The 251,909-nt window shown below is 43.2% G+C and overlaps 2 long non-coding RNA genes and 2 other non-coding genes across 12 annotated transcripts; 3 read left to right on the plus strand and 1 right to left on the minus strand.

The window, feature by feature from the left end:
• The first annotated feature begins 52,056 nt into the window (after positions 1 to 52,056).
• On the plus strand, positions 52,057 to 176,399 carry LOC111751048 (uncharacterized). 9 transcript variants are annotated; one of them, XR_010322139.1, is made up of 7 exons: positions 52,057 to 55,546; positions 96,731 to 97,021; positions 112,532 to 112,637; positions 116,658 to 116,807; positions 130,942 to 131,066; positions 135,629 to 136,827; positions 176,179 to 176,399. It is a non-coding gene; the product is annotated as an uncharacterized LOC111751048 (long non-coding RNA). The 9 variants fall into 9 exon arrangements; XR_002786117.2 differs by lacking the exon at positions 176,179 to 176,399 and adding an exon at positions 141,708 to 147,107; XR_010322141.1 differs by lacking the exon at positions 176,179 to 176,399 and having other exon boundaries at positions 52,060 to 55,546; positions 135,629 to 136,335; positions 136,470 to 138,594.
• TRNAG-UCC (transfer RNA glycine (anticodon UCC)) lies at positions 124,928 to 124,998 on the plus strand. The gene has a single exon. It is a non-coding gene; the product is annotated as a tRNA-Gly (tRNA).
• Positions 176,400 to 245,448: 69,049 nt separating the features above from the next.
• LOC135231461 (uncharacterized) lies at positions 245,449 to 248,327 on the minus strand. Its single transcript, XR_010322160.1, has 2 exons — positions 247,594 to 248,327; positions 245,449 to 246,670 (listed from the first exon to the last, which is right to left on the minus strand). It is a non-coding gene; the product is annotated as an uncharacterized LOC135231461 (long non-coding RNA).
• A 3,016-nt stretch (positions 248,328 to 251,343) lies between these two features.
• TRNAG-UCC (transfer RNA glycine (anticodon UCC)) lies at positions 251,344 to 251,416 on the plus strand. The gene has a single exon. It is a non-coding gene; the product is annotated as a tRNA-Gly (tRNA).
• Positions 251,417 to 251,909: the final 493 nt, after the last annotated feature.

Raw genomic sequence — 251,909 nt, forward strand, 5'->3', positions numbered from 1 at the left:
CTGGCATGTTCTTCAGCCTGGCTTCTCTGGGTTCTACATCCACAGCTTTTTCTCCCACTCTCAGGAGGGCATCTGTAAGTCACGGAGTCCCTCCCTGTCCCGGGCCTGCCATTGCTTTCTCTCTCTCTTAAAAGGCTTTTAGCCCAGAGCCTGGCACTGGGTCAGACAGACCGGAGTTTGACTGTGAGAACGATTGCTTCTTAGGTAGGGAAATTCACTCATTAGTAATCAATTGCAAGAATTACTTAACTGTGGACCAGGCATATTCTTTTAGGTCTTATCCTTTCATTTAATTCTCACAACAACCCAGATAGGTACTATTATTTGCCTTGTTTTACAGGAGAGGTGATTGAGGCCCCGGGAGGTTAAGTAAATTGCCCTGGGGCACATGGGTGGTGAGTGGTGAAGCCAGGATTTGCTCCAGGCTGTCTTAGTCCAGAGTGTATTCTTAACCACCCTGCTACAACCTGCCCAGCTCTCGTCTTGGAATGGAAAGAGGAGCTGAACCGCTTAGAGATGTTAACTGCTGTGGCGTCGGCCCCTGACTCATGGCAACCCCACGTACAACAGAGCAGAATGCTGCCCAGTCCTTCGCCAACCCATGATCCATTGGGGATTTGACCATTGTGATTCATAGGCTGATTTTTGGAAGCAGATCACCAGGACTTTCTTCCTAGTCTGCTTAGCCTGGAAACGCCTCTGAAACCCGTTTAGCATCATAGCAAAATGCAAGCCTCCACTGACAGATGGGTGGTGGCTGTGCATGAGGTGCATTGGCCTGGAACTGAGCCCAGGCCTCCCACAGGCAAGGCGGAACCATTTCTGCCCCCATAATTCTCTTCTGAGGTCCTCAAATACAGCAAAATTTATTATGTGTGGAAGGGGCTAGCCTTCAACTTCCGTTTGGGCATTTGCCTCTCCGTGTGCCTCTATTTCTGGCTCTGGGGGTGGCACTTGACCCAGACCTAGCCAATCAGAACTTGGGTGATGGTCACATGACCAAGTCAGGCCAATTAGAAGTAATGAAATTTGATTGGACACTGAGCCTTCAAGGAAGTGGACTTGCTCTCTTCTGACTAACAGTGAACGAGGGCGGAAGTAGTCCTTGATGCTGTTGGCAGCCATTTTGTAACCGGGAACGGAGAGCCTGTCTGAGAACAGAGTCAGCACATGAAGTAGAGCCAAATGGAGGGAGAGTGACAACAGATTCTGACTTCATCCCTGGAACATCTGAACCAAGCTATGCACTCTGCAGTTATGTGCGCTCATAAAATCTCATTTTTGCTGATGTCAGTTTGGGCCGTTTTACCGTTGTTTGTAACCAAAAGAATCTTAATGGCTATATTAAGCCTTCAGTAAATTTGTGGTTCATGCCACAGTGTGGGCTGTAACAGACAATTGAGGAGGCCTGTGTGTCCCTGGTGCCGCAACGGTTAAGCACTTGATTGCTAACCACAAGGTTGTCGGTTTGAACCCGCCCAGGGGCTCCATGGGAAAAAAGGCTTGGTGATTTGCTCTTGTAAAGATTACAGCCTAGACAACTCCATGGGGCAGTTCTACTCTGTCACATGGGTTCGCTATGAGCCTGAATCGACCTGACTACACCCAACAATAACTGTGTCCTTATTGGCGTTGGGGAGAGCTGCAGCAGCCTGGGGGAGATGGATTGAGGCCATGATAAAAGAATGAACCAACTCTTATGCAACATTTACCAAGGACTATTTTGAGAGATTTTATCCATATTAAGGAAACCCTGGTGGCATAGTGGTTAAGTACTATAGCTGCTAAGCAAAAAGGTCGGCAGTTAGAATCCACCAGGCACTCCTTGGAAACTCTGTCCTATAGGGTGGCTATGAGTTGGAATCAACTCGACGGCAATGGGTTTATCCATATTAGTTAATTTAAGTTACCATTATCATCACTTTAAGATGGGAACCAAAGACACGGAAAGGTTAGAGAGCATATCCAAGATCACACAGCTACTAAATGAAGAGTCAGGTTACAAATGCAGCCGCCTGGCTCCTGGGCATGTGCTTAGACACTCTCTCCTACAGCATTCTCTCATGACCTACAGCAGGGGAACAGAGACTCCAAGCCGATTCACGGGACACAGGCGCATTCTTGCAGAAATCACCCTTTTTCAAAATTTATTTCTACTTTCATTTTTAACAATGAAATACAAAAACACAAATGAAAATTCAAGGGCATTTGGTTAAGGAAACTCCGAATCACGCAAGGAAGGACAAAAACTCCCACAGCTTTGGATTTTCCTTACATCCTTCAGTCTTACTGGTTAACCCACATCTCAGAGAGGAACAGAAAACGAAGGGCCGGACACAGGCACAGACTTGGCCCAACCTCGTTCAGTGCCATTGCTTTCTAGGCTCCATTCAGCTTTGTCGGTCCCTGCTTCATTCTCCAGGCTCTGCTCTATCCAGACACTGTTGGTGGCACCTGCGTGACTCTAAGGGAGCCTTACCTACCTCTGGCAGAAAGGCTTTGGCCCAGCCCTGTGGTGACTCAGCTTCTCTGAGGCTCTCAGAGTGGAATATGAGGAATGGCTTTCGTCCCCCGCTGCAGACCTAGGGCCCAGCTCAGAGCCTGGTCTGTAGGTGCTAGGTGTTGAATGATCAGAGAGGGGTGAGGTTTGGGCTCTTGCTTGGCCCACTGCCCCTACCCCACCCCACCCTCCCCACAGAATCCCAGTTTACCTTATCCTTGGTAACCTAGAAGCTGCTTGGTATTTAGACACTGTACTAAACACTTAGCATGGTGCTGTCTCATTTATCCCTTAAAACAACTGTGTTGTTAGCTGCCTAACTCATGGTGGCTATGACTCATAGCAGCTTCATGTGCAATAGGATTAGGCAATGGCTATCAGGATTTTCAATGGTTGATTTTCGAAAGTAGATCGCCAGCCCTTTCTTCCTGCTCTGTCTTCGTCTGAAAGCTCCACTGAAACCTGTTCAGCATCACAGAGAAACTCAAGCCTCCACTGACAGAGGGGTGGTGACTGTGTGTGAGGTATGTTGGCCAGAAATTGAACACAGGTCTCCCACATAGAAGGCAAGAATTCTACCATAGACCCAACATTGCCCTCAAAACAACCTTATAAGGGAGAAAATGTTATTACTCCCATTACGATCAAGTCAATTCTGACTCATACCAGCCCTATAGGACACAGTAGAACTGCCCCATAGGGTTCCCAAGGAGCAGCTGGTGGATTCGAACTGCCTACCTTTTGGTTAGCAGCTATAGCTCTTAACCACTGCACCACCAGGGCCAGAATGCTCCTTAGAAGCAAAGATGATGAGACTTCGTTTCCTGTACTTTGGACATGTTATCAGGAGGGACCAGCCCCTGGAGAAGGACATCATGCTTGGTAAAGTAGAGAGTCAGTGAAAAAGAGGAAGACCCTCAATGAGATGGATTGACACAGTGGCTGCAACAATGGGCTCACAGATAGTAACAATTGTGATGATGGCGCAGGACCAGGCAGGTTTCATTCTGTTGTACTTAGGGTCACTATGAGTAGGAACCGACTTGACAGCATCTAATAACAACTACATTATTACTCCCATTTCCCAGATGTGAAATCTTCAAGAGGTGAAGTGACTTTTCTGAGGGCACTCACGTGGCACGTGTTACAGCTGGAGATTGGGGGCTGGGACTCTGCCTTTCGAGGACACACACTTGGGTAGTGAGCCCTCTCTAACTCCCTCTGCTGCAGTTGCCTGAGTTGCCCCTGAGCTGGCCTGACCCTTTGAATGTCTTGGCTGTTAACTGTTTCTCCATCCCCCAGGCTCACCTTCCTCTCCCATTTTGGGTTTAGAGCATCTCAGGTGATCCTAGATTCTCCAGCTTCTTGCCTGACACTTAAAGGAACCACTAAGCTTTGTTCCTGGTCTCAGATCCTCCTACCAGAAGAAGCTGTGCTATGTGCTTGAGGTCTTGCACTGTGTCTCCCAGATCAGCAAGTATGGTCCTCAGGCCTCATCCCATCCTGTCCCTAGAGGCAAAATTGGGGCACAGGAGAGTAGGAGGAAGAGCGACTGCTTATAGGTGCTCTCCTTGTGTCTAAAAAATGGCGCGCAGTGTTCCAGATGGTCATTTACATGAGTTGGCCTCTGCCCCCACCCTGGGGCTCATCCTGAGCATAACGGTGTGCTCTGCTGGAAAGGCTCAGGATTCCAGAGCTGTGATATTTCCTTGGCTGTGTGGGAATTAGCATCCCCAGCCAACTCTTGATTATCTGTGGGATAAGAGGGAGGATGGACCGTTGACATCTCCAAATACCTCTGGAACTTATTCTGGCCAACAGCTCCACACCCCCTCTGTTGGACTGCCTTTCAGAGCAGCTACCAAGACGTTAAATCTGCTGGCTTGCTTTCATATCTTCTCATTTCTTCCCTCCTCTGCCTTTTCTCTCCATATGAAAGAGGCCCCCTGCATTGGACAAGGAGAAGGAGGAGAAGCAAGAGGACTGATGAAGCAGAGTCCTCTGTGTTGTAAGTAACAACAACAACAACAAAAAAAACCCAACTCAAACTGGCTTAAATAGTAGAAGGGATCTATTTGCTTGCATAACTAAAAAGTTTGATGTTGGGATGACGTCAGGTAAGGTTTGTTCCAACAAGTAACTGATGCCACCAAAGGCCTTATTTCTCTCCTTCTGCCTTCCATAATGTGAACTTCCCTCTTAGGTGCCACGTAGTGATCCCCTGACAGCCCCAGGTCCTTGCCTCTGGTAGAAAATAGCTATAATGGTGTCAGACTTCACATTCTTAAACCACATTGTCTTGGGCATTTATGTCTTCTGGTAGCTCCTACACATGTTTGAGGAGTCACACCTTTTCATTAGCTCACACTGGGTTACATGCTCTTCCCCAAACCAACCATTGTGTCCAGGAGGAAGGTATATTCTTATTGACTTAAGCCAGGTAGGGCCTATCCCTTTCTGGAGGTATAGGTAATGTCAATCTCATACAACACACATGACTGAGACTAGGGAGGGCTGAATTTCCCAAGAGGAAACCAGAATACTGTTAGCAAGAGAAGGGGACTAGATGCTGGGGAGGCAACAGCCCAATGCCCATCGTGTTCGGTGGATCCATAGGCCATGATGACAGCACCCAGGTGATAGTTATGCCTAACTGTGGAATGGAGCACACAATTTACAAAGCCTTCTGTCTTAGTTTCCTAGTGTTGCCATAACAGAAATACCACAAGTGGGTGCTTTAAAGAACAGAAATTTATTTTCTCAAGGTTCAGGAGGCTAATAGTCAAAATTCAGGGTGCCGGGGCTCTAGGGAAAAACTTTCTGTCTCTGTCAGCTCTGGGGGAAGAACCTTGTCTCTTTCAACGTTCCTTTATTTCTTGAAGATCTTCATGTGGCATGGTATCTATTTTCTGCCACTTGTGCTTTCTTGTCTCTCTATCTATACCGTTCTTTATATTACTCAGAAGTGATTAGGTTTAGAACACACCCTACATAAGTATGGCCACATTAACATAACAAAGAAAACTCTACTCCCAAATAAGATTACATCCACAGGTATAGAGATTAGGATTCCAACACATATTTTGGGGGACACAATTCAATCCATAGCACCCTTTCCAAAACATTCCTTCTCTTTTTTCCTTTTGTAGATCCTCAGGTAGACCTGTGCACCACCTACAATGGTCATGTATTATTTTTCTGAATAAAGCAAGAAAGTTTGGATTGGTAGAGTGACTTGCTCAAAGTCCCCCAGCCATGAGTGGCTGGACATGGACTTGAACCCATGCTGTTTCTCTCCATCCCACTCCAGTAGACAGTTAGCAGCTGGCAGAATCTGGTGATGTAAAAATGGCATAGCAGTGTCATCTGACCTCCTCTAATTTCACAAGGGGGAAGGAAAATCAAGATCAACAGCTCAAGGCTGATTCCCATGAAGTGGAGGTCAGACATGCCTCTTATTCTCCAACCTTTTTGCCAACTCCAACACCAACTGTACCTCCCACAGCACTCTCTACTTCTTTGCTGGGTTCAATAGTTTGTTGCAATGGCCACACAGAACTCACAGACCATACTCACAGTTATGGGGTGTACTAGGGAAGTAATAGGTCACAATTTAGATTCAGGAATACTCAGGGTATAGTTCTTCAATCATGACAGCCTCTTTTCAGCTGTGCCTGCAGGCAGGTCCCTCTCTGGCCCTTGGCCCCTTGACCTGGCCTTTGACCTGCTCAGGTAAGTGTTACAAAGCTCTTTTAACTCTGCCAGTAGGTGCCCAGAGGCACCCCACTCTGCCGGCAAGCCTCCTGCCCAAAGGCACTCTCAGTCTGTGGGCCGGGAAGCCCACCGTGCTGTCCCCTGCCAGTCTACTGCCTCTGCTGCTGCTATTTCTCTGGCACTGCTTCTCTCCGTCTTCAGTGTTACAGCTCTCTCGTTTGGTCTCCTCAGTGCTGGGATCCTGGGTTGAGAAGATGTGCTCCACTCCTGGCTCTTCTTTCTTGGTAGTGGCGAGATCCTCTCCTCCCACCTCTGGGATGGCTCCTATTAAGCCTAGTAGAATGGCAAGACTGACCAATCTCTTTGTTAGGGCTCCAAGTGCCTTATTTGCATAGTCCCACCCAGTCATTTGGTGGGTGTTACAAAGACTATGTCTAGAAGGGCCATATTAGGTAATTCACTATACCACACATGAGCACAGTGAACACTATCACGGGGTACATCCTGGAGATGGATTTTATTGGAACAAAGAAAGAAGTTAGAGGTCTCTGGTCTGTTAATTCAGACACAAATGTGGACCAGGTAGACAGGGGGTAGGATCAGCAGACAGTCTAGAATGGAGATGATGGATTAGGACACAAGCACAAAAGTCAGGGGCTAATCTCCCCAATTTCTGTAAGATGCATTAATGGGAAAGGCTCCCAGAGGATTGAGAGAGGAAAGAGACAAGTAAGGAGAATTCCAAGCCTGTACCTTCTCTCTCTTTTTTTTTTTTTTACGTTCTCTGGAAGTTGTCAATGATTTCATTCTACTTGGATCAAGAATCAATGTCTATGGAAGTAACAGTCAAGAAATCAAAGGACATATTGTATTGGGAAAATCTACTCCAAAAGAACTCTTTAAAGAATTAAAAAGCAAAGATGTCACTTTGAGAATGAAGTTGAGCCTGACCCAAGTCATGGGCTTTTCAATGGCCTTATATGAGTGGGAAAGCTGGACAATGAAAAAGGAAGATGGAAGAATTAATACATTTGAGTTGTGGGATTGGTGAAGAATATTCAATGGACTGCCAGAATAACTAACAAATCCGTTTCAGAGGAAGTACATCAGAATGCTCCTTAGAAGTGAGAATGGCAAGACTTTGCCTTGCTTACTTTGGATACCTCATCAGGAAAGACCAGTTGCTAGAAAAGGACATCATGCCTGCTAAAGTAGAGGGTCAGTGAAAATGAAGGAAACCCTCCATGAGATGGATAGACATAATAGCTACAACAGTGGGTTAAACATACCAACAATTATTAGGATGGCACAGGACTGGACAGTGGTTTGTTCTGTTAGACATACGGTCACCATGAGTCAGAGCTGACTCAATGGCAACCAACAACAACACCTTCTCTGGAAGCACTGGCACCTGGTTGACCCACCCAACCCTGCAGGCACTACCTTTTGTACTACCTGCATCTCCAATTGCTCCCCAGGGAAATTGCATCTCGGCAAACTAATGGTGAAGCCTTGGAAGGCAGGGGCTCTTACTTATGTTTCTCCGTTGTCTCCCATTTGTCAGACTTTTGCCTGAAAGATAGCCTTCTAATTCTAGAAATGACCCCTGAAGATGTTCACGTGACAGAAAGTAAAGTATAGGGCTGGGGGTCAGAAGTACTTGGGGTTGAGTTTCAGATCCACCGCTTATTGGCTGTGTGACCATGAGCAAATGACTTTATATTTCTGAGCTTGAGTTTTCTTATGTATAAAATGGGTAAATAGTCCCAGCGCTTTTTAGGGTCATTGGGACAAGGCAAATAAAGAAGTTAGACATGCTAAAAGCTCAATGAATACGTGAATATATGACAAGTGCTGAAAGTAGTGCTTGACAAAAGATGTGAAGTAGAAAAATGTTATCAATGATGATGATGATGATGAAGATTATGATGTTTCTAAGTGCACATTCCACTACCCATCTGTCAATTTGCCATACTGTAATGCCTGGCATGATCCTGTGATAATGAAAGCTATACCACTGGTATTTAAAATACCAGTAAAGTCATCCATGTTGGACAGATTTCAGCAGAGCTTCCAGACTAAGGCAGACCAGGAAGAAAGGCAGATCAGGAAGAAAGGCCCGATGATCTACTTCTGAAAATTAGCCAATGAAAACACAATAGATGGATCACAATAGAACACTGTCTGACTAGCTTGCTTTGGACACTTTATAAGGGGGGATCAACTGCTGGAGGAGGACATTATGTTTGGTGAAAGAGAGTGTGAAGGAGACCCTCAGTGAGATGGACTGGCACAATAGCCACAATAAGGTACTCAGCATGATGGCAATCATGAAGATGACTGGGCAGCATTTCTTTCTGTTGTACATAAGGTTGCCATGAGTCATAGTTGACTGGTCAGTAGCCATCCATCCATCCATCCATCCATCCATCCATCCATCCATCCATCCATCCATCCATCCATCCATCCATCCATCCATTCATCCATCCCATCCATTCATCCCATCCATCCCATCCATCCCATCCATCCATCCATCCATCCATCCATCCATCCATCCATCCATCCATCCATCCATCCATCCATCCATCCATCCATCCACCCATCCACCCATCCATCCATCCACCCACCCGTCTGTCTGTCTATCTATCACATCCATCGTGCCCGTTATGACTGATTTCCTTTCCCATCTAAGTAATTTAACTTTTTGACAGGCCTGGTCATTGCCTGAATACTGAGGTATGCCCTGGGGGAGAAGGCTGTTTTCATCCAATGTCTACAGCCTCTGAGCCTGTTACTTCCCCCATAGCCTTCTCCTTCTGGGACACTTTAGAGGAGGACTTTCCTCTAATTTCCTCACCATGGCAGCAGGTGTGGAGGTGTGGGTGTGAGAGCCCTCAACAAAGAAGAGATTCTGAGGCGGACTTGGATCCTCTCCTTCCCCAGGTCCAGAAGTGGCATGGGTGGCAGTGTGGGGGAGGGGAGGTACGGTTACACAGAGTGGGTAGAGGTGAGAGAGGAGGACCAGGGAGGCTGGCTATCTCCCCTGGGAAAGATGAGATTCTTTCAGCTTCCTGGATTATGAAGCTGAGTCCATGTTTTAGCTTCCTCTTCAAACTGAGTTGCAGAGTATGGCCCTGGAGGAGACATGCCCACCACACCTGGGGCTGGCCTCCTCAGGTCCTATTGCTTTATGGTCCTCCACCAGAGGCTGATGCAGCTTTCCCCTGTGAACAGTGAAGAACATGCTGCCATGAGCTATCAATGAACTACGGTGAGGCTCGCTCTTCACATCTGAATTTAGCTCCTCTTTCTTAAGTAAGGAGCAGGGCCTCTTAGGTTTCTGCCAAAGAGGACTGAGGGAGGAGCATATCAGGAAAAACCCAGAGGAGGTGAGCTGGAAGAGCCTCGGACTTGAGGTCAGGTGACCTGAATTGAAACCTCTTCTGCTCGCAACATTTATGACTTTAGGGAAATTGCAGAATTCACCTGAGCCTCGGTTTCCTCAGCTGAAAATGGGAATTGCCAATATTTTCATTATCTGTCTTGCAGGATTGTTGGGTTTAAATCCCATGTCCACTACTTCCTCTTGGAGAAAGCCCCAAATAGTCCTCAGCTCCCTCATCTGTAAAATGGGGTGCAATATCTCCTTCAAAACCTCGTGTTGAGGATTAAATGAGGTGCTGCAAGTTGCTCAACACAAAGTAACCAAAAAAAAAAAAAAGAAGCCCACAAACCTGTTGCCATGGTGATTCCGTGCACAATGGAATAAAATGCTGACTGTTCCACCCCAACAATCGGTTGCAGATCGGATTGTTGTGATCCATAAGATTTTCGTCAGCTGATTCCTGGAAGTAGATTGCCAGACCTTTCTTCCTACCTGTCTTAGTCTGGAACCTCCACTGAAACCTGTTCAGCATCATAGCAACATGCAAGCCTCCACTGACAGATGGGTGGTGGCTGTGCATGAAGTATATTGGTGGGAAATTGAACCCGGATCTCCAGCATGGGAGGCGATAATTCTGCCACTGAGCCACCTAGTGTAGAGTAATAAGTCTCTTGAACTCTAGGGTCCCGTTTTTTCATTTGTAAAATGGGTGGTGTAAATACATCCAGTTCCCAAGGTTGTGATGAGGATCCAATGATCAGATGGAAGTGAAAACAATATGTCAAAGGGCTATACACGCTCTGGAAATATTCATCATTGCTAGACTTGCCAGTACAAGTGCAAGGAAATGGTTTGATCAGAGAGGTCACCTCAGGGCAGGCATCTCTGGGGGGCCCCAGGTGGGAAAGAGGTGGGAGGGTTCAGATGCCATTGGGATTGGGACCCCAGAGCTACCAATAATAATGGTAAAAGGGAGATAGAGCTACCAATAATGATGGTAAAACCCACCTGTGCCGGAGCATTGCAGAAGGAATTTGGATGTGCAGAAACGGGCTTTTTGGTTGAGATAGGGGTCTTTGGGATGCTGCAGCTTCTGCTTTTTAAGTAAGGACCCCACCCTAACATCAGAACTGGGGATTAAAGGGTATTTTTGAGAAGCAGGGAGGGGTGGAAAACAGATCCCAGAAAGAGATGTTTATTATTCCCCAAAGACAGTGTCTTGTTTTGTTTTAACGCAGTATTTTGCTCAAAATTTTTGCTTCTAAGACCTTGAGGCTGAGATAAGTTTCTTCTTATCTCAGGGGCTCACTGGAACAAAAAGGCTGTGTGGCTCTGAGTCAGGGAGAGGTGGAGGGCAGGCTGAGGGCAGATGGTCAGGGTGGCTCCTAGCCTGTGCAGCCAGGGGCGGGGCCTCTGCCTTGCTGTGTTGGGCAGGTGGCCCACACAAAAGTGCTGTGTTGAGGGGCAGGTGCCAAGAGCAGTGAAGAAGGGAAAGCAGGTGGGCATAGCCCATGGTTGATCCCACACAAACTAGGCTTCAGATACAAGAGATTTGGAGAAGATTCAGACTGGCCTGATGCTGGAGAGGAACTGTGTTTACTGAGTTTCTCAAACTGGGCTTCAGGGGTCCTTGAGTTTCCACAGATGAATCCTGGGGTCCATAGATTCTTTTAGAATGTTTAAATTTTGGGTTTCCATATTGATGGCAACCTATAAACCAAATAATTAATCTAAGCATGTTCTGGGCCATCTGGATTACTGGCCTTCAAACTTTTTTTGGCAGCCACCCACAGAAGAAATTCATTTTACACAGTGACCTCATTTCCAGACACTCATATTCATGCACACATAGAGCTGACATTCAGCCAGGTTATACCAGGGCAGCTGTACCAGTTGTAAAAATACTAAAGTACTTCGAGCCAATTGGTAAATAGCTCTGAGCCTCTGAAGGGCCACCAACTCCTGCCTCCCTTGCTTTCTTGGTGCCTCCTCTGGAATCCCCCAGGCTCCCCAGAACACAACACCCAGCAGGGGTACAGGGAGTGGTGCTGTTAGGTGTCGTAGAGTCGATTCCAACTCAGAGTTACCCCACGTACAACCGAATGAAACGTTGCCTGGTCCAGCGCCATCCTCACTTCGTTGCTTTGTTTGAGCCCATCGTTGCAGCTACTGTGTCAGCCCAGCTACTTGAGGGTCTTCCTCTCTTTTGCTGACCCTCTACTTTACCAAGCATGATGTCCTTCTCCAGAGAATTGTCCCTCCTGCTAATATGTCCAAAGTATGTGAGACAAAGTCTTGCCATCCTTACTTCTAAGGAGCATTCTGGCTGTACTTCTTCTAACACAGATTTGTTCATTCTTCTGGCAGTATGTGGTGTATTCAGTATTCTTCGCTAACACCATAAGTCAAAGCCATCCGTTCTTCTTCGGTCTGCCTTATTGATGCTTTTGCGTGTGTATAAGGTGATTGAAAAGACCAGGGCTTGGGCTAGGTGCACCTTAGTCATCAAAGTGACATCTTTAAAAATAACATTCTAAAGAGGTTTTTAGCAGAAGATTTGCCCAATGCAATGCATTGTTTGGTTTCTTGACTGCTGCTTCTATGGATGTTGATTGTGGATCCAAGTGAAACATAGGGGGAGTGGAGAAGTGTATTAGCTTCCTGTGGCTGCTGTAACCAATTACTGCAAACTGCATGGCTTAAAACAATGGAAATTTGGTCTCTCATAGTTCTGGAGGCTAGAAATAAAAGATCAGTTTCAGTGAGCTAAAATCAAGGTGTCAGAAGGGCCACACTCCCTCCAGAAGCCCTAGGAGAGAATCCTTCCTTGACTTTTCCAGTTTCTCGTGGCTGTTGGCATTCCTTGGCCACATCACTCCAATCTTTGCCTCTGTACACCCGCTCCTCACTTATCAAAATACTTGGGCTCCAAAGACCAAGTCACTGTGTGAAAATCAGCATTACGCAAAAAACGGAGGATGACCACATCAGATCACAGAATATTATGTGGGACACCTATATCCCTCTGAACCTCAGAGGTGGAAAATGTAGGTGAGTGCCATATGTCTCACTGGTCATAAAAGGGTTACTGCCAGATGTACGTCAAGAATGTGCAAAATAGTTGGATAGTAGATTTTTTTACTATTTTCATAAATGTGAGATGTAGGGTAATAATGAGATAGTCGATAAGTGAGGAGTAGGTGTAGTTGCGTTGCCTTCTCCTCTTCTGTCTGTGTCAACTCTCCTTTGCCTTTCTCTTTCAAGGATTCTTGTGATTGCAGTTAAGGCCCACTCAGATAATCCAGGATAATCACTCCATCTCAAGATCCTTAATTTAATCACATCTGCAAAGACCCTTTTTCCTTATAAGGTAACATTTACAGGTTCCAGGGAATAGGACCTGATGTCTTTGGAGACCAGTGAGTAGGCTTCCAGGATTCTGCACCAGAAGTAGTGCCAATATCCACTGGGATTGGACCCTCCTGTGTGTGTGTGTATATGTGTGTGTATGGAACTATTTTCTGTATACAATACTTATTCTGACACTATACAGTACACTTTGGTATTTTCTCTTCTATTCTATATCATTTTTAAAAAGTCCTTGTTTCAATCCATAAAATTGATTTTATCATTCACTATTAAGTTTTTTTTTTTTTTATTAAGTTTTTATTAAGTTGTGGGAGCCCTGGTAGCACAGTGGTTAAGAACTTGGCTGCTAACCAAAAAGACGGCAGCTCAAATCCATCAACTGCTCCTTGGAAACCCTATGAAGCAGTTCTACTCTGTCCCGTTGGGTGGCTATGAGTTGGAATCAATTTGACGGCAACAGGTTTTTTTTGTTTTTTAATTGGGTTGTGAGCCAGTTGGAAAAACACTGTGACCACCTTCTAACCTAGTAACCCAGTGCCTCAAGATTCCACTGCTTGTGCTTGTGTCTTTATTACAATGGCACCAAGCGGAAATTATTGAGGACTAATGAGGAAAGAGCAGAGGGAGTTTTAATATGTTAATGATGTTTATGATTAGGGAAGGTCAGTTGGCATGCTGAACAGATGAAGACTTGACAGTAGTTTGGATGGCAGAAAGGGATGGGAGAATGAGTCTTTATACAGCGCACCATGGCATGAGCATCCCAGACTCGAGGGAACCCGTGCCGTGGCAGTCCATACAACAGACACCTTCTGTGCAGCAATTTAATTTCAGTCATTTAAAATAGCATTGTCTGCCACATGAAATTAATATTGCTAGTTACGATTTTGTGGTTTTGTTTGTACTTCATTTGAAGATTGTTTTAGTTGATAACTTATAAGAGAGCTGTAAACCTAAGGAATTTTTTTTAAAACTTAGCTTTATATTTGTACAAAGGAGTTCCTGGGAGGTGCAAATCATTAAACACTCAGCTACTAACTGAAAGGTTGGTGATTCGAATTCCCCCAGAGGTGCCTTGGAAGAAAGGCCTGGTAATCTTCAAAAAAATCAGCCTTTGAAAACACCACGAAGCACAGTTCTACACTGACACACATGGGGTCGTCATGAGTAGGAATCAGTTCAATGCAACGAACAACAAAAATAACATATCACTTAAGTTTAAGAAATACTGGTCTATTGCAGGGAGTGTAATGAGATCCATAAATGTAAAAATACAGAGATAGATGTGATGTTGGGAAAAAAGAACAGGAACAGCGGCAGGAATTGCTACTGCAGGTGTTTTCAGCAGAAGGCCTTAAGCTTGAGAAATAGGGATTGAATCCAGACAGAGGAAACCAGAGAAGCAGCTTCAGCGAGCATGCTTCTAGAGATATCCCTATGAAGAGAAAAAGTTGACAAAACCAGGTGGACAAGAATGGAAAATGACACAAATGGACCAAGACGGAGATTTGTCTCCAATCACTCATAGTTTGAAAATTTAACCACTCCTTAGGAAGAAGGATGGGCATTAAGCATACTTATGTTACCTATGTTTTGGTGAGACATAACTTACCTGCTCATGGCCACCCCGTGTGCACAGAGCAGAACTGCTCCATAGAGTTTTCAAGTCGGTCACCTCTCAGAAGCAGATCACCAAGCCTGTCTTCCAAGGTGCTTCTGGGTGGGTTCAAACCACCAACTTTTTGGCTAGTAGTCAAGCACTTAGCCAATTGAGCTACACGGGGACTCACCTTGAGCCAGAATTGACTTGACAGCAACTAACAACAACGATTTTACCTGTTCAGAAAGGCAGAGATATGTACAACCTGTGCATTTGCTTTGATTCTTTAAAAATAGCTTCTCGATGTTAAAAACAAACAAAAAACAACCCAGGCGATGGCCAAAGTAGGAACACTTCATCCCAGACAGGCCATCTTGAGGTCATCACCTTGAGGCCAGGTAGGGGGCACCCGTGAGTAGATGGGCTGGGCTGCCACTACATAGATGTTGCTTTCTCGGTAGGCTCCAATTGGAGATGACACTGATTGGGGTATTGCTAGATAACCCAGTCTGATAATACCATCATCAGACCTATACTTTAAGAGTTGGGAAGAAGAGTAAGTTCATAAAAACCCAACCTCTTGGTATTTCGAATGAGAAACATGAGGTCCCAAAGGTAAGTTACTTAGTCAAGGTCACCATGCCATTCATGATAGAGCAAAGACTTGAACCAAGGGGCCCTGACTTCTAGTTCAGAGCTCTTCCCATGTCTATTCTAATTCCATTTTACTTAACATTTTTACTTTAGAAAACCCGTTGCTGTCAAGTTGACTTCTATTCATGGTGACTTCATGTACGTCAGAGTAGAACTGTGTTCCACAGGGTTTTCAGTGGTTGATTTTCAGAAAAGAATCACCAGGTCTTTCTTTTGAGGTGCCTCTGGGTGGGCTTAAACCTCTAACCTTTCAGTTAGCAGCCAACCATGTTAACCTTTTGCACCATCCAGGTGCTCCATACTTTAGAAAATGTCCATTGAATGCTTGTACAACATCAAGGTGTAGTCTCTTTGAAGTGCTTGTAGAGTACTGTTACGGATTGAATTGTGTCCCCCCAAAATATCTGTGAACGTGGCTGGGCAATGAGTCCCAGTATGGTGTGATTTCCCCCATTTTGTCATCTGATGTGATTTTCCTATGTGCTGTAAATCCTCTCTCTATGATGTTGATGAGATGGGACTAGTGGCAGTCATGTCAATGAGGCAGGACTCAATCTGCAAGGTCAGATTGTGTTTTAAGCCAATCTCTTTTGAGATATAAAAGAGAGGAGCAAGCAGAGAGACAGTGGGACCTCATACCACCAAAAAAGAAGCAACGGGAGTATAACACATCCTTAGGACCTAGGGTCCCTACACTGAGAAGCTCCATAGCCCGGGGAAGACTGATGACAAGGGCTTTCCCCCAGAGCCGACAGAGAGAGAAAGCCTACCCCTGGAGTTGGCACTCTGAATTTGGACTTCTAGCTGATTAGACTGCGGGAGAATAAACTCTTTGTTAAAGCCATCCATTTGAGGTACTTCTGTTATAGCAGCACTAGATAACTGAGACAGGTACATATATTTAAGTATATAATTTTTGGATACAAATATTCTTTTGCCCCTTTGAAATGTCTCACAACAGGGCAGAATGGAAAAATCACTTGACTGGGGGAGCAGAACATTTAGTCGAAGTCCTGAATCTACCACTCACTTGTTACTAATTCACTGACCTTCTCTGAGCCTCTGTTTCCTCACCTCTAAAATGAGGTGACAACACTTGCCTTGACTCCTTCATAGGACTAGTATGAGGATGAATTGAGACAACGTACGTGAAAGAACTTAGTGTTAATAAGTTTGTAGGTCATTTGCAGACACATCATCTCATAAAACACCAGTTCAATTGACAGAATACAGGCTAATACAGCACTTGAGATGGAGGGAACTGACTGGGATCAAATTTACTTATGAGGTATGTGATTTCAGGCAGAGCTATTCAACTTCTTTTGCGCCTTTATTTCCTCAAATAGGGATAATGATAAAACTAAACCCGTTGCTGCTGAGTTGATTCTGACTCATGGTGACCCCATGTGTTGCAGAGCGAACTGCTCCACAGGATTTTCTTGGCTATAATCTTTTTTTTTTCATTTTTTGTATACATTTTTTTTTTTGTTAACTTTTATTGAGCTTCAAGTGAACGTTTACAAATCAAGTCAGACTGTCACATATAAGTTTATATACACCTTACTCCGTACTCCCACTTGCTCTCCCCCTAATGAGTCAGCCCTTCCAGTCTCTCCTTTCGTGACAATTTTGCCAGCTTCCAACTCTCTCTATCCTCCCATCCCCCCTCCAGACAGGAGATGCCAACACAGTCTCAAGTGACCACTTGATATAATTAGCTCACTCCTCATCAGCATCTCTCTCCTACCCACTGTCCAGTCCCTTTCATGTCTGATGAGTTGTCTTCAGGGATGGTCCCTGTTCTGGGCCAACAGAAGGTTTGGGGACCATGACTGCCGGGATTCCTCTAGTCTCAGTCAGACCATTAAGTTTGGTCTTTTTATGAGAATTTGGGGTCTGCATCCCACTGATCTCCTGCTCCCTCAGGGGTTCTCTGTTGTGCTCCCTGTCAGGGCAGTCATTGATTGTGGCCGGGCACCAACTAGTTTTTCTGGTCTCAGGATGATGTAGGTCTCTGGTTCATGTGGCCCTTTCTGTCTCTTGGGCTCTTAGTTGTCGTGTGACCTTGGTGTTCTTCATTCTCCTTTGCTCCAGGTGGGTTGAGACCAATTGATGCATCTTAGATGGCCGCTTGTTAGCATTTAAGACCCCAGACGCCACATTTCAAAGTGGGATGCAGAATGTTTTCATAATAGAATTATTTTGCCAATTGACTTAGAAGTCCCCTTAAACCATGGTCCCCAAACCCCCGCCCTTGCTCCGCTGACCTTTGAAGCATTCATTTTATCCCGGAAACTTCTTTGCTTTTGGTCCAGTCCAGTTGAGCTGACCTTCCATGTATTGAGTGTTGTCCTTCCCTTCACCTAAAGCAGTTCTTATCTACTAATTAATCAGTAAAAAACCCTCTCCCACCCTCCCCCCCCCCATAACCACCAAAGTATGTGTTCTTCTCAGTTTATACTATTTCTCAAGATCTTATAATAGTGGTCTTATACAATATTTGTCCTTTTGCCTCTGACTAATTTCGCTCAGCATAATGCCTTCCAGGTTCCTCCATGTTATGAAATGTTTCACAGATTCATCACTGTTCTTTATCGATATGTAGTATTCCATTGTGTGAATATACCACAATTTATTTACCCATTCATCCGTTGATGGACACCTTGGTTGCTTCCAGCTTTTTGCTATTGTAAACAGAGCTGCAATAAACGTGGGTGTGCATATATCTGTTTGTGTGAAGGCTCTTATTTCTCTAGGGTATATTCCGAGGAGTGGGAGGCTATAATCTTTATGGAAGCAGATCACGAGATCTTTCTCCTCGGTGCTGCTGGGTAGGTTCAAACTACCAATCTTTTGAGTAGTTGTTGAGTGAAAACTGTTGGTGGGACCTAGGGACCTAGGAATAATAACAGTGTCTACCTTACAGGGTATTTGTGAAGATTGTTGTTTTTGTTAGGTGCTGTCAAGTTGATTTCGACTCCTAGTGACCCCATGTATTACAGACTAGAACTGCTCCAGAGAGTTTTCTTAGCTGTAACCTTTAAAGAAATAGGTTGCCAGGTCTTTCTCCCATGGAGTTGCTGGGTGTATTTGAACCACTAACCTTTTGGTTAGCAGCTGACTGCTTAATCATTGTGCCACCAGGGTGTGATGTGAGGACTGCATGAGTTAATTTCTGTAAGCTGCTGTTTGGCATATAATAGGTCCTGAATAAATGTTAGCTATTATTACTATGATTTCATTTTACTTGGATCCACAATCAACATCCATGGAAGCAACAGTCAAGAAATCAAACGATGCATTACATTGGGTAAATCTGCTACAAAAGACCTCTTTAAAGTTTAAAAAAGCAAATATGTCACCTTGAAGACTAAAGTGTGCCTGATGTAAGCCATGGTGTTTTCAATCACCTTGTATGTGCGCGAGAGCTGAACAATGAATAAGGAAGACCAAAGAAGAATTGATGCCTTCGAATTGTGGCGTTGACAAAGAATATTGAGTATACCATGGACTGCCAAAAGAATGAACGAATCCATCTTGGAAGAAGTACAACCAGAATGCTCCTTAGATGCAAAGATGGCGAGACTATGTCACATATTTTGGGAAATGTTATCAGGAGCAATCAGTCCCTGGAGGAGGACATTATGTTTGGTGAAGTAGAGAGTCAGTGAAAAAGAGGAAGACCCTCAAGGAGACGGATTGACACAGTGGCTGCAGCAATGGGCTCAAGCATAACAATTGTGAGGATGGTGCAGGGCCTGGCCGTGTTTTTTTTCTGTTGTAAATGGGATTGCTATGAGTTGAAATTGACTCAACAGCAGTGGGTTTTTTTTTTGTTGTTATTATTATCTTGAAAACTTGCTGATGGTGACATCTTTTTGTTGTTTTAGAGGCCTTATTTATTGTTGTATTTGTGTGACGGTTTAGAAGTCCACAAACTTTAGCTCTGCTGGAAGCTAGATGGAGCCTCTGCACTTACCTCTCCTGGAATCCTTCCATCCTTAGCACCAAGTTAAAAGCAGCAGAACCACCCCTCTGTTGTCCAGAGCTGCCTTTCAGAGCCAAATTGGCGGCTAGATCCACCAGCCTGCCCCCACACCCCCACGAGGCCCAGCTGACATCTGTGGAAGTCTTGCCTGCGTGCAGAGGGACCAGATTTTATATTGACCTGGCTGCTGCTGTTGCCTGAAGGGCAGCAGGGGCCCCAGGCCATACCGCCCCTTGCAAGGATCTTGGCAGAGCACACAAGTCAAACAGGATCAGGGCGGGGCATGGCTTAGCTCCAAGAACCCACTGGCATCAGCTCATGAAAGGTGGGAACAGGGAGTGCCCCAGATGATTCAGTGGGTGGCATGCTTCCCTCTGAGCAGCTGCCAAAAATGCCTCCCAGGCACCTGATTAAGAGGCAGGCAGAACATGGGGTGGCGGAAAGGCCAGCCTCTGTAGGGCCACTTCAGTGTCTCTCACACCTCTTTACACATGTGGTTCTCTCTGCCTGGGATGTCTTCCTCTACCTGCCTACTGGGGAAAATCTTACTCCTAGCTCAACCTTCAAGTCCTAATTCAAGTCTGTGTGAAACATTTCCAGGCTCTACTACATGTTTCGTACAGAACACACACACCAAAAAAACAGTTACTGTCAATCGAGTCAACTCTGAATCATGGTGGCCCCATGTGTGTCAGAATAGAAAAGCACTCCATAGGGTTTTCAGTGGCTGATTTTTCGTAAGTAGAACACCAGGCCTGTCTCCCTAATCCATCTTATTCTGAAAGCTTTGCTGAAACCTGTTCAGCATCACAACAACATGATAAAACAAGCACGACTCCACTGACAGATGGGGGGTGGCTATGCTAGAGGTGCTTTGGCAGGGAATTGAACCCCTGTCTCCTGCATGTATGGAGAGAATCCTACCACTGAAGCGTCACTGCCCTCTCCCCCTCACTGGTAATCTTAAGGGGGCAGGGGGAATAAATTTATTGGAATGGTACTAAGGATTGTAAAAATAAAAGGAAGACTGTAAGACCAGGGTTGGAAATGGACAGGAACCAGAGGGCTGGGCCTCAGCATGGCCTGCCACTAACAAAACATCGCAATGGCTGTAATCTCCAGCCATACCCAAGGCTCTTACAACACTATCAAGATCGCAAGTTCTAGGAGAGTATCTGATTGGCTGAAGCTAAGTCATATGCCCACTTGGAATGAGAAAGGGAGAAGGAGGCTCTGGCTCTTTTGACTTCGGTAGTGGGAGACAGCACTTGTTCCACCATCCCAAACAAACTATGGGGAATTCTCCGAAAGGGGGAGTGAGATGCTAGAAGGAAGTCGGGGGTCAGGAGCTGGAGGCCAAAAAACAACATATGCCCACTGCAGTGTTGGTCTCCCTCCTAGGCCGAGAGCTCTTATAAGGCCAAGACTATGAATTTTCATCTTTGTATCCCAAGAGCCTAGTGCCTGGCACTTAAACTTCTCCCCAAAAACCAACCAACAAACAAACAAAAACCAGTTGCCTTTGAGTCATTTCTGACTCACGGTGACCCCATACGTGTCAGAGTAGAGCTGGGCTCTACAGCATTTTCAACGGCTGATTTTTTGGAAGTAGATCGCCAGACCTTTATTCCAAGGCACCTTTGGGTGGACTCCAACCTCTAATCTTTCAAATAGCAGCTGAGCACATTAACCGTTTGTACTACCCAGAAACTCCAGTGCCTGGCACTTAACAGGGACTTAACAGATTTTTAAAAAAAATTTCTGTTTAGATGATCTCTTCCATTCAAGGAATCAAAACACATCTGGAAATACTGGTACCTGCTCCTTCAGGCTTGTCTGTCAGTTTGTCATGCTGTGGTGATGCCGGAAGCTATGCCACCAGTATTTCAAATACCAGCAGGGTCACCCATGGTGGACAGGTTTCAGAGAAGCTTCCAGACTAAGACAGATTTACTTCTGAAAAAACTGGCCAGTGAAAACCTTATAAATAGCAGAGGAACGTTGTCTGATATAATGCTGGAAGATGAGCCCCTCAAGTTGGACAGCACTCAAAATACAACTGGGGAAGAGCTACCTCCTCAAAGTAGAGTCGACCTTAATGACGTGAGTGAAGTCAAGGTTTTGGGACCTTCGTTTGCTGATGTGGCACAACTCAAAATGAGAAAAAACAGCTGCAAACATCCCTTAATAATTGAAACGTAGAATGTGTAAAGTATGAATCTAGGAAAATTGGAAGTCATCAACAATGAAATGGAATTCATAAACATCGATATTCTAGGCATTAGCGAGCTGAAATGGACTGGTATTGGCTATTTTGAATTGGACAATCATTTGGTCTACTATGGTGGAAATGGCAAATTGAAGAGGAATGCGTTCATTGTCCAAAAGAACACTTTAGGATCTATCCTGAAGTACCACGCTGTCAGTGATAGGATAATATCCACATGTCTACAAGGAAGACCAGTTAATATGACTATTATTCAAATTTATATACCAACAAGTAATGCAACAGCTAAGGACTTGGCTGCTAAACAAAAGTTGGTGGTTTGAACCCCCAGCAGCGCTGTGGGAGAAAAGGCCTGGTGATCTGCTTCCTTAAAGATGACAGCCTAGAAAACCCTATGGGCAGTTCTACTCATCGAATGGTATTACTATAAGTTGGATTCTATTCCACGGCACCCACCAACAACAGCCTTTCAGTTAGTAGCCAAGTGCTTAACTGTTTGTGCCATCCAGGGACTCCTACCTCAAAGCAGTTGCGTCAAGGAACATTTAAACAGCCTGTTAATCAGAGGTTACAGGGATACATTCAAGTTTTCCTGAGTCAGGGGGTTAGAAAATCAACCACTGTACTCCCAGGCTGGCTCACCTCCTTATTACCAAAATGGGAGGCCCACTGCTCAGAGCCACAGGGTGTCCTGTGGAGCTCCAGCTCCTTCAGATAATGCCACATGCAGGCTCTCCACCTTTTTCTTATGCTACCTCTTCTTTCTCTTTCTGGATTCCTCAATTCTTTTAACTCTTCTCTTCCAATCTAAGTCTTAGCCTGATCACCACACCCCACTCTATGGAACATACTGTACTTCTCTCAGAATTCTCCAAGTCTCTGGTCTTCTTTTGTGTCTTGTAAGTTGTCCAGCTTCTGGAACCTGCGGTACTCAAAGGCATGGCCTTTGCTGCCATTTCTCCTGCTAGTGCAGAAAAGACTTGAACTTAGAGTCCTGAGCAGTAAGGGCTGGAGGCGTTTCCCACTCCGGATGACATTTCATTTTGTTCCAAGCGTTTAAACACTCACACGCTTCATTCACTGCGAAAACTAGTTCCCTGCTGAAAAACCTCAAGTTTAGAGAACAGAGTCCTGCCACTCCTCATAACATAACTTTCACTATTTACCCTTAAAGGGCATTTATCCACCTTCTGACTCTGAGTCATAGCACAAAACTTACTGTATTAATTTTACAATGAAGACACCTGGTCCAGTCACTTCTTCTTCCTGGGTTTCTTACCAGGCATTGTGGGTAGGCGGTGGGAGGTGAAAGAACTGGTTAAGAGGACTGTCCTTACACACACACACACACACACACACACACACGTTAAAGAAAATCAGGAGGAACATTATAACAAAAACAGCTAATTGTGCTCCCCTGTATCAGTTCTCCTCCTTTTCTATAGTAAAAAAAAAAAACCCAAAACCCTAATTTTTAGCTGCCCACATGCTGCCTAGAATATAGTCTACATTTTTTAGCCTCTCTTGCAGCTAAGTGTAGTCATATGACTAAGTTCTGGCCAATGCGTTGTGAATGGAAGTGATGTGTGTAACTCCTGGGGGCCACCACTAAAGGTAAGGGATGTGCCTTCTCTCTCCATTTTCCCATGACCCTTTCCTGCTGGCTGGATTGTGGGCATGGTAGTAAGTCATCTCAGGCCATGTGCATGAGGATGACATCCTAGGGGTAGCAGAGCAACAAGATAGAAGGAACCTGGGTCTCTAACACATTGCAGTTGCTACAGCAGCCCTGAGCTGTTTATGCTTGAATTGTTCCTGACTGCCTGCTCCTGACAGTCCTGAGTTCCATGCACTTATAGTCTATGTGAGCAGCTGAGGGAGCCCTGGCAGTGCAGTTGTTAAAGCACTTGTCTGCTACCTGAAAAGTTGGCAGTTTGAACACACCAGGATGTGGCAGTCTGCTTCGGTAAAGATTTATAGCCTTGGAAATCCTATAGGCAGTACTACTTTGTCCTGTAGTGTTGCTATGAGTCGGAATTGACTCTACGGCAGAGGGTTTGGTTTGGGTGAGTTCCAGCAACTGATCCTGTATTCTAGGGATCAATAAACTATGGCATACAGCCCAAATCCAGCCCTCCATCTGCTTTTGTAGATAAAATTTTATTGGAACACAGCCACACTCATTCATTTTTGTGTTGTCTATGGCTGCTTTCACTCTATAATGGCAAGGTTGAGTGATTGCAAAATAGACCATCTGGCTCTCAAAGCCTAAAATATTTTTTATCTGACCCTTTTCAGTAAAAGTTTGCCAGCTCTTGCTATAACCTATCAATGCATGTGTATACCAAAATAATAATTGTAGTTACCTCAGGATATTTTACTGTCTCCTTGTGTTTCTCTATATTTTCCAAATTTATTATAATAAATATGTTTTATATTTATTCTCTCAAAAGTCCCAATAAATGTTAATTTAAAATATTTAAGTTCTACTTAATGTGAAGAACTCTTTTGATCATTCTACCCTTCAAAAATCTTTGCCTGAAATGGAGTGAATTTTCTCCAGACTCCACTATATTTGAATGTACAATACTTGCATTTTTTATTGTCATTCTCTTCCCTGATGGAAATTTTTGAAGGACTTGTCAGCTCTTAAAGAAATATTGAATTTAGTGTTAATATTTGGTAGAACGCTTCTGATTACTTATAATCAAAATTTGACTTAATGGGGATAATTTATCATCTTTTGTTATTGGGCTGTCCAAGGGTTGGGGTAACTTCAGATATGGCTTGATCTAGGGCTCAAACAATATTGCCAGAGCTCTATCTTTCTCTCCATCTCTTGGCTCTGCTTCTCTCTAATTTTTTTTTTTTTAAAGTCCTTAAGCAGACTTTTTGTGCCCTGAAAATATAGCTGCTGGAAGGCTGGAGCTTACACCCTTCTGGCTAATAACCCAAAATGTGTCCATATATCAAATTTCATAGATGATTCTGATTGACCTTGCTTGGGTCAGTGTTTATGCCTGAGCCAATCATTGTGTCCAGTAGAAGGAAGTGATTTGATTGGCCACCTAGGAGGCCCAAGTCAACAATGGAATGGATTTCTTTCAGGAAAGAGTGGTTTTATTACCTCCAAGTGGAGAAAGCCGGTGAAAAACAATGATGTCCTTACCACCTGACTCAGAGTTCTTGTATGCAGTTTTGATTGCTTCTGGGCTTGTGATATTACATTCATTTTAAGGCTAATGTGCATCCCCCTTGTCTGCTTGGGATGTTAAATATTTATTGTATAAATTACCATACCAAGCTCGGCACATCACAAGCCATATGCGAACCCTGAATTCTTCTGTTTTTTTTTTTTTTTCCAGAGACCATAGTTTATGGAGTCTAACTGACTGGTTGAAAACTGAAATGTAGGCAACAGCCGGATTTCTCCAGCTAACCAGTTGCCATTGAGTCAGAGTAGAGCTGTGCTTCATAGGGTTTCAATGGCTAATTTTATGGAAGTAGATTACCAGACCTTTCTTTTGAGGCACTTCTGGGTAAATTGGAACCACCAACCTTTCGGTTAGTAGTGGAGCGCTTAACCATTTGCACCACCCAGGGACTTTTTCTCCCAATAGCAGAAAAGTAAAAAAGCAATCTTATGCAGTTGTGGATAAATTATTGTATAAGGAGTTAGACAATTTTTTAAATGCGTGGTCATGAATATCTTACTTACTATTCCAAGTCTCAGTTTACTATTCTGTAAAGTGAGGATCCTAGGGTTGCTTTCTCATGATTGTTCTGAGGATTAAATCTCTCTCCTGCCAGATGGCTCCTTTCTGAGCTTTCAATTATTTGGGCACAAACTGGTCTCTGCTTTTTTGGCTCTCATGTTACTGACAGCCCACAGAGGAACAGTTGGCAGGGGAAAATTTCTTGATGAAGTAAAAATCAGAGGTTGGAAAAGCAAGATAGCAACTGGCTTCAGAGCCATCACATTATTAGATTAAATCCTTGCTTGTGCCCACAGAGCTTGATACTTTAGATAAGTGCTTGGAATCTATCATTTTGGGTAGATGGTGAAGGTACTCCCAGAAGAAAGTCAGTCATTTTGTGAAGTTGCTCTGTCAGTTACTACCTACTTTTGAAGATGGCAGTTTTTTTCCTTTCTTTCTTTCTTTTTTACTCATGTTCATTCATCTCCTTCTAATCACATAGGGGCTAGGGGAGAAGAATAGCTGGAAGATCTTAGGAATTCAAAATTATATTTTTGGTACTTAAACCAAGTATGCTTGCCAGACCTCAATCTCTCCAGGCCTCAACTGCCTCATCTATAAAGTTGGAAGAAAGGTCTTGAATCACCTATTGCGTTAAGAAGTTCATGTATGGCCATTAAGAGACATTGGAATGAGCCAGAAGTTTCAAACAAGATGGTATTAAGCAATAAGGTGCCAAGGTCAGGATGAAGGCAAACATACCTCAGAAATTCAACAGGATATTTGTTGTCTGGACTGGAGCCTCCAAACTGTATGAAAGGCCATAAACATTTAGGCATTTCACCAATGTGCTCTAGGGTAAGACAGAGATAACAAAATCTATCTCTGAAGAAAAAAACAGAGGCACAGAGAAAACAATTTCATGTACTGTGGGAGGTTCTTCTAGATAGTTAAAAACAAAGACTCAATTGGCTCAGGTAATGGGAGTTTATTGCAGGGGTGCTTAGCTTTAGTAAGTGTTATGGGTTGAATTGTGTCCCCCCAAAATATGTGATTTTAATTCTAACCTCTATGCCTGTGGTTACAATCCCATTTCAGGATGAGTTGCCTTTGTCATGTTAATGAGTCAGGATTTGTGTAGGGTGCATCTTGAGTCAGTCTCTTTTTTTTTTTTTGCAGCTTCGCGGCATGTTTATTTTTATTTATTTATTTATTTATAATAACTTTTATTAAGCTTCAAGTGAACGTTTACAAATCCAATCAGTCTGTCACATATAAGTTTACATACATCTCACTCCCTACTCCCACTTGCTCTCCCCCTCTTGAGTCAGCCCTTTCAGTCTCTCCTTTCTTGACAATTTTGCCGGCTTCCCTCTCTCTCTATCCTCCCATCCCCCCTCCAGACAAGAGTTGCCAACACAATCTCAAGTGTCCACCTGATATAATTAGCTCACTCTTCATCAGCGTCTCTCTCCCACCCGCTGACCAGTCCCTTTCATTTCTGATGAGTTGTCTTTGGGGATGGTTCCTGTCCTGTGTTAACTGAAGGTCTGGGGAGCATGGCCGCTGGGATTCCTCTAGTCTCAGTCAGACTATTAAGTTTGGTCCTTTTATGAGAATTTGGGGTCTGTATCCCACTGATCTCCTGTTCCCTCAGGGGTCCTCTGCTGTGCTCCCTGTCAGGGCAGTCATCGATTGTGGCCGGGCACCAACTAGTTCTTCTGGTCTCAGGATGATGTAGGTCTCTGGTTCATGTGGCCCTTTCTGTCTCTTGGGCTCTTAGTTGTCGTGTGGCCTTGGTGTTCTTCATTTTCCTTTGCTCCAGGTGGGTTGAGACCAATTGCTGCATCTTAGATGGCCGCTTGTTAGCATTTAAGACCCCAGACGCCACATTTCAAAGTGGGATGCAGAATGATTTCATAATAGAATTATTTTGCCAATTGACTTAGAAGTCCCCGCAAACCATGTTCCCCAGACCCCCGCACTTGCTCCGCTGACCTTTGAAGCATTCATTTTATCCCGGAAACTTCTTTGCTTTTGGTCCAGTCCAATTGAGCTGACCTTCCATGTATTGAGTGTTGTCTTTCCCTTCACCTAAAGCAGTTCTTATCTACTGATTAATCAATAAAAAACCCTCTCCCACCCTCCCTCCCTCCCCCCCTCGTAACCACAAAAGTATGTGTTCTTCTCAGGTTTACTATTTCTCAAGATCTTATAATAGTGGTCTTATACAATATTTGTCCTTTTGCCTCTGACTCATTTCGCTCAGCATAATGCCTTCCAGGTTCCTCCATGTTATGAAATGTTTGACAGATTCGTCACTGTTCTTTATCGATGCGTAGTATTCCATTGTGTGAATATACCACAATTTATTTACCCATTCATCCGTTGATGGACACCTTGGTTGCTTCCAACTTTTTGCTATTGTAAACAGAGCTGCAATAAACATGGGTGTGCATGTATCTGTTTGTATGAAGGCTCTTGTATCTCTAGGGTATATTCCTAGGAGTGGGATTTCTGGGTTGTATGGTAGTTCTATTTCTAACTGTTTAAGATAACGCCAGATAGATTTCCAAAGTGGTTGTACCATTTTACATTCCCACCAGCAGTGTATGAGAGTTCCAATCTCTCCGCAGCCTCTCCAACATTTATTATTTTGTGTTTTTTGGATTAATGCCAGCCGTGCTGGTGTGAGATGGAATCTCATCGTAGTTTTAATTTGCATTTCTCTAATGGCTAATGATCGAGAGCATTTTCTCATGTATCTGTTGGCTGCCTGAATATCTTCTTTAGTGAAATGTGTGTTCATATCCTTTGCCCACTTCTTGATTGGGTTGTTTGTCTTTTTGTGGTTGAGTTTTGACAGAATCATGTAGATTTTAGAGATCAGGCGCTGGTCGGAGATGTCATAGCTGAAAATTCTTTCCCAGTCTGTAGGTGGTCTTTTTACTCTTTTGGAGAAGTCTTTAGATGAGCATAGGTGTTTGATTTTTAGGAGCTCCCAGTTATCGGGTTTCTCTTCATCATTTTTGGTAATGTTTTGTATTCTGTTTATACCTTGTATCAGGGCTCCTAGGGTTGTCCCAATTTTTTCTTCCATGATCTTTATCGTTTTAGTCTTTATGTTTAGGTCTTTGATCCACTTGGAGTTAGTTTTTGTGCATGGTGTGAGGTATGAGTCCTGTTTCATTTTTTTGCAAAGGGATATCCAGTTATGCCAGCACCATTTGTTAAAAAGGCTATCTTTTCCCCAGTTAATTGACACTGGTCCTTTGTCAAATATCAGCTGCTCATACGTGGATGGATCTATGTCTGGGTTCTCAATTCTGTTCCATTGGTCTATGTGTCTGTTGTTGTACGAATACCAGGCTGTTTTGACTACTGTGGCTGTATAATAGGTTCTGAAGTCAGGTAAGGTGAGGCCTCCCACTTTCTTCTTCTTTTTCAGTAGTGCTTTGCTTATCCGGGACTTCTTTCCCTTCCATATGAAATTGGTGATTTGTTTCTCTATCCCCTTAAAATATGACATTGGAATTTGGATCGGAAGTGCGTTAAATGTATAGATGGCTTTTGGTAGAATAGACATTTTTACTATGTTAAGTCTTCCTATCCATGAGCAGGGTATGTTTTTCCACTTAAGTATGTCCTTTTGAATTTCTTGTAGTAGAGCTTTGTAGTTTTCTTTGTACAGGTCTTTTACATCCTTGGTAAGATTTATTCCTAAGTATTTTATCTTCTTGGGGGTTACTGTGAATGGTATTGATTTGGTTATTTCCTCTTCGGTGTTCTTTTTGTTGATGTAGAGGAATCCAAGTGATTTTTGTATGTTTATTTTATAACCTGAGACTCTGCCAAACTCTTCTATTAGTTTCAGTAGTTTTCTGGAGGATTCCTTAGGGTTTTCTGTGTATATAATCATGTCATCTGCAAATAGTGATAACTTTACTTCTTCCTTGCCAATCCGGATACCCTTTATTTCTTTGTCTAGCCTAATTGCCCTGGCTAAGACTTCCAACACGATGTTGAATAAGAGCGGTGATAAAGGGCATCCTTGTCTGGTTCCCGTTCTCAAGGGAAATGCTTTCAGGTTCTCTCCATTTAGAGTGATATTGGCTGTTGGCTTTGCATAGATGCCCTTTATTATGTTGAGGAATTTTCCTTCAATTCCTATTTTGGTAAGAGTTTTTATCATGAATGGGTGTTGGACTTTGTCAAATGCCTTTTCTGCATCAATTGATAAGATCATGTGGTTTTTGTCTTTTGTTTTATTTATGTGATGGATTACATTAATGGTTTTTCTGATATTAAACCAGCCTTGCATACCCGGTATAAATCCCACTTGATCAGGGTGAATTATTTTCTTGATGTGTTGTTGGATTCTATTGGCTAGAATTTTGTTGAGGATTTTTGCATCAATGTTCATGAGGGATATAGGTCTATAATTTTCTTTTTTTGTAATGTCTTTACCTGGTTTTGGTATCAGGGAGATGGTGGCTTCATAGAATGAGTTGGGTAGTATTCCGTCATTTTCTATGCTTTGGAATACCTTTAGTAGTAGTGGTGTTAACTCTTCTCTGAAAGTTTGGTAGAACTCTGCAGTGAAGCCATCCGGGCCAGGGCTTTTTTTTGTTGGGAGTTTTTTGATTACCGTTTCAATCTCTTTTTTTGTTATGGGTCTATTTAGTTGTTCTACTTCTGAATGTGTTAGTTTAGGTAGGTAGTGTTTTTCCAGGAATTCATCCATTTCTTCTAGGTTTTCAAATTTGTTAGAGTACAATTTTTCATAATAATCTGAAATGATTCTTTTAATTTCATTTGGTTCTGTTGTGATGTGGTCCTTCTCATTTCTTATTCGGGTTATTTGTTTCCTTTCCTGTATTTCTTTAGTCAGTCTAGCCAATGGTTTATCAATTTTGTTAATTTTTTCAAAGAACCAGCTTTTGGCTTTGTTAATTCTTTCAATTGTTTTTCTGTTCTCTAATTCATTTAGTTCAGCTCTAATTTTTATTATTTGTTTTCTTCTGGAGCCTGATGGATTCTTTTGTTGCTCACTTTCTATTTGTTCAAGTTGTCGGGACAGTTCTCTGCTTTTGGCTCTTTCTTCTTTTTGTATGTGTGCATTTATTGATATAAATTGGCCTCTGAGCACTGCTTTTGCTGTGTCCCAGAGGTTTTGATAGGAAGTATTTTCATTCTCGTTGCTTTCTATGAATTTCCTTATTCCCTCCTTAATGTCTTCTATAACCCAGTCTTTTTTCAGAAGGGTGTTGTTCATTTTCCAAGTATTTGATTTCTTTTCCCTAGTTTTTCTGTTATTGATCTCTAGTTTTATTGCCTTGTGGTCTGAGAAGATGCTTTGTAATATTTCGATGTTTTGGACTCTGCAAAGGTTTGTTTTATGACCTAATATGTGGTCTATTCTAGAGAATGTTCCATGTGCGCTAGAAAAAAAAGTATATTTTGCAGCAGTTGGGTGGAGAGTTCTGTATATGTCAATGAGGTCAAGTTGGTTGATTGTTGTAATTAGATCTTCCGTGTCTCTGTTGAGCTTCTTACTGGATGTCCTGTCCTTCTCCGAAAGTGGTGTGTTGAAGTCTCCTACTATAATTGTGGAGGTATCTATCTCGCTTTTCAATTCTGTTAAAATTTGATTTATGTATCTTGCAGCCCTGTCATTGGGTGCATAAATATTTAATATGGTTATGTCTTCCTGATCAATTGTCCCTTTTATCATTATATAGTGTCCTTCTTTATCCTTTGTGGTGGATTGAAGTCTAAAGTCTATTTTGTCAGAAATTAATATTGCTACTCCTCTTCTTTTTTGCTTATTGTTTGCTTGATATACTTTTTTCCATCCTTTGAGTTTTAGTTTGTTTGTGTCTCTAAGTCTAAGGTGTGTCTCTTGTAGGCAGCATATAGATGGATCGTGTTTCTTTATCCAGTCTGTGACTCTCTGTCTCTTTATTGGTGCATTTAGTCCATTTACATTCAGGTTAATTATAGATAAATAAGTTTTTAGTGCTGTCATTTTGATGCCTTTTCATGTGTGTTGTTGACAATTTCATTTTTCCACATACTTGTTTGTGCTGAGGCGTTTTTCTTAGTAAATTGTGAGATCCTCATTTTCATAGTGCTTGACTTTATGTTAGTTGAGTCATTACGTTTTTCTTGGTTTTTATCTTGAGTTATAGAGTTGTTATACCTTTTTGTGGTTACCTTATTATTTACCCCTATTTTTCTAAGTAAAAACCTAACTTGTATTGTTCTATATTGCCTTGTATCACTCTCCATATGGCAGTTCAATGCCTCCTGTATTTAGTCCGTCTTTTTGATTATTGTGATCTTTTACCTATTGACTTCCATGATTCCCTGTTATGTGTATTTTTTTTTTAATTAATCTTAATTTGTTTTTGTGATTTCCCTATTTGAGTTGATATCAGGACGTTCTGTTTTGTGACCTTGTGTTGTGCTGATATCTGATATTATTGGTTCTCTGACCAAACAATATCCTTTAGTATTTCTTGTAGCTTTGGTTTGGTTTTTGCAAATTCTCTAAACTTGTGTTTGTCTGTAAATATCTTAATTTCGCCTTCATATTTCAGAGAGAGTTTTGCTGGATATATGATCCTTGGCTGGCAGTTTTTCTCCTTCAGTGTTCTGTATATGTCATCCCATTCCCTTCTTGCCTGCATGGTTTCTGCTGAGTAGTCAGAACATATTCTTACTGATTCTCCCTTGAAGGAAACCTTTCTTTTCTCCCTGGCTGCTTTTAAAATTTTCTGTTTATCTTTGGTTTTGGTGAGTTTGATGATAATATGTCTTGGTGTTTTTCTTTTTGTATCAATCTTAAATGGGGTTCGATGAGCATCTTGGATAGATATCCTTTCGTCTTTCATAATGTCAGGGAAGTTTTCTGTCAGGAGTTCTTCAACTATTTTCTCTGTGTTTTCTGTCCCCCCTCCCTGTTCTGGGACTCCAATCACCCGCAGGTTATCCTTCTTGATAGAGTCCCACATGATTCTTAGGGTTTCTTCATTTTTTTTAATTCTTTTATCTGATTTTTTTTCAGCTATGTTGGTGTCAATTCCCTGGTCCTCCAGATGTCCCAGTCTGCATTCTAATTGCTCGAGTCTGCTCCTCTGACTTCCTAGTGCGTTGTCTAATTCTGTTATTTTATTGTTAATCTTTTGGATTTCTACATGTTGTCTCTCTATGGATTCTTGCAACTTATTAATTTTTCCAGTATGTTCTTGAATAATCTTTTTGAGTTCTTCAACAGTTTTATCAGTGTGTTCCTTGGCTTTTTCTGCAGTTATCCTAATTTCATTTGTGATATCATTAAGCATTCTGTAAATTAGTTTTTGATATTCTGTATCTGATAATTCCAAGACTGTATCTTCATTTGGGAAAGATTTTGATTCTTTTGTTTGGGGGGTTGGAGAAGCTGTCATGGTCTGCTTCTTTAAGTGGTTTGATATGGATTGTTGTCTCCGAGCCATCACTGGGAAACTAGTTTTTCCAGAAAATCCGCTGCGTCCAGTCCAAATCCCTGTGGGACAGTTCCCCGGCTCAGACGCTGCTCTTTCTGCTCCAATACCAGTCACTGCCTCCCGGGGACTTCTCCTACCGGCTGCGTCCCACGCCGCCTGTGGAACCGGCTGGTCCCCCTCCCGGGGTTAGTTCAGGGGGGTGGAGCCGCTCTCTGTGCTTGTGCCGTACCTGACTGGTACGCTGGCTCCAGGCTCTGGAAACAATCGCTGCTTCCCCGTATTAGTTCGTTCTCCGTCTCTAAATCTGTGTTTGTTGTTCAGGGTTCGTAGATTGTTATGTATGTGATCGATTCACTTGTTTTTCCGTGTCTTTGTTGTAAGAGGGATCCGAGGTAGCATCTGCCTAGTCCGCCATCTTGGCTCCGCCTCTTGAGTCAGTCTCTTTTGAGATATAAAAGAGATACAACAAGTAATCAGAGAAGAGAGTGGGTAAAATAGATGCCAAAACACACGGAGATCTCCAAGGAACCAGGAAGCAGAAGCTGAAGAGACAAGGACCTTCCTCCCGAGCCAATGGAGAGAAAGCCTTCCCCTAGAGCCAGCACTCTGAATTCAGACTTACAGCCTTCTAAAATATGAGAAAATAATTTTCTGTTTGTTAAAGCCATCACTTGTGGAATTTTTGTTATAGCAGCTCTAGATAACTAAGACAGAACTTGGTACTGGGAGAGTGGGGTGCTGCTGTAACAGATACCTAAAATGTGGAAGTGGTTCTGGAATTGGGTGGTGGATAGAGGCTAGAGGAATTTTAAGGTGCTTTTTTTTTTTTTTTAATAGTGAAAACCAGGCTCTTCTTGGAAACTCTATGGGGCAGTTCTAGTCTGTTCCTATAGGGTCACTATGAGTTGGACCCGGCTCGAAGGCAATGGATTTTTTTTGAATAGTAAAAGGCTTGGAATTCAAAAGTTGGGAACAAAGAAGGACAGGTAGTTGGAAAATATGGCCATGGTGATAGAAACAATGCCAGAGATCAAATGACAGAATTTTGCAAGACTAGCAACTTCATTGCAAATACCTTTTTTCACCAACATAAATGGTGACTATACACATGGACTTCGCCAGATAGAATACACAGGAATCAAATTGACTACATCTGTGGAAAGAGGCCATGGAAAAGCTGAATATCATCAATAGAACAAGGCCAGGGGCCAACTGTGGAACAGACCATCAATTGCTCATATGCAAGTTCAACCCGAAACTGAAGAAAGTCAGAGCAAGTCCACAAGAGCCAAAATACAACCTTAAGTATATCCCACCTGAATTTAGAGACTGTCTCAAGAATAGGTTTGATGCATCGAACACTAACGACCGAAGACCAGACGAATTGTGGAAGGACATCATACATGAAGAAAGCAAGAGGTCATTGAAAAGACAGGAAAGAAAGAAAAGACCAAAATAGATATCAGAGGAGACTCTGAAACTTGCTCTCGAACATCAAGCAGCTAAAAGAAAAGGAAGAAATGATGAAATGAACAGAAGATTTAAAAGGCCGGCTTGAGAAGACAAAGTACAGTAGTATAATGATATGTGCAAAGAGCTGGAGGTAGAAAACCAAGAGGGAAGAACGTACTTGGTGTTTCTCAAACTGAAAGAACTGAAGAAAAAATCCAAGTCTTGAGCTGCAATAGTGAAGGATTCTATGGGGAAAATATTAAATGACGCAGACGGAAGGAATACACAGAGTCATTATAACAAAAAGAATTAGTTGACTTCAACCATTTCAAGAGGTATCATAAGATCAGGAACCAACAGTACTGAAGGAAGAAGTCCAAGCTGTACTGAAGGCTTTGGTGAAAAACAAGGCTCCAGGAATTGATGGAACATCAGTTGAGATGTTTCAACAAACGGATGCAGTGCTTGAAGTGCTCACTTGTCTATGCCTAGAAATATGGAAGACAGCTTCCTGGCCAACTGACTGGAAGAGATCCATATTTATGCCTATTCCCAAGAAAGGTGACCCAACCAAATGTGGAAATTATAGAACTATGTCATTAATATCACACACAGCAAAATTTTGCTGACGATCATTCAAAAGCGGCTGCAGCAGTGTATTGACAGGGAACTGCCAGAAATTCAGGCCGGATTCAGAACCAGGGATATCACTGCTGATGTCAGATGGATCCTGGCTGAAAGCAGAGAATACCAGAAGGATGTTTACCTGTATTTTATTGACTATGCAAAGGCATTCGACTGTGTGGATCATAATAAGTTATGGATAACATTGCAAAGAATTGGAATTTCAGAACACTTAATTGTGCTCATGAGGAACCTGTACATAGATCAAGAGGCAATTTTTCGGACAGAACAAGGGGCTACTGAGTGGTTTAAAGTCAGGAAAGGTGTGTGTCAGGGTTGTATCCTTTCACCACACCTATTCAATGTGTATGTTGAGCAAATAATCTGAGAAGCTGGGCTATATGAAGAAGTACGGGGCATCAGGATTGTTAAGACTCCTTAACAACCTGCATTATGCAGATGATACAACCTTGCTTGCTGAAAGTGAAGAGGACTTGAAGCACTTACTAATGAAAATCAAAGACCACAGCCTTCAGTAAGGATTATACCTCAATATAAAGAAAACAAAAATCCTCACAACTGGAACAATAAGCAACATCATGATAAACAGAGAAAAGATTGAAGTTGTCAAGGATTTCATTTGACTTGGATACATAATCAACATCCATGGAAGCAGCAGTCAAGAAATCAAAAGATGCATTTTATTGGGCAAATCTGCTGCAAAGTTCCTCTTTAAAGTGTTGAAAAGCAAAGATGTCATCTTGAAGATGAAGGCGTGCCTGACCCAAACCATGGTATTTTCAGTCTCATTATATACATGTGAAAGCTGGACAATGAATAAGGAAGACTGAAGAAGAATTGGCGCCTTTGAATTGTGGTGTTGGTGAAGAATATAGAATATATCTTGGACTGCCAAAAGAATGAACAAATCTGTCTCGGAAGAAGTACAACCAGAATGGTCCTTGGAAACAAGGATGGCAAGATTGTGTCTTACATACTTTGGACATGTTGTCAGGAGAAGTCAATCTCTGGAGAAGGACATCGTACTTGGTAAAGTACAGGGTCAGCAGAAAAGAGGAAGACCCTCAACGAGGTGGATTGACACAGTGGCTGCGACAATGGGCTCAAGCATATCAATGACTGTAAGGATGGCGCAGGACTGGGCAGTGTGCGTAGGGTTGTTTTGAGTAGGAACTGACTCAACGGCACCTAACAACAGCAATAGTAAAAGCCTAGATTGCCTTGAAGAGACTGATGATAGATTTTTGGATGTCAAAGGCAATTCTAGTGAAGGCTCAGAAGGAAGTGAGGAGAGCTGTAGAGAAAGCCTCTATCATTAGAGAATACATATGGTGCCAGCAACAGAATGTTGCTAGAAATGTGAACATTAAATGCGGTTCTGGTGAAGCTTTAAAAGAGCATGATGAAAACGTGATTGGACAATGGAGGAAGGGCAATGCTTTTTATGCAGTGGCAAAGAACTTATTTGAATTATGTTCAAATGTTTAGTGAAGGTAGAACTTGTAAGTGGTGAACTTGGATATTTGATGAGATTTCTCAGCAAGATCTTAAAGGGGCCGTGTGATTTCTCTTTGCTGCTTATAGTAAAATGCCAGAGGAAAGAGATGGCCTTAAAAATGAACTATGCAGAAGAAAAATAAAACTTTAAGATTCGGAAAATTCTGTTGTACAAACTAAGGACACATGTCCTGGAATGTTCACCAAGTATGTGGCTACACAATATTTTGTTAAAGAGATTAAGCCTATGACTGATGGATCTAACCAACTACCACAGCAGAAAACCCATCAGCTTAGACTGAAGCGAACAGAGTAAGAACAACAGGAAAGAATGCTGTCAGCTTCTTGGGATTCTGCAGGCAGGAAGCAGGTCAAAGGAGCAGGATCTGTTGTCCTCCAAGAAAAGGACCATCCCTGGAACAGCTCAGAGATCACCAGAATTGTTGGAAGGAGCACATGAGGTAGGGTCGTCTCAGTTTCAAAGCATGGGGCCATGGTCTCCTGGATCTCAAATAGTGGGACCACAGCCTCCTAGGTTTGAAAGAGTTGGATCTTTACAAACTTGGTTCCAGAGTGTGGGGCTGCTGTTAAGGTGTGCCAGGGGATGGGGCCACTGCCCAAAGCTGAGGGGCGGGCTTGCCATGCCCAAGGGGAATAAGAACAGGGCGTGCTGGGGCTGAGGGGGTAGGGTTGCCACGCACAGGGACTAGGAGAATGAGGCTGCCTAAAGCTGCAGGAGCAGAGTTGCCATCCCAGAGGACCTGGAAGGTAGAGCTGAAGCCCAGGGCCAAGGGGCCTCCACCCAGAATCCAGAGGGCACGGCCAACACTCAGAGACTGGAGGGCAGGGCCATTGACCATATGATGTCAGAGATCATAGGATTATTTTCAAGCCTCGAGAGCTAACATAAATTGCTCTGCTGCATTTTGGACTTGCTTGATGCCCATTATCCCTTCTTTCCTTCTAATTTCTCCCATTTGTAATGGAAATGTCTACTTTGTGCCTGTTTCACCATTGTACTTTGGAAATAGATAACTTGTAATCTAGATTTTACAGGTTCAAAGATGAAGAGGAATTTTGTGCCAGGACGGAGTATGCCTACAGCCTCGCCTACAGTTGATTTAGATGATTCAGAAGTTGAAATTTTGAACTTGGAGTTGATATAAAACTTTCGGGATGATGTGATGGGGTAAATATGTTTTGCATGTGGCAAGGACATGAATTTTGGGTGGCCAAAGGGTGGAATGTTATGAACTGAATTTTGTCCCCCCAAAATATGTGTTTTAAATCCTAACCTTTATGCCTGAGGTTACAATCTCATTTGGAAATGAGTTGTCTTTGTTACGTTAATGAAGCAGGATTAGTGTTAGGTAAATCTTGAGTCAATCTCTTTGAGATATAAGAGATTAAACAAGTGAGCAGAGGAGAGATGGGGTAAGATAGATGCCAAGACATATGGAGATCTCCAAGGAACCAAGTACCAGAAGCTGAAGAGATAAGAATCTTTCTCCAGAACTGACAGTGCAACAGTGTCTTCCCCTAGAGCTGGCACTCTGAATTCAGACATCTAGCCTCCTAAAATGTGAGAAAATAATTTTCTGTCTGTTAAAGCCATTCACTTGTGGTATTTTTGTTATAGGAGCATTAGATAACTAAGACAGCAAGAAAGAACTAAAAGTCATCATCAGCTGAAAAGCCAGCCCTGTGGAGATCCGAAAAATGTTCAGGACATCACATCATTCCACATCCCAGCAGCAACTTTAGTGGTTCGTCTCTCTGGTGACTCAGCTTTCTTCTTTGTTGCTACTAGATTGAGTCTGCACCTATTATTCCTGCTGACTTCCTACTTTCTCTACTTTTTGCTTGACCTCATGATTCTTGCTCACTCATGGCTTCTGCCTCATGGTGTCTGTTTACTGGCATCTCTGGTAGCTGCTTCTTCTTTTAAAATTTTATTGTGGTGAAATCCAAAACATTTGTCATTTTCTGGTGGCTTCTTAGCTTCTCTCAAATTCTAGTTCTTCCAACTGCTCTCTTACTTTCTATGTAGCTTAAACTTAAATTTTCCTGGAAGGAGAACCTGCCTATAAAGCTGATGCCTTTGGCTCAGGCACAAGCCCCTGTTCAATCATTTGTAATCAGGATGATGGGATCTTATGATCCAAAGAATTCTATTTTATATATAAGCTATGAAGAAAAAGGTCTATGTAACTCTCAGGCATTTTAAGGCTTCATGGCATGTCCAGTACATGAACATATATATTTTTAATTCCTAGTTTGTAAAAGATTTGAGGCTGTCACAGAGATAAAACCACTGTAACAATCAAAGTGATCCATGCCATATAGGAGATGCTAAGAAGTTCTGTGGAAAGTCAGAGAAAGCTGATTTTCAACTGGTGATTTAGAAAGACTTTGTGGGCAAAGTGAAAATAAAATCGAGTATTGAAGGATGGATAGAATTTTGATAGGAAAGAAGGAGGAAGATAGTACATTCTAAACAGAGAGAACAGTGTAAAGAAAACACAGGCATGGAAAATTTGGGGGGAATTGGTGACTCACTCAGTTTGGTTGGGTTGGAGGCTCTCTTAAGAGGAGTGAAGAGGGAGCTAAATATAAAAATTTTAAATGTCAAGCTAAGGAGCCTGGATTTTACCTATTGGGTTAGCATTGTAAGAATCACTGAAGATTTCCAATCTGGGTATTGAAAGGATTGGAGCTGTTCTCAGGAAGAGTATGTAGTGGGCTGAGGAGGGAAACAGTGGAAGACAAGGAGGTTATTATTGCCACTCTAGGGTGTGTCAGAGAAAACAAGATGAGACAATGTATGTGGAATACCTGTCAGGGGCAGAAAGTAAGAGTTTATAGTTACAGAGAGTTTACTATGTGCAGCTATGTGCTATGGGCTTTTCTCACAATATTTTATTTAGTCTCACAATGATATTATAAGGTATAATGCACTTGACTGTTAACTGAAAGATTGGAGTGTAAAGTGCACCCAGAGGAGGAAAGGTTTGGTGATTTGGTTCCCGAAAAACCAGCCGTCGAAATCCATGAAGCACAGTTCTAGTCTGACACATGTGGAGTCGCCATGAGTTGGAATGAAGTTCATGGCAACTGGGTCTGGGTATTATTTTTTTTTTATAGACCATGGAACTGAGTCTCAGATTCATGTAGTAACCAGTTAAAGATCTCATGTTTAGTGAGTGATATAATTTGAACCTATATCTGGAGGATTCCACAAGCCATGCTCTTTTGCTTTCTCTGGACTGCCTACTGAAGGTAGAGTCATGAGGTTGGTGATTGACTTAATGGAGAGGGTAAGAAAGAGTGAGGTGTAAAAGACGGTTTCACACTTTCAAGAGTGTGTGATGGGGAGTGTGGAAGTGCTGTGGACAGGCAGAGAAATTAGAAGATGGAGCATGTTTTTGTTGGGAGTTGGAAGGGTGGAGGAAATTTTGGGAGATGAGTAAGGTCATGAGTTTATTTTTGACCTTTTCTCCAAAGTACATGAATAAGCCTCAGAGTAAACACAGCTCAAGCGGCAGTGGAAATTAAAGGACACAAAGAGGCCAGGAGACTCAGTGATAGAAAAGTGGATCAGTTAATTACTCCATTCTTTCCTCTCATATTCAGACTGGCATGAATGACCACTCCATTCCCAGAGCCTCTGCTGCATTGTCCTACTAACCTGCTTGATCTTCCACACCTGCCTGTAGGTATTAAACAATGTCAAAGTGTGGGCTCAGCCTACTCACTCTTCTAGAGAATAGACCTCCCTAAGGCCCTAGGGAGGAGGTGGCAGCCATATTTGCTACCACATGATCCCACAGAATTGGCCACAGCTGGCTGGAGAGTAGTATGGGGCAGTTCTACTCTGTCCTATAGGGTTGCTATGAGTCTGAATCGACTCGACGGCACTGGGTTTTTTCTTGGTGGCTGGAGAGTAACAAAAAAATGGGTTGACCAGTAATCCTTACCCCAGCTGGTGGATGATCAATGCTGAAGGATGAAATTTTTTTCCAAACATGTTCTTTAGTTCCTCACATAAATAAACATCTGGTAGACCCATGTCTGTAATTATCCAGACCTGCTTAACCACTGACTAAATAAATCATTGTTTTAAAGGTAGGTCTGAACCCTTGTGAGCTCTGTTCATCACTCTATCTTCCGGGCCCAGTACAGTGCCTGTCACATTGTAGCAATCAGTAAATATATATTGATGAATGAATATTTGAATCTTAGCAGTGGACATGACTTTGGCTCAAACAAGGTGTCTTAGACTGGGTTCTTTGCAGAAGAAAAAACAGTGAATATATATATATATATATTTGTGGGGTCTTGGTGGTGTAGCGGTTAGAGCTTGGCTACTAACCAAAATGTTGGCAATTCAAACCTACCAGCTGCTCCTTGGAAACCATATGGGGCAGTTCTACTTTGTCCTAATAGGTCTCTATGAGTTGGAATTGACTTGACGGCAACGTTTTTTTTTTTAAATACACACACACACATTTATGTATATAGAATAGTTTGGGTTTCAGCGTTGCATCTATTTGCTGAAATGTCTCAGTTGCTATTCCATCAATTCCTATAGTCTTGTTTTTTGACAATGCCTTCAGTGCAGCTTGGACTTCTTCCTTTAGTACCATTGATTCTTGATCGTATGCAACCTCTTGAAATGGTTGAACATTGACCAATTCTTTTTGGTATAGTAACTCTGAGTATTCCTTCCACCTTCTTTTAATGCTTCCTGCATCATTCAATTTTTTGCCTATTAGAGTACTTCAATTTTGCAGCTTGAGGCTTGAAGTTTTTCTTCAGTTCTTTCAGCTGGAGAAAAGCTGAGTGTGTTCTTCCCTTTTGGTTTTCTAACTCTAAGTCTTTGCACATTTCATTATAATACTTTACTTCGTCTTCTCGAGCCACCCTTTGGAATCATCTGTTCAGCTCTTTTATTTCATCATTTCTTCCATTTGTTTTAGCTGCTCTTTATTCAAGAGCAAGTTTCAGAGTCTCTTCTGACATTCATTCTTGTCTTTTCTGTTTTTTTAGTGACCTTCTGCTTTTTTCCTGTATGATGCCCTTGATGTCATCACACAACTTGTCTGATCTTTGGTCAGCAGTGTTCAGTGTGTCAAATCTGTTCTTGAGATAGGCTCTAAATTAAGGCAGGATATTCTTAAGGTCATACTTTGGCTCTCAGGGACTTGTTTTATTTTCCATAGCTTAAACTTGAACTTGTATACGAGTAACTGATTATCTCTCCTGCATTTGGCCCCTGGTCTTGTTCTGACTGATGATATTGAGCTTCTCCATCGTCTCTTTCCACAGATGTAGTCAATTTGATTCCTATGTATTCCACCTGGTGAGGTCCATGTGTGTAGCCGCCATTTATGTTGTTGAAAACAGGTATTTGCAATGAAGAAGTCGTTGGACTTGAAAAATTCTATCATGCAGTCTCCTGCATTGTTCCATAACCAAGGCCATATTTTCCAACTACTGACCCTTCTTTATTTCCAACTTTCGCATTCCAATCACCAGCAATTATCAATGCATCTTGATTGCATGTTTGATCAACTTCAGACTGCAGAAGTTGGTAAATACTCTATCCACACCATTAAGGTTGACTCTAATTTGAGGAGGCAGCTCTTTCCCAGTCGTCTTTTGAGTGCCTTCCAATCTGAGGAGCTCATTTTCTGGTACTTATGAGACAATGTTCTGCTACTATTCATAAGGTTTTAACTGGCCATTTTTTTTTAGAAGTAGATTGCTAGGTCCTTTTTCCTAGTCTATCTTAGTCTGGAAGCTCTGCTGAAACATGTTCACCATGGGTGACCCCACTGGTATTTGAAATACCAGTGGCATAGCTTCCAGCATCACAGCAACACGCAAGCCACCACAGTATGACAAACTGACAGAAGAGTGGTGGATTGTATCTTTACTATACTGCTAATTGCTTTATTTTATTACAGTAATTATGTCTACATCTGCATCCTTTAATAATAATTATAACCATTAATAATTGCTAGGCAATTTTCCTAATGAACTATGTGTCTTGACTCAGTACTTTTTCACACCAATGCCAGGTATTAGATACTCTTCTTATCTGCATTTTGAGGATGCATATAAGGTCTTACATTTTAAGGAAATGTATGCAGGGAAGTTAATTCTTTTGTCCAAGGCCTACAAAGTTAGTTAAGTGGAGGAGCCCAGTTTTGGCCCAAAAGTCTCTGCCCAAAACACTTTATGCTATCCTGCCCTGTGGGAATGGATGGTAAATTCTATGAAGCCAATCTGATTCACCTGTTACTCTAGTGCTTGACACCTAGTGACATTGCTGTTCTTCGCTGACACTGAGTTGGGCTCCACCTCAGGGTGACCCTATGCAGAATGAGATTTGACCGTTGTGATCAGGGTTTTCATTGACTGATATTTCAAAGTAGATTTTCATGCCTTTCAGCAGAGCTTTTCTTAGTCTGGAAGCTCTGCTGAAACCTTTTCAACATCATAGCAACACACAAGCCTCTACTGGCAGACAAGTGGTGGCTACACTTGAGGAGAATTGGATGGGAATCCAACCTCGGTCTCCTGCATGGGAGGTGAGAATTCTACCAATGAGCCACCACTGCCTTCTGACACCTGGTTGTTGGTCAGTAAATATGTGTGATTTTGAATTGAATTGTCTTTTCCCAACTTGACCAACATGGGCTATAATATGTCACATCATATATTACATAATATGTATTATGGAGGGGTTTTTTTTTGGTCTTGTTAGGAATGTGTGTGTTCAGGGAAAATTGTGGAGACTGTTAGAATTTGGGCTCCCAAAGGGAGGTAATGTGGATTATCTGGGATCAGGAAAAACAGGGCAGGATGGGTGGATTACAGGGATGTGTGCACACTGTTTGGTGATAATGTGGGAGTAGGCATGTAGATGTTTGAGGGTCCAGGTAATGGGGCAGCCACATGGAGCAGGAGTGCTGTGAATGGTTCTCTCCGTTCGGAAGACCAGATTGTTCTGTACAGCAATGTTGATAGTCCTCCACTTAACAAAATCAACTTTCTCACCTCTCTTAACATCAGTGGCTGCCACAAATTTAAAATCCAGTTTTGTGGGCCCTGTATATGACTTTTCCTCTAAAAATGGCCGTGGCTTCCAATTTGAGGCATGTCAAGGTTCTCAGTTAGAATCTAAGTTACTTTCACCATAGGATTTACCTAGCCCTTGGATGGTAAAAAAAAAAAAAAAAAATTTTTTTTTTTTGGATGGTACGAACAGTTAATCTGTATCTTAGTTATCTAATGCTGTTAAAACAGAAATACCAGAAGTGGATGGCTTTAACAAAGAGAATTTCACTTTCTCACAGTAATGTAGGCTAAAAGTCCAAATTCAGGGCACCAGATCCAGGGGAAGGCTTTGTCTCTCTGTCAGCTCTGGGGGAAAGTCCTTGTCCTCAATCTTCCCATGGTTGAGGAGCTTCTCAGGCGCAGGGACCCCGGGTCCAAAGGATGCGCTTTGCTCCGGTGCTGCATTCTTGATGGCATGAGATCCTCCCTCTCTGCTAGCTTCCCTTTCCTTTTATCCCTTGAGAGATAGAAGGTGGTACAGGCTACACCCCAGGGAAACTCCCTTTACATTGGATCGAGGATATGACCTGATAAGGGTGTTACAATCCCACCCTAATCCTTTTAACATAAAATTACAATCACAAAATGGAGGATCACCACAGAATACTGGGAATCATGGACTAACCAAGTTGATACACACATTTTTGGGGGGACATAATTCAATCTATGACAATATGCTTGGCTGCTAACCAAAAGGTTGAAGGTTTAAATTCTCTTAGAGACACCTCAGGAGAAAAGCCTGGCAACGTACTTCCAAAAAATCAGCCATTGTAAACCCTGTAGAGCAGTTTTACTCTGACACACATGGGGTCACCATGAGTTGGAATCAACTTGACAGCAAATGTTTTTTTTCAGAGAGCTTGTAAGGAGGTACTTTTGTGGTATATTCCCTTGCCACCTACTGTGACAGAACTCATCCTTAGAGAAGAGAGAATCTAGGCCCCATATGTGGTCCACAGCGGGTGTCTCAGGTTATAGTCTAGCTGCCTGTCTTTCAGTTTTCTCTCTGGTCCAGCCACAGGGTTGCCTGTGAGGCTTACCAAAGAGCAGTTTCTTTAGAGTCTATGAGGCCTGGGGTCCCAAGACACATCTGCACTGGGACTCACATCACAGAGTATTACGCCAGGAAAGACAGAGGCATCTCCTCACCGATGGAGAAAGTGGAATGACTTTGAAATAGAATGAACCACTCAGACCTCAGCAGTTTGGGCAGCTTGGGCAGTCTGTGACTTTGGTGGCAGCAGCCACAGGGCGTGATGACTTCAGCAATGGCAGGAGGTGAGTCAAACGGTGGCTTTACAGAACCATGCATGACTTGACCATCCCTTCACAATCTGTTTGCTGCACCTTCGTGGACATCGGAAACTTCTGCCATAGTTCTGTCTAGGAATCCAAGGACTACATAGGGAAAAAATGGTGGTTTCCGGGGTAGCTGAGAGGACAAGCCTATGGGCACACACCAGACCTCCCCAGAGGACTCCTAAAAGCTGTTGGGCGGACTGTGAAGGTGGAATAGTCTAAAACTCCTACAATAAAACCAAAACCAAACCCATTGCCTTCGGCAATTCCAACTCCTGGAGATCTCATGTGTGACCTCATGAGTTACAGTGTAGAACCGAGCTCCATAGGGTTTTCTTGGCTATAAACTTTATGGAAGCAGATCGCCAAGTCTTTCTTCCATGGCACTGCTGGGTGGGTTCTAATGGCCAACCTTTTGGTTGGTAGCCGAGTGCTAACTGTTTACACTACCCAGAGGTCTGTGCTCCTACAACAGTAGGCTGGAAAAAAAAAAATTACAGAAATAGTGTGTGAACCTTTCGCCCTCTTGTCAATGCTTCCTAAGAGAAGGCTTAAGTACAGATTAAGAACAGGTAAGGTTTTCTTTTTCTGGTTTTTCACCCATACCTGGCATTCCCTGTAACAAGGACAAGCTACAGGCAGCAATGATAGAAAGGTTTACTGACTTCATCCCTGTCTATTTATTGGTTTGACAACCTGTCAGCTCAACGCAGACTCTTGCTTCCTGCACATGAGTCAGCCTATTAGAGCCTGTCAACAGGGGTGGATGTGTGATTTTAGCGCTGATAGCACCCACAGGAAATGTTGGATGGATGGATTTTATTGAATGAGAACTCGATGAAAAATTTGGAATCTTGAACTAAATACTAATTTTGGTATGGTTTTGTTTTGAAAAATTCAAGTCACGGTGCCTGTTTATTTTTAACAAGATGTTAAAAAGGGACTCTTTCCATTTTATAATTTTTGCAGAAGCCAAGAACAGTGCAGTGGATGACCAGTGCAGCCTCATCTGAAGCAAGGGCATGTTATGGATTGAATCGTGTCCCCCCAAGATGGGTGGCAACTTGGTTAGGCCACGATTCCCAGTACTGTGTGGTTGTCCTCCATTTTGTGATCTAATGTAATTTTCCGAAATGTTATAAACCCTAATCTCTATGATGTTAATGAGGCAGGAATAGAGGCTGTTACATTAACGAGGCAGGACTCAATCTACAAGATTAGGTTGTATCCTGAGTCAGTCTCTTTTGAGATATAAAAGAGAGAAGGGAGCAGAGATGCATAGGACCTCATGCCACCAAGAAAGATGCACTGGGAGCAGAGAGTGTCCTTTGGACCTGGGGCCCCTGTGCTGAGGCTCCTAGATCAGGAGAAGATTGATGACAAGGATCTTCCCCCAGAGGTGACAGAGAAAGAAAGCCTTCCCCTGGAGCTGGGGACTGAATTCGAACTTCTAGCCTCCTAGACTGTGAGAGAATAAATTTCTGTTCGTTAAAGCCATCCGCTGTGGCATTTCTGTTACAGCAGTACTAGATGACTAAGACAGGGCTAGACCACCTATGCAGAACAAGCTAGAAAATCACAAAACTTGTCCTGTACGCTTTAGCCCATCGCCTTGCCTGAAATATAGAAGAAATAGGTGAGGAGGCCGGTGGAGAATAAGAATTCCTTGAGGTGCATTGTGGAGGTACTGGGGATTTCTATGCCCATTGTATGTGGTTGAGAAAGGGAGTGCAGTTCCTTCATCTTAAGCCAAGTAAAGGAAGCTCTTGGAGAGCTGTTTGCAGAGGTGAGTAAGTTTCTTGGAGCTTGAGGGTATAGGGATTTGTGTCTGACTCTCACCAATAAAACCCTAAAGGCCAGAGGCTGGGTAAATCTTCAGCCTGAAAGCAGAGTGAAGACAGGTGGTAGTATCTGAGCAAGCTGCACTGTTAGCAATATTGAACCCCTTGGATGTGACCCAGTTGGAAGGAAGTTAGCTTGGGATCATCTTCAAAGGGAGCTGGCCCAGTGACCTTCTGGAGGAATGTTGTGATCTATAGGGTTTTCACTGGCTGATTTTTCAAAAGTAGATCACCATACCTTTTTCCTAGACCATCTTAGTCTGGATGTTCTGCGGAAACCTCTTCAGCTTCATGGCAACACACAAGCCTTCACCAACAGATGGGTGGTGGCTGTGCTTGAGATATGTTGGCCAGGTATGGAAGCTGGCTCTCCCACATGAAATTTTACCACAATGGTAAATCCAAAAATCCAAACTCATTGTTGTCACTTCCATTCTGACTCATGATGACCCCACTTGGTTCAGAGTAGAAATGTGCTCTGTAGAGTTTTCTTGATTGTAATTTTATGGAAGAAGACCACCAGGCCTTTCTTCTGTAGCACCACTGGGGTGGATTTAAACTGCCAACCTTTCGGTGAGTAGCCAAGAGCAAGTTGTTTGTGTCACCCAAGCACCCTACCATAATAATAGCTGGCTTTTATTGAGTACTTAGTATATTTCAGTCACTGCCCTAAACTCTTTATATATTTTGTCTTTTAATACTCCCATCAATCCTATGAGGTAGTTATTATTGTTATTCTCATTTTACAGATACAGAGTCAGGCAAAGAGAGACAAGGTAACCTGCATGATTTCACACAGCTGGTAAGTAGTGGAGTGATGAATTATATTCAGGCAGTCTGGCTCTGTGCCCTGGTAGTGCACTGGTTAAAGCAATCAACTGGTAACTGAAAGGTTGGCAGTTCCAAACTACCAGCAGCTCTGCACGAGAAAGATGTGGCAGCCTGCTTCCGTAGAGATTTACAGCCTCGGAAACCCTGTGGCATCGCTATGAGTCGGAATTGACTCAAAGGCAGTGGGTTTGGTTTTGGTTTTGGCTCTGTAGTGTAGGCTCCCAGCCACCATGCTCCACCAGAATGGGATGCACCAATGCTGAGTCAAAAGGAAAAAGGACCTGCTACTGGATTCTCAGTCTTTTAGGAATGATAGCAGGGGCAGTCTGCCTTCCACAGCCCTGTCTGCCATTGCCTATTGCTGCGTTTCTCCTCCCAGAACAATCACCCCTTCCATGTGAACTCTGAATGTCACCCCTAATCCCTCTTCTGGGACTTTGCTCCATATATACCCCCTCGCCTGTGCCTTCCCTGACTTAAGAGCTAGTGGCAGAGAATCTCTTAGGGGATAAGCTGTCTTGATGGGCCATTTTGCCTCCATAAAGAGCCATCTGGGCAGACTAGGCTGGCTGAAGAGTAGGACAAAAATTTAAACTACTCGATAAAAGAAATAAATAAGAATTTGCTGAGATTAGCTGGGGGAAGAGATGAGTTTTGAGTACATGGCAAGATGAAGCAGGAACCCAATTCTTTGAGGAGACTTTCACAAAAAGGACTCACATTCAGCTTTGTGGTTTTCTTTAATAAACTATCATGTCCACACTGTTTCCCAATCCTTGAGTGAAGTTAGCTTCACACAGCTTTGAATTGGTGGCACTCTGGGAAGTGAAGAGTTTGGAGTGTTGTCCTGAGAGCAACGCCTTGGAGAATGGCACAGCTCTTCTGAAGGGTGGAACTTGAAGAAGAGATGGAGAATATAGTGGGAGCAGGAGCCAGAGAGAATCGGAAAAAATAAGTACACTTCTCCTTTCCAAAGCACTTTGGTATATTGGGAGGAAAGTTGGATTTACTAAACTGTGTGAGATAAAAGTTTGAGTCAGTTTTTACTAAATTCTTAAGGACGAGTTGACCCCAACAATAGAAGAACTTGGGGTTGTCCAGGGCTGAATCTCTCCCCTTGCTTTGTACTCTCAACTTCCTTTCTTACAGACCTTTCGACTCATCCTTGTCTTCTGCCTTCGTCTGACCCTCTTTCATTTAATATAGAATTTAATTTTTCCTCTGCTTTGACCTTGGCTCCCTTTCCTGGCTTCTGATTTTCTCTCCCCTTCACAACTCCTCAGTTCAATAATGATGTCCTGGATAAAAGTCTCCCTAGGTCAATGAGCTCCTGCTGTTTCCTACTCCACACTCACTCCTCGCCCAGTCTAACCCAGATTCCTGTGCAAAAACTGGGAACAATTTGGGGTTTCTATAGATGTAAGCAATAGGATGCGTGGGCTAGGGTTCAGGTGAAGAAAACAGAGCATACTTTAGTCAGATTAAAACCAAAAGGGATCTATTAAAGAGTAGTAAATGACTCACAGAATTATTGTGAAGGTTGAGTTTACAGGAACAACTCTGAAAGCCATATTGCAGAACAGGGACACAAAGGTTACTACTAAATCTTCTATAATCAAGAAACTGGCTCTAGAACCAAACCACCACCACAACAATCAGGAAGGTAGTACAATGAAGAAACACAATCAGGGCACCAATACCATCAACAGGAATATGCCATGGCCAGGAAATCCCTGCTATTTGCCAGCTCTGGAACTTTGTCATGTCTGCTACCATCTGTACTTGAAAAATGGATGGCTTGTCCCCTGTCAATAGATCTCTATGAAGCTAGTGACTGGTTACCGGGACCATGCTAAATCCACCACAGTAGTGTTGTTTTTTTTTTTTTTAAGTGTTGCTGTAGAAAAACAGAAGCAGGAGAAGTACGGCATTCATTGTGCTATCCTCCTTTAAATATTCCACTAGTGATTGTAATCAGCCATACCTAAATCATATCCAGAACTCTAGCTGCAAGGGAGCCTGAGAAATGCTGTTTAGCTTTCCAACTTCTGCTGTACAGGTGGGCACACCGGATGAAAGGAAAAGAATGCTGTACTTTGATTAATCAGGTATACTGCAGAAGTTTAGCCTTGTTCTCCAATGGCTCTTCAGAATCTCTTTTCCAAATAGATTTATTCCCCACCTATTTGGACTGACAAAGGATAGTCTTATTTGGCACATGGAAGAATGACTCATAATCGGACATCACTTATAATTGCATTGTAGCCTCTTCCAATTTGTTGGTGCACAGTAATTTAGTAATAGCTAAGGGTAGACAAGTAGCCTCCCTTCCCTCTGTGACATTAAGCCGTAGCACAGGTTTTTAAAAAAATTTTACTGTGCTTTAGGTAAAATTTACAGTGCAAACTAGTTTCTCATTCAAAAATTTATACACAAATTGTTTTGTGACATTGGTTGCAATCCTCACAACGTGTCAGTACTCTCCCCTTTCCTTTTACACCTCGGGTACCCTGTGTCCATTCATTCAGTTTTCTTGTCCCTTCCAGCCTTCTTGTCTTTGTTTTTGGGCAAGTGTTGCCCATTTGGTCCCGTATAATTGATTGAACTAAGAAGCACGTTCCTCACGTGTGTTATTGTTTCATTGCATAGGTTTGTTTGCAGTCTACAGTATAGATGGCATGGGGTCCACCAGGCAGATCTCTTTTCTGGAGCAGTACCAAAAGCAGAAAGGGTAAGCCCCTTCAGATTTCTTTTTCCCCTTAGAGAAATAAAAGAAACAAGAAGTCAAATCGTTGATACTTATTTTCAACACTATGTCTTAGTTATACTAGTCCATCTCTCTTACAGTTCAAAAAAGCATACGCTATATTTTCTCTTGAGTTTTCATTCCTTGAGTGATCTCCAGTTATGTCCAGCTGGTTCTAGTCATTAGTAGACTCTTCCCAAGATAGTCCGGTCCTACTAGAAACAGGAAATACTGGAAACCTCACTCAAAAATCAAGTCTATTTCTGGCCCAGTTTTTCCAGAGTTTTGATAAGCATCCAAATTTGTGGTGGTTTATTCAAATTGAGCTTCTGAGTCTCTTGAGATTCACCCCCTTACAGTTGGTAAGCCAACAGCCTGAAGGAAAAAAAAAATCTCACATTTTCTGGCTGATCCTTGGAAAAATGTCTGTCTTTTCTCTGCCAGGTTTACTAATTTACACATGTTCCAAAGCTGAGGGCAACTGGTTGAAAGTGTAAAGATGATTTTGAACAACTGAACAATCTAACAATGAAAATTATTTGGATTACTTCAATACCAAATTGTTGTTGTTTATTGCCATTTAGTCAATTCCCACTCATGGCAACCCATGTGTGTCAGAGTAGGCTGTGCTCTATAGGATTTCCAAGGCTGTGATCTTTCGGAAGCAGATCACCAAGCCTGTCTTCTGAGGCACCTTTGGGTGGGTTCGAATCACCAACTTTTCAGTTAGTAGTTGAGCATTTGAACCATTTGCACCACCCAGGGACTCCATAATACCAAATTAGATCTTATTTATTCTTATTTAAGATTAAGAAATACATGAACTATAAAAAATTATAGGGGATTGAGCCTCAAAACCCAGTATTAAAATTTTTGATGAAAGTCAGGGATTAGATTGAAGAATCAAAGGACTTATGTTTAGAAGGGAACTTCAATATACCAATGTTCCTGATAGGTTATATTCAAGAGTCTGTGTTATTGCGGGTAATTGGGTGTTACTGTAAATATGGTTTTCCTATCTCATCCAGTGTTAGAAAATACTTGGCAAAAAAACATGGACGAATTTGTTTAGAGTAAGACAATACTAACATTTATAATGAAAAAACATGACATGAAAATGTCCCTTTGTAATGATTTAGTGTTAATTCAAATCGTGGGACTTGTTAAGTGACCTTGTGCAAGTTACTTATTTCCTTGTCTATGTGTAGTCCAATTTTTTTTTCTATTCTCACCAACCTGTTGGTTAAACAGAGCTCAATTTAGAGTTATAATGTTATTTCACTAATTTATTCTATCTACCCACTGGTTTCCCATGCATCTGTCTCTTTGTCATACTGCAGTGGCTTTTGTATGGCTGTGATGCTAGAATCTACACCACTGATATTTCATATACCCGTGGAGTTACCTATGGTGGACAGATTTCAGGGGCACTTCAAGCTAAGATAGACTATGAAGAAGGAACTAGGGGTCAGCTTCTGAAAAAATTGGCCAGTGAAAACCTTAATAAAAGCAGTGGAACATTGTCTGATATAATGTCAGAAGATGAGCTCCTCAGGTTGGAAGACATTCAAAAGATGACTGGGGAAGAGCTGCCTCCTGAAAGTAGAGTCGACCTTAATGACATAGAAGGAATAAAGCTTTTAGGACCTTCATACACGGAGTGTATGAAGTATGAATCTAGGAATGTTAGAAGTTGTCAAAAAAGAAATGGGCAGCATACAAATTGATATCCTAGGCAGTACTGGCCACTTTGAATCAGACAATCGTATGTTCTACTATGCCAGGAATGAAATTGAAGAGGAATGGCGTCGTGTTCATTATCAAAAAGAACATTTCAAGATCTACCCTGAAGTACAACACTGTCAGTGATAGATTAATATCCATGCATCTACAAGGAAGACCAGTTAATATGACTATTATTCAAATTTATGCATCAACCACAAAGGCCAAATGAGAAAATGGAAGATATTTATCAGCTTCTGCAGTCTGAAGTTGACCAAACATGCAATCAAGATGCATTGATAATTACTGGTGATTGGAATGTGAAAGTTGGAAACAAAGAAGAAAGATTGGTAGTTGGAAAATATGGCCTTGGTGACAGAAACGACACTGGAGATAGCATGATAGAATTTTGCAAGACCAGCTAATTTGTCATTGCAAATATCTTTTTTTAACAACATAAACGGTAACTATACACATGAACCTCGTCAGATGGAATACACAGGAATCAAAATGACTATGTCTGTCGAAAGACAAGATGGAAAAGCTCAATATCATCAGTCAGAACAAGGCCAGAGACTGACTGTGGAACAGACTATCAACTGCTCTTATGCAAGTTTAAGTTGAAGCTGAGGAAAATTAAAACAAGTCCACAAAAGCCAAAACACCATCTTGGGTATATTCCACCTGAATTTAGAGACCATCTCAAGAATAGATCTGTTGCATTGAACTGTAATGACTGAATATCAGATGAGTTATGGTCTGAGATCAAAGAATCATATAGGAAGAAAGTAAAAGGTCATTAAAAAGACAGGAAAGAAAGAAAAGACCAAAATAGATGTCAGAAGAGACTCTGAAAGTTGCTTTTGAATACAGAGTACTAAAGTGAACTGAAGAAATGATGATGTAAAAGAGATGAACAGAAAATTTCAAAGGGCAGCTCGAGAAGACAAAGTAAAGTATTATAATGACATGTGCAAAGATCTGGAGTTAGAGAACCAAAAGGGAGGAACATGCTTGGCATTTCTCAAGGTAAAAGAACAGAAGAAAAATTCAAGCCTTGAGTTACAATATTGAAAACTGAAAAATATTGAAACAACACAGGAAGCATCAAAAGAAGATGGAAGGAACACACAGAGTCACTGTACCAAAAGGAATTGGTTGACATTCAACCATTTCAGAAGGCAGCATATGATGAAGAACCAGTGGTACTTAAGGGAGAAGTCCAAGCTGTGCTGAAAGGAATGACGAAAAATAAGGCTCAAGGAATTGACAGAATACCATTTGAGATGTTTCAACAAACCGATACAGTGCTGGAAGTACTTACTTATGCCAAGAAAGTTGGAAGACAGCTACCTGGTCAACCTACTGGAAGAGATTATTTCAGCCCATTCCAAAGAAAAGTGATCCAACAGAATGCAGAAACTGTTGAACAATATCATTAATATAACACAGAAGTAAAATTTTGCTGAAGATCACCCAGAACGGGTTGCAGCAGTACATTGACAGGGAACTGTCAGAAGTTCAAGCCAGATTCAGAAGAGGAAGTGGAACAAGGGATATCACTGCTGATATCAGATGGATCTTGGTTGAAAGCAGAGTACCAGAAAAATATTTACCTGTGTTTTATTGACTATGCAAAGACATTCAGCTCTGTGGATCTTAACAAATCATAAATGACATTGTGAAGCATGGGAATTCCAGAACACTTAATTGTGCTCATGAGGAGCCTGTACCTAGACCAAGAGGCAGTTGTTCAAATAGAACAAGTGGATACCATGTGGTTTAAAGTCAGGAAAGGCGTGAGTTAGACTTGTATCTTTTTACCTTACTTATTCAATCTGTATGCTGAGCAAATAACCCGAGAAGCTAGACTATATGAAGAAAGTGGCATTCGGATTGGAGGAAGATTCATTAACAACTTGCAATATGCAGATGACAGAACCTTGCTTGCTGAACACAAAGAGTAATTGAAGCACTTACTGATGAAGGTCAAAGACTGCAGCCTTCAGTATGGATTACACCTCAACAGAAAGAAAATGAAAGTCCTCACAACTGGGCCAGTGAGCAACATCATGATAAACAGAGGAAAGATTGAAGTTGTCAAGGATTTCATTTCACTTGGATTAACAATCAACACCCATGGAAGCACCAGTAAGAAATAAAAAAACGTATTGCATTAGACAAATCTGCTGCAAAAAACCATCTAGGATACTCCACTGGTCTTACCCCTTCAGGAGCAAGGAAGAGTGAAGAAAACTAAAGATACAAGGGAAAGATTAGTCCAAAGGACTAATGGACGACATCTACCCTGGCCTCCACCAGACTGAGTCCAGAACCACGAGATGGTACCCAGTTACCACCACTGACTGCTCTGACAGGGATCACAATAGAGGGTCCCAGACAGAGCTGGAGAAAAATGTAGAACAAAATTCTAACTCAAAAAGAAAGACAAGATTTTCTAGCCTGACAGAGACAGGAGAAACCCTGACAATATGGTCCCCTGACACCCTTTCACTCAGTAATGAGGTCACTCCTGAGGTTCACCCTTCAGCCAAAGATTGAACAGGCCCATGAAGCAAAGGAAGACTGAAGGGATGCATCAGCCCTGGGGCAGGGAGTGGAAGGCAGGAGGGTACAGGAAAGCTGGTAATGGGGAACCCAGGGCTGAGAGGGGAGAGTGTTGACATGCTGTGGAATTGTTAACCAATGTCACAGAACAATGTGTGTACTGACTGAAGAGAAACTAGTTTGTTCTGTAAACCTTCATCTTAAGTACAACTTAAAAAAAATGAAAAAATAAAAATTAAGAAAAAAAATCTGCTGCAAAAGACCTCTTTAAAGTGTTAAAAAACAAATATGTCACTTTGAAGACTAAGATGTCCCTGACCCAAGCCATGATATTTTCAATCACCTCATATGCATGGAAAAGCTGGATAATGTATAAGAATTGACACATTTGAATTATGAATTTGAATATACCATGGACTGCCAAAAGAATGAAAATATCTGTCTTGGAAGTACAGCCAGAATGCTTTTTAGAAGCAAGGATGGCAAGACTTTGTCTCATGTGCTTTGGACATGTTATCAGGAAGAATGTCAGTCCCTGGAGAAAAACATCATGTTTAGTAAAGTAGAAGATCAATAAAAAAGAGGAAGTCCCTCAAGGAGATGGATTGACACTGTGGCTGTAATAATGAGCTCAAGTGTAACAACCATTGTGAGGATGGTGCAGGACTGGGCTGTGTTTTGTTCTGTCGTACTCAGGGTCATTACGAGTCGTAACTGACTCAACAGCACCTAACAGCAACAACAATTCAGTGGTTGTTGTTAGGAGCTGTTGCGTCAGTTCTGACTCATAGTGATCTTATGTAACAGAACAAAATGTACCCGGTCCCGGGCCATTCGCACAGTCATTGTTCTGTTTGAGCTCATTGTTGCAGCCACTGTGTCAATCCATCATTGAAGGTATTCCTCTTTCTCTCTGACTCACAGCTTTACCAAGCATGATGTCCTTCTCCAGCTTGATATCTTTCAAAGATCTGGATCCTGCAGCTGGCTCCTGTTCATCTGACCTCAGGTTCTTGGGACTTGAGCTCGAAGCTTACTTGCTGGTCTTGGTATTCATCAGCCTCCACAGCCTGTGAGCCAGAGGCTTGCTGTCGGACCTGCTGCCCTTGGGTTGACTAGCCCTTGCAGCTACATGAGTCAGAAGAAGCCTCCATCCTGACTCACAGACTTGGGACTTCCCAGCCTCTACAACTGCGTAAGCCGTTTCGTTGTTATAAATCTTTCTATATATATTTATACATTTCACTGGTATTGCTCCTCTATAGAACCCAGCCTAAGACATTCAACATTCACCACCACAAAAATCTGAATGTGTCAATTCTTCTTCTTTGGTCTTCCTTTTCATTGCCCAGCTTTAGCATGCATATCAGGCAATTACAAATGCCATGGCTTGGATTGGGTGTACCTTAGTCCTCAAAGTGACACCTTTGCTTTTAATACTCTAAAGAGGTCTTTTGCAGCAGATTTGTTCAGTATAATATGTCATTTGATTTATTGACCTCTGCTTCCGTGGGCATTGATAATTGATCCAAGAAGGATGAGATCCTTGATAACTTCAATTTTTTCACCATTTATCATTTGTATGTTGTTTATGGTCCCATTTTAAGAATTTTTGTTTTCTTCATGTTCAGGTATACCCTCAAATATTTCTGAGAGTCTCTAGGAGTATCTTGCCTTGCCTCCCACACAAATTCAGTTAGCACTTATTTTAACTATCAATCATATGGAGTCCACTTTTCAATTTTCACCTTTAGATGGGCAGCACCGTATCTGCTGGTCACCACGGTGCAGGGCTGCCTCCTGATGGGCATCACTTCCCCAGTGCCACTTTTATCCTGCATGGACATCAATACGTTGCAAGCCTCAAGATGTCAAAGCTTCAAGGTGGTTTGTGGACAAGTAGGGATGAGACTGCCTCACGGCGTGTAATGCTTTGGATGTTTTTGGCTGATAATTATCAGAACACTCAACCCAATCTGGCTCAGACAAGTAGAATATATTGTTTGGTAAACAACAAACACTTAAAAGTACAAAGTTAAGGCGTATGTATCATTGAGGATTGGGTTAGGCTCAAAAACAGAGGTCTAACCTAATAGTGACTTAAATGAGATTTGATTTCTTTCTCATGTAAAAGGCCAGGGATGAGATTCTATAGTAAGTCCAGGGACTATAGTAACTGTGCTAAATGCAAGTTGGAGAAACTTTCATCTTATCTAGGCTCCTTCCAGCTCACTATTCTCCATTCCCCAAAGGAGTGTGCCCCGTTCTCACAGACTAATGCGGTGGCTGGAGCTCCAGCCATTACATTCATGTGCCCAGACTCAGGGAGGAGGAAAGAATGAAGAAGATGTCCACACAACAGTGGTGTTCCTAGAAGCTGCCACATCTCTGCTTATATCAGAATGGTTACAGCTTAATCACATAGACATACCAAGCATGCAAGAGAAAATATCTTTACTCTGGATGGTCATGTGCCCACCTAAATACAGGAGCTCTAACACGTAGAAGGTTATGAAGAATAGATTTGGAAGGGGCGATTTCTGTCAAAACGCTTTCATGGCTGATGAACTCCAGGGGCTTCAGCTCGATTTTCCTATGATTCTCTTGACTTTGTTCTACTCAGTGTTTTGGCTTCAGATTAATTTGGTAACAAGACAACTGCAGCAGTTCTAGATCACACCCACTATGGCAATGTCCAGAGAAAGAGGAAGTTGCTTCTGGACATTCTTCTAAAGAAATATGAGAGAATTTTCTCACAAGACGCCAGCAAAGCTTGATTGAGTCACTCATTCACTCTTTTTTTTTAATCAGAATGAAATTCACATAAGATTAACCATCTTAAAGTGCGTAATTCAGTGGTATTTAGTACATTCACATTGTTGTGGAACTACGACTAGTTGTAAAACATTTAAATCACCCTAACAGAAAACCTCTTACCCATAAAGAAGTCACTCCCCATTCCCTTCCCCCTAGCCCTTGGCAACCACCAATCTGCTTTCTGCTTCTGTGGATTTACCTATTCTGGATATTTCACATAAATGGAATACTACTATATGTGACCTTTAGTGTCTGGCTTCTTTCACATAATATAATGTTTTTGAGGTCCCTCTCACTTTTGAACCCATCAATGGCAAGGGGGAAGGGATTACCCCTAGACCAGTTGAGCCCACCCTCAGAGCTGGAGATGGTGGTGATTTCTCCTGAGTAAGCTTTCTCTTGTAAGAGAAAGAGTGAATAACTGGACAAGGTTGGTATTCTGATAGGAAGGAAGAAAGGGGGAGAATAGACGTTGGGCAGAAACTCCTCTAGTTTGACCAAGGAGGTATGGTACTAGGCTTGCTGCTTATGGAGCACGGGTATATACAATTTTTAGGGAAACAGTTCTTTACACTTTTGCTTACATTTCCTAATCTTTTGCTTACAATTCCTAGCCATAAATCCTTGTGAGTGGGTCCAAGGATATCAATGGCAAATATCATACTCTACCAAACCCTCCAATAGGGTGCTTGTAACTGGGTCAAGATCATTATGATCAACTCTTCCTTCCCTTAGGTTAAGTCCTCCCCTGTGAGGTTCCTTACTTCCTCACAGATATAGACATCTAGTGGGCTGACTCCACTGAGCATTAAACCCATTGCCACGGAGTTGATTCTGACTCATGGCAACCCTATGCATGTAGAGAGGAACTGCACTCCACAGGGTTTCAAGGCTGTGAACTTTCAGAAGCAAATCACCAGGCCTTTCTTTTTAGGTGCCTCTGGGTAAGTTCAAGGTGCCTCTGGGTGGGTTTGAACCATTAGCCTTTTGGTTGGTAGTCAGGTGCTTAACCTTTTGTGCCACCCAGGACTCCAGTCACTGGGCATGGTAAGACTAAATACATGGGCACAGCTTAGGTTCCAAGTTGAAATTTTATGTACAGTACATAAAAGATTGTTATGAAAATTAAATATACAGCCTATGAGTATGGGGTTTTTATCTGACTGTTTCTCACTTCTTCCTATCACTAAAGTCCCAGAGAACAGTGTGTGGCACCTGGTAGGCACTCATACATAGTTCTTAGATGCTGTCTGCTTTAGATTAAATAAGACAGCACATGTAGAGTGCTTAGCATGAAGGAGGCATTTTATAATTGTAAGTTCTTTTAAGCTCTCAGTTGCTAACCAAAAGGTCAGCAGTTCGAATCACCCACCAGACGCTCCTTGGAAATCTCATGGGGGCAGTTCTACTCTGTCCTATAGGGTTGCTATGAGTCAGGATCAGGTTTCTGGTTTCTATAGAGAATCCTAACGTCATCAGTCACCCCTATGTCAGAGGTATTTCAATCCCTGAAGGACTATGTAATGAGACGCTGGTTTATATTGAACATAGATCCCAAATTAGTTTTTAAACTACCCCAAAACATATATCCGGTGCCTAAACACACTATATGACCATTTCTATTTTTTCCTGGGAGAGGAATGAATCCAACAGTGAAAGAAATAGTGTTCTTTCATTGTCATCTTGGGCGGTAAATTCTGTTGAGATTGCAAGCATGAATAATCCAGTCCAGTGTGGTATTTGAGCAGTATGGGAATCGGGGGGCCTTGGGTAAGTTGGTTTGACACTTGCAGTGGTTACTGAATGGCACATTATTTTAATGAAGAAAGAGGCAATTGTTAGTAAACGCGATTTAACCAGAATGAGGTTGTAAAAACTTGCATTTTGTTATTGATCTTACAAGGAAGGTAAGTAAGAGAAGAAATAGTGGCAATTACAGGTCATTTTCTTTTTATTAGATATTTAATTATAGTCTTTTCTGATAAGGCATGAATATTTCCCTGGTTGTTTAAACTTTGCCTAATCTTATAAAAAAAATTAATTTAGAGAGTTAGCAGTATTTTTTTTTTTTCTTTTTAAAACAACAGTTATCCTGTTGGTGCTTAATATATTGATTTCACGTGTACTGTAAAGGCTAAAAAAAAAAAAAATTTTTTTTTTTTTGTAAAGGCTAAAGGCTGCCTGATGTAAGTTTTTGTGCACATATGGCCTTGACATGTGTAAAATTAAATTGCATTAAATAACTCTCTAGGAGCAACATGACATGCCTGCCTCATCTGACAGAATTGATTGAATTTTTTCTTTGTAATTCCAGGAAGATGTCTTAAGCCAGCCCTTCCATTCCTAGAGCGAGCATCACAGCTTGTCTCCTCAAGGTCCTTTTTGTGAGATGGACTACTCTTTCTCCTCCAGCCTTATTCAATGGTGTCTCCTCCCCAGGCTCGGTTCCCAGGCTCAGTCCTGGGTATCTACCTGGAGATTCATCAGGAAGAACACAAAACTTACAAACCAGAATTTTCCTACTGCGGCTATAAATAACGCCTTTCTTTTGTGTAGTGTGTTACAAAGTACTTTTACACATAGAAATAGTCTCTTGCTTCTGCATTCTTTTAGCACCAAACATTGAATCTCTCTTTTGCTCTTCCAAGGGGTATTTATGGATTATCATTTTATAGCAACAGGTCCCCAGGTGGCGCAAACAGTTTGTGCTCAACTGCTAACCTAAAAGTTGGCAGTTTTAAACCACCCACGAAAGAAAGGCCTGTTGATCTGTTTCTGTAAAGATTATAGCCAAGAAAACCCTATGGAGCGTTCTACTCTGTAATACATGAGGTTGCCATCAGTCATAATTCACTCGACGACAACCGGCTTGGTTTTTGGTTTGGTTCTGCAGTGGTGAATGAGACAGAGAAAGCCTCTGTTCTCACGGTGTCCAAGGAAGAGACAGACCAAAATCTAGTAAATAAGAAACTAACTAAGTCTGATAATGTCAGATATTGACAGTGCTGTAAGAAGACGAAACAAGGTAAGGTGGTAAGGAGTGAGTGAGGGTGACATCAGATCGGGTGCTCAGGAAGGCCCTCTGAATGGGTGATATTTGCTCTGAGACCTGGTTGAAGGCATTTTATCACTTTCTACCTTGGATCACAGTTATTGATTTTAATCTCCCACACTAGATTCTAAGCTTCTTAAGGGCACTATCTCTCTCACTCATCTTTATATCCTCCACAGCTTGTGGCCTTGTGCCCTCCATGTGGAAGGTGTTCAATCAACAGGTATGAAATGAGTGAAGATGATCTCATCACTAGACCTATAAGACCCTTGGTAGTTGGGATTATTCACCACATTATCGTTGTTATTGTTAGCTGTCTTCAAGTTGCCCCCAACTCATGGTGACACCATACACAGTGAAACAAACCACTGTTCAGTCCTGTGCCACCCCCAGGATTCATTGTGGATCAGATTGTTGTGATCCGTAGGGTTTTCACTGGCTGGTTTTCAGGAGTAGCCAGGCTTTTCTTCCTAGTCCATTTTAGTCTGGAAGCCCCACTGAAACATGTTCAGGGTCATAACAATATGCAATCCGTCACCAAAAGGTGGTGGCAGCTGCCCATGGGGTTCATTGGCTGGGAATCAAACCCAGGTCTCCTGCATGGAAGGAAGAAATCTACTACTGAATCACCAATGTCCTCAACCACATTATTAAGCAAACAAAAACACCAAACCCATTGCCATCGAGTCAATTGCAACTCATAGGGACCCTAACAGAAACACACTGCCACATATTTCTCCTGCAAATTGGCTGGTGGGTTTGAGCCACTGACTTTTTGGTTAGCAGTCGAGTGCTTAACCACTGCACCACCAGAGCTCCTTCAATCACATTATGCAGAGGGTGGAACTGAGGCCCAGAGTGGTCAAGCCACTTGATTAAGTAAGCAAGTGGGGGCATTGGGATTCAATCTTACTATATCATGTTGATCTTTCTGGAACTGTATAGGCAGTTTTTAGTAGAATGGGAATACAATTTCAGGTAGGGGAATTCAAGCTTTTTGAAATCATGCAAATACCAATTTAGAAAATACAGAATACCACTACAAGATCAAGAAGTTGACAATTCTGCTGTCGGGAAATGATGGTTTAGATGGGATGTGGAGCAGGAGAATGAAACTGTCATCTGGGCTAACGTTACCAGTTTTTAAGTCTCTTTGAGTGGAGATCAGTTTCAGATTCTGAATGAAAAAGATTTGGTAGTTTAGAATTTGATTCTTATTATCTGGGATCTGGAAAATCCAACACTTTTGATGAAGCATTACTGGGACGTAAGGAAACAGCATTGTGGAAATTCAGGACGTAGAGGAGGAAAATTCTTTGGTGATCATCTGGCTTACCCTGATATTAACTTCATTGCTTTTTGGAAGTGGCTTTTACTGAATTTTGTGATATTTACTTTTAACCTAAGTTGAAATTCTACGTTTTTGAAGGAACTCATTCCAGGAAAGAAGACATCAACGCACAGAGTTTTGGGAACTATTAATCAGAAGAGAAAGATTTCAGTGGGTAAGGGAAATGCCCAAAGTTTAGATGACAGAAATAAATGTGTTAAGTTGGTGAATTCAAGGGAGCTTGCAGCACACAGCAAAACATTGTGGGAGAGCAGAGGAGAGAAGAAAGAGAAGGCTGTTGAATGTTTACATTCCTTGAATGCAACAGTGTGATGAGCCAAGAACACAGTTGGAGTTCAGCTAGCTGGAGCATTCCTGGTACTGCCTCCTTGTGTGAATGATACTGTCATGAGAAAATCCATATGCAAATGCAGGAAGCTGTTATTAGGGATGGGGCACAAGTGGTCTAGTAGCACCACTTTTGGAAAGATTTGCTGAGAAGTTTCGGAGGTGGTTGTTCAGTGAACAAAGGATGATATTACAAGGATCTTATGATGCAAATCTAAATAATTGTACTTGAGCCTGTGGACTCAGAAACTTCTCTAATAAGGCAGACCTAGTAAAAAAAAAATATATATATATATATATATATATATATATATTTGGACCTTTCTTGCTAATGTGGCCACCAAACCAAAAAAACTACACCCTTTGCTGTCAAGTCGATTCTAACTCATAGCGATCCTACATGAGGACAGAGTAGAACTGCCCCAGAGGGCTTCCAAAGAACGCCTGGTGGATTTGAACTGCCGACCTTTTGGTTAGAAGCCATACCTCTTAACCACTATGCCATCAATGTGGCCACAGTCATTATATACTTAATAAATGTTTGTAAATTTACACTGCCTTACCCTTTCCATGTAGTAGTCTTCCTGTCTGGAGGATATCAGGACTTTATTAAATCAGATTGGACCATTAGCATTTGTGGTGGCTTGCCACTCTTATTATTTTTTTTACTTCTTGCTGCTACCAGAGAGAGTCCAGTCTACCCAAAGTAATTAAAGTATTGTGGTAGGCAGCCTCCTAGTTATTATGCCTTTCTGTAATACCCTTCCTTTAAGTGTTAGTTGGACTTACTGACTAGCTTCTAACAAATAGAATATGGCAGAAGTAATGGGAGATTATTGTCAAAAGATGAGGTTTATAAAAAGACTGTGACCTCCATCTTGGGCACACATGCACACAAGCTCTATTATATCTCTCAGTCTGGGAAATCAACCTATCATGTTGTAAGCAGCCCTGTGGAGAGGCCCACATGGCAAAGAATTAATACTTCTGGTCAATAGCCAGTGAGGGCTGGAGGTTGCCCAACATGAGTGAATTTGGAAGCAGATCCTTCTCCAGTCGAGCCTTCAGATGACTGCAGCCCCAGCAGACACATTGATTGGAGCCTTATGAGAGACCCTGAGTTAGAAGCACCCAGTTAAGCCTCATCTGAGTTCCTGACCCACAGAAACAGTGAAATAATAAATGCTATTTTTAATCTACTGAGGTTTGGGGTAATGTGTTATGCAGCAATAGATAACTAATGCAGATAGAAAGAAGGGAGAATCAACAGAGATACCTGAAAGAGAGAGAGAAGCAGCTTCAATGGAGAACTCCAACTTACGGGAAATTTTAAAACAGTCCATAACTAAACTTGTTTGGCTGTGGTTCTGAAATCCATGATAATCATTTGGTACCTGTTGCCATTGAGCCGATTCGGACTCACAGTGACCCTGTAGGACAGAGTAGAACTGCCCAGTAGAGCTTCCATGGAGGGCCTGGTGGATTTGAACTGCTGATCTTTTGGGTTAGCAGCCATAGCACTTAACTGCTATGCCACTAAGGTTTCCAGTCATTTGATATATTTGTTTAAGCTCCTTATAAAATGTAAAGAACTTAAAGCCCCAGAGCATATTTTATAATTTCTATCATTTTATTGGTACTCTCTATTTGGTAAGACATTGTTCTCATACGTTCTTTTAGTTCTTTAGACATAGTTTCCTTTGGCTCTTTGAAAATATTTAACATAGCTGATTTAAAATCTTCTTGTAAGTCCAACATCTGGGCTTCAGCAAAGACAGTTTCTATTGGCTGTTGTTTTTTTCTTTGTTTGTTTTTAGTGTATGGGCCATACTTCCTTATTTCTTTGCATGTCTCATAATTTTATGTTGAAATTGAGTATTTTAAATATAATGTGGCAACTCTGGAAATCAGTTTCTCCCCCCTTAGAAGAAGGTTTGTCTTTTTTTTCTGTTTGTTGTTGTTATTTTTTGTTTAGTAACTGTCTCAGTTACCTAGTGCTACTATAACAGAAATATCACAAGTTGGTGGCTTGTGTGAACAGAAGTTTATTTTCTCATAGTTTAGGAGGCCAGAACTCCAAATTCAGGGCACCAGCTCTAGGGGAAGGCTTTATCTTTGTTGACTTCTGGGGAAGATCCTTGTCTCTTTTCAGCTTTTCTTCCTCAGTTCCTTGGTGATCTTTATATGATGTAGCATCTCTCTTCCCCTATCTGTGCTTCCTTGCTTCTGTGCCTGATCAGCTTCTTTTATATCTCTGAAGCAATTGGCTTAAGACACACCCAACATGATATGACCTCATTAACGTAACAAAGAAAATCCTATTTCCAAATGGGATAACATCTACAAATATGTTGTTATTGTTGTTTTTAGGTGCTGTTGACTCACTTCTGACTCATAGCAACCCTATGTGCAACAGAACGAAACACTGCCCGGTCCTGAGCTATCCTCACAATCATTGTTATGCTTCAGCTCATTGTTGCAGCCACTGTGTCAATTCACCTCTTTGAGGATATTCCTCTTTTCCGCTGACCCTGTATGCTGCCAAGCATGATTTCCTTCTCCAGGGACTGATCCCTCCTGACAACATGTCCAAAGTATGTAAGACGCAGTCTCACCATCCTTGCCTCTAAGGAGCATTCTGGTTGTACTTCTTCTATGACAGATTTGTTTGTTCTTTTGGCAGTCCATGGTATATTCGATATTTTTCGCCAACACCACAATTCAAAGGCGTCAACTCTTATTTGGTCTTCCTTATTCATTGTCCAGCTTTCACATGCATATGATGTGATTGAAAATACTATGGCTTGGGTCAGGCGCACCTTAGTCTTCAAGGTGACATCTTTGTTCTTCAATACTAAAAAAGGTCCTTTGCAGCAGATTTATCCAATGCAATGTGTCTTTTGACTTCTTGACTGCTGCTTCCATGGCTGTTGATTGTGGATCCAAGTAAAATGAAATCCTTGACAACTTCAATCTTTTCTCTGTTTATCATGATGTTGCTCATTGGTCCAGTTGTGAGGATTTTTGTTTTCTTTATGTTGAGGTGCAATCCATACTGAAGGCTGTGGTCTTTGATCTTCGTTAGAAAGTGCTTCAAGTCCTCTTCGCTTTCAGCAAGCAAGGTTGTGTCATCTGCATGAAGCAGGTTGATAATGAGTCTTCCTCCAATCCTGAATGGGTATGGTGAAAGAATACAACACTGACACACACCTTTCCTGACTTTAAACCAATCGGTATCCCCTTGTCCTGTCCGAACAACTGCCTTGTGATCTATGGAAAGTTTCCTTATGAGCACAATTAAGTGTTCTGGAATCCCCATTCTTCTCAATGTTATCCATAATTTGTTATGATCCATACAGTCAAATGCCTTTGTGTAGTCAATAAAACACAGGTAAACATCCTTCTGGTATTCTCTGCTTTCAGCCAGGATCCATCTGACATCAGCAATGATATCCCTGGTTCCACGTCCTCTTCTGAAACCGGCCTGAATTTCTGGCAGTGTCCTGTTGATATACTGCTGCAGCCATTTTTGAATGATCTTCAGCAAAATTTTGCTTGCGTGTGATATTAATGATATTGTTCTATAATTTCCACATTCAGTTGGATCACCTTTCTTGGGAATAGGCATAAATATGGATCTCTTCCAGTCAGTTGGCCAGGAAGCTGTCTTCCATATTTCTTGGCATAGACGAGTGGGCACCTCCAACACTGCATCTGTTTGTTGAAAGATCTCAATTGATATTCTGTCAATTCCTGGAGCCTTGTTTTTTCACCAATGCCTTCAGAGCAGCTTGGACTTCTTGCTTCAGTACCATCAGTTCCTGACCATATGCAACCTCTTGAAATGGTTGAACATTGACTAATTCTTTTTGGTATAATGACTCTGTATATTCCTTCCATCTTCTTTTGATGCTTCCTGTGTCATTTAATATTTTCCCCATAGAATCCTTCACTGTTGCAACTTGAGGCTTGAATTTTTTCTTCAGTTCTTTCAGCTTGAGAAATGCTGAACCAGTTCTTCTCTTTTGATTTTCCATCTCCAGCTCTTTGCACATCATCATAATACCTCTTTGTCTTCTCGAGGTGCCCTTTGAAATCTTCTGTTCAGTTCTTTTACTTCATCAATTCTTCCTTTTGCTTTAGCTGCTTGATGTTCAAGAGCAAGTTTCAGAGTCTCCTCTGACATCCATCTTGGTCTTTTCTTTCTTTCCTGTCTTTTCAATGACCTCATGTATGATGCTTTCCTCATGTATGACACTTTCCTCATGTATGATGCTTTCCTCACGTATGATGTCCTTGATGTCATTTCACAGCTTGTCTGGTCTTCAGTCACTAGTGTTCAATGACTCAAATCTTTTCTTCAAATGGTCTCTAAATTCAGGTGGAATGTACTCAAGTTCATATTCTGGCTCTCATGGACTTGCTCTGATTTTCTTCAGTTTCAGCTTGAACTTGCATATGAGCAATTAATGGTCTGTTCTACAGTCGGCCCCTGGCCCTGTTCTGACAGATGATATTGAGCTTTTCCATTGTCTCTTTCCACAGATGTAGTCAATTTGATTTCTCTGTGTTCCATCCGGGGTTGTCGTTTATGTTGGTGAAAGAAGGTATTTACAATGAAGAAGTCATTGGTCTTGCAAAATTCTATCATGTGATCTCTGGCATTGTTTCCATCACCAAGGCCATACTTTCCAACTTCTGATCCTTCTTCTTTGTTTCCAACTTTAACAAGTGTCTGTCAGTTTGTCATACTGTGGGGGCTTGTGTGTTGCTGTGATGCTGGAAGCTATGCCAGCAGGATTCAGATACCAGCAAGGTCAACCATGGAGGACAAGTTTCAGCTGAGCTTCCAGACTAAGACGGACTAGGAAGAAGGACCCAGCAGTCTACTTGTGAAAAGCATCAGCCAGTGAAAACCTTATGAATAGCAGTGGAATATTGTCTGATATAGTGCTGGAAGATGAGCCCCCCAGATTGGAAGGCACTCAAAAGATGACTGGGGAAGAGCTGCCTCCTCAAAGTAGAGTTGACCTTAATGACGTGGATGGAGTAAAGCTTTTGGAACCTTCATTCGCTAATGTGGCACAACTCAAAATAAGAAGAAACAGCTGCAAACATCCATTAATAATTGGAACCTGGAATGTACAATGAACAAATCTAGGAAAATTGGAAATTGTCAAAAATGAAATGGAATGCATAAACATCGATATCCTAGGCATTAGCGAGCTGAAATGGACTGGTATTGGCCATTTTGAATTGGACAATCACATAGCCTACTATGCTGGGAATGACAACTTGAAGAGGAACCGTGCTGCATTCATTGTCAAAAAGAACATTTCAAGATCTATCCTGAAATACAACGCTGTCAGTGATAGAATAATATCTATATGCCTGGAAGGAAGACCAGTTAGTACGACTATTATTCAAATTTACACATCAACCATTAGGGCTGAAGATGAAGAAATAGAAGATCTTTATCAGCTGCTGCAGTCTGAAATTGATCGGACATGCAATCAAAATGTATTGATAATTACTGGCGATTGGAACGTGAAAGTTGGAAACAAAGAAGAAGGATCTACAAATATAGGGGTTAGGATTTATAACACTTATTTTTTGAGAGTGCAATTCAATCTATAAAAATGACTTTTTTGAACTAATTCTGTAAAATCTGTATTCTTTGTCATAGTGGCCACTGAAGTCTCTGCTGTTAGCTTAGTGGTTAGGTAGTGATTGGATAGAGATTGCCTTAAATGTCTGGGCTAAATAAGTCTTCCAGTCTTTGTAAAGAGTTTCTGTGTGCATGTTGGGCACACCTTTAATACTCACCCAGACAGTTTACAACTCTGCTTTATCTGTCACTTTCTGCTTGCACAGAGCCTCAAAGTTAGTGACAGGTTAGAGATTCAGACCTTGTCAGGTCTTTCCTGAGCATATACACGGCACTGGACATGTGCACAGCCCTATGTATGCACATGGCCGTCTAGATTCCCAGGAGTATGTTGGAGCTTTTCAAAAGCTCCTATGGACATCTACAATGAGGTAGGCAAACTGCACAGAGGGCCCAGTCCTCCACAAGACTGCCCTCACTTCAGACACCAGCTGCAAATTTGGTGGCCCCAGGGTGACCCTCAATTCCAATCAGCTAGCTACGAATTATGGAGGTCTTCATGGATTCTTCCTGAGAATCCACTAAAAGATTCACACAACTCCATGGTCATATTTGTTACTGAGAAACTCGCTGTTGAGTCAGTTCTGACTTATAGTCATCCTACAGAACAGAGTAAAACTGCCTATAGGGTTTCCAAGGAGTAACTGGTGGATTCAAACTGCTGACCTTTTGGTTAGCAGCCATAGCTCTTAACCACTGCCCCACCAGGGCTCCATTGCAGAGAACGTATACGTTAAAATCCTCATAGGCACGATTGATTGAATCATTGGTTGAACTCAATCTCCTTTCCTCTTGCTAATATCATATATCTCAAAGCCTCAACCCTTTAATCACGTGCTTGGTCTTTCTGGTGCAGCCAGCCCTCACCTTGAGTCATCTCCTCAGCATAAACCATCAGGAGTATGAATAACAAAGATATTCCCATCACTTGGGAAATCCCTAGGGTCTACATTTTTTTTTTTTACAGGTTACTCCCAGGAGATGGAAAAAAAGCCAGACCTCTCTTTAAGTAAGGTCAAATTCCTTACTACATGTTATAGATTGAATTGTGCCTTCATCTCCTCCAAATGGGCTCTGCAGCTTTATAAGCAGCATTTCTGCCTCTCCAAGTCTCAGACTTTCTTCTTTTCTTTTTCTCCCTCTCTCCCTCTATGGCTCCCATCCTCAGTGTTCTTGAGCAATGCAAGCTAGCTCTCTAGTGCCTGCTCTCAACTATCACACTCACACTTATCATACCAGTTAGCATGCATGCTCAGAGGATCCTCCTCTTTAGACCCCAGTGGGGAAGGATGAGTAAATTATCTTTTTCCTGTAACAAATCTATTTTTTCTTCTGTCAGGTTAAAAATATCAATACTAAGGTATTAAGATTTTGGGGTGTGGTTGTGAGAAATGTAATAAGATTTATCTTTCTAGTTTATTTTTCTTCTTCTAAAACAAATCATGGTAATACCAATTAAATACATTTCCAGCTTCTGGAAAAACTACATACTCTCTGACTTGGTCCTTAATTTTACCTGGGAACAAAGGCACTCCATAGGGTAAAAATGGAAATGCAAATTAGAATAGAAGAGAAAGACATTAAATATGAAAAAAAAAAAAAAACTTGAAAATGCTGATCCTTGAAAGGGGGAACTATTAAGGGGCTTGGGGTGTGCTCCTTGTCTCTGCAAGGTGAATTTATTTATTTTTTCTTTTTTTTAATTGTACTTTAGATGAAGTTTTACAGAACAAACTAGTTTCTCATCAAACAGTCATACTCATATTGTTCTATGACATTGGTTAACAACCCCACAACATGTCAACAAGCTCCCCTCTCAACCCTCCGTTCCCCATTACCAGCTTTCCTGTTCCCTCTTGCCTTCCAGTCCCTGCCCCCAGGGTGATGTACCCCTTCAGTCTTGCTTTGTTCCATGGGCCTGTTCAATCTTTGGCTGAAGGGTGAGCCTCAGGAGTGACCTCATTACTGAGCTGAAAGGCTGTCTGGGGACCATACCCTCAGGGTTTCTTGTGTCTCTGTCAGGCCAGCAAGTCTGGTTTTTTTTTCTGATTTACAATTTTGCTCTACATGTTTCTCCAGTTCTGTCTGGGACCCTCTACTGTGATCCCTGTCAGAGGAGTCAGTGGTGGTAGCTGGGCACCATCTCAAGGTTCTGGACTCAGTCTGGTGGGGGCTGTGGTAGATGTGGTCCTTTCGTCCTTTGGACTAATCTTTCCACTGTATTTGTAGTTTTCTTCATTTTTTCTTGCTCTGAAAGGGGTGAGACCAGTGGAGTATCTTAGATGGCCACTCACAGGCTTTTAAGACCCCAGATGCTACTCACCAAAGTAGAATGTAGAACATATTCTTTATAAACTATATTATGCCAGTTGAGCTAGATATTCCCTGAGATCATGGTGCCCACAGTCCTCAGCCCAGCAATTCAGTCCCTCAGGGAGCTTGGATGTGCAAGGTGACTTCAGGTGACAAAGACCTGTGTCCCCTACCCAGTAAATTGAGGAATATATAATCCTTTCAGGAAATTAGCTGTACTTGGTAAAATCATTTCCCCTTCCTATTCAGTTGGTGATCTGGGTTATCCCAGAGCATGCCCACAGGTCTCTCTGCATGTAACCAAGGGGAAAGTCTTAACTCATCCTTGGGGCTCAGAGTGACCTGCTCAGGGCTAGACCCTGTGGTGACCCTGGCTCCTGTGGGGTCAGAATGGATCTGACAATTTGTTGAATACCTTATACTGAAGCTCCAACTTACAGAATGTTGCTGTTGTTAGGTGTCGTGGAGTCTATGCAGGCTCATAGCAACCCCATGCGACAGAGCAGAACTACCCCATGGGGTTTTCTAGGCTATAAGCTTTAGGATAAGCAGATTGCCAGGTCTTTTTCCAGTGAAGGTGCCGAGTGGGTTCGAACCCCCAACCTTTCAGTTATCAGCCTAGCCCCTAACCATTTTGCCACCAGGCTCCTTAATTTATAGGATATGGACTAGAAATTAGAGCATTGTGTGTGCGTTGGGTGAAGGCGCTGAGCTGCAAGTATTTTGCCTGATGGGTTAGGTGATTTAATTTATACTCACTCTGGAGTTCCAGGAAATGTCAAGAACAAAGCTTAATAATCACATGTAGAATTTTTGAAGAATAAAATTACTTTTATAAAATGTTAGCATTGGAAGGCCCTTCAAGGTCCTCTCATCTTATCTACTTATTGAACAGAAGAGGAACCTGAAGTTGCATGTTAATTAACTTGCTGTAGCTAGCTAGGGGAAAGCTAAGTGTCAGAACTCCCAGTACAATGGTCTTTACACACCATGATGGCATCCACCATAAAAAAGATTCTGCACAGTTTTCAAGCAGAACCATGTGCTGTAGCATAACAGTGGAAGCCCCAAATCAGTCTAAAGATGATTATTCACGAAAAGCTGAGCCAATCTAGAGCTTGATTGGAAAGTATCACGATGTTGACATAACCATTCTCTTGACCTTGTGGCTCCACTTACCAAACATCCTGATTTCCTTTTGAGACACTTGATAAGAAGATGTACGTACCTGTTGTTTCCTCTGGTTTTTACTGTCTATGACTAAGTAAAATTTCCTGGCTAGGAACCTCTTTAACCGACTATAATTTGCCTTCTGTTTCCACTACTTCGCTAAAGCTGCTCTGGCAAAAGTCATCAATGATTTTATATTACCGATGCTGCTGGCAAATTTTCATATCTTTCGTTTTCTCTCCAGAACTCTCTCGTGCATTTGATACTGTTGGCCTTATTTCTCCATCTTGAGTAGTCTTCCCTGGCTTCCTGCGATGTTACTTCTTTGTTTTCTCCTCTCATCTCTTTGAATATTTCTTCTCAGTCTCCTTTTGGGGCCATCTTTTAACCATTTCAAATTTTTGTACCCTTTAGGGTTGTTCTTGTTTTATGATTTTGTATGCTTTTATTGGAGCTATCTCATCCACTCTCAAAGTTTTAATCTGTTTCATTTGTGTTACTACAACAAACCACTTGAAACTTAGTGGTTTAAAGCAATAACAATTTATTACCTCCACAATTCTGTGGTTTGACTAGGTGATTCTTCTGCTTTATGTGGTATAGCTAAGGGGCAGGGAGGGATGACAGTTCCAAAATGGTCCCACATGGCTGGCAATTAAATTGGTGCTGGCCACTGATTGGGAGCTCAATTAGGGCTGACAGCTAAAGGCCTAGGTGCTCTTCCCCTGAGTCCCGCCACATGGCTGCTTGAGCTTCCTTAAAAATGGTGGCTGTGTTCCAAAAGGAAGGAGATGGAAACTGCCAGTTCTTTTAAGACCCAGATTTGAAAGTCTCAGATGTAATACTTCCACTGCATTCCGTTGGTCAAAGCAGTCACAAGGCCATCCTAGGGGAAATAAACTGCATCTCTTGATAGGGGAGTGACACGTGCATGTAAGAAGGGAAGGAATTGATCATGGACATCTTTGGAGACAATCTACCACAGTTAGTTTTCTGACTACATTAATTCACAACACCCATACATGCAAAGTACATTCACCTCTCCCTCCAAATTTTCATCCTGTGGTGGCATACAGTCAAAGTCCAGGATATCATCATTTAAATCAGTTACAAACGAGGATAAAGCACCTCTGGTCTGCTTCCTGAATCTAGTTTTCCAGCTGTGGTTTCTCAGGTGCAGAGATCTATGAAGAAAAAAGGCAAACTATCTTACAAGCTGCCATACAATCATGAAAAAGAGACAGAATAAAGCAATAAATATCCCTGTTCAAGAAGGGAGAATATAGGAAACACATAGCTGTTGCTGTCCTTAGCAATTCTGAAATATGACTGTGTACCTGTGACCATTTTCTCTGACTTCAGGGGCAAAGAATGTTCCTTGATTAAGCATCCATTTCTGCTCCTTGTGAATGGTTTTCCATGGCTTTTGGCTTCTCCTTGTGGAATTTTGGCTCCATATTGTGAGTTATCCTTCTTTTCCTGTAAGGCATGCCCTGTATTTGCAGAGAAGTAATTTTCTTAGCTTGCTTTCAGGGTCCAGGGGGCTCTTTTCATTTTGTACTATCAGTCCCTTTGAGCTTAAGCTGATATAATTCTTTTAAAAAACTTCGTGAGTTCCTTGTACGTAAAATTATAATCCAAGCCATGGACAAAAGCAATATCCCTGAATCTCTTTGAGATTTAAAAAAAAATGATGGACAATACTGGAAATCATGGCCTAGTCACTTTGACACATATTTTGGGAGGACACAATTCAATCCATAACAGATAGTATCTCATTGTGATTTTGATTTGCCTTTCTCTAATGGCTAATGATTGTGAGCATTTCCTCCTGTGTCTGTTGGCCACCTGAATGTCTTCTTTAGTGAAGTGTCTGCTCATATCCTTTGCCCATTTTTTTAACTATGATGTCAATGAGGCAGGATTAGAGGCAGTTATGTTAATGAGACAGGACTCAATCTATAAGATTAGGTTTTGGCCTCAGTCAATCCCTTTTGAGATATTAAAGAGAGAAACAAGCAGAGAGAAGGGGGACCTCGTACTACCAAGAAAGTAGTGACAGGGGCAAAGCTTGTCCTCTGGACCCAGGGTCCATGTGCAGAGAAGCTCCTAGACCAAGGGAAGACTGGTGCATCTCAAGGACCTTCCTCCACGCTGTCAGAAAGAGAAAGCCTTCCCCTGGAGTTGGCACCCTGAATACGGACTTCTAGCCTCCTGGACTGTGAGAGAATAAACTTCTGGTTGTTAAGGCCATCTACTTGTGGTATTCTGTTACAGCAGTACTAGATAACTAAGATACCACCTCACCCCCAACATTACTGGCACTAATAAAAAATAAAGAAAATAACAAATGTTGGAGAGGTTGCAGGGAGATGGGAACTCTTATGCACTGCTGGTGGGAGTGTGAAATGGTTCAAGCACTATGGAAAATGATATAGCTCCTCCTTAAAAAGCTAGAAATAGAAATATCATATGATCCAGCAATTCTACTCCAAGGATTATATTCTAGAGAAAGAAGAGCCGTCACATGAATAGGCATACGCACATGCATGTTCACTGCAACACTATTCACAGTAGCAAAAAGATGGAAACAACCTAAATGCCTACCAACAGATGAATGGATAAACAAATTATGGTACATGCACACAACGGAATGCCACGCAATGATAAAGAACAGTGATGAATCCTTGAAACATCTCACAACATGGATGAAATAGGAGGGCATTATGCTGAGTGAAGTAAGTCAATCACAAAAGGATAAGTATTGTATGAGACCATTATTATAAAAACCCAAGAAAAGGTTTACACACAGAAAAAAAACAATCTTTGATGGATATGAGGGAGGGGAGGTATAGGGAAGGGAGATCACTAACTAAATAGTAGACAAGTGTTAACACTGGTAAAGAGGAAGAGGAAGACAGCACATAATATAGGGGAAGTCATCACAACTTGACCAAGACAAAGTCATAGAAGCTTCCTAGACACATCCAAATACCTTGAGGGTCTGAGTTATTGGGGCTGAGGGCTGGCAGCATGGTCTCAGGGGACATCTAGATCAATTGCCATAATACAGTACATAATGTTCTACATTCTAGTTTGGTTTGTAGCATCTGGGGTCCTAAAAGCTTGCAAGCAGCCATCTAAGATACATATATCAGTCTCAGCACGTTCAGAGCAAAGGAGAATGAAGAAAACCAAAGACACAAGGGAAATATTAGTTCGAAGGACTAATGGGCTTCATGAACCACAGCTCCCACCATACAGAGCCCAGGACAACTCGATGGTGACCATCTACCACCATCGACAGCTCTGACAGGGATCGCGACAGTCCCCGGAAAAAGTGAGAGAAAAATTTAGAACAGAATTCAAATTCATGAAAAAAGACGAGACCTACTGGTCTGGCAGATACTGGAGGAACCCTCAAGACTATGACATCCAGGCATTCTGCTAACCCAGAATTGAAACCACTCTCAAAGTCCACCTTTCAGCCAAAGATTAGACAGGGCTATAAAACAAACACACTTGAGGAATGTGCTTCTTAGTTCAGTCAATTATATGAGACCAAATGGTCAACACCGGCCTAAAAGCAAAGATGAGAAGGCAGGAAAGAACAGGAAAATTGGATGAGTGGGCACTGAGAAGCCAGGGTAGAAAGGGAAAGGGAAAGAGTGCTGACACATTGGGTGGGTTGAAATAAGTTGCATGACAAAACAATTTGTGTATAAAATTTTTGAATGAAAAACTAATTTGTACTGTATAGTTTCACCTAAAATACAGTAAGGTTTTTTCTAGAAAAAACCATTTGCTGATGAGTTGATTCTGACTCATGGAGGCTCTGGGTGTGTTAGAGTAGAACTGTGCCCCATAGGGCTTTCAGTGTCTGATTTTTTGGAGTAGATGCCCAGGCCTTTCTTCCAAGGTACCTCTGGGTAGACTCAAACTCCCAACCTTTCAGTTAGCAGCTGAGAGTGTTAACCATTGAAATAGGCTTCTCAAAGTCAGTGTGCTATAGGGCAAAACCTTTAAGAAGCCTATTGTCTAGCTGGGACAGTCTAGGATTCACCAGTAAGAATACTAAAAACAAAAGCAGTTGTCGCTGAGGTCAGTTCAGACTCATAGCGACCCCATGTGTGCAGAGTAGAACTGTGCTTTTCGAGGCTGTGAAATTTCAGAAGCACATCACTAGGCCTTTCTTTTGAGGAGCCTTTGGGTGAATTTGAAACACCAAACTTTTGGTTAGTTGTTAAGTGCTTAATCATTGTACCACCCAGGGACTCCTATTAGAAATTCTTAAATTTTGTGAGATTTCAGCAAAGGGTCTTACAACCCCATCCTTGGCCTGATCTTTACCTAAGGTCATGTTTTCTTGGCAGCCTCTGGATTTGAGATCTTTTGCTGGCCAGAGAAGCTACAAATGTGAAATAGTTTTTTTTCCCCCCCTAATCTGGGAAGCTGAAATTGTTTTTTAATTTTCCATCAAGCAAACCTTGCACTGGAAATATTTCCTCTAAATTCTGCTTGCAAACTCATCTGTTCCTTCTTAAGCTCATCTTAAAATGTACTTTATTATCATTGGCAGTGAAGAGAAGCTACTATTCTGCCTGAAATCTTCTTAGCCAGATCCACAAATGTATTAGGTATGTGTTCTATTTTCCATGTTCCTGTAGGGAATATTTCACTAATTGTTCTTCCAATACATAGCTTGGGCCCCAGATTCTCTAATTTCTCATAGCAATTTACTCACTGCCCTTTCAGCCTTTATAGCTCTTTCCAAGTTCTCCCAGCTTCTGCCTGCTACTAGATTCCAAAGCCAATGTCACATATATTAGGTTTTGTTATAGCAGCACTCCACATTCAGGTACCAATTTCTGTCTCTACTGCTGTGTATTAAACCATTAAAAACTAGTGGCTTAAAGTAACAACAACCAATTATTATTTCTCACAGTTCTGTGGGTTCATAGCTTGGGCATCCTCACAGCATGGCAGCTGCATTCCAAGAAGCCACGTTCCAAGAGAAAGTAACTAAAAATTGCCTGTCTTCTTAAAGCATGGGCTCAGAAGTCCTAAAATGACTATTCCACAGCATTCTACTGGTCTAAGTATTTACAACTCAGAATAAGATTCAAGGGGAGGGAAAGTAAACCACCTCTGGGTCGGGGAGTGCTATGTAAATACAAGAAGGGAAGACGTTGATAGCGGCCATCTTTGTTGTTCTTGATAGCTGCCGACAAGTCGATCCCTGACTCATGGTGACCTCCTATACAACAGAACCAAATGCTGCTCTGTCCTGTACCATCACCATTGTTGGCTGTGGATTGAGCCTTAGGGTTTTCATTGGCTGATTTTCAGAAGTAGATCACCGGGCCTTTTCTTCCTAGTCTTTCTTAGTGTGAATGTTCTGCTGAAGCCTGTTCAGCATCACAGAAACATACAAACCTCCACAGACAGATGTGTGGTGGCAGTACTTGAGGTCCATTGGCTGGGAAAGGAATCAGAGTCTCCCTCATGGAAGGCGAGAATTCTACCCCTGAACCACCACTGCCCCATGGTCATCTTTAGAGGCTAGCTAGCACAACCTCTAGCCAATAAGCACTAAATTTGTATTTCCAGCCCCCACATCACTTCCCTTATTCCATACCCATATATTCTACTTCCTTTTGGATGTTCCCACACGCACCTCAAATCCAGCATGCCCTAAATATAACTCATCAGCTTCCTTCCTAGACCTGTTTCTCAGCCTTTGTTTCATATTTCAGTAAATGACAGCCTTCAAGCCAGAAACTGGAATCCGTCCTGGCTCCTTTAATTCCATCATCACCACCCCTGTTCCCCGGCACATAGACAAACTTTAACTCTTAGCTGTTTCTCAGATGTGCTCCTCTCTTCTCCACTCCTAATGTTACCCCAGTTCAGGCGCTTATCTTCCTCTCTTCCCTGGATTATTTCTGTAGCTCCTAAAGGTCTTCATTTCTCCAGTTTTTCCTCTGTGGTGTGCTGTGAGGCCAACTTAAACAACACCACCAAAAAATCCTGTTGCTGTCAAGTTGATTCCGACTGATAGCAACCCTATAGGACAGTAGAACTGCCCCATAGGGTTTCCAAGGACCGCCTGGTGGATTCAAACTGCTAACCTTTCGGTTAGGAGCCGTAGCACTTAACCACTACACCACCAGGGTTTCTGAGGCCAATTTAGCCACCTGATAAAATAAACAATTAGAAGAAGAAAGACAAGCAGGAGGAGAAAGGAATTAAGGGAGAAAGAAAAAGAAGCATAAAGAAAAATACACAAAGGCAGAAAGAAAAGAAAACTAGTCAAGGCACATATGAAAACTTCTCAGGCTGATGGTGTCACGGTTTAATTTGTGGAAGGAAAAGGCTAAGTAAAGGCTATGATTTACAGTTGGAATAATAGGCTGATTCTTCATAAGAAGAAAATTGCAACTTCTAGACAAATCCTTTCACTCACTTTCCAACCAATTTCTGACATAAAGCCTCCCCAAACAGCATTGGAAACCCTGGTGGTATGTGTAGTGGTTAAGAGCTATAACTGCTAACCAAAAGGTCAGCGGTTTGAATCCCCCAGGTGCTCCTTGGCAACCATATGTGGCAGTTCTACTCTGTCCTATAGGGTCACTAGGAGTTGGAATTGACTCAACAGCAAAGGGTTTGTTTTTGTTTTTTTAAATAGCATTTCTGGAGAAGATATATAAACTTTTCCCCTTCCTAAAAAAAAAAAAAAAATCCTGTACAGTATTGCCACAGTGATTATGCTACTTTTTTGTTTAAAACACTTCAGTGACTCCTAAGTTCCTCATCTCAGCCCACAAAGCTGCGCTTGGCTGGATCCTCATGCGGGCATTCAACAGAGATGTACTGAGCGCCTATGACCTACTAGGCACACAGCTGTGTATCACTCCACCCTCCTCTTCTTGCTTTATTATGTTCCTTCCCCAAACTGCTTGTTGTTCCTTGAACACACCTCTCATTTAATTCCTGCCACCTTGGGCACCTCTCTCTTGCATCTTCACCTGCCTAATTCCTACACCCTTGTCTTAGTCATCTAATGCTGCTATAACAGAAATAACACAAGTGGATGGCTTTAACAGAGAAAGTTTATTCTCACACAGTCCAGTAGGTTAGAAGTCCAAATTCAGGGCATCAGCTCCAGGGGAAGGCTTTATCTCTCTGTCAGCTCTGGAGGAAGGGCCTTGTCATTAGTCTTCCCTTAGTCTGGGAGCATCTCAGCTCAGGAACCTCAGGTCCAAAGGACAGGTTCTGATCCTGGCTCTGCTTTCTTGGTGGTATGAGGTCCCCATGTCTCTCTGCTTGCTTCTCTCTTTTGTATCTCAGAAGAGATTGGCTTGCGACACTGTTTAATCTTGTAGACCTCATCAGTATAACTGCCACTAATCCTTCTTATTACATCATAGTGATAGGATTGATGATACAGAGAAATCACATCAGAAGATAAAATGGTAGACAATCGTAAAATTATGACCTAGTCAAGTTGACAGATATTTTGGGGGGACATAATTCAATCTATGGCACCCCTCCTCAAGCTTCTTCTTATTGTTATTATTATGATCAGTCATCTAGCATAGTGTCTACTGCTCCTAACAAGCATGAGCTACTGTAATTGGGACAATTGGCCCAGCACAGTCCTTATTGCTTAACAAATATCTGAATTCCTTCCTTTTTCTTTTCTTTTTTTAACTTTATTCATTCACCCATTTCCACAATTCAGTGTTTAAGACTCAGGTTGTCTTTACCCTTTGAAAAGTGGGGTTTCCCACCACCACACTCCCCCCACCCACTCCCCTCCCCTGATCTAGGGACAACTGCAGAAATGGATGGCACCCAAAGAGATACTTCTAGTTGCTATCTCAGCACTGGTGAACATCTCCTTGGCTGCCTACAAGGTTCTTTCCCAACACCAGCCAGATAGAGACATGCTATCTCTCAGTTGCTACTACTACTTCCTCATCTGCCCACATCCTGAGCAAAACAGATGGGGGAATTCTTCACATACCCAGCAGAGTCCCAAAGATAAATAGTCAAATGTGGATGCCTAATGGGCAAGCACGATTCAAAGAAAATGTAGCAATGAAAGAGCTTGTGGAACTCCTCGCCATCAGACCAGCTCTCTGACTGAAGAAGGGAATGTCCCCCGAAAGCTACAGAATTCATCCGAGAACCAGAAGCAGTGAGCTTGATTCTTAGCTAGGCCTCTAGTTTTTTGTGCAAAATGAAAATGTGGTTAATCAGGTTTGCTTTCTACTCCCCACCAATATGGCTGCCCCAGTTATTAAGGGATGTTTTCTTCCAGCCATATTCTGAGAATCAATTTATAACACATCCTGATGCAGCCCAAGGAGACCTGGCGGTACAGTGGTTAAGTGCTCGGCTGCTAACTGAAAGGTTGATGGTTTGAACAGTCTGCTGCCATGAAGATTTACAGCCTTGGAAACCCTATGGGGCAGTTATACTCCGTCTTACAGACCATAGGGTTACCATGAGTCAGAATTGACTCGATGGCAATGGGTATGAGTAGCAGCCCAAATGGAGGCGACAGGTTCTGGAGCTCCTGATGTGAGCATGGCACCTGAAAGGACAGTTTTATTCTGAAAAATGTCTTCTACTCCCTCCTAGTACTTTAGAGAGTATACTTATTTACACAGTCTGGGAACAAAATGATTTCATCATGTCAAAAGTATAAAACTATTGTCATGGATTGAATTAGGTCCCCCCAAAATATGTGTATCTACTTGGTTGGGCCATGATTCCCAGTATTGTATGGTTGCCCTCCATTTTGTGATTGTAATTTTATGTTGAGAAGATTAGGGTGGGATTGTAACACCACCCTCACTCAGGTCACCTCCCTGATCCAAGGTAAAGGGAGTTCCCATGGGGTGTGGCCTGTAACACCTTTTATCTCTCAAGAGATAAAAGGAAAGAGAAGCAAGCAGAGAGTTGGGGACTTCATGCCACCAAGAAAGTAGCACCAGGAACAGAGGGCATTCTTTGGACATGGGGTCCCTGAGTCTGAGAAGTTCCTTGACCAGGGGATTGAGGACAAGGACCTTCCTCCGGAACTGACAGAGAAAGAAAGCCTTCCCCTGGAGCCGACGTCCTGAATTTGGACTTGTAACCTACTAGACTGTAAGAAAATAAATCTCTCTTTGTTAAAGCCATCCACTTGTGGTGTTTCTGTTATAGCAGCACAAGGTAACTAAGACAATGAAAAAAAAAAAAAACACCCCCAGACAACAGCAACCTATCTTCAAAAGAAATGCAAGCACCAAAAAAACTTCCCTTACCACATAGAAGGATTTAGTGTCAGACAGATTAAGCCAAGGATGGCCTGGGATGACCTTAATGTAGTGCTTCTGTTTTTTTTTAAATGCCCTAAAACCTTTCCGACTTATCCTCCAGGTAGGCATTTAGGGTAGCTTTTTTACTGATTCTAGTGGTTGCTGGCTCACAGAGGTCCCCTCCCAGAAAAACAGTCAGGAGGTGGTTCATAAAACCCTGCCCCTGATCTTAGGGAGACACCTGATCCAGGCTGCGTCAGTCTGAGTCATTCTTCCAGGAATTTACCACTCAGAATTCAAAGCTGTCACATTAATGGTAGCTTCTGCTGCTGAGGACACTGAGTTATCCAAGTCCTTGTTTATCCCAAAGACTCGTATGTTAACTCTCTATTTCACTGGGTTAATTTCTCCAGTATCCTGTCCCCCAACTGCCTTTTTTTCTTACACTAACCAGAATCAGTTTTTGCTAGCAGCCCAAGATCCTTAGCTAATTCATCACGTCAAGCACCATTTTCCAAAGAGGAAACTGAAGCCCAGAGTAACTAAGCAGCTTTGTCAAAGGTCACACCATGAAGTGGTTGAGCTGGGATCTTCAAGTCATTCTTAGCCCGACACATTACGCTGCCTCTCATGACCCCATATGGTGCCAGGACAAGCACAGATGTGGGTTTTGATTGAAAACATTTATCCAGAGAGATTTCACGAAGCCTAGAAATCACTTAAGAATGCTGTTGTGGTCAAGTGACCATCGATGGGGGATACTTACACTGAAGAGGAAATCACCGATGGGCTGAGATGTTCCCAAGTGAGGCCACTACGGGCTGGCTCCTCCCCCATAGCGTTCACAGTTATCCTGCTTGTTAGGGATGAGTGGCTAGGGCATAGCCCTTCCTCACCTCTGGAAAAGTCCACCCTGAATTACAGCCAGAAAAAAAATTCTCTACGGTCATAAACTGGCAACATATACCTCTTGCTACAATAGACAGGATTGCTTCTCAAGGGGGCTTTTGGAAAAGATTTCTCCAGAGTTCACCATATTTTTTGTATTTCTGTCATTCCTGCAGCCTATACAAACATTGTCCAGACCTCAAAGATACGATGATTATCTGATTCTTTTTATGTTCATTAGCCCCTCTGATATATTAGTAGATTATCAAAAGCAGTTTTAGTATGTCATAAAATCTGTTTGGTATTAAGTTGATACACGATGTGTTTTTCTCCATCCAGCTAAATAGTTTCCTTCAAATCTGGACCAGATGAGCACCCCGGGACTTGCATGAGCTCATGTGTGTGTCTGCGTGGAATGTGATGTGCTGGGTCCCCTTGGACGTTGTGGCACGTGTTTGGAATCATGGTCTAAATGGAAATATCCTTAGGCACTGATGCCTCAATTAGGGAAAAGATAAAGATGCAAGATCAGATATGGCATCTGTAAAATGTTAATGTCCTGGTGATGCTCTTTATTTGAGTCTATTTTTCAGTTATGTCTGATGGCTGATGTAGGCAAAATTGTGATATGCATGAAATTGTCTTTATCACCACCCTTTGGGACTAGCCGCCTCGGCCCCTGCCTCTGCTGATTCTGCCTTCTGGCTGCTGCAAGCTCAGGAAAGTCCCATTGTTTGCTCTTGCTCATTCATTCAATAGGTCTTTATGAGCACCTATGTGCTAGGCATAGGAGAAAAGGAAGACTAAGAACAGTCCTGGCTTTCAAGATGTAGTGGAGGAGCCAGAAATGTGAACGGACAATTGTTCTGGAGCAGCATCAGTGTATGATCTGGTGTTATTGGTGCTGATGAAGGGTCCAACCGAGTCTGGGGGAGGGGCTGTGGGTCAGGGAAGGCTTCCGGAGAACTACCCAGGAACATAACCTTGAACATCCAGAAGTAGGATTGCTGCAAGTCCATCAGGCACCTAGTGTGAACAACAGAACAGTGCCCCTACTGGCCAGATGCAGTCTTTTGCAGGCTACAAACCAAGTGTGAGCAGGGTTTAGTTCCTACTCACTCTCTCACCACTACCTGTCTGTTAGTTTGTCATGCTGTGGTGGCTTCTATGTTACTATGATGCTAGAAGCTATACCACAGGCATTTCAAATACCAGTAGGATTACTACTGATGGTGGCCAGGTTTCAGCAAAGCTTCCAGACTAAGACAGAATGAGAGAAAGGCCTGGTAATCCCCTTCTGAAAATCAGCCAATGAAAATGCTATGGATCACAACAGAGTATTTTCTAATATACTGCTAGAAGATGAACCCTCTAGGCTGGAAGGCACTCAAAATACGCAGTGGCCACCAACAATGAACTTGTGCATACCAACTACAGTGAAGAGGGAGCAGGACTTGACAGTGTTTCTTTCTGTTGCACAGGGTCACCATGAGTCAGAGCTGACTCGGAGGCAACAAATAACATTCCTTCATTGTCACGGTTTTATTATATCCCCCCCAAAATGGGTGTATTAACTGGGTTAGGCCATGATTCCCAGTATTCTGTGGTTGTCCTCCATTTTGTGATTGTAATTTTATGTTAAAGAGGATTAGGGTAGGATTGTAACACCCTCACCAGGCCACATCTCTGATCCAATATAAAGGGAGTTTCCATGGGGTGTGGCCTGCACCACTTCTTATCTCTCAAGAAATAAAAGGAAAGGGAAGCTAGCAGAAAGTGGGGACCTATGCCACCAAGAAAGCAGTGCCGGGAGCACAGCATGTCCTTTGGACCCAAGGTTCCTGTGCAGAGAAGCTCCTAGTCCAGGGGAAGATTGATGACACGGACATTCCTCCAGAGCTGACGGAGAAACCCTCCCCTTCAGCCCTCAGCTGAAGCCCTGAATTTGGACTTGTAGCCTACTAGGCCGTGAGACAATGAATTTCTCTTTGTTAAAGCCATCCACTTGTGGTATTTCTGTTACAGCGGCACTAGATGACTAAGACAGTCACCTAGGTGCCTTTGTGAAGTCAGCAACCTGCATAACCTTCCATGGGGCCCTGGGGATCAACCATGTGAAGGAAGGAAGGAAGACACTTTCAGACAGAAGCAGCAGAGTATGTAAAGGCAAGGAAGTGTTCCAGGATATGCTGGACTCTGAGAAAAGCAAGGACAACTGGAGCATGGGACTTGCGGGCACAGTGAAACCTGAGGCTGGCTTGGGAAACAAGGGATATGTTGTGGGAGGCTTGGACTTCATCCCGAAAGGCAAGAAGGGGATTTTGGAGGCATTTGATTTTAACTGGAGTTCCTCGGTAGTGTAAACTGTCAACTTGCTCAGCTACTAACTGGAAGGTTGAAGGTTTGAGACCACCCAGAGGCACCTGGGAAGAAAGGCCTGGAGATCTATTTCTGAAAAATTAGCCTTTGAAAACCCTATGGAGCACAGTTCTACTCTGGCACACATGGGATCATCAAGAGTTGGAGTTGACTCAATGGCCATTGGTTTGACTGGTTAATTTTAACTGGAGTTGAAGGTTAGAGCTTGGATTGGAGGAGGGTAAGCGTGGAAGTGGAGAGAGTCCTCCCTGAGGAAAAGAGGAAGTGTGCAGCTGAGGAGAGGGGCCCCGAACAGCACGTGGTGATGGCTGTGAGTGGGGAGGGAGCAGAGGACGTGCTGATTCTGAGGTTTCTGTCCACATTCCAGCCCTGGCCCTGTGCCTGTCACATCGTCCACATTCAGACAGTGCTGGATACATGCGAGCAGACCAACACTGAGTAACGTGCCACTCTGCACAGCCAAGCTCTTTGCACTTTAGAATTTGAACTTGAGTTTTGAAGAAATTGTACTTTAACTCAAAAGAACATTCCACTGTGGGCAGTTAGCGGGGGAAGATGCTTTTGGGTCCTTCAATGTGATGCAGAAGAGAGAGTATGGATTGTGGTAGTCACTACATGGCCATTTCACTACCTATACGCCTGAGTGATAATACCCTTGGCTTTCACCTCATAGTGAGTTTATGAAATTAAATGAGATAATGAGTGTAATTGTCCATTGAGGTATTGCTCAGGTTGGCCAAAAACAGGGCGGGGAGAGGAGCAAGATAATAAATTGTGGATATGATAAGTGGATATTCCATCTATGGAATTAGACTATTTTTTAAAATGGACATAATATATTCATTGACCATAATGTAGTGTTAGTTAGAAAAGTCATTGGACATAATATAATCCCGTTTTTTGTAAAACTGAACACTTATCTATACATACATGTTTTTCGCAAGCGTGGAGAATGGGCTGCAATGATAATGCAGCCTACCGGTTAAATTTGTTACCTCAGGGGACGATTATTAACTTAAAAAAAATACAACTCTATTAAGGCATGTATACAAAATCTACATACTATTCCATGCCTACATACACACACACACAAAGTTTATTTTATTATTCCCCCCCTTTTTTTTTTTTTTTGCTTTGGAAACCCTGGTGGCATGGGGGTTAAGTGCTACAGCTGCTAACCAAAGGGTCAGCAGTTCGAATCCGCCAGGCGCTCGTTGGAAACTCTATGAGCCAGTTCTACTCTGTCCTATAGGGTCTCTATGTGTCGGAATAGACTCAACAGCACTGGGTTTGGTTTGGTTTGGGTTTGCTTTATTATGCCTGTGGTCCCATAATCTTGACAAATAAAGGTTGTTATTGGTAGTTGCATGGAGTCAGCTCCAACTATTGGCGACCTTATGTATAACAGAACCAAAGTTACGCAGTCCCACATCATCTTCATGTTTTTTAGTATATTTGAGTCCATTGTTCCAGCTATTAATTAAAGGTAATAGCTTTTCTTAATTTAAAATTAGCCTCTTTTTATTCAGTCAGTTCGTACTTTAAATTTGTACTTTAAATTCACTGTTGTTCTTTTTCTCTCCTTCTGCCCTTCCCAAGGATCCCTCATCCTTCCCAAGATGGCATCCAGGTGGGATGAAACATGGGTTGATCTTTCCTGGTCTTATGCCTGGGCATTTGGCACAAATGCCTGCTGAGCTATAGCTCAATAATCTCATTTCTTATTTTGGGGGTCCACAGCAGAAGTCCTTGGTCAGCAGTCCCTGAGCCCCTCCCTTGACTTCCAGTTGAGGTTCCTGCACTTGGAAGCCTCTTGGTCCCCAAATCGGGGTCTCCTAGTCTAGGAGTACTTCCACGTCCCCTTCGTTGTCACACAGAACTTCAGTACAACAGGCCACAGGGCACTGGGGAATTCTCTTGATCTATCCACTTATATATTCTTATCAGCCGTCTTTACGCTAAGCACGATGCTTCTCTAAGAGATTTCCAATTGTTCTGAGCTATACCGTGAGGGGCAAGGAGCAAGCCCCCTTGTGCTTGGAGTTCCCATTGGTCTTGATTTTCTGAGTCTCCCCGTGTACGTTTTTATTAAAAGAGAGGGACCCAGATCCTCCTACCTGACTTCCTGCCCACTTTCTTCTCTCTCTCCTTCTTGACCTCTCCAGGAAGTGGGGTGGGGGTGGGGGGCTTTCTCTTTTTCCTTTCTGTCAGGTGGGAACTACCCTTTTAGCCTCCTTTTCTCCTTCTTTATGGTATTTGCCCTCCCCTTTTCCTGAGGCAAAAAATGAAGAATGGCTGCAAGAAGAGGAATGAGATTTTTGAAAGGAGTGACAAGATTTTTTAAAACCTTATTCTTACCTGTTGTTTCATTAGTTATCGTAGTGGGTTAAACAGCATCTCCCAAAAATATGCCTACATCTTAATCCCTGGTTCCTGGGAATGTGACCTCATTTGGAAAAAGGGTCTTCGAAGATGTAATTCAGTCAAGGATCTTGAGATGAGGCCATCCTGGCTTTTTTGGGTGGGCCCTAAATCTAATGACAAGTGTCCTTATATGAAAAACAAAGAGGGAAGACAATAGAGAGAAAAGAGCAGAAGGCCATATGAAGATGAAGGTAGAGACTGGAATGATGCAGCCACAGTCAAGGAACTCATTGGGTCACCAGAAGCTGGAAGAGGCAAGGAAGGATCCTTCCCTAGAGCCTTCAGAGGGAGCGTGGCCCTGCTGACATCTTGATGTCAGACTTCTGGCTTCCAGAAGTATGAGAGAATAAATTTCTGTTGTTTTAAGTCGCCACGTTTCTGGTACTTTGTTATGGCTTGTTTCTGTTAGCTGCCATTGAATTGGCCTCCAACTGCTGGTGGCCCCATGTGCAATGGGATCAGACTATTGTGATCCATAGTGTTTTCACGGGCTGATTTTCAGAAGATTGCCCAGCCTTTCTTCTTAGTCTGTCTTAGTCTGGAAGCTCTGCTGAAACCTGTTCAGCATCAGAGCAACATGCAAGCCTCCATTGACAGGTGGGTGGTGGCTGCACTTGAGTTGCATTGGCCAGGAATCAAACCTGGGTCTCCTGCATGGAAGACAAGAATTCTACCACTGAACCACCACTGCCCTCACAGGTTGTTACGGCAGCCCTAGGAAGTGAATATAGATTGATAATGAGCATAAAATACTTTTGACATTAAAAAAATAAGAGTAAGAAGAAAAAGACAAACACAAAGCTTTTATAGATGCCTCTTTTTTTTTTTTCTTGGCTTAGTGTACGGGAGCTCTGTGAATAGTAGTTGTTCTTGCTACAGTGGGGGCAGGCAGCCTTTTCCCAGAGCCCCTTCACCTTCACCTTCCTGCCACTGTGCCACCAGAGACCAAATGGTCTTGACCTTTTTAGCAAGTTCGCTAATCCCCTTGCTTGTTCTCTTTGCTAATATAGCTGTTCTTTCTGTCATGCCAGTGTACTCTGGGGGAGCTGACAGAGTTCAGAATCACTGTCTCTTGATATGACCAGACAATAAAAATGGCAAGCTGATCAGTCAGCCAGAGAGGAGAAGCCTTTTTCCCATTATAACCATGATCTAATGCTATAATCACCTAATCTGCTGGCAGCAGCCAAGCACTTGTGGTCAGGCCCAGTCCCCAGAACAGGTGAACCCTGTTAAAAAGCATCCTGCCACATGGTTTCAGCTGTCCTGCAGGCCAGATTAAGTCTCTTCCCCTGAAACGTAATAACCACATAGAACTCATGAGTTCCTGAGTTTATTACAATTGTCCAGGGTCATCCTTTTAAAAAAATGCTAATATTTTAGTAAGACTGCAGGAAACCCTGGGGGCTCCCAAGAAGAGAAGCTCAGGGGGTGTAAACATAGTCTTGGTGGCCTTCTATCACTTCTCTATCTGAATGGTGTTCCTGACCTTCAAGATGGACTAACTGTCTTCCCTCATCCCCAAGGCAATGCTAACATGAGGCTTTCTGGATTGACCGAGGGCTTGAAGGAATTTCAGTCAGAGAAGAGAAAATTAAACCTCAGCATCAGCCATGACCACACCCCGAGTCCCAGGGCTATGTCCCATCACTACCAATCCCTACTCATCTTCTACTTCTTGGTCTTCAGGCTTCAACATATTGCCAGGTGTACTCTCTGCTCATCTCCAACGCAGGGGTTTACCTCTCTGTTTCCTCTATGTTGGGTATGCTTTTTTATAAAGCTTTCAAGTCACATATGGCTTTGTAATGCTCTCAAACCACATATGTCCATAATATGTGTATGGCATTGGTATGTTGCTTCTGTAAGTGATCTTAAGCCTCTATGGCTTAAGTTACTTATAGTATGACTTAGAAGTAAAAAATTTCTGAACTTAGACATAGAAACATAGAATTTTGTGAAGAATGTGGTAAACAACCTTTAAATTGACTTTGCCCCTGCATACTGCGATAACACATAGTTAATCTCGGTAAACTAGCCTTGAGACATAAATTGTAAACAACCTCCTTAATCTCTAAACCTTGAGGAAAAGATGTGACATCTGACTAATATCTAACCCTGGAGACAAGATATAACATACTAGTCTTTGATGTCACACCGGCCCTTATTGTGTGAGGGTAAGGTGAGAAATTAATATATACAATCACTGGATGCCTGCTTACTTGAAGGGAGAAGGCAGAAGCAAAGAGATCTTGCTCTAGTTTCTTCTCTCTGAAGACTGAGAGCCTGCTGAGACTCTGCCCACCACAGACCTCAGATCGTAGTTACAAGGGACCTCTGTTGAGTTTGGGCTGTGGTCAAGCCTTCCTCCCAAGACCACTTGCTAAAGGTAAAAGCCTGGAGCCTAAAGACTTGGACTCTAACCGTAAAACAACAGTGAAATTGCAATGATTGATTCTGATTCTCCAGTTCTAAACAAATGCATTGAGTTCTTACCTAAGTATCTGGTCATGATGACTATCTTGCAATCAACTAAATGAATTTATGCATGTCAAATTTGAGTATTTCTCAACTTATTTAAAAATAAAATCCTACAGGACCCTCTCTGAATGCCAAGCCCCAGTAACTTCTTCCCTCCATTCCACCAAAGGAAGCCCCATCTTCACTAACATCAGAACAATTACCATACCCATTTACATTGTACACAGAGAATTTGAGTGTCTCCTGTCTAGGTCTCCCCACTGGATAATGAAATTCCATTTTGCACAGATAAAGGCCCAGTTAAATATTTTTCCCTACGAGGAAGCATTGGTCCCCAAAGACCAACTTGGTTTTCCATTTTTAGCAGCACAAAGAATTGGCAGAAGCTTTGAAATTATGATTCTCCCTTAAAAGCTCCAAAGAGACCAGATCCAATTCTTAGGCAGGACCAAAGTCTACACACTGACTTTTCTCTCCCCTTACTTCTTTTATTGTTGTTATTAGTTGCTATCAAGTCGATTCTGACTCATGAGGACCCCATGTTGTGCAGAGTAGAACCACTCTGTAAAGTTTTCAAAGCTGTGATCTTTTGGAAGCCCAGTCTGTCTTCTGAGGTGCCTTTGGTGGCTTCGAACTAGTAGTCGAGCACTGGACCATATGCACCACCCAGGGACTCCTCACCTCCATTACAGGGAACTTTTTCCCCAAGTCTAGGGGAAATCTGATATTCATAAAGAAAAAGACATTTCTTCTTTCATTAGCCAGCCTCGGATGACTTTGGGCAAGAAGGTTAACTTGCCTGAGCCTCAGACTCCCTGTCTGAAACATACAATTAATAATACATTTTGCATAGGAAAATTTAATGAAATAGTTTAAGTGTCTAGCACGGTGCCTGGCACACACGGGATGTTTAATAAGTGCTAGATTCCATTGCTTCCTCTCATTATATGATTAAACAATGATTTTCTTTGTTGCCTCATACAAGTACTGTAATGTAGTTCTAGGGCTTATATGATCTAGAAACTAGTTAATGAAAATACACTGAGTCCCCGAAGAAACAAAAATGCCTTGCTTCATTGAACGTCCTATGTATTTGCACATGTCTGTAATTATTTCCTGAAGACTAATTCCTAGACGAGGAATTGGTGTTCAGAGGGTATGCACATTTTTAGGACTCTGGCTACACATTGTAAATTGCCTCCCAGAAAGTCTGTACAAGCGTACTTTCCCCACAGCACTGTGTCCAAGTACCTATTTCTTGGGATTTTGAGTTTTTCTTAAACATTTATTAAATCTCTGAATGCAAAGTGCTGTCTCATTGTGGTTGTGAACTTATTTTTCAAATATGGAAAACAAAGCTCTTAGATCCAACAAGTCCAACTCACTCGTGTTAAAGTGGAAGATCCCGAGACTCAGAGGGATTAAGTGACTTGGCCAAGACATCTAATTAGTAGGACAGCCAAAATCCATATCCCCCATGTTTCCTGACTCTGGAATTCCTTCCATTATACTACCTCGAAGAGGGAGGGTTACCTGGAGGTGAAACCGCTCAGGGGTTACTTAATAACAAGGCTGAATTAGACTGGAGGGAATGTGCTGTAGAGGAAAGTCACTGAAGAGAGATTTAATTAGTGTCTAGTTAATCCATCATCAGGTAATCAGAACCAGCACTGTCCATGTTAGCACCACCTACTGGTGAAAATTTAGACATGCACAGGCTTCCTCTACAAAGTTGAAGGCAGAATGGGAAAACCATAGGAGATTTGGACCGGTTTAAACTGTGTTATAAGAAGTAGCTAGAAAAAGTAGGAGTTATTGAGTTATGAGCCCTGAAGACTAGAACTGCTGTTGGGACTCAAACTACTGCAGTCTCCTGAGTTGTTGTGAATGAAGTTCCTACTTGCTGAGTCGGCTAAGACAGTTTCCTGTTCTTCCTATTGCGTACACAGAATGTAACTTTCTTCAGTTTTCTATTACTTAACTTCTAGCATAAACCCACATTTTTCTGGCGGCAGGGAATTTAATAGGTAGCGACTTCCAGGTAAAATCACTTATGCATGATTACTCAGTCATTTCAAGTTTCAGTCACTCAATTCAGAATTTCATTCCCTTCTCTTCTCCCTGGGGTGGCAACTAAGGTCCTGAAGGCTTAGGATTGTTTGTTGTTGCTAGCTGCTGTGAAATTGGCACCCCACTCATGGCAACCCTGTACACAACTGCGAAAAAACACTGTCTAGTCCTGCACCATCCCCATGACCATTTGCAGACTGGACCCTTGTGATCCACAGGGTTTTCATTGGCTAATATTTTGGAAGTAGATTGCCAGGCCCTCCTTCCTAGTCCATCTGTCGTGGATTGATTTGTGTCCCCCCAAAATATGTGTCAGCTTGGATGGGCAAGATCCCTGGTATTATGTGCTTGTCCTCCATTTTGTGATTTTCCTATGTGTTATAAATCATAATCTCTGCCTGTGGGTAAAGAGGATTAAGGTGGGATGTAACACCCTTTGCTTAGGTCACATCCCTGATCCAATGTAAAGTGAGTTTCCCTGGGGAGTGGTTTGCACCACTTTTTATCTTGTGAGAGATAAAAGGAAAGGGAAGCAAGCAGAAATTTGGGGGCAGGCAGCATGCCACCAAGAAAGAAGCACCAGGAGCAGAGCACTTCCTTTGGACCCATGGTTCCTGCATGGAGAAGCTCCTAGTCCAGGTGAAGATTGATGAGAGGGACCTTCCTCCAGAGCCAGCAGAGGGAGAAAGCCTTCCCCTGGAGCTGACACCCTGAATTTGGGACTTGTAGCCTACTAAACTGTAAGAGAATAAATTTCTCTTTTTAAAGCCAACTTGTGGTATTTCTGTTACAGCAGCACTAGATGACTAAGACACCATCTTAGTCTGGAAGCACCATTGAAATCTGTTCAGCATGATAACAACAGGTAAGCCACCACCAATAGACGAGCGGTAAACCGTCAGGAATTGAACCGCAGCCTCCCACGTATTGTTGTTGTTGCTGTTAGGTGCCGTTGAGACTATTCTAACTCATAGTGAACCTGTGTATAACAGAACAAAACACTTCCAGGTCCTGCCCCATCCTCACAATCACTGCTATGCTTGAGCCCATTACCGCAGCCACTGTGTCAATCCAACTAATTGAGGGCCGTCTTCTCTTTCACTGACCCTCTACTTTACCAAGCATGATATCCATCTCCAGGAACCAATCCCTCCTGTTAACATACCCAAAGTATGTGAGACAAAGTCTCACTATCCTTGCTTCTAAGGAGCATGCTGGCTGTACTTCTTCCAAGACAGATTTGTTCATTCTTCTGGCAATTCCGGTATATTCAATATTCTTTGCCAACACCATAATTCAAGGGCATTAATTCTTCTTTGGTCTTCCTTATTCCTTGTCCAGCTCTTCCCTGCATATGAGGCAATTGAAAATACCATGGCATGGGTCAGGTGCGCCTTAATACTCAAAGCGATATCTTTATTTTTCAACACTTTGAAGAGGTCTTCTGCAGTGGATTTGCCCAATACAATGCGTCTTTTGATTTCTTGACTACTGCTTGGGTGTAAAATGAAATCCTTGACTACTTCAGTATTTTCTCCATTTATCATGATGTTGCTTATTGGTCTAGTTGTGAGGATTTTTGTTTTCTTTATATTGATGTATAATCCATACTGAAGGCTGTAGTCATCAGTAAGTGTTTCAAATCTTCACTTTCAGCAAACAAGGTCATGTCGTCTGTATAACGCAGGTTGTTAAGGAGTCTTCCCATAATCCTGTGAGAATTCTATCACTGAACCACTAAGAATCACTTAGGTGTAGGTAATGGGGTGTGGGGAGGGAGAGAGAGTGGTGGTCTCACCCATGGATGTCCTTAGCCCAGTGTAGGCAATCTACTTTCTGGTCTTCGGCCATTGGCATCTATTCCTACTGGCAACCAATGATCCTGCCAAAGTTCTCATTTGTTAAGAAGTTCTTCATCTGAAGTGTATTCTTCTCCCTCAACTTCAAGCCCCACTCAGGTCTGCTGGCCCTCTTTAAGCCACTCTGAACCTAAAAGAAACTTTCAGTTGCTCTCCTATACGTTTCTGGTTGTGGGAGAATCAGGGGGCTTTCTCGGGGCCCCTCTGCCTGCTTTGCCTGTTGCCCTGTCTTCTCCACTATTGCTAACATATAAAGCAGGGGTACAGACAATGTGTAAACAAATGGGAATGGCTCTGATCCAAAAAAACAGGTGGTGTTAGTGGATTCAATTGTGTCCTTCAAAAACTTGTGTTGTAAATCCTAATACCTATACCTGTGGATGTAATCCCATTTGGGAGTAGGGCTTTCTTTTTTATGTTAACAAGGGCATGCCAGTGTAGGACGTGTCTTAAACCAGTCACTTTTGAGATATAAAAGAACAGATTAGGCATAGAAGCAAGAAAGCAAAAATGAGGGAAAGATAGATGCCATGCAAAGATCTCCAAGGAAGAAGGTGAAACAAGGATTTTTCCCTAGAGTGGACAGAAAAAGAATGCCTTCCCCTAGAGCCAGTGCCCTGAATTCTAACTTGTAGCCTCCTAAACTGTGAGAAAATAAATATCTGTTCATTAAAGCCACCCCCTTGTGATATTTCTGTTACAGCAGCACTAGGAAACTAAGGCAGGTGGCCAGCCAGATTAGGCCCTTGGGTAGTACCTTGTTGATCCCTGATACGTATTTTTGAGGTCCCTACCCCACCCTTTGGAGCCCTGGTGGCACAGTGGTTAAGAGTTTGTCTGCTAACCAAAAGGCTAGCAGTTCAAATTCACCAGCTGTTCCTTGGAAACTCTGTGGGGCAGTTCTACTCTATCCTATAGATTCACTGTCAGAATCAACTCCACGGCAATGGGTTTTTTTAATCCCACTCTTACCCCTGTCAGGCATTTCCCAGAGAGGGAGGCATTAGTTAGTTCTCTCAGGTCTTGGTTCTCTAAACCTTTCTTGGGGTTTATCACCCACTTACCCCGCCTTGGGTCCTGTCTACGGAAAACAGCACCTATGGCAATTAGTTTTAAATTGCTGAATGATCTTGCACACATAGCTGGCGAAGGAAACTGCGATGGCCAATAGACACTGCTCATTAGCACCCCTCCTCAAGCAGCCCTCAGGGCAGGAGCCCTACCTATCGTATCATAGTTATGCCTCTGGTCCCCATCCCAACAGTTATAAGGCGGGGGAGTGAGCAAGGGACAGGCCCTGTCAGGGACTTGTCCCCCTCTAAACCCTCTTCCAGGAGCCCTGGTGGCATAGTGGTTAAGTGTTTGGCTGCTAACCAAAAGGTTGGCAGTCGGAACCCATCAGCTGATCCAAGGGAGAAAGACGTGGCAGTCTGCTTCTGTAAAGACTACAGCCTTGGAAACCCTATGGGGGCAGTAAGTATAGGGTAGCTATGAGTTGGGAGAGACTGGATTTTTTTTTTTTTTTAAGGCCCTCTTCTTCCCCTCTTTCTCTGGCCAGAACAACTATCTTTCCCACTTTCTCCATTCTCTTGTTTAGTGGCATAAGCTTACGTCATGATTACTTGGGCTTTCGCCTTTAGATCCGAACATACCTAACTCTTGCAAATCACAAATCTTGGCTCTGGAGTCTCTAATCTCTGTTAAGAGAGTCAAGATTCTAAACGGCTCAGTGTCAAGAATTTGATGCTTTGTTTTCTGTGTTCTGCATAATCCTTGGGAACTGTGGGTGCCTTGCGTGACTGGGAATCACCGGAAATGACGTTCTCTCAAAAAAAAAAAAAACAAAACTCTTGCTAAATGCTGGGCCCTGCTAAGTCCAAATCACACTTTAAGGGCAGCTGGACTCAAATAAATTTGCCAGCCCAGAGTCTGTTCATTATCTTTGTCCTATGAGGAACCCAGAAGAATAAGTTTCACTTGAGATTCTTAGAAAAAACTACTCCTTCACATGAAAGGAAATGTATCCTTTTAGGAGCAAAATTGTTTGGAGCAGAGTTTTTCAAATTGCACGCTGCAACCCATTAGGAGAGGGCCAGGCAAACTTTTTTCAGTAAATGGGCAAATAGTAAATATTCTAGGCTTTATGGGTCATATCCAACATGCAACTTTCAACTCGCAACTCACTCAACTCTCAACTCTGCCATTGTAGTGTGAAAGCAGCCATAAACCAAACCAAGCCCGTTGCTGTCCAGTGGATTCCGACTCATAGCGACCCTATAGGACAGAGTAGAACTACCCTACAGAGCTTCCAATGAGAGCCTGGAGGATTCAAACTGCTGACCTTTTGGTTAGCAGCCGTAGCTCTTAACCACTACGCCACCATGAAAGTAGCCATAAAAAAAATTTTTTTTTTTTTTTAGCCATAGACAATAATAAACAAGTGAGCATGCCTGTGTTCTGATAAAACTTTACTTAAAACCCAAAAAACCAAACCCACAGCCATCGAGTCGGTTCTGACTCATAGCAACCCCACAGGACAGAGTAGAACTGCTCCATAGAGTTTCCAAAGAGCGCCTGGAGGATTTGAACTGCCGACCTCTTGGTTAGCAGCCGTAGCACTTAACCGCTACACCACCAGGGTTTCCCAAAACTTTACTTATGGACACCAAAACATGAATTTCACATAACTTTCATGTGTCATGAAATATCCCTCCTTATTTTTTTCAACCATTTAAAAATGTAAAAACTGTTCTTAGCTCACAGGCCATGCAAAATACATACAAATGTACAAAATTCTCCCAGACCTCTAGTCAGATTTGGCTCTTGGGCAGTAGCTGGCTGATGCCTGCATTAAAAAGCCCTTTGCGGTTGAGTCGATTCTGGCTCACGGTGACCCTGTGAGGACAGAGTAGAACTGCCCCATAGGGTTTCCGAGGAGCGCCTGGTGGATTCAAACAGCTGACCTTTTGGTTAGCAGCTGTAGCTCTTAACTGCTAAGCCACCCGGGTTTTCTGATGCCTGCGTTAGGGAACCATGAAATCAATTAAGTGAGGCTCAACCAGCAATTAAAAAAAATAAGAGAAATAGAGTAGAATGAAGAGGACAGAAAATCTCAGAGTACATTGTACACAGAAAGGGTTTTAGGAAATATTTCTTTCAGTTATCTTATCGTGGGATGTGGCTGAAGAAGTCTGGAAAACATGGACTTGGAGAAAGATCCCTTTCGGTATGTCTCTGAAGAGTTATTCCTCTAACCATCCCACGCATCTTAAGATTTGGCGTTAAGGTTGCCAGATAGAATACAGGATGCCCAGTTAAGTTTGTATTTCAATGAAAGAAAATTGTATTTTATTTTTAGTACAAGTATGTCGCATACAATATTTGGGACATATTTATATTAAAAATATATTCTTTTTAAAATTAAAAATTCATATTAAACTGGGTGTCCCTGTATTTGTTTTTCGAAATCCGACATCTCTATTTGGTTTATTAGGAATAGTTTCGTCGTTAGTGTAGTGATCTTATTGAGACTCAGGTAAGGGCAGTTTTATCTAGTTCAGTTGATAATCTAAGAGGGGCAAAAAGGACATTTTCAAAAGTCCTTCAAATGCCAGGCTCTGTGCCCTGATACAATTACTACCACTCCCTAAGACAGGTACGGCTTTGTTGTCTCAGCCCCACAAATGGAGAAACTGAAGTGCAGTTTGCCCACAACTGTTAAATGGTGGAGCTACATCCCCAGGTTGTTCTGAAAAATAAAGAGGAGAGCTGTGTCAAAGCACCCCAAGCAGTTCTTGGAACCTTTGTGCACCAAGGAGGAGGGAGAGGGGATGGGGGAGTTGCCCAGCCAGGGAAGGGCAATAAGAGCTGCACTGTGCTCTGCTGCCAACCAAGAGGTTGGTGGTTCACCCAGAGGTGCCTCAGAAGAAAGGCCTGGCAATCTACTTCTGAAAAACCAGCCACTGAAAAGCCTATGGAGCACAGTTTCACTCTGATACACGTGGGGTCTCCGTGAGTCAGAATTGACTCAACAGCATCTGTGTCGCGATGCCTATGGAAAAGCGAATTTAAGCACAATATAAAGCTGATTCAATTAAAAGACTACTTTTTATTATCAATATGCAATGCTGTGATAAAATACCGCCCCTGTCAGAGCACACTGCCCCAGTCCTTTTCATATGCCATTACTTGATTCATAGTTGATGTTCACTAAATGTTACTTTTCTTGTTCCTCTTTCTCACCTTCTCTCTTTTCTTCTCTCCACACAGGACTAGCAAATAAGTTTCAAACCACTTGGCGACTCTTACTAATTGGTGATGACAGCTGGGACTGCCAGGATGAGAAAGATTCTGAAGTTGAACCTCTGCGCAAAGCAAAGGAGTGCTCGGTGATGTTTGCCATGGGAATGTGAGCAGGGAGTGGCAGCACCTATTTCTTCATATTTGCTGTCCTATAGTTAAACATGTTTGCTGTCCTGGAGGTAAATCTGCAACCTTCGGACAGCAAACAACCAGGCTGAGCAACCATGAACCATGAACCTTCCCACCACTGATGCCAAGGTAAGAAAAGAAGAGGGAGAGAATTTCTGCCAATCTTATTACCCCGCTACCTCCCATCAAGGAGCCCTGGTGGCATAGTAGTTAAACACTTCACTGCTAACCAACAGGTCGGTGGTTCGAATCCACCAGCTGCTCCACGGAAGACATATGTGGCAGTCTTCTTCTATAAACATTTATAACCTTGGAAGCCCTGTAGAGCGGTTCTACTGTGTCCTATAGGGTCACTATGAGTCAGAATCGACCCAATGGCAATGGGTTTTTACCTCCTCCCTCCTCATGTCTCCCTCGCCACATTCAATTCCTGAGTGACCTAAAGCTAGGTGTTGTGTAGAGGAGGCATAGGCAGGCTGGTCAGGGAGACACATTTTTGCTTGAGGCCAAAGTCATGGTTGTTGTTGTTGTTAATTGCCTTCAAGTTGGCTCCAACTCATGGTGACCCCATGGACAACAGAATGAAACATTGCCTGATCCTACACCATCTTCATGATCTTGAGTCCATTGTTGTGGGCACTGTATATTTTGAGTGCCTTCCACCTTAGGGGCCTGATCTTCCAGCATTCTATGGGACCGTATTCTGTTGTAGGGTTTTCACTGGGTAAATTTAGGAAGAAAGGTGTCAGTCCTTATTTTTCCTAGTCTGTCTTAGTTTGTAAGCTCCGCTGAAACCTGTCCATCATGGGTGACCCTACTGGTATTGAAATACTGGTGACGTAGCTTCCAGCGTCATAGCAACACACAAGCCAGCACAGTACAGCAAACTAGTTTTTGGACGTGGCTCGTCAGTAGTGTGACCTGAGGCCTCTGCTTGCATGTGCCTTATTGGAAGCTGTGGAGAAGAATGTTTTCCCTTGGGCCAGATGTGCATATGGCTGAAGACGGGGCTACAAATATAGGCTGAAGGCAAGAATTTCCACTCCTCTATTTTCCCAAAGTGGTTTCTTTTTGGACACAAACTTCCATCTTCCTTAAATTCCCAAATTGAGTAACTACTTGGAAGGCTTTCCTGGTTGTTTTATTTTAAAATTATTTTTCCAGCTGTAATTTTTCTTCAATCTGGAATTTTACTCTTTTTTACTTGGAACTTCATTGTAAATCCAAGGTTAAGATCAGACTTATGAATAGCCTTGTGTACAGCAGGCGTTTGGGTGTGCCATGTTCTAAACTTGAAATAGGATCCCATTTAGACGACTCCATAATTCCTCGGCACCTCAGTTTACCCCTTTCCGTTGAAATCAGAGGTAATAATAGGAAGGCCAGGGGCAGACCTTCAGATGGAAGGAGATGATAAATTTAATAGTGCCTTTAAGGTCAAGGACAAGGAATGTTCAAAGGCATATAAAGGCATTTGGAGAGCTTCTTGGATATTTGATAGCTTTGGCAATACCTTAGTTTGTTCAATTACAGCTTGTGGGTCTAGAAATAGCTTCTAAAACTATCTGGTCATTTTCCACTTGGGGAATTGTGGTAGGAGGGAGAAACCATCCCTTATGCGACTCAGATCAATGTTTTATTTTGTACAGGGATGTGACTACGAAAACAGATTAATCACATTTTGATGATTCTGGTATATTGTTGTTATTAGCTACCCTTGAACCAGCCTCTAATTTGTGGTGATTCCATGCTCAATGGAAGGAAACATGCCCGGTCCTCTGCCATTCCCACGAGCTACTGTGGACTGGTCTGTTGTAATCCATGGGCATTTTTGTTGGCTGAGTTTCAGAAGTAATTCATCAGGCCTTTCTTCCTAGTCCATTTTAGTCTGGAAGCTCCGCTGAAACCTATTCAGCATCATAGCAACATGCGAACCTCCGCTGATAGACAAGTGGTGGCTGCAATGCGGGTCACTGACCGAGAATTTAACCCAGGTCTCCTGCATGAAAGGCAAGAATTCCACCACCAAACCACCAACGCCTCATAATTCTGGCTTATGTACATCTAAAAATGTGATTTTTCTTAACTATTAGTGAGACAAGCGTTTCAGGGAAATGGGTCTAGGAGCATATGTTTTGTTTTGTGTTGCTTCAACCAAATGATTTGGTGAGTCATTTGTTGGGCATTTCCCTATGGATTCAGTGTTGTTTTCCATTGTGTTCCTTAAGCCCGCCTTCTGGGCCACTTAGTTGGGTCTCTTCACCAGACTGTCTGGGGACACATTAACTCCTGCTTCAGAAACTTTGTTCCTGATTAGACATCCTGTTGACTTGTCTCTCCCCTTACACCTATCCCCCAACTCAATCCAGCTTCAAGGTCCCCATGAATCTTGGGTCACTCAAACCATCCTTGACTTGTCCAACATCCCAAGATTTCTCCCATCTTTGAACTCCTGTTGGGATAACCATCAATACCCGATCTTTGCTTTTCATCTCTGATGACTTCCTGCAGTTGTACAAATTTTTCTTGAGGGAAGCGACCATATCTTATATATCTTCTATATTTTCAAAATGCCTAGACCGTGGGGGCATACCCCAGCAATATTGATTGATAAGTGGTTGACAGGCCTTAACTGGGCCTACAGTTTGCACATCTGTCTACAAGGAGCTTCCCTTTATCTTTGTGAGGTTTGACCAGAGTTTGCCCTGAGTCTTACCCAATTACAGAGAAAAATAGCTTTTAAAGTAGGAAGCTAGTTCTGTGAATCCACATTTCCTTTGTTGGGCAATGAGCTAGCTGCATATGGCATAACTTTTGCTGACACACACCGTACTCATTTTTTTTTTTTTTTTTGTTTCATGTCAGAAAAAGACTATTTCCATTCAAGTCACAAGTGGTGAAGGGTGATGGTGGTTTCTCTGTGACCCCAGGCGAGTCATTTCATCACCTTCAGCTACAGTTTCCTCTCTTGTACGACTTTTCCAGCTCCAAGGTTCAGCAAGCCTATGCTTTTATGGCTGCTCGACTCTTTCTAACATCTCATCTAACAGATTTATTTGTATTTCAAAGGGAAGGACGCCAAGCTGCCCCTTCATTCTCTGCTCTGTATCTGACGTTGATGGATGGAGCTAATGATGTTACTAACCAGTCCCTGGGCCGTCTCTCTACAGTGACTGTAGCTCCTTATATCCCACTAACTAAGGCTCAGACCCTACCTTGAGGGTGGTGGCATTAACTTGTTCCCCGAGGATCATCTACAGGTTCCCGGTTTTGAGAAATTTGTTCTGCTAATCTTTCTGCCCACCACTCTGTATGTTTTTGGTAATACAGAATCTTCTGCCTGTGGTTTGAAAACTTGGGCCAAGTCAATTCTTCTTCTGTTAGAGCCTTTGGAAAGCCCAAGACACATACCAGCAACTAGTAAAGGCTTTGTTAGATGCTCTTTCTCTTTCTTTTATGTAATTGAGGGCAATAGCAAGGCTGTTAGCCATAATTTTATGAGCTGTTGCCTATGTTTCTGCCATGTCATTTTTGGTGTGACATCTTGAAGACAGATGTCCTGGGTAGAATAATGAGTTGATTTTTCACTCCTCAAAAGTTGGCCCTTGTGCTGGACTGGGAGTAGAGGGAACCACCCTATTAGTGGAAATGAATGTTGACATCCTAATAAAAAGAATAGCCAGTCTGCTTTCTGTCATGATTGAAGAGAGAGCTAAAGTTTGGTCTAATTAAGGACTATCTATTATCTAATTGCTAGGAGCACTGGTGGCACAGTGGACAGTGGTCAAGAGCTATAGTTGCTAACCGAAAGGTCGACTGTAGGAATCTGGCAGCTGCTCCTTGGAAACCCTATGGGGCGGTTCTACTGTGACCTATAGGACTGCTACGAGTCAGAGTCAGCTTGATGGCAACAGGGTTTTTTTTTTTTTTAGTTGTTATGTTTAATAAACTAAGACAAAGAAATTGTGCTGTGGAATTTTTAAGAAGTGATTTGATTGGATGCATTTTGGGCTTCTAAAGGATTTGCATCATTTTTCCCTAAGAAGGCATTGTTCAGTAGAAAGTGACATTGGGATTATTCCTCCCTGTTAAGCAAATTCAACATGTGATTTATGTGCTTATGTTTCTGTGCGCACTCAAGGAAGCAATCCTCCTTTGAAACTTAGAAAATAAGGAGGCCAAAAAAAAAAAAAAAAAAGAAAGAAAGAAAGGAAAATCAGCATTTCAGAAGAAAGTAAAGCTGTTTGGATTAGAACTGAAGCCATGTGGGGCCCAGAAATCTTGTAGTGTCCTGTCCATTTAAAGTCCTTCTTTAAATAAATGTGCACATGCAGGAGACAGAGAGAGAGAAGCCATCCATTTGGATTCAGCGTCATGTCAGCCTAATTATATTAGACAATGGTGAGCTCAGTAATTCCACTTTTCATCCATTGCTGTGGGAAGTTCATTATTATCTGTTTCGAATTATTGTTCATTTCAAGAGCCGTACGATGAAAAAGCACAAAGACTTTGAATGAGCACTTGGTACCTTCCCCAAAAGCTTTGTGAAACATTTCTTTGGAAACATTTCTGCTGAGGCTGTGCCTTGGTTGTGAGTGGGCACAGGGGATGGGCGGCTGTGCTTCCCCTTTTCAAGTTTGTTTACCTTAAATACATCTCCATGGAAACAAGGTCTGCTGCTGAGCTGACTTTAGGGTTGCCCATAAGAGGAATGAACAGAAAAACCGAGCTAAAATGCTCATACAATCCACAAAAGGTCAGCCAAGGCAAAGAACTAAGGTTCATTGAGGCCCTCTTCAGGACTGATGATTTTAAATAAGTTTTTTTTTTTTTTTACATTTAACCCCCACAGTTCAGTGCTATTATCCCCCTTTTACAGATGAGGGCCTTGAACCTCTGAACATTTACTCAAATAGTAAGTAACAAACCCAAATTTGAACGCAGCCCTGTCTCATTCTGATGCCCACGCTCTTTCTATAAAACCACATTGCCAGTCGTTTCAACCTTTCCTCTCACCTCCCCCAAGCATTTTCCAGAACTATATAAAAAGGGACCAACCCTGATGTTATCTTCTTTTGGGTAAATCAAGTGCTTGTGAGGAAAATAATGCCAGGAAGAAGGAAAAGTAGTGACCTGGATACTCCAAAGACGATATCAGGAACGGCAGCATCTTGACAAATTGCCCACAATATTTCTGGAATCTCAGGCTGGTAGGAAAGCTTCATTTAACTAACAATCTCTTGAGTAGGAAGGCATCCATTTACCATGTTTTTGCTGTGCTTCACTTTGAAGATAAGACAGGCGGTAGACTGGAAAGAATCCCATAGACCTGCGTTCAAATCTTGGCCCCACCACTTATAACTTGCAAGACCCTGAGTAACATTTCTGAGCCACAGATATAAATACCAAAACCAAAAGCCAGTTGCCATTGAGTTGATTCTGACTCATGGCGACCCTATGTGTGCAGAGTAGAACCTCACTGCAGAGGGTTCTCACGGCTGTGAGTTTTCAGAAGCAGATTTCTGGGCCTTTCTTCCATGGCGCATCTGGATGGGTTTGAACCATCAACCTTTTGGTTAGTAGCAGCATGCTTAACTGCACCACCCAGGGGCTCCCAGATGTAAATAGGGTATCTTTATGGGGCAGGGGCTGGCCTCCAGGTGCTCCCAGTAGGTGACCGTAGACAGCACCCTTGACATCTCCACTTATACCCATGATCTCTATCTCAGACATATACAAATATTCAGCTTGTAGAGAGGGTCAACAAGGGCTTCTAGGAAAGGACTCACCCTAAGGAAAGTAGTATGGTATGGAAACACATGTCCCACAGCCAGGCCTGGGTGTTGGAGAGGAGGTAGGGACCCAAGTACTGTATCGTGGCTGGCACTAGAGCTCGTCAGTTTAAAAAGCTTTGTCATAAACTTCACAGCACTTTACAGTCTAATCAGATGATTGTGGGACCCCCTAACTTCCATGGAAACTGAATGCTATGTAAAAAGAGCACTCTTTTCTTTATTTCAGGAATGACATACATCTCTGATGCTGACATACAGGGATTTTCAGCTCTAATGATAACTAAGCGATGGCCATAGAGGGAGGATCACTAGCTTAGTGTGGCCTCTCCATGGAAATGTCAGGACCTGAGGCCAAAAATCCTACCTCTGTGGGTCACAGATGTGATTGGACACCTAGGTAGGGTCCATGGATATGTCTAAGCAGCCCTGAGTTTTCCCAGAAAAAATAGGGGGAAGGCAACTCTTATGGATTGAATTGTGTCCCCCCAAAATATGTGTTCAATTCCAGCCCTTGTACCTGTAGATATAATCCTGTTTGGAAATAGGAATTTTCTTTCATTATGTTAATGAGATCATAGTAGTGTAGAATGAATCCTAAACCTAATCAATTCTGAGTTATAAAAACACTAGGATAGACACATAAGGGGAAGACAAATGTCATGTGAAGATTGTCTACAAGCCAAGAAATGCCAAGGAACCAAAGAACACCAGGGGCTACAGATGAAGATTGCTGGCAACTACCAGAAGCTTCTAGAAATAGACAAGAAAGGGCCTCTCACTAGAGTCACACCCTGACTTTGGACTCTGGCCTTCCGAACTGTGAGAAAATAAATTTCTGTTCTCTAAAGCCACCCACTTGTGGTATTTGTGTTATGGCGGCACTAGGGAACTAAGACAGCAACTCATTAAATATCGGCCTTCTTTTGGCCAGGGAAGTAGGAAATTGGAGTCATTGAATTTAGTGTGGAGATGATAGTGAGACTAGTCTACAATGGCTTACAAACATAAGATGCTCTGGATATAGGTGACTTGAGGTAAGCCACCTATTACTGAGATGACAGAACACAGTGCCTGGCCTATAAACCAAAACCAAACCCATTCCTGTCAAGTCGATTCTGACTCATCACAACCCTATGGCCCAGAGCAGGCAGTAAAAGTTAGTGATCTTTATCTTTCCAGGGCATAAGCAGGGGTTGGCAAAGTGAGCAAGTCCTGGAGCTTTGCTGTGCTGACCCACATCTCACAGGATTTAAGCCAAAAGATCAGCTGTCAGGGTGCAGTCTAGAAGAAATACTAGACTCTGGATGAGGAGACGAGGTACAAGTTCAGAAATTAACTGGAAGGATCTGAAATGAGAGAGACCAAGTCATGAGGCATCCAACTGGGAGAACTGGAGCAGGCAGAAGAAATTTAGGAAGGTGGAGAAATTTCACCAAAGTCACACAGCTCATTCAGGGCCAAGCAGGACTAGAGCCTAATGGCTCTCTTTCTTTCAACTTTTTATTTTGATACGATTTCAGACTCACAGAAAAGTTTCAAGAAAAATACAAAGAATTTATATGTATCTTTCACCCAGATTTCCCAAATGTTAACATTTTACTACTTTGCTTTATTCTCTATCTCCAAGGTGTCCCTGGGTGGCACAAATGGTTTAGTGCCTGGCTATTTGTTAGCCAAGAGCCACCTACAGATGCCTTGAAAGAAAAACCTGGCAACCTGCTTCTGAAACGTAGTTCTAGTCTGAAACATATAGGGTCGCAATGGGTCAGGGTAGACTTCATGGCAATAAGTTTTGTTATCTCTATCTCTATCTCTATATTATCTATGCTGTTGTTATGTACCATCAAGTTGGTTCTGACTCAATGACCCATGCATAACAGAATGAAATATTGCTTGGTCCTATGTGATCCTCACAATACTAGATATGTTTGAGAGATCTTCCTCTACCAAGCAGATGTCCTTCTCCAGAGGCTGGTCCCTCTTGATAACATGTCCAATGTAAGCAAGTCAAAGTCTTGCCATTCTTACTTCAAGGAGCATTTTGACGGTACTTATTCTAAGACAGATCTATTTATGTCCTCATTACATTTTTTTCCAAACAGTTTAAGACATGATGCCCCTTTAAATATTTCAGTAGGTATTTAATAAAAGCAAAAACATTCTCTTTATTAACCAGAGTATAATGATCAAATTCAGAAAATTAACATTGATACACCATTGTCCCCCATTTGTCTGTCAGTTTGTCATACTGTGGGGGCTTGTGTGTTGCTGTGATGCTGGAAGCTATGCCACCGGTATTCAGATACCAGCAGGGTCACCCAGGGAGAACAGATTTCAGCTGAGCTTCCAGACTAAGACAGACTAGGAAGAAGGACCCCTCAGTCCACTTCTGAAAAGCATTAGCCAGTGAAAACCTTATGAATAGCAGCAGAACATTGTCTGATATAGTGCTGGAAGATGAGCCCCGCAGGTTGGAAGGCACTCAAAAGCTGACTGGGGAAGAGCTGCCTCCTCAAAGTGGAGTCGATCTTAATGACATGGATGGAGTAAAGCTTTCAGGACCTTCATTTGCTGAAGTGGTATGACTCAAAATGAAAAGAAACAGCTGCAAACATCCATTAATAATTGGAACCTAGAATGTACGAAGTATGAATCTAGGAGACTGCATCTTACATACCTTTGGACATGTTGTCAGGAGGGATCAGTCCTTGGAGAAGGACATCATGCTTGGTAGAGTACAGGGTCAGCGGAAAAGAGGAAGACCCTCAACGAGGTGGATTAACACAGTGGCTGCAACAATGAGCTCAAGCATAACAACGATTGTAAGGATGGCTCAGGACCGGGCAGTGTTTCGTCCTGTTGTGCATAGGGTCACTATGAGTCGGAGCCAACTCGAAGGCACCTAACAACAACAACACATCATTGTCAATTAAAAGGCCTTATTCAAATTTTACCATTTGTCCCAATAATGTCCTTTAAACCAAAAGAAAGTCCCAGATCATGCATTTGCATTCAGTTCTTATGTTTCTTCCTCTCCTTTGACCTGCAAGAGTTCCTTAGTCTTTGTCTTTCATGACAGTGACTTTGAAGAATACAAGCCAGTTATTTCACAGAATATTTTTTAATTAGGGTTGCCTGATATTGCCTCATGATTAGACTCTGGCTATACATTTTTGGGGTTGCAGCAGTACGTCAACAGGGAACTGCCAGAAATTCAAGCCAGATTCAGGAGTGGATGTGGAACGAGGGATATCGTCGCTGATATCAGATGAATCTTGGCTGAAAGCAGAGAATACCAGAAAGATGTTTATTTGTTTTATTGACTATGCAAAGGCATTTGACTATGTGGATCATAACAAATTATGGATAGCATTTTGAAGAATGGGAATTCCAGAACACTTAATTGTGCTCACGTGGAAGCTGTACATAGTCATTCGAACAGAACGAGGGCATACTGCATGGTTTAAAATTAGGAAAGGTGTGTGTCAGCGTTGTATCTTTTCACCATACTTATTCAATTTGTATGTTTGGCAAATAATCCAAGAGGTTGAACTATGTGAAGAAGACTGTGGCATCAAGATTGGAGGAAAACTCATTGACAGCCTGCGATATGCAGATGACACAATTGCTTGCTGAAAGCGACAAGGACTTGTAGCATTTACTGATGAAGATCAAAGATTACAGCTTTCGGTACTGATTACACCTCAACGTAAAGAAAACAAAAGTCCTCACCAAAACCAAAAAACCAAACCCACTGCCGTTGAGTCGGTTCCAACTCATAATGACCCTATAGGACAGAGTAGAACTGCCCCATAGAGTTTCCAAGGAACGCCTGGTGGATTTGAACTGCCGACCTCTTGGTTAGCAGCTGTAGCACTTAACCACTACGCCACCAGGGTTTCCAAAAGTCCTCACAGCTGGACCAATAAGCAACATCATGATAAACAGAGAAAAGATTGAAGTCAAGGATTTCATTTTACTTGGACCCACAATCAACAGCCATGGAAGCGGCAGTCAAGAAATCAAATAATTCATTGCATTGGGCTAATCTGCTGCAAAGAGCTCTTTAAAGTATTAAAAAGTAAAGACGTCACTTTGAGGACTAAGGGTTGCCTGACCCAAGCCATAATATTTTCAATCACCTTATACGCATGCAAAAGCTAGACAACAAATAAGGAATACCAAAGAAGAACTGATGCCTTTGAATTATAGAGTTGGCTAAGAATTATGGTTACCTGATAACACGTACTTTGGACATATTATCAGAAGGGACCAGTCCCTGGAGAAGACATTGTGTTTGGTAAAGTAGAGGGTCAGCAAAATGAGGATGACCCTCAATGAGATGGATTGACACAGTGGCTGCAACAATGGGCTGGAACATGTCAACAATTTTGAGGATAGCACAGAACTGGACAGAGTTTGGTTCTGTTGTACCTAAGGTCGCCATGAGATGGCACTGACTTGACGTAACCTAACAACAATAACAACATACATTTTTGGCAGAAATAACACAAAAGTGATGCTGTGTTCTTCCTGGTGCATCGTGTCAGGAGGCACATGATGCTGATTTGTCTTATGGCTCTTAATGTTGACTTTGACCGCTTATTTAAGGTGTCTGCCAGGTTTTCCACTGTAAGATTACTCTTTTTTCCTTTGTTATTAATAAGAACCTGGAAGTAGATACTTTAAGACCATGCCAATATTCTGTCACTTCTCAAACTTGCCCTCTACTTATAGCATCCATTCAGCTTGAATCAACTGTCACTATGATGATGGCCTTCACTGTGTGATGGTTAGTTTTATGTGCCAACTTGGCTACCCTTTGGTTCCCAGTTGTTTGCCCAAACACGAGTCTAGTTGCTGTCATGGAATAGTTACGTGTGATTAGATCAGTTGACTTTGGGTAGAGCAGGTTACCTTTTGTAGTGTAATATAAGGTAATGTAATTACCTTCCATAAGGTAATCTAATGTAATATAATCAATCACTCAGTTGAGATCCAAAAAAACACACACAAAAAAATGAGGCCATACCTTTGAAAAGTGAATCCTAAACCTAATCACTTCTGAGTTGTTAAAAGACCAGAATAGACAAAAATACATGCACAAACAGGGGGAGTGAGGGTATGGGGAGAGAGATGGTGTGTGAGGATGGTCTACAAGCCAAGAAGCCAAGACTGTATACAAGGAGGGAATTGACACAGCCGAGAAACTGATTTGGACTGTGAGAAAATAAATTTCTGTTCTTTAAAGTCACCCAATTGTGATATTTCTGTTATAACAGCACTAGGAAACTAAGATACTCTGCTTTTTCCAGTCTCTATGCCTTACGTTATATACTTCTTCTTTCCTGAAATGCTTCATGTCCCTGAATATTTACCAAAAATTTCATTCAAGACCCATCTCAAGATTCATGTCCAAGAATCTTTTCCTTGATTTTCCACAACCTGCAGTGACCATTCTCCTGCCCCGCTTTGCCCTTCTGGCTTCAAAATGTTTCTTAGTTAGAGATATTTCTTGAATACTTGCCTTTTCCTTACAACACGACTAGGACCATACAATATTTTATATGTGGTTCCCAAACTATCCATGGTGAAGGACCAGTTTTTTTTAATTTCTAAAATACTGAAGAAAAATACCTAGTCCCGCTGTGTATGACTCACCATGCAAGTTCAACAGCACCCAAATTGGTCTATACCTTGTTCAATGAGACAGGTCCACTGGTCATGTCCTGGGATGTCATGGCAAATGTAAATTGTCCTACAAGTTTCTAAACCCTCCATTTCCAAACTTAACATGGACTGTGATACTTTAAGTAACATGTTTAAGAGTGCCTTCTCCTCTTCTCTCCCCTTTCCTCACTTCCAGAACCAAGAGAGGTTTATAATGGTAATCAGGTGAAACAGAAAATTATTTTCCCATTTGCCCCCATTCCATTTAATTTCAACTAAGATTCCTCTTTGTGACATAACCATCTTCAAAGAGATCTGAGACCTCATGGGTAAAAAGTGATGGGCAGAAGGAGTTTGATGAATGTGAAGGGGACATTAAGGTTAAGGAAATTAACTCCTAACAGCATACTATTTTAAAGGAATAAACAGATCAGCATCCTCCATTTAGATAATTCAATCTACAACAATTAAATGAATGAAGTAACTCATTTTCCCACTCGATTTCTCTTTGTAAAAGCAGAGCTCCTCACCTGACACCCCCAATAGTCATAAAAGAAGGCTATTTAGATATATATAGATAGATAGATTTTCTATTAGGTATCACCCAGCCCCTGAAGTAGGCACTAGAGAAAAAGAGGTAAAGAAAGCACAGTCCCTGGAGCTGATGGTCTAGTCAGGAAGGCAGCGATAAGGCCTAATGTTTTAGTTATCTAGTGTTGCTATAACAGAAATACTATAAGTGGATGGTTTCAACAAACAGAAACTCATTCTCTTACAGTTTAGGAGGCCAGAAGTCTGAATTCAAGGCACCAGCTCCGGGGGAAGGCTTTTTCTCTGTCAGCTCTGGAGGAAGGTCCCAGTCATCAATCTTCCCTGGTCTAGGTCCTCTCAGCACAGGAACATTGGGTCCAAATGACTAGCTCTACTTTTTTCTGGTGGTAATGAGGTCCTTCTCCTCTCTGCTCACTTATCTCCTTTATATCTCAAAAAAGCCTGTAGATTGTGTCCTACCTCACTAACATAACTGCCTCTAATCCTGCCTGCTTAACATCATAGAGGTTAGGATTTACAACACATTGGATAATCACTTCAGATCACAAAATGGAGGACAGCCACACAATTCTGGGAATCACAGCCTATCCAAATTGACACACATTTTGGGGGGACACAATTCAATCCATGACACTTACCAAATAAAAAACTGAGTTGCACCTGGTTTTAAAACATATTATACCACCACAGTAGTCAAAACAGCCTGGTACTGGTACTACAACAGATACATAGACCAATGGAACAGAATTGAGAAACCAGACATAAATCCATCCACATATGAGCAGCTGATATTTGACAAAGGCCCAAAGTCCGTTAACTGGGGAAAAAACAATCTCTTTAAAAAATGGGGCTGGCATAACTGGATATCCATCTGCAAGAAAGTGAAGCAAGACCCATACCTCACACCATATGCAAAAATGAACTCAAATGGATCAAAGACCTAAATATAAAATCTAAAACGATAAAGTTCTTGGAAGAAAAAATAGAGACAACATTAGGAGCCCTAATGCATGGCATAAACAGTATATAAAACATTGCTAACAATGTACAAACACCAGAAGAGAAACTAGATAACTCCTAAAAATCAAACACCTATGCTCATTCAAAGACTTCACCAAAAGAGGAAGAAGATTACCTACAGACTGGGAAAAAGTTTTTAGCTATGGCATTTCTGATCAGCGCCTGATCTCTAAAATCCTCATGATACTGCAAAAGCTCAACAACAAAAAGATAAATAACCCAATTAAAAAATGGCCAAAGGATATGAACAGGCACTTCACCAAAGAAGACATTCAGGCAGCTAACAAATACATGAGGAAATGTTCACGATCATTAGCCATTAGAGGAATGTAAAGCAAAACTAAGATGAGATACCATTACACTCCAACAAAGCTGGCATTAATCCAAAAAACACAAAATAATAAGTGTTGGAGAGGTTGTGGAGAGATTGGAACACTTATACACTGCTGGTGGGAATGTAAAATGGTACAACAACTTTGGAAATTGATTTGGTGCTTCCTTAGAAAGAAACAGAAGTACCATACGATCTAGCAATCCCACTCCTTGGAATATATCCTAGAGAAATAAGAGCCTTTACATGAACAGATATACACATATCCATGTTCATTGCAGCACTGTTTACAATTGCTAAAAGATGGAAGCAAGCAAGGTGCCAATCAATGGATGAATGGATAAATAAATTATGGTATATTCACACAATGGAACACTATACATCAATAAGGAACAACGATGAATCCTTGAAACATAACATGGAGGAATCTGGAAGACATTATGTTGAGTGAAATTAGTCAGCTACAAAAGGGCAAATATTGCATGAGACCATTATTATAAGAGAACAGAAGAAAATATTCTTTGATGGTTACAAGGGGGGGAGGGAGGGAGGGAGGGAGAGGGGTATTCACTAATTAGACAGCAGAGAAGAACTATTTTAGGTGAAGTGAAAGATACCACACAGTATAGCAAATGTCAGCACAACTGGACTGAACCAAAAGCAAAGAAGTTTCCTGAATAAACTGAATGCTTCAAAGGCCAGAGTAGCAGTGGCATGGGTCTAGGGACCACAGTTTCAGGGGACATCTAGGTCAATTGGTGTAATAAAATTTATCAAGAAAACACTCTGCATCCACCTTTGGAGAGTGGCGTCTGGGTCTTAAATGCTAGCAAGCGGTCATCTAAGATGCATCGATTGTTCTCAACCTACCTGGAGCAAAGGAGAATGAAGAACACCAAAGACACAAGGTAATTATGAGGCCAAGAGACATAAAGGGCCACATAAATCAGAGACTACATCAACCGGAGACCAGAATAACTAGATGGTGCCTGACAACAACCGATGATTGTACTGACAGGGAATACAACAGAGAATTCCTGATGGAGCAGGAGGGCAGTGGGATGCAGACCTCAAATCCTTGTAAAAAGACCAGACTCAATGGTCTGACTGAGTCTCGAAGGACCCCAGAGGTCATGGTCCCCAGACCTGTTAGCCAACTCTTCAGACAGGGATTGGACTGGACTATAAGACACAAAATGATACTGGTGAGGAGTTACCTTCTTGGCTCAAGTAGACACATGAGACTATGTGGGCAGCTCCCGTATGGAGGGGAGATGAGAAGGCAGAGGAGGACAGAAGCTGGCTAAATGGACACGGGGAGTACAGGATGGAGAGGAGGAGTGTGCTGTTTCTTCAGGGGGAGAGCAACTAGGAGTACACAGCAAGGCGTATATAAATTTTTATATGAGAGACTGACTTGATTTGTGAACTTTCACTTAAAGCACAATAAAAGTAAAAATTAAAAAGAAAGAAAGAAAAAAAAAAAACCAAGTTGCCATCACGTCGATTCTGACTCATAGCAGCCCCATGTGTCTTAGAGCAGAACTGTGCTCCACAGGGTTTTCAATGGCTGATTTTTTTTGAAGGCATTTCTTCTTAGGTGCCTCTGGGTGGACTGAAACCACCAACCTTTTGGTTAGCAGTTGAGTATGATAATTGTTTGCACCACCTAGGGACTCCGGTAATGGCCTATGGGGGAGAAAAATGAGAGTGCTGAGATCTTAGGAGCTATTTGTGAATAAAGGCTCTCTGAGGAAGTGACCTTAGAAGTGAGAGCTGAAGGATGAGTGGGGGTAGAAGAGGGGGAAAGGGGAACACGCTCCCCCAGAGATGTCAGCAAGTGCAAAGGTGGGCGGGTGGGTCCACACAGTCAAAGAACTGCATGAGCGTCAGTGTGGCTGGAACACACAGAGAGGGGAAGGGGCCAGATGAGGCTAGGCCGATCAGGAGGGGCCAGAAATAGGGGCCTGGTGCAAAGGTAAGGGTCTGAGTCTTGGAGACATTGAAAGCTATTGAGATTTTGAACAGTAAGTAATAGGATCAGATTGCAGTTTTAAGGAGATCCCTCTGCTGTAGAAAGAATGTGCTGGAGGGGAGCAGAATGGGGTCCTGGGGACCAGTTAGACAGCTCTCGCCTCATCCAGGCCGGAGATGACAGTTGCTTGGATTAGACAGTGGAATCTCATGCTGTTTTCATCTTGGAAGGACCTTCCAAGAACAGAGCTAATTAAATCCTTGGAGAGATGAATGGCCAGTATTCTCATTTCTCAGGTGGGGATACCATTGGAAGGGGCCTTACTGAAGGCGTTTCTGCCCCCAGAGACAGTGAAGAGCTCAACTTCTTGGAGAAACAGACTACAGACCACATGGAGCCCAGGTGTGTGGTACAGGAAGATAGTTAGAGGACTGAATTCTTCCCTTAGAAATGATGAGAAAGATGCTGTTATAGTCCCATTTGCCCTTCACTCGGCTAACTAAAAGGTTGATAGTTCGAATCCACTCAGAGGTGCCTTGGAGAAAGGCCTGATGATCTACTTCTGAAAAATTGGTCATTGAAAACCCTATGGACCACAGGTTTGCCCCACACACAGGGTTGCCATGAGTTAAAGTCAACTCAATGGCACCTGGCTCTTTTTGACTTGCCACTGACAAAGAAGCCCCTTCTGCCCTTCTGACACTTCCACCCAGCAGATCTTGTTAGCGACAGGCCAGTAATAGGAAATACAAACTGAGTTTTGGCTTTGACCCTATGAACATCCAAGTTCCTAAAGTCTTGCTGATTGGGAGCAGAGGGGGAAGGGGGGCTAACAAGACAAAGTTTGAAGTACAGTAAGTATTAAAAGAAACACAGTGTGATGACTTTCAAGGAAAAAGGTAAGCCAGTTAGGGGTCATGTATACAAAATAAAAATACAAAATAGTTTCCCTTTAATACGCTAATTCTCAACCATAGTGTTCTTACACATTGGTGTGTTCCCATCAGCCACAAGACATGGTGCTAACAATAAAAATAAAATAAATAATAAAATCAATTATAAAATAATAAGGCAGTTATCACATATTGAGTATTTAGCATGTGCCAGTCACGCAACCATGCATTTGCCTTGCATAATTGGATCTAATCCTAAGAACAGACCCTTATGGTTAGAGTTTTATTATCATACCCATTCAGCAGATGGGAAAACTGAGGTTCAGAGAGGTTAAGTAATTTCCTCAAGGCCACACAGTTTATACCTGAGGGAGTCAGAACTGGAACCTGACACTATCTGACATAAAGCCTGTAATCTACTCCTAGCAATGGGGAAGGAAGGCATCAAGGCTTTTGAGTGATTGACTTCATTAGAGTGAGCTCATGGTTATCTGTGAAAATCACTCTCCGTTGCAGGCAGTTTGGCTTCCGTGAGTGGGGAAAGGAAGTGTGGCATCATGGCTGGTAGCTCCAGGAAATATGGATCAAGGGTGATCCCAGGGGAATAATACAGGGGTAAATCTGTCTCAGCACACCTCCATTCAGTTCTTAGTCTCCTTTCTTTCCTACTCCACATTCCCAAGCCTTCCCCAAGGGGCTCACTTGGTGTCCCAGGGAACTTTGTGGCTGCATGGCACTGTGATTCCCTGACTCTGAAAATGCCCAGTGTACATAATCTGAATCCTAGATGCAGTCTTCTGTTACGAAGTCTCAGGCAGTAAGGCTCGTTGGTACTTAGAAACTGAAAATAAACTTAGTAGCCCCTAACTTACTCCCCCTGGTCCAGTCTTCCCAAGGGCAGCTAGAGGGATCTTTCTGAAAGTCAGGCTAACAACGTTATTCACCTTGAGATTCCTCAATGGTGTCACTAACCCTTGGTAAGTAATTTGAATATCTTTTGGATCTGCTCTCTTTTCACTTCACCAACCTTGGCTCTTGGCACTTGACAGTAGCCCCCTCACTCCACCATTGTTATAGCTTGAACAGTGTCCCCTCAGAAAGTTTTGTTGATATCCTAACCCCCGTACCTGTGCATGTGATCCTGGGAAGAGGGGGTTTCTTTTGTTTTATTAATGAGGGCATTATCGCAGTACGGTGGGCCCTAAACCTGATCACTTCTGAGAGCTGTCTTATAAAAAAGGAGAATAGACACAGATACACACACTATGTGACCATGGAGACAGATGAATCTGCAAGCCCAGGGATGCCTAGGATTGCTAGGAGCTGCTAGAAGCTGAAATAGACAAAGAAGGTCCTTCCCTAGAATCACCCTTTCAATTCAGACTTCTAGCCTCCCGAACTGCAGAAAATAAATTTCTTTAACTCTGAGGTCACCCACATTGAAGTATTCTTTTTATGATACATATTTTTTGTGACAGCCATAGCAAACTAAGACAATCTCTAGCCATTCTCAGCCACTCCAGAAACCACTAGCAGTTCCCAAAATGCCCCTGTGTAGCCTCTCACCCCCTTGCCTTTGCATGTGATGAACCTACCTCCTGTAATGCTCTTTTTCCCTTTTCTCATCTTTACTTGGCCACCTCCTCCTCATCCTTAAGACTCAGCTCTGGAGTATCATTTTCTGGGGCACTTTTTCTTTCTCCCATCCTTACCCCTGTCTGGCTGGGTTTAGGTCTTCTCCTTTCTACTGTGGGCATGTTTCTATCCCAGTGTTTCCCCCATTATGTTACCTGATGCATGTGTGTGTGTAGTGTGCATATTTTCTGCTGGTCTCCCCCTTTCTTGTTGAGCCCCAGGTTAGTTGCGTGCACATTAAAGGCTAAGAAAAAGTGGTCTAGCTCTTTCCCAGGAAGAAAAGGAAATGGGTTAGATGAGCAGTTGCGAGTCTCTGCCAGCTTTGTTCAGCCATGTGCCCAAGGAGAGCAACAGAGCCTGCGTTTGAAGCCATGTCTTCTGATTCCAAACCTGTATTTTTCCCTATCCCAGCTGTCATGAATTGAATTGTGTCCCCCCAAAATATGTGTCAACTTGGTTAGCCCGCAATTCCCAGTATAGTGTGGTTGTCCTCACAATTCTACTCTGACACACACGGGATCGCCATGAGTTGGAATCAAACAACAGCAACTCATTGTTGTTATGAGTCTTGGGACATAAGCCTGGAGATATAAACTGGGGGTAGAATTTAATCTAGAAAGCAAATGAGGAACTATTAGATGCCATTACAGTTACGTGCTCGACTGCTAACCAGCAGTTAGAACCCACCCAACGGCTCTGTGGGTGAAAGATCTGGGGATCTGCTCCCATAAAGATTAAAGCCTAGGAAACCCTATGGGGCAGTTCTGTCACATGGAGTCGCTATGAGTTGAAAATTGATTTGATGGCACACAACAACAACAATGAAAGCATAATATTATAATGGTTATAATGGTAGGGAAACGGGCAGATGGGTCCTATTAGTGCTTTCCTGAGCACCCAGTAGTAGCCGATATTTGTGCCCACTCCCCAACTGGCAGGAGTGTTGACTGAGCTGGTGTTCCCGCTCCCCAGCTGCTAGGAATGTCGGATGCCAACAGCTCACAGCTGCCCCCTTCCCTGAGAATTGCCTTTGGCCAAACCAATAAGAGCTGCCTCGCTCAGAAGGATAACTCCTTCCTCACGCATGGCCCACTGCCCTTGGCTAATTGTAATGAGGCTTCAAAAGATGGGCAGCCTGGCCTCAAAGCAGGACCTATTCTGTGGTGTCACTCCGGTTCCTGAGCTGCCCGTGGGATCAGGCTGAACCAGACTCCGGCTGACTGCACATCTTGGTGAGCTCCTTCCTCTGCCCTCTCCAGCTTCCCTGACCTCTTCTCTCCTGAGAGCTGCCCTAGCTAATCATCTGCACTGCATCCCATCTCAAATGTGCCTCTAGAAACCTGACCTAAGAATCCACCTCTTCCAAGGAGAGCTTTCCCTCTTTTTCCCTCTTGATATTTTCTTCACTGTGTTATGTTTAGAATTGTGTCCACCCAAAATAGGTGTTGAATTTCTGGCCCATATACCTATAAGACATGATCTTTTTGGAAATAGGGCCTTTGTTTTGTTATGGTAATGAGGTAGTATAGGGTGGATCCCAAACCTAATCACTTCTGAGTTATAAAAAGAGAAGAATAGATATAGAGGCTGAAGACAGATGCTAAAGAACACCCCAGAACAACAAGGACTGGCAATAGAAACCAGAGATAAGAGAGAGGCTCACAGAGAGAATTCACACGGCTGAGACTCTGCTTTGGAATTTTAGCCTCCATTGTTGTTGTGTACCGTCGAGTTGACTCCAGCTCACAGCAACCCTATAGCCTTTAGAACTGTAAGAAAATAAAGTTCTGTTCTTTAAAGCCACCTACTTACGGTGTTTCTGTTACAACAGCACTAGATCACTAAGATAAACTGTGACTCAGGGCCCATGACACGACTTTTTTCTCTTCTCTAGGACTCAACCAGCAAGTGATTGCTGAAATTATGAGCGATCTGGTCCTGGCACCATGAAGACGGACGGCAGGACCAATGGACTTCAAATGCTTGGAGTGGTCTGTGGGACGGGGCTAAATGGAGCATGGCATAGGCATGGCACAGGGCTCTGGTGAGTATAAAGCCAGGGAAATGTATGATTTCTTATTAATTTTGAGTCTCAGTTGCAAGAGTCTGATACTCACTCAGCCAGTTAGAAACTAACAATAAAGTGATGATCATCAGGGCTGGGAAGAAGGCAGAATTGCATTTCCCCACCTAAATGGTTAAATGCTTGGCTACTAGCCGAAAGGTTGGCAGTTCAAGCCCGCCCGGAGGTGCACTCAGAAGACAGTGCTGGTGATCTGCTTCTGAAAGGTCACAGCTATGAAAACCCTATGGAAGTGAGTGGCCACATGCTTTGTTTTGGGCAATAAAATGTGAGCGGAAGTGACATGGCCTCTCCTGGATGGCAGCTTTAAGAGCCAGTGCGCACCTATTCATACTCTTCTCTGTCCTGGCAACCAGTGACATTAGAGATGACAGCTGCTCTGTCTGCCTGAATTGCTGGGTAACTATGACGAGGACAGCATTTGCTGAAGCAGAGTAGACATGTAGTATGAGCGAAAAAGAAAAATGGTTGTTTTAAGTCACCAAAACTTTGGGGTTGTTTGTTACTGCAGCGTACTGACTGATGTTAATATATTTTAAAAGTAGCAGCCAGCGGGGGGAGTTGGTGGTTCAGCGGTAGAATTCTTGCCTTCCATGCAGGAGACTCAGGTTTCATTCCCAACCAGTGCGCCTCATGCGCAGCCACCACCCGTCCATCAGTAGAGGCTTGTGTGTTGCTATGATGATGAGCAGGTTTGAGTGGAGCTTCCAGACCAAAACAGACTAGGAAGAAAGGCCTGGAGATCTACTTCTGAAAACCAGTGAATGAAAATCCTGTAGATCACAACAGTCCAGTCTGCAACTGATCATGGTAATGGTGTAGGACTGGGCACCATTTCATTCTACTGTGTGTCGGGTCACCATAAGTGGGGGTCATCATGATGGCAGCTAAAAACAATAACATGCTAACTATATGTCAGGCAATATTCTAAATGCTTTTTCCTTCATCATTTTTTCCTTTTGCTTTAGCTGCTCGACATTCAAGAGCAAGTTTCAGAGTCTCTTCTGAGGTCAATTTAGGTCTCTTCTTTCTCCCCTGTCTTTTTAACAACCTCTTGCTTTCTTCACGGATGACGTCCTTGATGTCATTCCACAACTTGTCTGGTCTTTGATCATTAGTGTTCAGCGCGTCAAATCTATTCTTGAGATGGTCTCTAAATTCAGGTGGGATATACTCAAGGTCGTACTTTGGCTTTTGTGGACTTGTTCTAATTTTCTTCAGTTCTGACTTGAACTTGCATATGAACAATTGATGGTCTGTTCCACAGTCAGCCCCTGGCCTTGTTCTGACTGGTGATATAGAGTTTTTCCACATCTCTTTCCACAGATGTAGTCGATCTGACTCCTGTTTATTCCATCATGTGAGGTCCATGTGTATATAAAAAAAAAAAATTTTTTTTTTTTTTTTTATATAGCCGCCATTTATGTTGGTGAAAAAAACTATGTACAATGAAGAAGTCTTGCAAAATTCAATCATGCAATCCGCGGCATCATTTCTATCACCAAGGACGTATTTTCCAGCTTCAGGAAAGGTGTGTGTCAGGGTTGTATCCTTTCACCATACTTATTCAGTCTGTCTCCTGGGCAAATAATCCAAGAAGCTGGACTACGTGAAGAAGAATGGAGTATCAGGATTGGAGGAAAACTCATTAACAGCCTACATTATGGAGATGACACAACCTTGCCTGATGAAAATGAAGAGGACTTGAAGCACTTGCTGGTGAAGATCAAAGACCACAGCCTTCAGTATGGATACACCTCAACAGAAAGAAAACAAAAATCCTCACAACTGGAGTGATAAGCAACATCACGATAAACGGACAAAAGTTTGAGGTAGTCAAAGATTTCATTTTACTCAGATCCACAATCAACACCCATGGAAGCAGCAACCAAGAAATCAAATGACACATTGCATTGGGCAAATCTGCTACAAAAGACCTCTTTAAAGTGTTAAAAAGCCAAGGGGTCTCCTTGAGGAATAAGGTGCGTCTGACCCAAGCCATGGTGTTTTCAATCGCCTCATATACATGCAAAACCATGACAATGAATAAGGAAGACCAAGGAAGAATTGACGCCTTTGAATTGTGGTGTTGGCGAAGAATATTGAATATACCATGGACTGCCAGAAGAATTAACAAATCTGTCTTGGAAGAAGTATGACCAGAATTCTCCTTAGAAGCAAGAATGGCAAGACTTCGACTCACATACTTTGGACAGGTTATCAGGAGGGATCAGTCACTGGAGAAGGACATCATGCTTGGTAAAGTAGAAGGTCAGTGGAAAAGAGAAGACCCTTGATGAGATGGATTGACATAGTGGCTGTAACAATGGGCACAAGCATAGCAACAATTGTGAGTATGGTGCAGGACTGGGTAGTGTTTTCTCTGTTGTACATAGTGTTGCTATGAGGTGGAATTGACTTGATGACACCTTACAAAAACAACAATAATTCTATTTGCTTCACATGTGTTAACTTAACTGAATCTTCATATCAATCCTATAAATTAGATACTATTACAATCCTATTTTATAGAAAAGGCCAAGAGAGGTTAAGGTTACATAACTAGTAAGCAGCAGATCTAAGATTCAAACCCAGGCAGTCCGGTTCTTAATCACGACGCATATCACAAAAATGATAATGGAATGCCTCCTGTGATTTGAAAGTCCAGAGGGAACATGCTTCAGGCACAATTGGATCCAGGTGCTCAAAATATATCAATCAGATTTGCTCTCTGTTCACTTCACCCTCAGATGCTCTGCCCATGAAGAAGGCAAAGATGGCCTCTTCAACTCTCCTGGTGTTAAAGCAGCTACAGCAGAAAGAACTTTTGCTGCCTAATTATTTAGCAAAAGGCCTTTAGGGTAATACCTTTCCTCCATTTCAGTGCCTGTCATCCAGTGGGGCTTTGCCTGAAGCAGGGCAAGTCGAGGCCGGGCAGGCAACAGCAAAATGCCCCCTGCACACAGGACTGATGGAGGCCATGGATAACTGAGAACGTCTGTGAAGAGGCCTAAGGGCCTGAGAACTTTAAAATCTGCAACTGCTAGAGTTATGAAAACTAAACAACCACCCAAGTGAATACCAGTTATATTGTCAGAAATCATTGTGGAATTCGAGGTGGCAAAATTCCACACTGGAAGTCCTTGGGCCTTGAACGCATATTGGAAGGATTTCTGGGTTTTGTTTCTTTGCTCTGAGTTTCTCTCTCCATTCCTCAGCTTGGGCTACATGTTCACACACACAGGTTTGCTGCTGTTGTTGTGTGCTGTCAAGTTGATTCCAACTCATGATAACCCTATATGACAGAGCAGAACTGCCTGATAGGGTTACACACATAGATACTTTCCCTTGACCCACAAACACGCACACACGCAAGTGCACACACACACTGACACACATTCCATTTGCTTTTGTGCTTAGCCTGGTAGTGGAAGAAGTACTGCATTAGGAATCAGGAGAGCTGAACTCTCATTCAGCTCCACCCCCTGAATTTGGGAATGCCACCACTTTGCTTTGGGTCTCAGTGTCCCCACCTGAGGAAATGTGGCCTTGAACCAGATGATTCCAGAGACCCTTTCCAGGGCTCACATTGCTCCTGGTTCCAGTTCCCTTCCTAGCTTCCTCGCCTGAACCCCACCTCTCCCCCTCCAGAGCCCTAGACCCTTTCCTGGCCTCAGCATAGCTCCATTCTTCCCTCAGGGCCTACAGTGCACCCCCTTCCTGCTGCCAAGTGGCCCTCACTGCTCAGCCCTACCCTGTCTTCAGCTCACTCAGGGCAGCTGCTCCCCAAGCTCTTGAGTCTGTCTTTTAATGAGGTGACATCATCCAGCTAATCATTCATGCCCCAAATGGGATCCCTTAAAGGCAGGAGATCAGATAAATACATACCCAGATAAAATAAAGCATACATAATGCAAAATGTCATTGTTGTCAAAGAAATACCCAAGTTGTCACTGAGGCCTTTGTCAAGAATCTTAACACACTTTGCACAGCTCTCAGCCTTAAAGAGGTCCTAAGTCTCTCCTCCTGAGGCAGGTGGTCCAGTGGTTCAGACACACCTGGAGTCTGGCAGGCCCAGGCTCAGTTCTAAGACTGGTCTGCAACTTAACTGCTTCTATCATTGGGTCAGACACTTAATCTCTCAATGATTCTCTGTTCCTTTATCTAAAATGGGCATGGTCACAATTGCCGTATTTATCTGCTGGAGCTGTTCAAGGGCTACATAAGATTGTGCATATTAAGTGAGGTTCTGGGTGATACAAATAGTTAAGTACTCAACCACTAACCTAAAGTTTTGGCTGTTTGAACCCACCCAGCAGTGCTGTGGAAAAAAGGCCTGGTGATCTGCTTCTGTAAAGCTTACGGCCAAGAAAACCCTATGGAGCCGTTCTACTCTGTAACATATGAGGTTGCCACAAGTCAGAATTGATTTGATGGCAATGGGTTGGTGTATGCATTTTTGCTATGTTAAGCACTTTTCTGGGTGCCTGGTTCGCAGCAGGAGCTCGTTGATTGTTGGCAATTATTATTTTCTGCAACAAGAAGCTACATGGAATATTATAGGGCTGTGAAAAAAAGACTTTGTCTATGTACAGCTAGGGATGTAGTGCTCAGTGACAAAACGAAGGTCAAGAACAGTGGATGCTGCTTGAAATCTTTTGTTTTAAAAAAGAGGGAAAATAAGAACTTATATTACAGCCCTAGTGGTGCAGTGGTTAAGAGCTACGGTTGGAACCAAAAGATCGGTAGTTCGAATCCACCAGCTGCTCTTTGGAAATCCTAAGGGGAAGTTCTACTCTGTCTTACAGGGTAGCTATGAGTCAGAATCAACTCAGTGACAATGGATTTGGTTTTTTAAGCATAAAGAAATATAAAAACACTAGTGACACAAGAAACTGATGATAATGGCGAGTTGTGGGAGAAAGGGCACTGAGCGAATGGGTGTCAGGGAGGGTTTTGCTGTACATCTCTTTACATATATGTTTAAATTTTGCTTAATGCGAACATATAACCTATTCAGAAAGTTAAATTTAAAAATTTTAGAGATAAAATAAAAGACACTCCCATTTACTTGCTGAAAGGTGTGTGATCACAGGGCTGGGAGAGAGGGAATCCTGGGCAAAGTTTGATTTTTCGCTCTACCAAACTCAGGAAAAGTCACCTCCAGCTACCTCAGAAAGTTATCAAGTGTCTTAGTTTCCTAGAGCTGCTAAAACAGAAATGGCACAGGTGGGTGGCTTTAACGGACAGAAATTTATTCTCTCACAGTTTAGGAGGCCAGAAGCCTAAACTCAGGGTGCCAGCTCTAGGGGAAGACTTTCTCTTTCTGTTGGCTCTAGGGGAGCTCCTTGCCTCTTCGCAGCTTCTGTTCCTTGGTTCCTTGGTGACATTCATGCGTCGTGTATCTTCCCCTCTGTTTCTGCTTCCTTCTCTGTGCCTAACGTGGACTTTTTATACCTCAAAGCTGCTTGGCTTAAGAAATACCCTACACGGATATGGGCTTCCTTAACATGAAAAGAAAAGCTCCATTCCTGGTTGGAATTACATCCACAGGTATAGAGGTTTAGGATTTACAACACACAATTTGGGGGACACCAATTCAAACCATAACACCAAGTAAAAGACTTAAATAGCTGCTGGTTTAACCCAGTCAGCAATTTCTGTGCGGAAGACGGAGCAAGTCTTATCTATCAGCTTAGGCACTGGTTTATGATTCATTGTTATCATCATCATCACCATCAATTATATGAAACGGAAAGTTTGTATGATGCTTTTAAATTTACACAGTGGTTTCACACATATTACCTCATTGAGTTCCCAACAATACCCTGAAATTCAGTTTTTATTCTCCTTATTACCTCCTCTTATGGCCTATAGTAGGTACTGTCTTTGTCCCTCTTGAAATTCCTGGGCACTCACCATTCCTGGTGGCTTCTTACTGTAAACACTGGGACCCCTTCCTGATGGCCTTCTCTGGCTACAGGCACTAGCTCAGCCTACGCACGGGGCAGCCAGTGCACCAAGGAGTTGATGCCCCTGGAAGCAGCCCTCAGCCCATGACTGAGGGGAGCTGGTAGCTAAATAGTCAAGGTTCCTCACTCTTTAGGCAGGACATCTCTGAGGCATGTTCTACACAGTCTCCCCAAGGTCCGTCTGTTAGGCTGGGTTTTCTAGAGAAGCAAAACCAGTAAAGCGTATGAATATATATACAGAGAGATTTATGTCAAATAAATGGCTCACATGGTTGTAGAAGATAGAACGTTCCCAGTGTGTGGGTTAGGCTGGAGGCTTCTCCTGGCTCACAGGCTATGGAAGTCAACAAATCCCAAGATGAGCAGGCAAAACTGCAGGTAAGCTGCTAGGTCAAGTCCCAAGAACCAGAGGTCAGACAAATAGGAGCCAGCTGTAGGATCCAGAGTGAGCAAAGCCCCCGAGCCTTGCCAAAAAGTCCACCTATATTGGACACAGGCCACATCCCAGTGGAAACTCCCTTTCAATTGATTGCCTACTCAGAGCAGATCCCTTCATAGAGGTGACCAAATTACATCAAATCTCATCATGGAGATGATTATACCATTGCACGACTGCCAAAATACATCATAACTACCAAAGCACTGAGAATCACAGCCCAGCCAAGCTGACACACAACCTTAAGGATCACAGTCCCCACTGGGATTCATCCTCAGTTGTCCTTTGCAGTAACCTGTTCATGAAAGCACAAGGTGTTGGCTTCCTTACCTTCCCTTTCTCACATCTCCCTCCCCCATTGGTGTTTTCTGTGATTAAGGCCGGATGAACCACCTGCTTTTATATCTTTGTCTCAGGATCTGCTTCTGGGGGAAACTCAACCCAAGTTAAAGGCACAGCACTAAGGAGTAAAAGAGCAGGAATCTGAACCCAGAGCTGACTCCAAAGCCCATGCTCTCTCTACCCTTCTTTCTACCGTTCTGTGCTGCCGTCTTCATTAGCTCTTCACAGAAGACAAAACCCGAGATCAAGAGGAGAGCAAATATTCTCTTTAAAAACCAGGCTGGGCAAAGCTAAAGAATCAAGCACTACAATTGGCTCTGAGCATTCCAGTATTCAAAGCAAAGAGAAACATGATTCTGGTTAATGAGCACGACAAGAACTTAAACTTGTCTTTCAGACCACATTTAAAAAATTGTGATTTTTTTTTTTCAGCCATTCATTTTGTGTTGGAGAAATAACTGTAAATATTCATCAGGACTTTTTCACAAATGTACTATTTTTGCTTTTCAAGTGACTTCTTTTCTTGTCCAAGAATTAAATCGTCACTTAAAATGGTCTATCATTTTCTTACAAAATCAGATAATCTCTTGAAAGTAGCTATATTTCGAGAACTGCAAGGGAGCTGCCATAAAACTTCTAGAAGAGCTAAAACATTTGGTCTGGGACCCTGCTGTATAAGTGGGAGGGGTCTGCCAGGCAGGAAGTTGGAAGAGAGTGTCCCAGGTGGAGGGACTGGCCTTGCATGGAGGAAGGGAACCTGCTTGGTGACAGCAGGAACCGTATAATAAATGCTTATGTGAGTGTAGAGATATATGCGCCACACGCTCACTTCCAAGACAGTAAAGAAAGGAAGCATAAAATGAGTGGTGGATAGGGAAACTTGCCCGGTTTCCTCCAGTGCAAGAGTGGGGCCCTCGGGGCGAGCCTGCCCTGGCACCCTTACTGAGAAGGGCTTTGTATGACATCCTTGAGTCACTGGGGAGGGCCCCACAGCGGTGGCTGTTGACACCTCCAGGACAGTGGAAGCTTTGTTAAAGACCCAACCTAGTGAGGTGGGGGCTCCGGGGAGGCCCTCTTACCAGGTCAGGGGATTCGTTCCAGGGAATGGGAAGGACAGCCAGGAGTGGTGCAGTATTCATTGACTGGCTCACATTCTCAACACTTTTTAATGACAGACATGCACAATCAAAAAGTTTCAGGGCTATTGTTTTATTACAGCTCTTAGCACATATGTTATAACCAGTTGCATGTGTTTGTCTCCAGGGACACGGGTTCCTTCAAGTCAAGGACTATGTTTCATGCATTTTAAATTGTCTATTGCCCAGCATGAGGTGTTGGTGGTTCAGTGGTAGAATTCTTGCCCTCCATGCAAGAGATCTGGGTTCGATTCCCAGCTGATGCCCCTCATGTGTGTCACCAGTCATCTGTCAGTGGAGGCTTGGGTGTTGCTATGATGCTGAACAGGTTTCACTGGAGCTTCCAGACTAAGACAGACTAGGAAGAAAGGCCTGGTGATCTACTTCCAAACATCAGCCAATAGAAGCCCTATGGATCACCAAGGTATGATTTACAGCTGATCACAGGAATGGCGCAGGACCAGGCAGCATTTTGTTCCGTTGTGCCTGGGGTCACCACAAGTCGAGAATCAACTTGACAGCAGCTAACAAAAACAACAATCTTGTCCAACACAGTTCCAGGCATGCAGTAAGAGCTTAATAAATGGGTGATGAACAGAATATGTACGGAAGCATTCATGTTTCAGCATCTTCCTCAAGAGCTGCTTTTGACTGACGAAGGGGAAGAGATCATTTTTACTGAAGTCCTTACAGCTGAGTAGGATCGACTAGAGAGCCACAGTGAATGGTTCTCCGTGTTAGATGCTGCAGCTGCCTGCCTCCCAGGGACCCTCTACCCAACAGCAGCATGTGCGGTGGATCCTCCAGAACTGTGACTGTAAAAGGATTCAGCTTTTCACCTTAGATGCTACAACCGCCAGTTTATTATAGAGTCTGAAGGCTCCACTCCCAGTGACTTTTTTCTTTTAAGCTTAATGTTATAATCTGCTCCTGAGACACAGGAAAACTACCCTAGCTGACATGGCTCTTCTGACTGGCACCCTAGGTTTTGCCAAAACTAGTCCAGAACTTTGAGTGAAAGGAAATGAAAATACTGAGCATAACTTTTGGGTGGGAAACGTGCTCATGGAACAATAAGACCAGGAATGCAAAGAGCAAGGCTTCCCCTCCTCTGTCCTCCTTGTGCTCCTCTCCTCTGCTGGACTCCATTCTTCTCTCAGCTCCCTTTATCTTCCCTCTATCATGTCTGGTGTTCTTCCCTTGTTGTTGTTGTTACCCGCTGTCAATTTGGCTCTTGCTCAGGGCAACCCGGTGTACAATGGAATGAAACAGCGCCCACGCCTGCACCATCTTCATGATCATTGATATGTTTGAGTCAAGTTGGACAATATTCTGTTGTGATCCATGAGATTCTTATGATCTAATTTTTGGAAGTAGATCACCAGGCCTTTCTCCTTAGTCTTAGTCTGGAAGCTCCCCTGAAACCTGTCTACCATGGGTGATCCTGTAGGTATTTGAAATACTGGTGGCATAGCTTCCAGCATTGTAGTAACACAGAAGCCACCACAGCACCACAAATTGGCAGATGGCTGGTGGCTTCTTCCCTTACCCTTTGCCATCAAGTCAATTCCGATTCATAGTGACCCTATAGGACAGAGTAGAACTGTCTCAAGGAGCAGCTGGTGGATTTGGACTGCCGACCTTTCGGTTAGCAGCCGAGCTTTTAACCACTGCGCCGCCAGGGCCCTGGTTTCTTCCCTTAAAAACAATTAGAGGGGATGTATTAGTTTCCTGTGCCTGCTGTAACAAGGTACCACAAACTTGTGCCTTGAAAGGACAGAAAATTATTCTCTTACAGGGCAGGAGGCTGAAAGTCGGAAATCAAGGTGTCACCTGGGCCATGCTCCTTCCAAAGACTTTTGGGAAGAATTTGTCCTTGCTTCTTCCTAATTTTTGGTGCTTACTGGAAATCCTTGGTTTGTTGCAGATTAACTGCAATCTTTGCCTCCCTCTGTGTCTAAATTTCCCTCTTCTTATAAGGATACTGGAGATCTGGTAGTGCAATGGTTAAGAGCTACACCTGCTAACCAAAAGGTCAGCAGTTCAAATCTACCAGCTACTCCCTGGAAATCCTATGGGGCAGTTCTACTCCATCCTATAGAGTCACTATGAGTTGAAATTGACAGCAATGGGTTTGGTTTCATTTTATATGGATACCAATCTTTAGATTAGTACCCATCCTAATCCAATATGATCTCATCTTCACTTATTTACATCTGCAAAGACTCTATTTCTAAAAAAAAAGGTCACAATCACAGGTTCCAGGTGGATATGAGTTTTGGAGGTACACTATTCACCTCAGTTCAGGGGACACAGCATTCTAGGAACACAGCCTGCCTGGGTTCGAATCCCAGAGATGAATTACCCTTGTTGGCTGTGCAATTGTGGGCTAGTTACTCAACCTCCCTGTGCCTTGGTTTCCTTGTCTGTACAATGTAGGTGATGGTAATATAGCATCTACCTCTTAGGGCTGTTGTAAGGATTAAATAAATTAAGAACTGTAAAAGGCTCAGAAAACTGCCTGGTAAAAGTAAGAGCCAGCCAAACAATAACACATGTGAGGAATGTGCTTCTTAGTTCAATCAAGTACAGGAGACCAAATGGGCAACACCTGCCCAAAAGCAAAGACAAGAAGGCAGGAAGGGACAGGAAAACTGGACAAAAGTACATGGAGAACCCAGGGTAGAAAGGGAAAGGGGAGAGTGTTGACACTTTTCAGGGATTGCAACCAATGTCACAAAACAAATTGCGTATAAAATTTTTGAATGAAAGACTAATTTGCACTGTAAACTTTTACCTAAAATACAATAAAATTAAAAAAAGAAAAAAGTAAGGGTCATATGAATCTCAGTTAACGTCATTCCTTATAGAATTAGTTCAGGCAGAAGACACAGTAAAACCTTTAAAAGCCAAGAACCTGTTTAAGGTGGAAACCTGTCAGAGAAGGAAAATGCAAATATTTTCCGCTAACAGTGATACAAAAGTGATATGACTGCACCCTGTCAAAGGCAGAAAACTTGCAAGACCTAGAAAAACTCTCACAGATTTCACTGTAATAATGAGATAAAAATAGTGAGATAAGGAAAGGATTTCCTGCCCTGGAAAAGATACCGAAAGCTCCTGGGTGATTTCCCTAAAGAACAAAACTCATCTGAGAAACAAGATGGCCTTGTGTTGGGCCCTGGCCTAGGAGCTAATAACTTCATGTCCTAACATGGCCTTGCTCTATGACCTTGGACAAGCCAATTAGCTCCCTAGGCCTTAATTATGGGCTTATTCACAGAAAACCTTGGTTCCTAAGGAAGGCTGGAACCAAACAACCAAACCCAGTGCCTTTGACTCTATTCCAACTCATGGAGACTTGGAGTGTTACAGAGTAGAACTACTCTATAGGATTTCCTTGGGCTGTAATCTTTATGGAAGCAGATTGCCAGATCTGTCTTCCACATTGTCTCTGGGTGAGTTTGAGCCACCAACTTTTAGGTTAGTAGTCAGGTACAAACCTTTGTACCACCCAAGGACCTTACTAGGAAAGATTAAAACCAAAACAAAACCCATTGCCGTTGAGTCAATTCTGACTCAGGGCGACTCTGTAGGACAGAGTAGAAGTGCCCCATAGGGTTTCCAAGGAGCAGCTGGTGGATTCAAACTGCCAAGCTCTTAACCACTGTGCCACCAGGGCTCCAAGGAAGATTAGAGGCTGTAAAAACTAAGGTGATTATTTAAGTTGCACTTCATGGCTGTGGAACCATTTATTATCTTTAAAACTCTGAGAGTATGGGGTGAGCTTGTTGCTAGATGAGACAGAAATGAGCCTCTCAAGGTATGCTTCCAGTGAATGTGAATTAATTTAAGTTAAAGACAGAAGACCAAAATGCCACGAAAACAAACCCACTGCCATCGAGTTGGTTCCAACCCATAGTAGAAATCATGGTTGGTGAACATCTAATTTATCACTTTTCTGACCACAAAGGAAAAGAGATAACTTACCAGAGGCTTTGAAACTGAGAATTCCTCAGTTTGTGTTTCCCTCACAGCTCTGAGAGACGTCACTTTTGAAACCTAAAGTGCAATACAGGGTTGATCAAAGGGCTATTTCTCATTTGTGAGGATATTTGAGGAAAGGAATAAAAATCAAATCAAATGGGATTGTTGTATTAAAATAACAGCAGCAATATGAAGTTGAGACTGCCCTGGACGATGTGAGGTGAAGGGTAGGGGATGATTGTTGATCTCATGGGTATCTATATACTCCTTCTCAGAAAGTCCTGATTTCCATTGTGGCCCACTGACTCCATGGATGTTGACTCCACCCCTGGCCTTAAGGAGCACATGATCCAGAGCAAGGCAATCACTGGGTCCCGGACCTGGCAGTGATTGGTTCAGCGTTTGGCAAATGGCCTAAGCACATCCAACCAAAGTCAAGTTCAGGACTCTTGTTTGAAAATCTGGGTCAAAAGAATCCTCTCTTTTGCTCAGAAGAGGTGTGGCTTGTGGATGTGAGCAATGGAGTTGCTGTAGCCGTATTTGCTACATGGTATTGTTGTTGTTAGGTGCTGTCGAGTTGATTTCAACTCACAGTAACCCCATGTAACAGAGTAGAACTGTCCCACAGGATTTTCTAGGCTGTAATCTTTATGGGAGCAGACCATCAGGTCTTCTTTCTTCAGAGTCACTGGGTGGGTTCAAACTGCTGACCTTTTGGTCATCAGCTAAATGCTTAACCATTGGGCCACTAGGTTGCTACCTTGAAGGTGCCAAGACAAAACAAACAAACAAACAAAAAAAAAACCCACTTGCCATTGGGTCAGTTCCAATTCACGGTGACTCGTGTGTTTCAGAGTAGAACTGTACTACATAGGGTTTTCAAGTGCTGTGATCTTTCAGAAGTGGAATACCAGGCCTTTCTTCTGTGGCACATCTAGATGGATTTGAACCTCCAAGCTTTTGGTTAGTAGCTGAGTGCATAACTATTTGCACCATCCAGGGACTTTTACCTGGAATCCACCCAGAAGGTAGCTAGCCTGAAAATATAATCCACATAACAGAAGAAATCAGCCCCGAGACTGCTGGAAAACAGAGTGAGACTCTAATGATATTTGGACCCTCTAGAAGAAATTGTGCCTGAAGAGTGCCCTTGACCTGGACTCCAATACATTTACTCAATAGTCAGGATCCAGTCAGAAAAACAGAAACCACACTAGATATTTCAAACACCAAGGATTTAATTAAAGAATTTGTTACATAGCTAAGAGATCAAAAAGAGGTAATGAAGGGATTAATTAATAGCCCCTATGTGGCTGGTGGAAACCCTGGTGGCGTAGTTGTTAAGTGCTATGGCTGCTAACCAAGAGGTTGCAGTTTGAATCCACCATGCTCCTTGGAAACTCTACGGGGCAGTTCTTGGTGGAAACCCTGGTGGTGTAGTTGTTAAGTGCTACGGCTGCTAACCAAAAGGTTGCAGTTTGAATCCACCATGCTTCTTGGAAACTCTACGGGGCAGTTCTACTCTGTCCCATAGGGTTGCTACGAGTTGAAAGCGACTCAAAAGCAACAGGTTTGATTTTGGGTTAGGGCTGGTGGAAAAAGATAGTGAGGACAGTTACCAGGGCCTAGGACCTTGGAAGGGGGTCTCATAGGGCTGGTGCTGGGCCCCTGGGGGGAACTGCATAGCTTGTGTTCAGACCCCTGAAGTGCACAAATCACTGAGAAGGGAACAATATGATGGGAGCTCACACAGCCAACATGGTGCCCCAGCGTTGCTCTGCGGCACGTGGCTCGGCGGTGAGGAAGGAGGTGCAGCTGGAGCTGTGCTCAGCTGCTGCTGGTGCCTCTGCAGGAACACGGCAAAGGGGATCTGGGGGTGCCAGGAGGAGCTAGGAGGTGGAGCCCACTGTCTGCTCCTGCTGGAAAGACACTGGAAGAAACTGGAAGGCAGAAATGAAGCCTCTTCTCTTCTTTTCTTGTCTTTTAATCTTCTTCTAACCAACCAGTTGCCATCAAGTTGATTTCAACTCATAGTGACCCCATGTGTGTCAGAGTAGAACTGTTCTTTCTCCACAGGGTTTTCAATAGCTGATTTTTCAGAGGTACATTGACAGGACTTTCTTCCAGGGTTCCTTTGGGTGGATTTGAAAACCTCCAGCGCCTCAGGTAGCAGCAGAGCTCTTTAACCGTTTGCACTATTCACAGACTCCAATCTCCCCTAGTGTCTCCTATTGGCAGAGTCTCACAGGGAGTCAGCCGGCACGAAGGTCTTCGAACTGCGGTTTGCAAAGTACCAGCATCTCAGAGAAGAGTTCTGAAGGTTGGGCTTGGAGATGACAGATGAGAGGTAAAAAGCAGGCATGGTAGTACAGCCAGTTTGAGTTTTCTGTTATTTGCATCCTCTTGATATACCCGATTATTGTATTTATCTTAATTATAGTTTTATCCCATATTTTTCCTTAGGCTATAATCTGGAAATCACTTGATAATCCTAAATGCTATTCTTTACTTCTAAGTGCTCTGTTGGTTGCTGGGGTGTTTGTTTTCCATTGTCTTTGGTGAGAAGACCAAGTACAAGAGGCTGGTCAATGCCAGGTCACTGCTCACTGACTTCCCTTTTGGAAAAGTTCCTGATGCACAGTGACTCCGGGGCTTATTGTAAGAAGAAAATCGGAGGCTTATTTTGGGGTTGGGGCTTGGACTAGGATGTTTTTTCTTACAAAAAAAAGGAAAAAAAAACCCTGCCTCAGTGGGCTTAAACAACAATATATTAACTCATATAATTGGAAGCCCCTCAGTAGGCAGCTTCTGGGAAGGTTAATTCATCTGCTCAACTGCGTCATCAAGGACACAGGCTCTTTTCCCTGTATCTTGGTCCTCAGAGTAACACCCCTCATGGTTACAAGATAGCTGCCTCAATTACAAGGATGATCTCCAGATACACCAATGTCCAGTGGAAGAAGAGCCTCACCTTGTCTTTAGGTTTCTTCTTCTGAGCAAGGAACTGTTTCCCAGAAATCCCGCACTAAAGTACCCATCACAGGCTAGAGCCAGGTGGCATGCCTACACCTAAACTGATCACGAGCAACAGAACTGGGAGCATCATGGTTGCCTCAGATCAATCAGAATTTACTCCCGAGCTGGGAAAATAATGTCTGTATCAGTCAGGATTCAATCAGAGCGGGAGAACCACTAGAAAATGGTTCTACATATGAATATGTTATAAGGGATTTGTTACAAGGATTTGATCTTTTGTAATTGTAGGAGCTGGTTAAACAGTCTCTACAGATGTTATATATAGGAGCCCTGGTGGCGTAACAGTTAAGTGCTCAGATAGTAACCAAAACACTGGAGGTTCAAACCCACACAGCAGCTCCATGAAACAAAAATCCAGTGATCTGATCCTGTAAAGATTACAGCATAGAAAACTCTGTAGAGCAGTTCTACTCAATGGGATCTAACAATGTGACCTTAGGTGTGGTGCAATGAATTGTTTTATATGGTCTTTCTAGACGTGGTCTTCTAACTCCTACAGAATGATTGGGCAGGACTATGCAAACAAGGTGTGTAGAACCTTGGAGGAATTGGACGGTCAGTTAATGCAAATAAGGTGCGTGGAATACTTGTGGGGGGTGTGATTACGCAAATGAGGTGCCTGTGGCCCACCAAAGTGATCGGTCAGTTTTGCCATCTTGCTAGGCTTAAAAATAGCCAATCCCACTGTTAAAACTCAACCACAAAAAGACAAACAACCCAATCAAGAAGTCGGCAAAGGATATGAACACGCATTTCAGTAAAGAAGATATTCAGGCAGCTAACAGATACATGAGAAAATGCTCTCGATCATTAGCCATTAGAGAAATGCAAATTAAAACTATGATGAGATTCCATCTCACTCCAACAAGGCTGGCATTAATCCAAAAAACACAAAATAATAAATGTTGGAGAGGCTACAGAGAGACTGGAACTCTTATACACTGCTGGTGGGAATGTAAAATGGTACAACCACTTTTAGAAACCTATCTGGTGTTTTCTTAAAAAGTTAGAAATAGAACTACCATACAACCCAGAAATCCCACTCCTTGGAATATACCCTAGAGAAATAAGAGCCTTCACACGAACAGATATATGCACACCCATGTTTATTGCAGCTCTGTTTACAATAGCAAAAAGCTGGAAGCAACCAAGGTGTCCATCAACAGATGAATGGTTAAATAAATTATGGTATATTCACACAATGGAATACTACGCATCGATAAAGAACAGTGACGAATCTGTCAAACATTTCATAACATGGAGGAACCTGGAAGGCATTATGCTGAGCGAAATTAGAGGCAAAAGGACAAATATTGTATAAGACCACTATTATAAGATCTTGAGAAATAGTATAAACTGAGAAGAACACATACCTTTGTGGTTACGAGGAGGGGAGGGAGGGAGGGTGGGAGAGGGTTATTTACTGATAGTTAGTAGATAAGAACTACTTTAGGTGAAGGGAAGGACAATACTCAATACACGGAAAGTCAGCTCAACTGGACTGGACCAAAAGCAAAGAAGTTTCCAGGATAAACTGAATGCTTTGAAGGTCAGCGGAGCAAGGGCGGGAGTTTGGGGACTATGGCTTAAGGGGACTTCTAAGTCAACTGGCAAAATAATTCTATTATGAAAACATTCTGCATCCCACTTTGAAATGTGGCGTCTGGGGTCTTAAATGCTAACAAGTGGCCATCTAAGATGCATCAATTGGTCTCAACCCACCTGGAGCAAAGGAGAATGAAGAACACCAAGGTCACACGATAACTATGAGCCCAAGAGACAGAAAGGGCCACATGAACCAGAGACTTTCATCATCCTGAGACCAGAAGAACTAGATGGTGCCCGGCCACAACCGATGACTGCCCTGACAGGGAGCACAACAGAGAACCCCTGGGGGAGCAGGAGATCAGTGGGATGCAGACCCCAAATTCTCATAAAAAGACCAGACTTAATGGTCTGACTGAGACTAGAGGAATCCCGGCGGTCATGGTCCCCAAACCTTCTGTTGGCCCAGGACAGGAACCATTCCTGAAGACAACTCATCAGACGTGGAGGGGAGTGGACAATGGGTAGGAGAGAGATGCTGATGAAGAGTGAGCTACTTGTATCAGGTGGACACTTGAGACTGTGTTGGCATCTCCTGTCTGGAGGGGAGATAGGAGGGTAGAGAGGGTTAGAAACTGGCAAAATTGTCACGAAAGGAGAGACTGGAAGGGCTGACTCATTAGGGGGAAAGTAAGTGGGAGTATGGATTAAGGTGTATATAAGCTTATATGTGACAGACTGACTTGATTTGTAAACATTCACTTAAAGCTCAATAAAAATTATTTAAAAGAAAAAAAATAGCCAATCCCAGAGATTGAGGAGAGACCTCACTAGCATCAAGAAGAGCCAGGAGTGGAGCACATCCCTTGGACACAGGATCCCTGCACTGAGAACCTCCTAGACCCAGGAGACGGAGATAGTTGTAACACTGGAGACAGCACAAGATGGTGACACATGGCAGCAAGCACAGCAGAGTCCAGCCAGCAGCAGAGAAAGAGTGGCAGCAGAACCAGGAGACCTGCATGAGACTGCATAGTCAACTTTACAGCCCAAGGAGGGAGGTGACTACAGTAGGTTTCCCAGCCCACAGAGTGAGAGAGCTGAGTGTCTTCAGACAGGAGGCTTGTTGCTGGAGTGGGGTGCCTCCAGGCACTTATCAGTGAGCTAAACAGCTATAACACCTGCCCGAGCAGGGCAGAGGCCAGGTCTGAGCAGGGCCTAGCAGCAGAGGCCTGCCTGTGGGCATGGCTGAGAAGAAGCTGTTCTGATTGAAGAACTGTATCCTGAGTTGTTCCTGTTACTTCCAAGCTGATCTTGATCCTGAACTGTGAACTATTACTTCCCTAGTAAAGCCTATAATCCTCTATATGGTCTGTGAATTCCGTGTGGTCGTAGCAGTGAATTATCAAACCCAGCAGAGAAGTAGAGACTACCGTGGGAGGAACAGCTGGTGTCAGAATTGGTAAAGAGTTTGGAAGGTGGGAGTGTGTTTGATCTCTACCTCATAGGAGTCAGCCTTGGGATAATGCTGATCTTGATTATTCTCCCCCGTCCTGAAGTTAGATGAGGAGGTCTGACACTGATGTCATCTTACAACAGGTGACATGGATTGAATTGTGCCCTCCATATGTATATATTCTATTACATATTATAATATATAACCTAAGGAAACATAGACTAAAACTATAATTATGACATTATGGTAATCAGGAGTATCACTAGGATGCAAATAATGGAAAACTCAACTCAGACTATACCTTCATCCCTGTTGAATTCTTGGCCCTTTACCTGTGGATATAATCCTGTTTAGAAATAGGGATTTTCTTTTGCTGCACTAATGAGGTGGGTGTAGGGTGGATACTACACGTGATACTTCTAAGTTATAAGAAGACTAGAATACACAGAGTCACACACACATAGGGCAAGACAGATGGCACGTGACGATTGTCTACAAACCAAGGAAGGTCAAGGAGTTAAGGAACGTCCAGCCCACTGTCAAGGAAGGAATCAATATGGCCGAGGCTCTGATTTGGACTTTACTCTGATTTAGCTTCCAGAACAGTGAGAAAATAAATTTCTGTTCTTTAAAGCCACCCCTTTGTGGTATTTGTGTTACAACAACACTAGGAAATGAAGACAATAGGGTTGTTGTCTTTTCGTCTGATGCTGTGGTTTGCAGTCCACAGGGCAGGCAGTGGGGAAGGGAAGATGGATATAAAGTGGGACGAGAGCAAGGACAAGCTGAAACTCATGAGCATAAGCTATACCCCACAGAATGGACTGGAGCCTGTGCCAATTCTCACTGCCTCCAACCTTAATGTCCTGCAGGAGAAGCTGGTCCTTCCATTACTGAGCTGAACGCGGATCTGGCTGAGAAGTTGGAGAAGCTGAAGGAGGATCCAGTCAAAGGTGAAGCAGTCGCAGGCCCAGCCACCATTCTTTCCAAACTTCACATTTACCTTCCAAATCTCATGTGAAAATATCTCCTGTGACCCAATTAAATAACACAGGAAAGGGGATTCTGAGACAGTGAGTTCAGCCTCCTCAAGCTAATACCTTTCAAAACCACTGGAATAACTGTCCTTGTAGAGTGGCCCCTGAACAGAGTCGGGGGGCTGTAAGCAAGGCGGGGGGCCGTGGTGGTTCAGTAGAAGAATTCTCAATTTCCATGCAGGAGAACCCTGGTTCAGTTCCCGGCCAACACGCCTCATGTGCTGCTGCTGACCCGCATGTCAGTGGAGGCTTGCGTGTTGCGAGGATGTGGAACAGGTTTCAGCAAAGCTTCTAGACTATGACAGACTAAGACAAAAGGTCTGGCGATCTACTTCTGAAAATCAGCCAGAGAAAACCCTATGGAGCACCACCGTCTGATCCGCAACTGACCACGGGGATGGTGCTGGACTGGGCAGCTTCTTTCTCCATTGTGCGTGGGGCTGCCATGAGTCAGAGCGCTGACTTGACTCTACGCAACTAACAAGAAGGAGCAAGGAAGGAGAGAACAGATCTGTGGGGGGCAACCCCTAAGCGTCTGTTCTGTAAGTTTTCTGCTGCCTCATCCTGAGTTACAATTTTAGGAGTGGTTTGTGTGTATAAAATATGCATGAAGGTGGGGTATAACAACACTGCGTAAGTCAAGCGCTGCCTCTCTTTCTCTTTTTTTCTTCTAAAGGATAACTGGCCCTCCAGGCATATCATAGGCCAAGCCCTGGCAGAAAAGGCTAAAGAAAATAAACTCATGCCTTCAGCACGTAGAGGAGCGCCTGCTCTCCCTCTGAGTCACCTCCACACGGCTTACTTCCCCTGCTTAGTGTTTCTTTTCCCACTTCCTGTTCTGGTTCTGTAAGCAGCATGGAGCACCGACTCCGTGCCGGTGCAGGGGAGACAAGATGAGAATGAAATGAATCCAAGTTCCCACTCCTTTCTCCACCCTCAACCCCATACCTCCAGAAACCTCCCCAGATGCAGGATAAGTCACCGCAAGAACTCCAGCAAAATCCCGCAGCCTGCACAAACATCTCCGCACGGCTGTAAGTGATTATCTGCAAGTATGTGTATGTGGACATGTCATTTGTGTTTTTAATGAATGTTTTATTTTTGTTGGTCGCATCTTCCCCCTGGAGTGCATAAGAACTTTGAATGTTGGGTTTCGATTTCCTTCACTGCTCATAACTACACAAAATGTGCAAGGCTGCTGTGCTCCAAAGGAAGAAATCCAGCCAGAGTTTCCAAAGACAACAAGTAGCATTTCTGTAGTGCCTCAGAAGAGGCAAACTGTGTTTGCACATATCTAGCTCCTCCGTTCCTCACGTCCCACTTCGTGAGGTCGGACCTATGATTGCCCCCATTCCACTGATGAGAAAACTGGGGATCACGACAGTTGTATGACATATCTAAGCGTTCACAAATGGAAAGTGAGCCACAGAAGAAATCCATCACAAGGCTCCTGTTTCCAGGGTCTATACTCAGATCTGGGCATTAATGGTTCAGTCATAGAATTCCTGCCTTCCATGTGGGAGACCTGAGTTCGATTCCCAGCCAATACACCTCATGCATAGCCACCACCCATCTGTCAGTGGATGCATGTGTGTTGCTATGATGCTGAACAGGTTTCTGTGGCGCTTTCAGACTAAGATGGACTAGGAAGAAAAGCCTGGTGATTTACTTCCAAAAATCAGCCACTGAAAAGCCTATGGATCACAATGGACTGATGACAAAAGACCAAACAATGTTTCCTTCTGTTGTGCCTGCGGTTGCCATGAGGTGGGGGCCAGCTCGATGGCAGCTCAAAACAGCAGCAATGCTCAGATCCACCATTCCACTGACCTCAGGGATGTGGCATGGGTGTGCATTGTTATACATTTATCGGGGGCGTATTCCGTGGTGGGCATTCTACAATTCTAGTTGTTGTTGTACAACAGAACAAAACACTGCCTGGTCCTGTACAGTCCTCGCAATTGTTATGTTTGAGCTCATTGTTGCAGCCACTGTGTCCATCCATCTCATCAAGGGTCTTCCTCTTTTTTGCTGACCCTGTACTTTGCCAAGCATGATGTCCTTCTCCAGGGACTGATCCCTCCTGACAACATGTCCAAAGTATGTGAGACGCAGTCTTGCCCTTGCTTCTAAGGAGCATACTATCTATACTTCTTCCAAGACAGATTTGTTCGTTTTTTGGCAGCCCATGATATATTCAATACTCTTCACCAACACCAAAATTCGGCGTCAATTCTTCTTTGGTCTTCCTTATTCATTGTCCAGCTTTCACATTCACGTAAGACAACTGAAACACCATGGCTTGGGCCAGGTACATTTTAGTCTTTAAGGTGACGTCTTTGCTTTTTAACACTTTAAAGAGATCTTTTGCAGCAGATTTGCCCAATGCAATATGTCACTTGATCAGGTGGTAGATGTTATCACTATCCCCATTTTTAGTGAGGAAACTGAGGCTTAAGGGCTTTAAGGAACTGGTAAGTGGCAGAGCTAGAGTTCAAACCTAGTCCTTTAGAATACCAACAGGCTTGTCTTAACCGCTTTGTCATCCTGACTTAACTGTGATTTAAAATGATGTGAGTGAATGTCTAGAATTCACTTTTCTACCTCTAGGCCACTGGGCTCTGGAGTGAGACCACCAGCGTTCAAAGCCCAGCTGTGTGACTTGAGCAAGATACTTTATTTCTCTGAGCCTTCTTCCTCTTCTGTACAATGATTTCATAAAAAATGGGAGCAACCTCTTAGGCTTGTTGTGAGGATTAAATAGAAAAAAAAAAAAAAAGGCATGCGCGTGCTTTCCTCAATGTCTGGCATGAGGCAAACACCCAATAAATGTTAACTTTTATTCTTATAACTCTAATAATTTTTATTACAAGCCTCATCCAATAGTCTGGTCCACAGCTTCCTCAGCAGAGCCATCGTTGTCAGGGCATTGCTAGCACTGAAAGGCCTGAATTCCAGGGAGCCTCGGATTCGTCCAGAAGCCTTTAACGGAACTGTCCAGTGGCAGCTGCCACTGCACAGGGATGCCTGTGTGTGTGGCCAGCTGCAGAGCCCAGGCCTCCTTGATGGCACTGGTGTCCTGGCCTAGCTGGCCCCACTCAGCTACTCCACAATGCTCCATAAATGCGAGCCATTAGCGGTGAACCCCATAAACACTCCTCCTAACCATGTAGTGCAGTGTGTCTGGCTGTGTGGCCATCGCTCAGCCAAGTCCTTCAGCTCAGAGAGGAAACAGCCTTCGGCATTTGTAAAAACCAGCATGCCCTAAAAAGAACCTTCCGGGGGCCAAAGGAGGGTTGGGGGGCGGCTTCTCCTGGCTGTGGGAACAAGCTCTGCTTTCACTCATCTTCCTGCAAAGGACCAGTTAGTTCAGATGAATAATCATGAGGAGCTGGCTCAGGCTTCTCCACAGGCACGTTTGAAAGTGGCGATCTTCTTTGCATTTAATAAAGCTTCCTTATGAGGTTCTCCATACTCCTGAGTTAATCGAGGAAGCTGACTGGCTGCAAAGGGGCTGACAGTTTCGGTGTTGCCATGCTGAACCAATCTCATGGCAAGCACATACAAATGTACTGTGCGTTCAAGTGGCTGGTAAGGGAAGCTTGAGCTGGGAGCTGGGTCAAAACTGAAACCATCTTGCTCACTCATGCTCAGCTGGTTCTGGCAGAGATGGAAAGATCCAAAGCATGGATCAAGCTTAGGATAAATTGGCATGGGTGGAAGGGCAGTTGGAAGCATGAGGAAGCTGGGTGTCTCAGTGAGGGCATGCAGAAGTTGAGGGGGTCAGAGAACTGAGGGTTCTCAACCCTGGTGTAACCGTGTCCACCAGATTGTTCCTTAGAAGGAGATGGAATTAGATGCATTTAGCAAGTGAGGTACAATTGTACCTCCTTAAAAAGAAACCAGTTGTCCTCGATTTCATTTTGATTCATGGTGACCCCACTTTTTCAGAGTAGAGCTCTGCTCCATAGGGTTTCCAAGGGCTGGTTTTTCAGAAGCAGATCTCCAGGCCTTTCTTCCAAGGCACCCCTGGATGGGGACAAACCGCTAACCTTCGAGTTAGTAGCTGAGCACTTAACCACTTGCCCCATCTGGGGAGTACTATACTTCCTTATTGTTGTGAGTTGCTTTTGAGTTGATTCCAACTCGTATTGGCCATGTGTGTGCAGAGTGAAATCGCTCCATGGGGTCTTTAAGGTAGTGATCTTTCAAAAGCAGATTGCCAGGCTTGTCTTCTGAAGTGCCTCTGTGTGAGTTTGAACTGCCAGTTTTCTGGCTAGTGGTTGAGTGCTTAACCGTTTACACCACCCAGGGCAGCCTCTGGTACTTCCTAAAACCAAACCAAACCCATTGCCATCAAGTGGATTCCGACTCAGAGCAACCGTCTAGGACGGAGTAGAACTGCCTCATAGGGTTCCCGAGGAGTGGCTACCAGATTTGAACTGCCGACCTCTTGATTAGCAGCCATAGCTCACCATAGCTCTTAACCACAGCGCCACCAGGGCTCCTGTAGTAAAGTACAATCACAGCAGCAGAAGCTCCAGAGAACAAGTTACTTTACCTCTGTGAGCCTCGGTTTCCTCATTTGTAAAATGGAGATAAATATAGATTCAGTGTTGGAGGAAGGAGGGTGTCTGGCTGAGATTATTCTTAGGGCTGCCACAAAGAAAGACACGGCTATCAACCAACTCTCCCCTGAGTGCCTGCGAGGGGGTTTCTGGGAAAAAACCAAGTCTGGAGTGTGATGAGGGACCTTTGGGGAAACCACACCAGCATGAAACCCATGCCAAGCTTGAAGCCACCGAAGCCAGCTCCTGATTACTCCCTGGCCCTCTGCCGACGGGTGTAGGAAGGAGAGGGGGAATTCGAAGATCAGAGGGGCAGAAAGAGGAAGAGAAAGACAGAGAGGGCGAGGAGAAGGCGGAACAGAGAGGAGACAACTGGGCCAGCTGGGGAGAAGGCAGAGAAAAAGGCAGGCAGGGTTCGGGCCAGGAGCAAGGCATGCAGAGCAACAGGCTTCCCAGGACAGCTTCCAGTTGGAAAAAAAGAAATCAGTTAGAGGGGGGGCTCCCCGGTCTCTCTCTGTGGCAGATGGGGTGCCCAAGGTGCAGGGAGATTTCAGGCTCACTTCTGCCTGTCAAAGGTGGTGCAAACGGTTTACAATCTACTACTAATCAAAAGGTTAGTGAGTCAATCCCACCCAGCAGTGCCACGGAAGAAAGACCTGGCAACCTGCTTCTGTAAAGCTTAAGCCAACAAAAACCAAATACATTGCCGCTGAGTCGATTCCCACTCATGGTGACCCCATGTGTTATAAGGAAGAACTGAGCTCGATAAGGCTTTCTTGGCTGTAATCTTTATGGAAGCAGATTATCAGGTCTTTCTTCCGTGGTGCTGCTAGGTGGGTTTAAACCACCAACCTTTTGGTTAGTAGCCAAGCACAAACTGTTTGTGCCATCCAGACACCTCTCCATAAAGATTACAGCCGAGAAAACCCAGTGGAGCTCAGTTCTGCTCTTAACACATGGAGCCGCTCTGAGTCAGAATCAACTTGACAGCAACAGGCTGGGTTTTTGGTTTTCTGCCTGTCACTTACATGACCAGTGCTGGGTAACTGAGCACAGGCCCTAATGGAGCGTCCCAGAACTCTGGGCAGACACCTTTAATTACAGCTGGGTCGCCGCCCTCTCAGGGCTGTTATTGAATTAGGAAGGAAGGAGGAGAACAGCAGCCTTCAGAGCCAAGGTATATTAGTGAAACCTTGGAGAGCCTGAACTCGATGCGACTGCCTTGTTTTTCCAGGCTTTGAAAGTTTTCTGCCTTTGACAGTGTGCAACTTACCACTTTCCTATTGCTCTCTGTTAGTGGGAAATATTTGAGTTTTCCTTCTCTGACGGGTCTCTGTCTTACACAGGTTCGGGCTTTCGCAGGTTCTACTCTACAACCAAGACCCAGGACTTTGGGGGCAGGGAGACCATCTATTCTTCATCATTCCCGCCCCAGGAAATAAATCTTTGTCTATCTCAGAGTTGTGTTCTCAATCCTCTCTTGAGAGTACTTTCCAGTGGTGTGAGAGAGGAAAATGAGGTGAAGCATAGCCAGGAGTGAAGTGGGTGCTATAGGCAGAGAAATGGGAGGGGGCACCGCTTTTACTCGGCCAGCTCTGGAGCCAAGACGCTAAAGATAGATACATCAGATGCTCAGCACCAGGCAGACTCAGACACTGGGAAAAGGGACTAGACCAATAACGGGCTAAGACAAGGGCCCCAGTCCTTGGGCACTGCCCACTGAGCCCCCCATAGCCCTTGGCCCGGCTGCCCCTGCAATGCCTCCAGAACAGTCACTGAGCATCAGAGGCCCCTACCTCTCTGCTCCTTCCTCCCCTGCCCATATTCAGAAAGCCTCCTGGTCTGACAATGACCTAAAGCAGGACAGACACCCCTCTCTGCAGAGGGAAGCTCCTTATATAGCCACAGATCCCCTTTAAGGACTGTCTGCATTTCTCTGCCTTGATAAGTCCCCACTCTGGCCTGCAGGTGAGAACCTTCTTTGCAAATCCTTGGCAACAGCTGTTCTTATTCCTTATCTCCTCTCCTTATTTTTTCAGGCCCCTGAAATGTACCTAAAAGGATTTGCTGCTCTACTTGAGCCTTTATGGCTTTGCTGTTTCTGTCAGCCCCGCTGCTCTGGGCCTGTGTTAAATGTAAATATCTTTAGACAGAAATCTATGGAGATTAAGGGGGAGAAAATGGGTGCTAGCCTGTCATCTCCTGGAAAGGAAGTTGGAAAATCCCCCTCCCCGGCACCTCCAACCTGCAAACCTCTGACATTTCTAAAGTTTTCTTCACCGGCTACATCACACCGCTCACCGCTCTGGATTTGTGTTTTGTTTATTATCCCATTAAATTACAGACCCCCTTAAGACAGAAAAAGAAATGGAGAACAAAGAAAGTTAAGGCCTCTTAAAGTACTTTTATGGAGGCTTTTCTTGAACTTTACAAACGGAGTTAAAAAAGAAGTGTGAAAGGATTTTTCAAGGCAGGAACATGCTTTTGCAATTTGCTGGAAGTCTTCCCTTATGTTCCAGAAAAGCAGCCTCCCCATTACTCACCAGGGAGGCACGTAGGCCAGGGAGGAAGGGGGATCGGCGAATGAAAACAGGCCTTCCCCCGTCCATGTGCAAACAGCACTTAATAATCAAATTGAAAAAACACACAAATGAAATTAAAACGTTTTCCAAATGGGTTGCAGCCCTGAGGCCAGACTTCATGGGGCCACGCCGGGCACATTTGTATCTTTGCCTTAATTGGGCTCCAGGCAAAGCAGCTATTGGGAAAGCCAGATTCTGGTGTCAGGAAGAGGGTAGGGCACAGACCGCCACTGGAGCAGAGAGGATGGTGGGGGATCGGCCCCTGGCCCCTCTGTTATCTGCTCTCCCTGAAGCTATCGTCCATCTCCTGGGATCCTCTTTAGGTTTATAAACCTGCTCCTGCTCAGACCTCTCCCACAGGACAGCGAACCCTCTCTGACCCTTATCTGCATTCAGTCACTCCCTCCCTCGTTCAGTCCCATCCTTACACTGACCTGCTGTTATTTCTCCAATCCTAAAACAAAAACAGAAAAAAAAAAAAAAAAAAAAACAGTCAACAACGTCTCCTGACTCTACCTCTTCTTTGCCCCCGGCCCCATCTTTCTGCTCCCCACTTCAATTGCCTGTTCTCACTCCTTACTTTCTACCTAATTCTCCTAAGGTCCTTGAGTAGACAAACAATTAATGAGCTCAGTTGCTAACCAATAGGTAGGCGGTTTGAGTCCACCCAGACGCACCTCTGAAGAAAGTCCTGTCTACTGCCTAAAAAATCAGCCATTGAAAACCCCACGAAGCACAGTTCTACTCTAACACATGGGGTCGCCATGAGTAGGAATTGACTCAACGGCAGCTGGTTTGGTTTTGGTTCTCAGTCTCTCCTAAACTCCATTTTGGAGGCCATGGGTGGTGCAAATGGTTAAGCACTGGACTACGGAAAGGTTGGCAGTTTGAATCCACTCAAAGGCTTCTCGGAAGACAGGCCTGGGAAAGCCTATGGAGCAGTTCTACTCCACACACGAGGTTGCCGTGAGTCAGAATCAAATCGACAGCAGCTAACAACAATAACATGGTTGCACAACACTGTGAATATCATTAATACCACTAAATTAAACACTTGAAAATGGTTAAAATGACACATTTTTGGTTATATATATATATTTCATCACCAAAAAGACAAACAAAAACTCCTGACACACTCTGGACTCAGAGTGGGCTGGAATACACCACTTGAACTTTATTAGGAAGTGACTGGAATTTCTTCAAAAGTATGTGTGTGTACACAGGGACACATGTATGGTTCTCGGGTTAGGGAAGGGGGTGGGCCCCTGTGTTTCTCCCCTCTCAAATGTAAGCAAACACCTGGATTCCTCCAGTGTGGAAAATGGAAGATCTATTAAGTAAATGAACGAATGGATGAACAAGATGGAATATTATTAAGTAAATGAACGAACGGATGAATAAATGGCTACCATGCACTGGACACCCTCGTGGCGTAGTGGTTAAGTGCTACAGCTGCTAACCAAAGGGTCAGCAGTTCAAATCCTCCAGGCGCTCCTTAGAAACTCTGTGGGGCAGTTCCACTCTGTCCTACAGGGTCGCTATGAGTTGGAATCGACTGGGTTTGGTTTTTTGGTTTTATGCACTGGACACATCACCCGGGGTGGATGAGAGAGGCTCTTTCCTTTCCGAGAGCAAGAAAAGGGCCCAGAGCACGCACTGGGCTATTTGGAAGGAAAGGTAGAGCCGGTGGGCAGGGAGTGAAGCCAGGACGATGAGGAGGAGGAGGTGGGTGGCTGGGGAACTGAAGATGGTCTTTAGGTTTCCTTTGGCTCTCCCCTATTAAATTCATTGCCTCTCGAAGACAGTGGCTCTTAGAAAAACTAAGAAAAATGCTTTTAGATTCTGACATGAGAGCTCATTCCAACTCTTAAGTTCACTCTCTTCCCCAGGTCCTCAGCTTTGGGCACAAGTAGAAAGGAATGAGTATGCCAGGTGGAAGGTATCAAAGAGACCAGCTGGCTGGAGTCTTCCCATCAGGACTGTGTAGGTAGATGAGTGACAGAGTGAAAAAGGGTTGCATTTCAGAACGTTTGACCAGGTGAGTTACCTCCTCAGTGACCCCAACAAACTAAGAACCCTGTGGCAACCAGAAAGTATGTCTAAGGTCAGATCTCCATGTTGGGTCTTTTCCCTGGAACCAGCGGACAGTAAAAGCCAGTGCTGATGAATAAAATTCCATGAGTCCCCACAGAGGTTGGACCTGAAGATTTCAGAAGAAGTCTTCAAGCTATTTGTTCTCAAATATTTATGGAGCTCTTATAGTGGACTAGATATGATGTCAGGAGGAGAAAGATGAACGCTGTAAGCTCCCTTTTTGCTAAATTGTAGTTTAATAAGAAAGATAGACAATGAGACAAATAGTTGTCAATCAATGCGGTAAGAACTATAAGAGAGTGGTGCTGAAGAAGTCCTTGGGTGAGGCAAATGGTTAAGCACTTACTCCTAACTGAAAGGTTAGTGGTTCGAACCCACCCAAAGGTGCTTCGGAAGAAAGGCCTGGCAATCTATTCTGAAAGATCACCCTACAGAGTGCCATTCTACTCTGTAGCACATGGGGTCGCCATGAGTCAGAACTGAGTTAAAAGCCACAATTCTTTTTTTTTTTTGTATAGGAGGGCATGGCTACCTCTCTTTGATTAAATTAGGAAAGGAAATTTGAGATAAGTCTTGAAGTTCTTCAGAAAGAGAGGTGGAGAATGTCTCTGGACTGAACCCCCAGCCAGAGAGAACATGTGAAAAAGACACAGGGCTAAGAAAGACTGTTGTATATTCAGATAGAGATGAACATATTGGTGTGGCTGAAACTTCAGGTGTGGATGGAGGAGTGAGGAGGGACAGCCAAGGTCAACTTAGTACAGGTAATGAAAAGTTTCGTACCTGTAGAGGTAGGACTTCATCTTGGCATAACGGAGAGGTAGCAGAGATTTAAAGCAGGAGAAAAAACAAACAAACCAAAAAAACATGATGTTTTAGTAAGATTTTAGGCTGCAGAGAAGAAGAGGTGGGAGGCCCATTAGAAGGTTACTGAAATAGACCACAGGAGATCTGATGAGAGCTAGAACTTGCCCATCGCCATGGAGATGAAGAGGAGACAAGAACATCAAGTGTCCGTGGAATTGACTGTGAAGTTGAGGGAGAGTGGGAAGCTGAGGATAAGTCTGAGGTTTCTGGTTTGGGGGACTAAGCCATCAGTGGAACCAGCCACTACTTTAAGGATTTCGGAAAGAAGTGTGTGTTTTGTGGGAAAGAAAGTAAATGTCATCTGAGAAATATTTAAGTTTAAAGTGCACTTGTATTGAGTGCTACTAGACTGTGTAACGTCCTTTGTTTATCTAGATTTTTGCACTTTGTTCTTGCTCATGTTTCTAAAGCTAGGTTTTTCTAGTCATTAATTCATTCTGGTGCATTCATTCATTCAACAAGCATTTATTAAGCACATTTTCATTGCTTCTGGCATTTATTTAATCCTCACTACTCACCCCCACCTCCAAGCCCAAGAAAAAGCAGTAAATCTGGGCACGGAATCTGAGTCTTCTGCTGTTTAGCTCAGGTTTTTTTTCACAATACAATGGCTAAAGAAAGACAGTGAAGTGTATAACAAGCTTCTCTCTATACTTGTGTCTTATTTAAATTCTCACAACACTGTGAGATACCCAAAAACCAAACCCGTTGTCATCAAGTTGATTCCAACACATAGCAACCTTATAGGACAGGGTAGAACTGTTCATAAGGTTTCCAAGGCGAGGCTGGTGGATTTGATCTGCTGACCTTTTGGTTAGCAGCCTGAGCTCTTAACCACTACACCACCATGAGATAAGTATTGTCATTGTTTTTTAGTGTGGAGTGGGAGGGAAGGATTACAAAAGCGTATCAGGAAACTTTTCAGGAGAATGGATATGTTCCTTCTGATTGTGACAATGGTTTGACAGGTATGTCAAGATGTCAAAACTTACCAAATCTATGCTTTAAGCTTGTGCAATTCATTGCATCATTGCATGTCAATTATACCTCAATAAAGCTGTTTTTGAAAAAGTGTGGGGCAACAACAACAACAAAATTAACTTGGAATATGTTGCCATTTGCTAAGATAGGAGTAAGTTACAAGGTGAGGTGAAATCAGTAATTCAGTTTTGGAGAACTAGCAAACAGAAAGCTTACGTTTCCCTGTTTCTTACCAGCTCTCACCTCTGTTTCCCAGTTTTTTGGTGACTTCTTTTTTTTTTTTTTTATGGTTTAACTTATTTAGAATTGCTCAGGTTCAAATAGAACTGGGTTTTTTTTAAAGGTATCACTTACATATAGTAAAAATCACCCTTTTTAGTGCACAGTTCTGTAAATTTTGACAAACATATACATAGGTGTAACCACCACCACAATCAAGATGGAGAACCTTTCCATTACTCCCCGAATCCCCTTGTCCCCTTTGAAGTCAATCCCTTCCTCCCATCCCCAGCCCCTGGCAACCACTGATCTATTTTCTGTCTCTGTAGTTTGCCTTTTTCAGAATGTCATTTAAGTGGAATTATACAGTATATAGCCTTTTGAGTCTGGCTTTTTCTTTCACTTAGCACCATGTTTTTCAACCTTGGCGCTATTGAAATTCTGGGCCAGATAATTCTTTGTGGTAGCGAGCTGTCCTGTGCATTGTAGGATGCTTAGCAGCAACCATGGCCTCTACCTCATAACACCACTCTCCCCAGTTGTCACAACCAAAAATGTCTTCAGACATTGCCAAGTATCCCCTGGGGTGGGGGCAAAATCACCCCTGGATGAGAATCACTGATTTAGCGTGATGCACTAAAGTTTCACCCATGTTGTCGCATGTATCAGCAGTTCGTTCCTTTTTACTTATACAATTATAACTACTACTGCACACCTTCTATGCAAAATATGACAATTCAGAATAAACCCAAAAAACTAATGGGCACAGACCAAAAGCACGGTTGGAATGGGTCCCTCTGGATGAAGACAGAGCTGGTATGAAGACGGCAAGTTTGCTTTCCTCTGAAATCAATTCTTCCTCCAGACAGAGACTTGAACTATGGAGTCAATCGCCCTCGATCTAAGTAGGAGGTGTCGACCAACATATCTACTGCTTCTGAGCTTCTTATAACAATCACACTCAGGCGTCTGACAACCAAAAACGTGGCAGGATGTTAGTGGTCATGAAGGGCAATGCCCCTTATTCATTGGCAGGATGCACTTCTCAGTCTCTCTTGTCTCCTGCCTAAAGCACAGATTATAACGCTAACTGGACAGTTAACCCTAACCCATTGCAGTCAAGTCAATTCCGACTCGCAATGACCCTATAGGACAGAGTAGAACGGCCCCATAGTGTTTCCAAGGCTGTAAATCTGTACAGAAGCAGACTGCCCCATCTTTCTCCCACGGAACAGATGGTGGGTTCCAATTGCTGACCTTTTGGTTAGTAGCTGAGAGCTTACCCACTGTGCCACCAGGGCTTCTTAACTGGAAGGTTAGCACTGAAGAAGAAAGCAAGTGAGGTCAGCCTTCTGCACGAGTTCAGGGGCCTGGCTGGGGCGAGCACAATCATCTCACTGTGCTAGGGTGTCCACTGATTGCTTCTTGGCCCACTGGTGCATACTTCATGCTGTCTGTCCACTAATGGCCTGCACCCACCTAATTGCGTGTGACCACACATCTGCTGGGGGTGGTGAGGCATAGACAGCACACTTAAGGGGTGGAGGAGAGCTTTCTTCAGGGAAAACTCTCCAAAATTCTGAAGCAGGGCACGGTGAGCTAAAACGGCCCTGGGCTTGGCCAGACAGCGTGTTTGGGATTTGTGCTGATTGGATGGGGACATGAAAGTTTCTATTTGGAACAAAAACGATTTCGGGGAAAACATTAGAGGAGTAGGCCTTTTCATTTTCTTTTGGAGAAATGCTGTTGGTAATAAAAACAATCCCATGATTTTCCAAAGTTGCATCTGTTGACTGATGGAGTAAATAAGTGAATAAATTTAGTACATAGCTGGCCCAAGGCAGAACTGAGAAACAGAGAAAGCTGGTCATGGCCACTTCCAGACTCTATTTTCAGGAGTCCTTTCCTTGCTTTTTTAATTAACTCAAAAATTTCATGAGCAACTCCTCTGCTACAGGCCCTGTGCTGGGTGGCAGCAACCATGGCCTCCATGGTCAGGGATGATAAAACACCAGCTTCACCCTCCAGGGGCTCAGAGCTGTGTCAAGAGAACAGATGAAGGTAGGTAGTCTGATTACCAACAATAGACACACAGAGGCAGGCCACGCTCTTTGTCATTATGCACTGCTTTCTCATGTCCCATGGGTGAGACTTGCAATTCTTAGATGCTAGATCCCAGAATAATTCATTCCGTAAATACTATGTGTCAGACATGTTCTTAGCTCCGGGTGTATGTTGCTGTTGTTAGGTATTGTCAAGTCAATTTCAACTCATAGTGACACTACAGGACAGAGTACAACTGCCCCATAAGGTTTTCTAGGGTATAATCTTTTTTTTTTTTTTTTTTAACTTTATTGTGCTTTAGGTGAAAGTTTATAGCTCAGGTTAATTTCTCATTCAAAAATTTATACACTTTTTTTTTTTTGTGACATTGGTTGCAATCCCTCCAATGTGACAGCACACTCCCCCTCTCTACCTTGGGCTCCCTGTGTCCATTTGCCCAGTTCCTGTCCCTTTCTGATTTCATGTCTTGCTTTTGGGCAGGAGCTGCCCATTTGGTCTCATACCTTTGATTGGATAAGAAGCATATTCCTCATGTGTGCTATTGTTTGTCTTATAGGCCTGTCTCATCTTTGTCTGAAAAGTGGGCTGTGGCCTGTGAGTGGCCATCTAGGATACTCCACTGGTCTCGCCTCTTCAGGAGCAAGGGAAAATGAAGAAAGCTAAAGATACGAGGGAAAGATTAGTCCAAAGGGCTAATGGATCACATCTACCACAGCCTCCACCAGGCTGAGTCCAGTATAACGAGATGGTGCCCAGCTACCACCACTGCCTGCTCTGATGGGGATCACAATAGAGGGTCCCAGACAGAGCTGGAGAAAAACGCAGAACAAAATTCTAACTCGAAAACAAAGACCAGACTTGCTGGCCTGACAGAGACTGGAGAAACCCTGAGAGTATGGCCCCCAAACACTCTTTCAGCTCAGTAATGAGGTCACTTCTGAGGTTCACCCTTCAGCCAAGGATTGAACAGGCCCATGGAACAAAACAAGACTAAAGGGGTGCACCAGCCCTGGAGCAGGGACTGGAAAGCAGGAGGGAACAGGAAAGCTGGTGATAGGGAACCCAGTGTTGAGAAGGGAGAGTGTTGACATGTTGTGAGGTTGTTAACCAATGTCGTACAACAACGTGTATACTAACTGTTTGATGAGAAACTAGTTTGTTCTGTAAACCTTCATCTAAAGTATAATACAATTAATTAATTAAAAAAAAAAGAAAATTGGGCTTTGAAAGTGGTTTCAGTTCTGAGTTAGCAGAGTATCCAGGGGTCATGTCTCGGGAGTTCTTCTAGTCTCTGCCAGACAAGGAAGTCTGGTCTTTTTTTGGTGAATTTGAATTTTATTCTATATTTTTCTCCTGCTCTGTCTGGGACTCTCTGTTTTCATCTCTGTTAGAGCAGTTAGACTGTGACCTTTATGGAAGCAGATCACTAGGTCTTTCTCCCATGGAGACGTTGGGTGGGTTCGAACTGCCAACATTTCTGTTAACAACTGAGTGCTTAACCATTGAGCCACCAGGGCTCCTATTGGTTATACAGCAGTGGACAAGACAAAGATAAAAATTTCTGCCCTCAGGGCCTTATAGTTTAGTGAGAACAGGCTCAATACAAAAACACGTAAGTAAATTATATAGTAGGTTCTATGGAGAAAAATGAGGAGCCCTGGTGACACAATGATTAAACACTCAGCTGCTAATTGAAGGGTTGGTGGTTTAAACCCACCAGCTGCTCAGTGGAAGAAAGATGTGGCAGTCTGCTTCCGTGAAGATTACAGCCTTGGAAATCCTATGGGGTAGTTCTTCTCTGTCCTATAGGGTTGTTATGAGTTGAAATCGACTCAACGGCTTCAGGTTTATGGAGAAAATTAAGGCAGGCAAGTGGAATAGGATGAGCAGGGGGTTGGGCTGAAATTTTCTCTAGGGTGGTTAGGAAAGGTCTCACATCTGAACACATACCTGAAAAAGTTAAAAGGTCAGAAGTCTTTGGAAAGAGTGTCCCAGGCCGAGAAATCAGCAAGTTCAATGATCCTGTGGTAGAAGCATAACACTTGAGGAACAGCAAAGAGCCCTATGTAGGTGGACTGGATCAGCTAGGAGGAGAGCAGCTGACTAGGTCTAGGTATGGGACGTCAGATGTGGAAGGCCTTGCAGGCTACTATCTGGGCACTAGCTTTCGTTCTGCGTGCAGTGGTACACTATTGGGACATTCTGAATAATGCAATATGACTTGTGCTAACAAGAACTCACCCTGGCTGCTGCATTACGAATTAACTGTAGGGGGCAAAACTAGATGAAGTAAGGGTGGTCTTGATATCAGGTGTAATAGGATGGTGGTTTTGACCAGTAGAGGGGATGAGAAGTGATTCAATTTTATGTATTTTTTTAGGTAGAGCCAACAGGATTTGTTGACAAATTGGAGGTAGAATGAGAAAGAGAAGAATCAAAGATGATACCAAGAGTTTTGGTCTCATCAACTGGAAAGACAGACTTGCCATTTACTGAGAAGACTATGGAAGAAGAAGGTTAGAGAGGAAGGTCAGGAGTTTTTTTTTGGGGACACATAAGGTTGTGATGCCCATTTGTCATCCAAGTGGCAATGTCAGTGGGTTTTTGGTTTTAAGAGTCTGAAGTCCAGAGGAATGGTCTGGGCTGCAGGTGTAAAACTGGGGAGTCCTCAGGGCACACAGGTAGCAGAAACTAGACGACCTCACAAGGGAATGAGTGTGGACAGAGGAAAGGCGTGCTCTGTGGGCTCATCTCTGGAACATGCCAACATTCAGAGTTTGAGAGCACTGAGAAGGAGCAGTCAGGGTTACAAAAGGAAAACCAGGTGAGTTCTCCTGGAATTCAAGAGAAGAAAGAGAGTCGAGAGAGGGAGTGAACAACAATGCCAAATGCTGTTGATAGGTTAAGTAAGATGAGATCTGAGAGCTGACCATTGGAGTTAGCATTGGTCATAGGATTTAGCATTTAGCAATGACCCTATGAAGGTCATTGATGATCTTGACAAGAGCAGTTCAGGGAGTGGTGGAACAAAAGCTTGAATGGAGTTGGTTCAAGAGAAAAGAGAGAAGGATGGGAGACAGTGAATGGGAGACAGACAATACAAGAGAAGTTTTGCTGTGAAAGGAAGGAAAGACATGGGGTGGAGACAAGAAGGAGATGTATGGGAAGAGTTTTCTCTAAAAGATGAAAGAAATTATTGCACAATTGTACACTGAAGAGATAGTCCACAGAGAAAGAACACTGCTGACAGGGGAGTTGAATTTGTGTAGCACTTTGAGAGTATGCTATGAGGTGACGCAAAATGATTACGTAGATTAGGTGGCAGCACAGAAATACTTAGGATACAATGTCCTGCGGCAAAAAAATTCACAAGAAAGAAAACGTAATATACATATAAATTCAAATGGATAAAATTATACAAGTACTTGAGCAAAGACACGAGGGAAACATGCAGCATGACAATAATTTTTTTATTTCCTTCAATTTCTAATCATTCTGTAATATTGTTTTCTTAATATTTGTTATGGATTGAATTGTGCCCTCCCAAACTATGTGTTGGAATACTAATCCTTGTAACTGTGGATGTAATGTAATATAATGTTGTTGTTGTTAGGTGCCGTTGAGTTGATTCTAACTCATAGCAACTCCATGTGTTACAGAGTAGAACTGCCTCATCCAGTTTCCCTAGGCTATAATCTTTATGGGGGCAGATCAACAGGTCTTTTCTCCTGAGGAGTCACTGGTGGGTTCAAACTGCCAACATTTTGCTGAGCAGCTTAAACATTGTGCCTCCAGGTCTCTTTAATGTAATGTAATGTAATCTAGTATAGTGTAGGGTAGTGTAATGTAATGTAATGTAATTACCTTATATGTAATGTAATGTAATCATCTTCCATAATATAACCTAAGGTAATGCAATCAGTCATTCAGTTGAGGTCATACCCATGTGGGGGTGGGTCCTAAACCTAACCACTTCTGAGTTATATAAAGAGCAGCATAGACACAGAGACACACACACATACATGAGGGAAGACAGATATCATGTGGGGATTGTCTACAAGCCAAGGAACCAAGGAAAGCCCGAGACTACCTAACAAGGAAAGAATTGACATGGCCGAGAAAATGATTTGAGCTTTTAGCTTCCAGAACTGTAAAAAAATAAATTTCTGTTCTTTAAAGCCATGCACTTGTGGCATTTCTGTTACAGCAGCACTAGGAAACTAAGGCAACATTGTAAAATATTTTAAAAGTAAAATGTGTTGGTATTTGTGACCTTGCACTGCATGAAAATGGAATAGGAGTAAAGATTTTGTGCAGATGAAATTTATAATGGATTTTTAAATTGATCACTTTGACTTGTTCATTCATTCAACAAGTGTTTATTGAGCACCTACCAAGAGCAGGTGCCTGAAATAAATAAAGGTGAACAAGGCAGTTGAGGCCCCAGGCCTGAGGACCGGACCCTGGTTATCAGCAAGCACAGGGTGGGCAGCCCAGAAGACTTGCAGGGGTGAGGCTGGAGAACGGTCATTCTCTGAACACACGCCTTGTCTCCAACAGCTGTGCTGCCCACACCTGCCCGTAAGGTACAAGAAGCCTTGTCCCAGAACTGAAGAGTCATCACCGGCACCTTTCACAGGGACCAGTGAGATGACTGATCTCTCTGCCTCCCTCTGACTCTCCCTGCTCTCCAAATCTGTATTGCTGCTAAGATTACACAGGCCTGGCCTGACTTGGCTGTTGAGTCCTGTGCTGGCATCACCCTCACTTCCAGCTACAACGCAGCTTTGTGTACACGTGGAAAATTCCTTACTCAAGGCTGTGTCCAATGCCAAAGTTGCCGTTCTCAACCACAATGCTATATAGCCTCTAGATCCCCAGGCTATATCATCTCCAGGTATGCCTATCTTAAAAAAAAAAAAAAAAAAAAAAAACCACCAACAACAAATGTCTTTGGAAAACAACACAAAAGCATGAAATAGTGCATTGATCACAATTGTTTTTAGATAGTCCTTAAACTCAAATAGGGACCACTCAACAGAAGATGGTACTCTTTGATACTGAAATGTACCAGAAGCCTTGGAAAAAACCACTTGCTCAAGTCTCCTAAGGAAAGCAAGAAATTGTGCCAAAACAAGAATAAAATGTCACTCATATAGGTTGCTATCCATAACAAATTATGATAATATTGCGAAGAATGGGAATTCTAGAACACTTAATTGTGCTCATGAGGAACCAGTACATAGATCAAGAGGCAGTCATTTGAACAGAACAAGGGGGTACTGCGTGGTTTAAAGTGAGGAAAGGTGTGTGTCAGGGTCATATCCTTTCACCATACTTCTTCAATCTATATGCTGATCAAAGAATTCGAGAAGCTGGATTATATGAAAAACCCGGCATCAGAGCTGAAGGAAGACTCATTAATAACCTGCGTTATACAGATTGTACAACCTTGCTTGCTGAAAGGCAAAGAACTTGAGGCCCTTGCTGATGAAGATCAAAGACTATAGCCTTCAGTATGGATTGCACCTCAGAGAGAAAGTTGAGTTGTCAGGGATTTAATTTTGCTTGGATGCACGGTCAGCGTCCATGGAAGCAGCTCTTGGGAGATCAAACGATGCATTGCATTGGGCAAATCTGCTACAAAAGACCTCTTTAAAGTATTAAAAAAGCAAAGATGTCACCTTGACGACTTAGTTGCACCTGACCCAAACCATCATGTTTTCAATTGCCTTATATGCATGCAAAAGCTGGACAATGAATTGATGCCTTTGAATGACGGTGTTGGTGAAGAATATCGAATATACCATGGACTGCAAAAGAACAAAGGAATCTGGGAAGAAGTAAAACCAGAATGTTCCTTAGAAGCAAGGATAGCGAGACTATGTCTCACATACTTTGTTATGAGGAGGGATTAGTCCCTGGAGAAGGACATCATACTTGGTAAAGTAGAAGGTCAGCAAAAGTGAGGAAGACCCTCAAGGAGATGAACTGACACAGTGGCAGCAGCAATGGGCTCAAGCATAACAAGGATTGTGAGGATGGCACAGGACCTGGCAGTGTTTCATTCTGTTGTATGTATATATATATATATATGGTCATTATGACTTGGAACTAACTCGATGGCACCTAACAACATGTATGTTGAGAGGCAACATGGTAGGCGATGGGCATGGACTTTAGTATTATACGGACCTGACTTAACATCTTGACCTCATTGCTTATTATCTGTATAACCTATGGCTGGTCACAAACCCTTTGTGCACCTCAGTTTTCTCATCTGTAAATGAGAATAATTATGTCTACTTGTGGAGTTGTCATCAGGATTACAGAAATTAAGTATAAAATACTTGACACATTGAAGGTAATAATAATTTTTATTATTTCTTGCACACTTTTGTAGGGGTTGTGGTAGTAACAGTGAAAGTGTGTTTGCACATTTGTGTGCATTGTTGTTAGGTGCTGTCAAGTTGATTTTCGACTCATAGTGACCTCATGTGACGGAATAGAACTGCCCCATAGGGTTTTCTAGGCTCTAATCTTTATGGGAACAGATCATCAGGTCTTTCTCATCAAGCCTTTCTCCCATGGAGCAGCAAGGTGAGTTCGAATCATTAACCTTTCCTCTCAGTTAGTAGCCAAGGTTTAGCCATTGCACCACCAGGGCTTGTTACGTGTGCACGGATGTGTACATGTGTGTATGAGTGTGTACCCACAGCAGTGGCCCCAGCTTGAACTCATCTGGAACTCATCCATGTATGACTGAACAGGTCTGATATACAGATGGCTGAACTTCCAGGAGTGCATTTGCAGGAAGGTGTTCTCATGGAAGAAGAATGAGGGAATAGTTTGGTCAGATATTCCTAGATGGGGGAGAGGGGAGTCTGTCTTGGACATTTTTCCCTGCCTGGTCCCAGATGTGTGTATCTCAGGAGGAGCTGCAGGAAGAAGCTAAATGAATTAGTTTTCTGAAGGGCTACGTGATGAAGAGAATGACAGAGTGGAAAGGGCGTCTTCCAGCTTTGGAGAGGACTGTTGTTGTTAGCTGCTACTGAGCTGGCTCTGACCCACAGCCACCTTTGTATATCACAATGACATGTTACCTTGTCCTGTGCCATCCTCACAACCTTTGGTATGTTTGAGCCCATTGTTGCAGTCACTGTATCAATCCAACTCATCGAGGGTCTCGCTCTTTTTCACCGATACTCTACTTTACCAGCCATGATATCCTTCTTCAGGGACTGGTCTTCTTGATGATGTGTCCAATGTAAGCAAATCAAAGCCTCATCATCCTTCCTTCTAAGGAACATTCTAACTGTACTTCCTCCAAGACTGATTTGTTTGTTCTTCTGGCAGTCTATGGTATATTCAATATTCTATGGCTCTAACTTGTGGAGGCCTTAGAAATGTATGATACTACCTTGGCACATCAAGTGTTTGCAGTCTCAAGGTGGCAGAGGAGAGCAGCCTAGGCAAGGCAACAGGGAGGGAGGCACTTCTTCTCAATGGACTTCGGAAATGCCACATCAATGAGGAGAGCTGGACAGCTTTTCTTGAGTGCACATGAGATACTCCCAGAGACACACAGAAATCAGCAATTAGACTTTGCAGAACATTGAAGTCTCCTTTTATCAGACAGGGGTAACATACCAGTTATTACTGTAGATGTGTTTGCATGGGCCTCTTTGAACTTGGATCCATTCCTCACCCTCCTCTATTCTGCTCTGTATTATAGGAGTGCTTCCCCCTGTAGGCTGTGTTTCTGAGCCCCTGTACCAATAGGCTTCTGGCTGAGCTCAGCCAGTGAGAGGCATTGGCAGGAGATAAGGGCTGGGCAGGAAGGGAGAAGCCAGGTTCTGCTCTCATTCCCTCTCTGCCTTTGATAGCTTCTCCAGCTGTGGCTCTGTCTCCCTTGTGGTTCCAGCTCCCACCAGGCAGACCCATTCTGGTTCTAGCTTCTAACAGGTGACCTTGGTCTCTGGTCTCTATAACTTGGCCTTCTCTCTTTGCCTTTCCAGCCTTAGGTTAACAATGGCCTTCTGCTGTTACTAATCTCCAAGTTGCCTCACCATTCCCTATTTGGCTCTCAGCTCCTCCATCACCAGTATAACCAATTCCCTCTGTTGTAGATAGTGGAGGTGGTGTCTGGTTTCCTGTTTAGACTCTGTGGCTACACCCCCTTCTTTCTCACAGGTTGGAGGAATCTGGGGAATGTCGGGTTGTATCTATACGAATATATGTGTAAATATGGAGGGAAAGGAAGGAAGAGGGACTGCTACAAAAATTTATGAGCCACTAAACATGACTCCACTTGAGTTATGCAAGTCTTACTAAACCAAGTGTTTCCTTACCTCAACATCCCCAGGAAATAACAGGCTTGTTCCAAACACTCAACAAGACCATTCTCTAGTTTTCTTCCCCTCTGCTTGAGCTCATATGGACTCTGACTCGCATGTTTGGATCCCACTTAGGCTAGGGTATTCAACCTCACTTCAGATCTACTTCCTTCTTGTGGGTTGACATTTACAGTAATGGCTCCCAATGACTCATCCTTCCTGTGCCCAGGCTGTTGTGTAGTCCCCTCCCATATTGACTCTGAGCTTGGCCAAGTGATTTGCTTTGGCTGATAGGACAACAAACATAACACAAGCAGAGACTTGAAAACCATTTGTGCATTGAGCCTTTCCCTCTCTCACTGCTTCTGGAACACAGCCACCAAGAGAAGAAGCCAAGGCTGGTTCCTGGAGATGGATGGACCAGCCAACAGCCAGCATCAATTGCTAGAAAAGTAAGTGAGGCCATCATAGACTATCCAGACTCATTTTGAGCTTCTAAATAACTGAAGCCAGATGAATGGCCCTAGATAAAACCAACAGAAGAACCACCCAGCTGAACTCAGAGCAAAGTGATTACCCATAGAACCATAATAAATAAAATGGTTGTTGTTTTAAGCCACTTAGTTGGGGGTGGCTTGTTGTACAGTAAAGGCTAACTCACATGATCCTACTTTTTCTCCTTTGCTACCAACTACCAGCACTTTTGGAGCCTTGGTGGAGCAGTGGTTAAGAGCTATGGCTGCTAGCCAAAAGGCTGGCAGTTTGAATCCACCAGCCACTCCTTGAAACCCTATGAGGCAGCTCTACTCTTTTCTATAGTGTTGCTATGAGCTGGAATCAACTTGATGGCAATGGATTTGGTTTTGTTTGGTTTACCAGCACTTTGATTCTATTAAACAATCTTTCTGGGAGACAATGCTCTTAGCTGACCTTTTACCAAAAGGAAACTTACCCTCCACCCAGAAGCACATCAGCAAAGACCCTATGGCTGTTCCTGTACTGATTGCCCTCAAGAGTTAAACCTAGACTTCATTGCATACAAACTTTTTTTTTTTTCTGAAAAAATGTGGTTTTGCTTCCAAACGATGTTCCAGAGCTCTCTGGCTCACCAAGGAGTAATCCCTTAGCTGGAAAACACAGCAGTGATGCTATTTTAGTATGGCATCAGGCCTCTGGCTTCTTGATTTAGCCAAGACTGCTGATGCTTCTTTATAGAAAATTTAAACAACTGCCTAAGGTATAGAGACTCGTCCCAAAGGGTACCAAGCAGGGATAGCTCAGAAAGGAGAGGTCCTCTGTCTTCTTTCCATTCTGACCCTTTCTTCCCAGCCTCTCACTCCCCCAAAGAAGAGTCTCTTTCCTTTGTAGCAACTGAACTTCTAACCTGCTTAAGTGGACGCCCATCTGTTGTCTCTGACCCTCTGGCCTCCCCCACGCTGGTCCTAATTGTTCTGTGATGAAAGCTTAGTGTAAGCCTATGTAACACTCCAAAAATGCATGGCTGGCGGACCAAACATTAACAAGAAAGACAGCTATGAAAAAACAATATGCCTGTTCGTTCAACCTCCCCTTCTGCGGGAGGACTAATTCTGGAAACGCTCCCACTCTCCGAGGCAAGAGGTGCTTGCTAATCCAGCCAAGTGTCAAAATGGATGGAGTTTGAACAGCTTCCTCAGGCTATTGCCGTTTTTCAGACTGTCCCTTGGCAGAAACGTCTGTGAATTCTGTGCAGAAAATTTCTCCTCTGGGCCCTGAAAATGGGGTAGTTGGGGAGGGGTTACTCTTATGGCAGTAGTTGCCTTTTATCAAGTACTGCTTTCCTTCTTACCCCCGCAGACAAATTAGCTGATCAAAGGTCACTCCAGGGAAGCAGAAGGCCAGGGAGGCTGCCTCAGGTACTGGAGATGACTCATCTAAGATCAACAGGTTCAGGGTCCCACGTCAATGGGCTAAGTGTCAGCTGAGAACACCTCTTGGGAAATGCAATAAGGGTCCAAGATTCTTAGGCCACACCAAGGCTCATGATGACAGTAATAGACCTGGTGCCTCTTGCTTCTCTCTGTCCACCCAAGAGCTCCAGAAGTACTCCCTTCCAAACCTACTTCTTCAGAGAAGCCTTCCTTGTCCTACCACTAGCTAGATCAGTCTCTGTAACCCGCTTATCCACTCATGTAGCACGCTCTACCTTCCTGTTTGTAACATTTATTACACTCATAATATCTTGGTTGCTTGTGGTTTTCCCCATCAGATCAGATGCTCCAAGAGGGCAGAGACTAGGTCTATCTCGTCCAAGGCTCATGGTAGACACTCTGCAGATATTTGTCAAATGCTTGCTCATCTCTGCCCACACCAGAAAATGTGGGGGACCTATTCTCCCTACTTCATTTTTGAGGGTTCCCCCAAATTGTCTCACATGTGTTCATGAGTTTAGTCTTCTCAACCACCTCATAACATCTGCCATTTTCATCCCCTCCAGTTCTACCTTGTGATGTCCTCAAAGCTGCCACATAGGCGCACATGTGCTCACGCATACACACAGATTGCTGATGGTGCCTGGCACTAAAGTTGGTTTGCTTTGCCAATACTGTTCAGCTGCATTGTCCACTGAAATGGGGAAAATTATCTCTTCTACTTTTGTGATTGTCGCCGTTATGTGAGTCCCAAAGTAAAGTGCTCTTGTCATCCTAGAGTCACACAGAGGAGCCAGTGAAGTAGCCTTTTCGGCACTACTTACAGGTAGCTCTCCCCAGGAAAATGAAGTTGTCCCTAGAGTTGGGCCAGAGGCCATTTGAGTGTCAATCCTCCTGAAAGCTTTGGAACCACTCTGCCCTGACACACATTCCTAGCCCAGCCTTTTGAGCTGCTACAGGGATGAGGCTTCTATGTCTATGAACACAGACATCTTTTGGGTCCAACTCTTCGGTGGTCCTGACATGTAAACATGTCTGAATCCCTGACTAACCTAGTTGAGGTTCAAGTTGAAACACTGCCTTTCAGACCATTCACACTTTGGAATGAGGTCTTGCTTCAGGGAGACTTCCTGCCCCTGTGATGACAGGGTGGCCGTGAAATGATGGTCCCCAGCTACAGATGGGCCTCCCTTCTGAGCCAAAGGCTGAGGTAGCCAAGAGAGATTTCCAAGCCCTGTGTTCCTGAATCTGTCTTCTCCTCTGGCACCTGCCTCCTACTTGCTTCTCCCTCCACATCACACTTCTATGGACTATCTAAACTCTTTTTGTCAGCTCCTCAGGGTTGGGCTGAAAGAAACCCATTTTCAGTCAGAAACAGGATCCAAGACAATTGGCTGAAACTCTCTTCATTTTACAGCCCCAAAAGTGTGCTTCCTCCGGGCTTGAGGAATTATCTCCCTATGCCGTTTGGATAGCTGTTAAGAAGACCCCTATATCTCAAAAATGCCTTCTCTTCAGTTGAACATCACAAAGTCCAAAAATTTGAGATAAAAATAAAACCTTTCTCTATGGGAGCCTCTTTTAAATTGGAAACACTCTCAGGTGGAGATATGATCCTAACAGTTTAGTGTGGATTAATAAGATTCATTTATCAAAAATATATTGTATACTGTGAAGCAATGTAATGTATGTGTGTATGTGTGTGTTTCTTCTCCTGGTTTTGCCTGGAGTTCCCTTCTGTGGCTGCCATCATCTGATAGGTCATCTGTGGCTGGCCTCTCTCATTTGTCACCGGCAGCTGGTGCTGCCTATTATTGGGAACCATTCTTCCTGCATGGCCTTTCATTTACCAATAGACTACCCTAGGCCTCTTCACAGCATATTGGCATCAGGGTTTCCATAGGGCAAGAGTGAAGCTACAGATCTCTTGAGATGTAGACTTCAGAACTACTGCAATATCACTTGTACCACCTTATAGTGGTCAAAGCAAGCCTCAAATCTAGACCAGATTCAAGGGACTGGAGAAATTGACTCCCCGTCTCCATGCAAGGGGTGCCAAAGCCATGTTGCAAATGGCTGTGTATATAGGGATGCATGAATGGCATGTTGTTGTTGTTAGGTGCCATCGACTTTGTTCTTACTCATAGTGACCCTACAGCACAGAGTAGAACTGCCCAAATAGGGTTTCCTAGACTGTACATCTTTACAGAAGCAGATCACCAGGTCTTTCTCTTGCGGAGATGTTGGTGGGTTCGAACCACTAACCTTTTGGTTAGTAGCCGAGTGCTTAACCATTGTGCCACCCGGGCACCTTATGAATGGCGTAGGGGATCATTTTATCAATCCCATGTGCATGTGTATGTATGTGTGTGATTACATTTCAATATAACTTACGAGTTCAGTTCTCCATATCTGGACTATAAATGAGGTCACATTTAGGTTAATGCCCACCAAACCATAAAACTCACACCCCACATTAGGCCTCAACCCTCTACGCTTAAAAAAAAAAAAAAGTCCTCCGAATGATTTCTGGGATTCTAAAGATAAGCCTTACCTGTACTTATAGACCAATCTGCCAATTACACTCAGCACATGGTTTTGCCGTGATCTTCCCTTCACGCTCTAGCTTCCATTGGTTGATGTCCACTGTCCTGAAGTCATCAGAAGGAGCCGCCATTTTGTCCCTGCTGCTGGTACCTTCAGGAGATTGCCAGTTTCTGTGCCAAGGGTGCCACCTCCCACATCACACCACTCCCTGGGGGCTGGAACAGAACTGGGTTCATGCTTGGTAGGGAGGGTGTCAGAAAGACAACCTCTTCACTCCATGCCACACTTGGTTACTAAGCCCCAGAGCAACACTGCTTGTCCACAGGTCTGACAACCTCTCTCACAAAAACCATACTGTCAACTACTAACCTCTACGTCTTATGCCTTTAAGCAACTACTCCGAAAAATACTCACCCCTCTGTCAACATTCAGCAAAGTTCTGGCACACTCAAGAAAATCTTCCTCTCACACCAAAATTAACCAGCAGCCACCAACGCTCTGGCTTCATGATAAACATCTGCACCGAGTTTAATAGTGACTTCAAAAAAAAAAAAAAAATTTTTTTTTTTCCACAATGGGTAGTGTCCCTAGGTATTTCAAATGGTTAATGTGTTCAATTGCTAACTGAAAGGTTGGAATTTCCAATCCACCCAGAGGTGCCTCAGAAGAAAGGCCTGGCAATCCAATTCCCCAAAATCAGCCATTCAAAACCCTATGGAGCATAGCTGTACTATGACACCAGTGTCTCCACAGAAGAAAGACCTGGCGATATGCTGCAGTGAAGATTACAGCCTTGGAAACTCTATGGGGAAGTTTTACTCTGTCGTATAGGGTTATAACAACAAGTCAGAGTAGGTAGTTTGCCCAACCTGCCAGGAGAGTGCCTGAGCCTAGACTTGGCTCCGAGTTTGTCTTAATCTAAAGCCTGTGCCAATTCCACTACTCACCTTGCTGTCCCACTTAGTGCTGCCTGTCTCTCTCTCTCTCTCTCACACACACACATACACACACACACACACCCGGGAAAGCAAGGATAGAACCATAGAATGTCAGAGATGGAGGTGACCTTAGACATCATGGAAACCAACACAATTATTAACAGATGAGGCAACTGAGGCCAAAGAAAGTAAATGCTTCGTGTGAGTTCATTGAAAGAAGAAGATACAGAAAGATGAGCTATGAGCCTACTTCAAAATTCGATCTATAGCCATTCCTACTGATAATCATATTCAGTTGAATTTAACGCATAGACCTGAAGGAAGATACATAGGCAAGTGATACACAGTTCCTGCCTTCAGAGAGATTCCAATATAATAATAAACACATAGCTATAATACAGGGCAGAATGGGAGAGATTAAAAGTGGATTGTATCTTCAGGAAGGAGAAATCCCATTCTACTTGGTGGAGTCAGGAAAGGCTTTACATGCAGATGATATTAAGATGAGCATTGGAGAAGGAATTGTTTTTAGGTGTTGTTAGTCGGATCCAACTCATAGCAATTTTAATAATGGTGCCTGATCTCCAACTTCACAAGGCAGAAAGAAAATCAAGATCAACAGCCCAAGACTGATTCTCACAAGGTGGAGGTCAGACGTGCTTCCTCTCTCTGCCATCTTTACAAATTTTGACATCAACCATCCTGCCCATGGCACTCTCTACTTCTCTGCTGAGTTCAATAATTCGTTGTAATGGCCACACAGAACTCACAGGCCATACTCACTATTATGGGGTTTATTAGGGAAGCAGCAGGTTACAATTCAGGCTCAGGAACACTCAGGATACAGTTCTTCCATCATGGCAGCCTCTTCTCAGCTGTGTCTGCAGGCATGCCTCTCTCTGGCCCCTTGGCCTCTGCCCTGCTTGGGCAATTGTTTTTGTTGTTAGGTGCCATCTAGTAGGTTCTGACTCATAGCAACCCTGTGTACAACAGAATGAAACACTGCCTGGTCCTGCGCCATTGTCACAATCCTTGTTATGCTTGGGCCCATTGTTGCAGCCACTGTGTCAATCCATCTTGTTTAGGGTCTTCTTCTTTTTTGCTGACTCTTTAATTTACCAAGTGTGATGTGCTTCCCCAGGAACCGATCTCTCCTGATAACATGTCCAAAGTACGTGAGATGTAGTCTCGCCATCCTTGCTTCTAAGAAGCATTCTGGCTGTACTTCTACCAAGACAGACTTGTCCGTTCTTTAGGCAGTCCATGGTATACTCAATATTCTTCTCCAATGCCATAATTCAAAGGTGTCAATTCTTCAGTCTTCTTTATTCATTGTCCAGCTTTCACATGCATATGATGTAATTGAAAATACCATGGCTTGGGTCAAGTGCACCTTAGTCTTCAAGGTGATATCTTTGCTTTTCAACAATTTAAAGAGGTTTTTTTGTAGCAGGTTTACCCAATGCAACGCATCTTTTGATTTCTTGACTGTCACTTCCATGGGTGTTGATTGTGGATCCAAACAAAGTGAAATCCTTGACAACTTCACTTTTTTCTCCATTTATCATGATGTTGTTATTGGTACAGTTGTGAGGATTTTTCTTTTCTTTATGTTGAGTTCTAATCCATACTGAAGGCTGTGGTCTTTGATCTTCATCAGTAAGTGCTTCAAGTCCTCTTCACTTTCAGCAGCTGAGGTTGTGTCATCTGCATATCGCAGGTTGTTAATGAGTCTCCCTCCGATCTTGATGCCCCATTCTTCTTCAGTCGTCTCACATGCATGTGATGCCTAGACAATAAATAAGGAAGATCAAAGAAGAATTGACGCATTTGAATTGTGGTGTTGGTGAGGAATATTGACTATACCGCGGACTGCCAAAAGAATGAACAACTCTATCTCAGAAGAAGTACAACCAGAATGCTCCTTAGAAGGAAGTAAGGTGAGACTTCATCTCACATACTTCAGAGGTGTTATCAGGAGGGATCAGTTCCTGGAGGAGGACATCATGCTTGGTAAATTAGAGGGTCAGCAAAAAAGAGGAAGATGGATTGACACAGTGGCTGCAACAATGGGCTCAAGCATAACAAGGATTGTGAGGATACTGCAGGACCAGGCAGTATTTCGTTCTGTCGTATATAGGGTTGCTATGAGTCAGAACCAACTCGACAATACCTAAGAACAACAATGTTTTCCCCCACCCTCTCTTCCCCAGGCTTAGCAGGAAAAAAGAATCTATTCAGTAGTGATCCTTCCTTGTCCCCCTCATTTTGAGTGTAAGCACACCCACAAAAGCATATAAACCAGTCATTTCATGCCTTTATCTCCCCCTGTTTTCGATAGCCAATGTTTAAATTGACTGTCCCTATTAAACCAGTACTCTGAGGAGACAAGCATGTTCCTTTAAGTGAAGAATCTTCTGTTTCAGTTGGAACTTTGAGCATCTGTATCCATAAGCAAAGTCCAGTCCAGAGCAAGCCATCAAATTACAACAATCTACACCAGCTGTGTCAAACATCTTTCATTTAGTCAGGTTCTGGTCAGCTCATCCCTAGCCATCCAAGCTAGGTCACAATGGGTAGCCCCTTTTCTCTTCCTCATTCCTAGCCCCCTTGGGCTAGTTTCAATGGGCTCTACCTGTAAACTCAGGAATTTACACAACTCCCTGCACTTCTGGCCAACCAGCCCTTCCTCTCTCTTTCTTATCCCTAGACGCTATGGGCTAGGTCAATGGGTACCAATGGAATACATCCAGACTCAGCCCGTCTCTTCATTGCTGGAGTTCTCTCACTTCCACTCATTAGTGGACCCAGGTGGTCACCACAAGCAAGCATACCAAGCTGTCTACTCACTGGATTCCTTTAACTTACAGTCCTGGAAGGGAGTTCCTTCTAATGGACACTGGCTTTTTCTGCCTCAATGCATCCAACGGCAAACTGCTTGCTCAAAATGCAAAAAGCGAAACAGTCATTTTTTTTTTTCCCCTGCAGGTCCTTCCTTCAAATGCAGATCTGTCCTCTCAGCAGTTCTGGGTAGGTCTGCAGGAAGAAACGTTGCCCAGTCCTGTGCCATCCTCGCAGTCATTGCTACATTTTAGTCCATTATGGCAGCCACTGTGTGAAGTCATCTTGGAAAAGGGACAGAAGATAGGAAATTCAGGCAGAGGGCACAGCATGTGCAAGGACATGGAGGTGGGAAAGCACGTCCTGTGTATTAGAGGAATGTTGTCGTTTTATCTACCTTTGAGTCAGCTCTGACTCATGGCAACCCCATGCACAACTGAACAAAACTTTGCTCCCTCCTGCCTCATCTTCACCATCGTTGGTATGCTCGAGTCCATTGTTGTGGCCACTGTGTATGAGTGCCTTCCAACCTAGGGGGCTCATCTTCCTGCACTGTATCAGACAATATCCTGTTATGATCCATAGGGTTTTCTTTTCTTTTTACTGTAGTGAAAATAGATACAACAAAACATACACCAACTCAACAATTTGTATATTTATAATTCAGTGACACCGATTACATTTTTCCAGTTGTGCAACCATTCTAGCCGTAAGATTTCCATTGGCTAATTTTTGGAAGCAGATCACCAGGCCTTTCTTCCTAGTCTTCCTAGTGTGGAAACGCTACTGAAACCTGTCCACCATGGGTGACCTATTGCTATATGAAATACCAGTGATCTTAAAAAAAAAAAAACATAAAAAAATCACCACAGTACTGCAAACAGGCAGTGGATCAGAAGAATGGTAACCTGTGAATTCACCTGAAGTGCGTGCTTTATTTACATAAAGGGACAGCAGGGGACATAAGATTGCAAAGCTTCAGAGGTGGCTGGGGCATGCTGTGGAAAGATGAGGGCAGGTGAAATATGGAATCATCTCCAGCTTGGACATATCAAGCTGTCACCTGGTATCTCAGGAGGGGCATTGCTGACAAGTCCCTTTGGGAAAGTGACAGAGACCTGGGGTTCTGACAAAAAGTAAGAGAAAAAGAAAAACTAAGTGATATGGACCAATGAGAATGGGGTTCTTCAGGCTACAATAGAGGGAAAGGAAGGGTTCCCTTTGAAGGCAGTAATATGCTTATCTCTTCTGTTTTCCCAAGTACACACTTCTCTGTACGCCCTAGATGTCCAACTCTATGGGGCAGTTCTACTCTGTCCTATAGGGTCGCTATGAGTCGGAATCGACTCGACAGCAGTGGATTATAGTAGGAGGAATGACTACGCAAGGAAAGGGATTGGAGTTGGTTACAGAAGGAACTTCGAGAGAGAGACACAGGTAATGTTCAACTTTAATCATTCGAAATAGAACTATATAGAAAGTCCCAGCCTTAGGAGCCAGGCTCTTATACTGATGAGGGATTTTCCAGATTTTTCTCTCTCCTCCTCTTGTATATCAAGACTAAGCCTAACATACTTAGCTCAGGGATTTCCCTTATACACAAACCAAATCCATTGCCGTGGATTTGATCCCAACTCGCGGTGACCCAATGTACTACAGAGTAGAACTACTCCATAGGGTTTTCTTGGCTATAATCTTTATAGAAGCAGACTGTCAGTCCTTCCTTCCATAGTGCTGCTGGGTGGGTTTGAACCACCAACCTTTAGGTTAGTACCCACTCCCACTGCCATTTAGGTTAGTAGTCAAGTGCAAAACAATCTGTGCCATGCACGAACAGAGAATGCCAAAGTCAGATGTTTAGGAATAACTGGAGACAGGAAGGAACCCCTGGTGGTGTAGTGGTTAAGAGTTTGGCTACTAACCAAAAGGTCAGCAGTTTGAATTCACCAGGTGCTCCTTGAGAACCCTATGGGGCAGTTCTACTCTGTCCTATAGGGTTGCTATGAGTTGAAAACAGCTCGACAGCAGTGGGTTTTTGGTTTAGAGGAGAAAAAGTGGAGGGGTGTAAAGAAAAAAGCCCAATCTTTTTCTGTACCTGGAAATCTTAAAAAAGGGTAGGGTGGGCAGAAGAACAGCAACGTAATCAACCAAGTTGTCCTGCTTTCCCCATATCTGGGACTTGGGGAGGAAGCCATATCACAAACTGCCTTGAATGCAGCCATAGAAAAAGAGCTCCATGTAGCCAGCCATCGGGAGGCCTGAAGTTTAGCTTCTGTGATCCTGCTCAGTCCTGGGGTGCAGCTGCTGCACTGGGAGCCAGAGGGCCCACTGGTGGAACTGGCTGTCATGAGACAAGGTGACCTTCAGCCAAGTCTACAGGGTGGACCTCTCAGCAACCATGGTGGAGAGCCAATGCAGGATGTAGAAAGAGCTTTAGGGCTGTCTCCCAGCAGAGGCCAAGCCCTCAAGATTGGCACCAGGAGCACTGCCTGGGCTGGAAGAACAGGCCATATATTCAGTACTGGGGAACAGGAGGTCAAATATGATCCAGGCAAAAAAAAAGGACATCTTCCACAGACCAATGGACAGCAACCAACACACATCCAAGGACCTATGGGGATCAAAGAACCTACTGTCCTGGCTGCCACAAGGTGTTAAAGCCACCTTGCTCTACACACTCAAAAGCCTCTGAGATGAGAGACAGGGGGGAGCGGGAGGGACTAGAGACACTGAGTGATTTTCCTCAAGACTAAACATTATCTCAGTGGTTTAAAATATCGACTCAGAGCTTAACTGAATTGAACATTTAGTTTATCCTCTGATCCCACTAACTAGTGGGTGGGGTTCAAAGGAGAGACTAGATTAGTTCTAAGCAAAATAATGATACTCTACTTTTTTTTTTTTTCACATCAGATGTGTGGTATGAGTTATATTGGTGCAAACTGGATACTCTGAATTCTTGGGATGATGGGGCCAGTTATAAACTGTGCTAAGCAGCCTGGGGGAGGCCCCAGCTTAACCTGGAAGGAGGCTGCTCCTACATCTGGGCTCTGGATCACTTTGGCAGAGCTGCTGGCCAACCCTGCTGGTGTGGTGTCTGCAGCAGGGTCACTTGCGGAGACAGGCCTGAGTGTGAGGTGGGGTCTCTCGTCTGCAAGGAGGGAGCCAGCAAGGGGGGTGTCTGGGGACAAGGAGAGATTCAGGGGTATGGGTTGACAAGCTTGTTCCCAAGGTCTGTGAGGAATCCTGGGGCGTCAGGTGGGGACCAGCTGCCACAGCAGGCCTGCAGCTGGGAGGGTGCATTCCCCTGAGGCAGGGGGCTTCCCCAGTCTGACAGGGGTCCCCAGTGACCCACCCATCTGGGGAAACACCATTCACCCTCTTTGTAGGCAGAGACCTGTGAGCCAAGGCAGGCTGGCTTTGCACATGGTGCTGCTGCCCCCTCCTGGGAGACCTCAGAGGGTTCTTGCTTTGGAAGCTGTTTTCCCTGTAACCTCAGGCCTGGGATGTAGGCTGCTATCAAAGCCAAAATAAAATCTGCTGTTGTGGAGTCCATTCTGACTGCTAGCTACCTTATAGAGCAGAGAAGAACTGCCCCATAGGGTTTCTGAGGAGTGCCTGGTGGATTCGAGCTGCCTACTTTTCAGTTAACAGCCATAGCTTTCAACTACTATGCCACCAGGGTTTCCATAGGCTGCTAGGCCCGTGCTTTAAGGCAAGTCCTGCTTAGTCTGGAAGCTCTGCTGAAACCTGTCCTCCACGGGTGACTCTGCTAGTATTTGAAATACTACTGGCATAGCTTCCAGCATCACAGCAACACGTAAGCCACCACAGTACGACCAACTGACAGACGGGTGGTGGTGGCATCCCTGGGTGGGCATGAATCACCAAACTTTTGGTTACCAAAGGACGTCATAGTTGGTAAAGTGGTAGGCCAACAAAAACAAGGGAAACCCTCGATGAGATGGATTAACACAATAGCCACAACAATGGGCTCAAACATACCAGTGATCACAGAGAGTACAGGGCTGGCCAGTGTGTTGTTTGATGTACACAAGATCGCCATGAGTCGGAGCCACGTGACCACGTAGATTATTGTCACAGTCTAATCAGTGTAATGGCTTCAGTAACATGAGCAAAACACGTCACTCAGATTCACTTTCAGTTAAATAAAACTTGGAGTGGAAATTTCACATACTTTGTATGTTGAAATTTTAGGGACTATTCGAAGAACTAAAGTATATTTTTATTAAAAGAGCAAAATTGCAATAATAATGTAAAAATGCAAAATACTATAATAATTAATAAAGTTTGTAAACACAATTATCAAAAAGTTTCAAAAGAACTGTTGCTGTTAGCTGCTGTCAAGTCAGCCCGTGACTCACGGGGCACCCCACGCACGACAGAAAGGAAAGATCCCCAGTCCTGTGCCGTCTTCATAATTGATTACAGATCAGATGGCTGTGAGCCATTGGGTTTTCACCGGATGATTTTCAGAAGTAGATGACTAGGACTTTCTTTCTAGTACATCTTAGCTCGCAGGCTCCACTGAAACCTGTTATGCGTCATAGCTTCACACCAGCCTCTACTGACAGATGGATGGCGGCCACGCCTCAGGTACATTGGCTGGGAATCGAGCCCAGGTCTTCCACACGGAAGTCGAGAATTCTACCACTGAACTACCACTGCCTCGTGAGAAGAAATAGACAGACAGCTAATTCAAGTCGTTGAGAGGGAGAGGGAATTAGTTAAATAACTTTAGAAGGATTATATCTCTTGAGGCAACAACTAAAAATTGAATTCATCAGTTACCCACTGTGTAGTCAAACCTAAAATGAAGGCTTCTGGTTGTTTCTACACATACTTTTTCTTGGGTATATTGCTCAGTCCTTGTTAAATCATGTTTTGATAACTTTTTTATTTATAAAATTTAAATAGAAAAACAAGGCAGAATAACAAAACTCCCATTATGTCATAATTCCACTCTTTGTGGAATTATATATTTATAGTGGAATGCATATATCCTTTAACAACTGTATTTAATTTTCAGCTATTTGTCTGGGTTAATTTTATTTTAGCCATGAGCCTTTCAATAAAAAGTCTTACTTGGGAATTCTTTATATCTTGTGAGGCTGAATTACTTTGACTCCTCAAAAATTTCCTGAAGAGGAAAATTTCAAAATCAGGTACAATATTCTTGTTAAACTATCTTTCCTTTGTTTTTATTGAATGATAGCTTACATTCAGTAACGTACAGAAATCTCAAGTGTACGGCTCAATTTTTTTTATTTGTGTGCACCTAACAAAAAAAAAAAAAATTTTTTTTTTTTTTAACCATCAGCCAGATCAAGGATTAGAACATTTCTAGCCCCCAGAGGCTCCCTGATGCCCCACCCTGTTAAAATTCCCTCAAAGGTTACAGCTATTCTAACCTCTAGTATAATAGAGCCTGCTATGGAGCCTCTTCTAAATGGGATTACAAGTATATTCTTTATTTTTTGCCTGGCTGCTTTCACTCAACACCAAGTCTGTAGAATTCATTTATGTTGTTGCTTGCCTCATTAGTTTTTGGGGTTTTTCCCCCCTTTTTCATCACTGTTCAGTATTCTATTGTGTGACTCTAGCACTGTTTATTGGTCCATTTTCCAGTTGATGTACATACGAGTTATTCATGGCTTTTGATTATTATGAATAAGACTGCTATAAACACTTTGTGTCTTATACACCAGACATCTGGACGTGCAGAAACTACCAAAGGTCTTCTTTTAAGTTTGACCACATGACAGACAGTTGATGAATTTGACTTTTACTTGGTTGGTGAGAGATTTCAGGGACTCTCACAGATAATAACCAAATGAATCAGACCAAAGAGATATTAATAGAATGGAGAATTAGCAAGAAAAATTTCAGGCCGTCACCACCAAAATGGAACAAATGATGAAAGTTATGAGTGATCTAGGAATCCAAGCATATGGTATTTTATTCACACCCTTCAGTTGTATGCTTAAAAATAATTATAGCACCACAAAAGGAAATAACATTACTAGACATAAATAGTAATAGAGGTCACTTTCATCTTTCTTCTATAGCCAAAGACAAAGTGCATGATACATAAATGATTTTGGAACTCCTGGCAAGTTCTCACAAAAGCTATTCAAACAAGATTGAATAGCAGCTATTTAATGTACAGTGGCAAATTATTTGACCTTCCTTCCATCAAGTGGTGGACTTTATGACCTCTCCCTTGACCTTGGGTGGGCCTTGGTTACTGCCTTGACCAACAGAATATGGCAAACTGATATCATGGAACTTCATCCTTTACAAAACAGAAATATCAAAACTCCATCCAGATTTCACTTTTCCTCATGGGATACTCACTCTTGAACCTAGCGACCATGCTGTGAAGAAGCCCAAACAAGCCCATGTGGAGAGAACACATGGAGAGGACACGTGTAGATATCCTGACTGACAGCCCAGCTGAGGTCAACCACCAGGTGTGTGAGTGAAGACACCTCCACATGATTGCAGCTCCTTGTCATTGAGTCACTCACAGCCTTCAAGTCTCCCCAACTAAGGCCCCAAACACCATGGAGCAGAGAAATGCCATCTCCACTGTGTCCTGGTTGAATTCGTGACCCACAGAGTCCATGAGTGTGATAAAATTGTTGTTCTCTGCCACAAAGTTTGGAGGTGGTTTGATACACAGCAATAAGAAGTGGAACATGTTAAAAAGGCTGTTTGAACAAAAGACAGCCTAATATTTTACTTTGCAGACTAAAATACTAATATAGCAGGGCTCACTAACAACCACGAATTTTCTGCAGAGAATATAGTTTGCTGGGACTTGATAAACAAGTAACCAGATCGATGAGCCTTGGGAGTGAAAGTATTAATGTTATATTTGCTGTCAAGTCCTCCTCTTAGCAAAGATGCCAAAATTGGCATGGATGCAGAGACAGCTGAGATGCAGATGGACAATCATGAGTGACTTTGCCTCCTGAAAGCTGTCAGGTTGTTTCATTGGCATATTTCCAGATCCACGGCTTAAGGACACTTTATTCACAAGTGATTTTTGAAGCCACAGAAGCAGTTGTCTTAAGTTTGCTTTTGAAAATATTAGAAAGCATTTTCTTAAAGCAGTGCTGAAAGCTTCAGTTCGTGAGATGCTTCAGGAAACCTGCATCACTCTCATTAATTAGCTACATCTTTAAGTCTAGGGGGTGAAGAACAGATAAATCATTTAGGATTAGAGATAAATGGAAGCTTAATAACCATCAGCAATACCTTATCCTGGAGAGCTAACCAAAAAATATCTCATCCACCACTAGTCTATACCTAACAGTTGTTCTAGAAGAAGGGAATAGGGAGAACGGGGAAAGAGGGAATATTCAAAGAGAGAATGGTATAGAATTTTGCAGAATTGCTAAAAAACATGAGTATTAAATTTGAAGACTTGTGGTGCATCCCAAGCAACCTAAATGAAAAGAAACCCAAACTTAGACGTAGCAGTGAAACTGAGCAACACCAAAGATTAAGAAAGAAATCTTAAAATCAAGGGGGAAAAAAAAGAACAGAATGCTTATGAAGGAGCAATTAGACAGCAGACTTCTCAATGGCAACAAGAGGTCAGAAGACAATGGAAAATCCTTCACAGCATTTTTGGTAAAATAACTGATAACCTAGAATTCTTTACCCAATTCAACTTTCATTCAAGAGTAAAAGTGAATCCATCAACAGATGAATGGATAAGCAAAATGTGGTACACACATGCAATGGAATATTACTCAGCCATAAAGAGAAACTAAGTTCTGATGCACGCCACAACATGGATGAACCTTGAAAACATTATCCTCAGTGAGATAAGTAGGTCACAAAAAGACAAGGAATGATCCCACCTATATGAAATCTAGAGTAGGCAAGTGTGTAGAGAGCAATGTTTATTAGTGGTTACCAGAGGTGGGCGGGGGGAGGAAGAAAGGAGGACCGATTGCTTGGGGACGTTGAGTTTCTGTTAAGGGTGATGGTATAATCTGGGAATGGACAAGGGTCATGGTTGAGCAAGAAGATGAACATAATTAATGTCATTGAACCACACATGTGAAGATTGTTGAAATGGTAAACACTTGTTGCAGATATCTTTACCACAATTAAAAAAAAAAGATAATTGTTTGAACTAAACTAAGAAAAATGAATTATGGGGTTTATAACTGTGCATAAATAAAATGTATGACAATAATAGCATAAAGACTGGGAGGGTAAAACTGGAAGTTTACTGTTGTAAGGTTCTTGTGCTGTGTGTGAAGTGGTATGCCTCTTGAATGTAGACTGTGGTAAATTAAAGACGTAAACTATAAATCCTAAAACAACTACTAAAAATTACAAAACAAAGCCATAGCTAATAAAGTAACAAAGGAGATAAAAACAAAATCATTAAAAAAACAAAGAAAAAGTAAAGGTGAAATAGATCTTTTGAGATAAACTGAGAGCAGAGGTAGATCTATTGTGAGCTCAGAAAACTTAAGCTTTGGGGATCCTTGCCTGGGCTCCTTCTTTTTTTTTTTTAAATTTTATTTTAAAATAATTTTAGATTTACAGAAAAGTTGCAAAGATAATACAGCAAGTTCATCCAGCTTTCCCTGATTTTTTTTTTTTAACATTTTATTGTGGTTTAGGTAAAAGTATACGTAACACATTAGTTTCCCAATCAACAATTTATGTACAGCTTGTTTTGTGAAATTGGTTGCAAACTTCTGAATGTGTCAGCACTCTCCCCACTTTCCTCTCTGGGTTCCCTGAGTCCATTTGCCTAGCTTTCCTGCCCTACCTTGCTTCTGAACTTTGCTTTTAGACAAAAGCTGGTGCCCTTTAGGTCTTGTACAGTTGATTGTTCTGAGGTGCACATTTCTCACTGGTGTTATTTTTCATTTTATAGGCCTGGCTGTTGTATGGCTATAATGTGATCTCCGGGAGTGAGTTCAGTTCCAAGTTTGAAGGGTGTCTAAGGTCCATAATCTTGGAGGTTCCATCAGTCTCTGTCAGACCAGTAAGTCTGGTCTTATTTATGAATTTGAATTCTGGTCTACATTTCTCCCCCACTCTGTCCATGACCTGCTATTGTGGTCCAAGTCAGAGCGGTTGGTAGTGATAGCTGGGCACCATCTAGTTCTTCTGGTCTCAGGTTAGTGGAGGCTGTGGTTCATGTGGTCCGTTAGTCATTTGGACTAATTGTTTCCTTGAGTCTTTGGTTTTCTTCACTCTGCTTTGGATGGGAAAGACCAATTGTTTTATCTTAGATGGCTGCTCCCAAGCTTTTAAGGCCCCAGTTGGTACTCACTAAGGTTGGATGTACAACATTGTCTATATGGATTATGATATGCCAATTGACCTAAAGCTTTCTCTAATGTTAACATCATATACATACAAACTACTTATGTCAAAACTAAGAAATTAACAATGGTACAATGCTCTTAGCCATACTATAAACTTTTTTTTATTAGATTTCACCAGTTTTCTCACTAAAGTCCTTTCTATTCTCCAAGATTCAGTCAAAAATACCATATTGCATTTTGATTCCTTCTATTTTTAGCTACATAACCTTTAATCACCTCCTCATATGATAATTTTATAATATCATTTTCTATAGAGAGAATAAGAAGATAATTCAGTCTTCCTTCTAATATGATTGATCAAAATTTAATTTTTTGTTATTGATAGTTTTGAAAACTTTCTTTCAGCTTTACATGTTCAGGATTGCTGTCAAATGTGGGAAAATCTCTGTTAAGTTTCTTTCATGTATGAGTTGTAAATACATGGTATGTTTATCATTTTATGCACTGAATTCTCAAATATATTCTTGATAGATAAAAGCTTCTATTTTGGATAGGCGTTGGGTGAGAATTGAATTCTCCATATCCAGTCTGATGAATTTTCCACAGACTAGCTTTTGGCTGTACATATCTTAAATCTTATTCCTCTGCTATCCACCCGTTATTGGTGCTGGGCATTGTAGGACTTAATAACATCTCAATACAACCTCTGGCGCTGGGTGCTAGGTAAGTCGTTATGTATGTCCCTTACATCTGTATGTCCATCAGTAACTGAACTATACGTGCAAAGACTACAAACTCCCTAATATATCTCATGAAGCCCAAAGTAAAAGTAGGCCAACTCAGCTTCCCCCTAGCCAATTTCCCCAAAGCCCATGGCCACTCCAGTGCCACAAGATGAAGGGAAGGACAGTATGATGAAGTCAGAAAAAAAAAATGAGTTAATTAATAAAAATATTAAGCTATTTTTCTGGATTTTTGATGTTCATTGTTTTTGTCAGCTTTCAAAAGTTTGTAATTTGGTGAGATTCTTTTTCTCATTCGCAATATTTACTTTCATGCTTAATTTTGTTTTCTTAATTTTGTATTATTTTTCTTCAAATGGACTCCAGATTACGTAAGCCTCAAGCTCCAAGAAACCAGACCATCCATTGACTGAGCGTTCACCACTCACAGATATCAGTGAAAGGGCTACTAAAGGATGATCTTCAGGATGAAGAAAAATGAACGCAAAAGGAAGACATAAGATTCAATAGACAATAAAACAAATATATCGACTGTACAGTAATAATAAATATAAACCATTCATCATTGCTGTGGGTACAATATAAACACTGTAATGTGCTTATTGTCATTGTTGTGTGCCATTCAGTAAATTTCAACTCATAGAGACCCCACGTGACAGAGTAGAACTGCCCCATAGGGTTTTCTAGGCTATGATCTTTATGAGGAGCCCGGGTGGCATAGTGGTTAAGAACTTGGCTGCTAACCAAAAGGTTGGCAGTTCAAATCCACCAGTCATCCTTTGGAAACCCTATGGGGCAGTTCTACTGTCCTGTAGGGTTCACTTTGAGTTGGAATCAACTGGAAGGCAATGGGTATGATCTGGTTTTAATCTTTACAGGGCAGATCTTCAGGCTTTTCTCCTGCAGACTGCTGGGTGGGTTCCAGTGCTGGGTGGGTTCCAGTTGCTGAGTGCTTATCCGTTTCACCACCAGGGCCCCTTCCTTAACCCCTTGTTGCTGTGCTTACAAGGTCCTATATGATGTGGCCCTCGCTTACCTCCAGTTTTATCATCACCACTCCTGTTCACCACCTACTAGAGAAGAATAGTGGTTTGAAAAAAAAAAATTACTGAATATGTAAATTTGATAGAACAAATTCTCCTAAAAGCTTCAGGAACTTCAGACTCCAAACCAGAGCACTGAAAACTGGTTACCATCAAGTCGATTCTGACTTACGGCGACCAGTGTGTGTTAGAGCAGAACTGGGTTCCACAGGGTTTCCAGTGACTGACTTTTTGGAACTAGATCACCAGACCTTTCTTTCAAGGCATCTCTAGGTGGACTGGCACACAGCCAAGTGTGTTAACCATTTGTACCACCTAGGAACTTCAGAGTACTGAAAGGAGAATCTTAAAAGCAGAATAGTTTATAGACAGATCCAGACAGAGAAAAGCATCAAAAAGCAAAATCTTGGGTAACAGGCATTTCACTGAACTTACTAAAGTAAGAATAGTGCCTCTCCTGCCAGCCCTTTGGCTGGCCTCCTTCATTTCACATGGGGCTGGAACCCAGCTTCCAGGGAGCTCAGGAAAACTGCTCCTGGTGCCTGCATAAATCTTTAGTATTTGACAGAAAACGAGACCAACTGGGGCTGTCTCTATGCTGTGACTCATTACACAGAAGCACGGCTACCGGAAAGAAATCTTCAAGCAATGAAGATTAGAGGGCCTGCAAACAGTTAACATGCTCAGCTGTTAACCGAAAGGTTGGACCTTCACGTATACCCAGAGGCACCTCAGAAGAAAGGCCTGGTGATCGGCTTCTAAAATATCAGCCATTGAAAACCCTATGGAGCACAGTTCTACTCTAACACACATGGGGTCGCCATGGGTCAGAACAGACTGGACAGCAACCGGTTTGCTTTTTTTGTTTTCATCATTGCCTGGTTTACATGCTGCTCATCAAGGAAAGCAAAGGCCACTGCCTGATGCCTCTCAAGGTCCCTCCCAATGCCCTGGACTAGGGGTCAAACTAGCCAGGACCAAACCACCCCCACGGGGCAGGCACTGCCCTTAGCTGGGGAAGTTCAGCCGCATGCTTGGCGGACTGTAACTATCTCTGCATCTGCGGGAGTCTCCAGACTCCAAACCGGAGCCCTGGAAGAGAAGGGTCTTGCAAGCAGAACAGTCTACAGGCAGATCCAGGCAAAGAGGAAGGGAGATTCCACCTCTGGAGTTGGCTGTCTGCAGAGGGGGAGGCAGACTCATGAAGAGGTTTCCAAAGAGAACTGAAGTCTGCAGATGGTAAAGCCATCAACCGTAGTCAGCACTGAAGACCAGCACAATAAGTGCCCTTGTGTGCTGTTTGGGGACTTTTGTGTTTGTCTGTTTGCAATTCCCATCCCTCTTACACCTCCAGGCCGGGATCTGCTAAGAAAAATAACCTGGCTTGGAACGGCGTTCTTCAGCACCACTTGAGAGTTTGAAAAACCCCTGGATAGGAAAATTATCTCAGCGAGCCAAGTCTTTCTGCGCTTGGCGAGGCCCTGGACCCAAAATACACAGAAGAGCACTTCGCTTTGAAAGGCCTGCTGTATTCCTATCTGAGTCATCTGAAAACAAACAAAAAGATACCTAAACAAACAAACCTAATTGTGCACAGAAACACAGCCAGGTTTCCAGCCTGGCTTCCCCTGTGTTTTCATTAGTCAGAAGCCAATATATGCAGCTTTCGTGGCAAAAAGAGCAAGGAAACATATTAAAAACAAATTGCCGAGGCTTCTCTCCCTTCCCTCCTGCCTTCATGGTGCAGCATACAGGTCAAGCTCCTGACTTCTCTGACTCAGCTTTCGAAAGCCTTCCTTCCTTCCGTCTTGGTAGACAGCTACCTGCTTACCAGGCTGCCCATGGACAGCAGGCAACCCTGGCCGTGACATTGATGAACATCAACGACTACTGGACAGTTGGATGAAATGAAGAAAGAAATGTTTGGGATCTTGTTGTTTTGTTGTTAGTCAATGAAACTGGTTTGAAAACCAGACCAGATCATTTGAAATGAGGGGTGAAGTGCTTAGAGGCTTAGAAGTGTGGAAAAAGTGAAAGGCTGAAGAAAGGAGAGGAGGCAGTGGTGGTTCAATGGTAGAATTCTTGCCTTCTATACGAGAGTCTTGGGTTTGATTCCCAATCAAGGCACCTCAAGGCCTGCAAGTTGCTATGATGCTGAACCGATTTCAGCAGAGCTTCCAGGCTAAGACTATGAAGAAAGTCCTGGCAAATGACTTCAGAAAATTCAGCCAATGAAAACCTCATGGAACACAATGGTCCAATCCTGTTGTGGATGGGGTCGCCATAAGTCAGGGGCCAGTTCAACAGCAGCTAACAACAACAAAGAAAAGAGGAGTGAGAATTGACTAGGGAAATTAGAAGGCTTTCTAGGTAATATTGTGTTTCCAGTTAGGGTTAGAGATCATGAATGTATTGTGAGATCAATCTATAGATTTCCTCTAGCAAATATCCAACAACCCAGATGTTGGTACAGAGAAGGCAGACAACAGACCAGCTAGGCCAGGGGTAGGCGATTTTTTTTTTTTAAGAAGCCAGGTAGTACATATTTTAGTGCTTGCGGGGCATACAGTCTCTGTCACAGCTATTCAATTCTGCCTTTGTAGTGTGAAATCAGTCAGAGATAATACGTGAATGAATGAGTGCGGCTGTGTTCCAATAAAACTTTATTGATAGACTCTGAAATTTGAATTTAATACAGATTTCGTGGTTAAAAAACAAACAAAAAAAAAACATGCCGGCCAGCCCAAATTCACTTAGTATGGAACTATTCCTCACTCTTTGCTCACACCCTCCCAGCTGCCTTTCTTCTTCCTCTCTTACAAGAAACACAACCAAACTGCCCCTTAGAAGCTAGGATGGCAAGACTGGCGCTCTTACTTTGGACATGTCATCAGGAAAGACCAATCACTAGAAAATGGTATCATGTTTGGCAAAATACAGGGTCAGCAAAAGCAAGGGAAACACGCACTGAGATGAATTAACACAATAGCCACGACAATGGACTCAGACATACCAATGGTTGTGAAGAAGGTCCAGGCTCAGGAAACATTTTGTTCTGTTGTACATAAGGCTGCCATGAGTCAGAGCGGACTCAATGACAACTAACAACAACTTATCCCACTATAAAGTGGGCATTCCACCGCAATGGACATCTCCTTCCGTTTTCCTTTCTGATAACATCACCTAATTTCCTTTTGGAGAATCAACTCACTCCTCCAAATTTTGTATTGGGTTGGGAGGAAGAACGTATCGCTCCTTCCTATTGCTCTTGCGCCAAATTCAATATGCCCAATATTACAAGTGGTTGTATATGGAAGATGACGGACAGCAGCTTCTCCTTTGGGGAGGACACCAGAAAAAATCATTTGATAAGCTGTTTGGGGTGAGGTGAGGCGAGGGATAAGGTCTCACAGTGCACGGTTTCTCAGAGCACAAGGTGGTTTCTACCCGGACTTCGAAGCTGGGTGGGTCCTATTTTGGAAATAGGAGGAGAGATATTCTGATGTTGGGGAGGCAGAGAGAACTGCATCACTTTGTATAACATGGTGAGAGAAGTGAACTTTTGAAGGGCAACCTGGGAAGGGGAGGAAGGGAGCTAGTGGGGTTGAGGTTCTGGAAGGAAGGCTGGGAGAGGAAAAAAAAAAAAAAAAAGACTCCTGGAGGTGGGCAGAGGAGGAACTTTGAAGAACAGAAGCATCTGAATGGGATGTTAAGCTGATGGCTGTGAGGATACCGCGTACTTCTTTCTTTGTTTCCCCTAGGAAGTTGTCAGTAAAGTCCACATTGTTCACAAATGTGCTTGTCCAAGTGGAGAAGTTCTAAAGGAGGACAGTTTCTGTGTGCAAGTTGAAGCAGGAAAAAGCAGAGAAAACACATGGTACGATGCCTGGCACATAGTACACACCCAGATCTCTGGGATGAATAAATAAATTAATGACTCAACCTGCAGTGAAACAAAAATTATGGCCTGAGAGCAGGAGAAACTGTTGTAAACGACTTAACGTCTGGGACTCAATATATATTGTGATTATTATTATGATAATCAATAGTCACATAGGTGTTGTTGTTGTTGTTAGGTGCTGTCGAGTCTGTTCTGACTCACAGCAACCCTACGTACAACAGAACAAAACACTACCCGGTCCTGTGCCATCCTCACAATCGTTGTCATGCTTGAGTCCATTGTTGTAGCCACTGTGTCAATCCATTTTGCTCAATATTATGAATTGAATTGTGTCCCCCCAAATGTGTGTCAGTGTGGCTAGGCCATGGTTCCCAGGATTGTGTGATTGTCCACCATTTTTTCATTTGATGCGATTTTCCTATGTGTTGTAAATCGTACCTCTATGATGTTAATCAGGTGGGATTAGCAGCAGGAAACCCTAGTGGTATAGAGGTTAAGTGCTAGGGCTGCTAACCAAAATGGCGAGCAATGCAAATCCACCAGGCACTCCTTGGAACCTGTATGGGGCAGTTCTACTCTGTCCTATAGGGTCACTATGAGTTGGAATTGACTTGATGGCAACGGCTTTGGCTTGGGCATGTTAGCAAGGCAGGACTCAATCTACAAGATTAGGTTGTATTTTAAGCCAATTTCTTTTGAGATATAAAAGAGAGAAGTTAGCAGAGAGTCAGGAGGACCTCATCCCGCCAAGAAAGCAACACGGGGAGCAGAGCGTGTCCTTTGGACCTGAGGTTCCTGCTCTGAGAAGCTCCTAGACCAGGGGAAAGTTGATAATAAGGACCTTCCTCTACAGCCAACACAGAGAGAGAAAAGGCCTTCCCCTGGAGCTTGTATCCTGAATTCAGACTTTTAGCCTCCTAGGCTGTGAGAGAATAAACTTCTGTTTGTTAAAACCATCCCCTTGTGGTATTTCTGTTATAGCAGCACTAGGTAACTAAGACAAGTGTCTTCCCTTTTTTCACTAACCCTCCAATTTACCAAGCACATAGGTAATACAGGTACATAGATGAAGACACATAGATAGTAAGTGTTAAATGACAGATTCTGGAGTTAAGTTATAAAAAGTTTTTAACAAAGATTTTATTTGGGACTAAACCAAATTACAGCAGCCAGGAAGCCTGAGACTCAAGAGAAGCTACCAAGAACTTCAATTTGAAAAAGACAGCAATCTCTTTATAGAACCTTTGAGGAAGTTGGAAAAAAGGGCTAAGTTCTGGAAAGTACTCATTTAAGCAAAGGCAGGTCTTTTGAAGCAGGGGCAAATTTGTAATTGGGCCACACACCCTTTTGTTTGTTTGGAATAGGTGCAAGGGTTCTTGGCTTTACTGTGATGAAGTCTTAAGATAATGTGGGTTTAGAAAATACCAGATAAGTAAGGTTTATAGTGGAAGCGCCTGAGGCTGGTCTAAACTTGTTATGGTTGTTTCTGATAATAAGAAAAAGACCAGCTTGGTCCTAGTTGCTGAAGTTGGTATGGAAAAAGGACTTTTTTTTTCATTTACATGTAGTTTGACTAAGTTGGGACCCCTGGTGGCACAGTGGTTAAGAGCTCAGCTGCTAACCAAAAGACTGGTCGTTTGAATATAAAAAAAAATTATAGCAGCCACTTTTTGCAAACCCTTTGGGGTTTTTTATGGGGCAGTTCTACTCTGTCCTACAGGGTCCTTATGAGCCGGAATCAACTCGATGGCAACAGGTTTGGTGTTTCGGTTTTTGTTACATGCAGTACTTCTTCCTTTGACCTTAACCACCCACAACTAGGTCAGGCCTCACAAGAGATAAAGAGTCCTCCAGACTCCAACACTTCAGATGCCAGACACAAGCTTTCTGTCCCCATGACACCATCATTTCTGACATGTTGACTACTATTTAAGAAAATAGCCCCCCCCCCACGCCCTTACACTTAACTGTTTCTAGAAACTAGACTCATGGTTAAGACAGTTCTGGGAAATTTTTAAATAATTAGATAAGCCATAGCTAGCCTGTAGGCTGCAGACACAGAAATTTAAAAAACCAAGCTAAGCCGCCTCCTACCATTTAAGTGAATGACAATCTATCATTTAAAATCTCCCCTATGGGAGCTGCCCTAACAGTTTGCACTGCATGCGAGCTAATCAAAATTTTAATGTGACAAGTGCATCTCTTCAGAGAGGTGCTCTCTGTTCTCCAACTGTTTGTTTTAAATTGTGGTTTAGGTGAAAGCTTACAGAGCAAATCAGTTTCTCAGTCACCAATTTATACACAGATTATTTTGTGACATTGGTTGCAATCCCTGAGATGTGTCAACACTCTCCCTGCCACGCCAAAATTTCCTGTTTCCATCTGTCCCTTTTTCCTGTCCCTTCCTGCCTTCTCGTCATTGTTTTTAGGCAGGTGTTGCCCTCTTGGTCTCGTATACATGACTGAACCAAGAAACACGTTCCTCGTGTGTGTTATTGTTTGTTTTAGAGATCTGTCTAATCTTTGGCTGAAGAGTGAACACAGGGAGTGGCTTCAGTTCTGAGCTGAAAGGGTGTCTGGAGGCCATAGTCTTAGAGGTTCTTTCAGTCTCTGTCAGACTAAAGTCTGGTCTTTTGTGTGTGTGTGTGAATTTGAATTTTGTTCTAGATTCTTCTCCTGTTCATGGACCCTCTATTGTGATCGTTGTCAGAGTGATTGATGGTGGTAGCCGGGCACCATCTAGTTCTTCTGGGCTCGGGGTGCTGAAGACTGTGGTACTTGTGGTCCATTCCTTTGGGCAAATATTTTGCCTGTGTCTTCTGTTTCCATCATTCTCCTTTATTCTGGACGGGTTAGGACCAGTAGATGTATCTTAGATGGCCTCTCGCAAGCTTTTAAGACCCCTGATGTGGGTCTTAAAAAGTATATCCAGATACATCCTAGAGAAACAAGAGCCATCACATGTACAGACATATGCACACCCATGTTCTCCAACAGCTTTTTTTTTTTCTGCCCAATAAAACTTTTTAAGTCTAATTGACTTATTGATCAGGTTTTTTCTTTCAACACTACAAATTTGGGGTTTCCCACTACCCCTCACAATACCAGCTGTAAGCTCAGGGATCCCTAGCATCCCTTCACTTCTGCCCTGCTGGTTCCTACTACTCTGTTAGGTTTGATAATCTGCTAGAATGACTCACAGAACTCATGGAAAGCTCTACACTTACAATTATAGTTTTATTATAGCAAAAATGATACAAATGAAGACATGCATAAAGTGAGGTCTGGGAGGGCTCCCAATGAGAAGCTTCTATGTCCCAAAGAGGAATGTGCTACCCTAGTACGTGTATTGATATTTTTCACCAACCAGGAAGCCCATGGAGCTTCCATGTCCAGGGCCTTTACTGGGGCCTCATTACTTAGGCATGATTGATTGAATCAGCTCACCCATTCCCCTCTTCCATTCCCCACCCCCCACTGAGTTTGGGCTAATATCAAGAGGTCATCTTTCTGAACTGTCCCCAGACCCCACCTGAGTCACCTGATTAGCATAAACCCTCAGGTGTGGTCTGGAGGCCTAGAGATAACAACCAAAAACCCAAACCCCTTGCCATCCAGTCGATTCTGACTCCTAGTGAACCCGTAAGACAGAGTAGAAGTGCCCCATATGGTTTCCAAGGAGGAACTGGTAGATTCAAACTGCTGACCTTTTGGCTAGCAGCCTGAGCTCTTATTCACTGTGCTACCAGGGCTCCAGAGATAACAAAGGCACCTCAATCACTCTGGAAATTCAGGGGTTTAGAGTCATCTCTCAGGAATCAAGGACAAAGACCAAATTCTTAAGATAAAGTTAACTCCACAGATGTCTCCAAGGTTGTAAGCAAGGGGCCTCTGAGGAAGGGGAATCAGGAGTAACAGCATAATTGGTTCCACAAATATATATTATGCACCAGGCACTGTGTTATTATTATCTGCCCTCAAGGATAGCGCAAGTGACAGCTACATAGATACATAATTGCAATCACACTATGACAAGTACAGTTGATCCTGATTGTTTGCAGATTCTGTATTTGTGTATAACCCCGTCAAAGAGACTAACTGATAGCAGATATCTTGCTTTGATTTTGAGGTTTTCTTACCCACAAAACCAAATATTCACTTTAAAGAAATCCCTGGGAAAAATTAATCTGCCAATGGTTTTTTCTCTCGCCCAACATTGCAAATCCTTTCTTTCCTGTTAGAAGCCCAGCTTGCCAAATTTGACTTTCAAAAGATATGGCTGGGCAGAGGGCCAGAGGCCATGTTGTGACCTGATACCAGTTACTGTCAGTAAAATGGGGAGCACAGGGTTCAATCAATCATGTTAAGATTAGCCAATGGCTGATCTTTTGTGTTTCTCCTTGCTCTTCCTTTTGTTACAGCGCTTCAAACTGGTTCATTCTGGTTCGAACCCCTGCTGAGAATTTGCTTTTCCACCCCAAACATACTGAATCAGAATCTACGTTTTAATGAGATCCCCAGGTGTCTTAGTCACCTACAGTAGCTGTAAAAGATGTACCACAAGTGGATGACTTTAACCAATGGAAGTTTCTTCTCTCACAGTCTAATAGGCTCGAAGTCCAAATCGGGGTGTCAGCTCCAGGGGAAAGCTTTTTCTGTCAGCGCTGGAGGAAAGTCCTTGTCGTCAATCTTCCGCTGGACTAGGAGCTTCTCCACGCAGGAACCCCGGGTCCAAAGGACATGCTCTGCTCCCGGCGCTACTTTCTTGGGAGTATGTGGTCCCCCCCCACCGTTAGCTTCTGTCTTTATATCTCAAAAGAGATTGGCTCAGGACATAATCCAATCGTGTAGATTGAGTCCTGCCTCATTAACGCAACTGTCTCCCATCCCACTTCATTAACATCATAGAGGCAGGATTTACAACGAATAGGAAAATCACATCAGATGACAAAATAGTGGACAATCACACGATACTGGGAACCATGGCCTAGCCAAACTGATGCACATATTTTGGGGGGACAAAATTCAATCCATGACACCAGGTATACTTATGTGTAACTTCCTGGGAATTTATTAGTAATGCAAAATCTCAGCAGGGAGGTTGTTAGAAATGGAAATTCTCCATAGGGGTTCAAATCGATTGGAGGTCCTGCTTTATAAGCCTCATTGTACCTAGTGTCTTCGAGCCATTTGCTTGGTCTCAAATCAAAATGCTCTCTCTATATGCTTATAGAGTAACCGCTCAGAATAAACCTTCTGTTCAAATTTTGTTGAGTTCTGATTATTTTTAACAGCCCCAAAATCAGTACTTGTGGCTCCTGGACGAGCACGGAGCAGCAAAAAATTCGAGTCGCCTGACATGCATATTCCCAGCTGAGGTTGAACAAGGTGGCACTTTGCTTTCTTGTTTCAGCTCTCATACCATGGACAAAGTATCCTTTTTGTGGTCTATGTAGTGTCACGTTTTTCACATTTTTGTACCTTTTGTTAATTTTGCTGTTTAAAATGGCACCCAAGCATAGTGCTGAAGGGCTCTCTGGTGCTCCTAGGCCCAAGATGTGTGTGTCAGATCAGCTTTATTCAGGCACGAGTCATAGTGCTGTTGGCTACCAGTTCAGTGTTAATGAATCAACAATATATATTAAACAAGGTGGCTTTAGACAGAAACATACATAAAACAAGGTCATATATTGATGTGCTGATGAAAATGTTGTAACTAGAGGCTCACGGGAACCTAAGTCTGTATTTCCCCTATGACCAATGGTTCTTCGGTATTTGCTAATTCAGTGTTTGCATAAGTGCTTGACTGCTAACCAAAAGATTGGCAGTTTAAACCCACCCAGAGTTGCCTCAGAAGAAAGCCTTGGCAATCTGCTTCTGAAAGGTCACAGCTTTGAAAACCCTACGGAGCACACAATTCTATTCTGACACACATGAGGTCACCCTGAGTTGGAACTGACTCGACGGCAAGCGATCTTGTTTTTGTTTTGTGTTTATAGACCATAACTGGCAAATAATAGGCATAGGCTCTATTAGATTTATATGTTCCAGGTAATAGTCGCAGTATGGAAGAGGGAGAGGTCACTCTTTCTAGGTGGGTTCCAGAAAGGAAGACGCTGGACTGAGTCTTGAAGGAGTGAGGAGAGGATCTTTGTATTCATTAGTCCTGCTTATGAGTAGACCGGGCAGTCTCAGAAGGTAGTAAGTTCCCTGGCACTGGGGGGATGAAGCAGAGGCTGGAGAATAAGCTGGCTGGGAGGCTGCAGAGGGGAATCCGGGGTGAGGGCAGGGTGGACAGAGTGGAACTAATCACTCCAAGACCCCATCCAAGGGGCAGTGTTGGTTAAGTGGTAGAATTCTTGTCTTCCAGAGACCTGGGTTTGATTCCCACAGATGCACCTTAGGCGCAGCCACCTCCCATCTGTCAGTGGAGGCTTGTGAGTGGCTATAATGCTGAACTGGCTTCAGCAGAGCTTCCAGACTAAGAGGGACTAGGGAGAAAAGCCTGGCGATTTGCTTCCAAAAATCAGCCAGCGAAAACCCTATGGATGACAATGGTTTGATCCGCAACCAATCGTGGGTATGGCATGGAACAACTAGGCATCATTTTGTTCCATTGTGCTTGGGGTTGCTATGAGTCAAGAGTCGACTTGACAGCAGCTAACAATGAGATCTCATTCGACAGATTGGACACCCTGCTAGGGGCAGGGCTGGGTTTGCTGGTGGGGACCAAGTGGCTCCAAATGTGTGGTTTTGGGCTGTGAGAGCATGGAGTCAGCTGGTCATTATAAGGAGGGTGCTATTTGGATCTCTACTCCTGGGAATTCCAAGTCCTGATTCCGTAACAACAGCTGCTGAGCCTTCTAGCACTTTTCTTCTCTAAATGTGGCCCCAGACCAGCAGCACCATCATCACTTGGGGGCTTCCTAGATATGCAGAATCTTGGGGTTCACCCAATCACTGATTCAGAATCTGCATTATAACAAGATCCCAGATAATCTATAAAAACCAAATCAAACCAAACCCATTGCGGTCGAGTGGATTCCGACTCATAATGACCCTATAGGACAGAGTAGAAGTGCCCCACAGGGCTTCCACGGAGTGCCTAGTGGACTCAAACTGCTGACCTTTATGGTTAGCAGCTGTAGCTCTTAACTACTACGCCACCACTGTTTCCTAGATAATCTATAGGCACATTAAAGTTTGAAAAGCTCTGCTCCAGCAGTTCCTAACCCCCAAAGAATGGAAAACCAAACCCATTGCCATCAAGTTGATTTTGACTCATGGTGACCCCATGTGTTGCAGAGTAGAACTGCACTCCATAGAGTTTTCAAGGCTGTGATTTTTTGGAAGCAGATTGCCAGTCCTTTCTTCTGTGGCACCTCTGGGTAGGTTCAAATCACCAACCTTTCAGCTAGTAGTCCAGCGCTTAACTATTTGTGTACCCAGAAACTAAACTCCAGTGGGCTGAATGTACACCCAAGCAGTGCATACCCTAGAACCCAGAGTGCCCCGTGCATACTGGGCCAAGCCAGCCCTGGTTCTGGTGATAGCAGCCAGCAGAAGCTGTCTGCCAGGCTATGTCAGGGGCATGTCAGAGGGCACAAAAATGTATGGAACATGACTCTCAAGGTCAAGGGTGGGGAGCCTGCAGGCTCAGGAACTCCTTTGAGCTCAAGGGTAGAGTTCCTGACCCCTCCCTGTTCCAATCTCAGACTGTTACCGAACGTGATGGGTTCTCTCCTTGTACTCATTAAGAATAACTAGAGTCAAGCGAGTAGGAGACAGGGAGATCACACTCAAAGCACTGTCTCCCAAAACAGGGCTGGGAGAAATTTTATAATATGGAGTAAAAGGGAAATTATACATATTCATTAAACTCCTGGGAAATAATATGCATATTTAAAAGAAGGTCTGGCCTGAGAGCACAGAAGGGGGTGCCTAACCTCTCGCTCCTAAATCGGCTCTGGCTTTTACCTGGGGACGTATGTCGGGTGTTTTTAGTTCCTTGACAGGGGTTTCTTGATTCCTAGGTAGGACTCGTTATGGGATGGGGACATCCAGCAGTCAACCAAACCATTCTGCGCCTGCACGGGATTCTGGTTTTAGCTGGTTGCTTATCGTTTAAAACTTAGCCTCAGGTTAAGATACTGGTTTCCTCATGTTGGGCCTATGGCATATCTCGTTTGCTTTGGAATTTTCTTGCAGCTTCTGTTCACAAGACATTTAATTTTACCTCAGAACCCCAGGCCTGTCTCACTTCCACTTTATAGAATTAAGCTTACAATTCATGAATGTTGGCACAGTTAACGAAACTGTTAGCTTCAGCTTTGCCTTTGGCTGCCTTTTTCTCTCCCTTATTTGTGACTACAAGGATTTATGGAGTCAAAGACACAGCTGTGGTTGCCTGGGCCTTGCTCTCCCAGGTCTCCGGTAGTCAGAGTCCCCGAGAGTCCATGCCCACCTGTGCATAAGTCCCCTGGGGCTCAGTCAGCCTCAGTGCAGGGCCATCACTCTCAAGGCTGCCGCGGTCCCTGGGTACACACTGATGTCCTGCCTGCTAATAATTTCTCCCTTTTTCCATGGCCTTTTTGCTTCAGAATTGCACAGCAGGTTGCATTCCTGACCGCAGATGTCAGAAGGACCTCATATGAACTTCCAACGCTGAGCCGTTTCTGAGGTTGGAGGAAATAGTTGCTTCTGAGGTTGGAAGAAATAGGTGAGGGAGCTGCCCTCACCTTCCAGCTCAGAGCTGCGTTGAGCACAATGCTGCTGCTCATTCATAGGTCACCACCTTGGCTGGAGATGGCTTTGGCAGGCCTCACTCCTGGCAGCTGGAGCCCGAGAGCTCTGTCATTTGCGAGCATGTGTCAGGGTGTGTGGAAGGAGGATGCAGTGTGACTGAAGGAGACTTCAGGACTGGAGAGATGGCCCTGCTTGATGAGGGGAAGTGGACTCAGGCTGTGGTGGACCTGAGGAGGTGGGAAGACTAGCATTTTGGATCCTGAGGCCATCCTTGTGAAGCATTTTTGTTGTTAGATGATACAGTCTATTCTGACTCATTGTGACCCCATGTGACAGAGACAAAGTGCCCCATAAGGTTTTCTAGGCACTGGGAACTATCAGTTCTGAAGATCATGAGAGGGACTGTGGAGCCAATGGTGATCTCCATAACCAACTTCAAGCATTTTGCTCAGTGACATGAGCTGATTGACAATCAAGCCCAGTACCATCTTCTCCAGGAAGGCCTCTCGGGATCCTCCACCAGCTTCTGTGCTGCTGCTGAGACCCCTACTCCAGGTGGTGGTGATTCTCTGCTACTTTCTTTCCACCACTAAATTCTTTCCAGTGTTAAGGATTAGGGCAGCAGAAGCACCAACTAGTGAGAAACCGTTTTAATTCTCCTAGAATCCAGATTTCTGGGTCCATGGAGTTGGAGTGACACGCCCAGGCCATTTGCTCTTAGGTGGCCTTTTGAACATTGACCCTTTAAGGTGCTGGTTTTCCTAGAATCACCTTTAGGTCATATAATAGCCGGCTTAGGGTTGGAATCGACTGCAATGGGTATTTTTTTTTTCTGGGTTTAAGCAGCTTAGTAGAGTCCGTTTGCCTTAGGTATTGGGCTCTCTTGGAGAATTTTCTATGTGGAAACCCTGTGGGGCAGTTCTACTGTCCTACAGGGGTGCCATGAGTTGGAATTGACTCAACGGCAACAGGTTTGGTTTGGTTAGTCAGTTTCAAGAAGCAGGAACTCCAGGGTCTGACTGGAAGCTGTGTTTTAGGATGTAGAACCCACTACCATTGAGTCGATTCCGACCCATAGTGACTTTACAGGACAGAGTAGAACTGTTCCACAGGGTTTCCAAGGCTGTAATCTTTATGGGAGCAGACTGCCACCTCTTTCTCCTGTAGAGCGAGTGGCTGCATGGTTCGAACTGCCAACCTCTTGGTTAGCAGCCAAGCACTTAACCACAGGGCTACCAGGGCTCTTAGGATATATGACGTGTCCTTAATGACTCTTTTTACAACTGACTGACCCTGAAACCCTGTACATGCTCTGACTCTGTTGCTTGAGAAACCCACATGAAAAGAATTTATGATGACCTTCAGGATACTGGGAGCCCTGGTGGGGCCTTGGTTAAAGCACTTGGCACCGAACAAAAGGTTGGTGGTTCAAACTTGCCAGCTGTTCTGCAGAAGAAAGATGTGGCAGTCTGCTTCTGTAAAGATTAAAAAAAAAAAAAATTTTATACAGGCAGGGTCAGTTCCCTATGGGGCAGTTCTACTCTGTCCTGTAGGGTCACTGTGAGTCAGAATTGACTTGAGATCAGTAGGTCTGGTCAGGAGACTACCCTGCCCCTCCTCCGACCCTGCCTGTATAAACTGTTCTCGCTATCCTCCTTTTTGGAGCGCCTTCCTGATACATTCAGTTTGATGTTGCCCCATTCGAATCGTATCTACTCGCAATAAGTATATTCTGTAATTCTGGGTGTTTCTCTGGGCGTCTAAGTTAACACTAGGGAGAGCTTCACAACTACTGTGAGAACTCAGAGTCTTCACCTGCCTGGTTGAACAACACCTGACAAGAAATCATAGAACTCATGCCCCTAAAATGGGGCCAGCGGTCATGAAACTTCCCCCCAATGGCACACCCCAGGCCTCTTCTCCCCCGACTGTACAGGCTCGACTGCCCTTTGGCCTCTAAGAGGGGAGGACCTAGGCTAAGACCCTGCCCTTTTTCTGACCCAGGATGATTGGTAATGGCAGTATCCAGACCTGCAGGAGAAACTGTGTTGATCCACTGACCCACTGCCTGCAGGAGAAACTCCATCCTACCTGCTGAGCTATGGTCTGTCTCCCTGACCCCTATAAGATACCAAAACAAAACAAAAAAACCAAGCCTATTGCAGTAGAGTTGAATCCGACTCATGGTGACTCCAGGTGTTATAGAGTAGAACTATTCCATAGGGTTTTCTTGGCTGTCACCTTTACAGAAGCAAATTGACAGGCCTTTCTTCTGCAGTACTACTGGGTTGGTTTGAGCCACTAATCTTTAGATTAGTAGTCAAGCTCAAACCACTTGCTACACCCATGGGTCCCAAATCAAGAAAGCCCACTGCCATGAAGTTGATTCTGACTCATTCTGACCCTGTCATTCTTAACCACTGTGCAGCCAGGGCTCCATATGAGACCCAGCCAGTGCATTTCCAAACCTGAGTTTTTCAGTCTTAAGAGACACCATGTGATGGTCTTGGCCCAGGCCAGGTCTTGGTCACAGTGTTTTGGACCAAGAAGCAGAGAAGGTCAGATTCTCTGTCCTGCCACAGCTGTCCTTACAATTTCCCGTGAGCAAGGATCAGACAAGGGGCACACTTCTCCACAAACAATAATTTTCAGTTGTGATGCTGATGAATATACGTGGGTTGAAGAAGGAAAGGATACAGTGCTGGGGGCATGCCAAATTTACCTAATAAATAGAACACTTAACTTCTCTGTCTGCATTTGAGTTACTTCATGCACATGGAGATTCCCTATCCCAACCCCTAATGGTAGCTTAAGAGATTCAGCGCATTTGTCCCCAGGAAAGCCCTGGCAGGGGACCGGGCTGCCTGGAAGAAGAGTCTGACTTGGGCTTTGAGGGCGGCCAGAGGTGGTGGCGAGAAGTGCTCAAGTGCTTTCTCTCAAAAGCAATGGAGAGGGTGCCCTACAAAGTTTTTCTGCTATTCTACTACCTGGCAGATTTCTCAGCTTCAATAATTTAACACCCTTTTAGCACTGGTTACTGTGACTCAAGCCACGGTGTTTTCAATCGCCTTGTATGCCTGTGAAAGCTAGATAATGAATAAGGAAGACGGAAGAAGAATTGATGCTTTCGAATTATGGTGCTGTCGAAGAATATTGAATATACCATGGACTGCCAGAAGAAAGAACAAATCTGTCTTGGAAGAAGTACAGCCAGAATGTTCCTTAGAAGTGAGGATAGCAAGATTTCATCTCATATACTTTGGACATGTTATAAGGAGGGACCAATCCCTGCGGAAGAGCATCATGCTTGGTAAAGCAGAGGGTCAGTGAAAAAGAGGAAGACCCTCAATCAGATCGTTACTGGGTGGAAACCTCAGGTTCTTACTCAGCATGACTCGTATTGGCCAATAAACGAGAGACCTAGGGGGGAGAACAGGAAAGTCACCTTTACTCTGTTGTACAAGGAAATGGAGGTTAGTCGGAGCTGCTGCTGCCAAGACTGCTTGCAAAGGGGTTTACAAGTAGGGAGTTCGTACAAGTTATGTCAGCAATATTCTTAATCACACTATGCAGGCGCAATGGGATTTACATATAACCTCCAAGCAAAAGCAGGATTCAAATGCAAAGCTGGGGGTGGGGGTGGGGAGGCCAGCAAAGGAAAATGACTTTTCAATGTAACACTGTAGGAGAGGAAGCCGGGTAAAGAATACAGCATTGTGGGGGCTCTGTCTCAAGACAGATGGACACAGTGGCTGCAATAATGGGCTCATTGGGCAATAACAATGATTGTGAGGATGGTGCAAGGCCAGGCAGTGTTTCATTCTGTTGTACGGAGGGTCGCTGTGAGTCAGAATCAGCTCAACAGTACCTAACAACAACAGCATTCAACAGGACTCTTGGGTGGTGCAAACGGTTAAGTGCTGGACTACTAATTGAAAGGTTGGTCATTCAAGCTTAGTCAGAGATGCTTCAGAAGAAAGGCCGGGTGATCTGCTTCTGAAAGTTCACAACCTTGAAAACCCCGCACACGGGGTCACCAAGAGTTGGAATTGACTCAATGGCGACTCGTTCAGGATACTTGCCTGGCACAAATGGTTTACGCTTGACTACTAACCTAAATGTTGATGGTTCAAACCCACCCAGAGGCACGGTTGAAGAAAGGCCTGGCAATCTGCTTCCATAAAGATTACAGCCAAGAAAACCCTATGGAACAGTTCTATTTTATGGAGTCGCCATGAGTTGGAATCGGCTTGATGGCAATGGGTCTTTTTTTTTTAGCACTTGTTACATGTATTGTGTGCCAGGCATCGAGCAGAGTACTTTACATACAAGACCTCAATTAATTCTCACAACAATCCTGGAAAGTGGCTTTTATGGTTATTGTTATTCTATTATTTTTATTCCCATTTAACAAATGAGGAAACTGAGGTTCAGAGAGGTTAAATATATTGTTGAATGTCCCACAATGAGTAGCTGAGCAAGGATTCAAACTCTTGTGAAATCCCAAGCCCAAGCTCTCAGCCATCATGGTAAATAACCTCCAAAACAGAGCAACATCACCAAGCTCAGGAGAACCGCACGCCCTGGAACTTCCAGGTCCACAGAAATTTAACATGTCTTGTGCTTCGTTTTCATAAAACACTTGGACTTGTCAGATATGTGTCTTTGGGGTTTGAAAATATACTTCAACAAAATCATCCATCATGGTGCTTTTAAAAATATAGGTCCCAGCATCTTAAATCAGAAAAAATATAAGTCCCAGTACCTTAAATCAGAATCTCCAGGAGAAGAGCCAGAGAATCTGTATTTTAAAAACAAATTCCCAAAGTGATGCTTATGATTAAGTAAGAAACCATATCCTAACTATATGCCTATCCCTGCCAGATGCTGAGATAAATGGTCCTTGCCTTCAAGAAACATATATTCCCCTTGGGAGGCAAACAAACAAACAAACCCGTTGCCATCCAGTTGACTCCAACTATTAGTGACACTATAGGACAGAGTAGAACTGCCCCATAAGGTTTCCAAGGAGCAGCTGGTGGATTCGAACTGCCAATCTTTTGGTTAGCAGCCTAAGCTTTTAACCACTGCACCACCAGGGCTCTGTTAGGAGGCAAGATGAATTCAAACATGCCACAATTAGATCACAATCTGTGTAGTCCTGATTATAGAGCCATTGTTATTCAGCAAAGGGATAAAGCATGGGCTAGAAGAATCACAGGGTTTTCATGCCAAATGAATGAACAAATTAATTGTGGAAGAAATACAACCAGAATGTTCCTTAGAAGTGAGGTTGGTGAGGCTTTTACTCACTTTTTTTTTTTTTTAATTGTACTTTAGATGAAGGTTTACAGGGCTAACTAGTTTCTCATCAAACAGTTAGTACATACATTGTTCTATGACATTGGTTTAAACCCCAGGACATGTCAACACTCTCCCATCTCGGCCCTGGGTTCCCTATCATCAGCTTTCCTGTTCCCTCCTGGCTTCCGATCCCTGCCCCAGGGCTGGTGTGCCCCTTTAGTCTTGTTTTTTTCCATGGGCCTGTTCAGTCTTTGGCTGAAGACCCTCAGGAGTGACTTCATTACTGAGCTGAAGGGGTGATGTACGGGGCCATACTCTTAGGGTTTCGCCAGTCTCTGTCAGGCCAGCAAGTCTGGTCTTTCTTTTTGAGTTAGAATTTTGTTCTACATTTTTCTCCAGCTCTGTCCAGGACCCTCTATTGTGATCCCTCTCAGAGCAGTCAGTGGTCGTAGCAGGGCACCACCTAGTTGTTCTGGACTCAGTCTGGTGGCGACCAGGTAGATGTGGTCCATTAGTCCTTTGGACTAATCTTTACCTTGTATCTTTAGTTTTCTTCATTCTTCCTTGCTCCCAAAGGGGTGTCGACTCACTTAAACTTTGAACACATTATCAGGAAAGATCAATTGCTAGAAAAAGATATCGTGTTTGGTAGAGGGCCAATGAAAATGAGAGAAACCCTCAATAAAATGGATTGACACAATAGCCTCAACAATGGACTCAAACATACGAATGACCATGAAGATGCCTCAGGACCAGGCAATGTTTTTTTCTGTTACATATAAAGTCGCCTTGGGTCAGAGCTGCCTCGAAGGCAACTAACAACGGCAACAATAGGAGAATCAGGGAAGGCTGCATAGAGAGGTGAGGTTTATTTGTAGGATTTGGAGTTGGGAGGAAGAAGAAAGAAGGCTATTCTTGACAAGAGAAGCATCGAGAACAGAAGCCTGGAGGAGAACACAGACTTGGTATTTTAATGGAGCAGAGAGTAAGTCGACCAACCAGTCTGGAGTTGTGAAGAGAGAACGCGCAGGAAGCAAGTTCACCTAAGCAAGGCGGTTTCCTGCAAAAGGTTGGTTTGGATGTGAGTAAAACTAGGGAGTCATTGTGGGCTCTGGAATGAGTGCTGACGTGATTAAGTGGAGACTGAGATGGGAGCCGGGAGAATCAGGCATAGCCCTGCTCCCCACCTCATCAACTGTGATACCGTGGAAGAGGGAACACAATGAGATCCAGATCAGAGACTGCACCAGAAAGTGCCCAGTGGTGCCTTAAATATGGGGTCCGCCTGAGGCCTTAAGTTGTTGTTATTGTTGGGTGCTGTTGAGTTGATTTTCAACTCATAGTGACCCCATGTGATAGAGTAGAACTGTCCCATAGGGTTTTCTTAGCTGTAATCTTTACCAGAGCAGATGGCCAAGTCTTTCTCCTTCAAAGATGCTGAGTGGGTTTGAACCAGCAGCTTTTCAATTAGCAGTTGAGTGCGTAACTGTTGTGCCACCAGCGCTCCCTGAGGCCTTAAGAGAAGGATTCTTTCCCAGCAGGGCTCCTGAACCAGCAAGGGCTGCCTCCACGTGAGGAGCCAGGCCAAACAGAAGGCATTCAGGGAATGGTCGTTGAGGTTGTGCACACCTGTTCCCCTTAGATGAAGAGGTGAGGGAGGGAAGGAGACAGTGTTGACATATGTATTTCTCTCACAGGGAAAGACTTCAGACAAAGCCAGCAAGCAGTGGAAATTCTGCATAAGCTACCTTAAGCAATTTGACATGCCTCTAAATCACTTTGGCACCAAAGTGTGATCCACCATATGGAAAGAAAGCAGTGCCAAAAAAAGAGGCTTATGCTGAACGAAACCAGGAGCTGGCCTGATTGCCCTAACACAGAGCAAAGATAAGCCAAAGCTTTCTGTAGAAGTGGGGCATTCTGAGGAACCAGCTTCACTGGGCTGCAGCAATGCCATGTGCCAAATGAGGAGTTCTAAAAACTAGAGGTTAAATTGGTTGACACTCTTTAATCACATCAGCACTCACTCCAGAGCCCACAATGGCTCCCTAGTGCTGTTGTTGTTGTTGTTAAGTGCCATTCAGTTGATTCCAACTCTTAGTGTCCTCATGTGACAGAGTAGAATTGCCCCACAGACTTTTCTTGGTTGTAATCTTTATGGAAGCAGATCACCAGGTCTTTCTCCTACAGAGCCATTGGGTGGGTTCAAACTATTGACCTTTTGGTTAGCATCTGAGTGCTTAACCATTGCGCCACTGGACTCCTTTCCCTAGTGCTACAGAAACCCAAATTCAAAATAGTTTAAGCAAAAGGGGAATTTACTGACTCAAGTACTAGAGTTTATTTAGCTTCAGGCACAGCTAAATCCAGGGAACTTTTGTAATATAAGCAGACTTTTCTGGTCATCTCACAGCTTTGCTTTCCTCTGGGTGGCCCCATTTTCTGGCACTGTTTCTCTGTGTTGTAGAAAAGGTGATCATCAGCTACTCCACCCACGGTCCTTCAGAAGGAGAGAGGCCCTCCCTTTCCCATTGCTCATTTTGGTCCTTTGCCCATCCTTGGACCAAACACTGTGTCCAAATGAATGGCGTACTCAGGTTGGCCAGCCTGAGTGTATGTCCACCCATGTGTCAGGGGAGATGGGGCCCTTGAGTGACAGCCCATCAGAATCCCAAAATGGTGGGAAGGACAAAAGTTCCAAATAGGAAAAGATGCAGGACAGAAAAAGAGAATCAGACATTCAGGACAGTGTGACAGGAGCTCAGAGGCCAGAGAGACACCTCTCACCAGGACTGTCAGGGAAGGCTGCCCCAGGAAAGCGGGACTTGGGCTGAGCCTTGATGGAGGAAGAGAACTCATCAATACTGTTGTTGCTGTGTGCCATCCAGTAGACTCCAACTCCTAGTGATCCTGTAGGGCAGAGTAGAACTGCCCCACAGGGTTTATTTAGGGGAGTCAGAATCAACTCAATGGCAGTGGGTTTGATTTTGGTTTTAATCTTTATGGCAGCAAGTAGTTAGGTCTTTCTCCTGCAGAGCAGCTAGGTGGGTTAGAATGGCCAACCTTTTGGTTAGCAGCTGAGCACTTAACCATTGCCCCGCCAGCTTCTTCATCAAGAACTGGGAGAAGACAATGAGACTGCTAAGGGAGGGGCATGGCCTGGGCAAAGACTTACAAGGAGTCCCTGCTCCTAAAAGATGTCCACCAATTTGGCTTAATTTACTTTCATTTTCCCCTTCTATGCCTTGTGGAACACCCATGGAAGCAGCAGTCGAGAAATCAAATGATGCATTGCATTGGGCAAATCTGCTGCAAAAGACCGCTTTAAAGTGTTGAAAAGCTAAGACATCACTTTGAGGACTAAGGTGAGCCTGACCGAAGCCTTGGTATTTTCAATCACTTCATATACATGAGAGAGCTGGACAATAAGGAAGACCAAAGAAGAATCAATGCCTTTAAATTATGGCAGTCGCAAAGAATATTGAATATACTATGGACTGTCAGAAGAACGGACACATCTGTCTTGGAAGAAGTACAACTAGAAGGCTCCTTAGAAGCACGGATGACAAGACTCACATACTTTGGACATGTTACCAGGAGGAACCAGTCCCTGGAGAAGGGCATCATGCTTGGTAAAGAAGGAGGTCAGCGAAAAAGAGGAAGATCTTTGATGAGATGAATTGACTCAGTGGTTGCAACAATGGGCTCAAACATAGCAACGATTATGAGAATGGCAAAGGATGGGGCAGTGTTTCATTCTGTCATGAGCAGGGTTGCTACGAGTCAGAACCAACTCAACAGCACCTAACAACAACAACATGCCTAGCGGCAGTATTGATGGTGAAGTAAAGAGAGTTGGGGCTTCTGTAGGCACTTAAAAGACCAATCAGTTGCTGTCAAGTCAGTCTGGATTCATGGCAACCCCATGTGTGTCAGAGTAGAACTCTGCTCCATAGAGTTTTCAATGGTGGATTTTTCAGAAGTAGCTTGTCAGGTCTTTCTTCCATGGTGCCTCTGGGTGGACTTTCGGTTAGCAGCTGAGAATAAGACAGGGCTAGAGCCACAGAGCCATTTTTCTTAGTCTCAAGACAACCCCTCACCCAGGTATTTCTTAGACTTCTTTCTCTTCCACCTCAGAACCTCCTTAAAGACAACAGCCACCAGCTAGCCTGAATTGGCTGAAACAGGTCCTTCCCTCCATCCTGGCATTCCAGACGACCTTTAGCTCATTAACTGCTTCTTGCATGGTAAACCCTTCACCCCTCAATGAAGAGCTGACTTGCTAATGAACAAAAATGACTACGTTCCTCCTGTTTGGGGAATCGAACCCTGGTCTTAGAAAATGCTTACTCATTATAAAATGCTCTGTACCTGCGTGCGTGCCATTTTGTATTCTGAAACTGACCCTGCCTATATGAACCAGCTTCAACGAGCTGCCTGCGAGCAGTCTTGTATGGCACACAGCCCCGTCTGTCTCCTTGCTTGGCCAACCAGTAAAGTTGCCTTTCATTCTCTCCAACTTGATCTCTGTCTTTTTGGCCCTGAAAGAGTTACCCCGAGCAGAGCCCAGAGTTCCCAACAACAAACGCGTTAACGATTTGAACCACCCAGGGACTCCTACTTAAAAGACAGGACCATTTATTTCTCTTATGCCATAAAATTCAAAAGAATCAGTCAGACACACACACCCCTCCCCAACAAAGATAAATTGCTGGGCAGAGTGAGAGGTTTTTCTCAGTCCTCATTTGCAAAGAGCCCTACACTCCTAGAAACCACTGGCCTTGGTGGAGGAAGCCAAGGTTGCTGAGTTCAGAGCACAGTTCAGAGCACTGCTCACCAAGAGTCCAGCCTCAGTGTCCTGGACAACAGTTACATTTGTCCTCCAAGGAATGCCATCAACCTCAGTCAACAGTTACTTCCCTCATTCCCCACTCACTTGGCTGGGGCCTGAAGAGGGCCTCTGTCCAAGCAGTGGGGTTCAAGGAGGACATGGGAAGAGGAGAGGAAGCCCCAGACTTGCTGGTCCTGGCTTACATGCACTCACTCATTCACTGATCATTTATTGAGGCTCTATTTTGCTCTCAACTACTAACTGAAAGGTTGGCAGTTCAAACCCACCCAGTGGTGTTGTAGAAGAAAGAGCTATCAATCTGCTTCCCCAAAGATTATAGCCAAGAAAACTTGATGGAGCTCAGTTTTACTGTGTAACACACAGGGTCACCATAAGTCAGAACTGACTCGGTGGCAACTGACTATCATGCATACCGGGTCTCCGAGTGGCGCAAATGGTTTGTACTCAACTTCTCATCACCTAAATGTCAGTAGCTTGAATTGACCCAGAGGTGACATGGAAGAAAGGCCTGGTGGTCTGCTTACCTAAAAGATTAAATAAAATTAGGGCCAAGAAAATCTTATGGAGAGGTTTTACTCTGTAACACATGGGGTCACCACGAGTTGGAATAGACTGTATGGCAAAGATTTCATTGTTTTGTTTTTAAATCAGGTATAATAGAAGGGTCTGGAGACCTACTTCCAAAAGATTCTACGGAGCCATTTCTACTCTGAAACACATGGAGTTGCCATGAGTTGATATCAACCCCATGGCAATTGCTTCGGTTTAGTTTGGTGTCATGTATTGGCATAGGGCTCAGCCCACGGACCTGTGTAGTAGATAAAAAATGCGTCCCCATCCAATTGAAGAGCATTACTTTTCTGGGTGTACTCCTTCCTTGCCTTAACCATGTGCGTGTCCTACCTCGGACTGTTAATCCCAAAGCCCATCTTTCCCCCACCACAACCCTTGGCTCAGGCGTGTGGAACAACCCCAAACAAAAAACCTTTATTGTTTTTTTTCCCCCATCTGGAACTTGCAGGCGCCACGTTTTTCACACTTGTTTTTCACGGTGATCTGAGGATGTGACCCATGGTGCTATGAATGAGACTTTTTTCCCATTAAGTTTTTCGATTAGTAATTGTTGTATATGAAAACAATCATGCTTAAATGTTGACTTTGCATCCAGCAACCTTGTTAAACTCATTTATTTGGTCTGATAATTTGGCAGTGAATGTTCTTGGAATTTTTCTTGGGGTTTCTGTGCAGATGATTTTATTAACTGCAAAAAAAAATAGCTTTTTTTTTCTTTACTCTTCCAGTTATAGTACTTATTTGTTTTCCTAGTCATTGTTTTGCCTTGGAGCTCCAATAAAACACTGAATAGTTGGGGGATAGTAGGCATCCTTGTCTTATTTTTGATTTAATACAGATGCTTCTAAATTTCACCATCAATACTATGCAGTCATAAAAAATGGGAGGGGACATATCTTGACGATGTATTATCAAGTGGAATCTGTACATGTTTCCTTAACTCTTTTATGCCAATGGTAGCACACTCTACCTATTGTTCTGCACCTTACTAAGCCTCACTAAGCGTATATACATATGCTCCTATGTGCTTTGACTATCTCTGCAACAGGGCTTTGAACCAGTTGTTCCAGCTCAAACCCCTGCCGAGAGTTTGCATTTTTAACAAGTTCCCAGGAAGTTATAAATAAGAATTACCTGGGGGATCTAGTTAAAATGTAGATTCTGATTCAGTATATCTGGGGTGGAAATGCAAATCCTCAGCAGGGAACTTGGTAGAAATGCAAATTCTCAGCAGGAGATCAAACCGAAATGAACCAGTTTGAAGCCCTGTTCAAGAAGGCTACAGAAGAAACTTCAGGGAAGGAAACTGGGCAGCTGGGGGGACATTTATCTTTAACTATGAAGTGTTTTTTGTTTGTTTGTTATTTTTGTTGAGAATGTACATAGTAAACACCAATTCAACAGTTTCTAAACGCACCTTTCTGTGACAATGATTATATTCTTCGAGTTGTGCAACTGTTTTCTGAGTTGTTCTTTCCTGCATAAATTCATTGCCCCCTAAGGTTCCTGAGGTTCCTAGTTAATCTTTCAAGTTGCTGTTGTCACTTTGATCCTATATAGATAATTTTTAAAAGGGCATAATGCTTAAGGCAGCCATTTTTTACTAGTTAAGCTGAACTAGTGTTAAAAAGCAAAGATGTCACTTTAAGGACTAAAATGCGCCTGACCCAAACCATGGTGTTTTCAATGGCCTTACACACACTAGAAAGCTGGACAATGAATAAAGAAAACCAAAGAAGAACTGATGCCTTTGAATTATGGTGTTGGCGAAGAATATTGAACATAGCGTGGACTGCCAGAAAAACAAAAAATCTGTCTTGGAAGAAGTACAGCCAGAATGCTCCTTAGAAGTAAGGATGGCAAGACTGTCTCACGTACTTTGGACATGTTATCAGGAGGGACCAGTACCTGGAGAAGGATATGGTGCTTGGCATCATGCTTGGTAAATAGAACCCCAAACATGTTGCTGTCGAGTTGATTCTGACTCATAGCAACCCTATAGGACAGAGTAGAACTGCCCCATGTGGTTTCTAAGGAGCTGTCAGTGGATTCCAACTGCCAACATTTTGGTCAGCTGTCATAGCTCTTAACAACTATGTCACTGAGGTTTTTGGCAAAGTAGAGGGTCAGCAAAAAAGAGGAAGCCACTTAATGAGATGGGTTGACACAGTGGCTACAACAATGGGCTCAAGTATAACAACAAAAAAAAAACTAGTTTTTTTTTTTTTTTTTTAAATTGTGAAAATGGTGCAGGACCAGGCAATGTTGTGTTCTGTTGTACATACGATCTCGCTGTGAGTTGGAACTGACTTGACGGCACCTAACAACAAGCTACCTATTGTTTGATTTTGAGAAGACTTCAGGAGATGTTTTTGGTTTAAGATTTAAAGGTTATCTCAGGGCAACAGTTTCAGGGATTTGTATGTTTTTGTTGTTGTTGTGTGCCATTGGATCGATTTTGGACTCATAGCGTCTCCATGTGACAGAGTAGAACTGCCTTGTAGGGTTTTCTAGACTGTAACCTTTACAGGAGCAGATCACCAGACCTTTCCCCCAGCAAGTCACTGGGTGAGTTCAAACTGACAGCCTTCTTGTTAGCAGCCAAGCGCTTAACTGTTTGCACCACTAGGGCTCTTTGGAGGGTTGTACACTTAAGTTTTAATAAGCAATACTTTTAGTGCTCTTTAGTTATGTGTTCTTGTCTTAGTTTCTTAGTGCTGCTATAACAAAAATACCACAAATGAAGGAAAAAAAGAAAATGAAAGAACTACCATAATTGGGTGGCTTTAATGAACAGAACCCCCATGTGTCTGTCAGTTTGCCATATTGTGGGGGCTTGCATTTTGCTGTGACACTGGAAGCTATGCCACTGGTATTCAGATATCAGTAGGGTCACCCATGGCAAGCAGGTTTCAGCTGAGCTTCTAGACTAAGACAGACTAGGAAGAAGGACCCGGCAGTCTACTTCTGAAAAGAATTAGCCAGTAAAAACCTTATGAATAGCAGCGGAACATTGTCTTATAGTGCCGGAAGATAAGCTCCCCCCCGCCCCCATTTGGAAGGCACTCAAAAGATGACTGGGGAAGATCTGCCTCTCAGAGTAGAGTCAGTCTTAATGACATGGATGGAGTGAAGCTTTAGAGTGAATTTTTTAGTTTCCAAACTTTTGGGAATTTGACAGTTAATTTAATTGCCTTGTAGATAGAGAATGTGAGCCTCAGGATTTTATTTCTTTAAAAATATTATGATCTAATATATGAAAAATTTTTGTGTTCCACATAAAAAATAATATGTATTCTGTATTTACCAGATATAGCCCCCTTTTTTTTTTAATAGATGTGAAAGTGTTGATATTTTTTGCTTAAATTTAAATCCTAAATATTTTTTTTGTCAGCTTAATATAACAATTGTCTTGAGGTGGGTTAAAAATTTCCTCTATGATGATGGACTTGCCAGTTTTTCGTGGTAATTTGATCAGATTTGCTTTTACATTTTGAGATTATATTGCTAAGGGCATACAAATTTATGACTGTTATATGCTCTTAGGGGTCATTCCTTTTAAAATTATATGCCATCCTTCTTTATTGTTATGATTTTTTTGTCCTAAATGCTATTTTGTTTGATATAATTATTTTATTTTTAACTTTTTTCTTGTTAATATTTGCATGGTATAACTTTTTCTCTACCTTTGTTACCATCCTTCTACGTGACTTTGTCAGTATGCTCCAAAATTTTTAAAAATTCAAACTGATAACCTCAGCCTTTTCATCAGTGAGTTTATTCTGTTTAAATTTATCATGGTTACTAATATTTGAAGTTATTTCTACCATCTTATTTTACCCTTCTTTGTCTTTGCTGCTTCTTTTTTCCTTCCATTCATTCAGCTGTACTGATGAAGTTTTCAATATTCCCTGTTCTTTCTCTCCTTTGGTTTGGTAGTTGTAGGCGGTATTTCTATTCATTGATTGTTACTTTTAATGTAACTATAATTAAAAAAAATCAAAATTCATTCAATATGTCTATGCTCCTTTGCAACCTAAAAAGAAACATAAACTACTTAGTCTATCATTTGGTACTCATCTTGCCACTAGTGCCTAAGTTTTTGTTTCATCTCTCTATTAAATATCAAATATATTTATATTTCATGGTCAAATTTACCAAAAATCGTGATTACATTCTATGTTCATTGTTGTTTCTTGATTTCCATGCCTTCCCTTTGAGTTTGTTTTTCTTCTTGTTGAAATACAATATTTAAATGAATGTCTGTTGGTGATAACTTTTTAATTTTTATATGCTTCTTAATTCCCACACCCCCTCACTCTTTGGTGATAGTTTAGCTGGAGATAAAATTCTAGGCTGTCAGTTCTTTTCCTCATCACTCTAAAGACATTTCTTTACAATGAGAAGTACTATAGAGTAGTGTTTATGAACTTGAACTTTGGAGTTCTTAGTTTGACTCCCAAATCCCCCATTTACTAACTGAGACTTTGGGCAAAATATAAAACTTCCCGTGGGCTCAGTTTTTTTAATCTGTAAAATGGGGACTATTAAGAGTCCTATCTCAAACAATTGTTGTGAGGGTTAAATTAATTAATAAACAAAGAATCTGGTGCGGTACCTGGCACAAAGCACTATTCTGGTGTTAGCTGTTATCTTTATTATCTATGACCTCTTTTGTTTCTGTAGGGAAAACTACTGTCAGTCTAATTGTGGTTCCTTTTAGGTAATCCAGTTTTTCTCTCTGGGCAACTTTAAGATTTTCTCTCTATCTTGGATGTTCTGCAACTTCATTTAGAATACACATTCAGTCTGAGGTTTTATTATTTCTACTATTCTTGAAATTTTTAAGCAATTCTTTCTTTGTTATTTTTTCTCTGCTATCTTTTTCTGCAACTTCTATATGCTGTATGCTCAAGCTTCTCACAGTATCCTCCATATTTTTTGAATTATTCCTACATACTTCTAATCTTTGTCTCTCTGTGTCATGTTTTAGGTGAACTCCCTGGTACTATCTTTCAATTCAATTATTTTCATGACTGCATTCAGTTTAGATTTTATCCCATAAATCAGCCAGTGGAAACTCTATGGATCACAATAGTCCAATCTGCAACAGATTATGAGAATGGCTAGGACCGGGCAACGTTTTGTTCCATTGTGCATAGGGTCACCAGGTAACAACAACCACCACAACAACATTAAATTTTTTATTTCAGGATGTGCATTTTAGAGTTACAAGATTCCTAACTGGTTCTTTTTCAGATCTATCTTTTTAAAAAATAATTTCTATTTTTGTTTCACGATTTCTTGTTGTTTACTTCATGTTATTTCTTTACTTCCTCCTTTAAATACTTTAAACATATTTATTTTAAATTCCTTTCCAGAGTATTTTAGTTTTACCTAGGGTGAAAAACCTATCAATAATTGATTTATTAGCTAATATCTCTTAAAGACAGATTTCTTCATGCCTTTTGGACTTCTGGTTTACAGGGTATTTTAAGCTTGATCCCTATCCCTGTCTTCTCTTTTTCCTTTTTCTCTCTGCCCTTCTCTTTTCCTTGTCTAGAAGTTTTGCAGTTTTCTCTATCAGCTTTACCTCTAATTGAACCTTATCTTTTTTTTAAATGTGTTTATTTTGTTGTTATTGTTATTGAGAATATATACAGCAAAACATATACCAACTCGACAGTTTCTACATGCACAATTCAGTGACACTGATTTCATTCTTCAACTTGGGCAACCATTCTCACCCTCCTTTTTTGAGTTGTTCCTTCCCCATAAACATAAACTCACAGCCCTCTAGGGCTGTTGTGAATTTTATCTCACATAATTAGTTCTTAAAAGCATAATGCTCAAGGCAGGCTTTTTTTTTTTTTTTTTAACTAATTAAGCTAAACTATGTTTTCAAGAAGACTTCAGGGGTATTTTTGGTTTAAGATTTAAAGATTATCACAGGGCAATAGATTCATCCGGCCTCCATGGCTCCAGAAAGTCTGGAGTCCATGAAAATTAGAAATTCTGGTCTGCATTTTTCTGCCTTTTGATCAGGATTCTTCCACAGAATCGTTGATCAAAATGTAATTGAACCTTATCTTGACGATTGTAGCTCCTATTCCTCAGGAATGTGGGTGATGCAGCTAATCTGGCCACTAGGCAAGCAGGTGGCTCAGTCTGGTCCCGGTTCCTAAGCTATCCTGGTCACTGCCCACCTAGACACTCAGCCTCACATAGCCCACAGCCTTGGGCAGTATTTAGCAGGAGCCGTTATCAGCCTTCTGTCCTAAGGAGAGAACTTACCAACTCAAGTTTCAGGCTTCAGTTCAACCCTGACCCCCTGCCTCACCTGGAACAGCTCAGTCCCTATTTCTTTAGAGCCAGATTAGCTTAGTTACACACAGGAGCCAAAGTCCTGCCCACCTCTGCCTTTTTCTGCCCAGCAGCCGGCAGGCCCAAGGCTTCAGCCTTACTCACCACTGTGTTTCTCTTTTGTTTCTGTTATACAGAAATGCTTACCTTGTTACGTCTTTTTAATTTTTCGTCTTGTGAAAATTTTATCTATAATTGCTATGTTTGTAGCAGAATGGTATCTCAAAACCATATTTACACCATCTTGACCAGAGTACTTTTATCGTTTTTTTTTTTTTTTACAATAAACAGTTGCTACCGTGTTCTCCTCCACTGTGTTACAATAAAACCATAGATAAAAGGGTCATGTCCACTGGCTTTGGTAATGTAGACATCATTCGTGACCTTGGTCAACATTGTTTCCTTGTTCTCGGATAGGCTGAAGCCAGGGTGCCGTGGGTTGAGGAGACGATAAGAACTGGCAACACCAAGAGCAGACAATTCTTTCAAAGAAGCTTCCCTGGGAAAGAGAGGAAAGAGATAATGGAAAGTTTCTGTTTTATTTTAGTAGGAGACACTTGAGCATGTTTATGTTGTTATTAGGTACCATCAAGTCAATTCCGATTCATAGCAATCCCATGTGACACAGTAGAACTGCCCCATAGGGTTTCCTAGGCTGTGATCTTTATGGAAGCAGATCACCCGGTCTTTCTCATATGGACTCACTAGATAGATTCAAACCACCAGCCCTTCCATTAGCAGCTGAGCACTTAACCATTGTGCCACCTGTGCTCCTTGAACGTGTTTAGAAGCAGAGGATAAAAAGCCAGAAGAGGGAGGGCGATTGGGTCATAGTAAAAATTAGTAGTTAAGAGCATAATCTTCTGAGCTAGTCAGGCTTGAATTTGATTCAGAGTTTGCCACTCCTTGTGTAACTAAGTGTCCTCATTTGTAAAATGGGAGAACAATAGGATCTACCTCTTGGGGTTTCTAAAAGGATTATATAAGATATTGTAGGTGACCAGTTTAGCACAATGACTGGCACTTAGCAAACACCTAATAACTGCTGACCATCTTTATGACTGAAGTTAAAGGAGGGAGAGTCATAAGCTATAGTTGACTTTGCTGAGGAGCCAGAGCAAGAGTGCCTCAGGCTGAGGATCGATATGCTTAGACAGAGGTCTGGGATTGAAGGGGAAAGGGGGAAGAGTAGGAGTAGGGCCCATTTCCTCTGATGGCTATTCTCTCTGGGAAGTAGGGAGTAAGAACACAGCTCCTGGGCTGAAGAGGAGGTGGCTTGTAAAGGATTGTGGGAAATCAGGGGCACTGGTGCTCAGAAGGCTCCCTGGGAACACTGAGTCTCTGTACAGATTCCGGATCATAATCTTGGCTCCGGAATCTGTAGGACCAGTGAGCTTGATGTGGGGGGAGAAAAAAAACCAAAACTGTTGCCATGGAGTCAATTTGACTTCAACTCATGGCGACCCCATGTGTTACAGAGTAGAACTGCTCCATAGGGTTTGCAATGGCAGATTTTTCCAGAAGTAGATCATTTAGCCTTTCTTCTGCAATGCTGCTGAGTGGGTTGGGTGGGTTGAACTGCCAACTGTTCAGTTAGTAGTTGGCACCAACCATTTGTGCCACCCAGGGTCCCTGTGGGGGTTGGGGGAGGGAACAGCTGACTAAATCCAGGGTTGTTCTCCACAGCAAAAGGAACCACTGTTAGCAAGTGATGAGCAATCATTGGGAAGAGAGTGGAGGCTGGAATATGGCCCTTCTTGTCAGAGTTCCCCTCAACTCTGTCTGCTCCTTGGTACAACAGGAGAACTAGAATGAGGATTCCCGCTGAGGGAGGAAGACCGTGTTCATCTTTGGCATACGCAAAATACCTCTTAGCTATTTCTCTCACAGACAACCAGGTTTCTTTCACTGATGTACAAGCTGAGGTGTGAAGAGCCAAAGTAACTGCCCCCAGGGTTACACAACCAAGAAGAACAGAATCATACAAACCCAGAGAGCTTGAGCTGGAAGTGTCCTTGGAAGCAAAGGCCAGGCCCAAATCTTTGGCCTTCTAGTCCCATGGAATCAGGAATCAAAGCTCCAGTCTCTCATTTTGAATTTAGAGGGGTTTTGGAGTGTTCCAGAGACAGCTGCCCCTGGGAGGGAGCTGGTAGTGCAGGAGCAGGTTTCCAGCTCTGTGAGCAGCCGGCTGCCCCAAGCAACTCATGGACACTTGCCTCCCAACTCCTGGTTCCTTCGACTCTTGAGAGGCCTCAGCTAGGAAGCAGCTGACTGAGAGATTCCCTATTCACTGGCTGTGGCCGCCTACTTGGACCTCCAAGCTCTGGGTAATTTATCTCCCAGTCCTCGCACAAAACCGATGTGAGCAGCTGTCTTCATTTATTCTTGCACCCGGAGAGGCTGTGGAGCTCAGAGGGGTGAGGACCCAAGCCTGTGTGGTCTGCTGCCTGGGCTTCGTGTCCATCGACACTCCAACCATGAATTAGGGGTGCAGGCAGGGGCAGAACACCTCTCCACTGGCCTGGCCTAGCTGATGGCAGCTTGGCCCCGCCAAGCTGGAAAGACATTGGCGGGTAGAACATGAGTGAGGGGCCCAGCTAAGCCCTTACCCCCAGGAGTGTCAACATGCTACAGATTCACTTTTTTTTTGTTTTAATTTTTATTGGGCTTTAAGTGAAAGTTTACGAATTAAGTCAGTCTCTCACACAAACACTCCTTGCTACATACTCCCAATTGCTCTCCCCCTAATGAGACAGCCTGCTCCCTCCTTCCACTCTCTCTTTTTGCGTCATTTCGCCAGCTTCTAACCCCCTCCGCCCTCTCATCTCCCCTACAGGCAGGAGATGCCAAGTGTCCACCTGATCCAAGAAGCTCACTCCTCACCAGCATCCCTCTCCAACCCACTGTCCAGTCCAATCCCTGTCTGAAGAGTTGGCTTTGGGCGTGGTTCCTGACCTGGGCCAACAGAAGGCCTGAGAGCCATGACCACCGGGGTCCTTCTAGTCTCAGTCAGACCATTAAGTCTGGTCTTTTTATGAGAATTTGGGGTTTGCATCCCACTGCTCTCCTGCTCCCTCAGGGCAGTCATCGGTTGTAGCCAGGCACCATCTAGTTTTTCTGGTCTCAGGATGATGTAGTCTCTGCTTCATGTGGCCCTTTCTGTCTCTTGGGCTCATAATTACCATGTGTCCTTGGTGTTCTTCATTCTCCTTTGATCCAGGTGGGTTGAGACCAATTGATGCATCTTAGATGGCTGCTTGCTAGCGTTTAAGACCCGAGACGCCACTCTTCAAAGTGGGACGCAGAATGTTTTCTTAATAGATTTTAGTATGCCAATTGACTTAGATGTCCCCTGAAACCATGGTCCCCAAAACCCTGCCCTTGCTACACTGGCCTTCGAAACATTCAGTTTATTTAGGAAACTTCTTTGCTTTTGGTTTAGTCCAGTTGAGCTGACCTCACCTGTATTGTGTACTGTCTTCCCCTTCACCCAAAGTAGTTCTTATCTACTATCTAATTAGTGAATGCCCTTCTGCCACCCTCCCTCCCTCCCCCCTCTTGTAACCACAAAAGAATGTTTTCTTCTCAGTTTAAACTATTGCTCAAGTTCTTACAATAGCGGTCTTATACAATATTTGTCCTTTTGCAACTGACTAATTTCACTCAGCATAATGCCTTCCAGGTTCCTCCATGTTATGAAATGTTTCACAAATTCATCACTGTTCTTTATCGATGCGTAGTATTCCATTGTCTGAATATACCATAATTTATTCACCCATTCATCTGTTGATGGGCACCTTGGTTGCTTCCACCTTTTTGCTATTGTAAACAGTGCCACAATGAACATGGGTGTGCATATATCTGTTCGTGTAAAGGTTCTTATTTGTCTAGGATATATTCTGAGGAGTGGGATTGCTGGATCATATGGTAGTTCTATTTCTACCTTTTTAAGGAATCAACAAATAGATTTCTAAAGTGGTTGTACCATTTTACATTCCCACCAGCAGTGTGTAAGTGTTCAAATCTCTCCACAGCCTCTCCAACATTTAGTATTTTGTGTTTCTTGGATTAATGCCAGCCTTGTAAGATGAGATGAAATCTCATTGTAGTTTTGATTTGCATTTCTCTAATGGCTTTTTTTTTTAATGGCTAATGATTGTGAGCATTTCCTCGTGTATCTGTTAGCTACCTGAATGTCTTCTTTAGTGAAGTGTCTGTTCATATCTTTTGCTCATTTTTTAACTGGGTTATTTGTCTTTTTCTAGTTGAGTTTTTGTAGTATCATGTAGATTTTAGAGATCAGGCGCTGATTGGAAATGTCATAGCTAAAAACTTTTTCCCAGTTTGTAGGTAGTCTTTTTACTTTTTTGGTGAAGTCTTTGGATGAGCATAGGTGTTTGATTTTTAGGAGCTCCCAGTTATCTAGTTTTTCTTCTGCACCATTAGTAACGTTTTATATGCTGTTTATGCCATGTATTAGGGCTCCTAACATTGCCCCTATTTTTTCTTCCATGATCTTTATTGTTTTAGATTTTATATTTTGGTCTTGATCCATTTTGAGCTCGTTTTTGTGCATGGAGTGAGGTATGGTTCTTGTTTCATTTTTTTGCAGATGGATATCCAGTTATGCCAGCACCATTTGTTAAAAAGACTGTCCTTTCTCCATTTAACAGTTCTGGGGCCTTTGTCAAATATCAACTGCTCATATGTGGATAGATTTATGTCTGGATTCTCAATTCTGTTCCATTGGTCTATGTATCTGTTGTTGTACCAGTACCAGGTTGTTTTGACTACTGTGGCGGTATAATAGGTTCTAAAATCAGGTAAAGTAAGGCCTCTCACTTTGCTCTTATTTTTCAGTAATGCTTTACTTATCTGGGGCCTCTTTCTCTTCCATATGAAGTTGGTGATTTGTTTCTCCATCTCATTAAAGAATGTCGTTGGGACTTGGATCGGAATTGCATTAAATGTTTACATCGCTTCTGGTAGAATAGACATTTTTATAATGTTAAGTCTTCCTCTCCATGACCAAGGTATGTTTTTCCACTTATGTAGGTCTCTTTTGGTTTCTTGCAGAATTGTATTGTAGTTTTCTTTCTATAAGTCTTTTACATCTCTGGTAAGATTTATTCCTAAGTCTTTTATCTTCTTGGGGGCTACCGTAAATGGGATTGATTGGTGATTTCCTCTTCAATGTTCTTTTTGTTGGTGTAGAGGAATTCAACTGATTTTTGTATGTTTATCTTGTATCCTGATACTCTGCTGAACTCTTCTATTAGTTTCAGTTGTTTTCTGGAGGATTCCTTAGGGTTTTCTGTGTATAAGATCATGTTGTCTGCAATAGAGATAATTTTACTTCTTCCTTGCCAATCTGGACGCCCTTTATTTCTTTGTCTAGCCTAATTGCTCTGGCTAGGACCTCCAACACAATGTTGAATAAGAACAGTGATAAAGGGCATCCTTGTCTGGTTCCCGTTCTCAAGGGAAGTACTTTCAGGCTCTCTCCATTTAGGATGATGTTGGCTCTTGGCTTTGTATAAATGCCCTTTATTATGTTGAGGAATTTTCCTTCTATTCCTATTTTGCTGAGAGTTTTTATCATGAATGAGTGTTGAACTTTGTCAAATGCCTTTTCTGCATCAATTGATAAAATCATGTGATTCTTGTCTTTTGTTTTATTTATGTAATGGATTATATTAATTGTTTTTCTAGTGTCGAACCATCCCTGCATACCTGGTATGAATCCCTCTTGGTCATGGTGAATTATTTTTTTGGTATGTTGTTGAACTCCATTGGCTAGAATTTTGTTGAGGATTTTTGCATCTAAGTTCATGAGGGATAGAGGTCTGTAATTTTCTTTTTTTGTGGTGTCTTTACCTGGTTTTGGTATCAGGGATATGCTGGCTTCATAGAACGAGTTTGGGAGTATTCCGTCCTTTTCTATGCTCTGAAATACCTTTAGTAGTAGTGGTGTTAACTCTTCTCTGAAAGTTTGGTAGAACTCTGCAGTGAACCCGTCCAGGCCAGGGCTCTTTTTTTTGTTGGGAGTTTTTTGATTACCTTTTCAATCTCTTCTTTTGTTATGGGTCTATTTAGTTGTTCTACCTCTCTTTGTGTTAGTTTAGGTAGATAGTGTGTTTCTAGAAAGTCATCCATTTCTTCTAGGTTTTCAAATCTGTTAGAGTACAATTTTTCATAGTAATCTGATACGATTCTTTTAATTTCAGTTGGGTCTGTTGTACTATCACCCATCTCATTTCTTATTCAGGTTATTTGCTTCCTCTCCTGGTTTTCTTTTGTCAGTTTGGCCAGTGGTTTATCAATTTTGTTGATTTTTTCAAAGAACCAGCTTTTGGTCTTGTTAATTCTTTCAATTGTTTTTCTGTTTTCTATTTCATTTAGTTCTGCTCTAATTTTTATTATTTGTTTTCTTCTGGTGCCTGTGGGTTTCTTTGGTTGCTCTCTTTCTATTTGTTCAAGTTGTAGGGATAATTCTTTGATTTTGGCCCTTCCTTCTTTTTGGATGTGTGCATTTATTGATATAAGTTGACCTCTGAGCACTGCTTTTGCTCTGCCCCAAAGGTTCTGATAGGAAGTGTTTTCATTCTCATTGGATTTTATGAATCTCTTTATTCCATCCTTAATGTCTTCTATAATGCAGTTGTTTTTTTTTGAGCAGGGTATTGTTCAGTTTCCAAGTGTTTGATTTCATTTCCCTGACTTTTCTGTTATTGATTTCCACTTTTATGGCCTTATGGTCAGAGAAGATGCTTTGTAATATTTCAATGTTTTGGATTCTGCTAAGGCTTGCTTTATGACCTAATACGTGTTCTATTCTAGAGAATGTTCCATGTGCACTGGAAAAGAAAGTATAGTTGGTTGCCGTTGGGTGGAGTGTTTTATATATGTCTACAAGGTCAAGCTGGTTGATTGTGGCATTTAGATCTTCCGTGTCTTTATTGAGCTTCTTTCTGGATGTCCTATCCTTCACTGAAAGTGGTGTGTTGAAGTCTCCTACTCTTATTGTGGAGCTGTCTATTTCACTTTTTCAATGCTGATAGAGTTTGTTTTATGTATCTTGCAGTTCTGTCATTGGGTGCACAAATATTTAATATGCTTATATCTTCTTGGTATATTGTCCCTTTAATCATTATATAGTTTCCTTCCTTATCCTTTCTGATGGATTTAACTTTAAAGCCTATTTTGTCAGGAATTAATAGTGCTACTCCTGCTCTTTTTTGATTGTTGTTTACTTGATATATTTTTTTTTCCATCCTTTGAGTTTTAGTTTGTGTCTCTAAGTTTAAGGTGTGTCTCTTGTAGGCAGCATATAGATGGATCGTGTTTTTTAATCCATTTAGTCTCTTTATTGGTGCATTTAGTCCATTTATAAAAAAAAAAATTTATATTCAGCGCAATTATGGATAGGTATGAATTCAGTGCTACCATTTTGATGTCTTTTTTTGTGTGCTGTTGACAGTTTCTTTTTCCCACTCAATTTTATGTGCTAAGTAGATTATCTTTATATATTGTCCAAATTCGTTGTTGTTGATTTTGTTTCTGCTGAGTCTCTATTTTTTCCTTGTATTTTATTTTGATGTGTAAGAGAGTTTGTCTCCTTTGTGGTTACCTTATTATTTACCCTTATTTTTCAATTTAAACCTATCTTTTATTTCTTTGTATTATCCTATCTTCCTCTCCATATGGAAGATCTATGATTACATTTCTTAGTCCCTCTTTATTGTTTTAATGTTGTCTTGTTTTATATAATTAAATCACTGTTACCCTGTTTTGAGCTTCTTTTTTTTTTTTTTTTTAAATAATCTTGCTTTTTTTTTTTCCCCTTTCTGGGTTAACTTCTGATTGCTCTGCCCAGTGTTCTAGTCTTGGGTTGGTACCTGATATTACTGATTTTCTAACCAAAGAACTCCCTTTAGTATTTCTTGTAGTTTTGGTTTGGTTTTTACAAATTCCCTAAACTTCTGTTTATCTGGAAATGTCTTAATTTCACCTTCATATTTAAGAGGCAGTTTTTCTGGATATATGATTCTTGGCTGGCAATTTTTTTCCTTCATTTTCTTAAATATTTCATTCCATTGCCTTCTTGCCTGCATGGTTTCTGCCGAGTAGTCCCAGCTTATTCTTATTGGCTCTCCTTTGTAGGTGACTTTTCGTTTATCCCTAGCTGCTCTTAAAATTCTCTGTCTTTGGTTTTGGCTAGTTTGATTATAATATGCCTTGGTGAGTTTCTTTTAACGTCTGCCTTATGTGGAGTTTGCTGAGCATCTTGGATAGGTATCTTCTCATCTTTCATGAGATCAGGGAAGTTTTCTGTCAACAAATGTTCAACAATTCTCTCTGTATTTTCTGTTATCCCTCCCTGTTCTGATACTCCAACCACTCATAGGTTATTTCTCTTGGTAGAGTCCCACATGATTCTTAAGTTTTCTTCATCTTTTTGAATTCTTCTATCTGATTTTTTTTCAAATATATTAGTGCCAAGTGATTTATCTTCAAGTTCAGAAATTCTGGCTTCTAATTGCTCAATTCTGCTCCTCTGACTTTCTATTGAGTTGTCTACTTCTGTAATTTTATTGTTACAGATTCACTTCTTTAAGATAAACCCCTGTAAGGTGGATTGATATGCAAATATAGCACAATAGTTAGACATCTTTCATATATAGACAGGCCTCAGTTTGCATGGGGAGCCCTGGTGACACAGTGGTTAAGAGTTTGGCTGCTAACCAAAAGGATAACAGTTCAAATACACCGGCCACTCCTTGGAAACCCTATGGAACAGTTCTACTCTGTCCTCTGGGGTCACTATGAATTGGAATCGAGTCAACGGTAATGGGTTTTAGGTTTGCATGGAGTCCCTGGATGGAGTAAATGGTTAAGTGCTTGGCTGCTAAGTGAAATGTTGGAGGTTTGAGTTCACCCAGAGGAGCCTCAAAAGAGAGGCCTGGATATCTACTTCTGAAAAATCGGTCACTGAAAACCCTAAGGAGCACAGTTCTACTCTGACACACACGGGGTTGCCATGAGTGGAATCGACTTGACAGCAACTGTAGATTTGCATCCTGGTTCTTCCACTTCTTCTGTATCTAACCATGAGCAAGTTATATAGTCTCTCCAAGTCTCAGTTTCCTCATCCATAAAGTGGAGAATTATAGTATTGTGTTATAGAGGAGATGACTCACGGGATGCACTTAGCATATGGTGTGCCAATAGGGAGTGCTCCATAAGCATTAACAAGTACTACTTATTATGTTTAGACTTCATGTAGAAGTTGTGATCTCTAGGTCATGCTTTAAAGGATATCTTTTGGCCTAGCATGATGACAGATTTGGGGCTGGTGGCCCAGGGATTCATGTGCAGGCACTGGTTTGCTTAGGGGAAGTTGTTTTTATATGACCAAGTGAGAAGGAAGAAGTTTTGTGAATAGGTATCTGAGGAGGATGGGAGGAGGGAGAGTGTATTAGTTAGGACAAAAAAGCAAAGACCAATCGAAGTAACTTCAGCAAAAAGTGGGAGTGAGTGTGTGGATTTCAGAATTGTGTGGATTCTATCTCTGAAGCCCAAGGGCAGGGAGGACCTAGAATTAGGAACTGGATGGAAGTTGCTAAGACTCTTTGCTCCTCTGTGTATCTGCTCCACTCTCCATTCTCTGCAAACCAGCTTTCCCTGTGCCTGAGGCCACATGGTAGAGCAGAGACCACTGCCAGGCCACCTGGATTTCCTCATTGTAAATTCAGACCCATAGCCCCAGCTTTGAAACCACTATGAAAAAAAGAGAGAGTCTTTCACTCCAGGTCCACAGATCAGTCCCAGAGACAGGCCCTCATTTATCCTGCTTGGCTCCCTCCTGATCAGTAGCCCAACAGACCCACGTAGAATGGAGAAGGCTCAGCTCCCAAAGGAAAGAGAAGAGCTATTGCCAGAATAAGTAGGTAAGGGCTGTTGGAAGCTCAAAAGAAAAGATATTCAAAAGCCAATCCTGAAGGTTCTTGGGCAGCACAAACGGTTTGCGCTCAGCTGGTAACCGAAAGATTGAGGGTTCAAACCCACCTAGTGGCATCTCAGAAGAAACAGTCCTGGTGATCTGCTTCCATAAGATTATAGTTAAGAAAATCCTATGGAGCAGTTCTATCTGTGACTCCTGGGGTCTCTTAAGTCACAAATCAACAACAAAAGTCAGTCCTGTAGGGCTGGCCACCAGCAAGTCCTGCTGCAGGACATTCAGTGCTAGGACAAACAGGAAGTTTCCCTAAAAACAGAAACGAAACTCACTCCTGTGCGTCATGGCACACAGTGTCAACCACACTAAGGTGTGGCCTCCAGGGGTGTTCACGAGGGTGTGTTTTTCCTTGTGGTCAGTGTAAATATAGTAACGGATCTATTCCTTCTTTGAAAGATGATACCATCATTCTTTCTCCCCAGTCTTTCCATGCCTGCTGATTTGTTTCAGAATTCAAATCTACCTCCACTGTGTGCAATTGCATTAAGAAGTTGAGGGAAAAGCCTGCATGTTAGGTAGACCAGTTGGACTATATTCACCTTCAATTTCTTAAGGTGAAGGTGGGCAGTGTGATGTTATGTTAGGGGCCTGGCTCTGGAGTCAACTTCTGGGGTTCAATTCCTATCTCAACCACTTCCCAGCCACATGCCCTTGAAAGCATTATTTAACATTTCTGTGCCTCAATTTCTTCATCCATGAAATGGGAATGATGATAAGACCTAATTCACAAGGTGTTCAGAAGATTAAGTGAGACAATGCATGTCAAATGCTTAGAACAGTGGCTGGCAAACATTACACACTCCATAAATAGGAGCTATGATTATTATCAGCCCTGGTGGTACAGTGGTTAGGTCCTCTGCTGCTAAGCAAAAGGTCAGTGGTTTGAACCCACCGGCCACTCCCTGGGAGAAAGATGTGGCAGTCTGTTTTTGTAAAGATTTACAGCCTTAGAAACCCTATGGGGTCGTTATGAGTCAGACTTAACTTGATGGCAGTGGGTTGGTTTTGGTTTTATGGTGATTATTATTGCCATTATTTTTGAATTTTCAGTAAGGTCGCTACGAGTCAAAAGTGACTTGACAGCAACGGTTGTTTTTTTTTTTCTTTTATCATCAGAGTACATGGTCGAGAATGAAATATTTGTTGAATGAATCAATGAACTTAACCCTTCAGAACCTCATTTTCCTAATCTATAAAATGGAAATACTACTCATCTAAGAAGTAGCCTTGGTGGTGCAGTGGTTAAAAGTGCTTGGGTGCTAACCAAAACGTTGGTGTTTGGAACCCACCAGCCACTTCCCAGTTGCAGTCTGCTTCTGTAAAGATTTACAGCATTAGAAACCCAAGGGGGCAGCTCTACCCTGTCTTATAGGGTCGTTATAAGTCGGAATCGACTCAGTGGCAACAGGTTTGGTTTTGGTTTTACTCACCTAGAGGTCATCGTCATGATTAAGCGAGACAGCATATATAAAATGTCTAGCATAACGTCTGCCTTTCAATAGGTAATTTGTGTTTCTTTTCACTCTCCCTTCCCCTCTGTTAGAATCCAAGGTCACCCATAATTTTTATAGGTCAAGTCTCTTTAGGTTGCGAAATGCTAAAAACCCAACTCAATTTGGCTTGAGTTAAAAAAGGAAAAGTATTGGCTCAAAAAATAGTAAAGTTCAAAGATACCTAGTTTCAGGTATAGGAGAATCCCGGGACTCAAATGATGTCATCAGGACTTGATCTCCTTGCAACCGTTTCTTTATTTTATTTTATTTTGGTATTGACTTTACCTCAGCATAATCTCTTAGTGTAGTGGCCTCCAGTAGCTCCAGATCTTCACCAGGACTCTTAGCCGTTCTGTGCCTCAGTGTTTTATCTGTAAATTAGGGATAATAATAGTACCTACCAAAAGAGTTGTTTTCAGTAATATATTTGGTTAATACTGTTATGCATCACTTAATGTCCATAATACGTTGTGTGAAATAGAACGTTTTGTGATTTGGAAGTTGTGTGAATACCATATTACACACAGGCAGCCCCAGGGTTACGAATCCCCAATTTACAGAGAACCCATAGTTACAAACCAAACCTGTAAAGCCTATAATATTAAAATTCTAGGTACATACAATGGTTTGTAATAACAAACTTGCACTACTTAGCCATGCCCATCAAAACATTATTATTCTTATTACTGTACTATTATGTTAAAAATGCTTTAGTGTATCTGGCAGTGTTTCTTTAATATTTTTTATGCATAGAAAAGTATATACTATATACTAAGGCCAACTGACTAAATGACGTTTGTCAAAAGACAAACATTTGACTGATAGATATGAACCATACCTACCTATTCTGGCTTACATACAAATTCAACTTAAAGACAGGCTTAGGAACAGAACTCATCTGTTTATGTACACTATGTCCCATTCTCCACTTGAGATTTCTGAACTTATGGGACCATGGACGTATATCCAGTCAGATGTTGCCTGAATGGATGTTATGCTACACGTAACTGGATGTCTAAAGTTCGTAGAACACTGTCAAGCACATAGTAAGCATTTGATATATATTATCCTTATTGTTGCTGTTATTTTTTAGCAATTGCAGAGGAAAAGGAAATTCTACTTCTAGGAAAACTCCAAGAATTAAATCTCATTGGGTCTCCTGCCCACCCCTGAGTCAACCACCATGAATGAGAGGATAGAATAATCTGATTGGTCTCCTGAGTGGGAATTGATGACTGTGTCTTCTTCTACCCCCAAAAGGCTGCAGAACGCTGGGCAAGTTACTTGACTTTTCAAAGCCTCCATTCCCCTACTTATAGAAACACAGTATTATTTCTTCACAGAGTATTTGCTTTTAACTTTTTATTATGGAAATATTAAAATAATATAAAAAATATTGATAATAGTAAAATGAACATCCAAGAACCCATCACTCAGCTTCAATAAATATTCACACATGGCCATTTTTATTTAGTCTATACCCCTTTTGGAAACCCTGGTGGCATAGTGGTTAAGAGCTACAGCTGCTAACCAAAAGGTCGGCAGTTCAAATCCACCAGGCCTTCCTTAGAAACCCTATGGGGCAGTTCTACTCTGTCCTTTAGGGTTGCTATGAGTTGGAATCGACTTGACTGCAATGGGTTTGGTTTTTTTATACCCCCTTTTATCCCTCACACCCTACTCCTGGCCTATTCTGAAACAAATCCAAGATATCAAATCACTTTGTCCAGAAATACTTCATTATGTATCTCTAAAAGTTAAGGACTCCTTTCTTAAACATAGCCATTATACCATGATCACACCTAAAACATTAACGATATTTGCTTAATATCATTCAAACATTCACTGTTCAAATTTCCCTTGTAGTCTCCTAGATTGTTTTGGATATTTGATTCACCTGCACCAGGATCAAAACAAGGTCTACACACTGCATTTGGCCGATATGTCTTTTAAGTCTCGTTTAATCTCTAGGTTCCAAGAGTTATCAATACATGGTCAATCTTACTTCATCTATATTTGCCTTCCGCCCCAACTCCAACTTCTGGAATATTTTGAAGCAAATTCCAGACACCAACATCATGACTATTTCAGTTCATACCTCTAAGAGATTCTCTCTCTTTAAAACACAACCACGATACTGTTAGTATGCCCAAATACTTCTACCAATAGTTATTCTTTAATGTCATCAAATACTCAGACACTGCAAATTTCCCCAATTGCCTCACTCTTTTGAACAGTTGGTCTGTTCAAATTAGGATCCAAACAAGCCTACACAGTCCATGTGCATTGACTTGTTTATTAAGTCTCCTTTGATCTCTAGGATCCCCTCCTTCCTTTGATTCTCTTGCATTTTATTTGTGGAAAAAACTGGATTGTGTCTCCTGTAGAGTTTCCCCATTTGGGATTTGCGGATTGCATTACTTGGTGCTACTTAACATGGGGTGAGGAGTACATAGACTCTGACAACACACAGCCCTGAGAGGGGAGCTACTCCGAACTCACTTGCTGCCTGAAAAAAAAAAAAAAAAATTTTTTTTCTTTTTTTTTTTTGACTGGGGGCAAATTCCTCAAATTTTCCGAACTTCAATTTCTCCATCCTAAAAGGGGATAACAAAATTCACTTCTTAAAGCCGCTGGAAGGATTGAGTAATATATGTAAAGAATGTAGTACAATGCTTGCCAAAGTTGCCGTCCAGTCAATTCTGACTCATGGCCACCCCGTGTGTTACCGAGTAAAATTGCTCCAGAGGGTTTGGCTGTAATCTTTATGGAAGCAGATCCCCAGGTCTTTCTTTCATGATACCACTGAACTGCCAAACTTTAGGTTAGTAGTTGAGTGCAAACTGTTTTCGCCACCCAGGGGCTTTGCCTGGCGCATATCAAACACCAAACCCATTGCCATCAAGTTGATTCCGACTCACAGTGACCCTATAGGACAGTAGAACTGTCCCCTAGGATTTCCAAGAAATGACTGGTGGATTTGAACTGCAGACCTTTTGGTTAGCAGAGGAGCTCTTAATCACTATGCTATTAAAAAACAAAAAACAAAACAAAAAAAAACCCATTGCCATCAAGGTGATTCTGACTCATAGCGACCCTATAAGACAATGTAGAACTTTCACCTAGGATTTCCGAGGAGCGTCTGGTGGATTTGAACTGCCATCCTTTTGGTTAGCACCCATAGCTCTTAACCACTACACAGCCAGGGTTTCCCACTATGCCATAAAAAAAAAAAAAAAAAGTGCCATAAAAAGTGAGTGCTAAATCAATTTGTTTTTTAAAAAGAAGAACTATTAAATAAATTCATATGGAATGAAACTTGCCTCCAGCTGCACCTCTGCGCTTCATTTCACGCCGTTTTGGAGATGGCTGGCACGATTCAAACGATGGGCTATAACCATGAAAGAAAATGAATTAAACTGATCTGAAATCCTGGCCTCCTTCCTCTAAGCCACAAATGTTTATTAAGCACCAGCTCTGGAACAGGCCTGGACTCTGGTCATGGTTCGGGTGTAGAGGAGAAAAAGAGACTGCAAAGAAGTCTAAAACATAGTCCCTGGCCTCAAAGACCTTCTAATTCTCATCAAATTGCTGAAATGCACGATAACAACACAAGCTAGCACAGTCTAAGCGTCAGTTATGGAGACTGACAGTAAAAGGGAGCAAATAGTGGGTCCTAAGCCTCCATTCCTTTTTCTGTAAAACACCGATCTCAAAATACCTGTCTTGGAGTCCATGGACTAGTCCACCTGCCTTGCTACGGCCTCCGTGCGTGGAAACCCCGCCCTCTGATCACATGGGCACCAGCAGGGCCAATCAGGTTCTCTTGAGATTCTTAGCGGAGAAACCCGGAGAGGGAGCGTTAGGTGACCTGGGGCGTGGAAGCCAGGTAGACCCTGGGACTGGGGCGGGGCTGGTTCTCCTGAGGCACCTGCACTGAGGAGCCTGCAGTAAGGGAAGGCCTTCAGGGAGACGCTACAGAATGAAGCACTCAGAGAGGAGCAAAGGCGAGAAACAGGCAGATAGCAGACAGACAGACAGATGACGTTCCTCATCGACTTCCAATTCCCAGTTTCAGTCCTTCATGTTCTTGTTGTTTTTGTTAGTTGCCTGCCGTTGAGCTGAGTTCCATTCATGGCGATCCCTTGTGTTGCGGAGTAGAACTGCTCCAGAAGATATTCAAGGCTGTGACCTTTTGGAAGCAGATTGCCAGGCCTGGCTTATGAGGCACCTCTGGGTTTATTCTCTGGCCCTCCCCCCCCATCTCCCCTGTATCATCCACTTTGCCTCAGGTAATGTGAGCACAGGCCCAGGCTGTATTCCCCTGGAAGCTGACTCTCAGACAGAGCTACATCAGTGACACCACTAGGGGAGTGCAGGGGGTGACACCAAAATGACTGTCTATAAAAATATCCCTATAGTTAGCTATAACAACAAAAAGATTTTTCCTAAGCCCAATTTATATTTACATACGTTGTTGTTGTTAGGTGCCGTGGAGTCAGTTCCAAAGTATAGTGACCCAGTGTACAACAGAACAAAACACTGCCCGGTCCTGTGCCATCCTCACAATTGTTGCTATGTTTGAGCCCATGATTGCAGCCACTGTGTCAATCCATCTCATTGAGGGACTTCCTCTTTTTCACTGACCCTCTACCTTACCAAGCATGATGTTCTTCTCCAGGGACTGATCCCTCCTGATAACTTGTCCAAAGTACGTGAGACAAAGTCTCACTATTCTCACTTCCAAGGAGCACTCTAGTTGTACTTCTTCCAAGACAGACTTTTACATTCTTCTGGAAGTCCATGGTATATTCAATATTCCTTGCCAACACCATAATCCAAAGATATCAATTCTTCTTCAGTCTTCCTTATTCATTGCCCAGCTTTTGCATGCATAGAAGGCGATTGAAAATACCATCATGAGTCAACCACATTTTGGTCCTCAAAGTGATATCTTTGCTTTTCAACATTTTAAAGAGTTCTTTTGCAGGCACTTTGTCAAATGCAATGTGTCATTTGATTTCTTGACTGCTGCCTCCATGGGCATTGATTGTGGATCCAAGTAAAATGAAATCCTTGACAACTTCAGTCTTTTCTCCATTTATCATGATGTTGCTTATAGGTCCAGTTGTGAGGATTTTCGTTTTCTTTATGTTGAGGTGTAATCCACACTGAAGGCTGTGGTCTTTGATCTTCATCAGTAACTGCTTCAAGGCTTCTTCACTTTCAACGAGCAAGGTTGTGTCATCTGCATATCATAGGTGTCTAATGAGACTTCCGCCAATCCTCATGCCCCGTTCTTCTTCATACAGTCCAGCTTCTTGGATTATTCACTCAGCATAACAGATTGAGTAAGTATGGTGAAAGGATACAACCCTGATGCACACCTTTCCTGACTTTAAATCACACAGTATCCCTTTGTTCTGTTCCAATGACTGCCTCCTGGTCTATGTACAGGTTCCTCATGAGCACAATTAAGTGTCTTGGAATTCCCATTCTTTGCAGTGTTATCCATAATTTGTCATGGTCCACACAGTCGAGTGCTTTTTCATAGTCAATAAAACACAAGTAAACATCTTTTTAGTATAAAGCTAAAAGTATGTTAATTTACTTTTTGAACCTTCTGATGTACTACAGTCAGAGCTGTCATTATTACCCAATTACAATGGCAACTTTGAATCACGTGGTTTCATCGGCAGGTGCTAAAAGCATGTGCTGTGGTTTTTGTTGCTGTGGGTGTTTTTATAGTGGATAATTTTGCAAATTTTCTGATGTTTTAGCTACAATATTGTGGCAATTAGTATTTGTGAACCTATTATCAATAATTTTTTTGAGAATGAAGTAGTAATTAAAGGAAAAGAAGATGTATAAGTAACATTAGAACAAAAAACATTATTAAGGAATCTGTATGATCTGGTACGGGAGGAGTGGCACCCTGAGTTACTGCACTGGGTGATACCAACAATGGTGACGCCACCAAGTTACATATGTACCGTGATTCCTAAGGACTGCCCTGGGGATCAACACTGTGGAAAGTAAGGGAAGGAAGTAGGAGTGGGCACAAGGAGAAACTGAGCTGGGATGCAGACCCATAGCCTTAGCCAACCCCTGGGCAGCTCTGGAGCCAGAATAGCCCTTCAAGGTTGAGTTAGTTGGAAAAGGACAGTGGTAATGGTTGCACAGTATGATGAATATACTCAATATCACTGAATTATACATGTAAAAATTGTTGAATTGGCAAATGTTTTGTTATATATATTTTCATGACAATAAAAAATTTAATTAAAAAAAAAGTCAACACTACTGAATACTCTGACAGGGATCACAATACAGGGTCCCAGACAGAGCTGGACAAAAACGTAGAACAAAATTCAAACTCACACACAAAAAAGACCATACTTACTGGTCTGACAGAGACTGAAAAACCCTGAGAGTATGGCCTCCAGAAACCATTTAAACTCAGTACTGAAGTCACTCCTGAAATTCACCCTTCAGCCAAAGATTAGTCAGGCCTATAAAACAAACAATTATATACGTAATTCAACCACGTATATGAGACGCCAGCCCAGGGGCAAGGACAAGAAGGCAGGAGGGGACAGGAAAGCTGGACGAATGGAAATGGGGAGCCCAAGGTTGAGAAGGGGAGAGTGTTGACATGTCATGGGGTTGGCAACCAACATCACAAAACAATATGTGTATTAATTTTTTAAAGAGAAATTAATTTGCTCCGTAAACATTCACCTAAAGCACAATAAAACAAACAAGTCGAATTCGGTCAAAATGGCCACCTCTTTATACTCTTGTATGGATCTGTCAAGGTCCCTGGGTGACACAAACAATTTGAGCTCCACTACTAACCTAAAGGTTGCTGGTTTGAGCCCACCTTGAGGTGCCACAGAAGAAAGACTTGGTGTTTGCTTTCATAAAGATTACAGCCAAGAAAACTCTTAGGAACAGTTTTACCCTGTAACACATGGGATCGCCATGAGTCGCAATTGACTCAATGGCAACAACGGGTTTAGTTTTCAGTTATGGATTAGTCCTTGGATGTGGGACTCTCTGAGAAGGGTGTGACATTGGGCAAGGCAGCTATCTAGAGCTGAGTCAATTGCTCTAGGTCTGACAGTTGAGGGCCGCCTGCCAACAGCACTCCCAGCAGCTGAAACAACAGGTCCTTCATTGAAGGGGTTTCTGGGCCATGCATCACAGTGTCCACCACCAGCGGGGCTCTGTTGCTTGCAGCCAAACAAACCTCAGGACAAGGTGGTTGTAAGGATTCAGTAAGACAGTAATTCTCAACTTCCTGAGGGTGTCGTTATTGTTAGGTGCCATCAAGTCAGTTCCAAGTCATAGCGACCCTGCATACAATATAATGACATACTGCCTGGTCCTGTGCCACCCTCATAATTGTTATTCTTGAGACCACTGTTGCAGCCACTGTGTCAATCCATCTCATTGAGGGTCTTCCTCTTTTTCACTGACCTTCTACTTTACCAAGCATGATATCCTTCTCCAGGGACTGGTCCCTCCTGATAACATGTCCAAAGTATGTGAGACAAAGTCTTGTCATCCTTGCTTCTAAGCATTCTGGCTGTACTTCTTCCAAGACAGACTTGTTTGTTCTTCTGGCAGTCCATGGTATATTCAGTACTCTTTGCCAACACCATAATTTAAAGATGTCAGTTCTGCTTTGGTCTTCCTTATTCATTGTCCAGCTGTCACATGCCTATAAGGCAACTGAAAACACCATGGCTTGGGTCAGGCGCCCCTTAGTCCTTAATGTGACATCTTTGCTTTTAACACTTTAAAGAGGTCTTTTGCAGTAGATCTGCCCAATGTAATGCATTTGATTTCTTGACTGCTGCTTCCATGGGCGCTGAATGTGGATTCAAGTAAAATGGAATCCTTGACAACTTCAATCTTCTCTCAGTTTATCATGACCCTGAGGGTGGAAACTGTGTATTTGTCACTGCTTTATCCCCCTACCTGTGATGGACATGCTGACTGGCCAATGCAACACCCACCCCCACTGCTCTCTCCCTTTTATAATCGGTCTCCATGACTGACATTTATCCTGTGCCACCTTGTGTTGTTATCACTTATTTCCTCAATTTGGTGGGAATTACACCCATGCTTTGCCCACCTCCACCACATAGGCGGGAAAAGTTTGTCTCATGTTTTTAGCCTTTCTTCCAGAGAACGAGCTGTATGTTGGGGTGTTGTTCCATTAAAGCTTTAGCTTTGGTGACAACAGTGACAGCTGTGACAGCTGCTGTCACCCCCCATGCAGACATGACGTAGTGAGCTGAGGTAGTTGCCTTTCATGACAAGGGAAAGGCCAACAGAACTGCAGAGATGTAAGGGCTGAACCAAGGCTAGCAGCTGTTGTTAACCTCCAGATTTCTTGTTAAGTGAGAATAAAGTCCTTTTTAGTTAAAGCATTGAATGTTGGGTTGTTTTTTACTTGCAGCCCAAATCCTCATTGTCATAGTCTAGCAGTGTCCAGCACAGCGGCTTCACAGGAGACAGAATTGGCCACCTGCTCCCATAAAGATTAGCCAAGAAAACCCCATGAGGCAGTTCTACTCTGTCATATGGGGTGACTATGAGTTGGAATTGACTCGATAGCACCCAGTAACAACAAGAACAACAACACAGCATACAGTAGGCACACAATAAAATTAGATGAAGGAACAAACTCACTTATTTTTTTAGCCAAATGTGTGTAGTTTGATTTCAGTGGTTTCCTTAGTGGGATAGTAGAAGCCTTTGTGGAGTATTTCCTTGGCCTGAGAACAATGATAGACCTCACGTAGATGTACAGGAGGGTGTTTCAGGTGGGAGGAATGACATGGGCAAAGGTGTGGAGTTGGAAAAGTACAAGCATGTTAAGGGCTTGGGGGATGGTATATAGACCAGCCTGGTGGAGTAGAGGTCATGTGTGGGAGGCAGAAGATGAGGGCCAACTGTGGAGGACACTGGACGCCATTCCAAATGTGGCGTTTGGCCTTTTCTCTGTAGGTAGTGGGCCGTCGTGGCAGGTTTTCAATCCAGGAGCAATGTGAAAAAATGGTGCCTAGGAAAATGAATCTGTTTTCATTAGCATTGACTCTAGACTTGCTGAGACAACAAGGCAAAGATAAATGGTCCACATCCATCCTTGGAAGTGCCTAGCACTTGTCCAAATGAACCAGACAAGCTGAGTTGCAAATTAGTTCAAATCTCCCAGTCGGAGAAGTCTCAGAGCTTTCAATTACAAAATTAAATCATGTACAATGACATGATGGGGTGTTACAGTCATCAGTCAATGAAATCATATAAAGCTGCCTCCGTGTCCCCTCCTAACAAGACCTCTGCCCCCTGAGCTCACCCACCAGCCTTGCCCTTAGGCAAGAATTCCCAGAGTTTCCCTGAATGATTCTAAACTTAGAGTCAATTTTCACATGCTCTTGGCTCTGACCCCATCTCAAGCTCTGCTTCTGGCTCTTTGGCTGTCTGTGACAGATTCTGGCCTTTCTCACTCGTTTCAGGCCTAGGAATCAACCCACAGTCCCAACCACAAGCGAAAGGTGAATCCCCACTCTATGGGCCAGGCTCTCTGCTACAACCTCAGGAGCAGGAGTGTTGGGTAATGACCAAACACAGGCTCCCATTCAATCCTAACTCAACCCCTGAAAACTTCTTTAACTTCTCTGAACCTCAGTTTGCTCAGCTGATAACAATACCCAACTCACAGAGCCACTATGGGGACCAGGGAAGGTGTCCAATTCGTGAAATTATTATGAGATATGGACTCTGCCCTTATGGCACGTATACTCTAATGGAAGAGCAAAGTCAAGTTGTTTTCATTTATGAAAAGTTAAAATTTATTCAGGTGACTTTTACCAAGCGCCTTTAGTCCAAATCTCATTCACAAATACTTTTAAGTTGACCCTAAAAGTGTCATCCTGGATTTCAATACACCCTCAACAGCATCCAGCTGTCTAACTTTGTTTCTAGACTATATTATTGCCCGAATTCAACTGATGTCTACCACTCCAGCCATTCCAAATGAAAGTGGACAGAGGGTCAGATGAATTGGCTCATGCTTCTGTGGGTAAACAAAATATGGCACACACACACTATGGAAAGCTGTGCAACAGGTAGAAGCCACAAACTAAATGAACACACACAGTAATATGGCTGGATCTTAAAAACCAAACCTATTGCCATCAAGTTTATTCCAACTCATAATGACCCTATAGGACAGAGTAGAACCGCCAGATAGAGTTTCCAAGGAGCGCCTGGTGGATTCAAACTGCTGACCTTTTGGTTAGCAGCCATAGCACTCAACCACCATGCCACCAGTGTTTCCAGATCCTCAAAAAAAAAAAAAAAAAATACACAGTACCTAATACTGTAGTTGGTACCAGGTACCATTTAAAGTACTTGACGTAGATGACCTGATTTGATTCTCACAAAATCCTATGAAGTATATACCATTATTATCCCAATGTACAGAAGAAGAAACCTAGCCACAGAGATGTTAGTGACTTTCACATGTTACATAGCTAGTAAGTCGAGGAGCTGAGATTTGAACCAGGGTGCCTACATTCTTTATCTCAGTACTACACTGTTGTTGGGTGCTGTTGAATTGATTCCGATTCATAAGCAACCCTACGTGACAGAGTGGAATTGCCCTGTAGGGTTCTCTTGGCTATCACCTTTATGGGGCATCAGAAAGAATTGGTCAACACTCAACCATTTCAGGAGGTAGCATATGATCAAGAACCTATGGTATTGAAGGAAGAAGTTCAAGCTGCACTGAAGGCATTGTGAAAAACAAGGCTCCAGGAATTGACAGAGTACCAGTGAGATGTGTCAACAACTGATGCAGCACTGGAGGCACTCACTCATCTATGCCAAGAAATTTTGGAAGACAGCGACCCCGCCAACTGACAGGAAGAGATCCATATTTGTGACCATTCCAAAGAAAGGTGATTCAACAGAATGTGGAAATTATCAAATGATATCATTAATATTGCATGCAAGTGAAATACTGCTGAAGATATTTCAAAAACAGTTGCAGCAATACATCAACAGAGAACTACCAGAAATTCAAGACTGCTTCAGAAGAGGACATGAAGCAAGGAATACTATTACGGATGTCAGATGGATCTTGGCTGAAAACGGAGAATACCGGAAAAACGTTTACCCGTGTTTTGTTGACTATGCAAAGACATTCGACTGTGTGAATCATAACAAATTATGGATAACATTGTGAAGAATGGAAATTCCAGAACACTTAAGTGTGCTCTTGAGGAACTTGTTCATAGACCAAGAGGCAGTCATTCAAACAGAACGAGAGGATATTTCGTGGTTTAAAATCAGGAAAAGTGTGTATTAGGGTTGTATTCTTTCATCATACCTGTTCAATCTGTATGCTGAACAAATAATTCGAGAAGTTAGACTACATGAAGAAGAACATGACATCCGGATTGGTGAAGATTCATCAACAACCTGCAATATGCAGATGACACAACCTTGGTTTCTGAAAGTGAAGAGGGCTTGAAGCACCTATTGATGAAGATCAAAGACTACAGGCTTCGGTATGGATTACACCTCAGCATAAAGAAAACAAAAAATCCTCACAACTGGACCAATAAGCAACACCATGATAAAAAGAGAACATATTGAAGTTGTCAAGGATTTCGTCTTACTTGGATACACAATCAACACCCATGGAAACAGCAGTCAAGAAATCAAACAGCCAAATGGACACGAAAAGAGAGAGTGGAAGGAAGGAGTGTGCTATCTCATTAGGGGGAGAGCAATTAGGAGTATACAGGATACAAAAATTTATAAACGCCTTGCTAGCCCAGTACTGGGTCACTGGGTTAGCAAGGTGTTTATAAATTTTTGTATGAGAGTCCGACTTGATCTGTAAACTTTCACTTAAAGTACAATAAAAAAAGAAAGAAAGAAAGAAATCAAACAACACATTAAACCAAACAAGAAACCAAACCCAGTGCAGTGGAGTTGATTCCGACTCATAGCAACCTTATACTTCCGGCAAATTAGTTGCAAAAGAGCTCTTTAAAGCGTTAAAAAGCAAAAACGTCACTTTGAGGACTAAGGTGCACCTCACTCAAGCCATGGTATTTTCAATCACCTCATAAGCATTGGAAAGCTGGACAACGCATAAGGAAGACCAAAGAATTGAAGCCTTTGAATTATGGTGTTGTCAAAGAATATCGACTTTACCAGGGATTGCCAGAAGAATGGAAACCCTGGGGGCGTACTGGTTAAGAGCTACGGCTGCTAACCAAGATGTCGGCGGTTCGAAGCCGGCTGGCGCTCTTTGGAAACTCTCTCCGGCAGTCCTACTCTGTCCTATAGGGTCGCTATGAGTAGGAATCGACTGGATGGCAGTGGGTTTTGCCAGAACAATGAATGATTCTGTCTTGAATGGAGTACAGCCAGAATGCTCCTTAGAAGCGAGGATGACGAGACTTCGTCTAGCTTACTTTGGACATGTATGTTATTAGGAGGAACCAGTCCCTGGAGAAAGACACCAAGCCTAGTAGGGTGTCAAGAGAGGAAGACACTCAATGAGATAGATTGACGTAGTGACTGCAATGATGGGCTCAAGCATAACAGCGACTGTGAAGATGGCAAAGGACCAAGCAGTGTTTCATTCTTTTGTGCATGGGGTCCCTGTGAGTGGGAACCAACTCCCCAGCACCTAACAACTGCAGCGACAACAAAGAAGAAGGGAACGCTGGGGAATAACTAGTAGTTTCTGCCAAAATACAGGAGTGACTTCTGGCAGCCCACGAGGGTGGGCTGTGCTGCGGAGAAGATAAAGGCAAATGAAAGTGTCTCAATTAAGAAACCAGGCCTTCCTGGCGAGAAGCAATTGAAGAACAATGCACGACACTAAAAGCGGCGGTGCTTAACCTTTTGACCAGACCGCGTGCTGACACCCAGAACTGGAACGATCACTGATCACCGTTACATATGTAACCTCCACGCTCCAGATGCGAAGAGAAGCCGTTTCTGGCTTTTATTCACTGTCACTTCTTTGTGGGCGGTGGGCGGTGGGCGGTGCGCGGACAAAGGCGAGCCTGGCCGCCCGGGAGCGGGCAGTTCGGCCCGAGCAGGCAGTTGGCGCCATCTAGCGCTTGAACGGAGAACCGGCTTAGCGCGCGTCTCCGAGCTGGGATTTCAGGCCACTGCTCTGAGCTCTGCAACCCCCATCTGTCTTTTCGAAACGTCACAGCTTGCCAATTTGCAAATATTGGGAAATCACTTTGCGTTGCAATGTTCAAGGAATAAACCTCCTGAGCCCACTGCCAATGGAGCCTGCAAAGGCTGCCAGGCAATTTCCTAACCCCCAAAGGTCTTCAAGCAAATAGGACATCTTGGGCATTTAAAACTCGCCATCCATACACACACAGAACGTAGGAAACGTGGAGTCCGATTTTCATCTTCAGGATCTTTCGGGGGCTACCAGAGTCTTTTCTAAGAGAAGAATCTGTCTCGTGAAGTGTGAAGACACCTGCTTTCCAGAGTTCCCCACTGCCACTACCTCTAAATAACAATTTCTAAACTGGGTGTTGGTTCACTTAAAAAATTTAGACTCATGTTTTCTATCTCCTCTTAGAGGAGAAGAGGGTGGCAGTCTCAGGGTTCATGAAGCCATAATTTCTTGACCAGGATTCTGGGGTGTAAACGGTTCTGGTTCGGCTCTCCCACCCTCTGTTAAGACACCCTGCAAATCAGACCCAATCCTGAAAAATGAACTTTCAGTTGCAACTACGAGAAAACGGTCTTCATTTATTCATAATCAGCTAATGCTGTCATTCAGCAGGGGAAAAAAAGTAACATGAGGCATAACCTCGAGCACTGAGTGAGGGCATAAGATCAGTGAACCTACGGCTGTTTTGGGGTCTGAAACAAAGGCGAGAGGGGAGTGTGGAGTATGAACATGAATGAATTCATAAATACCAAAGCAATGTATTTTGACACTCTGCTCCCAGGGATAGAAATAGGATGGTTTTCTCTTTTCCGTAAAAGACTTTATTGCTACTTTGACTATTCAAAATGTGTCAGAGACATCTTTCCCTAATAACATGGCCAGCGATTTCATTTTGTCCCCAGGCCAAGGCCACTCACTCATCAGTTCTTATGGCTCTCCAAACTCTCTCTCTCTGTTGTTCCCCGCAGAGGGATAGCAGAGAGGGGGGAGGTAGAGGTAGGGCAGGAAGGGGGAGAGGCTTCCGTCATCCCTTTTCCCAGCACTGGGAACATTTCGGCAATGGCTAGAAGGAATCACCTTTTTGTCTTGTTTAGATTGGGTCTTGACAGGCCCCTTTTACTTTCCTGTCAGCTTCTCAATTCAGGCAATTTCACGGCTCTTTTTCTGCTGCTGAGATGTGTTTGTGGCAGCAGGGTTGTTAGATGCAGCCACAGGCTGAGGAGCAGCTAAATTGCTAAGCAGACCAGAGCCGCTCTTAGAGGTTCCGCTCACAACCCCGGAACAGCTCAGAGCTAACAGGGGCGATTAGAGCAACAGGAAGGCGAACAGCACCCAGCTAATTACTCAGCACAACTGGAGGCTGAGAGTTGTCTGTAAGCTTACTTTCCTGCTTTCAATGAATTGGAATATAATAAAGTAGACCTCTTTCTCTTCTTTCTCTTTTTCTCCCTTTCTTCCTCCCTCCTCCTTTCCTTTCTTCCTCCGTCCCTCCCTCTGTCCTTTCCTCCCTCCCTCCCTTCCTTTCTTCTCCCTCCCTCCCATCCTTCCCTTCCTCCCTTCCACAAGGACTTATTGAGAGCCATGGTAAAGCTCTGGTAAATGTAGTTAAACAATTAAACAGAATTGCTCTAACAGAGAAAGGAGTTCCAGGCAGAGGGAGCAGCAGGTCTGGCATCTAAGTCATATGCTTGGCCTGTTCAAGGAACAGCAGGAAGGCAGGCGTAGCTACAGAGCAGTCAGTGAAGAGGGGGGATGGGAGGATGGGATGGGGGCGCAGATAAGGCTAGAAGGCAGGAGCCTAGGCCAAACCATGTATGACCTTCTAGGCCACAGCAGGGGGTTTGGATTTTAGCCTCAGTATGAGGCTAAAGTGTACCTGACTCAAGCCATGGTGTTTTCGGTCACCTCATATGCATGTGAAAGCTGGACAATGAGTAAGGTAGACCAAAGAAGAACTGATGCCTTTGAGTTATGGTGTTGGCTAGGAATGTTGAATATACCATAAACTTTGAGAAGAATGAACAGATCTGCCTTGGAAAAAGTACAGGCAGAATGCTCATTGGAAGCAAGGATGGCAAGACTTCGTCTCACATACTTTGGACATGTTATCAGGAGGGACCAGTCCCTGGAGAAAGACATTATGCTTGATAGAGTAAAGAGTCAGCAAAAAAGAGGAAGACCCTCAACAAGATGGATTGACACATGGCTGCAACAATGGGCTCAAGCGTAACAATGATTATGGGGATGGAGCAGGGCTGGGCAGTGTCTCATTCTGTTTACACAGGGTCTCTATGAGTCGGAACCGACTCTACAGCACCTAACAACAACAACGTCGTGGGAAGCTAATACAAAGATTGAAGACCATGCTGCTTCAAATCCTGCAGAGGACTTACCCAGGCCTGGCACCCAACCGGCTTCATCTCTGGGCTCTCCACGATATCCCCACCTCACTCCCATCTCCACAGATGCCACACACACAGGACTCTCAATATCCCTTTATCAGCCCAGCAAACACCACCCTTCAAGACCCAGAGTATCTGTCACTGCCCTGTTGAACCTTCCTTGATGTCACCAGGCTGTGAGTCTCACTCCTCTTGGAGCATCCCCAGAGCATTTTGGGTATATTGCTATTATACAAGGTCCTCGGTGTCTCTTTTAGGGTATCTCTCTAAGACTGATGGCCCTGGGTAAAGGCCCTGGTGCTGGGCCTGGATCAGAGCAAGTGTACTACCGTGCACTAAGCACTAGTTGGATGAATAAGCAAATGAATGAGTAGTTGGGGAGAGTTAACCCATTAACTCCCTGTCAGCCATCCATTCCACAGAGGAAAGAGTAGATGAGAGCTTAGGTTGGGAACTAGGCTGCCTGAGTTTACATCCCACCTTCACCAATTACTTCCCAGGAGACCTTAGGATTTCCATGTATATAAAACAGAAATGATTTAATAATACCACCACCTGCCTCATAGAGCTCTTGGTAGGAACAAATAAGTACACGCCCATTTGCCATCAAGTCGATTCGACTCATAGCAACCCTATAGGACAGAGCAAAACTGCCCCATGGGGCTTCCAAGGAGCAGCTGGTGGATTCGAACTGCTGACCTTTTAGTTAGCAGTTGTAGCTCTTAACCACTGTGCCACCAGGGCTTCAAATGTATATATATAAATATATATATAACTTAGAATGGAGCCTTTCCAGTTGCTGTCAAGTCGACCCCAACTCATGGCGACCCCATGTGTGTCAGAGTAGGACTGGGTTCCATAGGGCTTTCAAAGTAGGGCTTTCTTCTGTGACACCTCTGGGTGGATTTGAACATCCAATGTTTCGATTAGCAAGTATGCGTGTTAGCCGTTTGCACCACCCAGGGACTCCAGATTGGGTAGGTGCTAGGTTTTATCATGGTGGTTGTTGCTGTTGTACGTGAAGGGGGCTGCGAGAGGGCAGCTGCATGGCAGGAGTAGGAACCTCAGGTCCTAAGGCCACTGCCTTCTTCCCAACTTTGCCTCGGGCTGTCCTGAGCTGCAGTTCATAAGAGGCATAAGTCAGAGAAGCTAGAGGTAACTTTTTTTTCCCTTAATTTTCCTGTAATGCCTCGGAAAAGTCAAAATTGCTTTTTATTCTCAAATTCCTCCTTACCTTCTTGGAGCCATTTACTATTCCCATTTTGTATGGAGGTAGTTGTTTCAGGGAGTTAGTGGGGTTGTAGAAAGAGGATTGGGCTTAGAGCCAGAACACCTGGGTTGGGACCAAGTGGCCTTTTGCAAGAGGTTTCACCTCTGAGCCTTGATTTCCTTGGCTGTGAAAAAGCTGATGGCCAGAGGCCTGCCACTATGGCAGTGGTGGTCTACAGGTAGTGACTCCGCACTCAGGCTATAGTCAGGCTGCTGTTGTTGGGTGCCACCGAGTTGGCTCTGACCCACAGCAACCCTGTGTGACAGAGTAATCATCAGGTCTTTCTCCCACAGAGCCACTGGGTGGGTTGGAACGACCAGCCTTTCAGTCAGCAGCCAAGCACTTAACCGTTGTGTCACCAGGAGGGCTGTTTTTATGCAATCAGGCTACTCTGACTCAAATTCTGGGTCTGCCATCTGTTAGCTGTGTGACTTGGGTAAATTACCCAATCTCTCCGGGCCTTAGTTTCCTCAACAGAAAAATGGAGAATTGCTCCCACCCCAGTAGGTAGTTGCAAGGATTAAATGAAGTGATGCAGTTCAGGGAATTTGAATAGGACCAGGCACACAGCGAGGGCTCAATACCTGTCAGCTGTCCTCATTACTGCAAAGGGCCTTGTCTTAGTTATCTAGTGCTGCTGTAACAGAAATACCACAAGTGGATGGCTTTAACAAAGGGAAGTTTATTCTCTCACAGTCCTGTAGGCAAGAAGTTCGAATTCAGGGCGTCAGCTCCAGGGAAAGACTTTTTCTCTCTATTGGCTCTTGAGGAAGGTCCTTGTTATCAGTTTTCCCTTGGTCTGGGAACATCTCAGCACAGGAACCTCAGGTCCAAAGAAAGCACTCAGCTCCCGGCACTGCTTTCTTGGTGGTATGAGATCCCCATGTGTCTCTGCTCACTCCTCTCTTTTATATCTCAAAAAAGATTGGTTTAAGACACTATCTAATCCTGTGTATTTTATCAATATAATACAGCTGCCTCTAATCTATCTTTTTAACATTGTAGCGATAGGATTTACAACAAATAGGAAAATCTCATAAAATGACAAAGTGGTAGACAATCACACAATACTGGGAATCATGACCTAACCAAGTCGACACATATTTTGAGGGGACACAGATCATTCCATGACAGGCCTGGTGCACACAGGGGGCAGGAGAAGCTCGCTGCATCTATTCGAGCTCAATGACACTGAAAGTTTCCTGCATGCCTACCATGTTGCCAGGCCTCTTGCTGGGCGCTGGGTGTAACATGTGGTGAGGAGTGAAGCTGTTCTCCCTGTCTCCATCGAGTTTAGATCTAATCTGCTGAAAGACAGGGAACAAGGGAACCATGGGAATAAGTCAATCCTTACCAAAGGAACCAGGAAACAGAAGCAGGGCTCGCGAGATAGAGAAATACAGTGTATTCTCATTGTTTGCCTTCGTTATAATATAGCAAGTCCTGTGAACACTGAATTACTCATTGTTGTCGAGGTGATTCCAACCCACAGTGACCCTATAGGACAGAGTTGAACTGTCCCAAAGGGTTTCCAAGGAGCAGCTGGTGGATTCAAACTGCCAATCTTTTGGTTAGCGGCTGACCTCTTAACCACCTGGCCACCAGGGCTCCATGTGAACACTAAATTAGCAAATACCAAACCTGGCTTATTGGCCTTCAGCCAGAACGGCCACTTTCCCCATCACTGGCTCTGCACACACGCATGCCTGCAAATGAGCTCCCGTCTTTTAGCGCAAGGCGAATTTGCAAAAACAGAATCCAGAATAATGTGTAGTAAGTCGGGGAAGGTCTAAGAAGGTGCCCAGGATCCAGCCCTGGTGAATCTGGTTGAGAAACAAGCCAGACAGAGGCAGCAGCATTTAAAAAGCCTGAGGGAATGAGTCGAGTGTTCTGGGGAAACCAGAAGCCAGTTGTCACATAGGAATCAGGATCGCTTCCTTCCTCCTCTAGTTCTAGCACGTGGTTACGAGAATAAACAGTAGCAGAGCCAGCATCCTGGGTTTGCATCCCAACTGTGCCTCCATTTCCTTACCTATGCTGCTGTTGCTGGGTGCTGCAGAGTCAGTTCTGACTCATAGCAACCCCACGTGACAGAGTAAAACTCCCCCATAGGGTTCCCTAGGCTGTAATCTTTACAGGACCAGATCACCAGCTCTTTCTCCAGTGGAGCTGCTGGGTGGATTTGAACCACCAACCCTTCCATTAGCAGCTGAGCTCGTGATCATTGCACCACCAGGGCTCCTTTTCCTGATTTATAAAATGGGGGTAATAATAGCAGCCCTCATGGAGTTGTGAGGAAGAAAAGCGTTTGTGTATGTATTTAGGACAGTGCCTAGCACATAGTAAGAACTGTTACCTTGTATTATTATTAACCCATAGCAATAATAACTACCACCATATGCTGAGCCCTTACTATATGCCAGGCATCTAGCAGCTTTATTTGGAGTACGTTATTTAGTCTTCGTAACAGTCTTTGGAGATAGGAAGTATCATAACTTGCATTTTACAGCTGGGAAACCGAGGCATAAGAGCATTGTGTCCAAAATCACGTAGTAATGATGTGGCCCAGTCAGGACAGTAGTCACCAAGGCAGTGGGGTCCCAGGAGTGGGAACCCACAGCTGCAGCAGGCACATTTCTGACAGAGAATAACACTTAAGCTGGTGTGTCTTCATTCAAGGAGTCTCAATGCCTTCGGCCAAATAACACCATCCTCACAGGCTTCCCAAACCTGCTCTTCACCTGCAGGGGAATTTTTTTTTTTCTCCTCCCACCTCTAGCAACCTGGGAGGAGGCAAGGCTGAGTTTTAAATTTTAGCTGCTTCAGAAGCTGGTTTCAGAAGCTCTGGGCTGTCTCTTGTCTTCAACAGGGACTGGCATGTTTTACCCTTGCGCTGCCAATGGGGCAAAAATTTAGAGGAGTCGAACAGAAGGTGTTTCCTCACCGTGAGCACTGAAAAAAGAATCCAGTGCTTAACTGACTTCCTCATTACAGTTTTGGTGAAGTGTCGTTTCTTCCGACTAAGAAGGGGAGAGATGGCGGGTGTCAGCATGAAGCTGTAATGTCTTTGCAGGAGGTCCTGATAATGTCATAAAAACAGTGGGCAGAGCAGCCTGCCTGAGGGTGAGTCCCGGGTGTCAGAACCCAACATCTGTCTTCTTGACAGCTCCAGCTGCTGGGCTCTCCAGGGTCCTTCTGATTGGTTCTTAGGATCAAGATCATCCCTGGGCACATCTGTGAAGGGGCCAACTTTGTCTCTTCCCCTTTCTTTATGCTGGGAAGCCCACCTCTATCATTTAGGACTACTTGTAGCTGCAAGCAAGAGAGATCCTAAAGAAGAGTGGTTTAAACAAGACAGCTATTCATTTCTCTCTACATAAAAGCCTGGAAGGTAGCAGTCCAAGGTGATGTTGTGATTCTGCCTGACCAAGTCCTCAGGGACCTGGACTCTTTCCAGTTCATCCCTCAGCCATCCCTGGTTCCAGAATGGTCCCCATGGTACAGGATCATGGCTAGATGCCATCCCTGTTCCTGGTAGGTGGGTGGAGGAAGGTGTAGAGAAAAGGTGCTCATCACCTATCTTCTAAGAAACGTAGCTAAAAGAATCACAGGATGGTTCTGCTTACTGTCCATTGGCAAAATTTAACCACATGGCTACATCCACCTGCAAAGGAGGCTAGGAAATGTAATTTTTATTTGGGATAGTCAGGGCTCAGCAAAAATTTGTGGGATCCGTTATTATAGAAGAAGGGGAAAAACAGGTACATTTTCATGGGGCTATCTAATAATCTCAACCATACCTCCTTACCACCAAACTTTCCAACAGAAACGATATTAATATTTTCTATAGTGTGTTAGGCATCACAGACTTTCCTATAACCTAAGGCGTTTAGACATTGAAGAAAAATTGTAGCCTAGTAGTTAAGTATAGGGTTTCTGATTCTGATTTAGCCATTTACAAATGGTGATACTTTGGGCAAGTAACTAAACCTCAGTTTTCTAATGTACAAAACAGGGATCATGGTACATGTGGGAGAGTAGGTGAAGCTTCTGGCACAGTGTGTGCTCCTGGCCTTGCCAAGCTACTGAATCTTTCTGAGCCTTGGATTCCTCATCTATAAAATAAGTTTCTGCTTTATAAGGTTGTGATGAGGACAAGCATAACCCTTGTTATTGTTGGGTACCATCGAGTCGGTTCCGACTCATAGCAACCCCATGTGACAGAGTAGAACTGCCTCATAGGGTTTTCTTGGCTGTAATCTTTATAAAAGCAGATCACTAGGCTCTTCTCCCATGGAGCTGCTGGGTGGGTTAGCTCTTAGGAAAACACAGCAACTGGGGGCTTCTCTTATTTAGGCCCCTCAACATCCCTGCAAGATGACAAAATGTAATTTTCAAGAAGTTAAAAACACGGATCTTTTAAAATGTTGAATAAACACATCTCAAAGTCTTACCCAACACATTAATTTAACTAACAAAGGAACCAGTAAGATGGTAAAGAACTTTTGAGGTACTTATAGGTGTTTATAGGCAAAGACAAAAAAATGTTAGAATAAAATTGTTAGGTACGAAACTGGTTAACGTTCTACCCGGTGATAAAGCCATAGGTTATCTTTTCCAGCAGGTAGAACTCACTTCCATCTCTACAAAGTGGGAGGACAAAAATCTGCAAGCTATCATGCGACTGTCACGTCTGGGTTCTATTCAATAGTAAATAGTAAAACCGAACACAGGTGAATTCTCCTAGAGAATTAAATAATCCTTGGTGAACCTGCTAAACAATGCTTCAGCAGGATGTTGAAAGGACATGCAGTCATTTTCTTGCTTTATGTCGAAGTTTTGGAACATTTTTCTTAACAGAAGTAATTCTCAATCATTGAACAGACATTTGCTGATTCCTTAATGGCAGGAAATACGCAGCAGTCCCCGCCCTCTGGTTCTCACTGTCTGGTAGATGTGTGTGAGGAGTCAGGTAGGGAGAAGGGTGAGCTGGATGTACAGTTGACTTTACTACGGGAACACAAGGAGCCCTGGTGGTGCAGCAGTTAAGTGCTGGACTGCTAACCAAAAGGTCGGCAGTTCAAACCCACCAGCCACTCCACAGGAGAAAGATGTGGCAGTCAGCTTCCCTAAAGATTACAGCCTTGGAATCCCCATGGGCAGTTCTACCCTGTCCTATAGGGTCACTTCGAGTCAGGGTTGCTAAAAGTCAGAATCGAATCAATAGCAACCGGCAAATGTGAACACAGAGGAGGCCATCTAGCCCTGAGATGTCCCACCAAAAACCAAACCCTTTACCATGGAGTTGATTCCGACTCATGGCAACCCCATGTGTTACAGAGTAGAATTGCTCCATAGGGTTTTCTTAGCTGCAATCTTTACAGAAACATCACCAGGCCTTACTTCCTCAGTGCCACTGGGTGCGTTCCAACCGCCAACCTTCTGGTTACTGGTTAAACACAAACCATTTGTGGCACCCAGCGAGGAAAGGCGTCCAGGAAGGCTGAAAGATGAGGCATCAGGTGGAAAAAGGGGAGAGAGAATTTCCACGCCAAAAGGCTCCTAAGCAATGGCACAGAGGTGGGGCAGGGGAGGGAGGCACCCAGGGGAGCTTCAGGTAGTCAGCCTGGCCACAGCCAAGTTCATGTTTTCACAGATGAGAGGTTAATTAACTTGCTGTAAGTCCCTCGGGTAGTAAGTGGAAGAACTGGGCTTGCACAAAGGCCATTCTCTTTCACTGCATCACCTCTCCTCTCATTGCTTTTTAAAATCTGCCCTCCAGGGACAAAAGTTCTGCGCTGAGTCATTTGTACTTTAGTGTTAATTTAAGCCAATGCTTCGCTTCTCCTGGGGCATTGTTTTAAGCCTTGTCTTTCTGAAATGCAGTGAAAGGTGATGACCTGTGTTAAAGCAATCACTAGCATCTGGGTAGGAGCCGATGGCCCTGGAGGGTTCCTGGAAATCCTGGTGCCCCCAGAGAGTAAAGCTGAAGCTGTTTAGCAACCAGTAATCTGAAAGAGACAGGAGAAAGCAGAGAATGTGTCTGCGTTATCACCCAGATGTTGGCTCCTCTTATAAGCCAGTTAGGTTTAATGAGAAAATGTTGGCCTCCAGGCCCAAAGATGGAGGTAACAGGAGCCTCTAAAATATTCAGACGTATAAAATTGGATGTGGTTTAATTGCCTGAGAAGAAGTCATTTCAAGACGCCCTGGCCTTGGTGGATCCTCAGATCACTGGTGATGCTGGAGGGGCTGGGAAGAGCAAGTTAAATTCAAGAGCTCTCATCTTTCCACGTTATAATCACCTGCAAGATGGACTGACACGGTGGCTACAACAATGGGCTCAAGCATACAACGATCACGAGGACAGCACAGGACGAGGCAGTGTTTCGTCCTGTTGTACACAGGGTCGCTAGGAGTTGGAACTGACTCAATGGCACCTAACAACAACAACATAATCATCTGATAATTAAGTCCCTGATGCACATGGCTGGGAAGAGAATCGGTCTCATTTCACCTGACATTTAAGTGATTCACAGATGTGACCAAGGTGTTTCACTCTCTGCATGTCCACCTTGCTCAAATCAGGCAGGTCCCTGACTTTCCAGCATGACTCGATCACTGCCTCGCCACCACCACCTTCTCACCCCACCGGCTTACACCTTTGCCTTTCTGGGCTAGAAGTTTCCTCTTCTTCCCAACACCTTCCAAAGTCCCAAAAGGTTCAGCTCAGGTCCAGTCTCAGCCTTCCTTGGTTTCTCAGGTCACAGAAAAACCCTGTTGCTGCCAACTTGATTCTGACTTATAGTGACCCTATAGGACAGAAAAGAACTGCCCCATAAGTTTTCCAAGGAGTGGCTCGTGGAGTCAAACTGCAGACCTTCTGGTTAGCAGCAGTAGCTCTTAACAACTGCACCACCAGGGCTCCTCAGGTCCCAGAGCAAGGGACAAAACCAACAAAACAAAACAAAACCCAAACCCGTTGCTGTTGAATCGGTTCTGACTCATGGTGGCCCTATGCATTACAGAGGAGAACTGCTCCGTAAGTCTTTATTGGCTGTACTCTTTACAGAAAAAGTTCTCCAGGTCTTTCTTCCATGGTGCTGCTGGATAGGTTCAAACTGCCAATCTTTAGGTTTTTAGTCATGTGCAAACCAGGGACCTACAGCAGGGGACAGCATGCTTTTTGCCTGTCCAGAGCCCTTTTCCTTTTCCGTTCATTTGATAAATATTGATCGAGTATGCTGCTTTGTGCCAGGCATTGGCAATACAGCAGTGAACCAAACAGACATGATTTCCTACTGCCTTAGTTTCCTAGTGCTGCTGTAATGTACATACCACAAGGGGGTGACTTTAAAGAACAGACATTTACTTTCTCACAGTTCTGGGGGCTAAAAGTCCAGATTAGGGTCTTGGCCACGTGGAGATTTTCCTTCCTCGCCAGTAGCCCCAGGCATTCCTTGGTTTCTTGGCTTGTAGACCATCCTTGGTGGCTTCTGTCTTTCCTAGTTTGTGTGCCAGGCTGTATCTAATTTGCTCTTTTTATAACTCAGAAATGGTTAGGCTTAGGATGGCCTTTTTAACGTCAGAAAGAAAAATTCTATTTCCAAACAGGATTACATTCACAAGAATAGGGGTCCTGATTCCAACACATATTTTGAAGGGATATAATTCAATCCAGACCACCTGTCCCCATGGGGTTATGTTCTAGTGGAAAAACCTGTTCTTCTCTGCTCCAGTCATGTAATTGAGGATGAACTGCCACTTCACATTACGCTACTCATTTCTTTAGTCAACAAATATTTATCAAGTGCTGGCATGTACCAGGCACTGTTTTAGGTACTAAGAATACAACAGGGAGCAAAATAGACAAAACCCTTGCTCTTGTGGCATTTACATTCTAAAGGTGGTAGGATAGACCATAAACCAAAACCAAACCAAACCCACTACCGTCAAGTTGATTCCGACTCATAGCAACCCTATAGGAGAGAGTAGAACTGCCCCATAGTTTCCAAGGAGCGCCTGGCAGATTTGAACTGCCAACCTCTTGGTTAGCAGCCGTAGCACTTAAACACTAAGCCATCAGGGTTTCCAGACCATAAACAGGGAAATATAATATGTCACATATTGAAAAGGAGCCCTGGTGGCGCAGTGTTTAAGGACTCGGCTGCTAAACAAAAGGTCAGTAGTTCAAATCCACTAGTCGTTTTTCGGAAACCCTATGGGGCAGTTCTACTCTGTCCTATAGGGTCACTATGAGTCAGAATCGACTAATTGGCAACGAGTTTGGTCTTGGTTTGATTCGTGTACTGAAAAAGCCAGGTAAAGAGATAAAGTAGATGATAGGGTGTACGGCACACATTTACTTACAGTAGTCAGGAAGCTCTCTAGAATGGGGTAGCATTTGAGCATAGACACAAAGAAAGTGAGGGCCAGGCAGTTGGGCAACCATAACATATGTATATAGGACTTTCAAGGGGCTTGCATGCTCACATGTGAAGTCTTGGTATTGATCCTCACGTCATTCTTTGAAATGGTGTATGTTTTCTAGAGCAGCCATAACAAAGTTCCACTAACTGGGTTGCTTAAAATAGCAAAAACTTATTGTCTCACAGCTCTTGAGGCTGTAAGTCCAAAATCAAGGTGTCAGCTAGGCCATGCTCTCTCTGAAGGCTCTAGGCGAAGATTTTTCTTTGCCTCTTCCTAGCTCTGGTGGTTCCTGGCAATCTTTGGCATTCCTTGGTTTGTAGATGTATCACTCCAGTCTCTGTGTCTGTCTTCACGTGGCCATCTTCCCTTACATCTGTATCTCCTCTTTTTATAAGGGCACCAGTAATATTGGAATAGGTCCCATGCTCCAGTATGATGTCATGGTAATTTAACTAATAACATCTTCAAAGACCTTATTTCCAAACGAGGTCACAGTCACAGGTACTGAGGATTAGAGTTTCAACATTTCTTTTGTGGGGGATAAAATTGAACCCATAACAGATGGGCCGGGCAGCTTCCATTATCTTGTCTTACGGAGGCGGAAACTGGGCTTTAGAGAAATAGCCTGATGTGAAGGAAAGGAATTGGAAACCAGGGCATCCAGCTCCCAGGCCAGTGCTTTCCTTTGCAGAATTACCCAGTTGTTGCAGGCTACTTTGGTCTCAGGAGGTCCATAAGGACTGAGACTTCCTTTTCTCCCTGCTCTTCTGCATGCCAAGAACGGTGCTGCACAGTGTTGTGGAGAAACACCTGCGATGCCAGAACTCTGCCACCCGGGTTTGAATTTCAGATCTGCTTCTTGGTGTGACTTTGGGAAAGTTGCTTAATTTCTCTGACTCTGTTTTCTCATCTTAAAATGGAAATGTTAATAGAACCTACTTCACATGGTAGAGCTAAAGATTAAATTGTGAATAGTGCCAGAACCCAGTAAATGATACCTAAGTGTCCCTAGCAGTATACGCACTGCATGTTTTCAATCACTGTGTATGTGTTGACTGACGGAGGTAGCCAGAGTATCCAGAGAGAATCAGAGATTTGTGACTTGGCAGCCAGAGTATCCAGAGAGAATCAGAGAATTGTGACTTGGCACTTGGTTTTTAGGATTCTCAGATCCTTAGGGATTTGCTGGGGCCCGGACTGGACCGATAAACAACATCATGATAAATTGAGAAGAAATTGAAGTTGTCAACAATTTCATTCTACTTGGATTTGGAATCAACATCCATGGAAACAGCAGTTAAGAAATCAAACAATATATTATATTAGACGAATCTGTAGCAAAAGAACTTTTTAGAGTTTTAAAAAGCAAACACATCACTTTGATGACTACAGTACACCTGACCCAAGCCGTGGTCTTTTCAATCATCTCATATGCACGCAAAATTTATATAATGAAAAAGGAAGACAGAAAAAGTATTGATGCATTCAAACTGTGGTGTTGGCAAAGAATATTGAATGTAACATGCACTGCCAGGAGAATGAATAAATCAGTCTTAGAAGAAATATAGCCAGAACATTTCTTAAAAGAGACGATGGTGAGACTTAGGCTTGTTTACTTTGGACACAACATCAGGAAAGACCAATTGCTAGAAAAGGACATTATGTTTGGTAAAGCATAGGGTCAGTGAAAACAAGGGAAATACTTCATGAGATGCATTGACACAATAGCCAAAGCAACGGACTCAAACATACCAATGATCGTGAAGATGGCTGTAAAAACAGCTTGGGGGGCAGTGTCTGACCTCCTCCAACCCTGCAAGGGGGAAGGAGAACCAAGATCAATAGCCCAAGGCTGAGTCCTGTGGGGTGGAGGTCAGACACGTTTCCTTTCTAGGCCATCTTTACCATCTCTGGCACCAATTGTCCCTCCCACGGCATTCTCTACTTCTCTGCTGGGTTCAGTAATTCATTGCAATGGTCACACAGAACTCACAGACCATACTTACAATTATAGGGTTTATTAGGGAAGTAACAGGTTATAACTCAGGCTCAGGAACACTCAAGGACACAGTTCTTCCATCAGGACAGCCTCTTCCCAGCCGTACTCATAGGCACACCTCTCCCTGGCCCTTGGCCTCTCCCAAAAGGCACTCAGCTTTCTCTCTCCGTGGGCTGGGAAACCATCTCCTGTGGCCAGGTCTCTCCTGCCACCACTTCTCACCGTCTTCAGGGTTATAGCTCGCTCTCTCTTTTGATCTTCTGCTTCCAGGAGCTTCTCGGTGCAGGGATCCCGGGTCTGAAGGATGCAATCTCTGCTTTTGGCAGTTCTTTGGTGGTAGTAGGATCCTCCTCTCTGCTCATGAATTGGCTCTCTTTTAAGGCGAAACTGATCAGTCCCCTGGGTGGGCCACAATTACCTTATCACACAGTTAGAAGACCATGGCTAGAAAGGCCACACACAAAAGTAATCAATTCTTTTATACATAAGGTCACCATGAGTGGGAGCCCACTTGAGAGTAACCAAAAAAACAGAGTTCCAGGGCCAGATGACAGGATCCTTGGGGGCAGGTTGGGAAGTGGAGAGAAAAAGCCACTAGATTAGGCTTAACTGACACCCCTTCTACCTGTGGCTTCAGCCCTATGTCTGCAAAGAGGCATTTTGAGGCTCAGCTGGAGGTACAGGGGCTGTGGCAGACTCAGAGAAAACGAGGATTTACAAGCTTTTCTGGACATGATATCAGCAATTGCGAAGCCATCTATTTAAATACAGATGAAACCAGGAATATGGGGCATTCACTGTTGCTTAAAAGAAACACAGATAGTAAAATGTGAGGGAGAAAAAATCAGAACAATCTGGCAAAAGTTTGGTCGAACGTGCCAGAAGACTGACTCAAGACAGGGAACAGACTCTGGGGCCCCCAGCAGTCTCCAAGAGCTCAGTAAAAATATCAACACAGGCTAAAATGAAACCACATGGGCAGATGTAGCATCCTTTCCCTGTGGATATTTTGAATTACAGCATCTTGGGGGATGGAAGAGACCTTAAAATCAACCAGTATCATATGGCTGTAAAAAGCAAGGGCTTTGGAGTCAGACAGATCTCGGTTTGAGTCCCAGCCCGTTACTCTCTGGAGTTCCAGCTCCAAACTCTGTGACCTTGAACTCTGTTTCTGTTATCCAATTAGGGTCTGTGCCCTGGAGCAGTCGAGCCAATGAAACATACTCTAAGTAAGGAAGAGTGCAAAAAGTTTATTAAGGAGATGTAAAAATTTTTTTTAACACTTCACTGGCAGAAACTCTGGTGGGGTAGTAGTTAAGTGCTACGGCTGCTAACCAAAAGGCTGGCAGTTCAAATCCACCGGGGGCTCCTTGGAAACTCTATGGGGCAGTTCTACTCTGTCCTATAGGGTCGCTATGAGTCAGAATTGACTCGACGGCAGTGGGTACGGTATGGATATACCACACCGGGGACCCAGCAGCAACACAGGCTGTCTCTCTGGAGTCCCAAAGAGCAATTTCACATTAGAGCTTACCTAGAATCTTACAAGGGTTACAATTGTAGTTGTACTCCCCAGAGGGCCTGCCCGGAGCTGTTCATTACAAGATAGTGACAAAAGACTCACCAGACTAAAGATATACATATCAGATACCTGAGCTCTTATTTTTCTGTGGGGGTTGTAAGTCACAGGTGGTCTTACAGAACAAAAGGTTATTTGCATCAGTTTAAAACAAAGAACAAAGTCATTAACATTAGGTCAAAACAAAGTCATTAACACAGGTATGTCAAGGAGGCAGGCAGAGTAAGGAGAAGAACTTACAGGTTCATCATGGCCAAGCTCTCAGTCGCCCGTTTTGAAAAGAATAAAACATGCTGAGGAGTACTGGGGTCACGTTTCCTTCCTTAAAACAGGATACGGTACCAACATCCTAGGTTCTCAAAAAACTAAAAACCAAACTCAATGCCGTCGAGTCAATTCCGACTCATAGCGACTCTATAGGACGGAGTAGAACTGCCCCATAGAGTTTCCAAGGAGCGTCTGGTGGATTCCGAGCTGCTGACCTTTTAACCACTACGCCACCAGGGTTTCCTCCTGGGTTCTAAAATCCAAAAATAAATAAATAAATAGCAATAAACAAACTAACAAACCTGTTGCTGTCTGGTCCCTTCTGACTCATGGCAACTCCATGTGTTACAGAGTAGAACTGAGCTCCATAGGGTTTTCTTGGCTGTAATCTTCACGGAAGCAGGTCACAGGTCTTTCTTCCAGGGCACCACTGGGGTGAGTTTGAACCTTTCACGTAGTAGCTGAGCACACTGTTCATGCCACCCAAAGACCTAAAAGGTGCTTGTAAAGTGCTTAGCATAGTGCTTGGCTCATCACAAACACTGGGAAAGTGGTAGCTCTTCTTGTTAGGATCACTGATATTTAATCCAACCCTCTAGCCATGCCTGATCTCCCTCTATGAAGGAACTGCCCGCCTCTTTTCAAATGTCTCCAATCTATGCCTCTCTGAATATCTCTGCTAGAATGTTCTTTGCTACAGTAAGATGGTTCCTTTTACAGAAGCTCCCCTTTACTGAGATACCTTCTATATTATAGAGAGCGCCATCTTGAAATGGTTATGAGCGTGGGCCTGCGTTCAAATCCTACCTCTCCCACTTGGGAGGTTTATGTCTTTGAACAAATTATTTAAACTTTTAGCTAAGTAGTCGTTACAGTGGTTTTCACTGGGGTCCCTGGATGGTGCAAACGGTTAATACCCTCAGGGGGCATTTCCTCAGCCTCAGCCAATGCCTTGCTTCTCCTGTCTTTAAGAAGATTTGAAAACTGGGTTTGGCCTCAGCAAACACAGCACCTACTGGGGAATTTTTCGTCCCGCCTGCCAGGAGAAAGGAAGTGAATTTGAGATGGCACAAGGCAGCGTCTGTGTTAAGAAGGGGAAGAAGAGCTAAGGGGTCTGCACTGGAGAAGGCTTGTGTCCCACCAAATGACTCACCCTGGAAGAAAGATGCCGGCTAGACCACGGAGCAAAAGTGGCCTGCTTCTCTAACACAGTGGGAAGGAAATGCCTCACTGGCTTCCAGAATGAGAAGAGCGGTCAGCCCAAGCCCTGGTTTTGGAAACTTGGGCCCTAGGTATCTCCTAGGCTGGGTGATCACCCAACTGGGCTCCAGTAAAGAGGGAAATAAGGATTCCTTTCATGCTGCTTAGATGCAAAGCCCCCCACCCTTCTCTGTTCCAGCAATCAGGCACGAAGCCCAAGGCTCCGAAGAGCCACAGATGGGGCACAGGGATAATCCCTTCTTCCATTTCACACTTAGTGAGCTGGCTTTCAGCTACGGGTAGCACTCCCCACACTCTGGGCCTAGATACTTCTAATCACATGAGCAAAGCCTCTTCCTAGTTCCCCTGGTAACCAGGACTCCTAACATCAGCTCCAAGTGCTGTCTTTGAGGACAACTTGAGTGACAGCCCAGCTAAAAGGGCAAGAGCGTCCCAGACTCCTGGCAGCTGCTCCAGCCACCACTATATGTTCCGTGGACTCTGAGAGCCATCTCAGAGGCCTCAAGGAGGTCTTTGGCTAGTGACAAGCTGCAAAGCAGTCTTGTTGCTTCTCTGGAGCCCAGAATGCTTCACCAATGTAGGCCCCAGTGACTGGAAGGCCTGTTGTTGCTGGAATGTTTACTCTACCAGAAGGCACAGCCACTGTAGAAAGCCAAAAAGCAGCAGTTCTAATCACACCACACCCTGGGATGTGAAACCGAAACCTGACTTAATCCAGAAGGAGGCTGGGGTAGCAGCCACAGTCCCCAGGGTCGAGTCTTGGGCTAGGGTTTTCATTTTGTTTTTTGGTGAAAATATATACAGTAAAAGACACATCATTTCAACAATTTCTACATGTGCAATTCAGTGGCATTGATTACATTTTTCAAGTTGTATAACCATTCTCACTATCCTTTTCTAAATTATCCCACCACCGTTAACGTAAGCTCACTGTCTCCAAAGCTTCTAATTTAACCTTCCAAGCTGCTATTGTAAACCTTAAGCCTTAAACCAAAACTATTCCCTGAATTCTTCTTTGAACCAAACAATGCTGTCATTAGGTGCCATCAGGTCAGTTCTGACTCATAGTGACCCTACGCATAATAGAATGAAACACTGCCCAGTCTCGCACCATCATCACAATAGTTGCTATGCTTGAGCCCATTGCTGCAAGCACTGTGTCAAGCCATCTCTTTGAGGGTCTTCCTCTTTTTGCTGACCCCCTACTTTACCAAGAATGATGTCCTTCTCCAGGGACTGGTCCTTCCTGATAACATATCCAGAGTAAGCAAGACAAAGTCTCACCCTTCTCACTTCAAAGGAGCATTCTGGCTACACTTCTTCCAAGACAGATTTGTTCGTTCTTCTGGCAGTCCATGTTATGTTCAATAATCTTTGCTAACACCATAATTCAAAGACATCAATTCTTCTTCAGTCTTCCTTATTCATGGTCCAGCTTTCTCATGCATATGAGGTGACCGAAAATACCATGCCTTGGATCAGGGGCACCTTAAAGTGACATCTTTGCTTTTTAACACTTTAAAGCGGTCTTTGTAGCAGATATGCCCAATGCAATGCAATGCGATATAATAGTTTAGCTTAACTAGTAAGTTAGGTCTGCCTTAAGCATTGCTCTCTTTAAAAGAATTATCTATGTAGGCTAGGGTTACATTTGCAATTGGCCCTGGGGCTCAGCATGCCCGTGGAGACCTCTCCTTGCAGGACCCAGGGGTGGAAGAGGAGCACCCCAATTTCTGACAGGCTTTGGGGGTGGTGGCAGGAAGAGCCTGGGCTTGGCCACAGGGACACAGCTTGAGTCCTAATCTTGCCACAGTGCTGGTGCTCAAGGAGAAACTCGAAATGCTCCGCTAAGAGTGGGCAAGTCACTTCCCCTCTCTCAGCCTGGTTCCTCATTCCTAACTCTGAAGGGGCTGGAGCAGCTTCCTACTGAGAGCTTCCAGCTCGGATTTTTGATGATTTGCGTTTACAGTGTCCTGAGCTGGCTTTGCACAGAGCATGTGTGGAACAGGGAAGCTGTGGAGAGCTGACTGGTGATTTCCCCAGAGCCCCTGGAGGCTGCGCTAGACAGCCCAGGCCCCACATGGCTGCTGTCGGCAGAGGATTAGCTGACATTTTGTGGGGAGGAGAGATGAGCTCATTAGGTTTACCTGTATAAATTGGTGCCTTTCACAGCTGCACGTCCTTGGGTGGGGAAGGCTGAGCAGGCAGCTCGGCAGAGCAGAAAACCCCATGTCTGTAGGTCCGGCTGACTCTCAGATGAGGCCGTAGAAGCATATTTAATGACATGGAAAAATGTTCGCTATAAAGTGAAAAAAGTAGGTTATAAAAAGCAGCATATGTAGGATGATCCTCTTATCATGGGGAAGAAGTATTCCCCTCTAAAAATCCACACACGCACACACACACACAAAGGAACGGCCCTAATACGCCGGTAGTGATCATCTCAGCATGCTGGGACTTCTTGTGGCTTTTATTTTCTTCCTTTGTGCTTTTCTAAATTTTCCAAGTTTTTTGTAATCATTTAAAATAACTTTTTTTTTTTTTTTTAAAAGCTTGGGGTAGTAACCCTGTCAAACACACTGGCCCTCTTTCATATAACCTTTTCCTAGGGAATGCCCTGCCCACCGAGGCCCTCGGTGGTGCACTTAGCCCGCTTGGCTGCTAACTGAAAGGTTGGAGATTCAAGGCCACCCAGAGGCACCTTGGGAGAAAGGCTGGCCATCTACTTCCAAAAAATCACCCACTGAAAATGGTAGAGTGCAGTTCTAGTCTGATACACGTGGGGTCGCCATGAGTCAGATCTGACTCGACAGCAAGTGGTGCTAGAGGGAGCATTGGTGTGGTTCAGTGGTAGAATTCTCACCTTCCATGGGAGAGACCCAGGTTCGATTCCTGGCCAATGCACCTCAGGCACAGCCAGCACCAGTCTGTCAGTGGTGGTTTGCATGTTGCTATGATGCAGAAGAGGTTTCAGCAGAGCTTCCAGACTAAGACTAGGAAGAAAGGCCTGGCAATCTCTGAAAAAGCTGTCAATGAAAACTCTGTGGATCACAATGATTCTATCTGCAACCAATAACAGGATGGTGCAAGACTGGGCAGCATTTTGTTTCATTGTGCATGGGGTTGCCAAGAGTTAGGAGCTAACCTGATGAGAGCTAACAATAATATCACTTAGGGTTTAGAAACCATAAAAGACTGAGTTGCAAAACTGGAAGGGCAGAAAGGGATAGCTGCTGGAGACACTGAAGGTGTGGAGATGGTGAACTCCAATCCCATACCCCAACAGGACAATAATAGGAGGCCGTTCTCATGGCACCGCTGACAAAGGCAGTTTTCAGATGGTTGGCAAGGGCAGTCAGAAGAGAAAGTGATCAATGTGGGCTTCCAGTTTTAGAAC

The sequence above is a fragment of the Loxodonta africana genome, chromosome 5 (genome assembly GCF_030014295.1).
Source record: "Loxodonta africana isolate mLoxAfr1 chromosome 5, mLoxAfr1.hap2, whole genome shotgun sequence".
NCBI classification, from domain to species: Eukaryota; Metazoa; Chordata; class Mammalia; order Proboscidea; family Elephantidae; genus Loxodonta; species Loxodonta africana.